The sequence below is a fragment of the Plectropomus leopardus genome, chromosome 3 (assembly GCF_008729295.1).
Source record: "Plectropomus leopardus isolate mb chromosome 3, YSFRI_Pleo_2.0, whole genome shotgun sequence".
Lineage (NCBI taxonomy): Eukaryota > Metazoa > Chordata > Actinopteri > Perciformes > Serranidae > Plectropomus > Plectropomus leopardus.
Genome location: NC_056465.1, coordinates 32047608 through 32335965, shown reverse-complemented (window position 1 = coordinate 32335965; position 288358 = coordinate 32047608). Strand labels below are relative to the sequence as shown.

The 288358-nt window shown below is 40.0% G+C and overlaps 6 protein-coding genes and 1 long non-coding RNA gene across 10 annotated transcripts in view; 3 read left to right on the top strand and 4 right to left on the bottom strand.

The window, feature by feature from the left end:
• Positions 1-7101, bottom strand: part of sgcb (sarcoglycan, beta (dystrophin-associated glycoprotein)) — a 7618-nt gene extending 517 nt beyond the window's left edge. The window contains exons 1-6 of the mRNA XM_042482743.1: positions 7060-7101; positions 5381-5590; positions 5057-5242; positions 3996-4187; positions 1786-1917; positions 1-759 (exon numbers count right to left, since the gene is read on the bottom strand). The exon at positions 1-759 is cut by the window's left edge and continues 517 nt beyond it. Of these exons, the coding sequence (XP_042338677.1) occupies positions 559-759; positions 1786-1917; positions 3996-4187; positions 5057-5242; positions 5381-5590; positions 7060-7074 (936 nt within the window). The 5' untranslated portion in view covers positions 7075-7101 and the 3' untranslated portion in view covers positions 1-558. The remainder of the gene's footprint in view (positions 760-1785; positions 1918-3995; positions 4188-5056; positions 5243-5380; positions 5591-7059) is intronic.
• Positions 7102-9131: 2030 nt separating this feature from the next.
• spata18 (spermatogenesis associated 18) lies at positions 9132-16339 on the top strand. The gene is given in 13 exon segments (XM_042512159.1): positions 9132-9218; positions 10815-10920; positions 11019-11134; positions 11989-12107; positions 12723-12818; positions 12908-13045; positions 13179-13404; positions 13510-13668; positions 13777-13952; positions 14914-15037; positions 15841-15858; positions 15861-15908; positions 16183-16339. Coding segments are annotated over 13 exon segments (1470 nt in total). The 3' UTR covers positions 16240-16339.
• A 19317-nt stretch (positions 16340-35656) lies between these two features.
• usp46 (ubiquitin specific peptidase 46) lies at positions 35657-49171 on the bottom strand. Its single transcript, XM_042483703.1, has 9 exons — positions 48916-49171; positions 44394-44474; positions 43615-43828; positions 41011-41249; positions 40456-40532; positions 40255-40338; positions 39981-40178; positions 38031-38109; positions 35657-37915 (listed from the first exon to the last, which is right to left on the bottom strand). The coding sequence occupies exons 1-9, from the start codon at positions 48949-48951 to the stop codon at positions 37814-37816; spliced, it is 1110 nt and encodes a 369-aa protein (XP_042339637.1). The 5' UTR covers positions 48952-49171; the 3' UTR covers positions 35657-37813.
• Positions 49172-72315: 23144 nt separating this feature from the next.
• Positions 72316-74650, top strand: rasl11b (RAS-like, family 11, member B). Its single transcript, XM_042482266.1, has 4 exons — positions 72316-72611; positions 72723-72779; positions 72894-72970; positions 73461-74650. The coding sequence occupies exons 1-4, from the start codon at positions 72497-72499 to the stop codon at positions 73959-73961; spliced, it is 750 nt and encodes a 249-aa protein (XP_042338200.1). The 5' UTR covers positions 72316-72496; the 3' UTR covers positions 73962-74650.
• Positions 74651-76338: 1688 nt separating this feature from the next.
• On the bottom strand, positions 76339-201316 carry scfd2 (sec1 family domain containing 2). Its single transcript, XM_042483276.1, has 9 exons — positions 200397-201316; positions 199500-199668; positions 185783-185910; positions 177505-177680; positions 143227-143521; positions 94789-94934; positions 86492-86626; positions 82339-82458; positions 76339-76752 (listed from the first exon to the last, which is right to left on the bottom strand). The coding sequence occupies exons 1-9, from the start codon at positions 201208-201210 to the stop codon at positions 76660-76662; spliced, it is 2076 nt and encodes a 691-aa protein (XP_042339210.1). The 5' UTR covers positions 201211-201316; the 3' UTR covers positions 76339-76659.
• An 8363-nt stretch (positions 201317-209679) lies between these two features.
• On the top strand, positions 209680-216945 carry LOC121940498. The gene is made up of 3 exons (XR_006105638.1): positions 209680-209724; positions 210678-210768; positions 216916-216945. It is a non-coding gene; the product is annotated as an uncharacterized LOC121940498 (long non-coding RNA).
• Positions 216946-236944: 19999 nt separating this feature from the next.
• lnx1 (ligand of numb-protein X 1) lies at positions 236945-286152 on the bottom strand. Of its 4 annotated transcripts, none has more exons than XM_042483235.1 (11): positions 285858-286152; positions 277862-278364; positions 254552-254805; positions 250359-250514; positions 247752-247960; positions 247028-247456; positions 244910-245044; positions 241496-241673; positions 239618-239864; positions 238799-238957; positions 236945-237983 (listed from the first exon to the last, which is right to left on the bottom strand). In XM_042483235.1, the coding sequence occupies exons 2-11, from the start codon at positions 278308-278310 to the stop codon at positions 237848-237850; spliced, it is 2352 nt and encodes a 783-aa protein (XP_042339169.1). In that variant the 5' UTR covers positions 278311-278364; positions 285858-286152; the 3' UTR covers positions 236945-237847. The 4 variants fall into 4 exon arrangements, with proteins under 4 accessions (XP_042339169.1, XP_042339174.1, XP_042339180.1 ...); XM_042483240.1 differs by having other exon boundaries at positions 254558-254805; XM_042483246.1 differs by lacking the exons at positions 277862-278364; positions 285858-286152 and adding an exon at positions 268443-268607.
• Between the last annotated feature and the right edge of the window lie 2206 nt (positions 286153-288358).

Sequence of the window (288358 nt, the reverse complement as noted above, 5' to 3'; positions counted from 1 at the left end):
GATTTTGTTTTGCAGTCTATTCCCAATTTAAAGTTACATAAATTACTATAATAATCATGTAGTGTCTCACGCTTGTCAATGAATATAATTAAGAAAATATCAAACAAAGCTGCCAGAAAAAATGAGCAAATAAACTCTTATACAACCCCTCTATAAGGTTTGTATATTAGTAATACTGGACGGTAAGGCAAAAAGTAAATACTGTAGTGTGTAGTTCTCAACGTAAAAGACAGCATTATGTTAAATCTAGGAGTGTTCTGCACTGATATGGCATTACAGATTTTAGATAAAGTTGGCACACCTGTAGAACAATAAAAATACTTCAGCACTTACAAGTATAATCCTATCTTTGGCCAAGTGGCAATGATCTGTAACACAATTCCTGTTTGGCAAATGAAATAAGAAATACAGAATTTGTCTGGTGGACTGCAGAGGTATTATCATGTGCAAGTCATGATGAATGTCCGATAGAATTTTCTATATATATGTAAATGTGTAATCTGACTTCAGTGGTGACAGACTGTAGGGAGATGTAAGAGCAGACTCCAGTCAAGTCTCCTAGTGAGCTTTCTTACACGGGTTATCTGAAGTCTGGCAGCCCATGTTGGGATATTTCACCTGCACGCGGAACAGAGTCCCATCTGCACACATGCAGAGCTTGTACCGCTCCATGCCCTCATCGAAATACACGTCTCCCGCCGAATTAGGGATGCGTGTGGCATTGAACATGACTGATCCGTTGAGGACGATGCTGTTCTCCTGCACAGAGAAAATAACCCGTTCATTCTCACAAGTCTAGATTCTTAAGCTTTAACCCTTTGAAACTCTGAGTGAAATAATTTTTTTAGTATTCACATGCCTCTCATAAGCATTATAACTTCTAAAATGTGAGCAAAGTGGTCCGATTATTTTCAAAAACATGGAGAAAAAGGTACCTAGAAATTTCTCAAGAGATATCTTACAAAATGCAAGAAATTTGTAAATGATGAAAAAATGATAATATGATGATTGATAAATGATAATTATGATAATTTTAGATTTAAAATGATTCTGTCCTCTCTGGTGAATGTGTTAACTACTTCTCATTGCTTTCACATAATTGTCTTTGAGTTTGAACACACTCTTCAGAATAGATAACACACACACACACACACTAAGACACAAAACCAAACTGAATAACCATGTCAACACATTGCAAAGTAGCAGCCTGCTGAAACTGCTCAGCACTTTTATGAATTCTCCGTGCACAATTTATCAGTTAGTTCTCAGCCTATAAAAGTGCTCAACAGATTAAAAATCCCCATACAGTGAACCCCGACTTTGATTTTGTATACTATAGAAATTATTTAAATCAGTGGTGTTCATGGATCATTGTTTATCCTTTATAGCTCTATTCAGACATACAAAAAGAGACCTTTTGCTGTATAGAAAATTGTGCATAGATTTCAAATACTTTTTGACAGTTTATTCCCTAAGTGAGAGTGCTCAGAATAAAACCCAAAGTGTAGTATGGTTGTCAGTGGTAAAACAGACTAAGTACTGAGTATGTGCATTTTCAGTTGAGCACAAATTATAGAATTTGACAGAAATGTTGTTTTTGATGATGGTGTGTAAGTTTTGATAAGGTGCCTCAATTTTGCAAACAGCGCTCTGTTTTTGACATTTTGTATTCCATTAAGGGCTGTGTGTGAAGTGTTTTGAAAAACTAAACTGTGAATTTAACAATGTGCCAAAGCAATAAAAAAAACACTAACAAGACAAGACAAGACATCCCTCCATACTTACAGCCCTGAGCTCGATGCCGCCACCCATTTTGAACTCTACAGTGCGGCCCATGATGTTAACGCCCTCATTTCCACGAATGATGGCCTTGCTGTCCCCTTTAATGTTCAGGTCAGATGCTGCACTACTGGTGATCTAAAATCAGAGACAAAAAATGAGATTTGAACCCTTATTCAACACAGCAAGCTTACAAATGTGAGAAATGATGGGAGAAAAGGCAGATTATGTGGTAACATTGAACACAAGTTCTGCACAGGTGAAAGCCAACACTGGGGACCTAATTAGCATAACCAGCAGTAGCCAACATAAAAAGGAACAATGATCATTTTTAAAAAGGATGAATATACATGAAACTGTAAATCTGTGACTGAAAGTACTAACAGTTCAATGGATGCACACAGCAGTCAAAAACAAAAGGTGGTTTTGGAACTTAATTGGCCTCACAAATGGAAAACTCTGCTGAACAGCCTCATGAGTTACACTGGGGAGATGGAGCCGCTGTTCTAACAGGGCGGATGGAAAAGTACAAACTGTGCTAACCTTTTAAAACTATAAACAGCATAATCAGAGGCTTCGGCTTTGCCATTACTCAGAAAAGCCCCAAATCACAATGAGAGTTTTTAAAATTATTTTTCCATGTTTACTAAAGATTCAAAACTTAAATATTTTCTTTATATTCATATTCAGGACTTAATTTTAGTTGTTAAAAGTACCACAATCCAGGCTTAAAACAAAAAGGGATCGTGCTTTTATCATTTTAACCCCAAAGCTGTGGAACTTCTGACTAAGACCAGAAGGAGAGCACACATTATGCCCGTTTTAAAAACTTCACACGGGATGCCTTTTAGTTTTTGGATTGATTTAAGAATTCTTATATTAGTTTATAAGGTACAGCTTGGCCTTGCACCAGACTACATCTTAGAGATGCTTTTAGTTTATGAACCAGGGAGGCCTCTCGGATCCTCCGACTCTTCCTTTTTAGCTGCTCCATAGAGAAGAACTGAAACATTTGGTGATTCTGCTTTTAGCCATTATGCTCCAAAACGCTGCAACAGCCTGCCGGTGAATCTGAGGAGCTGGAAATATTGATCCTTTAAACGTAAACTAAAAACCTTATCTTCTTCATCTGATTTTTATGTAGTGTCTTGCTTTCGAAATGTAATGTTTTTTACTTATTCTATTTTTTAAGATAGAGTTCGAGAAGAAATTTAACTAAGCATGTGAGTATGCGAGTAAATGTATGTAAGTATGTAGTTAGTATGTGAGTATATGTATGTGACTGCATGTGTGTAGGTGCATGTACCTATGTACGCATGTGTATATGTGTGTGTGCATGTATGTACACATGTATACATTTATGAACAGTATGTAGGTATAAATATGTACTGTATGTGTAAGCATATTCATATACGTATATGTTTGTATGTATGGGAATATATGTATATGTATGTATATATATATATATATAAGTATGTGAGTATGTAGTATGTCTACATGGACACATATGTGTATATATCTGTGTATGCATATGTATGTGTATATGTGTACATGTTTTTATGTATGTATAGGAATATATACATGTATACTGATGTGTATATTTTATTTTATGTTATATTTTAATTGCATTTTCTGTGTATAATGTTGTTTTACCTTGTTTTCTTATACTGTCTGGTATTATATTGTAAAAGCACTTTGTATCTCTGGTTTAGAAAAGCGCTATAAGAATTAAGTTTATCATAATATTAGAATTTTTGTACTGTTGTAAACACATCTCTGTTAGGGAAGAGAGCTTTGAGTCTTCTTATCAGCTTTGCACAGCTGTTTTTCTCTCAGATTCTCTCAGACTCTGCAAACTCCTCGTCTCTCTGGATTTTTACTTTTCCAGTCTGGGCTTTGGTTTGCCCACAGAGGGACATTCAGATACTTATTTTGTATATATTCAATAATTTCCTGGTCGGTTATGTTTAGTTGTAGCTATGTTTAAAACTAGATTTCTACGTGTAAACTCAATATTAATATCAATATTATAAGCACAGTATTGTTCTGAGGTTTTTCAGTTGGCAGAATTTCTAAAAATGACATTTCACATCACTGTTCTGGGTTATGGTGCACTGATTTTTTTTGTGCACAGGCTGTGAAACACTGACATAATAACTCATGTTACAGTTACTGATTTTATTACATCTATTAGACGTCATTAGCTTTATACCCACCCTTTCTGTGGAGGCCTTTTTGACACTGAGAACTTTGACTCCTTTGGGCAAATGAAACTCGTGGTTTTCAAAATCTGTGCTGAAAAATGTGGTCTGTGTGCGCGGGTCTGTGAAGGATATACCAACGTCACTGACAACAGAGGTCTTGTCCTTCTCTACGCTCAGCTTAGTGCTGCCTTGCTGGAACACAACCTGGAACAAGATACATAAAAGAGCAGAGTTTGAAAAGCGAGCACACAATGTGTTATTTTCTATGATTTAAAATGCTCTGTGTTCACTGGAAATGTAATCTGTTTACATGATGTTAGAAAAAGTTGAATTATTGTGTTAGTCTAACTAAAACTGGAATTTTAAAGTACATGTTAGTCCGACTGAAATTGGACTGAATTGAATTTCTCGAAACTGGACTAACACTCAGATAATTCGATTGGTAGTCCAGCTATTCTGTCATGTAAACACCTCAGTCAGACTGTAACCAGATTATGTGCTCTGCACGTGCTCCTCATTTGATTTGTTTGATTAATTTAGCACACGCTTTACCTTTCAAAACAGCTGATGGAGGCAGTAAACCAGCAACTCTGTCTTTCGGTAGAGTAAATTTTTCTCAATTGAGTGTGATGTTTTTGATATATTGGCTTTAAATCTCCATCAGCAGGGGCTGTTTTACAGGAAGGTAAAGCGGTGAAAATATTCTAAATATCGCGTAGGCTACACTTAGACTGAAACTATTTTTTCATTTTTTTAATGTGGCTTAAAACTAATCAGTGAAGGCAGAGTTTGCTCAGTGCTGTCTGATTATATGTACATGACACGGTGGTATTTTACACTTAAATTATTGTAAATTTACAGTTGTGATTGTGATTCGCTCTTATATCATAGACTATATAAATAATGTAGGTCTATAGCAACTAGCTGAAAGATGAGTCAGACACGCTTCTGTCAATAAATCAGTTCTCCCTCTGTGCTTGTATACCCGGACAGTAGTCCAATTAATAGCCTAAAATGAGCTATGACTGTAACTCGACTAAACTGTGCATGTAAAAAAACCGACTGACTCTCACCGGATTATTGTTGCCGACAAGGACAAGGTCCTGGTCTTTACGGCCTCCTACTGTGCTCTTGTGTAGAGGGTGAACGATGCCCATGTCCGCCTTCTGTTTGAAGCGCAGCAGGCCGGTTTCATGGAACTCCATACTGTCGCACCCATTGGGGCCGATTCGGATCACTGTCCATATAACCAGAGTGATCTGAGGGGCAGTGGAGTGGTTGCAGAGTTTAGAAAGACCATGATTCATACAACAGTACTTTATTTTAACTCTTTACCATCATTTTCAGGAAAAGTATAATTAAAAGGATCCATTAGTGAGTATATTTGTAGTACTCACAATGAGGTTGATTAAGGCGAGGAGGAAGAGGAGGACAACAATGCAAACAGCCATGTTTCCCTTGCGTCCTCTTAAGCCTGTCTTATGAAGACGCTCTTCTTCTATGGGCACATAACCCGCTTTAAAGTTACTGTTGTGCTCTTTGTTGATGCCGCGTCTTTCTATAGCTTTCTCGCGCATGGACTTCTTCACGGGCCCGTTGGAGCTCTCCTGTAAGGAAAAATAATCTCTGAGCCGTGACACTAAAATCTATAATTTAATCTATAAGAAGTACCATAAGGAATCAGTATTAATTCTAAGCCATGAAAATATACACAATAAATAACTATTCTCTAGCATATTCTTAATTTCCCACTAACACTGGCATTCAAATTAAATTTAGGTTAAAATACACCTTTCTTGATTCCTAGCAGGAAGAATATGTAACAGAAATAAATGCAGATAAGTATAGCTACTAACAGAAATACTCTATAATAATAGTTACATCCATAAACCAAAATAAGAACGGAATAAAAACAGACACTATACACGAGCATTTGGAGACAAATGGCACAGTAAATTGACAGTGGTGTCATTAATAATAGCACATGATAAAATAATAGCAGCAGAATTGACAAGTCTATTTAAATAGTGTACACCAAATTAATATATGATAAGATATGATTAAGTAATAGTGCTCATTTTTTGTCTGTTAATATAATACAATATAGTTCAGTAGTCAGTGCAACATATTAAGATAATATAGTATTATATAGTACATTCCGAAAAAGTAAGAGATTCGAGACATAGTGTAGTAATACAGTATTGTAAAACATATTATACAGTATATAGCACAACTATATAACACAGTAAATAGTAAAAATTAGTGTTATATATGACATAATGTCATATTGTCATACAGCAATATAACATTATAGAACAGAAAGTCAAATATGGTATGATCTATACTGAATTATAGATCAACCATACTGGTAACCTGTTTTTGGCATTGTGTATATTTTACTGTGCTTATCTTGTACTGTGCCAAATTTGCACCTTACTGTTATGCTATTTTAGTCCTTTTTTATATTGCAGTCTTCCAGCTTTGTGTTGCAACTGTTGCACTTATCTTATCTCTTATCTTATCTTATTTAATCTTATCTTACATGCCTCAAAGTCATAGTGTTACTATGCATTTGGACTGGCTCTGTGTATAAAATCCTACACAAATCTACATTTAATATTCATAGCCATATTAAACTTTCGGTTTTAGCTCCTGTTTATGTTCAGTGTCTCTGGTGCTCTGCACCGGAATGCATCTCTGTTAAATGCCCCACGACTGCCTGTCTGTGGCAGGACTAAAAATAAACTCAGCTCATTTTAGCAGCAAAACAGTATTAACATTACACTCGATTGTCTCAGTATAACTCAGCTTCTATTCTCTTTATATTAACCAAAAACACAACGCTCTTTGTCGCAGATCTGCTACAATAATAGCATTTTATTACCATATAACGCGAGCTATAATAACGAAGCGGAGGCCGGTATTTATTACACGTATGACCGACAACAAAGCGAATTGCTTTAATAATTATTATATCAGGTAAGTTGGGAACACATAGTATTGCGATCTTAGCAAACACGTGAGAGAAAAACAGATTAAAATGCAAGAAAAACAACAAATATTGAAGGTAACGGACCTGTTCAGACGCCATGTTGACCCTCCCTCTCCTGCTCGCAGAGTGACAGGGGCCGTACCACTTCTCTCAGTCCAAGGGGAGGAAAATGGTTATGTTGTTGGTGTTAATATCAATTTTAAGGCATTTTTTTATAAATAAAAACTTAACGGTAAAACGAACAAGAATTAATGTCGGACTTTTTTTTTTTTTGCATTGATTGCGCTAAAAACAAAAGACGTTTCCATGATAACATAAGATGGTGCATCCCAAGATCAACTAGCCAATGAGAGAAGTATCCCAAAATAGAAAAACATGTCCATTCATATTTTCCATAGGTAAAAACTGCCAAGCGGGCCATAATATATACTCAGTGCCTCATCCAAAATGTCCATAGTTATAATTAACAATAAAATATAAGCAGCAATAATAATAAAAAGTATAAAAATAGGAGCCGGTTTACTGTTAACTGAAAGTGTATGAGCACCTGTTTTTCACTTAATAATCGGTCCCAAATCATAAAAATCACAGCATTGTATAAAAATGAGAATAGAATAATATAAAAATCAAATTATTAGATAAAGTACTAAAAAAAATTGATTTCCCAAAATATCAAAAATGTATTATTTTATCTAAAGTTCTTACAATTTATTACATTTACAGAAACAATAAATTAATTCAAAATACACTAAAATAAACTGTACATGTTACAAAATTAAATAATAATGTCCTACAGGTTTTCTTTAATATTTATACACAATAGTTTCTCTAAATACAATATAACTGGGCTACTTTATGGTTGTAATTATTGGGAGTGTCTCTCTCCCACTGAAAGCAAAATACAATTGTTTCAATGTGAAAAATGACGTTTTCAATAACAAAGCAGATACAAATAGCAACATAGGTAATATGTGTAAAATATGTAAGTTTTTATGCCCCTTCCCTATGCTAAAACAAAAATAAAAAATCTAAACAAGCAAAAAACACACAAAGTCCCTCCCCGGTGCTTAAAAAATGATTTGACATGCTTCTCCCCTTTTTGCAACACCCTTTCCCTCCTCATAAAAAAACAAACAATTACTAATAATTTGTTATTTTTTAACTGAATAATAATAATAATAATAATAATAATAATAATAATAATTGTTATTATTATTATTATTATTCATGCTGTACACATTAGAAATGGTTTACGTTATTAGGCGATATTGTCATATTTAAGGCTCACTGCATTATTATAGACCATATGGAGTTATGATGGACACATAAATCTGCTCCTGTGGAGTTTGAACATGCATAGGTGCAAGTCACCCTGTATACAAATTAATATTATGTTTTTACACTTGCTGCTAAACAAATTAAACAAATTTCCCTCTGGGACAAATGACAAAACTGGACAGAATCAGACTGAATTATTATTATTATTATTATCATTATTATTATTATCATTATTATCATTATTATCATCATTACTTTTATTACCTTATGAACCGATATTAAAATCTGTATCAGCATGTCTTGCCTCTTGCTTGCAGTAGTCTGCTTTTTGTTAAAATTACTTATTGTGATCACATAATTTAGGCAACTTGTTATGTTTTTAAGTGTGCTAAGATTTGACAACACTCCCTGCACGTGTATTTCAGTTTAGTATGTCCTTCTGAATATTATAATCGGATTTAATCCCAGGCAGCCACTCGGGAGGAAACATCAGTACAGGTTATCTGTGTTACCGAGCCGCAGGGTTTCCTCTGCGGGCTTTTGGTGTCGTTTAACAGGATGACATTACAATCGTATTTCCATCCCGGGAGAGCAGACGCAGCGGAGCAGCGACAGAGCGAGCACAGCTCGTAGTTTATCTCTCACAACTTATTTATATTCAAAACGCTGCGCTTGTGCTTTATCGGCTCGTTTCGCTTGGTTGCCACAACTGAGGCGGTGCTTGGCATCTGTGTCGTAGGTGGAGAGAGCTGCCAGGACAGGAATTTTTACAACACTGCGCTCCCCACAGGAGATCACACCCCCGGCGGCTGCTGCTGTCCGCCTCCTGAGGCTTTTTTAACCCTCCGCGCATCGGTTAGGGCCTATTGTGGACAGACATGGCCGACACGCTGAGGAGACTGACCAATACATCCTCCTACAGCGTCTTACAGGACAAGCTGGAGAGCTGGCACAAAGACTACCATGTAAGTTCATCAATAAGTAATGACCGACCTAAATCTGACCAAAGCACTACAGCAGTGTCCCCGGTCAGCCTCCATATTTGTTTTTATGATGGCTAAAAATCATATTGCCTGCACCTGAAATTTAAGTTTTAATCAAAGCTTTGCACAGATACATCTAGAAATTATAAATTGCTTTGTTTACTACAGTCGACTGGTGATTTTTTTTCACTACTTACCGAAAAAAAAGTTTTCGCGCACTGTTATTTTAATTATGGATAACGCTATTTACGCACAGTGGATTAGATGATGTATGAAATTATTTAAGACACTACAGCAAAGGAATGCACTTATTTAGATGACATTGATTTCTCGGTAGAGTTTGGTTGCTATGGACGCCAGTCGCCATGGCTACGGTTGGACTTTTCCAAAGATCTTTTACTTCCAGATGGTTCACGTCCTGCTACTTCCTGCAGAAATCCGCTTGGTGGCGACGCACACCGGAACAACCCTTTGCAGAGGGACTTAAAATCTATGAGAGGGATGCAAGTCCTTTCTTACCCAGCTTCAGGGGGAAAAAAATCATAGTTTGGGATAAATGAAACAGCTTGAAGTAAACTTCGCCCATGTGTCAGAGGGAGTGGAACTGATTTGTCAAAACTTAAAATACTTAGAGCTTATTCCACAAATGCACTCAACAGTCACAGGGTTCACACAGCCTGAGACACATTCAGTTTAAGACCTTTTCTGACTTTTTAATGCCACTTGGTATTATATTTAAGACTAAAATTTAAGCAAAACAACAACAACAACAACAACAACAACCATGAACCCACATCAGTTACTGAGGATTAGGAGCAATTTTGTCCAAGTTTGGACATTTAATGTCCAGGAAAAAAAACAGTCATCAGTGGAATACATGGAAAACACTGTATTACCATAAAAGTATCCATATATATATGAAGATATAGTATTAAATTAGTGGTTAAAAAAAAGGTTTTGAAAACCAATAGAAATCCATAAATGTATTTTCTCAAATAATTTTGATTATTATAATGAACAATTCCACAATAACACCATTATATCTTTATCTATCACAGAAAATATATTAGGAAAAGGCAAGCCTATGAGATAAAGCCTTAACATTTTGATTTTAAATGCTACATGTTTTTTTTTTTATTCCACTTCATGATCAGAAGAGAAATCCAAAATTTGTATTATATCCCTATTTATTTCACATAAATATTTAACCAAACAACAAAACCATACTACAAACCCTACAAATCGCATCAGATATTATGAAAAGTGGACGCAGTGCAAGAAATCATTCCTATTACATTCAGTGCTCGACCCAGGTACACTGAGGCTACTTAAAAACAATACTCTGATTTAATAGGTTGACAAACTGGGAACAAAAGAGCTCCTCGGTCTGTTTGAGTCCGTGGGACTCGTCTGTGTGATGGCAAAAGCTGATTTGTTTCTGAATGTAAATATTGACCGACTGAGCGGTTACATTCATTCTCCGAAACCATAATGTCTGAAATTAACTTGTGTTTGTCTGCACAAAGCAAAGATTTGTCTTGTTTATTCACTTATTGTTTGTCATATTTACCCTTGCAGGTTATTTCCTGTGACCAGAATCTAAATAGATGCTGTGAGCTGATTGAACTAACCGCCAAGATCCAGGGCCAACTGTTCGCCATCCTCAACCTCACAGCTGCTGAAGGTAGGCTTTGCATTTGGATTGTTTTCATTAAAAAAATATTTATCAGCTTGGCTCATGAACTACTCAACACACACTGCAACATATACTGCATGAAACAGGCGGACACTACGCTGGCGTGGACACTCTGAAAACGCGGCTGCTGCCGTGGCTTGGGACCTGTTTCTCAATGGCGAGGCCCTCAGTCACTGATAACACCAGTCTACAGCTCATGCAGGTGAAATTCTTGTTACTCAGCTAAATAATAGTATTACATTAACAAATAATTTACTTTAATTAAGTATGAAATAGGAATAGGAAGAAAAAAATGTAAATTTACAATAAATTTTTTAAATGTAATTTTACAAAAAGAAAATCAGAATTTAATTAGAATAAAGTCATACTATTTCAAGAAAAAATGCTGTAATATTTCACAAATAAACTCAGAATTTTACAAGCAAAAAATATTTATGAGATTTAAGTCATAATTTAATGAGAAAAGTCAGTATTTTTTGTGAATTTTATGTGAATAAATTCCTAATTTTACAAGAAAAATCCAATTCGATGAGATTTGAGCCATGCAATTTCAAGAACAAAGTGGTAATAATAAGTGGTAATATTAGGTGAACAAACTTGAGATTTTATCCCTTCATTCTTATAATACTACAGATTTTTATCTAGCAGAATTAAGAATTTATACACATAATATTGGGATCTTTTAAATCGTATAATTTTATTCTCATTAAATTACAAGTTTATGCCTGTAATACTACAACAATGTTAAAATTGTAAAAATCCTAAATTTATTCACAGAATATTATTACTTTTTTTTCTTGAAAGAGAATGATATTATTCTCATTAAATTAAAATGTAATTCTCATAATCTCTCACATTTACAACTTTATTCTCGCAAAATTATGGCTTTATTCTCAGAATCTAACATTTCTTCCCCTCAGCGTGGCCCTGGTGCTCTTTCATAGAAAAAACAACAGAATATTTTTTACCAATTCAAGTCATTTTTCTCTATTATGGCCATCTGGTGTTGTGGTTACTGTATATGATTTGTAATGTATCATCATTTGTTGTCTTCAGGATTCAGTGGAGAAGGACATGAGGATCAGGGAGCTCTCTGCCTCCCATGAGAGTGACATGCTGCAGATGGACACTCAGCTGTGCTCCACTCGCCTGCAGTTGGACTCCGTCAGAGCGGAGTGAGTCCGAGAGATAAAAGACAGCAGACGTAGAGAAACGGACTACAGCCAACCAGATTTTCTATCTAAACTTGAAGGCTCATGTTTGAATGTAGTTTGGACATTGAAAGATAAATGAACGGGCACAGGCCCAAAGTGTCAGGGGCATCCCTCGACCTCAACTGCTTAACCTCGCACAAATCAAAATGTACCAACAAGGAAGAGATTCAAAACGACCACAAGAAGACACAAGAAGACCACAAATGGCATAACATTACCTCAAACACAAAATGACCCACGAAACACCTAAAAAATGACCTCAAATATACACAAAACCACAAAAAGAGACTACAAAGACATGCAAAACAATAACACAAAAGGAAGCAAAACCACAACAGAGTCTGCGTGTCTCCACTTTTGCATATTTGTGCCCGAGGGGGCCATTGTCTGAAAATTTGCAGATGACTTTGGATAATTGAAAAAAATAACATGGATACAAGTACATTCATACACAAGGGGATGTATGCGACTGTTTCTTGCACATATTTCTATTTAAACACCCTCCCCTTGCAAGTCTGAATTACACGTGCTGAAACACATGACACCTAGTGTAAAAAAATCTGATTTTGTTTTCAGATTGGTCAATGCTCAGAAGCAACTGGATGAGACAAAGAGCAAATCAGCGACCACTCTGCTGGCCACTGAGGATGAAATACTGCAGCTGAAAGCAGAGTGTGTGACACATTCAAATAATACATTCATTTTTCAATGCAGTTTACAGCCGAGCTCCTCTGTTGACGTGAAGCGTGTCTGTGTTTCAGTTTGCGGTCCGCACATGAGCAGGTGGAGATTTATAAGAGGAAGCTGGAGACTCTTGACTATGACTATGAGCGGCAGATTCGCTTGCTGAAAGACGAAGTATCTACTCTGAGCATGGAGAAGGCCATGCTGCAGGAGAGGTAAACCCGCACCCAACAAACACGCAGCTACTGCATATACACAAATACTGCATACTCAAATACTGCATATACGCACACAGAGGCTGCTGCACAGAACAATGTCTCAAATGATGTCTCTCTTTCTGTCTCTCAGGCTGGTGAGAAGTCGTTCTCCGAGCCCTTTGCCGAGGCCCGGTTCCAGCCCCTTGAGGAGCGAGTCGCCCACCAGAGCTCAGCTCACTAACTCCTCCCGCTACGCACGCCTCGTATCTCGCTTCAGTGACCTGTATGCTGTGGAGCGGCTGGAGGCCCAGACCATGCTCCGACGCCACATTGTGGATCTAGAGATGGTCCAGAAAATCATCTTCATTGCTGTCGTGGTATGACTCTAGTAATAGCCTAGTGGTTGTTTTGTTTTAATCACAGTTGTATATAAATGAGCAATTTACTTTAAAACTTCTTGTTCTGTTGTTTTCATGTCTCAGGAATCCTTTAAGACAGCAAAACTGGCTTATCGTCAGTTCAAGCTGCGTGTGAGAAAGACGCTGTCTACATCCCATTTTGGGCCAGAAACTCTGGAGGATGCAGCTGTGGATTACATGGTCAGAAACTTGGACCTCTATGACGTTCAGTCCAGCGTCAACGTAAGACTACATAACACTCTCATGTGTCCTCTGCAGCGTAAACAAACAAATGAATGTAGTTGGATGCAGAAAGGCTGGTGTATGAGTCTGCATGTTTCCTCTCTACAGGATGTGATCAACGCCATGAATGTGAACCCTCGGATCTCTTTCCCGCCAGAGGTGGACTTCGCTCTCATTACTTCCCTGATCAGGGAGACATGCAGGGTGGCCTTTGCCATGCAGACACTGGACCCTCAGCTTGACTTGGCCTTTGCCAGTGACGGAGAACTTTACAGCGACAGCAAGTCAGTCCTCTGCACAACACCGTGTCTAAACTCCGTATCAGGGCTGCTCCTGTTTGTTTACAGACAATTTGAGCATTCTAACTACAAAGACTTTAACTTAATGGCTCATGCGACATTTTCAAACAATTACTGTGAAACAGAAATACTGAACAGTACTGTGTCGTATGGCCCTCAAACCATTTTATATTTCACAATAAAAATAAAGTGATTCACACTGGGAATTGTTTTTATAGTTTAGTATATAAGGTGTCAGAGTGCATAAAACAGATTTAAAATAGAGCATGTTTATCCAAAAATGTGCCAGTGTAGAATTCCCCGCACCCCTTTACAGAGGCTCTCGCTAAGCCTCTTATGCCCTTGAATCCAAAAAGCGTCCTACAATCCTGGAAATCTACGGAAATCCTATGTGAGAGACACCTAAAAATCCGAGAAATGTCCTAAAACCGGCCGTCCCAAAGTCCTAAAAACCATCTCAAAATCCTTGAATTGTCCTAAAAGCCTATAAATGTCCCAAATTCCTGGAAATGTCTTAAAGTCCTGAAAAATCTTAAAATTTTATGTCCTAAAATTTTATGTCCCAAGAGCCGAGAAATGTCCTAAATTCCTAGAAACATCCTAAAATCCTGAAAACGTCCTAAAATCCTGGAAACTAAAGTATCCTCAAGTCTGAGAATTGTCCTACAATCCTAGAAACATCTTAAAATCCTAAAAACATCCTACAATCCAAGAAATGTCCTAAAAACCTACAAACATGTATGGAGCTGCTGCGACTGGCCCTTAGCTTTTGTCATTTTACAAAAGTGGCCCCCCAAGCAAAGCAAGACGAGTATCCCGGACGTAAAACATCAGCCGGTGAACCGCAGCCCGTCAACTTTGGTTATTTGCCGTCTCTACCAGTAGATGTCTCCCTCACACACATTCTCAGCTCTCCCTCGCTCTTTGCCTCCGTCTCTGTCTGCAGGTATCGTCGTAGCTATGACTCCGAGTTCACTGCTCCTCTGGTGATGTACCACGTGTGGCCGGCTCTGGTGGAAGGAGACGCTGTGGTGGTGAAGGGCGAGGCTGTGACCAGAAGGGGTGCTCTGGTACGGACTGTGTAATACTTCAAACATAGATTTAATTTAAGTAAACTCTGGAGCAATGGTTCCCAGCCTTTTTCCTTGTGGGACACCTTTTATATCAATGAGTAAACTGATGAATCTTGACTAATTGACATATTTTATGGATATTTAATAATGTATTCAATGCATTAAAAAACAGCACAGAGCAACAACAATTAATCCAAATTAATCCAAATAGTGAACTCAGTTTACTGCAAGAAGTTTTGCAGAAGTAGCATTTTGGATAACTTTTGAGCAGATTATTTCCATATATTGCACCAGAAATTAGTTTTCCTTTTAGTTTTAGGAACTTTAGTATTTTAAAAAGGTATTTTTAACAATCATACAAACTTGATGGGGTTCTTTTTTGGGGGGTAGGGGGTGGGGGTCACTGCTTTTTTTCTTCTGGTACTTGTCAGTTGTTCTACCAGCTCTTTTGTTTTTTAACTGTGTACTTTTCAAATGCAGGGCAAGCTCTTTAATGGGAAGTGAAGGCTCTATAAATATAGCCTGTTTTTAGGTCTGTTTTTGATATACATATATATATATCTTGACTAAACTTTGAAATAATGAATTTATTAGTTTCCTTCACAATTTAAAATGAATGATATCTTGAAACATAGCCTACTGTATATATCTAATATAAATTCTTATAAAAATAAATGAGCAATCTATGAAAATCAAAGAAAGCATGGCAACCCCCCATGAAGCTTCCCAGGTTGGGGACCGGCACTCTGGTGAATAATGCTAAAAATGAAGTCTCACGTTTTGATGTCTGTTTTTTGCAGTGGAGCAGAAGCCGCAGCAGAGTGTCAGCCCCGTGCGCTCTCGCTCTCTCAGCCCAACTCGCAGTCTTGTAAGTCTCTACAAATTTTAGCAGTGCAGCCAAACAAACATATAAAAGAGAGGCATTACATCCTTTTATTGAATTTCAACGTTGCCCGGCTACTTCCACAATTCAGATTTAAAAAAAAATTCAGATGTATTGCTCTTTCCACTTAACAACATGCACACGCATCTGTGGCTTTTAAGGGTATGTACCCCAGAATCAAAGCTTTATTTATTTATTTTTTTTTAATTTGACTGAATAGTTGTAAATATTGTCAACATTTCTCTCTCTTTTTTTTAAGGCATTTAACAGCAAAAGAAGCTTGTCTCCTGAACGTCTCACAGCCAGCCGCCTGTGACCTCTGGCCTTTCTGTCAACGCGACAAAAATTTATACCTGTTTTTGATGTCGGTGAAAATAACTTTAAAGTCTGATTTCACCTTCATGGTTACACTTATGCTTCCACCAAATAAAGCAAATAAATCCTTAGATACTGTACCACCCAAAGGCTGCTCAGAGTTTACACTGTTGGAGGGCAGTCTAATGGACAGTGAAGTAACTAGAGGTGAGTATATTACAGATAAAGCAGTCTGGCAGCTAACTTAGCGGTCAGCATAGTTTACTATATTAAGTGTGAGATAGATAATACTAACAGTGTTGTAGAGATAATCTGAAACTTAAAAGTGCATTTTTCAGGGGTACTCCTCCTCTTTACTTTTTTTTAACCAAAAATCTATGTAGCAGAAATCTTTAGGCATATTGCAGGACATACATACAATATGGTGCTACTGATCAGTGCTAACTTCAGCTCCTCCAGTACTTGAGTGACTGATATTGGTCGGTGTGATTTTTATTATCAGTGGGTTGCTGATTTTTTTGTGTTTTCTAATTTTTTTTTTATTTTCTGGTGCTGTTGTTTATGTTCTGGGGCATTTCTTTGAGATAAATAAAGGTTTAAGATAATTTATCTTAACAAAATACATTTATGACATGAATAACATTTTATAATTTTTTTGAATAGTGTAGTTATTGTGTACTAAAATAGGACTGGTAGCTTGTTTTTTTGTTTTTTTAGAAATGTCTTTATGCATTCACTATGACATCTCTATTTATTATATATTTTTTCAGTTACAACTTGTGTACTGTATATCACAACTTACATAATCATGGGCAGAACTGCTGTGTTTCATTTGCCCTATAATGGCTTGAATTTACAAATTACAGTCAATTTTGTAGGATAAATTTGTGTTGATTGATTTTCTGATCTATTATTTGTGTTGTGTGACAATATATATTTGTGGACTGTGCCTTTTATGATTGATTTTTTTTTTTTTAAGAATAAAAGAATAAAAGACGGGGCATATTTTAGTTTTCCCGCAGCACCAAGTTGTCTTAATTTCTATTTATTTATTTATTTATTTATTGCTAATTTTATCTTTTTTTGATGGCGCTATGGGTGAATTTTTCTAAATCTATTTTGTTTTCTTTAAAACACTGTTTAGAAGTGTGGCTTTACTTACCAAGCGCAATTATTTATGACTCAACATAATGTCAGCCAAATTTTAGTAAACTAGTTTTTTAACACATGCAGAGACACAGTTATAGTTTAACTATATTTAAAATGATTAAGGCTCTTCTCTCTTGCATTTTGGGCTCTTAAATTATTATAATAACTATTATTACATTATATTATAATAAATTACATTGCATTATATTATATATGTCATAATTATTATCATTGTAATTATTATTATCACTGTAGACATTTTTTCAATAATTTCCTCAACTTACATTTTCTGACATTACAGGATTAGTGCTACTGCCCTGTTTCAAAACACTAGATGGTGCTACTACTCCATCATCGAAGTCAGCCTGGGAATTAAAAACTGCAGTAGATGCACAAACAGTCTGCAACTTAAAATTCTTCAAGAATTAGTGAGCTTTTTTTAAACATTTGGCCAATCCCAACTGTTTTTATATATGAAACATTAAAAACTTCAACAAGCCATTTTCTGGCGTTACTAACACAAAACCAAAGGAAACATCTGTAAGAACATTTTAGATATTTCTGGACACTGTCAAATAAAATATTTAAGTGCAAAATGTCAAATAAATTAAACACGGAAAAGAAATGCTTCAAGCCTAAAGTTTACCCTGAGATGGGACTTTTTGAAATTTAAAAATAGCTTTTTTATTAGTAATTGTGCATCATCCATGTATGCAAGTGCACCAACATGTTTACAATTGAATGAGCTCCTTGAGGGAATCCCAGCAGCAGCATCCCAGTTTGTGATGCCTTCATAAATTGTTAGTTTTTGCAGCCATCTAATTAGGTCTCTAGGCCTTGCCCCATCCTGCACCCGCCTGCATCACCAGGCAAGTCAATTATATACTGCCAACTCCTCCAACCAAATCTAATATATTACAATCTCTAAATTGCTCTACAGAGCAGAAACTGAGCTCTAGGAGACCTCCATAACCTCTGAGTCTTTTGCTGCGTTCATGTTATGTCGAGGGTCGGAGTTTCCAATTGGGAAGCCATTTTTCCGACTTTGCTGTGTTCATGTGCTTTGAGGTTGTAAAGTAGGAACGATATGAAGGCTACAAAGAAGATGGGCTGAATATTAATGCTAAGAGCATTTAAACAAGAGTTGATAACCATTTTCCAGTTATTTATTTTTATATATTTTTATATATTATATTTTCATACATATTTGTATTTCATCTAGGTCAATCTACATGGACAGAACTTAACATTAATACCATATTACACTTAACATGTAATCTAAAAATTTATATTTAATACAGGAAATAATTTTTAAAAGTTTCTTACCATTGACAAAACATTGACTTTTGCCTGCCATGTTTATGCATTTAGAATTAAGAACAGCTTTAACGGGTTCATTCACTGACTCCCTTCTGTAATGTGTAATAGAGATACAGTGCTCTTGCTAATTTACTGCAGTCCAACATTACTGAGTAGAATGGAAGTTGAATTATTTAGTGGTTTAATGAAAATCATACTTATCTACTTGTGATGCTGCTCAGCTGAACAGTATCTGTCTGTGCTAATGCTGATGCATAGATTACATGGTGGGTCTGGCGCATTAGAAGATGCAGATTGGACTGCGATTCTGTGTCCAGAACAAAGTGTCCTAAATGCTAAAAGTTGCATTGCTTGTCTTGTTATACTTTCACTCACAGCATGCAAAAATATGTGCTGTGATTTCAGTGTCACTGCAGTGTAAACATAAACCCCAAACCAACTTTTGTGCCAGTTCTCCAGAGGCAGAGGCACATCCTCACAAAAATCCTTTGTTGAGCCTTGCATCAGCAATGCTCAGAGTCTTGGAGAATATATTTGGAAAAAAAAGAAAAAAGTGTAGAATATGCCGAAACCCATGTCATGGAAACTTCCGCCATGCCTCCTCATCACATTCCCACACAATGAGCTTAGTGTCTGATCTGCAGCGGTTCACAGAGGTCCTGGCTCCTGGGACACAGGCCAGGTCCTGCTGCTACCATGATACAACTGGGAGGGAGCCTGAAGACTGTGTCTCCGCTCAGTTGTCCTTCTGTGAGCCTGGCGGGGGGTTATTTACTCAGGTGTGTTGTGGTTGACTGCGGTCACGGACAGAGTGACCGCAGACTGTGGATGGATGGAGATGAGAGAGAAGACCGAACAGGGTTGTGATCTGTGTCTTCTGTGGGCAGTAATGCAATAAAACATCATCATGACACTCTAAGCCATTTTTACACAGAAACTGTGCTTTAGGACCGCTACCCTTTTTTATGCCTCCTTTGCATTTTCACACAGAGCCAAACAACAGCAGCATAGTCCTGCTCCTGTGTGTGATTTTAAATAGCATGCTGGCATCGCAGAAGTAAAATACGCAGACAGGTGCGACGTTTAACACAGCATCATCCTCATGTGACATAACACACATTAAGAGCACTTTGTAAAATAATAACAATGGCATCTATAATCCCTTCCCATCTCTGTTATTTGGCGTAGGGCTGGGGCGACTCACTGACATAATAAATGTCACTTATTATGGAAATACGTCGATTCGCAAAATGTGCATCTCACCGTTGCATTATAGCACACCACATCTGATCGGAGCACGGAGTCCGGAAAGCAAGCTCCACATCACAGGTGTACACCTTCACTGCTCGGACACTTGAAATGAAAGTATCACAGAGAGCTTCGTCAAGACGACAGTAGACGTCCTGTTCTGGATTGTCAACAGGCCGAATGTGTTTCTATTTGTTGTAGTCAAACTTTCTGCAAGGCGCTAACTTTACATCATGCACCAACTAATGATGTTATTCAGCCGTTTCATATTTTCCATTTACTTTAACGGAGGTGCACGAGCGAGAAAACTGCTTAAAGTAGCGTTACACAGAATTTAGACACAGTGTGCGACTGTTGTTTCAGTCCGTAAATCATTTGTCATTTGAGTCGTCTTTTGAGTTTGCGGTCAGTATTATTCTGATAAGTCATCTGAAAAATAGGGTCTATTATAATAAAAAAAATATTATCAATAATATCAAAACACAGCATTAATGTGGAAATTAGACTCATTTTAAAATATACCACTATTATCACTGTTTTTAAGAGATAATTAATTAATTAATAATAAAATTATTTAAATATTTTTATTATTTACTTTTTGATAAATTGTTATATTAATTGAGTGATAAAAATATTTAGAATAATCAACAAATTAGTCATTAGATTAGTTGACTAATAAAAACAAAACTGATAGGTGCAACATGGCTGCTGATCTCATCCTCTGTTCGGAGGGTAGTGAGCTCCCGCATCTCACTGTTTTTCCAATATGCGTCCATTTACGAGCGCTGTTTTTCTTTGAGTTAGCCACTAACGGCTATCAGCTGCTTTTTAAATCTCCCTCGGTGGGTCGCGCACACAACACGTCATCAAAACATGACACCCATCCTGCCCATGGTCCTGTCCTGTTTATACAGACACCGTTTCAGCACTGTTACTCCCTCCCGTACCTTACACAGACAAAGCAAGGCAGCAAAACAGCGCAATATTTGTGCCTTGAACAGGCAGTGTAAAAGTGGCGTCTCACTCTAAGTATTTTCCTTTAACAGAGAGAGACATCCAGATCAAGCTGTCTCCTGGTAGCTAAATGATGAAACCACCAACTTTCAGCAGGTGCTTGAAGGAAAATCTTAATCCATGAAGAGACAGTAGTAGCTGGAGCTCACCCTAAACAGACTCGAGAGCTTCAAATCCACCCAAAGTTTCCAGTTTTGGTGGCAGAAGCCTGACTCAACGCTGCTGGACCGTGTGATGTTTCCTCAGGACGTTGTTAATGTGCTCAAAGCTGGCGAGAGTTGAGTTTCTGCAGGTTGAGCGTGATGAGTACCCGCCCTGATCCCACAGCCAGACCAGAGGGGGAATATTAATGGGGCTGTATATCACCGCACATGATGACACGGTTACGGTTGACCAAGCTGCGGTGTGTAAATCAAAGGCAATATTAAAACAGTGAGTGGAGGGGATGCAGAAAATCAAAGCACATGGATGGGGCAGGTGAGGGCGCACTCAGTGATATTCCTCGCAAACAACCAACAAAAATGAATACTTGTTAGCAGTCACCCGCGGCTGTGATTGGAGTCACAATTCAACAGAGGAGTCAATGAGCCACTGCAAGTCGACGAGGCCTCAGTGTCTCCAAGAGAGGCAGTGCAGCCTTTGGCCCAGAGAGGCCGTTAAACACATCTGGAACAGAGCAGGATGCAGGTTTTGCACAGGAGAACCTCACGATTTATGACAGCAGGGACAAAACAGGGGTAGAGACAAAGACAGCACACTCATGACTGTGGCCTCATACATCAACACAATGTTTTTTGTGTGACTGATTGTAAGAGCACCACACGGACAACGTGACCCCACCCTCTCTATTCCCGTTCTCAGCCACGCTGGAACACCCAAGGGCGATTTCCTTGGCACCGACGAGCATGTGAGGTCATGTGGCTGCAGGCATCGGCCCAATGGGTGCCGAGGAGCAAGCAGGCGTGACCGCTGATCTTCTCAGCTCCAGTGAGATCAGACATCAAGTGACCAAATCCTCTGCCAGAGATACCACGGATAAATACTTCCTTCCCCTCTCTATGACGACTATCATATCAAATAAAGAAAAACGACTTCGATTTTGGACGCTCTTTTTCCCAGTGCACACATCTGTCCAGACAGTTTCCTTTCCTGCTCTGTCATCAGTTGCACATCTGGGCTATCACAAGCAACAGTCGATTAAGAATATTTGTAAGTCTAATAATTTAATGTGCTCTCTTCAGAATAGTTAGTTTCTTACAATGGTGGAAGCATAACTTAAAGGAGCAGTTCACCCCAAAATAAAAAATACATATTTTTTCCTCTTTCCTGAAGTACTAGTTGTTAGATTTAGATTGTTTTGATGTGAGCTGCTGAGTGTTGGAGATGCAGTATCAGCCATAGAGGTGTCTGTGTGTCCTCTCACCAATACAGAGGTGTGGACTTGAGTCAGACTTATAAATTTAAATCATAAATTTAAATTTAAAAAAGGTTTGCAACTAGGCCAATGACTCATAACTGAGTCACTGACTGGCAGGTTGACACTTAATTTCCCAGATCAACTTTGTTTGAACCAATCCGACAGCATCCAATCAAGTAAAATGAGAGAACAAAAGATAATTTTTTTTGTACACAAACTACATTTTGGGGGAAAAAAATGTGGTATGCAAAACGTAAAGGTCGAAAATTACATGAGGAGACTTTAAATAAAGTTGGGGTTTAATACAAATTTTTAAGAGGTAATTATGATATCTGTAAAGTTAATATATATTACTACTCTGTTGTTCAATGGCATACATTTATGAAAAGAGCATTATAAATTGTTTAGGATTTGGGACTTGTGTGTTCTGCCTTGGGGCACAAGTGCAAAGAGTAGGGACTCAAAATACTGACTCGGTTCCACGTGCCTCTACAGCCGATATCTCCAGTACTCGATAACTCACACCAAAACAATCCAGGTTCATAAAAAGCACAGGTAAGAGGAAAAATGTGTATTTTTTTATTTTGGGGTGAACTGTCCCTTTAATAAACGTGTTATTTCCTGACGTCTGCAGACATCAGCTGTAAATTAAATGTGCTGGTGGTCAGTTGGAGTGCAGAAAACATCCATCTCTGTTCACACAGTAATATTTCCCTCATTAAATCAGCAGAGGTGGTTTCTAACGAGCAGTCCAGACCTGGCCCGGTAATCATGTTTCTTTCATGATCTTAAAAGAGCAGCGACACCAAAGCAGATTTCAGAGTGAGGTGATATGGTTCATGATTTTCCACAGAGTTGTTTTCAACACGTCATTAAAGCCTCAGTGGCTTTCATGACCTTTTCTCTTTTTTGTCAAGGAGGACGGCGATCAGCGAGATGTCAATGGGATTTGAAGGCTTCGCTCTGCTCGGCGAAGAGAAATCTATTTACATTTCAGATGGAAACATCTCACAGCTGCTACGCAGAGATGTCAATCTGTGTTTTAATTACATGGTTTGCTTTGTCAGGAGGTGCACTGCGCTGAACTTAACCTGCTCCTTGTCCTCAAAAGGGAGCCCTGCGTAGATGCTGGAATGCTCCATGTAAAAACACATCTGGATGATGTGATTAATGTGAATAACAGCAATCCATTTACATTACAGAGTAGCACTGGCAGGGCAGAGTGCCGTGGATGCAGGTGTGAGTTTCGGAGGTTACTGCTCTGCTGGGGCTTGTTACACTTAGCTTAGATTTGATACTCTCACGGAAACAGGCGATCAAACCTGGCGCCAATCTCATGTGCGACTGGCCTCGGTACTGAGCACCCCCACCCTGAACAGGGAATGGTGGAAAGGAACATTAGAGGGAGTGGGAAAAAAAGAAAGATCTGGTTGATTTGAGAGCTGGAATAACAACTGCCACACAGAGAACATGTACAACTATTAAATATGTGGAAACTTTCTTGTGGTTGTGGTTTGACCTCCGGGGGCGCAGAGTCTGTACAGCCTCACTAGCACGGACTGAACACGCCACCATGTCTTTGGATGTGTCTGTCTCTGTGCGACTTTTTCTGTCTCTCATGAACACAGTGACGAGGTGAAAGGTGAAAGCGGAGAGAAATAAAATCTATGCACATTTTCAGAGAATTAAAAAAATTAATGAGGCTATTTCAAACCGGATATTACACCATTTTGATTCATAAACATAATTATTTATGTTTAATTATGGATGATTTTATGTCAGAGGGGTTTAGATCTGACTTTTCAGCCTCTCTGGACCTGCAGAAATTTTAATACATTTTTTATCAACTGTAATGTGATTTCACCACGAGATGGCAGTAAAACACTAATTTAGTTCAGTGTGTCACAGGTCCGTCCACTCTGAACTGCACAGTGGTCTACTTAAATAAAACTAGTTAAAAATAAACTCTAATACAAGTCAATTTAAGTAATGCATTAAAAGTTAAATCACATTTTAGTATTATCAGAAACATCTATTTATCTATTTATTTCTGCACTCGCAGAACGGCCACTTTCAGAGTTTCAGTATATAATACATGTCAGTGGATTAATCTTATGGATGCTTTAACATGTAACCAGTGGTTGAGGAAGTATTCAGTTACTTTACTTAAGTAAAAGTAGTAATATTACATAATATACATACTTGGTTACTAGTCCTGTCCTGCATTAACAAGGCAACTTGAGTATGTAAGTACCATCAGGGAAATGTATTCAAGTTTCAAAAGAAAAACTACTCAATTGAGAAATATCTAATTCATTTTTATAAATAAAAAAAATTAAAAGAAATGAAAAAGAAATACAGCATATCCTCGTATTTGCTGGAACCTTGAATTATTTTTTTTTTAATGAAAAATAGCTTAGATGATCATCAGAATATTTCTGTGAATCAATCAATCCTTTCATTGTTTTAGCTGCACTTGTATATTTATAAATAAAGCAGCAAATGGCAAGAGACGACTATACTGAGTAAAAGTACCTCAAATTTGTACAGTACTTTGTTCTGTAAAAGTAGGGTTGAAGAGATCATCAGTTTAAAAAATATTCAAATTGATTAAGGTTGCTTTACATTTTATTTAAGTACAGTACTTAGGTACTTTTCAACACATAGAAATCATTTGATTATATTTTATCTTCCTCATGGGAAACTAATTTTGCTCAGGTCAGCACAACACAAACGATACCACAATAAATATGTAAATAACAATATGTAAATGCAACGTTTAAAGTGAGCGCCACTCAGTTATTAAGCATGTCTTCACACTTTCAGTTCCTCTAAGTTAACATTAACGTTGTAGCTGTACTGGAGGGACAAACATTTTACAGCTGGTCCTCTATGATATATGCATGCCTGTGTGCCTGGGGCCCCTATGACGCATCTTTATTTCTTTACTTGTTCTTCTGAAAAAAGAAACCTTTACAGTCTAATAAATAACTTTCAAAGTTTGTCAGCTTGTCAGAATTTGCTCTCAGAGATGTAAAGCTCAGCTCATTCAATGGCTTCAATGTGGCTTCTACAGCTTATATGATATGAATACATCTGTAAATACTTGTACAATGAGGTTGTTTTTTTTTTTAAAGGCACAAGCTTTTGATGTTTTCTCTCTTTACAGCCGACTTTGCTGCCAGCTCTGAAGAAATATCACCAGTTTTTGTTAAAAAAGCACATTCTGAGAGGTTGCAAGCAGTAAATAACAGAGGTCGACTTAGTGACAATGTGCATGAGGAAAGTCTAGACCAGGCATGTCCAAAGTCCAAGCTTGGAGCCAATCGTGGCCCCCAGACTGACTTTAAATGGCCCTTGGCTTGGTGTTCAAAATATACTACATTTGGCCCTACACATTATTGGTTGAAGCTTATTTACGAAGCACTAAAGTCAAGATAAATAAAGTTATTAGTAAAAACAAAAGATGGCGGCATGATATGCAATAATTATGTGATAAAATGATCACTTATCATTCATGCAATAATCCCTTATTCGTTATTGAAACATAGTGGAATACTTATTGCTTTAAATAAATACTTTTGATTCTTAGGTAATGACTACATAAACAAATACATAACAATGTTTCCAAGCTGATAAATAATTCTCTTTCTTGCTAGTGTTTCTCAAAGTTACTGTAAACCCATAATTCCCAAAAGACCATGTCCCTTTTTTTGCCATCCAAAAGTGAAGAGCTATTTGTGCCAAAAAGTGTCCCCTTCTTGGTTTCTCCCACAGAGCAATCCATCCCATTCCCACAAGTCTGACTCATTGGCATATAAACTATAAAGCTAAAGAGAGAGGGGATTTCTAAGGAAGGCCTTGTGAGTTAATAGCATTACTTTGAAGTCTCAGATTGATGTAAGGGCATAGTTTACTGATGTTAGTGCAGATATTGACTCTGCAGATTCTTTTAGATGTAATCTCAGACTTCGCTGGTATTAGACTGTTATGCACTCCACACGGCTGTTTGAGGCTACACAAACAACATGAAAATGAGCCTAAATTATCTCACATCTTAAAGGGATATTTCATTGATTTTAACCAGCTTTGTATCAAAACATAGTGGGTAGTATGTGCAGATGAACTGTGGTAAACTTCCATCTCATCAATGCCGAGATATCCCCCTTTCTCCCCAAAACACACACAAAAAACATAATTCATGTAATTTGGGGGAGTTTCACCAGCTGTCAGACTGTTGCTGGAACTACAGGGTGTGTTTTGCCCGCCATGGCCCCATTTGTAAACAGGAAGTGGGAATCATCATCTTCCTGCAAATTGAAAATGGAGGCCGAAAAAACGGAGATCAGACAGTAAAACTAAACAGCGCTGATCAAATGTAAACCAAGATTCTGTTACTGAGCTGCATATTTCTCACCTCAGATGTTTACAGACACATGTTTTAGCTGTTATAACTGTAACAAAATGTGTCCGGCCGCCATTGTGTCGAACCAACGAGGTTGCATTATGTCACCCACAGCGGGAGCGTTTACTGGTCCGATGCAAAAGCTAATGCCACAGTTCTTTTTATCTTTTTTCTCTGGTTGTGTAGCACCAGTTTCAAAAGTATTTACGTCTGTCTACTGCATTGACGGCCTAATTTTATGTGAGGACTCATAAAGTCGATACTCCTTTGAATTCAAGCAATAACCCAAATGTCCCTTTACTATTGTACACATGATGACCAACAAGATCTGACTCTTCCTTTGCCATAACCAAACGTTATGCATGACATTAAGTGAGTTTATAGAGTGTGTTGAGGCATGTTGCTTGCATAAAAAGAGAAAGTTTGTCCCTGACACCTCGTCAATGACATCTTCTCCTTATCTAGTCATCACTCTGAGCATCACTGTCTCATTCTCAGGATCACAAAGAAAATGACACGGGTCAAATCTTAGTCTGCCGGTGACACACTTACATCAAGAAACTAACGGTCAGGTGTCGGTTATAAAACTTGATCAAGAATAACAGCGTTAAATGTGAGCAGGTAACAAGGGCATCTGGGAAATGGCCCAGTTAGAACTGCATGAATTCATATATCTGCAGTTCACAGTGAAAACTGTATTTAAGTCATTAGTTTAATATGAAATATTTGCTGCAGATCAAAGTTTTGTAGAAATTTTAGTGGAAAACTGCTCAGCATTGACATATTAGTGTGTTTAATGTCTGTGAATGCCATGAATGTCTGTTGGGAGGTTTCTGAGGGACTGTAGACAGAAAAAGGGTCATAGTGACATCAGCACAGGCTGGTTGTCTGCTTAAGGCCAAACAGACTAAGTGGACGTTAGTGAGCCCTCCTCCACTTTGCAAAGGAATTTCCATCAAAACTCTATTTAGAGCTGCTTCAATAATTAGTGAGAAACAGCTGGTTTATTTTGGTCTTTTTCCAATTCAGCTATCACCAAAATAGCTATGACTCAAGGACTCAATACCTTTGTACACATGCTTCATTTCTGTGATCTTTGACCACCAAATACTAATCAGTTAAATATTTAGTCCAAGTGGAAGTTTGTGCCAAATTTGAGTAAATTCCCTCACGTATTATTGAGATATAGCATTCATGAGAATGGGTAGTATGTACAGACGAATGGACAACCCGAAAACTTAATGCCTCTGGCCACGGCTAATGCAAGCGTGGAGGCATTAAAAACAATACAAACAACAAAAGACAACTGAAATTAAACAAGTCATAGAGACTGCACCGATAAATCAAAATAAAGCCATGATAAAACTGTAAATCTGTAAGAATGAGCCTATGAAAGTTCTCAAATTGGGATTAAAAAAAAGCAACATATTTAGCTGTTTTATTGCAAAGAAGAAAGCTGAACACATGTCCGCAGTAGTTAAAAGAAAAGAAAATAGAACAGAAACAAAAAAGAAATATAATTTTGAATTAAATAAAGCACCTAGTTCAAGAACAGTGAAATAAATGTATTTTACAAAACGGAACTACTGGAGTGATATTGTGTCTGAACATGTACTTGTTCTTCAGACAAGTCTATTTCCTCTGGGAAAGCATAATAACAAAGAGGTTGCATTGATCTCAAACTCTGCTGGTTACTTAGTTCTCCAAAATTGCCCTTGTGCAAAAATAGAACTGACAAAAAATAGACATTGTCTCACTGTTGTTCACAAAGTTTTCTGTTACATTACTCACATGCATCATATCTGTAGTTTCTGGGAAGAAGCTGAAGGTCTCCCAAAATGTCCTGATAACCAAGACACTGTCTTTATTTTGCTACAAATTATGAGTGTACCAGGGTGTGTTTAAGCGTGGGTGTGTGTTTATCCTTCTGAGCAGCTCTCAGTGGGAGATGAAGTGTTTCTGAGAAGCGCCTGGGATCTTTCCGTAGAAAAAGAATGAGAAGTCAGAATCATGTCCCTGACCACCTGTGGGTTTTCACTGGGACTTCATTTCTAAATCTTACAACTAATTACTAGGAAAGATAAACACCCTCAGTCACCTCTCGTCTTGTTGTGCCTCAGATCGCACTAAACATCAGTTTAATAGCCACACTGGGAAACCCTGTGATCAATACAGTCCTGTGAAACTCCTGTTTTTGTGGAAAACTATTAAGACTACAGTGAGAAACTCGTTGTCATTATTACTATCTAAATGTTTTATAATGAAATCATTACATGGGCTGCATGAGTCATATGTGGATAAACATGTGCACAACAATAGAACTACTGTAAATACGATGAAAAAAGCAACCAACCGGCCACATAAACTCCCAGTAAAGATCAGGTCAACATGATAGATCTTGATAATCCAGAAAAACAGTGTTTGGAGACATTTTAAAGTAAAAGTCACTGCTTTACGTATAAATTATCTCACTGCATTCACTTGAAGCATGACTTAATAAGCTCCTAACGAAAGAAAGCACCTAAGGTCACTTATAACATCCCCACATGCCATTTAAGTAGCCTAAGCAGTTAAAGTGCCTGCTGTGCGTAAAAATAAGCATAGAGCGACTGGACTCTTAACCCAAACAGCATTTTTGCTGCAAATGGCTACAGGTGTTTAAATATAATAAACTGAACAATTCTTTAGTGAATTCATGACATGGGTTGCATGCATGAGTCATATGAGGATATACATGTGCACAACAATAGCATTGCTGCAAAAATCAACCAGCAACCCACATAAACTGAGACCTCCCGGTAGAGATCAAGCTGAGGTGACACATATAATGTCACTGTATTCACCTGAAACATGAGTTAAACCGGTTCTTCAAGAGAGATAGTTTAAATTACGCCCAAAGCAACTGGACTCTGAACACAAACGGTACTCTTGCTGCAAATGGCGAACGGTGTTTACATATATACACGTGAACAGATGCATACATTCTTACAACAGGTGTGTGAGTGTCCTAATTACAGGCGTGTCAAAGTAATTGCGCAAAAAAAGTCTCTTTTTCGTATTTGGAGAGGTCTGTGCGTTTTAGCCAACAATGCGAGCAATCGGAAACACACACTCAAATTAACATAATCCACAGACAACAAGAGCCGCAGCAAAAACAACCACTTTCACAAAACAACCGTCACTATCAACGGGAGGCATCGCTAATACACACACTGGGCTGTACACAACTAAAACTGCACACATGAGCGAGCTTTGACACAATACAGAGGTTTTTTTTCCAAGCAATAACAGTTTAAAGAAATGTGTACTCACCGGTCACAGACGTTTTTGTGATTATTTGTAGTCAAATCCTCAATATCCAGATTGCCAACAGAGCCATGCTGTTGAATCTCAAATCACCACACCTTTTCCTCAGGTGTCTTTAGCCGAGCAAAACTTGCACGATGTGGCAGGTCACGTCAAATCCGTCACAACAGCTTGAATACGTCCATAAAAGCATCCTGATACGTCCTTGATAACTTAAATGCATCAGACACAGGAAACTAATCCCGTTAAATACAGCGCTTTGACGATGAAGGTTACTTATTTCTTAATTTTTTTCTGTATTACAGTCAACTTTCACCCTCGCTCGTTTAAAGCAAACAATTAATCGATCGATAACGCAACTATTAAGACACAGCAACAGCGCAAACACTTTGTTTTTACCTCCGGCTAACGCGGAATTAAGCTAACTCATCCACGCTTTGCTGGCACAGCCAAACTTCCGGTGTCCGCGCGCTGAACAACCAATAAACAGACGGGGTCACCTGGGGTCAACTTCGACCTACTACAATTATTTAAATTTAATTAAGAAAGAATAAACTTGTGATATTAATGGTCGTGCGATAATTTGATTCTGAAAATACTTTTATATAATTAAGGCTCGAGCGCACCTCCGCGGCCCTTTGCACTCTTGTATATTTTATATTTTATATTTTGTATATATTGATATTTTTATATATTTTTTTTCTGTACACACGGCTGCTGTGACAAGTTAATTTCCCACAAGTGGGATAAATAAATGTGTCTAAGTCTAAGTCTAAGTCTTTGCCGTCGGCCCATAGACTCTAGCCTATATAAAGATCTGTTTATTTTTATTGTTTTTTATTTTATTCTGAAGTCTCTCACATTATTTTACTTTATTTTTGATTATATTAGGTATGACTACTATATTAGGAATGTCAGCCTAAAGATATAGTCCTGTTACGTGAATTATTTAATTTAGATAGAATTATGTAATTTTTAGATATCTTTTCCAACTAAAATGAACATAAATACAGTTTTCTGGATATTTTTCAGTATTAATCATTTTATAAAAATAGTCACCCCTTTTAAAAACAAATGTCAAAAATGTCACCCCTTTATTAAAACTAACTTTATTTAAGAATTATTTCTTCTATTTTTTTATGTTGTTGCGTTTTCAAAGATAGTCGTGGTAATCCACTTAAAGGTGCTGCGTGTTCTCATGTCTACATGAATTTGTCAATAAAAACATGTTACTTTCAGTGCTGTTCCTGATACGAACCATCTTCAATTGAGAAACATGTTGAGAAATAAATTAAATTGCCTGCGACTGACCATTTCACTTTTTGAATAGTTAAATGTGTTGGTTATTAGACACAAATGATTAAAAAAAAATAAGTTTCAGCATGCAAATTGAACTGATTTGGCGGAATAGCCCATCTCACCCCATGACTCATGAGTGCTCAGTGTGCTTGCTCTGCTTAATCTCTTCATCACCGCTATGCTTCTTCAGTTTCTCATTGAAAACAGTGTTTTGACAGACAGTCAGGCTTATGCGAAGCGACCCTGGTAGAGCTGTCATAGTTACTTAGTGCTTTCATCTCCTTGTTTTTGTTATTCAGAGAATAAATGTTCGTATTATCTTGATGAAAACATGTCTCTACTTGGAGATCCAAAAGCATTAGGAACATTAGGTTCCACTTTCTGAAAAGGTGTGCTGTTTTTAAATTTGCCTTAAGTGTCATTACAACGTTGCAGCAAACAGGGACATAATAAAACAGTCCTGGATGGTTATCCAGGAATGTGACGTTTTAAAAAACCATCCTACATATGGGGCAAATATCCTCAGGTAGCACAGAATGTACTGTACAAAAAGGTCATACCAAATAGGCCAACCAATAACCTTAACTTCACACTAACAAAGCACACAGACTCATTCACTGAAGAATTAAAGACACACATTTTTGGGCCACATCTTTTTAAGTTGCTCATTACCCTCTCCCCTGTCTTTGATATTTGTCAGAAGGCAATGAGCTATGTAAAGAGAAATTAAACTAATAATAAATAAAAAGACCAGAAAATTAATGTTTAAAAAAGAAGGAAAAAGAAGGGGAAAAAATAAAGTTAAAAAGGAAATACCTTGGGAAAAGTGCTGAAAAAAAAAACAATTTTGTAAAAAATTTTGGAATTTGTGATCATGATAATTAAAAATACATTTTTGCCTAACTTGTTTGAAATCATCTCTAAATCTACTAATTTCTTGCAAATTGTGGAACATTTCTCACAAAGTTGTTCATTGCCTTTTTTTCGTCTTTTTGAAAGAAATTTACTCAAGGTTCAAAGGTTTGAATACTTGTTAAAGGAATCTGAAAGCAGCACAAGAACAGTGATGTTGCTCTGGATTTCAAAGGGTTAAGATGCAAATTGAGATAATATTATTTTGCTATGGACATATTTATTCAAATATTTTAGGTGCTTTACAGAAGTGAACTTCCATATATTCCACAAATACTCTGCAGCTTTTCTCCTCGCACTAAAAATTACATTTGCAAATATTTTAACTGCATGTGTGTGATGCGGGATACATGATGCTCATTCATTCTTTCATCAAAACACATAGAAATGCAAAATATTTGTCAGTTAATTGCAAAATTTCATCAGGTGCATGTGGTTTATAACTCCACACACGAGCTCTCTCTCTGTGTCCAGCGTTTCCTCGATGGCTGCAGCCTCAGTGAGAGCTGGCAGAGCTGCAGTAGAAAAACAAGGAGGAAAAGGAAGAGAAAGGTGGAGGTATCAACACACAGTAATGACTGTGCCAGACTGCTGGCAGCTGCTGTATTTTCTCCTGAGGGATTAGCTGAGGTTTCAGGGTGACTGAGAGGACACAAAGCTGATAGCTGTAAAGACAGACGTATTGTCTAATTTTAAGTGAAAACCAAAACAAACAGGAAGTTTCTTTTAGAGCCGGATATATTCTGGACAGACTCAGATGCTGTTGAGGTGACAGATAGTCGTGGTAATGTTTCTTTCTCTTCTTCCTGAGAAATATATGGTATTTTATTTATGTTCACCAGGGAACATTTTTTGTAACAATATTCACAGACAGGATGAACAGGTAATGACAAGACTAAAGAAATGTCCCAACTCCATACAGCAGGTTTTCAAACATAGTGTCTTCACACTGGTATAAATGACAGAACAAAACGTACTCAAAAAAGTCGATTGGCCTGCTCACAGATGCAAAAACAGTTTTCTTGCAACCAATAAAAAACCCCCAAACAAAACAAACTATTACACCTTTGAGAAAAATGGTTTAATTTCAGTTTGCGAGAGTTTTTTTGCCAATAATGGTTGATTAAGTATTACAATCTTGTGCTTAAAGGGTCAGTTCACCCCAAAATCAAACATTTTTCTTCTTACCTGCAGCTATATTTATTAGTATAAATTGTTTTGTTGTGAAATGCAGAGCATTGGAGATATCGGCTATAGAGATATCTGCTTTTTTTCTAATTTAATAAAACTCAACTCAAAGTGCCAAATAAGTACATTTGGAAAAACTCAACATTAACGTCTCTTTCCAGAAATGATGACTCTGTTACTCAAGATAATCCGCAGACCTTGTTATGGGCAGTTTCATGTAGGAACTATTTTCTTTCTACCAAACTACGCCTTCCAACTGTATGCCATTGTATGCTCAAAACAAACAGTCCTTTTCGACAGGGCATTGGACTGAATGTGAATCTTATCTTTCCTCTTTTTGAAGCCAGACTCCACTGACAAAAAACAGTAATTTTAGCAGATGTCACTGGATTGGAAAATTTAGCATAACAAATTTGCAAATTTTCATCACAATCTATTCAAAAGTTGTTGAAATATTTTCACTTGAATTAAAGTGTTGGACCGACCAGCTGACATTTCCATCTGTGCGTCAGTGCCGTGAGCATGGCTAAAAATGAATAGAGGGCGCCATTATGCTTAAAACATTTTTATTTTAAAGGCTCATCTTCCCACTCTCGTAAATAACAGGAAGAAGCTGTAAAATAAAAACAAACACTAGTCAGTTAGTTGAGTGTTATTTTATTGAACAGAGAAAACTCAAAATGAGTGTGTTAAAGTGTGGTTCTTCATGTTAAAGCATCAAAGCTCATCACTAATAAAGTGCACTTTCAGTTTACAGCCAAATGGAGACTCATTTTTAATCTTCTCTTTCCCTCCCACGAGCTCGATCAGATCACACCTGGCGCAGGACTCTCTGCGCCGGAGCTCTACCAGGTGGATCACTATCACAGTAAGATATATCAGACCAAGTGCAACGACTGAGCATTTCAGTGAGGGTGAGTGCATAAGTGTTAATGGAAGATCAGCGCGTTAAGAGTCTTTCACCCGGGTGTATAATGCGTCAGACTAATCCTGCTACCGTTTTATATCCTGGCTCAGTTCAACCCAGAAAAAAAAGGAATAAAATGACAGATGGTGACTTCTGCACGGATCTGATTGATTATGTCATCGAGTGATTGTAAAACAGCACAGTATTTCTCAGCTGGGTTTCATTAATGTTAAGCTAAAATCTTTGCCATGAGTGTCTTTACATTTTAAGATCTTCACTTTAAAAAAATATTTTCTCCTATTTCCAGAGGTGTTTTTCTACATAATATATATGTACAGTTGTATCTTTACAAAGAAAATAATGTTCTGTTAAAGACTGTTTGCAAGGTCGGCATCGACTCCAGTTTGGCACGTATTCCTCGTGACTCCACCCAGTAACAGATGAAATGGAAGAGACAGCAGAAACAAGTGCATTCAACACCCAGACTTTCATTATTTAAATGCCAAATGCTGCCTCTCCTCAAAACACACAGAGACTAAGCTAGCAAATTAATCCTATTTCTACCTCTTATTCATGATGAGATGCATTTGAAATGGTAATTCTGCTGATGTGCAGCAAACAGGAATGTCATTCACATAAAAAAACAAGTTGATGACGCACTTTTCTACAGGGCATGGCCACAAACGCTGGGGAATGGGCCCAAGAGGAAAAACATCTACAGTACAAGAGATATCATATGAATATTGAAGCTCGAATTTCACTTCTATGGGGAGTTAGGATTCGAATGCGCTACTCATGACACAAACTATTTACGTCGTCAAAGTCAGAGACAAACCAACAGAAACTACTAAGCTGTAGTTCAACATGGGAATGAAGAAAAAGCAAGAAAAGACATTGTAGAGTTAGAAATAAAAAGGATGAAGGAACACCGTAGCTAACATCCCAGAAGGTAGTGTGCACTGCACGTGGTGAAGGGGGGGTCACAAGCACACAAACACACGGCACTGGGGAAAAAAATCAGCCCCTAAGAAACACATCTAAAACAATCGTTTAAATGCTTTATATTACTGTCACTGGGAACTTCCACAGTGGATAACTTCATCTCTTATTGCACTATTTTCACTTTTTCATGCCAGTCAAAAAATTGGGCAGTTGTGGGTTGTTTCACTTACATCATGTTAATTAATCTGTATATATTTTATTAAAAGGAACAGTGTGTAAGATTGAGGGGGAGCCAAATTATCTCTTCTTTTCCAAAACAAATGCACGCAGTGGTTTAAACTGGTAAAAAGCAGTTTCACGTTACAAACTTCCTCCAATGCTGTTTGGAAGGTTTGAGACGGGTTGATAGCACTGCACCTGCTAAAGTGCGCTTGTCTTATTTCTCTGATAACTTAAGATCAAGACGTTCAGGAGGTTTTGACTGGGAGCTGAATTATCCACAGAGGTCTCTTCCTCTCCAAAGCAAACAGACCCAGTAATTTAAATCAGTTAAACACTGAGTAAGGCAGTTTCATGTTAAAAAAATCAGTGTTTTTCCAACAATCTCGTTGATGAGTGGCTGCTAACTACAATGGCTGACACAAAAGCACAAATGGGCCTATCTAAGGTCAGTGGTTGGTTTGTCCGGGCTCTGGATAACTGTAGAAACATGGTGTTGTAACATGGCAGCTTTAGCAGACCACAGACGTATAAAGAGAGCTGGATACAGCACTGGAGCCATTCATTCCTATGAACGTTGCTCCGAGGCACATGAAGGCAAAAAGCTATTTCTTATTTAAGTGTGAAATTACAGGGATGATCAGCGCTGCTTCTGCACTATTCAGCCTAAAGAGCAAGCTCAGCAGAGACTCTCACCAGCTGAGCCGGCTACATTGGGTTTAGCACTCTGCTAACTTGATTTTAATCTTGCAACTCTTCTAAGCTTTCCAAATGTCATCAGACTGCATGGATTAAATCTTGACAGTAAAATAAGTGATTTCACAGGGGTTGTGACGCTCCAAAAGAATTATCCACTGATTAACAGATGTCTCTTTCGCCATGTAAGTCAATAGAAAAAAGTATTTTTGGGCCAAACGGCATCACGTCACAGACTCAGGAGAATTAATTCCACTATGAAAATTGCCCTCAAAACCACACGCACTTTCTGAGGGCCTGCCATGGACAAGGACCCGCTCCCTTCCTTAAATATAAGCAGCTCGTTCTCAGGTAAAAAAAGAAATACAACAATTCTTATTTTCAGGTGATAATGCACTAGAGAAAACATACTTTTCATATTATTTTCCATTTCTGCCTATATATCCCCCTAAATCCTACACACTGGACCTTTAACATGCAAACTACAATATAAAAACCAAATTTCTTTTAGCTGTTGTGTATTACATACACTATGTCCTTCATACTGGGAGTTGAGACACATAAGTCTACACATACGAAGCTCTCAAAAGAGCCATATTACACACACACCTTCATTACCTACCAGTCTGCATTACAAATAACAGCAATAAATATGTTTAGTTCAATAAATATGGGTGTTTGATCAGAATAAAAAAATTATAAAGATTCTGCTGATTTGAATGGAGATCCAGAGGAAACAGGATTTCCTTTCATGTGTAGTGTTGGAGCGTTCGGCTCAGTTAGATTAAGTGTTGATCATATGCAGTTAGACTGACACTGAGCTGTCACAGCAGACGGACAGCAGCTCACAGACGGATTCTCTATGGGACAAAACAACCTCTACACTCTCAACAATTAAAGTTTAGGTAGTTTTCAGCTTGTAATTAATGCTCAGATATTGCTTCAAAACCACTGAAAATGCATGAAATCTCTCTATGCCTATTATACAGTATTTGTCTCCAACTTCATTCACTTCTTATGTATCCACCAGGGACATGAACATACCAAAGGACTGGACAGTGATGAGGAAAATAGCCCTAATGAAGGAGGTTAACAGGGGGCGACACATCATGAAAGAAGACCTTATATACAAATAATTGATATAGTACAATTTCTGACTGTATGTGCACCAGACTCTTCGCCCCAACACGTAGAGAATCACCTCTGCAGGCTTCTCCCAGCGGTCTACACACCAAACCTGGGGAGGGCGTGATGTAAACGTAGACCTCTTTTTTTTTTGTTTCCGTCATGCTATTGAGCATTTTTGCTTTTGTTTTAAAGTGCAGTCCAGATGCAGGTGAGTAAAAGGCAAGAAGCAAATGACACAAAGAGAGAAAGAGAGATGAAAAACAGGTAAACCCAGAGGTTGGCACATCAGAGAGGTCAGACTTGGAAAATGAGAGCAAGATGGGATGGAGACAGCTGGAGTCTGGGTCTGTTAGGCTGAAGGTAAAAAAAAAAAAAAAAGGTCTCATCCTTTTCAGTCTTTTCCTGTGTCACTGATGCAGCTCCAGTCACTCCCTGGACTGGTAGAAGAGGATGTATCCTGACTCAGAGTTCTTGGAGATGTCTGAGGTAAGCCCGTAAAACTCCTCAATGGCCTGGGCGTCAATTTTCTGCACAACACAAGTAAGATGTTGTTAACTGGTAATAAAAAACAACAGCAAGTGTACAAACAGATGAGTCAAGGACAGAGGAAGCTGTAACAGGCGGAGAGTGAGACTGACGCACCTCCACAATGTCATCGTCAAACAGCAGCCAGAAGCCGTGACTCTTCACTATGGTGATGTAATGACCTCTATTTGGGCCACTGAGGAAACAGAGACAAACAGTGACTCTACAACCGTTGCAATACATCTGTCTGAGCTTCCTATAGGAGCTGCTGAGGTCATCTGTAAATCACATACAGAACACAGTTTGCCACACAAATATTCATTGTCGTTATATTAGAATTTATTCAGGTTGGACATGTAAGATATGGCTTCCCCACACGTGTAAGCTTTAAAGGTTTCCCACAAAATTAACCTAAAATCTCCAGGGAGTTGCTTGTGCCAAAGAAAAATGAAACCTGCGCAGCCAGGAATTCCCTAAAGAAAGTTTGGGCTAATAATCATAATGATGAATGTGTTTAACCTCCACTGCATGGTGGGTCGGGTATGAAGGGAAGCTAATGTCAACTGAAGCGGGAGCGTGGTCTGAGATTACGATACTGGTATTCACAAGAGTTTACACGTGACAACAAATAATTATCTATAAGGCGAAAGAAAATGGGAATAGGAATGAAGGACATGTAAGAAAAAGAAAAAAGTTATGTAAGTGGAATTTAGGTTTCAGGGTTCAAACAGGCAGAAATCAGTCTTAAAAGAACTTTAGCTGCCTCAGAGAGGGTAGAATAATTAGATTAAGACCTGTCTAAAGCATATATATCTGTAATTTGAGCATCTAATCATCTTAATGTCACGTCTAAATTACCTTCAGGAAATTTACTTCACAATATGCTCTAAAACTGGGGTATATTTGTGTTACAGGTATTCAGGTCAATTTAAACATTAACACAGAAACTGTCTTTGAAGAAAAGAAGAGAACTATGTCTATAGCTCTACTGATGACAACAGAGTATTGGCCGAGGTTCTCAACACTTACGTTGCCGTTTTTAAACTTCAAGCTTTGAGACTAGTACAATACTGTTGCCTGACATTTAAGGAAACCTGCTTGTTCACGGTCTTGCCTTGACTCTTGTCCTCACACAGAGAATATTCAGAATTTACAAATATGCAAAAAAAATCATTTCAAAAGTTGAAATGCCAGATGCCTTAAGCCTCTTACTTTATAGAAAGATCCTCACACTTGCGTAAGCTGCATTTACTGAATGCTGACCGGCTTTCAAAGTACTCTCCTCATCTCCTACATGCACATCTTTGACTCATATTTATGATGAACACAGAAACGTTCCTCCTCCAGCATAAGAATGTGAAAACAGTCTTTTCGTGTCAAACTCCGCACAGTGAAGGTCAAACAATCAATGAAACACATTTTTTAGTGCAGAGTGGCAGACGTGAGAGTGGCATCGATTTTCTTATTCAGCTCTTGACAAAAAAGCCGTAGAACATATTGCCCAAAATGTCAAACTTTTCTTTCAATTTTATATAGCCGTGATACTCAACTTACGGCCTGCGGGCCAAATCTGGCCCCCGATTTGGAGTGTGGCCCTCCAATCATTTTCTAATTCACAATAAAAATAAAGCCATTCACACTGGGAATTGCTTTTTTACTTTTAGTATACATGAAATGAAATTTGAAATCTTAAAATCCTAGAAATGCCCGAAAATCCTTAAAATGTCCTAAAATCCCAATAATGTCTTAAAATCCTGGAAATGTCATGAAAACCTAGAAATGTCCTAAAATCTAAGAAATGTCCTGAAATCCTAGAAACATCCTAAAATCCAAGAAACATTTTAAAATTGGAAAAAAGTCTAAAAATCCTGGAAATGTCCTAAAATCTAAGAAAAGTCCTAAATCCTAGAAACATCCTAAAATCATGGAAATGTCCAAAAAAAATCCTGTTATATAGAATCAATTTATATGATACAGCTAGAATCAATGGACCACCATCTAAAATCAGTTTTTTTAAGAATCACAAAAAAAGTCTTTTATTTTGGGACAGTAATCAGCATTCAGTACCTGCCACAGTGAACCACCACGGCCACTAGATCGTACATGCGATCCAGGTTAACTGCGTCCCCGGATGTGTTGAACAGGCGGAGTTCGAGGGGGAAAACCACCCGATAGGACAGCTTGGTGTAGCGGTGCAGCTGCTCCATGTACTTAAACCTCTTCAGGTGTAGTGCCAGGATCATGGGAAGCTTCTTCACACGCATCCTGCACAGAATGACACATGCTCAGAGACGTGTACGATGACACAACACAGTGGTATCAAGGTTGGTGCTTTACTGACCGCTTCTGTGCCTCCTGCTTGCTGCAGCATGTCTCACAGTAGTATTTGTATTCACTGCACAAAGTCTCTGTGTTACTGAAGTCCCTGGAGGGGAGAGCATGCCACAGGAGGCTCGGTTATTCAGCATCGGTGAGGCCAGAGGAAATACGGTCTACTGTTAGCTTTTTGACTGTGACTGAATGTGTAATAAAGCAATTCTACCTGAGACAGTGTGTTATCGATGTGTTCTGCTCCACATCCACAGAAAGATCCAGAAAATCTTCATCTTTGCTGCTCACCTGTCATAAAAAGAGATGCAACTTAACTGTCATCTTCTTTGACTGAGTCAGAGAGGATAAGCCTGCTGTGCTGTGACATAATTCCCGCCCGCCCACACCTATACACACACAGACAGTCTTTGAAATGCTGATTATACTGAGTAGCTTTTGTCTCTGCGCACTGCAGCGCCTCCGTGTTTGCAGGGGTTATTCAGGGCAACCCGTCCCGCTCCGCGCCCTCAAAACTGTGAGGACAAAGCCTCCGCCAGCCTTGACGTAAACTGGGTGGCCAGAGCCCACCGGGTGTGTCTACTGCATCGTTTTCTTTTTTTGCATCTCTCAGCATCTCTGCAAAAGGCTAATCCCTTTTCCAGACTTATTCAGGACAGATCTCTTATTCAGGGTGACACAGGGACTGGCAGCGCCGGGGACAGATAACAACATTAAATATACGACTCTCTAGTAGAGCTCAATAGGCGAATAAATCAGAGCCACACACCGTTTCACAGTTGAGGCAGCGTGTCTCATTGGTCAGCGTGCCCTGGAAGATATCGTGAACCCATGTGGGCTCTGTCTTGTTCTCCGTCTCGGTCTCCGTGGTGACAGCGGTGCCGTTGTTCTTGAGGCGCCCGTTCTGTTTCTCCTGCTTCTTCTCCTCTTGCAGGATGTCGGCCACCGTGTTCAGCAGGTAGTTGAGGAATTCGTGGGCATCCTGTTGCATGTAGTTATCGAACAGATCTGGAGGGAGATGCAGAGATAAAGTACAGAGAGATAACTCAGTGGGGGGAAATGATGAGGAAGTGCCGGGCAAGTTTTTGGGCCCATCATCGTGATCCCAGCCATTTAACCCCTTGAAATCAGCTGCAGAAATAATCCACCAGTGCCTGCATTGGTGATTTTTGTTTACTGTGATGTCATTGCTTGGAGTATCTTCAAATGCTTCATATCCCTAAAATCTGTACAACTTCAGCAAAAAGATTATGGAAGTCAAAAAACTATAATTATTGATAAAAGTTTGAAATTGTGTGATTAACACATTTTTTCTATTCGATTGTGACTTCCTGAGGTCTCCACTCGTTGTCTGACAACTTCCCACAACTAAGAAACAGTCCGGCACTTAACCTGCGGTCAGACACTGAGGTGTCGCTGTGACTTTGTGTGTTATTTGTGGATCTTTAGAGGTGTGGGTAGGGAGATTTTATTACCTTCAGGCAGAGCTAGGCCAGCTTTTCCATCGCTTCCAGTCTTTGCTTTGCTGTGCAGTCTCTTATCTAAGCTAAGCTATGCTAAGCGGCTGCTGGCTATACAGTACATATGCCGCCTTCATGTGCTCCTTGACAATATTGTATTTACGAGTTATAAGCACATGGACGGCCCTCCAAAGTTGTAGTTACAAGTGGGCAATTGGGAAATTTTCCACTTATCAGGCTCCCTCCAACAATGCTTATCAAATATCTATAAAAAGAAAATCACGCAAGTAAAAACAAAGTGCGTGGATGTGATGAGCTACACCTGGCCTTTTTCCTGCCATGAACGTTCTGTCTTGAGAAATTTCTTGGCTCAAGTAAAATTAAATCAACAGGCTACACCGATAACAATTGCTAAAAATCTACACACACTTCTGTTTTGACAGATCTGTCTGTGAAAGTTGAAAACTGAGATGCGGGGGAGTTGTGGGGGGGTGGGGGGGCAGAAGGGGGGGGAAAAAGTTGAGAGGAGGCAGCTGACCAAAGCTGGGTCCCAACAGAGATTGCATTGTTCCTTCACATAAAGAGCTTCCTCAATATGGACAGCGGAGAACAGTCGGTCTACTCTCTGAATGACCTTACCTCCAACATGCACCTGCCCTTCACCTCAAATATTCAGACCACATTAAAGCCGAAACTGCTACCAACACACAACACAAAACCACAAACTTCCACTCGTCATTGTTTGTGAACATGTATGTGGGAAGATGGAGTCAATGGCTTTGACAAAAACAAGAACGCTAAACAGACAACAATAGAAAACATTTCCACTGAAGTGATTTAGTGTTTTATCAAGTGAGTATCCGCTATTAAATCCCTACTTTAAAACTTTTTATGTTCTTAAAGACATATTATGTAACCATCTTCACATCTAAAATAACTTCATTTTGTTATATATTTTATTAAGTTGTGTATTTATATCATTTATATTTCCAACGATGTTCATACCCAGCAAAAATCTGTAATTTCAATCAAGGGCACAGTCGTCTGGTTGCCTGTAAGTGGTGTCTTATCTCTTTTGTGCATGCATAAAGGTTGTGGTTGTCTGCCAGAAACTCTCATAAATAAGGTTTTCATCCAGTGTTAAGTAGGGGTCTACTGCTATTGGTTTTTTAGGGCCGATACTGATACCGATTATTAGTAGTTAATGAGAGTGATAACCAACATTTGGAGCCAAAATGCATTCACAATAAAGATGAAAATCTTTCTGTCAATATTTATAATTTGGAATATTAGAAACTCCAACACAAGACTCAGTTTAAATGTGTTTAGCAAATGTTTATTCAAAACTGAGACATTTAACATCATATACAGCAAGCTCCCACCAACTTTTTTTTTCATAATGTAAAGTGAAAATTTAAATTATAAAAATTATAAATAAAATAGCTACCTATAGTAAAGTAAAAAGTAAAAGTTTGCCCTGTGCTGACATTTTCTTTAACATTTTAATGAATTAATTTTATCAGCAATCATTAAAATAAAAACTCCAATACAGATAATGATTCATCGACCCCCGAATTCTAGCCAGCAGAAGCTGACTGCAATGACTGCATTGCTTTGTTTTTTTAATTGAGAGACGCCTTGCAGCATTTAATCTTGCACATTTTTTATTTTCTTTTTTTAATTTATCCATTATTTTTCTGTTAAGAACTTTTCCTTTTTTTTAAAGAGCTATATAAATAATAGTACCTAAGTACAGAAAGAGTAATTTCTTATTTAAGCTGTGACATCATAGTGTTCAACAGCCAATCACAGTGCTCGATGCACACAGAAGACAAAGACTTGATTGATTTTTTTTGGTTTTTTTTTAAAGAAAATATGTAAAAAAGAGTTGTTTTAAATCACCCAGCTCTCACCATTCTCTTTCCGTAAGCGGGAGATGAACTTCTTAGGCGGTATGACGCCAACTTTCTTCTTCTGTGTTGCAATGGAGTGGAAGAGGTCAGCCAGACATGTGAGCAGGTTCTCCTTCTTCTTCTGCTGCGCTTTGTAAGCCAGCACGTTCTCCCGGAAAGGCCGGCAGAAGTAGAGAGCCTGGAGCACTGAGTTACAGTAGCATGTGTTTCCAAACTGAGGAAGGAAAGGACAGAAACAAAAGGTGAGGACAAAAAGGGATAAGGGATTTCATGGAGCGCCCGGTAGCTCGGTTGGTGGAGCCGGCGTCCCATGTACAAAGGCTGCATCCTCATCGCAGCGGCTGTGGGTTTGATTCCGGTCTTGGCCCTTTGTTGCATGTCATCCCCTCTCTCTTTCCCACTTTTTACGATTAAGCCGTCCTATCCAAACAAAGGCCAAAAAAGCCCCCAAAATAATCATTAAAAAAAGGGGATATCACTCCATTTTAATGTTAAATCAGCCGGTGGAAAATACAGATGTGCTCAGTTGTTGCAATCCATTTGGCAGATGCTTCATCCAGGGTGTTGAGAAACATGGGAGTTTACGCGAATGCAGAAAAACAGAACATCCCTGTGTTGGCCAACAGACTCAAAAACAACACTCTCACCTTCAATACTAGCTGTCCAGAGGAGGACATGACTCACCACAGTCCCGTGGCTGTTTTGTTTTGAAAAATGACACCAGTGTTTTTTTTGCCAAAGCCATCTGTGAATGTATGAGAGGACTTAGTGATACTCACATTGACCAATCCGAAGTAGTGCTCATTGATTGGAAATTGCTCCGGGCCGATGTCTTTCTCCAGAGCAGAGGCATTGGTGCCCTGAAAGACCAGAGACAAAACATGAAAACATGAGACATGGAGATGTTTTTCTTCACTATTACCTCATATAGCACCGTTTGTTGTGTATTATATTACCGCGTGTGTGTACCTTTGCAGTGTTTGAGAGGCCAAAGACAAATTTCCACTGAGGTGGACAATAAAGTCTGTCTTACTCAGATATTGTGGAAAGACAAAAGGCTTAACTGGGAGCCTAATTTGTTTAGTCTAATCTCTGTATATCCAAATTAATATGGAAATTTGACAGGACAAAAGAATAGGTTTCATTTTCACATTGAGGTGGTCTGATAAAACATATGAAACACTGGCAGAATGCACATATTTTTATTTTATATTTTTACCAATGCACATTTTTATATTTATATCTATATTTAGTTTTTATTGGCCTTAAAGAGAGCGATGAAACGGCTCAATTTTCCTGTTAAAAATTATTCTCTGACATTAAGGTGGAGCAGTGGAAATACTTTTGGTATAGCCCAGAATCAATAAAGTATTTCTGATTGCCTTCAGAAAATTTTAAGCATCACATACTTTATTACCAGATTACAATGCAACAGATTGTGCCTTTAATGCATTAATTTATGGTGTAAAACTTTTATTTTGTCAAAAATAAAATACTGTCATTTTTTAATGAGGAAAATAAAGATGTTCTAAATATTGTTACTGTAAGTACCTACAGGCTGAGGGTTTGAAAGGGATTAGTTAGGATGTTTTTTAGTGTGGTTGCATTGGAGCACTTATCCATAGACAGTTTATTACATACAGTAGATGTCAGTCAGCACACCTCCAGTTTGAAGAAGCAGGCTGAAGACCGACACTGAAGCTACGTCATGTACTGTTGTTGATGTGGGCAGCAACAATATCTATTTTAGCCACCTAAAAAATCTATAATAGCTCAAGTGTGTGCTATATAAAGAGTATTTTCACCACTTTAACCTTTCCGTCAGACAGCCCTTTTTAACAATAATGCTCTTGTCAAAGACACCAGACTCCATTGAGAAAAACACTAAATTAAGTTCACTGAACATGGAAGCTGCTGCTCCACCGCTGCTCAGTGAGTTAGTTATTTTGTGTTAATGTGTGATTTTGGTGAATCCAAACTAACCCTTTTAAATGCTAAAGTCACACAATAACACAAACAAAGTAACTGACTCCTTTTCAAAGCTCCTGTGTTCAGCGATTAAATTACAGTTTTTCTAAATGGAATTTGGCCTTAAAGACAGCGATGAAACGGCTCAATTTTCCTGTTAAAAATTATTCTCTGACATTAAGGTGGAGCAGTGGAAATACTTTTGGTATAGCCCACATTTAAACTGATATTTTTTTTGTTGGCTGTTTTATCAATGACCGTCCAAAGCTGTACATTGCTTAACATCCATGTGGGACTCCGGCCTGCTTTTTCAAACTGGGGATGCACCAACCGACTTTTACTGTTTATAATAAACTCTCTATGGATAAATTTCCCATACAAACCCACTTCAAAAAATCTGAACTATCCCTTTAAAGCCAGAGTTATGAGATAAACCAAATTCAGAGGCTTCTCCTCCGTACAGCTTAATTGATAAAATTATCCTTTCTGCCAAATTTCAGTATCAGTTTCCAACAGACTGTTGCAGCTTGCCTCACTGCCTTTTCTTGCCAGTAAAAAAAAAATCTTCCTGTAGAAAAGTAGAAAAATGATATGGCATTAATAGGTTGACCCATGTCAAAAGTCAGGAGCGTTTTTTGGCCTGATTGCAGAGGCAGACCACTTATCTATTATCTTTTCACTTATCGGAGCTCAAAGCTTTTTCCAAATGAACCGCAGCTTTGTTGAGCGAAACACAGAAGACAGTTTAGTGGGGGAAGGCTTTGACTTTCAATGACTGTCATTTCTCTCTGTCAAAGCAGACAGTGAATACCTCTCTGTAGGATTTACCTCTTTCAGTTTGAGTCTGCGTACTGTACTCCTGCAAACTGACTGTATCTTGTGGGAAGTCTTATAATGCAAACTGTGAGCTTTAGTTTACATAATTAGAGAGAAAATATTAGATAAATTCAGTGAAAAGGTAGCACTGGTGGAGCTGAAAGTCCATTAAAATCCGCAGTTAACGATTTTTGTGAGAAAATAAGCAACTTCTACTGACACCTGATGCCACATTTTGACATTTGAGCTCCTCATTATAAAATATCAGGGGGACGCATCTTTTATTTTAAGGAAAAAAATATTCTACCCTTGACTGTATCAAAAAAAAAAAAACAATGTTAAGAGAGCACAAACTGTGTTGGGTACACTGACAGGAAAAAAACGAGAGAAAAATATCGACACCCACACACTGCCGTCACTTGTTTTGTGTTATTGACAATATCCTTTTCAGCCTCACCTGTTGTATAACGTTTATTAATTGTGCTTTGAAAAGTCTGAAAGTCCTTGACCGACATGATGTATAATAAATGTAATGGATGATATAAGAAGCACGCTGGCCCTAAATATGCAAAAAGAAAAGAAAAATCCTAAGATATGCAAAAAACCTTGAGCTTACGGTCTGAACTGTGACTACGAGCTTCAGCTGAAGTGCTTCCTGCATCTGTTTACTTTCCTCCTTTATCATTTCTCTCTTTTTTTGACAACATGCATGTATCAGTTAACGTACCTGCAGGAAAATGTCAACTGAAAAATAACTGAAAGTTTTGCTTTATACATAGGGACTCGTTAACTCGGATGCAATGCATGACGGTGGAACATCATTGCATTCAATATCAGTTTGATTATTTTTCTAGTGTTATTTTGCTACATTTGCCATATTGTGATTGTTGAAACAGAGCTATAGTTGCCATGATCAATTGATTAGTTGATCTAACTTGTGAATATTTGGTGTTTTTCCCATTTTCTCTGCTAGTAAAGTGAATATCTGTGGGTTTTGGACTGTCGATGGAGCAAAACAATTAAAACAGAGACACAATATCAAACACAGTTATGTGCATTTTTCATGCAAAATAAGATGAACATTTGCTGATTCTATCCTCTTAAATCTCAAGACTTTACACTTTTCTTTGTTATGTTTGACAGTAAATTGAATGTCTTGGACTGGAAAAAAACATCCACTACTTTTCTGTATTGATAAAAACAATAATCTATTTTTTTTCCACCCCAATTTCTTTTTACCCATGACAAAATAGCTAACAATTCTGAGATAATAATCTCATTACTGCAGGAAAATTTGGGGAAAAAATCCCAATGAAAACTTTTCTGAGGCGAATGCATTACACTTATTGAGTAAAAACCCTAACTAAGACAAGTACGAATATTGATGTTGTGATTTAATTTATCAGTCAGCCCTTCAGCAAACCAGAGGAGCATTTATTATTATACAACAAGACAGTTGCTGTCACAAGAGACAAAATCCTTTCAATAGAGGACCCCAGTAATGACTCCTAAATCCTGGGAATACGCTTCAGCATCTCCAGTTTCCTCGTCTCAAAATTTTTTTGAACAGGTTTTTGGTTAGCTGCCTGAAATAATGTCTGTGGTTAACACAAGCTGAAAAGACTTTCACGTTTTGTTGTACAACATAAAATACACCAGTAAATACTCTACCTGTGAACTTTTAAGCTTTTATGTATCTCAAAAAAGGCGTCTGCTAACAAGTGGCTCAATTAAACTACAGAAAGTGATCACACTGAGATGCAGCCAACACGGATTAACAGCTGTAAAGTGAACATTGTGTGTATCATGTCCATATTGACAAAAGTTCAAATATACATACATATTTGTATGGGTGATCTAAGCAGCTAACTAAAAGTTATCTCCAGCAGGTATCCAACAACCAGTTTTTTTATACATCCAAAGAAATTCTATAAAAATGATCTGCATGGCAATCAGACCGAGCCTCTATTTTGAGAGGGGCCTTTATTTATATAAATGGGTTATTAAAAGGGACTGGGCGTCTAAATGGGACTAGGCTTTTATTTGAAGTTTTACGGTAAACGCAGACCAGCAGCACTGCAGGCTCCTGACACTTGTATCCAGCCTCTCTGCTCCAGGATGTAACCAGCTCTCTGCAGCAGCATCACATTATGCAATCACAACAGGCTGTCAAAGGCAGCGCGCGCGGCTCCATTCACCTGTCAATCATCACTGACAGCTGAACAAACAGTCTATGTCGTCTCACCAGGTTGAGACGATGTCACGCGACAAAGAAGAAGCAGTGTGTAAACAACACATTAGCATGAAGGTTTGGGATGCAGCAGGCCTGTCTGAGCGCCGACACCTGATCAGCTGGATCTAAGTGACCATTGTTACAGTGCATCCTTCAGCTCTGCTCAGCCTGGCTGCAGGAGAGGACTTCACTACACACCAGGTTCAACACAGTGTCTGCAGGCAAATCGATAGCACGCACGCACGCACGCACGCAAACACACACACAAGCAGCGAGCTACTCACCATATTACAAATGGAGGCGATGTTTCTGACAGTCATTTAGTTCACAGTGTCCCCCTCACCGCCATCTTTATAAAATAAACATGATTTGAGAGCAAAAAAAAGGGCGACGCTGAGAAATATTTCGCAGCCGCGGCTGGAGGCCAGACTGCAAACCCCAGGCGTCAGAGAGCAGGCAGGGAGTCACGGAGCACCATGCAGCCAGCACGGAGCCGAGAGACACACCGCACTCACTGTCGACACGGCCTCATCCTCACACACATCCCGAAAAAACCACACAGCGGGGACGCGGCGATGCATGAGTGGACGGTGGACGGACGAAGTTGCAGGCAGCAGGTTGTTAGCAACGACCAGGAAACAAGCGTGATGCGGGAGGAAGCGCTGTAGTCCCGCCCACGTGCCGTGAGCTCCGCAGCTGATTGGTTCACACTCACCGTGTTTGATTGACAGGATTAGAGAGCCAAATAAAAACCTGCATGATGTAGTTTAGGTGAGCTGCAACTAATCAGCAGCAAGTGTTTGGCACAATAGTGTGAGGGAGTTGTAGTTCATACTCTGGATGCATTTGAAGAGATTTTGTAGGCGTCATAAATGACTGTTGTGATGAATGATTTCCTCAAGGTGCGCTGTAAAGCTATAAATGACATTTTTAAAATTAATTGGTTAATTTAGTCAACAGCAGAGTTATTATAGTTTTGTATTTTTCATTAGATTTTAAATTTATTCTTTCAGTGAAGTTGCAGTTAGTTTTCGGATTAGATTTGTTTCCTTTCAGTATTTTAATCGTGGTTATTGCAACAAAAAAAAAGTTTCAGTATTCATTTTTTTATGCTGATGATGATTATTATCATGAATATTATTAACAATAACAATAATAATAATAATAATAATAATAATAAAATGTTATTTATTATTAATCATTATTATTATTATTAATAATAATACTAATATTGTTGTTGATATTGTAATTATTATTATATGGGGGATATTTGTCAGGGGCAAGATTTAATAAGTTGAAAATTGGTATTGCAATACAAACACAATACTCTGTGAACCAACTGATTCACAGTCATGTAGACATTTCACTCTCTGTGAACAAATACACCAATTTTTCCACATGCTTGTATTGACAAACTGACAAAGAGTAAAACTTAAAAGTCTAAACATTTTTTGTATGTTTTTTAGTTAGTTTTGTTTTTCTTGTCTAGTTTTTAGAGAAAAGTCTCTTTCTATTTCAGCTAACTGATTTTTTTACACCTTGTTTTAGTTTTAAGTTTTAGTCAACAATAATAGCCTTAATCTCAAATCTACAAATAAACTGATTGTCTATATTTATTCTATAAAACATAACGAAATATAAAAAAGTCACTTACCAGCGGTTAGAGCCCAATGTGTTTTTTGCCTGTTTCATTCAAGCAAATGTCCTAAATCCAAATATAGCCCCCTCCATTCACGAGAGCACAAAACAGAAAAACAGTAAATATTTCAATTTGAGAAGTTGGAACCAGCAGAGTTTTGCTTGATCAGCAGCTCACATGATTTTTCATCTGAGTTATCCACAATTATTTTTCAGTTGTCAACTGAATGCACTGCTAAAACAACTAATAGTCAATAAACTGATTTGGAAATGTATTATTTTGGTGCTTTGAGCCACAAGAGTGACATATAATTCTATTATATTGTAGAGAAGGCAGATGTCTCTACAGCCAATATCTCCAATCTCCATCTAGAATGATTAATGGCACTACAGAAGAAAAAATAAAAAAATATTTTTGATTTTCAGGTGAACTGTCCCTTTAACACTCAACAGGGATGTGTCATAATTCTTGACATTTTCTAGACTAAAGAACAAATTATTTAATTTGCAGGTATTCTGCACAGAAACCACCAATTAGCCGACCATAACGGAAAGGTAAGTGTCCTCTCTGCAGAGCTCTGCAGGGGTCCCGGGGCCCTCAGGACACTTTCATTCACTAGCGGCTTTGTTTGTGCTTTCACAAAAATCTCCCGGCAATTATCTCCTTAGCATTTACATGTGAACAAAAAGAAAGGCAAATAACAAATAATTATGATTAACACACTTCAAAGGGAAAGGAGGAGAGAAAAAACAAGGAACAGGAAAACAAGGATGCCAGTTGAAGGATGGGGGAGATTCACAGCGGATCAGGCGTTTGATATGCATCACGGGTTTTTAGAGGAATTTGTAGATTGACATGCTCCCACAGGTTTATTTATGAATAGTTTTGATAGGCAAGGAGACAAGAGGCGGGTTTCCACTAACCCTCAAACTGTGCAAATTGAAATTGTGAATATAAAATATACCTAGAAACAGGTCAATTTATTGCAAAAAAGTTTTTACGTTTGCAGTAGGTGGTATTTCAGTTAAGTCAAAAAAGCCACATTTTACAAAACCGCAATGCCAACAGTTTTTTGGCTTTTACAGGACACATGATGCTATGGCTATGCACCTGCCGGTAGGAACTGGCTCCCTGACTTCCATAACTCTTTAGCAGATCATCCAGAAATTTTGAAACCACAATTCCTCTGAAATCGACTCCCTGAAATCCCTCATACATGGTCGCTCCCATGTATAAGGGACTTGCCTTTCCATTATTGCTCGCATAACATGCCTACGTCGCCTTCGACTGGAAATAATAACCGAGAAGAGACGTCGCATAAGATCATTCACAGGGAATGTAGTCATCTTGCAATTGTGTTTTATCAACATTTCGAAAATAATGCTTAATTTTTGCGCAAATCTGTAAAGGAAACCCACATAAGAACATTTGACGGTGGCTTGAGGGACTTGCTCTCTATTTTATACACATTCATTCTCATCTGAGAACCAAAACAGGATTAAATACAGCTCCAGTTTAGTATGTCTGATGATCTATCCCCGGTCTTATCGATGAGATAAAATCTGTTTTATCTTTCTTTTCAGGGTGTGCAGGTCAGCTTGTGTGCTGACACGAGGCTTCAGATGAAGCTGGTAAATTTGCAGTTTTAATCTTTCTCATCCTGGTTTCTCCTGGTGTTTGGATGGAGCTGACAGGACTTTTGTATCCACAACATGGCTTTTCATCAGCCAGCAGGTGAACCTCAGAGGACCGTCTCTGCTCGCTGGTTGAGATCAGAAGTGAGGCAGAATGTGTGGATTTTTCATGAGGGTGCACGTGCACTACACACAGAAAGGAAAACACTCACAACAGACAAAGCAAAAATAAACCTCCTGAGTTCTGAAAATGTTTCCATTAAATGAGGCTGACTGCACTAATGAAACTCAACAAAGAGAGGCAGATGAATTATGCATCATTTCCGTAACGCTGAAAAACAACCTTCAAGTTTAGAATCTGACTCACTCCAAACTGATGACATTTTGCGCAGACTTGTGAAACATCAAGTTTAGGAACAGTCTATTAAGAATGTTTTATCAGTCAGAGAAGCTTTTTTTCACTGTGTTAGAGCAGGTATTTGATTCCAGGAACAGGATGTGTTGTGAAAGCTGAAAATACAAAATGAGTCACATTTTAAACACATGCTTCACATTTCTAATGATGAAAACATTTAATTGATTGTTCAACATGACAATTCTTTAACAATTTACATTATTTAAAGTAAATTATGCAACCCACTTCCCAGAATAAAATGTTTCTGCAAACAACAAATACATTACATTTGCAGGTAATGTGGAGGATGCATTGAAGCTTTACTCTTTAACAATGCTACGTTAATATATGGTTAGGTATAGGTACAAAACCCACTTGGTCATGGTTAGGAAAAGATTATGTTTTGGTTTAAAATACCAGGTTTCTGGGGCAGTGACAGGTCGCTGCAAAACACCCATGTTTGGTGTCTAATTTGCCGCAGGAAAAACAGGGGGAGGTGGTCTGGTGCCTTAAAAAAACCATAGGAAAAACTATGACAGGTTGCTTCACAACAGCCATTTTTAAAAAAAAGTTGCGGGGAAAAACAGCAGTTAGCCACAAAACACACACTTGTGGTGCCTCACATATGAAATGTGCCTGTAAAACGTATGCATAGTTTGCAGAACTGTACAATACCAAATCTGGAAAACGAATGCACCAACTGAACTTCTTTTGCACTTTTAAATTCACTTCTGTTTTGTTAAAAAAAAATGTTCATTTACAATGTAATAAAATACTAAAGTAGTATTAATTGCACTTCTGCAGGGCTTTTCAAGGGGAGAAGCAGGTTTTTGTGTGTTTTTGCCAGATTTTGAATAATGTGTCTTGTATCAACAGCCGGAAGAAGCCTTTGTGTAGCTTATTACCTGGTGAGGTCTCTGAGCACAAAAGCATCATAGCTTAGCAAACAGGAAGAAGATGTACTGCATGAGCAGAAATGTTGGCGAAGTCTCGTGGCAGAAATATTTGAACAGTGAGGGGAAAATTCTCTTGTATTGAAAAAACTTACATGTGGTTAATAGATTTACTGAAAGTAGAACACTTTGTCTTTCAAGACTCTTTCAAGACTTATGTCAGCGGTATTGACACATTTCTGCAGCACATAGATTTGCTGCATAATTAAACTTTATTGATAACTTACTCTTCAATCATGATTACCTTGTCCAATCAGACAAGGCCTCGTCTTACTATCCCAATCAAGTTACATTCCTCACACTGCACTCCCGAGGCTGCCTGAACACTAAAACCTGATGAAACAAACATTGCCTGTGTTTTATCAAGTGAGAACAGAAAGAACAGGAAGGGGAACAGGGGGGTGAATTATTACATTCACACACAAGCTTTGGCACGCTTAGTGGCTTTCAGTACACTCTGTTCCAAACAGACTGGTTTATGTACAATACCCCTGCTCCTATAAACAGAGGAGCAGGGCATGTTGGGTACTGGCACTCGGTGCTCTGTGGATGCACAACAGGCTCACAGCTGCACTGACATACTGTCCTGATGGGCATCTGTTTTATATATTCTAAATAGCTGCAGAGAACACAGAGAATGAATACCATGAAATGCACATTTTGGATGCATCTAATGTTCTAAATGATAAGTAAACAGACAAACTAGTACATATGTTCATTACTGATTAGTGTATTATTTTTCAGATTAGTATTTTAATTGTTTGGCTTGAATGGTCAGATAATACGGAGATTATAGTCTTAAAGCCTAGTCTTACAAAGATTTAGACAACATAGATTTAATGTGGCTTTTCAACATGTTTTCATTCTAACTCATGAAATACAGCCATTTTGTCAGTGGACCTACAAATCAAAAATATGACATGCTCGGTACCCTCCATTTTGGGCATTCAGGGGACAGTGTGTCAATTTACTGTCATTCAGTGCATTGTGATATTTCAAAATACACTTCCATTTTCACAGTAAATGCACAGTTTCTGTTTGTTAAATGCATGCAGTTGTTTTCAAAATAGACTTAGGACATAGATAAAACACTTCATTTTGGGGTTTACTTCCTTAAGTTTAGGCAAAAATAGCACGGGGTAAGATTTAGGGGGAAAAAAGCAACATGGATTGGCTAAAAATAAGTATTACTGTTAATGATGAAACATAACGTCACATGACATATATCACATACGACTTCCTCAATAGTGTTGGATGCTACACGTACTCGTACACTACATTGTTATTAAAATAACTTTTACATGGGTTGTAACAGTAACAATGTAGTGTGCTAAATAACAGACCCCTAAATGTGGTATGAATGGAAAGATGTCAAACTGGTACCAGTCCATATGTGTCTGTGGAAAAGTCTGTATTTTGTAGACTTGCAATCTTTATACATTATTTTCTGTAAAAGTGCTCAAGCTACACAGGAAATGTGCAACCTGACAAAGTCTTTTAATGTCCTCGTATTCAGTGTTGTAAAACAGTACAACATGGAAACTTCCTAAATTAATAATTTAAGAGGCACTGTAGTAAAAAATGCAATTTCCCAGAGCGATGTGTTTAACCCTGTATTACCTGAGCACTTTGGCTTAATTTCTTTCAAAAACACAGGAAAATGGTGCTGAGCAACTAAACAAGACCCAAAAATATCAAGAAGTTTGTAAAAAGCTACAAGAACATCACCTGAAATAAGAAAAAACAAACAAAAACAAAGGAAACATAATGTAACATAATTTTAAATATATAATTAAGAGAATAATAAACTCATACTCATTCCAGCCCACCCCCCCATTTGTTTTGCTAATATATAAAAAAACAATAAAATATATAATTTTCAGATAATCTCCTTGTCCCCCTTTACTATTTTTTTGTAATTTGAAGGATATTTCTTGACAAGTTGCTCATTATGTTTATATTTGTATTTTTGATAGAAACCAATCCAATTTTCTTAGGTTTCAGAGATTTAAATGCTAGAGAGAGGCATCTGAATGCAGCACAAAAAACTGATGCTGGTCCAGGTGTTAAAGGGTTTAAATGCCTGTTTGACCAACCAAAAGTCAAAAGTCAAAAGTTTTTTAGTTAACAACAACGTAAAGTAGAGAAAGACTTACATATGCATGTGTAAGAACTGAAATCAGTCCAATTCCTTGTTTCGAAATGGACTTGGCAAATAAAGCTGATTATGATTCTGACGAGTTCAAGTTCATGTCAGAACAGAAACTTAACCCACTTCACAGTAACAAAATCCTAAAAATGCACACATACAAAAGCGTTCACTCAGGTGACAACCCTGTTCACAGCCTCCTCCGTGGTCGGCCTCAATTTTCCCAAAATGCACCTGTTCTGCTCCACAGCCGCTTTCAGTCAGTGAGACAGCAACGACGGCACAATAGCTGCATTGTTCTCATGACACAAAGCGCGGAGCAGAGGAGTTCTCATACAGGCGGCCCTCGTATCTGTAAGTGTGCTTGTATAAATGTGTGTAATTGAGTGAGTTTATCATATATATATATATTACTGATAATGCAGTCTAACTGATGCACAGCGCCAAATGTAATGGGGTCACAAATGTTTTTTATGTAACGTGACCTGAACAGATTATTTAAACACTCTGGTTTTACAGCAGGGGGTCAGCGTGTCAGTAAATAATAGTGTCAGTCAGTCATCTATATAAAGCTCTGGCCTAGTTTTTAACATCAATTCACATAATTCAGTCAAGGAGAGTTTACATTTCTGTTTTTCCACACTGTAAAATCTGAAAAGTTGATCTTATTTAAAATAATCTTGGAAACTGATTGACTTGAAAAAGGAAGGTTAATACAATATGACTATAAATCTTAATTTATGTTTACTTTTTATGTAAGTGTTAAGTTCACTTGAAATTTAGCTGTATTTGCCTAATTTTGCAAGTTGTTGCAACTTAAAAATGGCCAGCCCGTTCCCACTCCAAACTTGTAAAATAGCGCCGCTCGGTCAGTGCTTTTGGCATACGAGCCTGATGCCAAGAGCCACCTTCCACGTCCAACCGGAACATGGCTGGACGGCGTCAGATAAGAACGTGCTCGGACAGAACTGGTGGTTTTGTTGTTGTACACTGGCGGACAGCCGGAGAGCACCGGGCATGTCCACATGCAACAGGCGGCGTCACTTGAGAACGCGGCTGGATGGAACTGGTCGTGTGCGTATGAAACGCTGAAGGACACTATCAGGTAACAACGCTGCTGGTGGCGAGGAGGTGGATGGGTCCCACAAACAGTTTGCCTCCCGTGTGGATGTGTTTTGTTTCCTAAACGTTACCATATGCCTATTTTGCCTAAACCTAACCATCTGTGACTTTGTAGCCTAATCCCAACTATTGTGACAGTCTGCGCTGTTGTGAAAGCATAAAGATCACGCTGCCTCATCGCACCATGACGTCATCCCACCATGTGCATTTGTTGACATCATCATAACAGCATCCTGGAGCGTAAACAGCTGATGCAGAAGGATCCCTAAAACATCATAAGCAGATGCAGAAGGTCACTGACAGAGCGGCAGCATGTGATGAGAACTTGTTGCAATGACAAGTGGAATTAATCTGTTCTTTCTCAGTGTTAATAACTTCAGTAAACCAAGTTATTCTGACTTAACTTAATCACGGCAAAGAGGATTTTCCCAATAATGAAGTTAGGAGATCTTTGAGTTCGGTTTAGTTCACGTTTAAAAAATACAAATATGACTGACTAGTATGCAAACGGCAGAATATAGATTTATAGCACAGTAAACTTGCTTTAACAAAGCTAATAACACTCAGAAAGATTGATTTAAATAAACTTGTCATTTTTAAGTTGCAGCAACTTCACAATATTGATAGTAACTTAAATAACTTTATTTATATAGCACCTTTAAAAACAAGAGTTTACAAAGTGCTTTGACAAACAAAGCAAAGCAGAAATGGGTTACACAGACAGTGATACAACAAAGGAAAGCCAAATGGTCCTATTGAACACAAGCGAGAAGAAACTAGCGTAAATTTAATATAAAATTAAAACCAGAGGACAAATAATGCAAGATCCAAGATGTAAAATGTCAGTAAAAAATAATACAAAGAAATAGACTAAAAACAACAACAACCGAAGCAAAAAAATCCACAAATAAAAGGAGATAAAAAGAAATACAACATAAATTAAAAAGGTAAAATAAATAAAAATAAATAAAAGTAAATGTAACTGCAATTTAATTAGATATAACTTAAACATAAATTAAGATTAATAATGATATTTACTTACAATTGGTTTCCCAGATTTTTTAAAAGTAAAATTGACCTGTCGTATTTTACAGTGCATCAGGCCATGGGTTATGTGGGGTGACCATGAGTACCTGAACAGTTTTTTATTTGGTTAATAAAAAGCTAATGAACAGCGGCCCTTAATTTAGAGAGAATCTAATGGAACATGAGAGAACAAGATGTTGTACTATTAGTACAGGCCTTAAACGGGTATCAGAAATCTGAATGTCATTTTGGAACCAGCTGTCTACCCCACACACCCACACCCACACACACACACACACACACACACACACACACACACACACACACACACACACACACACACACGTTCATATACCATGTCCGCTGCATATTTTCTCCAGATTCTTCTCCCCTGGAGGCTCACCATCACCTTGTCCTTATCATTGTCAAAAACAATAGATCTGTTTGTATAACTGGATGTCTCCAGTAAACTGGGATGACTGCGAGAAAGCACTGGAGCTTGACCCACTTTCCAGTCATGCGAACCGCACTAATTCACCCTGCCAGGTGCTTGGCAGGCTGGAGGTCTGCTCAGTGAACATATAGAAGCTCTTATCTGCTTTTACACAACAGCACAGGCTAAAGCTTCAGATTTTTACTGTATCAGGTTAAAAGACTACAAACGGTTCTGTTGCAAAGCTACGTCTCAGCAGAAAAATACAAAGAGATAATATGGATAAAGAAATGCAGTTACTTCCTGATTTTGTTACACCACCAACAACAGTGTTTGCCATGTTACTTATATATAAGTTCAAGACAAATTACTTATTTAAACTCAGCAGCAAATGGCATCAGTTACTTACTTGATTTGAATTACTAAGTCCAACTCCATGAAATGTCTCCACACTCTGGCGTCATATTATGCGTTTAAAAGGCTACATGTAGAATTATATAATGAGACATTTTCATCCACCTTTTGCATGCACATAAAAAAAACCTTGGTGGGAACACCAAAGAAGAAATATCACGATAAAGTGTTATGTTTGACTGAAGTGGAAAAGTCAGTGAATCATTAGGCCAGTTACCATTACAGATTTGTGCAAAACTTAAGCGGCATTTTCGAAATTTTGATATCACACACAATTGTGAGAAGTCACATAACTTTGCGATTTCTCTTGCAATAATATTCCAGGAGAAACTTTTGAAGAGTTATGCGATGCAGTTCGACCTATAAAAGCCAAAAAAGTGTTTCCATTGCAGTTTTGCAAAATTTGTCATTTTCAAATCACCTGAAATACCACCTCAAACTTTTTGTGATAAATGTGAGTTTTTTCGAAATTGATGTGTTTCTACTCTGCATATTTTATATTCTCAATTTCAATTTGGGCAATTTGGGGGTTAAAATAAACCTGCCTAGTAAGATTAAAATGTGAAAAAAGTGCAATGAAAATCAACTTAATAAATTACCCATGATGTACATGAAGGAAAGCAATGTTCGAATTACAATGGAAAAGTATGTAAATCAACACCGAGCACAACGTTACCTTTGAGCTAGCTGCTGATAGTCAATATTTTGGGTAGCAGGTAGCTTAAGGAGGGAATTTGAATGAAGTCTCACCAGTCGAATAAAATCAGCGAGCCAGCTAAGAACACATCACAAAACAAATCCGACAACTCTGGAGTCCCTGCAGGGTGCACACAGACCAAACTAATATCAACCCTTCCAGTACGACAGCACACAACCTGACTCCCTAATTGTCAATGTCAGTGAGTGCATACAAAGTGTTACAAAGACAGACGCTGCATTGAGAGGCGACCTTGAGAATCTGTGAAGAGATTTCATCTCAGTCTGCCTGTGAATCTATTTTAAATGCTGAATTTCATGGTATTATCTTTTGCAGCAGCCTGTTACTAAAAATTGTAATCACATCATGTAAGGCATTGCTTAGTCAAGTATTACTGCCTAACAGTGGCTACAAATCCCAAAATTTCCTCCTAGCCTCATTGCTAATGCTTTGAAACTCATCTTTGAACTGTTGGATTTAAACCCATTGAGTCAGGAGGAAATTTGGGGATTTCAGGGCGCCGTAACAAAATCTGGGAGAGCATCTTTAAAAACAAACATACTCTGCAGTGAACACATTCCTTCTCTGCAGGGAGCAAAACATTTTAAATGTACTTATTGAATTTTCTTAATGCAATATTAGTGCACAGATATTTTCTTTTCTGCAAGATAATGAGTCCCTCTCTGACGCAGCTGCATGAAGCAAAAACATTCCTCCGGAAATCATCACCGCCCTCACCTTGAATTTTTTTTTCAAACTAGTGCAATATGCCATAGAGGAGGAAAAAAGCTGCTCTGAAACTGTTCATGCAGTCACTACCTTATGAATATGAATGAATTCTTGAGTTTTTATCAGTGATATTACTTAAATACCATAGCAATCACTCAAAGTGTCATTTTCAGTCACATGTCAGTGATGAGTGAAGCATTAGGAAGAGACAGCACTCTCCATATTCATTTGGTGGTCTAATGAATGAGGGTCGAGTGGCACTCCCTCCTTCAGGATGTCTGACGCACATCTTCTATCTTTTTTTCATTGTACTTGGTGCCAATTCTCAGGTACAGTACAGTGCGTACCATTCAAGGACACTGACGTGAATCCTCCATTATTGCCCTGGGCAGTTCTTCTCACTTTGTGGCAACCTAATGGCCCCCGCTACACCACAGCTCCTCCCTGCAGCAGACATAATGTGTTTCTGAAAGCCGGACTGAGACGAGAGAGTGTGTACTTAAAAAGCATCCAAGTATCGCCTGTAGTGGGGCTGCAGAGCAGCAGAGGCATGAGCCCTCATAGTCACCTGTAGTCAGCACAGCAAATAAGAAATGGGATGATCACATCAAGGAAAACTACATCGAATACACTTGATGCTTAAACGCACCACTAAAATGTGAAAGATTTTACTTCAAATATGAACAATGTCTTCATAAAACGTCTTCATTTATGTCTTTCAGCTTTGCAGTTTACTGAGTACAAATGAGCTGAAACATGGTGAGATCTTCTGCCTCCAGCTACCATCTCACTTCCGCTAGCGCACAAACAGATTGAAAAACCCAGCATCTGTGTTCTCACATGCTGCCTTCCTTTTAAGCGCCTAACAAAGGACGGACGCAGAAGAGAGAGAAGTAACCTTGAGAATCTAGGAGATTCATCTTAGTCTGCCTCTGAATCCTGCGCACGCATATTCATGAGGAGAGGTTTTGATTCTTTGTGAAATGTGAGGGTGCTGCCTAATTTGCCAAATCTTGGGTGTCTGTGTGGGTGTGCGTGTGCTTAATAAATGAATGTGGGGCACTCAGTCATGTGCGTATATTCATATGACGAACGTGTCAGAGTGTCTCTTTACTGAGTCTGTTTTTATGTGCACGGCTGTGGCGTCCCAAGAAATTTTTCATCAGGGAAACCAACGCATTCTCATCCTATGCTGTCACATATTGTAACTTTATCAGTGGACTTCCGCATCAACATATTACGCTCTAGGTTTCCTCCTGCATCTGCTGGTGACGTGTCAAGATGCTGCAACCAACCGAGGTGTCAACAAAAGCACAGTTGGTTGGGTTTGAGCCTCCTGCAGACTGTGAAATTTTTGCAGTCTTATAAGTTTAGTGCAGCTACGCTCTGCAACATGGATCTTAATAAACCTGGTTACAATATCAAGTTTGATGTATGCAGAATGTACGATTACATCACCTACTGAATCGCAGGCTACAACGCATATCCATCGACATTTGTATGCAAGAACAAAACGTCATCGGCGTGCGTCATCCATCTTGTTGTAGTGGTGCTGGTAGTCATGCTGCATTTCTATTGGTTGGTCAGTAGACGTAGGTCATAACAGCAGTCACACAGTGAGATGGTCATCCCATCTGAGTTCCCATCAGAATTTTGTCCTATGCTGTCTTTGATTGAAAGACCGTGACAATGGCCGTCTTTGAACCTCTCTTTTTGTGCAACGTAGGGTCACCATTTTAGAGCGTGTGTCTCGGCTAAAAAGTTTCACTGAATCACATTATAAAGACAGCCAATGGCCAACTAGCATGTATGTCATGCACCTGTGTGAGAGGATGTAATGCTATAGCAGCAGGCCAAGGTAGTCTGTATTCATCATTCCAAAAGGGAAACCAGAAGACCAATAGGACAGATTCAAGATGATAGTAGACCAGTTACCACAATACAACCTGATGCTAAAAGAACAAGTGAAAAATACCATGCACTAGCAAACGTCAACACAAACAAATTCTAACTGTTTCTGCTAAAGAAAACAGCTAAAAATAATAATCTTACCTTTTATAACAAGACTGTTTTGATTTCATGCCCTCACGACTTTAGCTGTTGGTTTGCTTTCGTCACTTCTGTTTGTCTTCTCTTTCATTCACAGATGGACTCCGCCGTCTCCATGCTGTATCTGCCAAAAATAAATAAATAAATTAATTAATAAATTAAACAAGGGCCAACTAGTATTAAAAGTGTGGGACAATTCGTAAAAAACTAGGGTGAAAGCCTTTCACCGAAAGCCCAACATTAACCAATTGCCGACCATTGGTTTGGTGTGTCAGGGCCCTTAGGCTGTCTAATTCCACAAGATACCACCACCTTCAAGCTAGCTCTATAAAATGAGCAGGTAAAAGCCTCTTAAAGACAGTAAAGTCGGCATCCAATAATTTTCACCAGGGGTTAGGGTGCTAGCTATTGTATCAAGGTGGCCACAACCCCCCTTAGACCCACCTTGGGGGCACTACTTGTGCAGGGTCTTCAGGATTTCTAGGAAACCTCTGGCAATTCAATGGGAAGGACAAAAGAATACCTCATAATGAACTATCCAAGAAACTTCCCTGTGAACAAACACAATGGCAACCACAGATGTCGGGCCAAAAATAGAACAATAAACATACCTCGCCATGAAAAAGTGCAGGTCAATTATGGGTCAGCGAGCAGCAGACTCGGCAGAATAGCATCAGTGATTGAGTGTGAATTTCAGGGACAAGGTGAAGACACTCACTCTCATCAGGGAGCGCATATGTGCAGTTCCCTCCCTGCCTTCAAAATGACTGCTCCACCGAGTCAGAGCCTTCACCCGAGGAAAGGTGACGAGAAGTATTTCAACTCGGGATTAATGCGCTCTAAGCTGTCTGAAGGAGCTGCTCTCATAAAAACACTTTCTAACCATAAAAAAGCCTGAAAGAGCAAGCAGATAAACACTTCACAACGGGAATGGTGAATGGGTTCTTGGCCATTTTTCACCCGATCTGACCTAACGTACCATCAAATCTTGGGACCTAAAACCACCTCTGTGTTGTCGTATTTAAATTCGCTTCTGTCATCTGTCTGTCTACAGCAGGGATACTCAGCCTGCTTTGCTTGGGGACCACTTATGTGTTATGACAGGGGGCCAGGGCCAGTCTCAGCAGCCTCATACATGTTTCTAGGATTTTAAGAGATTTCTCAGATTTAGGAGATATCTACGATTTTAGGACGTTACTACTATTATAGGACCTTTCTAGGATTAAAGGATGTTTCCAGGATTTTAGCACATTGCTAAGATTTTGGGACATTTTTCGGACTTTAGAACGTTTTGAGGATTTTGGGACATTAGGGGCTTAGCTAGGGCCTCTGTCTGGGGCTGCGGGTATCCTCCATAGGCATTTATTTTTTTTTTATAAACAAGCTCTATTTTAATGCTGTTTGCTGATGCTATTTCCATTATGAAAACATTATTTTTATTGTGATTTAGAAAAAGGTTGGGGGGCCACCCAACATCCTATCAGGGGCCAGGTTTGGCATGCGAGCTTTAAGTTAAATATCACTGGTCTACAGCATGTTAAGGGAAAGCCCTTTGGGTCACAGACAAAAAACATTAACATTCTAGTGTTTTCTGTTGGTTTAGAGGTGCGTGTTTATGCCATAAAATCTGTGTTCACAGGTGCCTAATCCACCAGTGTTCAGGTTCATTCTCCCTGTGAGAGGTAGTGACAGGACTGAGCCCGTCTGTCAGTTTGCACACAAAACTTTATTTAGTCCTGAAGACACTGAACTGACAGGAAAGCTGCCTCTGGATGACAAAGGATGACAGATACATGAGTAAACTGTGAAAAAAAACAAGGTAATTAACCTTATCAATAAAACATGATGATCATGATGGAAGGATAATGATGCTGAAAGATTTCTGACTGAAAGACGATCAGATTAAATATTAACAAGCTTATTTCCCATGTGCACAAGCTGTTCCTGTGTTTACTTTCATACCTGACTCTGGCTGCACGTGCACTGCTGCATCTTTATCCCTATTCATCACTGTGCTCTTGTTACTTGTGAGCCCATGAGCTGAACGGGTCACCGCGTCCCGCTGAGGACCGTGAAGAGGCCAGAGCTGGCACAATTAGAGCCAGAATCAAATCTGAATCACACGTTACATTTCCCCTTTCTGTTGCACACAAAGACTGAAAATCTCACTCTATACCTGACGCTTTATTACACAGTACACACAGTAGTACTATGCACAAATGTTGCAACCCGGTCTCATTTCAAAGTCATCAAATACTGCAGTGCTTTTCGACATAAGATCCGAACGGCAGAAGCCACCTTTGGCGTCCACGTGGATGTCGTCAGCTGAGAACGCAACCAGACAGAAATGTTTGTAATGTTATTATACGCTGGCGGATGGCTGGATGGCATCTGTCGCAGATGCATGATACACAGACGGATGGCGTCAGTTTAGAACGCAGCCGGATAAACCTGTCAGGTTAGGGTCTACATGATGTGTTAGTGTGTGTTTCTGTCCATTTTGAAATGGGCCTAAGAGTCTTGTATGAAAGTGTTTTGTCTTTGTGGTGGATCATCCAGCCTGTTCTTCTTCCAAAGTTGTCAAATACTGCCACTTTGACAGTCCTTTCAGGGTATTATCCCAGCGGCAAAAGCCATCTTTTACATCTGGCTGGACAGCACCTGCCATTGTCGCCCGATAAAAGGAAGGGCAGCGTCATTTGAGAACGCAGGCGGACGAAACCTGTTACGTCTGCATGATTCGCTGCTGGTAACGACGTCATATAAGCAGCACAAAGATCCCTTTAGTGTGGGCAGGAGGGGTGTTAGATGGATCCAGCAAACCACGACTTACATGTGGGAGTTTGGTTTCCACTTCCCCCCTGAATGTGATGTTTTTTTTCTACACTTTACGTGCCTATTTTGCCTAATCCCAACTGTGCCAGCATGTGTTTTTGTTGACATCCCTGCATTGGTTGCCAAGTGCTTTTGTTGCAGCATAATCCCACCATGTGCTTGTGTTGACATCATGGTAGCGGTGTCAGTAGCAGATGCAGCAGGATACCTAGAGTGTAATTGTATTTGTAGATGCGAAGGTCAAAATAAAGAGGAAATATGTGACGACTTGGGATGAGAACATGTTGCGTTTTCGTACTGTTTGTAGAATTAAAAGTATGTGAAGCAGGGCTTGGCAGTGGCTGCAGTTTGGCCACTCAGTTACCACAGATGAGAGCTCCAGCCCAGAATCAGCCCCAAAGGAAGCTGTCTGTCTATATTAAACCACCACAGAGGCTTTGCTATGAATCTGCATCCAGCATGAGCTCCAGCTACGTTCAGTCTGGGCAGTAAAACAGGCTAGACAGACAAACAAGACCCAGGGGGGCGAGTCTGAATTGAAGCCCAAAACCATAAATCTCCACTGAACTCCGTGTCCCAACATGATCTGTCCAGAGTGTCTCTTTCCGTCTGTGTGCGTCTGTCACTACATGATTTCATCTCACTACACCCGGCTCCCACGTTTTGATTTTTTACATAGAAATTTCATTAGAAATAAATGTGTGTGTTTGTTGCCATGGTTGCCTGAACAATAATGAATCATGAATGATGAGGCTGAAGCTGAAATGTTTATTCTCAAGCATATTTAAAGATTCACCCATCCATATCTCCTTTAAAGACTGAAAATATTTCAACTTGATGTTTAAATACAAATTGATAGCCTTCTATTCTATAAAGAAAGTGCAGGCAGAGCGGTTACACTGGGGCCCGTGGAGTGAAGGGGCCCATAGAGAGAGTGGGATCTCCAACAACACATAAAACAGGCCTTTGTGAATAATTCAGATTGCTACCTCAGAAATATGCCTGTGTCAAGAAGAACTCACAAAACTAAAAAATGTGCCATTCGCGATAGTCAATGTCAATCTATGACAATATGTGTAATAAAATATAATCTACATAAACTTTAAAAAAATATTCAATTAAATGAATTATTCTGTTTTTTCTTTGGATGACTTTGTCATATACATTTAAGCAATGATGATGATGTCTAGGTAATATGTATGTTAGTATCATTCAATGCCAATTTTTCATCGTGTGATGAGACAATAAGATTAGTTTATGCAAATAACTAGAAGCTAGCACTCACTATGGTTGATCAAAATAGCATGCACCGGGCCCATTGTAACTACTTTACTCCACTGTCTCTGGCTCAACACTGTGTTCCTGCACCCCTTGTTTTGGGTGTACCACAGGGCTCAATGGCAGGCTCATTACTGTTTTGCCTACACGTGTTCTGAGGACACCATTATTTACTGTGCACACATGGAGGAGGTGTAGAGGATGTAAAAAAAAATAGAATAACTGTCACAGAGGTGGCAGCTGTCTTGGTTAATTACTTCTGCCTTTCTTACACAGTTGTTTTTACTAGAAATTAAAAGAACTAAAAAAGTCTATTTTTTAATTAAGCGACAATGAACACGATTAAAATACCAAAATGATCATTGATCATTCAGTTACAAACTATCACACAAAATATTAGGTTTTCTCCATCAAAACAATAAAAATGACCTCTTTTCACAACGAACTTCCTCTTAATCTTCCACTTGACATGGCTAAATACAAACTGTGCAAAGTGCAAAATTACCACTTTTCCCTCACAGGTTTATCACGTGGGGAGGAAAAAAAACAACTTCTCCATCAGCGTAAACAGGATAATCCCTGAGTTTAAAGTCTTACCTTAAATACATATCTATGGTCACATGCACGCCAGACGAAAACACCCCTATCTTCTGTTATTACTGCAGCACCCAGAGCTGTTTGTCTGCTCGTCTCTTCTGCATGAACACAGCCATACCTGTTGGCACACAAACACTTTGGGGAGTGACACGTGCAGGTCAACCCTCAGAAATGAGAGTGGAAACCAATTATCCGATGTTACGCCAGAGATCAGCTGTGGAATGTAAACAGGAGCAGGGGAGCATGAATGAGAGATGGAGAATCAAGATTTGAATATTTTCCGTCGTTAAGAAGCTGGCTATGACTTCAATGTAAAAAGCTGGCATTCCTTGAGTGGGAGGAGGAGGTGTGTGTGTGGAGGGGGACTATTGTCATTCAGAGCCACTGCCATAGTACACACAACCCCCTAAATCTGCCATTGCCATCCCCCTACTACTGTGGACATTCAGAGGTATGCAAATGGGAGAACATGTTAGGAGGTTTACATTTCAATAAGAAAAAAACAACCTCTTTTCCTTTGAGTGGCTAAAGAGCTGCTTGTGCCAACATGCCAATGCAATTTCCATTGGTCACTGGAAATGCAAATGCACTTGTAGATATAAGCAAATAAGTTAAGAGATATACGACAAGATGTGTGAATGGCTGTGACTTACCCCTGTTTTCGTGCATCTGCAGTAAAGTCCTGCAAGTAAATAGAAAAAGTGAACAACAGCTGGCATTTGCATGCATTTATTTCTTAATGTGTGAATAACAATTGACTTTTTGGATCATTTTAGTGATCCAAATAGGATGCAGATTCAGACAGTTGTATTAACTCTTTGAAACCTGAGAAAATTAGCTTGATGTCTTTCAAAAACACGGGAAGAAGTTTTGAGGTATGAGTTACAAGAAATTTACCCCCAAAAAGGGATAAGATAAAAAATTTAAAAAATAAACTAAAATATTTTTTTTTTAACACAGCACAAGAAAACCGATGCTGTTTCCTGTTTCAAAGGGTTAGGGTTAGGGTTATTGCCCCACCAGGGGCAATTTGCATTAACAGCTTACTTTGCACACATACTAAAAAATACAATAATGGACAAAAAATAGACAATAAAAATAAAAACTATGCCAAGGAGTTCAGTGGAATAAAGGAATCTATAAAAAAGAAAATAGTTTGACCATTATTCAAAGAATTAAAAACAATATAATCAATTAAAAAAAAACATTTAAAGGGAAATTAAAAGACGAATAACAAAGGAATAAAGTGGAGAATTAAGCAAGGCTTTTGTAATATTCACACAGCCTTAAAGTCACAACAAGATCATAAAATCTAAAACCCAGACCTTGTCTAAAATAACTTCTAAAAATCACGTTTGCTGACAATGATTAAAGACAATCAGAATGATAAGTATCTATCATGATGATAAGCATTTGACCGTGGCTCGTGAGGTTTGCCCCCAGGTCCGCTCTAAACTGCCTCAGTTTCTCTGATATCCCAAATGACCTTCCTTTGAGGGATCAGGCCCCAGGGGCAAGTAACGGTCGTATGCAGCTCCACTGTGAAAGGTGAGGCCAATCGGGAAATCAGTCCTCACTTCTGTGTCAATAAGGACATCCTTTCGAGAACACCTCCTCCTCCTGATTTCACCTGCCCCTCGTCCCCTCCGCCAACCCCCAATTAACTCCACATTCCTCTGTTTGCAGCAAATACCCTGAATTCTCTCTGATAATTACCCACACCCGTGGCCAAAGGATTACCCCCGTTTCATCCTCTCCAACCATCTATTGTCACCTCTGTGTGAATGACACTCTGATCTGAAAGTCAGGCCTTGTTGTGCTGTATAAATATAAACATAACACAAATATAAATAGTGCTGTATATATAATCATGCGCCTTAACTCAGAGGTATTTTAATTTACCTCCAGCCCTCCCTCAGGGAAAGTGAAGGCACACATACGCAGACAGTGGAGTTTAGTGGAGCTGCTGCACTGCAGTGTGAAACGAATCATCACCACTTAAACATTGTTTTCCAGATATTAAAAAAGTGATGCCGCTCTCCATCATGATCAGTTTTAAGTTGCCACTCTTTTGCTTTGACTTCTGTTGTCACTCAGCATTTCTGAGCTGATCCTGGCCCGTCATGAGGATAACAGAAACACTGCCTCTCAGCCCTCTCATTATTATCTGTCATCATTAGCCTTGTCCTCTGGTCGCTAGAGGAGGGAGCAACAATGATGCCTTTTATCTCTCCCTGTAACAAATACGCTGCAGCGTGGGCTTTAAAAAAGTGACACCTCACACCATTCATTTAAAAAGGCAAGAGCTTGAGCTAAATCTGCACCCGAAAACTGCAGTAAAGCTACTCAGCTTGCTTTTCTTGGAGGCCACTTTTGCAAAACGACAGAAGGCCAGGGGCCAGCTGCAGCAGCCCCATACATGTTTCTATGATTTGAGGACATTTCTAGGACTTTAGAATATTTCTGGAATTTTATAATATATAAGTACATTTCTAGAACTTTAGGATGTTTAGGACATTTCTAGGATTTAAGCACATTTCAAGGATTTTAGGACATCTCCAGAATTTAAGCTTAGCTTGGACCTCTGTTGTGGGTGCGGGGGATCCTGCATGGGCACTTTTTTGTTGAACAAGCTCTATTTTGGTGCTGTTTCATGCACTTTGGCAGCTTAATGTATACTAGAAGTACAAAAACAATTTCCAGTGTGAATTACTTTATTGTTAATGTTAGTAATAAAATGGTTTGGGATGGGGGGCAGATTTGGCCCACGGGCCATAAGTTGAGTATCACTGCTCTAAAAGAATCAAGTTTGCATGTCATCAAATGCAAGTATGTACAGTATTTAGTTAGTATTAGCAAGAGAACAGACTTGGCCTCCCCACAATGCTGCCGGGGTGGAGTTTGCTGTGATGTGGTTACAGGAATAGCTGTGTGTGTGCATGAGTACACACCTAGCAACCACGTCTGCTCACGAAACCTGGGCACTAATTTCATATTTCAGCACAGTCGCCTGTCATCAGCACTCTTATCAAAAATACATACCAGACCATAATCACAGGAGCACTGGATGCCAAAATACCTCAGAGCACATGAGCACGAATGAAAGACGGGTGGAGGGAGGGAGGCCTGCAGGAGATGAGACAAAGACGACAGAAAAAAGTGGGACAAAGAGATGGTACAGGTTAAATCAGAGCGGAGAGCAGCTGCTGAACTGAGTTGTCATGTGAAATATATCAACAATGTTTTATTATGTTGCAATGCTCTCCCAAAATAGATACCTATTTTATTTCCTTGTAGCTGTTCTGGGATTGCTGGCTGAAATATTGGGTCAATCCTGGAAGTGGAGGGCAGGTCGCTCTCACATGTGCAGCATAAATGCTTGCATGAGTTCTTGTAAGGTATGTGTGTGTGTGTGTGTGTGGGGGGGGGTGTGTGTGGGGGTGGGGGGGGGGGGGGCAACATCAGCAGCCATTAACCCCCTGTGTGGAAGATTCACAAGTGTAGGCATGTCTGAACAGGTTACCAGCTGCAACACAACACTGGGTGGTTGAACAGGATTCATCAACATCCTCTATGCCTCACATTAAGTTCTGTTTCACCATCAACAATTTTAAATATTATTCCAAAAAAACACCTTCTTTTGCTTTTAATTCAGCTGTTTGAGGCTGTTTAATGTTCAGCTTTTATTGTCCTAACATTGCCTTGCTGCTTTTTAGTCTGTTGGTTCCCAGCTGGCAACCAGTGTTACTACATTTGATATTTTGTTGAATGACCAAAATTCAATCTCAGGACAATGTCGAATAATTTCTAACATCAATTTGACATAAAATACTGCCGGTGACATTGATATTTTGTTGGTTTTAACTTGTGTTATTAAGTAACAACAATCCAACGTCTTCCAAACATTTCATGCTCTCTTGACATAGAATAATAACATTTAGTCTTGATGTATGAAGACCAAAACCCAACTTGATGAATAATAATATAAAAATATCATGTGTCACCTAAACTTTGGTTGAATTTAGGTTGTGACGACAGATGACCAAAATTCAGTCTCCGGATGGTTTCTACCGTCAAGTTACCATGGAATGCTTTTTATACAAAACTGTGAGGCGGTATAACATCTTTTTTCTATTATTGCTTTATTGCATAACATTATGCATTATTGCCTTTTATGAAACTTTATTAATTTAAACGTGTTTTGTGTATTGAAGCAGGTAATCTATCTGCCTCCACTGGAAAGCACTTTGGGTCAACATCTGTTGTTTTTACACGGGCTACATAAACTGATGACAACATGCATTAAAAAAGCAGCTGATTGTATTTTGAGGCTAATTCTTCTTCATTTATCACTTTGTATATGTGCATTTGGCAGCTGGAACATGTGTATAGGCAGACAGTGCATCTCAAAACTGTCACTGTTTGAGCCTATGTGATGACCTTGGGTTCACAACAATGATAATCATCACTGCTGATGTAAAGGGGGGTACTCACACAGAAAAAATTAAAAAATACTTTTATAACAACACTAATGAATAGCGTTTAAGATAAGAGAAGCATAACTGTATAGACACTTCTCAGGTCTGCAGCTAAAATCCTGCTGCAGTCTGTGACACCAAAAACTCAATTTGACAAAAAAAGCTGTTAAAATAGCCTGGACAGACAGCACGTTGGTTAAAACCTGTTGCTTACATAATAGTGACTTGATTATATACTGTAAAAATACTGCAAAATTCTTACAGTAATGTCCAGTTTTGGGAAAAATACATTAAAACACTGGATGCCTTTTGGAGCAAATATTACATTGTAAACCTCACATTCTACTGAAGAATACTGTAATATTTTAACTGTAATATGCGGTTGATGTTATTTTTGATAGTGACACTGTAAAATAATGGCAGCATGTTAGCAACTACAGCTGCCAGTATAGTTTATGTGAGAGTGCCACTTATGAGGGATTTCTGGGAGGAGATAGTCCACGATTTCTCAGAGGAATTGTTGACTCAAAACTTCCAGATGATCCCTCAACTTTTGAAGAGTGATGCAATAACACCTCCTGTAGCTGCTGCATCATGCCTGAGGGAGCCAGTTCCTACCAACACTCTTTGTTGTGAATCATGTGTCCTACAAAAGCAAAAAAAAGTGTTTTGATTGCAGTTTTGAGAAATATGCCTTTTTCAAATTGCATGCGATACCACTTCATGTGATAATGAGAGTTTTCTCAAAACTGAAATGTTTCCATTAGGCAATTCGCAATGTCAATTTGTGTTATTTTAGGGGTTAATGGAAACCTGCCTAGTGACAAAACTGTTGTTATGGTTGAGACTCAAAAAGCATGTCTAAGAAAGGAGCTGATTGTATTTTGAGAATGTGACTAATGCTGAAATAATGCAGGCAACCTATTTTTTAGCAGACTAATTGGGGGAACTGTTTCACAACAAAATTAGCTGAATTTTTGTTTTCAATTACAATATGACAACAGCTTTAAAGCAAAAAAAACCCCCAAAAAACTATTTTTGCCTTCCCTCTTCTATAAGAAAGGCTGTTTTGTCAGGAAACCCAGCCAGCGGTCCCACCTGTTGCAGGAGCATTTCTCGCTTGTGTGTAGCTCGCACATCCACGTGTAGGCGGAGGCGCACGAGGGAGGGGGAAACCAGCGGCCAATCAGATGTGAGTGCCGCTGGAGCGTTATAAAAGCCGCGAGCGCTTCTCTCGCAGCAGCATTCACTCTCTCAGTGCACTGCTTCCTGCATCTGCACCGCACCACTGCTGAGTTATTTCACCTTTACAGCACCACACCAAGAGCGAAACAGGACTAACTCCATCCGTTTTATCTCAAGGCTTTGTCCGTAGCGTCGAAACAGTTTGGGCAAGTTTCTATTTTGCTTATTTAGACGGAACTGACAAACGAAAAAAATGCGTCTCATCCAGAACATGACGACCATTGCGGAATATTCAGCGCCTGAATGCTCGGTCCCAAACCGAGTTATTAAAATATCTGTGATAGGAGGCAGCGGAGTTGGAAAAACAGGTAAGAAAAAATATCAAATTTTTGCCTTGTAACTCGCAGCGTCTTGTATTGATGTATTGCCTTCAATTTAGTGACATAATTGTCTAATAGTGCGCTTCTTATTCCTTTCAGCGCTCGTGGTCAGGTTCCTAACGAGGCGCTTCATCGGAGATTACGAGAGAAATGCTGGTGAGTAACTGAGCAGCGCACTTTCTGAGGATGAAAATGGCCAAAATATTATTATTATTGTTTGTTTTTTTTTTTTAAATGTGTGGTGCTAAATTCTTTCCTCTGTGCGCGCAGGTAATCTGTACTCCAGAGAGGTCCAAGTGGATGGAGAGCAAGTGACCATCCAGGTTCAAGACACTCCTGGTGTGGAGGTAAGATTTTTTCCCCTCTTCTAGAACAGAAAACAGACAGATTATTTATTTTCCTTAAAGGAAACTGAGCCCTCAGTGTTCAACATATGAAAATCCATTGAGAATAATCCAATACAGAGATAATATTATCTAATTCACTGTCTGGCTGTTAAAATTATACAAGCCTCTTTTGACTGGGCACAAATCCAAAACCAAAGCGTGTGTGTATGTATATATTCTCCTGAAGCAGAGCCCCTCAGTCTGGCTGTCTAATCTCCTATTTAGGCTAATGGATGTCTGAGGCCAGGGTAAATGATACCCTGATCCCAGTCCAGACTCCTCAATCACCCACACCTCACTGTTCTGTAAAGCAGAAACCTTATAGCTCCTGTCTGCCTCCGTCAGCATTCCAGTCATTACAAAAGATCAGTTGCATAAAGTCAGGGAAACAGAAAATGATTAAAATGTTTCTGAGTGGGTGTTTTAATCAGTGTTCCTTTTCCTTTTGCAGTTGACTGATAATGGCATCAATCTACCAGATCATGTGACCTGCTCCATCCAGTGGGCGGACGCAGTGGTGCTGGTGTACAGCGTGACAGACCGCCGCAGCTTCGATTTGATCGATCAGCTGCACCAGCTGGTTGTTCGAACCGGAGGTGCCAATATGCCTCCGGTGATCCTGCTGGCCAATAAGGCGGACCTGCTGCACCTGAGGCAGGTCGACTCCCAGCAGGGCCCTTCGCTGACAGGAACGCTGGGCTGCTCTTTCTACGAAGTGTCGGCCAGTGAGGACTACAGCCAGGTGCATAAAGCTTTCCACCGGCTGTGCTGCCAGCTCGCCAAGCAGCCGCCTCCCGCTGCCCCCAACTCCTCTCACAACTCTGCCAGCGCCGTCACGGAGAAGAGGCGCTCACCTCTTATCCCGAGGCCAAAGTCGCCCAACATGCAAGACCTGAAGAGGCGCTTCAAGCAGGCGCTGTCGGCCAAAGTGAGGACTGTCACCTCGGTGTGAGGATGAAAAGCTGAAAGTGGTCCAGAGTGGCTACAGAAAGAAAGAAAGCATTGAGGGTGGAAGAGGAAAAAGAGGACAGAGAAGATTAATGCTTCTCCAATGATGTCCTGTGTCAGTCTGGCTGAAGATGTGAAATAAACATCTAGAGGCTGATGAATCTTGACAGAGGTAATGGCCTCGTAAGTGGCAGGTGTCTGTCCTGTCAGATGCAAGTGTGAGGAGGAGCAGCGAGGAGGTTCAGGAGGAGAAACGACACCTGAGGACACAGACGCAGCTGTGTGACTGAACCCAAAACTGCATATAAAATCAAAAACTGTAAATCAAGCTCTCCTGGCAACAGCGGTGCTGAAGGACGCGTATTTTTAGCTGTGCTGCCTATTGTGTCGTTTCTGTATTCAGACTGCCACTACATGGCACCGCTAAACACTGGTATTATTATACCAGATACTTGAGCCAAGGCTCTGTGCAGCTGTGTGTGTCGGTCTCTTGTGTGTCAATGCCTGCAGTATATTTTTGCAGCATTCAGAATCATCCTTGTGCATGACAGAATGATGAGGATAACTGGGGTGGGGGGGTTGTAGCAGGGGGACAGACACAGTATGTAGCGTGTGGTGGTTATTATCACTGATGCACTTTATACAAAAAATGATCCAAAGGGCCTATTGTTATTTATTTGGTACAAATTCACTTTTTTTGCTCACAATAAAAATGATGATGAATTTGAATATGTCTCTGGTTTTTCATTCAGCAGTTTGATTACGTCCATTTGACAGCAGGAACAAGCACATGTGCATTTATGAAGAGTGTTTTCTGAGCTTATGTGATGACCTTGGCTCAACAAAACAATGAGAAACATCACTGCTGCTGTGAGAGGGATGACTCACACAGAAGAAGTTACAAAATGCTTTGGTAACAGCAGAAATGAATAGCATTGAAGACAAAAGCATGACTGTGCAGCAGCTTCTCAGGTCTGAAGGACTATTTGCAGCTAAAATTCTGGTGAAGTGTGTGACTAGGGCTGCACAACGAATCCAAATATCAAAATCGGAACATGGCCAAGTGCAATGTCAATTTTTGATAAGTAAAATGTGTTGAGAGAGAATAATTATACACGCATCACATAGGTGCAAGACTATAAAAAACAGCATACTCTGAGGAAAAAAAGTAACACCTTGCGTAGCATGTAATAAGGTGTTGAAGGTGTTACTTTTTGTCCTCAAAATACAGTTAAAATGTTTCACAACATAAAATTAAAAATAAAGCATGCAGGTACCACAGAGATACCACATCTTATAATTCATAATCAGACGTGAAGGAACATGCTCGTTTGGTTGTCATAAAAACTTGGGGTTTTTTTCAGTGTAACTAAAAAGCGAAAATGATTAAACTTCCCCTAAAAAATACAATTTATATAGAAATCACAGTATCTGTTAAAATAATCAAAATTTTCAAAATTGTATTTGTCATAGGTGTAGATTTGGGGTGGGGGTGGGGGGCTGGGGGGGACATGTGCATTTGCCCCCCCCCCCCCAAATAAAAACATGACACTAGCAGAGAGCTTTTATTGATAAAATCTCACCAGAATGAAGGAAATTAAATGCTCGACACTCAAAATTTCCTGGGGGTGAATCCCAAACCCCAACTTTCACGTGTCCCTCCCACATGTCGAAATTAAGTCTCCGCCCTTTTCTTGCGGCTCTATCCGCGACCCCAGAGGATGAAATTGATTTTAAAAAAAAAGCTGTTGAAATAGCCTGAGCCAACAACACTTGAAGCGTTCGTGTTAGTTTTTCTTGGGGACTCTTCTGAGAATTGCAGAACTCCCTGAAGACGAGGAGAAAATGATGAACACTTTTCCAATAAAACAGAATGTGTGTTATTATTATGTTAAGAGATCTGCTTATTTACAATCCAGAAACCTAATTAGTGATTAAGCCTGAATATCCCGTTCCAACCTGTCAGAAGGATTTTTTGCTCTCTCTGTTTTACAAAATGTGGGAGACTCTTGTCGACTATCGATTCAGGTGTGTAGGTGGGTGAAATTGCTGAGCTCTAGCTGAGGTGATTCACGTAGGAGAGAATAGAGAAAAAATGGGAGAGGTGTGTGCGTGTGTGTGAGGTGTGCGTGGGGGGGCAGGAGGGTGTAGGTGAGCTTAATGTGTGAGCAAATTAGCAGCCATAGCAGACAGTGTGAAACGACTTGTTAATTATTCCGCTCTTCTTTGTCACCATATGATGTGGCGAGGTGTGAATGGGCACCAACAGAGAGTGTGTATTCTCGCCATCACAACACAAAGCCTCTGTGAAGAGTTCGCACGGTCAGCCTGCGTTTAACTGAGCATTGTGTATGCAAATGAAAGGCAGCATCACAAGAATGTGCTTGAAAAGTCAATTTTATTGTTTCTTTTTTACATTTGATGTTATTTTACACCTCTTGATCGGAAGTTTTTAACTCCGTCTCCAAGAAAAATAAACCCAACAGCTCCTTTGTTATAATTACATTTCACCTTAGAATTAAATCTGACAAAACACACTGACATGAACGGGAGAGGAATGTTGCTTAATTTGTGAATCTCTTCCTTTTCATTTTGCAGCTTTGACAGTGACTCTCATTACTCGACTCACACCTGACGACGTGTCGAGGCGTTCGCGGCGCGTGTATCCTTCCACGTGTGCATGCGTTTCCACGTGCTCCCTGTTAGACACCGATATCAGGCGCCAGTCTTTGGGTGGTGAAGAGCAGCTCGGGCATATCCGTCGGCCTCAGTAATCTGGTGGACAAAACCAGCACCTGGAGCAGAGCAACAACACACTCACTGAGGTTACGATGTGTCACTGCGTGTAAATCGACACTTATAAATGAAGCAGACATGAATGTCAGAATGAATAATGTGCAAATTGGCAGCAGCAAGGGAGCATGAAGCGGGTGCCTTGGCAACTGGTTTATTTTCTTAATTTGATTTAATTATGTCCACCAAGGATGTTTTGCACTGGGCCCAGTTTGTTTACACTGTTTGATGTTTTTTTTAGGTGGTGTTATTGTGTCAGAAAATATTTTTCGGTAGGCAATACTCCAATGAGAATCAGTCTCTTTGAGGATGTGGTCAACTTTACTTTATTTCACCGGGATAATCCAGTCAGCTTTCAGACACGAGACCAAAATGGAAGATTGTCATTATGTTTATGTAAAAAGACACATCGGGATAACATGCAGCGAAGGGTTGTGAGTCAGAATCGAACCAAGGATGCTGCCAAGGACGAACACTTTTTATAATCAGCTGTCCAGTCTACATAGAGTGCGGTTTGACACCAAAAAGCTCAGTTTTAAGTTTAGTTTATTTTGAATTAAAATAGGTAAAAGTTTGTGTTGGTATGAGAAATGAGTAACTGAATAATCTATTCCTTTAAGAAGCCTGCGAGACACGCCTGACCATCTATGCTGATGCAGGCAGTGTGGCTGCTCCAATCTGATAACGCAGACGCTGAAAAAAACCCTGTAACAGGTTAAGTACGCTCACGCATGCAGTGTGACCCGGGCATTAGACAACAAAACTATTTGGTTAGGGTTTGAAAACGATCACAGTTGACGTTTGTCACGTGAATTGACTCTAAACTAATGACTCATGTGACTAACGACTAATGATTCATGTGACTAATGAGGGATTAATGACTTGTGACTAACAACTGATGGGACAAAATAACTCAATGTTGACTTTTGGTTTCACACAGGACACAAACACCGGTGCCCTGGGTCAAAGGTCCTGTGCTTGTTGGACCCATTCAACACAACTCCTACCCATCCCAAAATGACTTTCACTCTCACTATACGACGTCTGTTGCTTTAAACGTCTAATAATGACGCTTTATGCTGGAGTTGATTGAAAGCTTGGTACGTGTCATACAGATGACACAGGAGGCTCCTGGCGTCATTATAGTGACATAAGCGACGCTACTCACGTGTGTATTTTGACGCCCTGGGAGTTTGACCAAGCTGCAGCTTGTGGTTATCAAAGGGCTAGCCGCATTTACACAGCCTGTTCAAGGCGGGAATATAATGCCGTTATGTTGCCTCACCGTATATAACGGCTGACTGCAGAAATCGGGGAAGGAGTGATGGCGCCTCTGAGCCGCAAACGGAGGTCGTGACAGAGCCATAACGAGGTCTGTGTAAAACATAAAGCCATGAAGACATGACCATGGGCGGCACAGTCGTAATGTTGTAGAGACGTGCTCATGTGTGCGACCCTCCGTGGGGGATTTTAAAAGCAGCTGTAACAGCGGCTGTAAATTTCCGCAAACTGGCAAAACGAAGAGATTTGGGAGCTCCTTACCTTCCGAGCAGAGGACGAGATCAGCTGTCATATAACAGACACAGTACATGATTGTGATTGAGATGTTACGCCTTTGTTACTGTTTAGAAAGCTTTGCTGATGCATATATTATTTGATATGCTAGAGGCGGACGCTCGCTTGTCAAATGTAACGCACGTCACATCTCTTTTAATTGCAGGATGCAGCAGTGCAGTGTACAATCACGCACTGGAGCAGAATGATGCTGCCGTCTGTTGGTTCTGCGTAAAAATGCAGGGGCGGTATAAAAGAGGGACTTGTTGCGACCCTATAGTGCGATCTCTGTGTAAAAGTGGCTACTATCATGAGCGTGAGTATGGACGCTTCTTTTGTGCAGTTGATTGGTGTAGTTCAGTAGAAATAAAATAGTTCCTATATGAATCTGTACACAAAAAGGTCTGTGGACTGAGTGTCTGAGTCTGTGCCATTTAGTTCCATTATATTCGAAAGAATGCAGACATCTCTACGGCCGATATCTCCAACACTCACACACAACTCACATCAAAACAATCTACGTTGATAAAAAGCGCTACGATAAGATAATAAATATGCATTTTTGATTTTGGGTTGAACCTCTTCTTTAAGCTACTTTAGCTGGAGTTTGCCTTCTCTGAGTGCTTTCTAGATGGAATAAGAACCCCATTCCTCTACTGTTGTATAACAGAGACGCTGTTTCTCTGCAGCAGTGTTGCTTTAACTCTGGGTCAGCATCTAAAATTGGCAGCGGGCCTGTTTGTAGTGGCAGCGTTAGTGTGTTTCGGAGGAATTTAGTCCAAGTGCAAGACCAAAACTTTGCAGTTTGTTTTCAGTGTTCATCAGCGTCTGGTCCGCAGAAATCTGTCATCATGCATACACATGCTTGCTTGCATTCAGTGTGTTATACATGTACGTGCTCAGGTTTGACAGCGTGTGCTGAGATCAGTGTGTGTGGGCCGGGCAGCCAATTATTGTATAAGCTCGTCTTTATTCGTTTTTCCTGATTACAGATGGGAGGCTTTGATCCTCGCAAAGCCTTTCATTGCCTCTGGCCTCATTCTCAAAGCCTTTTATTAAGACAAACCCACATTACCGAGCCTGATCTCGCTCCTCTCCTTCCTCGCAGTCCTCTGCCACAGAGGGAACGCATCCATCTGCATGTTTAACATGTCACCGGGGATCGCACATGTAATCAGCACTTTAACCACCCAAACACACAGGCAGACCGACACAAAATGTCATGGATGCAATTAACGCGTACACTCAGACGACACTTTCACCTCTACACCTGATCTGAGCGGCATCTGTATGTAGGTCAGAGTTTATGTTGGTTCACTAAATCTTAAACCGTTCCTCTAAGGGTCACCTAAGTGTGCCGACAGTCTCTCCAAATCTTTACCTTTTAGTTTGCCTTTTCTTAATTAACTTAAACTATTTATTTATTATTATTTTAGTCTGTTTTATTGTTTTACTAGATGTTGTTTTTTTCATTTTTTTATTAAACTTTTTTAAAAATCTATTAGTATTTGCACTGTTATCCTTTCATTTACCTTTTATCTACTATTTAGAGTATTTTTAGAGTATTTTATTTTTTGATTTATTTATTGATTTACTTACTTATCATTACTATTACATTTATTTTTATCTTTTTATCTATAGGTCTTATCCTGCCTCTGGTGTGTCCTTACTTACAGTAGTATTTTAATGAGTACTCTTATTTTAGTTCTTTAATTAATTACAAAGTGTGTGTGTGTGTGTGGGGGGGGGGGTTGTTACAGTTTTTCTTGTATAAGAAAAGTGCTACACAAATGAAGTCTGATTGACTGATAGATATAGTGAGTATTTTGTGTATTTCATGTCAGTTCAGTAGACTCCATCTTATTTTTTCTCGCAGAATTTCTTTTTGACTTTTGACATTTGTATTTCTGCATGCCTTTGGGCGAGGGACAGTCTCCAACCCTCCCTCTGAGCGTCACCAGAATGTCTTGTCTTTATCTCTGATTATTTGATATATTATGATGAGGGATGACTCAATTCAGTTTGATGCCACTTCAGTTCAGTGGACTCTATTCTAATCTTTCAAACAGAATTTGTATTTCACAGTTTTGGATTTCTAAGGGAACATGTGTGCTTTTGGAAAAAAAAGTATTAATGAATCATCAGTAGCAACATGCACCCGCCTACAGACTGCTTGTTATTGAGAAAATGGCCTTTTTGGTTGCACCTCCATTGGTTACCTTTCCATAATCTGAATTTCATTTCCTTGAAAACAATAGCTAAAGCACATTTTCAAAACTCTACAATGACAGTTTCTAACAAATAGCAAACCTTGCATATACAATTCTACAAAAACTCTTATTGATCCATTGTTTCAGTTACCTGTTGCCTGTGGTAGAAGAAATATTCAGATTTTTTTTAAGCAATAACGTAATCTTACAGTACTATATTGCAAATAAAAGTACTTAAAAGGTATTTAGGAATGCAAGCATAGAAGTATGAGTGAATTATGAATTTACTGATGCTTTTCAGAGCAAAATGACTAATAATGCAGCCACAATGGCCCCGCTCAGTGTTATACAATACTGGATTATTATTACTGTTGCATTTACACGTAAGCTACATTTCATTGTTGTAGCTGGTGAAAGTGGTGCTTATACTAACCATTTGCACACCCTTTGACACGTGTATTTATACATAAGTAATGCATCATATTCTATACTTTGATTCAAAAACTGAAGTTGCACTTACAGTTTACATCCATGTCTGTCAAAACATGGAGGCTTCACAAACATCTTCGCTCCAGCAGCACGAAATATCCACACAATCACCACAGTTTCAATGTGGACACTCAAGATTAGTGTCACCAATTCAGTATCTGACCAAACGTCTCCCCTTCTGTTCCTGAGATGTGACGTTGAAAAATGATATTGCATTCACGAGACTTAGACGTACAGGGTCAGAGTGACCTTGACCTTTGATCACCAAATTCTCATCAGTTCATTAAAGTAGATGTTTGAGCCATATTTGAGGAAATTCCCTCAAGGTGCTCCTGAAATCTCGTGTTCACGAGAATGAGACTGATGCAAGGTCACAGTGACCTTGACTTTTGACCATCACATTTTTATTAGTTCATCACTGATTCCAAGCGAACATTTGTGTCAAAGTTGAAGAAAAGTCCCTTAATGTGTTCTTGAGATATCAGGTTCATTAGAATGAGATGGTCACGGCTACCTTGACCTTGACCTTGACCTTTTACTACCAAAATGTAATCACTTCATCTTTAATTATAAGATTATAAGATAAGATTAAGATTCACACATTTAAAACATTTTTATTTTACTATAATATGAATCTGTTGACCCTTTAAAACCTTAGTTTCTTTCAAACACATGGGAAGAAGGTATTGTGTTACTTAAGATGAAATGACTCAAAATTTAGCAAAAAATTAGTAAAAGGAACAAAAAAAAACAAATAAAAAGGAAAGTACAAGACAAAAACAAACATGGAAATCACTTAGAAAAATATGCTTAAAAATAACAAAACTTCTGTAACATAATTTTAAATATAGAATTATGATAATTTTTGGGAATTTTTTGCCTATGTTTTTTGTTGTTTTTTTTAAATACAAGAAAATACTTACTTATTTACTAATTTCTGACAATTTATTGGACATTTCCTGCCAAGTTGGCCATTGCGCTTTTCACCATGTTTTCAAAAGGCTTCTGAATGCAGCACAAGAAAAGTTATGTCGATGTTTCTAAGGATTAAAAAGACACTTTCGATGCTAGTCTCAGAGCTGAGGACACCCTGAAGTCTTGTTTATGTGGAGTTTAGCTTCTTTGAGAGGGACATCAAACATGAAAATACAATTAAGTCTTAGACAGCAGAGTAAAAGTGTTGTTTTTGTCTTTCTCTTGAAGCGATTGGAAAGACTTCACCAGCCCTGCTTCAGTCACAGTTTGACAGATGACCCTTGTGCAAAGATTTCAAGGTTTTTTGTTTGAGCCAAATGCGAGATGCACGTGTTAGTTACCTGGTGGTTGCCTACTCACCTGGGTCCCTGGTTTGTGTGTGGTAACGACCTCTTTGATGAGACGAAGCTCCGAGGGCGTGACTCCACCGACCAAGAAGAGGAAGAGCAGAGGGTTGTCGCTGGGATGTGGACGACTCACCTGGATTTAAGACGGGACATTGTGATTGGTCAGTGTACTCTGAAGCTGTCGGAGGAGTTTTTTCTGTTTCTTACTGTCTTTTACTGTGATAAACAACCCGCTTTCTGCAGGGAACATTTAATCATTCGCTCTGTCTGTGTGTGTCTCGACACTGAGTCACTGCTCAGCTGGACACCTGAGATATTGTGATGATGAAAGTGGACTCTGTCAAGGCGCAGGGCGCTACGGCTCAAAACAAAGCTCAGTGGATGAATGCTTCTCACCCTGGTGCTACCATGACAGCTGACACGTGGACATGTAAGCAGGTGAACACACACACACACACACACACACACACACACACACACACTCTCTCTCATACAACACATGCAGACAAACAAATGTCCCACACAAACATGAATTTTAACAGCAGGGTAAAGTCTGGTGTTTTTGCAGAGCGCGATTGGCTGTCAGGGGAATAATGGCTTTGTGCTATTGGTTGCCGAGCGCCAGTCAGGACACATCTGCAGCCTGTGAATGCTAACTGAGCAATCAGAGCTGCAGGGGGTGGACCCGAGGAGAGAGTGGCTGTACACGTGAAGAGCCGGCAGCCTGGGAGTGAAGCATGTTGAGGATGATTCAACATGTGTTTAGCCCAAAAAAATGTGAGAGCAAATGATTCTCTGTGCATTCTGCTCGTGTAACATTTTGGTACTTCGACATGGATTCGGTGGCACTGCTGGTGGACAACAGACACAACAACTCCATGTGCGAGTACATCACCAGCTGCATGTCTGCTGGACACGCACACACATACACACACACAAACATACACGCTGCAGCCAGGAGTGTTTTGACCATGTGTACTGCCATGGGACAGACAGGGAGGGAGGGGCTTATGAGAGTGTCTAGAAACGAGATGAGAAATGTGCTACTACGTGTAAGTGAGGAGAATAAAACATGATGATGAACGTGTGTTCTTAAAGACGCCGCTCACTAAATGTTCTTGATGTTAAAGCTTGAAATTAGATTCATGCTGGCAATCAGTTGCTTTTTGTCCAAGGCAGGAAATCCAGTGTACCTGGGTTTAGATTTTCTCTCAGGTAATGCTCCATCAATCAGGGGCAGATTATGAGATAATGGACCCCTGTGCACACATGCAGAGGCACACAGACTTTGTGGTGGTTTTGCCACTTTTTTGTTTTGTTTTGACTCTCTTTGTAGTTAGTTGTGTCTCTTTCAAGCAATGTGGTGTTTTTGTGGTTGTTTTGTGTGTTTTTGAGGTAATTTTGAGGCTATTTTCACCTGTGTGTCTTCTTCTGGTTGTTTTGTGTCTCGTTGTGGTAATTTTGTGTCTTTTTTAGTTGTTTTAATTTTTTTTTGGCTTTTATTTTACCAACTTTCTTCCATTGAGATAGCCAAGATTACAAAAAAAGGTGTGGTCATTTTGTGGCTTTTTTTAAACGTGTCTTATTGTGGTTGTTTCGTGTCTCTTTCTAGTTCTGTGTCTCTTTGAGGGCACTTTGTGTCCTTTTTGGTCATTTTGTATCTTTATTACTGAGGCTCTTTCCTTTGCGTCTCTTCGTGGTCTTTTTGTGTCTCTCTTTTTTTTCTTTTAAGTCCTTCCGGTCGATACATTGTAGTTTGATTGACATTTTGCAGGTAGAGGCCAGGGGGCCCCCTGACACTTTGGGGCCCCGAGCCTGTGCTCTGTACTTGTTCAGAAATCAATCTTAATCCTTTCAGAATAGCTATTTTCTTACATTAGCAACTTTAAGTAAATAGCAAATTGTTCTTTTTAATGTGAGATATTTGGTGACTTACAGGCTAAAAACTCATATTTGGTTTCTGGTGTTCATCAGATTGAAGAACTGCAGCTAAATTACTAATCTTGTTACTTATGAGGAATCAGGAGCCAGATCTCCTGTAAAACTTGGACCGTCTTAACAAAGACTAAAAACGAGACTCCAGACACAAAGTCACACATTCACAGTTTTGTTCCAGATAGTTTAAGCAACGGTGCACAAGCTCTCACTGGTCATAAACCAGTCTGCAGGGTTCGAAGTGTTTAATGATAGAAACTAACGGTGCAGTACACAGGAGGCTCTGTGGTTAAAAATAGAAGTTTCATTGGCTTGTTTTATAGCATAAAGGGTGTGCTCCTATAGAGCGCTCCAAAGTTCATGTTTATAGATTCAATCCGTCTGAGTTGGTGCTTCGTGGGCCAAGTTTCTTAATTTGTGTAAAACCAGGCCACGGTTACACAACCAGCGTAATTCTTCCCTCCGGGTAATCATCAGTTTAAGCAGGCCCAGATGTGGAATAATAAGACCGTCGAGCGGATAGCGATCTGCTCTGCGGTGGATATACATTAACCACAACCCAAAAACTGTATGTCTGCTGGAGAAAAACATTTGGCCACAATATTAATGTAACCCAGAAATTCTGGTCTTTCAAAAGAATGATTGAAAGTGTATAACTCCCGCCAACTATTTCACATTCTCTGCTAACCCAAATTCTTTTTTCTCTGAAAAGGTGAAATTTGGGTGAAAATGGATTAATAAGGAATTAAGGCTTTCCTGTCCATGATACACTTGTGCAGACTACTGTCTGGCTGCTGGCGGGATTTGTTCCTTTTCGTGCGAAGCTTTTGCTCCTTGAGTACCTGAGCCCCGCTGTGCTGGTGTCATCTGAGGATTACACTGTGCCTTAAAAATAAATGTGACTCTCTGTAGCACTGACCTGGTGTGATGTTTCAACATAATTAATTACTGTTAAGCAAAACAGTCTGATTACAATTTACATGTGTATAGCGGTTACTATTTTGAAAGTATCTAAATTAATGATTAAAAAAATAAATAAACAAAATTGATTAATCCAAAAACGAACCTAAATTGACTAATGGGTGAAATGTGAAACCATATTATAAATGAGATCTTTGCTAAAGGAGTCTAAATGGAACCGCTGTTGGGATGAAATGTTACGCCTGTTATATCATTTACATTATCAGCGCTACTTATTGCTTTTCACTGAAAAAAGCACATCTATCGTCCTCTGAGTAATGCCGCACTTTCAGCACGTAATACCTGATTTTTGTTTGATGCATCTTTAAAGGTTGCTAGTACAGCCAAAGTGATGTTACGCTATCAGACTCAGCCCATTGCGAGGGTCTCCTGGAGTAGGTTTTTGCCTGTCTGTACCATGGATGTATAAAGAGACCTGGATACAGTATTGGAGGAAGGCCACCATTCATTCCTATGAAAGTTGCTGAGTGGCGCACAAAGACAAAAAAGTCTATGAGGAAAGAGATTTTTTACAGCGACAACGCCACCGTAAGGCCATTTATAAAGCACTTTAAATTTCCGCTGGTACTTGTGAACCACTCGGCACAACAGGAAATAATTTTTTTCTCTTGCTCAAGACAAGACTCTTCAAACAAATTTCGGACAACGGCTTCACTTGGTCGATACAGTTGTGGCGGCGGTGTGAAGCCCTTGTAGAGAAGCAAGCTGTGCTTTGTAGATGAAATAAAATGAAAAGAGGCAGCTGGTGACTCCATGTGGAGACACGTGGCTGTTTGTCCTATAAAGTGTGACCCTTTTGTGACCAAATTGTCCCTTAAATGTGTTTTTTTCTTTCAGCTTCAAACTGCAAAATTAGTTACTGTATATCTTGACTAGTTTTTCAATATGTGTGCAGTGATGATTAAAAAGCAGACTGAAATGTGAAGGCTTTACCAGACGTTGAGCTGTACATCGTGCGTCTGAGGGCAGAATTGTGGCTCAGGAAAATTAAAATTGGAGGGTAAACACAGGTTACATACTGCTGCTTTTGATGGTTTAATTGGACCTCAGTGGTAAACACTGTGCAGACATGAGAGGCTTACTCAGCAAATTGTCAATTCAGGTCAGGTACATGCGATGAAAGAAGGCACTTTATTGTCTACAGTGGGTAGTTGGAAAAAGAAAGATTAAGAGGATGGATGCTGACCCCATTACATACAAACGTGTGTGTGTGTGTGTGTGTGTGTGTGTGTGTGTGTGTGAGCAATTACCTTCATGAACATGCTGAAGCCGGTCTTAAGCAGGTCAGTGAGGCCTCCAGACATGTGCTCGATGTCGGGGCATTCAAGTCTGTCAGGGTGGAAGACTTCCTCGAGGATCTGCCGCAGGAAAGGACGATAGGTTGCCTACGAAAAACAAAAAAAAACCCCACTTGAATCCCTCACCATTGGAAGAAGTGAGATATACATTAAGTGGCTCTTCTGATAAACTTGTGAGAATCTGGACTCCTTTTATGAAATGCATTTTAGCTAAAATCAACCCTCCCACCCTACTGAATGTAACAGATAAACCAAGTCACATTTTTCGACCTTCTTGCATCTTTTTGTTGCCAATCACAATGAGATAAGCCTCGATCTTCCCACGTAGGTTGACAGAGAGACAACTGTAGGACTGGTAGTTTATCCTTTTTGAGAAATTGCTGCTGCATAGCAGTTAGTTTCCATATTGTGTTAATATGTTGTTCTGTGTAATTTTATTAACTCTTCTAGGCTTCTTGATGTTTTTGATTGTTATGTTGTAAATATTGTTCAACTGATTATAAATCATGAAATCCTTGCTGTTTTTTTTTTAAATGTTTCATATATATTGTCATGTTATTTGTATTTGCTGACTTTATAAATTGTTATAGATACACTCACGGCAACAGCAGGCGAAATGTGTCGCTCGCTCTGAGGGAAGTCACAGTGAAGTTCTTGTGTGTGCAGTGCTCGACTTTGTTTTTCAGCGTGTATGTGTTGATTTTATTTTACTGTTTTCCTTTTGCTATGTGGCTGCTTGTATGTTTTCAAAAAGACAATGAAAACATGTTTAAAGAAACCCCATTTGGGGGCCCCCGGTGGACCAGTGGATGGAGCAGGTGCCCCATGCATGGAGGCTGTGTCCTCGCCACAGCAGCCGCAGGTTTGATTCTGGCCTTGGCCCTTTGCTGCATGTCATCCCCTCTCTCTCTCTCTCCCCCTTTCACGCATAAGCTGTCCTATAGAATAAAGGCATAAAAAGCCCCCCAAAAACAAAATAACCTCAATTGAACATGGCAGTTAGTTAACACTAAAAAAAACCCCACCGACAACCGTTTTATTTTTAAACACAGACGTGTTAAGTGTGGTGTTCTACAGAAACAATGTGTGTATAAATACCTGTGTATAAATGTGATGGAGGAGCCGCTGGCCCTTTATTACCCTTTGCAGGTTTGTGTGAGTGGCCGTGGGTGTGAGAGACAGTGGAGTTATAAACAGCTCCAAACAGGTCTCTAACTTATGAGTCACCTCAGGAAGAGAAGCTCAAGCATCGCTGCAATCAGGACTGAAAAAATCCTGCCCTGTTGGATGTGGCTAAAAACAGCACTTTGGTCTATTGTGAGTGAGTAAATTAAGCCAAGAATCGACACCTACGAGTCTTAAGAAGTCCTGTTGGAAATTCTGAAAACAACCTTCTCTCAATGTTTCTCGCTCTGTTAAATTTCCCTGTTTTTGCACTTCTTTTTTTTTCAAGTTACATTTATTGGCTTTTTGTTCATTTGAAATAAACATAACAATAATTCACAAACCCTATCCCTCACATTCATCATAACAATCTTGGTAAAGTGGAAAACTTAGACAAACATGTATCAATTATAGATAAAAAAAACAACAAAAACATAATAAGAACTGTTTTTGCACTTCTCAAAGTTATTTGTGTAGCTCAATATTTAAGTTATACTATTCTGAGACTCATGACTCAACTAGGACTCACATTATTAGGAGCTGCCGAGCTTTCACAAGCAAGATATTTAGTTGCTTTCCCCAGTCGTTCTGATAGCAAAAACATTCAATAAAATATTAATGTCCTTGAAGGAGCTGAACCGCACGACCTTCACTAAAACCTCAGAAAGGTGAGCCGTGAAAAAAAACTGCAACAAGGACTCGGCTTTTCTTGCTCAGCTACCCAGGACAGAGTGCACCATTTATAGGCCTCAAAGCTAGCGGATCAAGAATTCAAGACATTTTTTTTTTCCATGGGAGTGAGGTTTGCTGTCTCAGAGAACAATAAAGACCCAGATAAGACTTGGCAGAGCTCGATTTGACAACGAATAACAGAAGTCTTAAAATAGACAGGCTGAATATCTTCCAGCTCTGGAGCTCTGGATAACTTTCTCCATGTTACGTGAGGCTAGTGACACATTAAGGCTATATGCCAAAATGCAAGCAAGGTATGATTTTTCCACGGATGCTGTTAACCCTTTAACGCCTAGATCTACATCTGTTTTCTTGTGCTGTGTTCAGACACTTTTCACAAGCATGTAGACCTCTGAAACTGATTTCTTTTGAGAATATAGGAAAGAACATAATGAAAAACTGGGCAAAATGTCCAAACATTAATTTTTTTTTGATAGCGCCTAAAAAAAACATTTTTTTTTAGATACTATCACAAAATTAGGGAAAAATGCCCAGAAAATGATATTTATAATTCTTAAATTAAAATCTTAAAATCTCAAAAAATTATGTTATGTCTTATGTATGTTTAAAAAAAACATTTTTTTTAGGTAATTTTCTTGCAACTTTTTAGTAATTTTTTTTTTTTGTTCATCACTTTCTTCCCATGTTTTTAAAAGAAATTAAGCCAGTTTACTCATGTGACAAAGGGATAAAGGAACATCTGGACATTTTGAGAGTCCATCTACTGAACTGTTGATTCGAGCATTAAACACACACACCGACGCACACGCCGTCCGAATGCTAATGCGTCCAGATGTTCCTGCCTACAGGCATCCTCTCACCTAAATATGTAGTATCAGTGTGTATCATCCTTAACTCACAGCCTCCCACTCCAGTCCTGCAGGAGCAGCCAAATGAGGCCTGGGGAAATCCTGCTCTCCATGTTATATAAATCATGAATTATATAAACGTTTACCTCTGGCAGAATGTTTTTAATGCACAGGTCAGCCTGCACAAACTAATCCAGGAGTAAACACATTAATGATTCACCTCCGGTTAAATAATACATGCTCACGCACGCACATACACAACCAGGCAGCAGCGCCGGCATAAACAACGAACCCAGCCCACAGTCACGCACGCTCCATTCTCATCCACGGTCCAAAAAGCTAAAAGCAATCCCTTTTAATCACCGCCTCAGACACCCACATGATGAAAACAATATTAGAATTAGTCATATGATAATGTCAGTGCTGAAATATTCGCCTGTGCACACAACCATGTGTGTGCGCACACACAACTTCTCACATGTGAGTATCAGTTTCACCACGGGTTTTCTTGGCGCAGAGGTGGATGACCAAATTAATGATCCAAAACATCACAGTGACAACCTCAAAAACACACAGAAAGCAAAGAACAGAATGTCTTTGGAAATGATGTGGTCAAAATTATAATGATTTCGTAAAATGAATCTCATCTGAATTCTTTTTTGCAGTCCACGTGCTGTGTGCTTTTTAAAGAAAAGTTAAAGTATGTACTGTTCTTAGGATCACATATTAACATGTTAGAAGTCATTCGATTATTTCTTTTTCAGACCGAAGTGTCAAAATAGCAATTTGTGGTTACAAAGGAGGTTAGAGGCTGGACTGTTTTTTGGCAGGACACAGTGTCTTTCTGAAGTCTCTACGGTTGTCTGGCGACCTCATAATGCCAACACGGCTTCAGGGAAGTCACTGGCCCGGGTAAAAATGTTACATTATTCTTTTAAAGGACTGAAAACAGCTGCACTGTAGATCTTTATTATAACATACATACTGTATGATTTATCTTAATTTAATGATTTGGGTGACTTGACCCTTGAAGTATCCCTTCCACAAAATCGAAGCAGATCATTTTCCTCTTACGTGTAGTGCCACTTATGTATCTGGACTGTTTTGGTGTGAGTAGCAGTGTGTTCAAGTATCGGCTGTAGAAATTTCAACCTTCTCTCCAATATAATGAAGGTAGATGGTACTCAGCTTGTGGTGGTCGAAGCAGAAAAAAAACTAAAAACTAAACTAAAAAAAATCTATCTATCTATCTATCTATTTTTACATTTTTGGAATGCCTGGATTTCCTTCCTGTTTACAAGTAAATGCTATCAATACAAAAGCAAATAATTAGTTTATTTCTTTGTAAAATACACAATATTAAAAATAGAGCCTACATTACACTTTTTTAAAACTAAAAGGATTAAAAGAACAAATTTCAGTTTTCCTTCCCCATCATTCCTTCATTTGTCTGTCCGTCCCTTCCTCCCTTCCCTCCCTAGATTGATAAATAGCGATAACAGATAATAGAAGCCATGTTGATGTACTAAAGTTATAGAATCCTTTTCTATTAAAAGGATACTTAGCATAGATCATATAGACAATTAAACAGTCAATACCTCACAGTTTCCGTTCACATGCTGATGCATGTTTTCTCTGAGTGGAAGAAAATGTGTTCAGTCATAGGTGGTATGCTCGCCCATGTACCACAATCTGTCAGTTTTGACATGGATGAATCACTTTCGTGGAACCACGGCTTGTGATTGGTTACAAAACTCTCCCTTAATCTTCTTCCTGATGTTGCAGCTTATTAGATCTGTACAAATGCTTACTGTAATAAAACTCCATCAAGTGTCTCTTAAACAAGGAAGCAATCAAGGCCCTTTTCTTCCGCTGAGGTCAAAAGATAGTGTTAGACTCCAGCTGCTTCAGGCTCCATCACTTACACTTCATTGGTGTATTTCTTCCAGGAAATTCTACAGAGCTCAGCTACTCACAGCATGACATGTGCTCAGGAAATGTACAATTTCATTGATCTTCTACAACGTGTTCACATGTGACAGTGAAGGCATACGAGTGCCGCTGTCAGCTGGTCTGATGAATCATGACCGGAATAAATGAAACGTGATTGGAGCTACTGGAGAAACTGATGTACTCTTCTTTATTACTTAATCAATTTGCTGCATTTAAATGAACAGTGGAAGCCTAATTACATAATCTAATAGCCCACAGCGCTCAGTGGTATTTATACAATCACGCTGGGATGTAAAATATTTCTATTCAGCCACCGCAGTGTTGATAGCCCTATATTGAGCTTCATGAGAAATAAAATCAACAACTTATGTAACATACAATAAAAGAAAAAGAAAAGGGTAAGAGGTCCTGACCCGTGTGGAAACTCTTTAGTCTGAACTCAGGGGAGGGGAGCTTTTGATTCGAGGAAATCTGAACTGAGAGGAAGGCATCTTGACCGACAGGTATTGGTGTTTACTGATGGAGGGAAAACATGCTGAGAGCGGCTGATGGATTTCTGATGTTCTCAAGAACAACCGGCAGCTGGAAGATATCACGCTGTTCCCCCTCCTTTTTTTTTTTTTTTAATCAAATCATTTTTGTAACGCAGCAGGAACAGGGACAGACAGTTCTGTCCCAACAGAGACACAATGCTGCTCATATTTTGACATATTTTGTGTCAATGACAAATGACATCATTTATACTCTTTCATTCAGCTGCAGTGAAATGGAGTAATGAAATTTAGCATTATTACTTTTTGCAGACGATAGAGAAAATAGCTTTAATGCACTCTGACTGCATTTATGATCCCATAGGTGCACTAAATTAGCCAAGTTGTTAAAGGAAAAGTGTGATATTTTTGAGAAAGGCACTTATTCTCATTACTACAGTTAAGGCAAGTGGAAGTTAAGACTTTTTAAAGTCATTTGGACTGACATTTAAGACCAGTTTTACAGAAGCCAATACTAGCATCAATTACTCAAGGTTAGGGGGGGAATTAATATAATTTTTCAAATATTTATTGTAACATAAAACATAACTCTTTGGTGATGCAAGAGGCATTTGGTAAATTATTAATTATTTCTATTATTGTTAATTTACCTATTATTCTGAGCTTTTGCAAGCAATACCAGAAAAAAAAAAGATTCAGAAAAATCACATATCCAATTCCAGCAGAGACTTTTCTGAGCTAAGCTAAGATAGCCAGCTAGTGTACAGACAGAATAGCATCTAGATCTTCTCATGTAACTCTCTGCAAACTAGAATTACTGCCTGGCAGTTGTATGCTCCCTCCCATAAAGCTGCAGCTACAGTTTATATTCATGTCTGAGAAAACATTGATGCTTTACACACATCTTCCTACAGAAGAGATCCCACAGAAGATCTCTACAATTAGAAGAGTTTCAATGATAAGTGTCATCAATTCAGTATCTGACCAAATGCCTCCCCTTCTGTTCCTGAGATATGGTACAATGGCCTGACAAGTTTTTTTGTGTGACATTATGTGAAAGTGAAGTTGGCCTCCGACCTTTTGTCATCACTTCATTTTATCCTATCAGACATGTGCCTATGCCCACCAAAATCTAATCAGTTTATTGGATGTTTTTGCCAAATTTGAAGAAATTCTCTTGAGGCCTTCTTGAGATATCATGTTAATAAGTATGGGATGTACGGATGGACAGACAACCTGGAAACATCATGTCTCAGGTATCACTAGCGGAGGCATAAAAGCGAATTAACATATTTCCAAAAATGTTTATACTTTTCCTTTAAGGATTACTGTATATTTATGAATAGGAAATGTAAGATGACTAAAACATAACAAATACTATCAAAACCGATTAAATATTCTAACAATTTAATACATTTCAAACATTTATCTCACTGTCCTGCTAAACACTAGAGAACAAACTCCTCCAATGAGAACAAGTCTTTGGTCTTCAAGGCTTTGTGATTGGATAAATAGCTTACGTAAGAATTAGAAAACTAAAAGCCTCAATCAATGTAATTTAAAGATATTCAAGAGACAATAAAAGACAAAAGAAAAGAACATAGAAAACCCTACTGCTGTAAAGCTTTTGTCAAGCTCAAACTCAAGTTTGTTGATGTTTACGTGTTTGGTTAATAAAATAATTATGACTTCCTAAGACAAAAAAACAGCGACTTGAACTTTCGTTGACTAACCTCAATGCTGCTGACCTGTAATTCTCTGTAGAAGCTATCCAATCAGACTGAAGGACAGCAGCAGTGAATCTGCACTGTTGACTGTTCTTAAGAAAAGGTAAGAGCCTTGGGTGCGGACAAAGATTCAGAGGTCACCCTGAGTTACATAAGCTCCAAGAACCAGACAATTCATAAAGAGGCTCTCACTCTGAATTCCCTCTCTGTTGCTGAATGCCTCTGTGACGCAAGCGGGAGATGCACAAAAGCAGCAAAGGTCAGAGGTGCTCAGCTGAATTTTTGCCCGTGTTACTGCCCTAGCAAGTGGACAAAAAAATAGGTGACTATAACCAGAGTGAAACCAGCTGTGTGTATGAGTCACTGATAACTACACACTGCCTGAGGACTGCCAAATATGTTGTTAGAGCTGCAATGGCTGATTGAATCCGACATTTGAGTGACTTTCTTGACTGAAAAGATCACAGAATAGATGTGTTGGATTTGTCCACTGAAAAGGAGCCACCCTGCAACCCAAATTGTGTGTTTTCACCATAGACTGTATAATAAAGATGGACGACATGACAGGTCCCCAGAAGTGAAGCCAAAACATTTTCCCCTGGTGGCTGCAATAAAGACTTACATTCTGGCCCCACATGTTAGCGAACGGTACCTGAGCCAAACTAATACACCTTTTCCACTGAAATTAATTTTTTTTTTTTAAACACGAGTAAACCTGCTCAAAATAGGCTATAGACTCCTTTCCAATTGCCAGTAGACCAGAGCTGTGTACATGGCTCTGCAGCAGACAAGTATGCCGCTCCATTTCTTTTTTGTTTTCTGGTGTCACACATTTAATGTTACATACAGGCCGGAGAACAGGGTAGTAAAAAGATGAAAGCAGCATGGAGGCCAGTGAAAATGTTGCACTGGTTACTTTTTTCAATTTCTTTTTCTTATTCCGTCTCTCCTTCTCCAAACTAATTTGGAATTATGTTTGAGCGTTGCTTGGGCGGAGACAGACAGTATTTTGTAGTGGAGCATCATTGCTTCAACCAGGTGACTACAGCGGATTAATTTGATGTGGGTGTAAATGCTGATATTAACCTTTCACATTACATACAAACAGCAGATTTTCGTGGGTGTTTTTTGTGCAGTGGGAAAATGGTTTAAAAGATCAAAGTAAACGTCAAATTAAATTTTTCCCAAAGATAGTTTCTGTCAATTACTGTAGTTCTTATTATGCTGATTTATGTTCAAGTCTTTATTTTTATTATAAGTTTGGATTTCAGTTAGTTATGTTATATAACTGTGATCTCATTATTGACCCAAATAATCGTGATTATGATTACTGCCATAATTGAGGAGCGCTTGTCTGTGTTTGTTTGACAAACCTGGTGAACGCCATCGCTGGCGGTGTAGACGGAGCGCAGCTGCTTCAGGTGGTCTCTGGTGTGGCTCAAACCTCGGAGGGTCTCGAACATCTCCTCCACAGCAGAATGGGCTCGCTCTGTGGTCAGCTCCTTGGGATTTGTGCAATCTGACAAGACACATGTACACACACATACTTGCTTAATGATAAGAAATCGTATAATACCGAGAGTGTGACATAACAGTGAAATACCTATAAGCGACTGTTCACTGTAGTGTGACAGGTTGTTTGCTAGATTTACGGAAAACCAGAAACACCAACGCTCCTTTAAAACTGACCTGAGAAATAAGCTAAACTTGCAAGAAAACATCTGCGAAAAATGGCCTGTAAGATGCAACTTCTTGCTTTGTTCCCAGCTGGGTGTGCACTGAAACCAATTATCAAAGTAAACGCATGGCAGCGAGAGGACAAGAGCTCTTTTATTCACACAGAAAACACTGCTGTCTAATCAAAAGCTAATGTTCCCTCCCTTCTAAAGAAGTGCGTAGGGAAGCAAAAAAAAAAAAAAAACCTGCTGTGAAATAAACCCAAAACGACAGACCATAAGATAAAAGGAGAGAAACAGAAGGGCTGTTACGAAAGACAGCGGAGGGAGAAAGAGCAAGAATGTGAGAGTGAAGTAAACAGAGAGAAAGTCAGAGGACAGAGAGACTGTAGAAGAAGACAGAGGACAGAAGCCAAGCAGTTTACAGTGCTGCTGGCAAAGTAGGTCGACTGGCACCTGCGCTTCCCCCGGCGCTGCTCAGGAATGTCACTGCCTTCTGTTAGGAAGACGGTCAGCTTTGTTATAGAAAATATAAAAGCAAACCTGAAAACTTACAGCGAGGCTACCTCTGAAAGACTCATAACGAACAACAAGAACACTGATGACTCAACCATCAGTGCAGCGCTTTTTTTTTATGAAGCAATGTAGCATATACCGTATGTATTTTTTTTAACCCTTTATTTTAGGATTTCAATATAGGACAAATGCTCATTATGTCACTTAAACATCACAGCCACAAAATTCCTTACACATTGAAAAAACAAAACAAAACAAAAAGCATTAACGGTTAAATAACATATACTGTATGTCGTCATGGGAACATAGGTCTTCAAAATTAGGCACATTTTTCCTGGTGACATCACAGATTTGCAAGAACCTAAAAAAATTGGAGGCTGGGATGTTATAAGCTCTCTGCAGCTGCTCAAATGACATTAAATGCTCATAAAGGTATAGAGCAATTATGTTTTGGATACTCTTCGGAGTCCAGTCTGTGAAAACAGAATCATTTTAAGCCAGGGCAAACGGATGATTTTCACATGATGGACTATCAGTGTAAACATCTGGGGCTTTTATGTGTAATTCAATTTGCGTCCAAATTTTAAGACTATTCTCAATTTAAAAAAAGAGTAATACAAACTATTATTACAGTATGTATTTTTAAATGAATAATCCCATATTCTCAGCCTATGACAGACTTTCACTGACTGGAACTTTAAGCTCCCACTTCCTCCCAGTCAGACGCTTTGAACTGCATGCTGGGATAAGAAGATTAAACTATAGGAGCCACATCATGTCTTCATCCTCTCAGGGCTCTGTTGGTCTGGACTCTGTGATACAGTAAGTATATAATACCTCTATAGAGACAGCTTAGCTCCTACAATAAGTCTAAAATACACTGTGGAAACAAAATTGTTACATTTAGACTGTTAAGTGCAAAAAATGTGCCACTGAAACCAATTCAAACTGCAATTTTTGATCCCACAGCCATCAAAGCATAAAACGTGCATTGTATTATTTCTGGGTATTATTCTGGGCTTTTGACTTGAAATTTTTATTTTTTACAATTTTCTATCTGATGACATAATTTTTTACCATATTTGGCAAATGGAGAATATACATGCTATTTCCACTACGTGCACTGTCACAATCGATGTTGCAGCAAATCACTGACATTTCCCAGGCTGGGATAATCAACAAAAAAAAATCTACTTTGCATGTAGTATATTGAAAACAATTCATTTTGTGGTTTTTTTTTTTAACAGGGTTTAAAAATCTGAAAATTAATGACTATTTGACATTTGTGATGATGACTGATGTTGGTTAAAAAAATAATCAATGGAAAAAGAAAACAATGTTAATGTATGGTATTTTTTTAAAAGTTGATTTTGAAAAGCACACTCTGTACACAGAGTGGTGTAAAATAAAACGGGCCCCAAGGGTTAAAGCACAATTAGAAAAAAAAACAAAATGCAGTGATATATTGAAATATATTGTATAAAATAGAACACACTAACAAACAGGGACATCTCCATCGCTCAGCAACACAGCATACAGCCTCAGTCGCTCTCAGTAAAAGGCAGCCAGAATTGCCAAGCACTAATTAGATTGAAAAGGTCTTGTATGACTTCTGCCGACATGGGGTTACCATCGAAAACCTAATTTAGAGCACTTACCTCAAGATTATATAACAAGGTATGAGCTCACATATGACACTGCCCTACTTTGGATTGAAAGCACATACAGACACATATTTGAGTGTTGCAGATAAGATCTAGCATTCACAAAACATATGGTAAAAATTTCTCTTAATGAACACACTGACTGTTCCTGCCTTTAACATGCTATAAATTGATAGGATAAAAAGAACACTATGTCATTTCTAACTCTCCCCCCTCATTGTACAAACAAGTTCTGACTTTCACAAGGCTGATATCTGACCTGTGTGAATATGTTCACTTTATATGGCAGATTATATATGTTGAGGAATACATCAGTGTCAGCACAGTTAGATAACGTACGCTGAACAGCTTGACTTTGTCAGGCTTTAATCTCTATTATTTGTTCTCTGTTGGTTCCTTGTACTTTCCATATAGGATATATCAAATTTAGCACGGCGAATCTTTGTTTTGAGTCGCTGTCCTTGGGAATGTAAAGTGTCTGGCTCGGCGGTTCGCTCTCCTGTGTTGTTCTGGCTATGAGGTAAACTCTTAGGAAAAACAGCAGGGCTATTTGACGGAGCTTAGCGTGAAGACGCAGTCAGATGTGGGTCTTATCTTTCCAGACACCCACAGAGGAGAAAGGCATCCTGCAAAACAAACTATGACTGATGTTTGTCTCGGAGGGTTTATACTGCTTAAGGACACTATGATACAAGAAAATGGTCAAATAAAACATGCAAATATGCTGTAAAGTTTGTTACATAATCAGGTAATAAACACGTGAAACCCCCTGCTTAGATTGTCTGCATATACGATGTATTTATGGTAGGAGTTCACTGAAATGAGAGCAGGCTCGACACACTCTAAGAAATAAAGGTACTAACAAGAACCATATGAGGTTCTTTAGCTTGCTGCCATAGTGGAACCCCTTTTTGGTTCCTGATACACTGTACAAGTTGATTTTTACTTAAGAAAATCTAGGAAACCCATTGCCTTGAAAAAAGCTTGGGATAACCCACAATCTATTGAAAGTATAAGCACAAAAAATGAAGAATGCAAAGTGCCTAAAATGCACCAAACACCTATGATTTCAACAATCCTTGAAGGACTATTTCTTATGAAAAAGGTTCTTTGGATGAAAAGAAATCTCAATGTAACTCTCACTGAACGTTTTTGCCAGCGCCAGCACATCCATCGTGTGGCGTTCATTATGTCACATCTATCATGTCGCACGTATTTTGCATCTTTGTAAAAGTTGGAAATTTTCAACTTGAGGATTGAGAGCGTGTAATGTGCTACAGCAAAAGTCGTATAAATCATAGTCTTGGTTCACTCTGCTTCAGGGTGCGGAGACTTACATCCAGCTTTCTGTTGTATTTCACTGCAAACTACATTAGCTGTTTGCTGCTCCAGGCTAATGCAAGTGAATTTTCACAAGTTGCAAAATGCTCCAAAAATACTCCAGTGACTGTTTTGGGTAGTCAACCCCTCAGGAGGAACCCTTATTTCTAAGAGTGTAGGCAAGACGGAGGTGTGTAAATCTGTTCAAGTGCTTGCGTGTCTGCTGCGAGGGAGCTGGTTGACTTGTTGCCAAAGCATACAGTGCAGGCCCAGGGTGAGGTCTGGGGCTGCAGCAGCCTGTAGGATGTAGCCCCCCCCCATCCCCCAATTGATAGGCAATCTGTGGTTTAGATGCTGATCGTGGCAGATCCTGAGCAGGAGCAGGACCAGGTGCAGATCCGGGAACATCCAGCTTGGCTGCGAAGCTGAACACCTGCATCTTAATTCATCTCACGCCACGCCACCCACCATAACGGCATCACACCATATTTATACCACCACGCACTGTCTGATGTCTCTCACGCAGATACGTGAGCTCAATTCCGGTTTGTACAAATCAAGCACAATTATTAGCCACCTCTCTGTCTTCTAGCGTACTGTCTTGCCTCTATATAATTACACCTTTTGTGAAACCGATGGGAAATGATCAGTAATTACATGTCATTTGAACAGCTTAAATGCCATTTACGTCCATACACATCGACTTCCCAAAGCAACTCAATTCAACAGTCAACAACCTGATTGCAAAATGACAAACTAATACCCAAGACTGACTCAGCACTGTGAGTCTAAGAGAAAGACTAGGATTAGAGAGAAAGTGGAGAGAGGATGTCGTTTGGTCTTAATTCGGAGACCAATGAGAGTTCAGGCAGGAAGTGGCTGATTGAGGGTTTTCCTAATTAGATCTAACAGAGCCGGAGGTGAGCAATAGCTACTAAGAGGGCTGTGAGTCTAACCTGTGACGCTCAAAAGGTGGAAGCTACCAACCAGAGAGGCACAGAGGAATGTCTCACTAATGACTGGAGGGGATTAATCAAAATCAACAAAAAATAAAGTACTGCAGAGAGAGAAGTGATGCAATCACAGATGACAGGGACTTATTATTACGCAGGTTTCCATTCAGCGTTAAAATTGTGCAAATTGACTTTAAAAAAAACTTAATGCATACACATCAATTAAAAAAAACTCACATTTATCACAAAAAGGGTTTTACACTGATGACAAGAAAAAAAGTCATATTTCGCAAAACTGCAATGGAAACACTTCATTATTGGCTTTTATAGGTCACATGATGCTATGGTTATGCACTTGTCGGAAAAACTGGTTCCCTCAGGCATGATGCAGCAGGCGCTACTACAGGTGTTATTTTATCGCAGAACTTTTCAAAAGTTAAGCGGATCATCCATAAAATTTTTAATCCACGATTCCTCTGTGAAATTGTGGACTATCACCTCCTAGAAAACCCTCATACTGTATGTGGCCACTCCCTAAGGGGCTTTCATCACCATTATCACTCATGTAACACGCCTACGTCGCCTTTGATTAGAAATATTATGGCTAGTGCGGTGGCTACTATAGAAATAAACCTGCAAATATTTTGAACATTCATCGGCGTGCTTCTTGAAATTTTGTCACGAGAGGAGAAGTCGCATTACTTCACTCAGTGGAAATGCAGTCATTTCGCAAATGTGTTTTATTGACTTTTTTCAAAATATTCGGCAAATGTGACAATAACAAACATTTTTAGCCTTAAAGTAATGCTACAGTCTGATTAACATAACTGCTCAGTGGGTACATTTAGGTGCAAACTAATATTACATTATTTTGAATTTGATACAGATCATGTAAAAAGCATATTACGTTTTTGGATATCCTGTCAATGTCATTGGAGTGAAATTACTTGTATGCCCCAAACTATGAATTTTTGGTATTTTTCCTGTAAATTGTAAACTAAGCAAGGCAGATAAGAAAATGACTGTCTACTGCTTGTTACAAGCAAAAGTCACTATAGCCATATACTTGAATTTTGAAAGCTTGACTTGCAGGTCTGTCAGACTCTATTGCTCTTGAAAAATACTCACCTTACTTATTTTCTGTTTTTGTTTTTGCTGTAATACATATAGCACACTGATAAACACACTTGTTTAAAAAAAGGGATATGATATTTTTTAGGGGGGTTGGGAGCATTATTTGAACATGAACAGAGCAATTGGGGTCTAAATTGGGAGTTTCACCGCAGTTTGCTTGTTTAGGACCAGCTCTCCGCTTTGTCATGGATATGATGGTGATGGTGGTACAAAAACCAAGTTTCCAAGGCTGCGGGGTAGAGATGCAAAAGAAAAGCCCACAGTTCTGGTCGGAGGGAGACACTACTTTTAAACATTATGAAAGACTTGGATATCAACAGGTTTTTGTTTTTTTTTGCTATGTGTAAATATCGAATCTCCGACATTTTCAAGGAGGTTGAAGGAATGAAAGAGGGCGGGCTGTGGTCCCAAGGTCAAACAAGTCTGCCACCAGTGGAAAACTTTGAAAAGAAAGAATTCCAGCACAAATGACAGCCGATCCACTTTTCCATATTTTGCCATGAAAAAATGACATGCCATTACTGTTTTAAAAAAACTGGGCAAAGCGTAACTGACTTGTTTTTGTGTTTACTGTGATGTTCTTGTCGTTGTACATCCTGTCTGTTAACTGCTCTGTTTATTTGTACAGATGGAGAAAAAAATTTAAAAAAAGGATGAATCTGAATGTTAGGGCATGTTAATTTGAGTATGCACGGCTGGATGTAAATAAAAATATTCATTTTCATAAGCCATGTAAACAGTCCAGAAGGAATATAGTCTTCTTTGAAATAAGGGCAAAAAACATAATATTTTGTGCATGTAAACTTAGTCAGTTATTTTCCATCAAAGGTCCAGCTTGATTCTGCTGTCACTTTTGAGAATGCATAATGTGCAGATTATGATCCAAAGTACAGCAAAGTGTGAGGATGAACCTGAATTGCACTACACTGCTCATAATGCTGCACAAGTTATGCTGGTTGCTCTATTTGCTTTTGTGCTAATGTTTTTTTTTTTTTAAATATACTTTTATGTTGGTTGTTTTTACCTCTTTACTTATGTTAATGCTTTTACATTGGAGCACTTTGAGATGTGTTTCAAATGTCAAGTGCATTACAAATAAAATCTACTATTATTATTATTTATTACTTAATATAAAAATATAAAAAGCTTGCCTGACCTGCTAAAATTCAAACTTTAAGAGCTGAACAAATTAAAACTCTTAAGATAACTGACAAGTGCAAAAAAAAAAGTTCATTTGTAGCAATGTGCAGTGTAGACGAGGTAGATATAAAGAGAGAAAAAAGAAAAAGGAAAAAGAATAACTTGTAATCATTGTTTTTGCCTGTAAGGCTGGTGACATTCTATATTTTTGTTATTGTTAACAAACTCCACAAAAAGATCAAAACCAACAAGACGCACTCCCTCTCTCAATACTTTCCATCTGTGGCTCTCAATGGCAAACCCTTTTAACATTTTATCAGTAGGACTTGTCGTGATTTAGATTTCACTGGTGGAAGTTACATTTTAACGTGTTGAAATCTTAATTCAAAATATCTGTAAAACACTTGAGATGTGTTAGAAATATACTGAATTTTCACATGCAGATATTACATATGAGTGTATTTTGTTTAATGATATATATCCCTAGTTCCTTTTTCACTAGTGCCAATGGCAATTATAAGATATGTGTGATTGATGTTAAAAAAGGATTGCAACTGGTAGAAATGTAATTTACCATTTTTGATTTCAACAATTGTATTTCTGATATGTCCTACATATCAGAAAAACCATTTTGGATATGTGGGTGTGATTAAATGTTAAAAGGGCTTGCCATAGGCCCTCAGCCTCAAGCTCACTGGCTCCTACTAAAGATATCAGTCATTACTGTGAATCACAAATATGTACTTTCATTTTCAAAAAATGCCAAATAATTTCCTCAAACATCTGTGCAGTGTTGCATTTGGTGGAAACTATTTTTTTTTTTTACCTCGTATTAATACATATTTGGTGCGTAATGCCTATTTACGTCAGCAGGATGGTGTACGTGGGAATAAATAAAAATACATTACAGTGCAGTTGCTCATGGTAATAAAGTAACATGTCAACCAGTGCAATACTGTGGCTCATTTAAGTATTTTTTTAAATATTTTGAAGCACTACATGATAAATGCATATCCTTTGTAGCTCACGGGAAATATTTGTTAGTATCTTCAATTCAGTCAATTTTTGTGAGATTAATTACCACTCTTATCTTTTAATGCTAAAACTCAAACTGAGGATATAGTATTACGCAACAATTGAGGAAACGGAAGCTGGGCACATGGTGTGTTTAAATAATCAAATTTAAACAAAAAAAGAAGAAAGAAATGAGGAAGTAAGAAGGGACTGAATCCATTACCTCCACAACACTGTTCTGCTTACAGGAAACATGGCCTCTGCTGGGAGGGAACATTAAATTAGAAAAACACAGTCTGTTTCCTCAACAACCCTCCAAACACTGCAACAACTCACCATGAAGGCCTGATACCACAATCAAAAGTAATCGCTCTCTACTTATCGGTGGAATGTAGACAATGAGGCTGCTTATAAATATCTCGGCTTATTTTGAAACCTGATCAAAAATTCTATTCTTGTCCGAGAGAAAAATTAGAGATTTTTAGAGAGAGAGAGAGAGAAAGAGGTCTGTGTTTTACAAAGAGTTTAATCAGAGGGTGGAATGTGTGGAGGAAAAAATCTTTTTGCTACTGTATCTCAGGATGAAAGACCAGAGACAGAGGAGGTGGATTTTTTTTATGTGTTACATGCTTTTCATGCCCCTGTCTCTCTTTCTCTCATGATGCTGGCCGTCACCATGGCAACCCCGTCACCTCTAGGCCAGAGGAAGTAACTTCCGTGTGGTGCTATCATCAGACTGACATAATGCACAGCTGCACTGAGGACATACACACACATATGGTTACAAGACCCTACAATTCATTTACCTTTACGTCTGATTTTAACTCCAAGAGGATGATATAAGCCTTGTATTCGTGGCTATTTGAATACTTCCCTAAGAAGCATCTTTAAATCAGCCTAATAGTTTAAAACTAAAATTATCGCCTTGCAGTTCTTTTGCTCTGCCAACTAGTCAAGTTTTAGTTTATATCTGTGTCTGTCCGGACTCATACATCACTCAAATATAGATGTTGCTGCAAAGACGAAACAAATTCTAAGCTGTGCATGCTTGACAAACATCTTCACCTCGGCAGCACAGAAGATCAAACAATCACCACAGTTTCAAGGTCGGCACCCAAGATTAGTGTCACCAACGCAGTATCTGACCAAATGTCTCCCATTCTGTTCCTGATTTGAGCTTAATAATGTCCAGAAAAGCTTCACGGAGAACATTGCGGTGTCACAGTGAGGTTGACCTTTGTCTTCGTGTAAATAAAATGTCATCACTTCACTCCTATTAGACATTTGTATGAAATTTTGTCATAATTAGCATATGAATTATTGAGTTATGGTCAAAAACACGATTTTTGAGATCATAGTGACTTTGACTTTTGACATCCAAATTCTGATGAGTTCATCCTTGATTAACAGTGGATGTTTGTACTAAATTCAATTAAATGCCCTCAAGGCGAAGATATTGTGTTCCCAAGAATGAGACGGATGTAAAGTCATGGTGACCTTTGAACTTTGACCACCAAAATCTAATCAGTTCATGTTTAAGCAAAATTTGAAGAAATTCCCTCAAGGCGTTCTTGAGATATCACGTTAATGAAAATGAGACAGACAAGCTAACAATGACCTTAACTTTTGACCTATAACCACCGAAATACATTCAGTTCATCTTTAAGTCCAAGTGGACATTTGTGCCATATTTGAAGAAAACCCGTCTAGGCATTCTTGAGATATTCAATTCACCAGAATGGCACAGATAAACAACCTTAAAAAACATTATTCTTATTCCTCAAGTCCAAGTGAACGTTTGTGCCCATGTGAGAAAATTCTCTCAAGGCGTTCTTGACATATTGTGTTCACAAGAATGGGACATATGTATGTTATCCCAAAAACATAAAGCCTCTGGCCACAGCTGTCATCTGCCCGAAGACATAATACTAATGTATCTACACACTGCATACAGTACATACTAAACATAGCATATTTGCCTGCACTTTTTATCGCTGATATGTGATGAGTTGGAATGAAGAATTATCCCATTAGATCGTTTTTTAAAGAACTTAATGACTTCCACGAGGGACCTGGAACCACAACAACCTCATACTGTACAACCAGCAACAAAGTCTGACTAATCAAGTCGGGTACACAGTCGACTGAATTCCGGTGTTAAGCCTAATCCTTTCCAGAGTGGCCTGCCTGAGAGAAAACACAAGACCTGTTAATCTGGGCTGCTTTCTAGACTCCTTAGGAAGTGCAGAACAATGCTTCTCATGCAGACACACACACACACACACACACACACACATGCACACACACACACACCCATACACACCCAAGGCCCTCACTTTAAACTCAAACCTCCTTCACTGATGCGAGACTTTGCCGATCCCTGCAATGAACACAACGTGGGGCCCAAGTGAAGATGTGTGTTTCATCAGAAAACGAAGACAATGTAACGTGAGAAGGACACACACATACCAGCATCCCGAAGATGTTCCCTGCTGCAGGAGCCTGCATGTTAACAGTGAATGCAATTAATCACACGCAGAGGAGGGTGTGGTCTCCACCGTGCCACTTGAGATGAAAACGTTCACGGTCAGAGCCGACCACAGGCTGCATAACTGTGGAGAACACGGGGGTCTACATGCAAAACACTGTCTCTTTCATGTCAGCTGGGTGGTTGTGTCAGTGGACGGTCGTGTGGGCTGCGCAGTGGCTTGGCAACGAGGCCCTCAGATGTTGGGCTGTCTGCTAGCAGGCGTGAGGAGATCAAACAGTCGGCATGTAGGACTCACCCACTGAGGGGGGAAACACCTTGTTGACGCCAAAGGGAGTCTCTGCCTGGGTGTGCGTGGGTATAATAAATGACTAAGAAGAATGAGAGTGCACGTGCGGATTGCTATGCATGGATCAGAGAGCACTACGTCTGTGTGTGTGTGTGTAAAAAGAGATGTGGCTTAAATCACAGGGTAATGATCTGCTCAATTAGAGAGTGGCAGTCACTAATTTCCCCATCTGGCTTAAGGTCTTTAAAGGCAGGTGGTTAGCTCTCCCTCTCGCGCTCACACACACATACACACTCAACTATACACACTCTGCCATGTGAACACAGCTACACACTCACCAAAGTGAGCAAATCTTGAAACTTCTGCAGATTCCAGACATTTCAAAGAATTACTGATCATCAAAAGAGACAAACGCAACTTAATTTACTTAATCCTGGCGACAATACTTTCACAGACTTCCTAAAAGGCATCATATAGCTTTTAATATTTAAGTTATGACTCACTTAAGTGTCACATTCTTCTTTTCATTTCAAATAAAATCCCAATTCCAAAAAAGTCACGACATTGTGTAAAACCTAAAAAACAGAATGCCTCGATTTGTATGTCCATTCTGACCTTAATTCAATTAAAATAAGTACAAAGACAAGATATTTTATGTTCAAACTAATAACTTTTTGTAAATATACACTCATTTTAAATTTGTTGCCTGCAACATGTTCCAAAAAAGTTGGCAAAGGCGCAACAAACGACTAGGAAGTAGTGCAAGGATTAAATAACAACTGTTTGGAACATCTGGCGGCATGGTGGTGTGGTGGTTAAGACTGTCGCCTCACAGCAAGAGGCTCCCACGTTGACTGTGAGTGTGAATGGTTGTCTGTCTCTATGTGTCAGCCCTGCATTAGTCTGGCAACCTGTCCAGCCTCTCCACCACAGAAAGTTTCACTTGAGTATTTCCTGGATTTATACAGAGCTGTTCCAAAAGTCACTGGAGCTGCAGCTTGAGCAGCTGTGTTGACATGAGATACATTTTAATTTTTGAAATTGTCACTCCCTATTGTTGGGCCACCATGCTTTATACAGAGAATCAGTCGCTTGCAATGCAAAATAATTGGGAGTGGATTTCTGATTCATTGTCCGTAACTACTTGTCCTCGTAAGAGTCGCGAGGCACCGGAGCCCATCCCAGCTGGCATTGGGCGCAAGGCAATTTAGAGTCACCAGTTAACCTGACATGCATGTCTTTGGACTGTGGGAGGAAGCCGGAGACCCTGGAGAGAACCCATGCAGACATGGGGAGAACATGCAAACTCCGCTCAGAGGGCCCCCCCAACCAAGGTCCAAACTTTGCCCCAACCTGGATTTGAATCAGGGACCCTCTTGCAGTGAGGCGTCAGTGCAAACCACCACACCACTGAGCCGCCCTCTTGTCTTGGTTGTACTTAGATTCTGTCCTGATCCTAACCCAGGCAACACTCTTTGATTTTGTTCCTCATGATTTGTGTTTCACCTCACTGTCGTGTACTATTAGCTGGACTATCAGACTCTCTGAATTTCACTTTGATCCTCTGTAATTACAGTGCTGCCTGTTTGTGAGTGTGTATTAGTGTGTGTGTGTGTGAAAGCTTGTGTGTATCATAATTCCAGTGGTTACAGTGTTTCAAGCGTGCTTTCAAGGTAAATCAGTGAAATCTGGCAAGGCGCAGAGAATGCCACCGACTCCAGACAAAGACAAAATTACAACTCTGCACGCAATGCAACATGAGTCCCCTCCTTCCCGCCCGTCATCCCCTGGGAAGGAGGGGACTGTTAGGACGGGAGTGTGTGTGTGTGTGTGTGTGTGTGTGTGTGTGTGTGTGTGTGTGTGTGTGTGTGTGTGTGTGTGTGTGTGTAACAGTGTGTTATAGTGGGATGTTAAACAAACCCCTTTCCACATCAGTTCTGTCGTGGCTGTCTGGCTGAGTGGATTGTGTGTTAGCGCTCCTGTCTCATGAATTTCCTAGTAGTTACATAACTCCATCCCAGTGGATCACCAGGTGCTTATCCACAAGTCTGCTGCAAAATGTTCTACAGCAGATTGATTGGATACACAAACACAAGTCATGCATACAAATGTTGCACTCACACGACGTGTGTGTGTGTGTGTGTGTGTGTGTGTGTGTGTGTGTGTGTGCGTGCATATTAAAAATGTCTGTATGTTATCACTTTGGAGATGCCTGGGTGAGATATGTGAGTAAAAACACGACTCTTTACAGAGTGCCTCTGCGTGACGGTGCTATCAATGGAAAAATAAGGCTAAATGTCTACGGCAGGGCTGTTAAACTCATTTAAGGTCATAGGTCACATACAGCCCAATTTGATCTCAAATGGGCCGGACCAGTAAAACCATTACATAATAACGTAAAAATAACAAAATCTCCACGTTTCTTTCTGTGTAAAGAAGTACATTCAGAGCTGTTGAGAAACAGCTGGAGATGTCTTAAAAAAACATTTTTTCCATACATGTCCACTCCTGTGTAGAAGGGCTGCAACAATATACAATTTTTTTAAAGATAATTTTTTAATTACATACTTTTAATTCCATAATTTTGCATTTTAAAACAGTTTAGAGTTTTGAAGTCTATATTGACAGTAAAACAATTCCTAACAGATTGTTTTGATTAGGAATCAAATGACTGCAAAAACGAAACGAAACAAACATAGAGTGGGTGTTTTTAATGGGAAGACTCACAGGTACCCACAGAACCCATTTTCATTCAGAGGTCAGAGGTCAAGGGATCCCTGTGAAATGGCAATGTTGTTTTTCCATCACCAAAATTTACATTACATTACATTAGACAACATTGTAATTTGATCTGATGACAGCACAAAATGAAAACTGATAAGATCACCAAAGTTACCAGAAATTCAAGCTGAGGGGGTACAATGAATGGCTTTTCCGAATTTCATGGCAACCATTTAAAAGTCAGGACAATTTAAAAGCCAGACTTATCAACCTGCTGGTTAAAGCAAAAGTGGGGACCATGACTATTTGTACAAAATATCACAGCCAAGTTAGATTTTTCAGTCTGAACCAAAGTTGTGGCCACACTGCTAATATGGCTAAAAGGTTTACCAGCAGCATATTTAGCATTTTATGATGAACACACTTGATATGTCACTTTATAAAGTAAAATGGAAAATGTTTATGTGTTCATGTGCATATTTATACGTCTAGGAGATCTGGAGCAACATTAGCATTCTTCTGGAGTCATGTTTCCTGCAACCTGGCATATGTAAGTCCAGAAATCAATGTAGTTTTAGCTCTTCAGAAAAGTATCCGTCTCTTTAGCTGAAAACAGCCGCCTGCTGAGGCCAAAAACAATGCAATCAAACAGAACAAAACAGTTAGGCTGGAGGGTTGCAGTAATTTTGGTAGTAATTTTTTGAGAGTTTGTCACTACAAGCAACAATTCTTGTCTTAAACATAGACGGTTTAGCAGCAGATTATACAAAAAATATTGATGAGAGCAGCTAGAAAGGACCATATGTTGGTTTTCAGGGTTCCCACACATTTTCATGGACAAAATTTCAAAACTTTTGAAGGACTCATAATACTTTTTTTTTTTTTTTTTAAACATTCAACATTCAATCTCTATTCAAACAAAATTTTAGGTAACAGTCATGCATGAAGGGAGAAATGGAACGGGAGAAGAAAATAAAGAAATGCATATGACAGCAAACAAAACATTACTCATCAACACATAATAGAGCTATGTTATTTCGACTGCTACCAAAATTAAATTTGCAAGCTGGAAGATTATCGACGCAAAAATACTGTAACGATTTCATCACAAACAGCATAATTCCATGACTTTTCCAAAACTGTCAATGATTTTTACTAATTCCATGACTTTTCCATGCCTGGAAAATGTGATTGTGAAAATCCATGACCTTTTCAGGAAACCCTGGGTTTTAGCCCATTCATACAGATTGCATACACTTAACATCAGATAACGTGATCTGTGCTATTCGGCGCATCTGCTGGCTTTTGATTAATTTCTGCACAGTGTAAAACTCTAACAGCAGACTCCTGAAACCTTGAGTTGTGTAATGATCACAGCTTGAACTCATTCATTTTGGCCCTTTTTTTTTTTATAAGAGCTACATTATAATCAAGATGTAATACAGTACTGTGTACAATGCTGTTATAATATAGTATAAGTAATCTATCAGTTGGAAATATTGAGCCAAAAACCTGAAACTCTGTAGGCTTAACACATGTTTTGCAGTTAAGGAGCTAAAACACTCTGACAAAGTCCTTAAAGCAAAGCTCTGAAAAGTATATGTGCTCCTGTGTACTTAGGGTGTCTGGGTTCATATAGCGTGTCACGAGGCCAGTCTGCAGGATTTATGATTCTGTGGGGTAAAATGTAGTTGACATGGCAACCTGATACTTTCACATAGACTCAAAAGGCTGCTTGCACAGAAAAAACACAGCATGAAGAATCTTTCTTCATGTCTGTGTGCATTAAAATGTGTCTGTATTTGGGGTACCTGTGCATGCATGTGTGTGTGAGCATCTTGCATTACCAGCAGTGGCGTTCCCTGCAAATTGAAATAAGAGTGCTTTAATTAAAAGTGAACATTCAGGGAGATCCGATGACATTTCAGGAGCCAAAGGTATTTTATCGCGCTATTGGCTGGCCATGAATATGTTATGTAATGAAAAAGGAAATAAAAAAAGTAACACCTCTTTATACAGCAACTCTTACATAAGTATTACAAAAATTAAGTTACTGACTGGCCACTGAATGCAACCTTGTCTGCAAAAAGTGAAAATTCAGATTCAAGAGATTTTTATGAATAGGTTAGACCTCCATGTCCTTTTTATACTCTTTCAAGGGCTTTATTGTATAAGTTTAAAGCATCAGCACCTTGACCTTAAGCATTGCAGCCAGTGTTCAGAGCATACCAGAGGAACATGCTGAAACCCCCAAAACTTATTTTTTTAGAATAGCAATTTCATCTACTGATAATACTAAAACTGTTTTATTTAACCCTTGAAAGCTGGAGCGACATCACTATTCTTGTGCTGCTTTCAGATGCCTTTCACAAGTATTAAAACTTTTGAATCTTGAGCAAATTGGTGGAATTTATTTTAAATATATGGGTAAAACACCATTAAGCAACTTGGCGAGAAAGTGCAACAAATTATTTTTAAAAAGCTAGGGTTATAATTTCTAGGGAAAAAATAAAAAAGCTGAGGAAAAATAATTTTGAGAAAATTTTTTTAATTATCATAATTACGTATTTTAAATTATGTCACAGAATTATTATAATTTTTTCGTTTACATTGTCTTCTTTTTTTTTTTTTTAAAAAGTAAATATTTTATTTATTTATGTATTTATTTAATTATTCATTTATTTATATTTATTTTTCTTGTAATTTTACTAACTTCTTGCTAATTTTTCTGTCATTTTTTCTTTTGTTGCTCATTGCCCTCTTCCCAGGTTTCAGGGGCTTAAACATCCAAAAACTGCAAATAACTTTGCATTTAGGAGAAACACCTCTCTCTTTAGTGGGTCAGACACTGAACTCAGCCGAGCCTGCACAGTTTTGTTTTTTACCCAACTGTATCAGCATGTGTGTGAAAGAATGTCATTAGCACTGTGATGACTGAGTGTGTGCATGTGCCAAGCCAGGAGTTATTTTTAATTTGGTAAAATATGCAGTGGTTGTGTGTGCACACATGAATACGCTGGGTGCACACTCCAGCACAAAGTGTGAATGTGTCCATCCTGTGTGTGTGTGTATCCTAACCGGTAAGGGACAGTTTTCATCACTCCTCAATTGGAGATCATTCCTGAGGCGGAGCGTCAGCGGCTGCAGACATCAGGCCATACCACAGAGACAGTGCTCACAGAGAGACAATCACGCTGAGTTAAGCACCTCCCTCTGGGACTCAAAGAGGTGGAGGTGCCATTCAGAGCTTTTGGCAGTAGGGACAGACTATGAGCCAAAATGAGGTTATCCTGCCCTCTACAGGACAATTGTGACAGTGCAGACAGTGAACTATCTGCAGCAGATTTATTAAGACGTAATAAATGTCAGCTTGTTTTGCAGAATACAGCTGAATGACTAGGTTATAGTATAGCTGTAGGACTGAATTTCAGCAGTCTAAACAGTATAAAATTTTACACAGTCTCTTATAGGCAAACCATTATTAGGGTAGAGTATATTCCTATGAGACTTGTAAATGCTTTTCCACTGACAGAGAGCCCTCTGTTGGTCAAATGCAGACCAGCAAAAAGGCTCTGTCTCATCTGCCACTGTGTTATGTTCGCCTAAACTTGCTGGACAATTTAATGTGTGTGTTGAGCAACTGCGGCTTAGCTTGTAGAGCCATTAATCCTGAGGTTAGCGGTTAGATTCACAGCTCTTTCTGCTCACTTGTCCGTCTTCGTCTTGAGCAAGTCCACCAAATTGCAGCCAATAGAGTAAGTTGCTTTAGACAAAAGACACACACACACACAACCTAAGAAACTCCCTTTTTGTTGCGTTTGTATTACAAGAACTAGGAATGATGGTATTTCTTGCTGTTTTTGAGGAACTTTTAAGCTCCTATTTAGCTCCTTTAGTAAGTACTTTCACAATACAAGAGGAAACCTGAGGGACGTACACTGATGGTCAAACACACGAGCCAAAGCAGCACAACACCTCTTAAACAAAATCTCGTAATGAGGAAAGGGAAGAAAACATGGACAAATGGACCCAAAGTGAAGTTCAGGCTTTACCGAGCGTATATGTGATCAGGGACAAAACAATGCGATTTTGACTTGTCAAACTGAAGGTGATGGTGCTATACTAACCGCCAGCCAGCCTACAGTACATAACTTTGGCGTTAAAATAATAGCGTATTGGTGTAGCAAATGCAAACAGAAAAACAGCCCCTGAGGGTTTCGCTCTTGGGGAGCTCCCCTCACTGTTTGTTCTGAAAACACCTTTAAGCATGAGCCAAATTACTGCAGTGTGGTGTCGATGTCATGATGACCTTTAAAATTTGTTCTTCATAAGTTGGTGAAGAGTTTAACCCTTTAGAACCTGGACTGACATCAGTTTTGTTGACGCCTAAATCTCTGGGACTTGAGAAAATTGGTTTAATTTCTTTTGAAAAATGGGAAGAGGGAAACTTGTCCTGCAAATTGAAAAAAAAAGTAAAAGTTGACAAGAAATTGACTTTTTTATCAAACAATAGGGAAAAATGTCCAGAACACTTACTGATAATTATCATAATTACATGTTTAAAATTATGCTACAGAAAAAAATATTTATTTGATTTAATTTTTTTGCACTTTATTAAGGTAATTTTCTCTTTTTTTTTTGCTTCTTCTTAGATAATTTTATCAATTTCTTGCTGATTTTTGGACAATTTCTTGTTGCTCATTGCCTTCTCCCTGTATTTTTGGAAAATATAAAGCCAATGTGCTCAGGCTTCAGAGGGTTAAAACCCGGGTACAAATACAAACGTCACTGGAAACGGACACCTGGGTGCTGACAGCATCTGCCATTATTTTACTACACATTTTTGAAAATAGGAGGAAAATTCAGTGTCTAATGACTCCAAATGAATAATTGTTACTAAATATCTGAAGTTCTTGATGATTTTTTATGTGAATATACATATTTTCTTCTATAATAGGCAGCCCATATTATGTAATCATTAATAAAGAAAAGCTGCTGAGGCACCTGTGTTTCTGTGAAAAAAATGAAATTGGGATTACTCCTCCAGACGTCACCTTGAGATCTGAACATGTCGTCATTTATTACAAACAAGCCAGTAACAATCTGTATTCCCGGTATATAATTTCCAGATCAACACGCTGGTAACCGGTTGAATGTCTCAACAGTTTCTGAACTAATGTGCCTTTCAATGGCACAATATCTAAAAGGGTCAAAGAGCCTAAAGAAAAGCGAGGTCAGAAACAAGGTTAAATATGAGTAAACAAGGATTTCCTCCCTGAGGGTAAAATCTGCACCTGGACTTCTCATTACTGCTGCGCTCTGAGCCGGCTCAGCACCAAAGAGCACATGTGGCCCAGAGGAAACAAGCTCATAGCACTGCTAGTCTCCAACATTGCATCAAACACACACACACACACACACAGAGAGAGAGAGAGAGTTCTGGGAAAATGTACCGACCAATAGGGGTTCAATGGACCACCTCCCTAGTTTTCATGAGTAACTGTTTGGGCATTGCCTTCTGGTAAAGTATCGACAGTGTTAAAAATTCCATACACAGCTGCACACACAGAGCTGTATGGTGTTTTGCTGATGCTCACAGTGCTGTAAGAATCAATGCAATACAACGTCCGCTCCATGCATCCACAGGGAGGGAGCAGGATTTATTTACGACTCACTGACACTTTGATCCTCTTCAATTTCACAGCTCAAACAGCTTGTTTGCTTCCCCTCTGCTCCCACTCTGTCACATTCATCTCCCACTTTCAGCACCACTGCAAATTACTTGCTTTTTCCTGTAGTATTCACTTTCTTTTCATGTCTTACATTGCTATTTTATGTGCAAAGCTCAGGGCCCACACACATTTTTACGAAGAAATTTCCATGACTTTGAGGCACATTTTAAAGACCATACATTCTCTGAAATGGCCAGCAATACTTCTTATAGGTTCTTTATCATTACTATATAATAGCTTTTTAAAATAAATATTAAATTCAGGTAAGGATTAGAACTGATTATTTAAATATAACTTAAGAACTGTTTGTTATTAATGAGAGGGGACTGGGTGGTGCACAAAGGGGGCAGCATGTCAAATCATTTTTAGGTACGAGGGAGAGACCTTTGTTTTTTATTTTGGCTTTAGAGGAGGGCCGTACAACTTCAAATGGCTGTATTTTGTTTCAATTTTACTGCCGATATAAAGAAGCCATGCTTGCATGAAATTATTTTGCAATTTTTTAAGATTATTTTTTTTTGCAGTTTTTAAAGAAAACTTTAAAAAAGCTTTAAAAAAGCGGTTTATTTTATGGTGACTTTATGGTGTTTTTTTAAAGAGAGGATTTTGGTGATTTTTTTTTGAAAGTCTGCTCTCTTTAAATTTTTTTGGGGGGTGATATAAAAAATTGCAATTGCAATTGCATTTCTTTCATTAAATTTTGTGGATGATTTTTTAAAGAAGAGGTTTTATTTAAAAAATCCACAAAAATTACACTATTTATCAAAGCTGAAATCTGTAAAAACAGAAAAAGTCCTTGGATTTTCAAATTTCTGACGTTGAACATCATGTTATTACACCGGTTTGCGAAACAAAATTTCAGGACTCAAAAAGTTCCAGGGTATATATTTAGTTTTTCTAAAATATGCCAAACCTACAAATTGCTATTTGCAAATTCTATGGGTTTTCACAACTGTACAAACCCTGTAGTCTGATGCACGTCTCAAGTTTACAGAACCCATGTTATCATCATTATAATGCCCAGAAATGTTTGGCCTATAACATGAGAAAACACAAACGGGCTTGCACTTTTTCTTCATATGTTTTTCTTCTGTTCATCCATTACTGTGGCCCTAAGGTCTTCCTTCACCTGGGGCCCTTCAAGACTCTGCCATACACCGTTGGGAGCAAGACATTAATCAAAAGGTGAAGCAGGAGGAGGAGAGGGTGGCAGGGGTGTCCTGCTCTCCCACCGTGTTTGCTCCGATCCCTCCCTCCCCTTTTCAGCATTTTTAAATCTCTCACAGTCTGAGGAATCATCACCCTCAAAGCCCCTCCCTTTAGCTCCACAGGAGTAATGGATGGCCCAGACGCGTGTACAAACATACAGAAAAACAGACTGCGGAAGAAACTTAATATATCCAAATGCAGGTACAAAAAAAGATCCGCGAAATATTTTTAAGAGAGTGAAAGTAGTGATCTTTGTATGAATAAAGAGAGTCAGTGTTCCAGGAGAGGTCCGGGGGGGGGGGGGGCAGCTCTTATTTTGACAGTCCCTCTGTCCCGGAGAGAAAATGGCCTCTGCTCTGTTTGTTTTCCGAGGAGAAACATCTGAACATCTGTGGTGTTCCTCGGAGCAACATGCTGGGCTAGAGTTACAAGCTTCACCGGTGCACAAGAGCGCATAAACACATGTGCACAGTCGGACACATAAACATGCACACAAGCTTGTCTCAGGTCTACAGCAAGAGCTGGACGGACAACCTCATTGTTTTCTGGTTGTGGCAAGAGTTTGTGCTGTATTACAACGTACTGAAGCAAGAAATCCAAGGCTCAAAAACAACTCTTAAGCAAATATTGTGTAAGCGCTAACATATTTCACTTGGCAAGAACATCTGGTCTTTGTCACAGGCCTCCTTTTTCAAAAACATGTAGGCTTCAAGCCACTTTTTGCCATGGAAAGTGATAAGACCTCAGTGGGGAGGATGATGATGATGCTCTGAGAGCTTCACAACAGCCATGGAGGTAAATGTTCTCAGAAAGAGACTTTAACCATTAAGAGGAGATGTGAGCTCATCTGTGGTCCATTCAGTTTCACACAATCTCCACTGATGCAGTTCTCCACATGGTCACTAGGGAGCACTGTTACACCGCTCACTGAACCCCAACACACACATTCATCAGCCCCCACTCCGAAACACAATGCTGCCACGACTAAGCTGTTTTCTCTCCATCTCTTGAGATCAGCCTTTTCTTTCTTTTTTTTTTAAAAAAACTGTGTTCAACCTCTCCATCTCAGATAATACAGCGAGGTTGTGGCCCAGATGTGAGGCACCAACTCCAAACCTGCTAAAAAAACAGTCACTTTCCCTTCTCCTCTGATCTGCATGTGTTTCGTGTCCATTTTTAGCTTCTACTGCTTCTCCTTTATTGTCTTTTAAACCCAATTACAAATTGAAAGAACCACAAAAACAGAAGTTAACCATTGTGTGGCGCTAAGTGTGGATACATTTCAAGTTTTGAATTAAAAAAACAGCACACACACAAAAGCATGTAAGTATAAATGTAAGATGACAGAGAAAATGGACAACAGATGAGTTGAGGTAACATATCAACAAAAATCATATCATTTCTGCGTGTCACTTTGTTGGCCAGAAAACATTTAAGTTTAAAGCTACACTAGGTAACTTTTATGAAAACAAACAAACTGTTATTACTCTGAAAGCACTAAATGAGACAGATAACTGTGAAAAAAATAATACTCCTCTGCCTGCTTGGTTGGCTTGTACACTTCTAATGGCCTTACTGCATATGAACAAAAACAACCAATCAGAACCGAGGAGCTGTCAATCATATCAATCTCTGCTCACTTACTTCGGTTAAACTGACAATTTCTGCTATGCAGATCAAACAAAAATCAAGATTCTGTTACTGCATTACCTGTTTCTTGCATTCAGTGTTTTCAGAAACATATTTTTGTGTACTGCTTAGCTGTGAAAAGAGATAGTTTGTGAGAATGTTGGATACAAATACACAGGAAGAAAGACACAAGCATCGCCCACCTGCCAGACCAACCTTCCCATTTTACAGCTAAAAACTTCACTCAAATATGTTTATGAAAACATCAGGAGAACGTTGCTGTCACGACACACAAGCGATCCAGGCACGCAGCAACAGGCACCCCATGAACCAACCAATCAAAGGTGATTGATATCTTCTATTTCTTCTGCAACTACTAGTCAATGATAATAATGGAGAAGAAGTTGATTATATTAGTGAAGGCCTACCCAGAGCTTTAAATCGGCCCATAGGCAACATTTAAGGCAGAACACACAATTAACATACAGCAGCTGGAAGAGGATCAAGTCCAAAATCAGGGTTTCTGGTAAGTAGGCTGTTGTACGGTGATGGTTTTGGTCACTAAACAACGTCAAGCACAACCTGCCTCCGCACCCTTCAAAGTAGGCAGAGTAGACACAAAAGTAGCACCCCATGCCCAACCTAGTGTTTTCCAGGCTGTGACACTGCCCCAAAATGTGAACAACGATGGCTTTACTCTCTTGTTTGTCCTCTTTTATTATACCAGACTTTTGCATGTTCTCGTCTAAAACAACTACTTGAGGTACAATTTACAACCGTCCAATACTCGGGTGTGCAGACATGTAGGAGAGTCAAAATATAGCATTTTTCAAACCACATCTGGGAGGAACTGTGCCTTACACAGAAATTGAGACCTGTAAACTGGCATTGAGGGTTGAAAATAGAGGCCTGACCTGCTTTGCAATAACATACAGAGCACTAATAGGCTGTCATACTGGACACAGGTTGACATTTGAGAGAGACACTGAGGAAAAACAGCTGGACCCAACCCTGGGAAATAACGACAAGATGAAGGATTTTGTAGACAACGTAATGTGTAGGATCAAAGCCAAATGACAAACTGTTACACTGACTCAAATTGTGAATCTAAATGTTTTAACTTAACTGCCTGATGTCTCTATGTGACAGAAATCTGCAGAGGTATTCAGGTGAAAATAGCTTTCGAAATATAGCTTACATCAGACCGTCTTAGTAAGGAAACTCAGCTCTGCAGTGGATCACTGAAAGGATGGTGACCATGAAGAGATAAATAGTTTCTAGCGCAGCATCAGTGTGAGAGTGATGCAGAGTGATGCTGCTGATGTTAAAACGAGTCAGATGCAGATGTTATTTTGTTTCTTTTGGGTTATAATTATTGATTTTATATTAATTTTTGTCTGTGTAATAGTTTTGGATAATGAATGGATGTTTTAAGATGAATTACTTCAAATTCACAATCGTATACTCTATTTCAATGTCTAAATCAAAACTGAGGTGGACCCATGAAAAGCATTTTAGGCTTTTTTTAGGCCTCTCTTGCATATTCTGTTATTATTTATACTGAATGGTTAGTGTTCTTTCTATATGTCATTACATAAATCAATTCAAACAAATGTGAATCAGGGTGAAAGAAAGTGGCATTTCACACTGACATGTACCCTGTGGACCACTAGGTGTGCTATGGATCTATGTTTTTACGATTAAGTCGCTGTATAGTTCGTGTTGTGTGCCACTGAAGAAAAATGCAGTCTTGCAACCTACTCTACGCTATTTTACTGTTTAGCATTTGCAAAGAAACAAAGATTGTAAAAGAGAAAGACTACAAGTTAAAGACACAGCATTTATGAAAAAGTCAAAACATTTATGAGGCCTTGAGGTTACACACAATGTGTTTTGGTGAGAGACGCTGAATATTGCTGAATCTTTGTTCACAAAAACACTCTGCAACACATCTTTAACATTTGAGGAAATATGCTTGTTTGTTAGCTAAAATCAGCAGCCAGTTAGCATGAAGACTAAAAACACGGGGACTGGCTGCTCTGACGGCCAGTCTGCAGACAACCAGACAAAAGTTATTGGTCCAAGCAAAGAAATAGACTCATAAAAATTCTAATTTTTAAACTTTTTTTGTACAGATTAAACAAACAAGATATAATGTGCTAAATATTGATCTTAGATGTGGCAGGGAGTCTACAGATATAAACAAATTAAATTTAAGACTTTTCAAAAGCCTTTTTATACCACTTAAATGCAGCTGTTGGAATCCAGGGGTTACTTTAACTACACAGACTCATTGTGTGATTAAAATGCATAAAGAGGGCAAAAATAGGGGTATTGCGCACATACAGGTGTTAAAGTCTGTCTAACTTTTGATTAATGTTTCCCTCCTGTTAAAATTAATAGCGCCTCAACTCTGTGGTAAACAGTCCTCAACACAACATCAAAAAAATCTCATGGTGACATAACTAGAAAACATTAAAGACACTTCTGTTCTGAATATAAGACATTTAAGACTTTTTAAGGACCTGTGGCCACCCTGTGTGCTGACAGAGGCTGCTGTTGTTACATTTGGACAGAGCCACTTTAGCTTCAATAACTCACTGTTTGGTGTAGATTCATGTTTACCATATATACATGAAAGCCGTATTAATCATGTCCTTTCATTTCTTTTCAAGAAAGTAAATATGCATATTTCCAAAAATGTTGAACTACTCCTTTAAGTGCATCATGTTTTGAAATGGCAAAAATAAACTCCAAAAGTCTAGGTAAGTGTCCTCTATTTAATAACACCTGCTCTATCAAGAGACACAATTAAAGCATTGCTGCAGAATCCAGTAATCCAACATATGGTTGAGCCGGAGGAGCTGTTGTTATGTTACAGAAAGTACACATAATTTTTAATAGAGAGCACGAGCAGCCGTCCACAGGAGAGCAGCATGTGTAGCATCCTCCAGGAGAGGAAAGTGGGCGGAAAACAGAATTATTAGCTTCTAAATATAGGCTCAGTCTGACTTGTTTGTCAAAATTGAGTTAGTTACGTAAATACACTCTGAAGGGCTTATTAAAGTCTTCTTGGTGTCATTTTTTTAAAGAGATATTTCTGTCACAGTTTTTAAATGAAACAAGCATTCCACATTTAATCCACTACGAACAACTTCAAGATACATGAAATAAAAGTTGCTGCAATTGTCCCACTGTGGCCAACTGACAGTGTATGACTGATTATATTTTATTTGACAACATAGTGTTTGCTTCTTTGCTGCACAATAAATCTGCCATTTTAAACACTGCAACTATTCCCAACTAGGCTCCAAAGTTGTCAGAGGCATTGCAAGTGTGTCGGATCAGAGGGTGAAAGTGCTCAGAAGCCTGATGGCAAATGTTCAATCCCACACACAAGGAAGCATGATAATGTGATAATGTGCATGGCAGCCCTGACCGCCCTGAGTGCAGCCCGGCTGCTCCGAGCCCTCACCGCCATGCTAACAAAGAGCTGGAGGAGAGGCGTGGCTCCGGGCCAACCTCTCTGCTGGGGTTATCGTTAATGAACTATGGAGCAAGGGTGCCATAATTCATGGCAGAATATCATCTTCTCTGCCAAGGCTGCTTGATTACCCGCTGAAAAATCAGCCAGACGCACTGAGAAGCCTCCATACAACAAACAGTCATGGATGTAACTCCTTGTGGTTTGTGTGTATAAGATGTGGACCAGACAATCAGTCAAATTTAAGATGCCTAAAATAACAAAAATAAGACAGACTGCAACAAATCAGGGATAAAATGCAGCAAATCATCAAATTATATGTTTACAATGAAATCTTGATAACTGTTAAACACTCTTCATAAATTAATACACCACTGACTTGGCGGCATATTCCCAACTCCTTCCCAAATGATGCATCATTTATTTCCTATTTGTTTTACAAGCACACGGCCTCAAGTGCTGATCTGGAAACTCACTCACAGAGGAACATTTCTAAAAATCAGCTCATGAATTGAGGTAATTATGATGTTTTAGAATTATTGCTATGAGAGAAGTGCAGAAAGACAATGCATAAGGAGAAAATGAGATGGCCAGACTGACTCACATACACATTAATATTTAAGAACAGGACTTTTCAAGGGTCACAGGTCAGGCTGCAGGATCACGTCATTTTCAAGAAAACCATGTGTTTTACTATTATATACTTAAAGGGACAGTTCACACTACAATGACAAATCCAAATTTTTCCTTAATCAATCTAGTTTTGGTGTGAGCTGCAGGGTGTTGGACATATCAGCTGTAGAGATGTCTGCTTTATCTCCAATTTAGTGGAACTAAAAATAGATAAATAAATATAAATAAATAAATTCTAATACCTCAAAAGCAATGTCTTTTTTCAGAAATCATAACCTGGTTTCTCAAGATAATGCACAGACCTTGATGAGAGCAGTTTCATCTAGGGCTGTACTGAATAGTTCAAAGCTTCAAAAGCTTCATTCATAATGTGACATTCAAATTCAAAATCAACATTTGAATGAAGCACAGATGTTTTTCTTTCTTTCTCGCCAATTCACTCTATTTAAACCACATCTTTCAGCACGACTGCAGAGAAAGATTAGACTAGAATTATATTATTTGTATTTAACTATTTGTAAAATTGGATCAGTGGTGGCTGCACAGGATTGTTTTCGACTTGTGCGATCCAAACATTTTCAAGGACTACAGAGCATGTTTAGTGGGAACTATTTCTTACTACCAAACTACACCACCAACTGTATCACTGCGCAGACGGAAGAGCGCATCCACTCCTAGCTCACCTAAGACTACTGAGTTGGCTATCGTTAAGGCTCAGCCGAGGAGGACGCCATTAATGTTTTCATCTCGTGAGCCTCTTGTCACTTCTTTCTGCACAGTGATTCGGTTGGTGGGTGAACTATTCAGCACAACCCCAGCTGCTAAACTGCTCACAAAAAGGTCTGTGGATTATCTTGAGAAACTGGGTCATGATTTCGGGAAAGAGACATTACTTTTGATTTTTTCAAAGGTATTTTGCAGAGCGCCATCTAGTTCTATTATATTAAAGAGGAGGCAGACATCTCTACGGCTGATTAACAAGCATTGAACAACAATCTTGCTTGAGAAAAATCACTGCAGGTAAGAGGAAAAATATGTGTTTTTCATTTTGGGGTGAACTGTCCCTTTAAAGCAGATAGGCCTAGTAGGTCATACATTTGTTTTTAACGCTGCAGTTCTTCACAGCCATTTTGTGCCTCTGCCCTATGTCAAAAATCTCGTTTCGAGGGTGCAGAAGAGGGTTTTCTGTAAATGTACACCTCCTGAATGAATAAGCACTTCCTGATTCAGTCAGTCAGGGCTGGGGTTCACACAGGGGGGGTTCGACTCTGAATGTCCCTTTCTCTCCCTCGCTCTCTTTCTTTCTCAACTCCCAAGAAAAACTACTCAAACAGTCAAGAGCAGGATTTTCAGTTCACTTGCAGACTCTTAAACATGCAGCTAAAATCTCACATACTTATCAAATTATAGAAAGGCTCTGTTGCAAAGACTTTATTGGAGCGTACATCAAATTAATAGCTAGTTCAACAACTACAAAAGAAACACTTGGTTCCCATTAAATCACCTAATGTAAACAGAAATTTAGTTTCATAGCATTAAAAAAAAGAAGATGGAGAGAGATAGAAAAAAAACAATGGTAGAGGAGGACAGGGCTGTGTATTTACTGAGTTCAAGCAAAAAAGAAAAAAAAACTTCCACGAGTGAGGAAAGAAATGCTCCCACAACCGCAGACAAACGTCTGCTCGTACACATGTACGCACAACCCCACACACACACGTATAAACACAGCCATTAGACAGGAGGAGGACAGATAGAGGAGAGGGTGGTGCAACTGATGAAAAGACATGATTAACCTTTGATCTTCACTCTGTGTCGTGTGTGCATGTGTGTGTGCGTGCACGTCTTGGAGAGGATGAGCGAGGGTGTGTGAAGAGAGAGAGTGTGTGTGTACGCTGAGTGATAACTGTGCTATGTGCTCCAATGGGAGACAGAGACAGATAACGTTGACGCTGTTCAGATCCTTTGATAGTGGCTGCAGGGATGAAGGAGGAGGAGGAGGACGGTGGTTATGGCTGTTTGCGTAAGAGTGTGTGTGTGTGTGTGTGTGTGTGTGTGTGTGTGTGTGTGTGTGTGTTTGATGGGCGAGTGACATGTTGGTTGGGCGGTTGTGTAGCCTCTAGCCTCTGGTGGTCCCTGGATGCTGCTGGTCTGAATTACACGCTGAGGGGACAGAGGGCTGGACAGGAGAATTTGTGTGTGACCTCTGAAACTGAACTGACCTGGGCAAAGCATGGGAACGCAGTAACCCAGGTACAGGGTTCAAACACATTTTTACCAATACATTGCCATGAATTTTCCATGAATTTGAGGCAAATTTCCAAGACCATACATTTTACTGAAATAACCATCATTACTCCTTATCAGCTCTTTTTCATTACTTTATAAAAGCTTTTTAAAATTTATATGATTTAAAAACTAATGAATTCAGAACAGATGTCAAGTATTTTTTAGGCACCGGGGAAGGGCTTGTGTTTGTTATTTTGGCTTTAGGGGAGTGGTACATAACTTAAAATGACTGTATTTTTTGTTTATTCTACAGACAATTTTTAAAGAAGACATGCCCTAAAAGGCTGTTTGGAGGGCTTTTTTTCTTTAAAATAAATTACTTTTTTTTTCTTTTTAATTTTTTTTTTAAAGAGAACATTTTGGCAATGTTTTCCTTAAAAACTTTTGGTACATATTTTTTTATTTTATGGGCAATTTTAAAGATGCAAATTTTGTTTTGACAATGTTAAAGGAAAACATTTGGGTGATTATTTCCTTTTAAAAAAATGGGTTATTTTTGAAGAAAACAATTTAACTTTTTTGTCTTTAAAACATGCCTGGGAGTTCTGAAGGCAAGTTTTTTTTTTAATACACCATTTATTACAGCAAGAAACTGTAAAAAATAGAAAGTATCATTGGGTTTGTCAAATGTCTGATGGCCATGTGTCATTTTACTGGTTTTTGAAACAGATTACCATTTTTTTCAAAAATTTCAGGTAACATTTATTTTTCCAAGACTTTTCCAGGCTTGGAAATTGATATTTGCAAAATCAATGACTTTTACAGGTTTTTCAAGACTGTATGAACCCCATATATAGTGTATACCAAAGTGAAAATGAGTGAGCAATAATGGGCACAAAAAAGAGAGAAAATGTGAGTGTGTTTCTGTGGGAAAGCAGAAAAGAGAGATTAGTGTCTATACGCCCCGGACAATAAGTTGTGTATTTGTGCGAACAAGTTCATGCATGACTGTTTATTGACTCTACGAAGCCATTACTGCACGGTCAGAGCAGGGAAATACACATGTGATTGAGAGAGAGAGAGTTGCGGGTTTCATTTGATACCTGAAAGCCAAATAAACAACTCAGGGGCTGCCAGATCTGAACCCAGAGCAATAAACTCCACTGATATCTGAGCCGCTGGGTCTGTTTACTGGCTCATCAGTCAACACACCACAAGGGCATACACACAGACACATCTTAACCTGGATGCTCTCACAATAATCTTTCCTGTAAAACGCTTCTGCATTAGATCTGAATCTTTTGCTATAACGATATTTAGAGGCGCTGTGGCGTGAAAGAGGAGAGGACAAATAATTCGATGTGAAATCGTGTCTGCAATGACTTGTTTTCAACCACAAAGTCGTCTTCGATGGTCACAAGTCTGTGAAGGGTAAAAGAGGGGTGGGACGCAACAGAAAACAGAGATTGAAGCCACATGTTGAGGCGCAGCACGCGCACACACACACACACACACACACACACACACACACACACACACACACACACGCGCGAGCACACACACACACACACACACACACACACACACACACACACACACACACACACACACACACACACACACACACACACACAGAGATTGATTGATTAATCTGGAATGTTTCTTCTCTTCTCTCGAAAAGTTCCACACTGTCAGAAATAAAGGGGCTAACTACAAACGTACAGGGTTCTGCAGCTTGTCGCCAAAAGAGAAGCCTCCTTGGTTCCTGGTAGAACCTTTTATAAAGTATCCACCTTAAGCACTTTCAGGGGGTTCTACTTCAAACCAAACATAAACGGTTATAGCTTAAATCATCTGTGAAAGGTTTCACCCCTTCTAACCCCTCTTCTACCAAATAAGCTCTAGTTCTTGAACCGGTTTCTGTTTAGGAACTTTTTTAGTTTGGCTTTTAATTAAACTTTACCTATTTATTTATTGACTATTTATTTATAAATTTTAGTCTGTTTTATTGTTTTACTAGATGGTATATTATTTTATCATTTATCTATTATTATTTGTTTTGTTATGCTTTTATTTACCTTTTATCTACTATTTAGATTACTTTATTTATTTATGGTTTATTTATCTATTTTACTTATTATTAATATTATATTTATTTTTTTTAAATCTTTAATCTAAAGGTTTTTATCCTGCCTCTGCTGTTTCATTATTTATGGTAGCGTTTTTTTGGTTCCTGATTTTAATTATGACTCTTATTTTAGTGCTTTAATTAATTATGAAGTCTTGCTTTTTTAGGCATGTGCCTGTGTACTTGAAGTACCTGTGTACTATGAAGTTCTTTGTGTTACAGTGCTAAACACGAGCAAACCAGCGGGGGGTTCCAGCAGTTTTGGACAGAACTGTTAGAATCAAGGAGTCATCCATGGAGGGTGCTGCACTAAATAAAGCAGTAGTAAACAGCAGCAGCAAAAATTTATGGATTGCATTAATAACCTGCAAAGTTTTCTTCTTTTACTACAGATTTGTTTGATCATGAAATCACTACTACTACAGCCTTTACTATTTCAATGGTGCAGTCGGATTGGGAATTGAAACTCAACCGAACCAAATATAAAATGCAAAATGCAAAGTACTGGGTACTCCTACATGCACAAAAGAGATTTTGGCAGACAATGTGTTTTTTTGGCATTAAATGATGGTAAAGAAATCAACTATGAGGAAAAACCTTTTGACCTGACGAGGATCCATGTGGGATCGAAACGCTGTCTGAAATAAACTTGTGTGGCATGGAGTAAGTGTGCGGGCGTTTTTTTTCCTCATATCCACTGTTTTTTGATAGCCTTGCACCTACGCGATGTGTGTATAACTACTCTTTGTCAAAGATATCAACTATGGCAAAAAACAAATATAACGAAATGGTGACACAAACATGCAATGGGAATTTCAAAATAAAGGTGTATCTTAAAGATGGCGATGTATCAATGTTTAGGATGAGAAGAGTTCTTAATGAAACCCTTATGCTACGTTCAGATGGGGTCGTATCTTCTGTGTTCACGTGAACAGTCTGTATAAACGTCCTCTATTGTGGTATTCAAGGCCTCTTGAGTGGACTTTTTTTCTGCCCTTCAAGAAAAAACGTATTTGAAACCCTTATTTCTAAGGGTGCACAGCAAAGCAGGAGCATATGATAATGTACTGCTCATATACTGTAGCATATTCAAGGGATTCATTTTTTCCTCCCTTTTGTTCTCCTTTTCTTTCTTGAACACTCACACACTTTTACCGTGACTCATTCTGACACACTATTGTGCTGCGGGGGTGACTCACATCTTCTCCACGCAGGAGACTGATGAGCTGCTGCTCACAAACAAAAGCCTCCATCTCTCAAAATCGCACTTCTACAAGAGCACAGAAAATCCTGTGATCTCAGACTTACAGCTGCTTTTGAGAGTGGAGCAACTTTCTGATGCTGCTTTAAAGGCACAGTAGCACATATCAGGAGGGACGGGTTGCAGGAGTGTTTAATCCCATTGTGAGGAGGAGGACGAGGCTGCAGAGGGATGAGAGTTTAACTGAGAAGGGGAAGAGAAAAAGATCTTACAGGTGTTGAGGTGGCATCTAGGGAACTGAAAACACAGTGGCATAACAAGTCACGCTTACATAAAACATGAATAAGGCCACAGCAGCCACAGAGCACTTTTAATAGCTTCTATGTCTTTCTTCGAGAGTTTCAATTAAACTGGTTAACAGTATGGCACTTATTCTGAGAGGGATTTCAATTCCCATTTTATTTCACCTTTTTAAAGGTATCACAGGTTATATAGGGCATCATAGGAACTGAAAACAGGGAAGCGAAGATGTGAAAATGTAAAAACCACTAAAGAACACAATGAACTGATTTCCTAAACATTACAGACACTAAAAGCCATTTTCGGAGGAATCTGACAGACACGTTAAGATTTATCCTGGAAAAAGTTGGTGTCTTGGCCATGCAGACTTTTCTTATGTATTAATACATGTGACAAAGACTTTAAATGAAAAAAGTTTGGCTGTAGAAGCAGAGCAGCAGGATTAAATTAGCACCGATCTCCTCTGCTCTATCTTAAGAGTGGGGCGGAGAAACACCATGCGTTAAAGCTGAATGCAAAATATGAGACATTCACACTGAGCTGAAATTAAACAAATGCTTATAACTTCGGTAAATAACATAAATAGACAGTCTTACTCTGCCCTTTCATTTATGGTATGTGGCGTCTCGCAGCAGGTGGAGATCAGCCACTGCCCTCAAGTTCAGGAGAAAGGAGAGAAAGAAGGCTGGGCTCCGTGTCGCTCTGCATTCAGGTCAAAACATCTGTATAACAGCTGACATAAAGCAAAGAATCGGATGCTCTATAAGTTAAATGTTCAAAAAGTCAAAAAATGCCTTTATTGGGCCCCGATCCAATATTTGAGATCAAATCAGGACATCCCTTGTCTTGACTACAACACCTTCACAGTGTGTCAGTGTTCAATATTGTGGCACAACAAATTAAATTCACCTCCATTGCACTAGGGTGGAGGTGTATGCTTTAATTTGGAGTTAATGCATGTGTGTCATAAACATCTGGTCCGGGCAGCTGTGACTGAGAGAGGAGTGGACTGTAAGACAAGGTGGTCATTGCCAGATAGAGAGAGGGGTGAGATAAGGTGGTGAGTCCCAGAGACACAGAGGAAGCCTCCTATCACAGGAAGCTCCTCTTGCAAATGTCAGATTCTTCTAATCGCAGCTCTACTTCCTGTTTCAGTCCCACGAGCTTCACAACATCACATGAGCACTCACAGAGATACCCGCAACAAAACGGGATCATACATATACTTACCCATCCGGGCAAGCATCCTACACAAACATCACATCGTGGCGGGGCTGAGGTCCACTTCAAAGTGGATTACAGGGTGGATGAAACCAGCGCTACAGTGACCGCCAACAGACGTACCACTTATTATTTCTGACCTTGATATTTTGACGCCACCCATGAGGCTCGAGAAACGGTCCGCTTCTCTTTTTTTGTTCATAACAACACACAGTGCACCATAATACCCTCTGCAGAGAAGATGCACTGCTTACACAAAAGGGGTTAGCATAACACAAATATCACACTGCACTCCTAATAAAACACACTTTTCATACACAACAGCCCTATAGAAACACACAAACTTCATAATCCTGTCATTCAAAATACACAACGGGCTAATCCGCTCCCACACAACGCAACAGAGGGCTGTCACGGACGGGCAGGGACCGCAGCGCCGTGGTATCACAACATTTGGACTGAAAAGCTTGCTGCTTTTCATATTATTTAGATCAAGTGAAAGTGCGAGGCAGCTGCTCATGTGTGTGTGTGTGTGTGTGTTTGTGTGTATGTGTGTGTGTGCTCAGCCTCTTGCCTGGTGCAGTGATGCAAGGAGGCCTACCAGAGGGCGGCTGCTCCCACCTGAGAGACAGATGTTAGTGTTATGAGTGCGAGTCCATAAGTCTTCGTAGGCGGACAGCAGAGGGCTAAACCTGCCACAGTACTGCTGTAAAATGCACATTAGAGTGTCTGATAGCACTTTTGAAAGAAATAACACTCCACAAGCACTTTGAAATTCTGATTATATGATTATTTAAACTCCATTCATAATTCAACAGGTTCAATCTTAATTCAGAGTATGTTTAACACGCTGTATGATCCATTTCCAACATCGGTCACTTTGTCAACACTGGGTGATAAATAAGTGAGTGTTTCATTAAAGGAGAGAGGTTGTGTATGACTGGAGCGATGTTACTAAGGCACTGTGAATGCTTCCAGCATCAATATGTGAGAAAGGGAGGGGTGAAGGACCGAACGGGAAAAGGAGAAAATTAAAACCATACATCCCATCCTGGAAATAACACATTCCCTACAGTGGATTTTCTTAGGATTTGCTATCTGAAGAGGGAAATTAAAGCCAAAAATAGTGTTTTCAGTGTGAGTTTGTGTGTTTTGAGAAGAAGCTGGTACACTGTGGGAGTATACAATAAGGCCTCAGGGTGAGGGGCGACAGTCATAAGGGAGGTGTGTGTGTTCTAATGTGTTTATTTTCAGGGGGGGCTGAGTTTACACTGGCCTCACTACAGCAATCCTCACTGCAGACACTCATTATCACCGCGTATACGCCCACGCCATGTGGATGGCGGCGATAACGGCCCTCTCCGCCAAAATGTTTCTCACCATCTGCGGAAATGTTACTACAGCCAGTTCATTCATCCCTCCGTCTCTGCCCATCAGAGAGTGACGTTTACCTGGACCGAGAGTGGGCTGAGTCGGATGTGATAGCGCTGAGCTCACAGACACAGTGCAGACGGCAAGCAGCTGTCAGCATCAAAGAGCAGCCGAGTGTGTGTGTTTGAATGAGAGGGAGTGTGTGAGAGGCAGCCCGAGAGGACCAAGACGCAGACGGAGCTAAGAGAAGATAAGATGAAATGATGGAGGGGCCGACAGAAACTGGGATGGAGAAACAGGGTCTATTGATAGCAGGATTTAAATGATAGTGACCATCTCCTGCAACAGTCTGGGTTTTATCAGACTGACTCAACTCAGCACAGACTAACAGGAACACCTTGCATTGAGGGCTGGATGCTGACACTCAAAACCCACTGATATACACCCGTGGCAAGGAGTATTAAAAAGTGTCAAGTGTTGAAAGTGGGCACTAAATGCCTGATAATATTCTCAGCCATGTATATTTATTCTTTGATAAACTATTTTCAGACATAAATAACTATTTTACAAATTTCAGAGCTGCATCCTCTTTAGGAAACGTTTTTGCACAGCTGCTTAGTATTAAGAGAAAATTAAACACTGGCTTATTTGTAAAATATCAGAAAACATTTTGTTGAGAAGCAGGTTTATGGACCAAATTACTGTGATGTCACACTAACAACAGCAATCACTTCCTGGTAGACAACTGGCAATTAATTTCAATCATGGAGATATGGAAAATAGGCAAATGTGTTAATTTCTGTTGTTATTGTAAGATTTGAAGATATATAGGTAAAAAATGATGGTCCAACCTATCTGACGTTTCTGCTGTGCTTAGTTTATGTACTGTGTTGCTTTGCTGGCATCTTTACTAAACTAAATATACCATCACAGAAGCTTAGCAATGTACAGGGCAGCAGCAAAAAGTAATTTAGATACCAAAAAAAGAAAAAAATCCATACCAGTTTAAGTGTACACTAAATTATATTTTCTCTGCTTCACACACTAACCAGCTGAGGCAGCAGTAGACCAGCAACTCCCGTGTTCAGTGAAGTAAAATTACTGTTTTAGTGGCTATGAGGTAATGGCTTTAGTTTGCCGTCAAAAATTGCTGTCTGATGGCAAAGTAAAGTGGTGAAAATATTCTCAATATAGTGTATACTTAAACTGATATTGTTTTTTTAGGTGGGTCATTTTAGGTTGCTAAAAAACAACCAATTGAGGCAGTGTTTGCTCAGCCCCAATTCATTTTATAAACGTGATGCAGGGGTTTTCTAACTGTAAGTTACAAACAAAACTTGTGATTCGGTCAAAGTAAGTCAGAGAAAAGTAATTTCATATGGCATGCTCTAAATACAGCAAAAACAAAGATTTTAATCAAGAATGAACTTGTACATGTTCATTATTCCCACGGTCAGTTCAAAACCAGTATGTCTCATCACATGTTCCTAAACTGTGGCGATTATTAGATGTGGCAAAGTGAAGTGCCAGAGAAAGCACAGAGAATCTTTTGAGCAAACATACCTACTTAATTTTGAACTGTGAGTACAGAAAATAAAATATTTTAAATGGAACCAAATCACTGAATCATACACAAGTTAGAAATTAGACGGGACTGGGAGGTCCTTCGCCTTGTTAAAAATTAACAAATCCCACATTGCACATCAGGCTGGTACAAGGGTGTTAAAAAGCAGCATCAATGAAAAAAGTAACAGCTGCACACTGAGTCTAAGCCACAAAATGTGTTAAAAAAAGATGTTTTAATTCATCTGTTCCACGTCATAAATCTCACAACAATATTTAAATGTACAATGCCACAATAGTCAGATTTTCATCTTTTTGAATACTTTTGTGGCTTGGAGTTAGTTTGGATTACTTTTTAGATGGTTTACAGGAACATTTTCAACACTGATTGCCTTGAATTGAGAGATTACAGACTTGAAAGTCCTTCTATTTAAAGAATAACAATGTTTGTCAATTGCAGATGATAAGAAATACAAAAACTTGGATGCTTGCATGCTCTCAACCAGCTCTGTGGAAGGACTCTAGTGTTCCTCATCTCTATAAACCGATATTTGCGTATGTACGCAGAATCTGTGGGCGATGGGACAAAATTTTGGTATTGTAAGTTTTATGGTTTCCATTTGTGGTCTATTTGTAGTCTGAGTAGTTCATCTGAACAGCAGAAAAAACAGTGTGGAGAAGTGGAACGCATTGGCCAATATGCAATCTCATCCAATAGGCTCTAGTCTGACAATGATATACTTTTGCATTATTTATTTATTTATTCATTTGCATTTATATGCATATATCTGTTCATAGAGATTAGCCAAAATGGCTCGCTTGCTACACCAGATCAGCCTGCATGGACCCAAAATCGTGGAAGCAAGGGGGAGTCTGCAAAGGCTTTTTTTTGGCAAACAAAAGAACAGTCTTGGAATGCAGCAGTCATAGATGACCTATGAGATCAATTTTGGCATCGAACAGTCTCCAGAGCATTGACACCTGAGACCTGATATCATGGGTGCTAAGAAGATGCTAAGAATCACTTGTTTGCTGAGCTGCTTGCTTAGTCATTGCTTAACTGAGATCGGTGTTTCTGTTTTTTCACTAATGGAAACATGCACTTACTGATTTATTCGACTTTAAGGTTTATTTGACGAATATACCGTTAGGTTCTGATAGAAGCAAATTTTTCTTAGGCAGTGAAGAAGAAAGAAAAGGAGAAGGAACAACAGCTAAAGTTTGAACTACTTGCCATCATCAAAATTAAATTCCAAATCTAATAAAACAGCAACAGCATAAACCAAAAACTGCTAGAATATTATGTTTTCATGCCAAAGTATTCCCAGTCTAATACTTGCAGTGTTTTTCATTCTCAGCTTAACTGAATTTTCTCTAACTTAATCACGTTTTTATGCTACAACCCAAAACTAGGACACATAAGCTACATATGCATGAGTCCAGAACCTCCCAGCATGTAAATGACCCAACAGAGAAACCGCAACGTTTCACCACTGAACACCAGAGATGAGTCACGTAAGTTAAGTGATTAAGAAAGACATAGCAGGAGAGCATTCCCTCTGACTGCCCCCCTCAGCCTGTAGGCCTGCATCTGGTCAGACTGGAGGTCAGCTGAGGAGGAGGAGCGAGGAGATAAGTCTATCTCCTGCTGTGTCCATCACACTACAGTAGAACAGACACAACAGAAAGTGACCAGACACCAAACCGCAAGCAAAGAGAGACTCCTTTCTCCTCATTCCTTCATATCTCCTTCTATCTACTGGCTGGACCTACAGTCCTCCATAGGGACACTTCGATAACACAGACCATTACCTCCTCATGATTTACGAGCACGTAAAGACACTCAGAGAGGAGTATGACTTGTACTAAACAAAGCAGGGGTATGGCATGGAAGACAAAAGAACAGAAAGTAAAGGGGGAAAATGGGGGAGGAGAGAAAAATGTGTATTTCTTCGCCTCGCTGCTATATGAGGGGGTGTAAGGGGAGAGGGGTTGTAAAAAAAAAACGATGGAGGAGGGGGTAGGGGAGTAAGGGGGGGCGTTCCCGTTGGCTCAGGCCTTGATTAACACCAGGCCTCCTGACAGGAAATGACCCGGCCAGCTCATAGCGCCAGGAGAGCTTCCATCTGGTGTCGAGGCCGTGGAGGAATTCTCCACCCAGGAGAACCGAGCAGAAGAACCTCCAAATGAATGAACACGTTTCATTTCCAGGAGATTCCTCACAATAGTTGGACACAGAAAGCATCATTCTGTTTCCTGTTGTTGTGTGAGGGTGTAGTCGCCAAAAGCAGCACTGAGCCTTTTAGGCCCTTAAAAAAAAATCATGAAGACATCACAAGATTTTATTGACAGTTGATTCTGCCAAGTTTACGCTGGACGTTCATCCAGAATTGTGAGGTGGAGGAGTGTTAGGGGGGTTCCTCCGATTCCAAAAAAAGTGGAGGATGTTGCACTGTTAGGAGGGAGGAGTGAGGAGGGAGGGGGGGGGAGAGTGAGCGAGGGGACACTTTGGGGAGGAAAGCGGGTACATTAGGACAGGTCATCTTTCACTGTGGACTGGAATCCTAAACGTAAACAAGTTCTTCCGCACCAAGAGATAAAACACAGATATACTGTAAAAACCAAGTGGCTCTGGTAAAAAACAGACTTAGACTCACTCACTCACACACATACACACACACACACACACATATACACACACACACACACACACACACACACACACACACACACACACCCACACACACACACACACACACACCCATACTCAACAAAACTCTTACACTTATTTATGAGGGTTTTTTTTTGAGTCAAGACAGATGTTTCTATGGCCATCTGACTATAGAACAAGAATAGGTCAAAACCTAGTATATCACGGGAGTGTTTAAGGGCAATCCCTGAATATTAAATGTTCATCTGCAATTTCCTGAAGTGGCACCATTAATATTTGTTCTTGCTACTGAAGTAGCATATTATATGACAAGGTTACACTTTATTTGAGTCAAAGGATAAGTATTGATTTAATTTAATAAATACAACAATATAATCATGCTTTTTTCATGTCATTTTTTATGCAAATTGTTGTTCTGGATTACTTTTCTAAAGTGTTATTGTCCTATTTCAGTCACTTTGATTAATTATTTTGGTAATATGTGTAATCATTCGACAGCATGATAATGCATGTTTCAACAAGCAGAAATGGCATTATTAATTAGTTATGCCAAAACACACCAAGCAGCAGCAAAGTGCAGTGAGCCTGCCTTACAAAGTCTCTGGAGAACTGCGGCAGCTGCCCCTTTGTGCAGTTGTTTGATTCTGCAGTGAAGTGCAGCCAAACTCAAAGTTGGAGATAACTTTTAGTGGCAAACTGAGGCCAGAAAATAACTTCAGCCAAACAGTAAACAGAGTCATGTGACTCCTGTGACATGTGATGACCTATGTTACAAAGAATTTCTACTTGCCTGAAACCCATAAACATGCCTCCCGGCCGCAGAAAAATGTAATTACTTCGGCTGGTTACGCTCTTTACAGACAGATGAAGGCAACAGGCATCTGTTCCATCTGTAGTCTCTGACAGGAGTGATGTTGGGCACTGCCAAACCACAACCAGAATTATAGTACAGGTAGATGTGTGACTGTGATGAACAACATGATGTGACAGAGGTTGTTTAGATTTAAAACTTAACTAAAAAAGCAATTAAATAAATAATTTCCATCCCAAGCCACACGCAACAAGTTTCTGCTGAGAAAAACTCCTCAGGATTACCAGACTGTCAGTGCGTGGAGAGAGCTAAGTGAATAAAGGGGACTTCATTGTCTATTGTTTAGTTGAATTCCAATCAGTTGTTACCACGGCAACAGCTACTTTTCCTGGAGTGAAAGTAGTGAATGTGATTGGCCATGATTGTCACAGCTTTTAGCGCATCCACCTCTGATAATGGGTTCTTCCTGATCCAACCTCGTGCTCAACTACTCCACAAGTGCTCCAAGGGTGCCTGGCCATGAAATGACCAAAAGTGCGTTTGGCACGCTCCTGACGCACTCAGCAGGAGACACCTAACTGCAATCAGCCCTCAACACTGGATTCAGGAATCCAGTGTCCTCTTGTGCACACTGAGCAGCAACTAACTTTTCAATTATGGATATAAAGAGATAAAAACCAATGCTCTGTTCAGAAACTGCACTGACAGCTGCTTATTATTGGACAGACACGATGGACATCTCAAGCATTGAATACACATTAAATAAAACACCATACAGTAAGTGGTAAGCTAATCACTGTGGGATTTGTCAGCCGTTTATTCTAAAAGGTGAACTGCACATGAGATGTGTCGGGCACGTACGTATCCAGCGTGAAAAGTTTAAACAGTAAAAATAATAGACAGTGTCATGGTCAGTGCATGAGAGTTGGCAGCCCTGATAACAAAGACGATGCACAGAAACAACAACTGTAGGCTACTGAGGAAGTGGATCAGATGATGTGAAGGCAAACACACTGCCAGCAAAACCAACGGCCTACTCATTGTGAGGGTGCAACGGCCATTGGGAACCTCCAAAACCTGACCGGCCAATGGTGTAACTTCATCACTCCACAACTTCATCAGTCACTCACTCAGTCAATAGGCAGGTTTCCAGTAACCCTAAAGTTGCGCAAATTGAAATTGTGAATATAAAATATGCCTAATGGAAACACATCAATTTAAAAAAACAAACTCCCATTTATCACAAAAAAATGTATTACACTCGCATGAGGTAGTATTTCAGGCGAAGGTGTTATTGCATCACATTACTCTTCAAAAGTTGAGCGGATCATCTGAAGTTTTGAATCAACAATTCCTCTGAGAAATTGTGGACTATCACCTCCCAGAAATCCCTTGTACGTGGCCACTCCCATGCATAAGAGGCTTGCCTTTCCATTATTGTCTGATTGGAAATAATGACGGCTAGTGGGGTGGCTGCAATAGAAATAAACCTGCTAATGTTTTAAACATCCATCGCAATGATTTGCCAGAGGAGACGTCTCATAACATTGCGAGAAAAGTTGCATAATATCACTTGATTGACTATATTGAAATACAGTCATCTTGCGATTGTGTTTTAGCGACATATTGAAAATGTTGCTTAATTTTTGTGCAAATCTGTGGTGGAAGCCCATCTAAGGACAGATTTTCACGTTATACAGTAGGCTTGATCCCACCCTGCTGCAGTCTGGCCAAAATGCACACAGAGAGACTCATATACATTCATAAACACACTTTTTAAAATTCTTTATCTGTTGGTCTGAGTGCTGCACACACTGTAAAGCGAAACTTATGGATAAAGATCAAAAGGGACGCCTTCCAAGAGGAGCCAAGAGGAGTCCCTGCAGAAGACGGGAAGGCGAGCGGGTAGAGCGTGTTGGCTGGACTCCATTGCTGACCCTCTGTCAAAGGGTCACAGGCTGACCTCCGCCTGCACTGACGCGTGTGCAGGGGCCAGGGGCCGCTGACTCAGTTAGAGTCCCTCTGGAGCCGGCCTGTATGTGTCTGCTGTGTATTTCTGCCTTTGCTTTGTTGAGTGAGTGCGTGTCTATTTGCAAGTGTGTGTGGGATCGCGATAGTGTCCTTTTTCATTCTACAAGCCTGATTCCCAGCGGAGATATAAGTGCTTACGAGCCTTTTATGATGTGCATTTCCTGTCATAAATAAGAAGCAGAGGAATTCTCCGCTGAGCGCTAACACACTCCATAAACCAAACAGAGGTGTAAACTACACTCTGGGCCAGCTCTGTGAAATCTACCCGACAAAACATGGCTACTACTGACTTCAATTGTTAGCTCCTGCATGATAATACTGCACACTCAATTGTTTGTGACTACAAACAAAGTAGTACTTGCAGTTCAGCATCTGACAATGATCAATTTTGAAAAGAAAAGGAAAGAAAAATCAATTCCAAATGAAAAATTCAAATACATTGCTTCCAAAGATGAGAAGTCTCTTTTCCTTTCAGGTTGTGTCACACTATTATTGATTACACTATTCACTACAGGTCAAAACAAATCGGCATGAAAGTGAAAGTAGAGTTTCATTTTGACTTGACATTTTACTCTGGATGATTGCACGTTAAAAAAAATAAAATAAAGTAAGGTGCTTACTGAGCATCGAGCCTTATGCCATAGCATATGATTGCTTTTTTGTGCAACTATCCATCCATGCATCCATCTATCCTCACAGATCAAAACCTTCCTGGTCAGTATTCTTGTTGCCGGGGGCGAGTGGAGCAACAAATACATCTTTTGCTGTATGTGTTTTGTACTAATATATAATAAAAAAAGCTCACTGACTGCTGAAAGAGAAGACTTGTTTGCACAATTCAAATGTAAAAAGCCTGTCTGTCATATTGACACTCTTCCGCTGTCGGAAAACAGTTCTCCACATGTTTATTTATATCGCCATGATGCTATAGTGCCTCAGAGGTGTAACCATTTGTTACTTTGACTGCCTGCTACCGTCTGTCACATTGTCCTTTGGGTCCATTGCTGCAAACCTCAGAGGAGAGAAACAAAGGTACAGTATGGAGACCTAACCGCCGTGTGTGCTGACTTGGTGGGATGTGAGTCTGGGGGTCTGCTCGCGACTCTGTGTGTGGCCCCGCCTGTTAACCAGGCCTGTCTGGCCCGGCAGTGAGGAGCTGATGAGCCTCTGTTAATTAAAGCCTGAGCTCCATGTCATCAGCTTATCTGATGGAGTGAACGAGAGAGAAAAACGCCACTGGCTGCTTGGTTCACCCCAGGGCCCACGCTTTTCACTTCATACATGTATGTGTGCACATGTGTGTGTTTGTGGAAAAGAGGAGGAAGTAAAGAAAGACCACCAATTAAAAATAATTGAGACTAATTTCATAAACACAGTGCAACAGGGGAAACATATTTAATCAGGCGCGATCATTAGACAAACTTATGCTCCACTTCCCCCCTGCAACCAGGCTGGCGCTTTAGGGCCTCAAAGAGAACGAAGTAGGAAGAAATGCAGGGTGGCAGAAAGAGAGAAAGAAGGAGAAATGGAAAAGGATATTTTAAAAAAAACAAAGAAAAGAAAAGTTTGAGAAGTAGGCAGACGGAGGGTTGGTGGCCAGAGTTATGTGTGATCCCTTTCATGTCCCTTGCCTGGCCCGTGTTGCCGTGCCAACCCAAACAGCGGCTTTGGGGAGGTCCGACTCTCCCTCCACTCCCCTCTCCCTTGCCCCGTGCACACCCCACTGACAGGATGAATAACAAACCCGATGTGTGTCTGAAGCAGAGAGAGAGAGAAGACATGAAACCACCAGTTCAAATCCGAGTCTCGCTCTAAAAAATGTTGGTTTGTGACCTTCTTCCCTTATACTGTCACTGCTGCCGGTAAATCACTATCATCACCATCTGGGGACCGGGATTTCATATTCTCACTACTAGAGCTGCACACCCACACACTGACATAAGTACAGACAAACGATGATCCATCGTTCCGAGCTTGCTGGATGTCCTAGGGTGAGGAGCATTTGGGTTGGCTTCTCGGCCAACTGTAACCCCAAAGCTGAGAGAAGAAGAATCGAAAAGGGGAGGAAGGGGATTTAACTCCTTAACCAAAGGCTGACGGAAGGGTTCCTACACATTTTCACATTTTTTCTTGCCCCGCTTGCCTGACGTTTAACAAACATGTCAAATTCAAACTGTACTCAAAAACAGAATTATTTAGCGGACAAATATGACGGGAGAAATGGCACGCAGGGAGAAAGTGTAGAGATGTATGTGATGATAACTACAACAATGTCACGTGTCAACATATATTAGAGCTACATGATGTCAACAGCTACAGAAAATAATTTCTAAGTTATCCATGGAAGATTACTGTAACAATGTCATTACACACGACAAATTCTATGACTTTTCCAAAACTTTCCGTGATTTTTAACTCTTTGAAACCTGTATCGACATTGGTATTCTTGTGCTGCGTTAAGACGCCTTCTACAAGTATTTTGATTGCTTAGTATATTGGCTTGATTACTTTCGAAAATATTCAAGAAATGTCGCACAAATTGAAAGTGTTAAGTACATTTAGAAAATCATTTTAAAACATCTAGGGAAACATGTCCAGAAAACTGTGTTTAGAATTATAATAATTATTGAAAATGATGTTACAGAATCATTATTATAATTATTCTCATTGTTTTTATTATTATTAAGATTTCTTTTGAACTGTCATTGTTTTTCGTTGTACTTTTTTAAAACATTTTTTGTGCTAATTTTTAGGTAATTTTCTTGTACTTTTTATTTATTTCTTGCTAATTTGGGGATAATTGTTGCTCATAGCCTTCAAAAATAAATCAAGCCAGTTTGGTCTGGCTTCAAAGGGTTCATAATTCAGTGACTTTTCCAAACATGATTGTGAAATTCCATGACTTTTCCAAGTTTTCCATGACTGTGAGAGCCCTGTTACAAGAAACAAATCCATAAAGGAGTCAGAGGAAGACTCATTATCACTCTCTTAGCAGCATCAGTGTCGTTTTTGCCACAACTGAACAAGAGATTAACAGTAACTGCTCCGAGCTGTTTACAACCTGCACACATCACACACGCCGCCTGTACACACCACAGACTGTCTGGCAGTGCCCAATCAGACTCCCAGTTTTAGGAGAGCAGTGGTTTCCTTATCCAATCACACTCTTTGTGCACCATCCGCAGCACTGCACATGACCAATCCGGCTCCTTCCACATGTGGTGTCAGCTGTGGAGCGTTTGGTTTAAGAGCTCATTTCCCAGGCTGCAATAAGCAGAACCATTTTCTTGGATAAATACTGTTCAACCCTTTAATCAAAGCCATGCCCTAAGACAACAATGCAGACTTACTGTGCTGTATAATGAATGCACAGATATACAGAATGATGAGAAAGTTTTAGGCAGACAGATGAGAAACATTTAGGCAGAAAAACTGCAAGAAAGCCCAAAATTCTGGTTCAAACAGCTGTAGGAGTCTGATTAGGCTGCTCTACTGTGGGATACAGTATTTCAAAGGGCCAAGTGCTTATTTTTCATCCAAATTTGGTACATGTTTAAAATTATGAACTACTGTGTCAATCAAGCTTCAGAGAGATCATAGTGAATAATAATGTGCCATATGATTCTGTTCAGGAGAGTGGCATTTTTTTTTTTTTTTTTTTAAAAAAACCCCTAGGAAAAAAAGCCCCTAGGAGAGGTGCACATTGTTTCCAGGACACCTGTCAGTAAAATGGCCTTTTAGTCTAATGGAAGAGGGTAGTGAGGCAATCGAAAAACATTGTACATGAGAAAAAAAGGTAACTCCTTCATACTTACCTCAAGTTTATTCAAGACATTTTGATCCTACTTGGACCTTCATCAGGTCAAAAATTTTAAAACGTTGCCTTGAACAAACGTGTGGCATGGAGTACATGTGCAGGCGTTACCTTTTCTCCTTTCAGTCTTATGGGACATTTTTGTGAGAACTGGGGCATCGGAATTATGAGCTGTCCGAACAATGGCATGGCACCCTGCTGGTTGGAGAGCTGTAGCTGGAATGAAGTGATTTTGCCATGAAATTTAGCCATCTTGAATGCCGGTTTGTTTGGAGGAGGACTGTAACCTTTATCCTTAAAAATATCCCTCTAAATAAAGGTACATATTACCTCATGGATTATGTAAGAAACCGTTGCTTGCTGCTCATAATTGCAAGTTACTGGGAAAGCAACTTTAACCCTCTCACTCCAGCCTTACTGTAAAAAAAAAGCTGTGTTCATGGAGGTTTGCTGCTGCGCCACAAAAGAATCGAGTCCAACAAGGCTGAGAGGAAACATGGAAAAAAAAATCTACAGTATAAAGAAGCCTGAGGGACATCATTTCCTGAAGATGCTCTTTAATTAAGTTCCCAGAAGGAGGTGGTTAGTGGGGTCGGGGTGTGTTGCATTAGCCTGTCCTGCGTACTGTCCTAAACTTGCTTGTCCTTATATCCTCTCTTCATTCCTGTCTTGTGTTTCTGCATGTGCTGTAGCCAAGGGGAGCTAAATAGAAGAATTTGTAAAAACAGTGCTCTCATGGTGACCAGGTTTCATTCAACGTCTGGTTTCCATTTGAGTCTTTTAATTGGGCAGAATGTCACAATCAGTGTTTTGCTCTGGATGCAGAGAGAGACGACCTCCCGCCTCATGTTACCCCAGCCAAGCAATTCATCGTCTGCCATAAAAACTCTCACACAGACGCTCGTGCGCGCAAATACACACTCTTACGTTTAAAAGCTGGGTGCACACAGACACTGCTGAATTCATCTGAATTGGCAAGACGTGCGCGCGCACACACACACACACACATACACACAGCTTTTTTTGTCTAAAACACACCTGGCACACTATGACAGGGTAATTTCCAATGAAGTGTTTATAACAGAGAGTCAGGTTTTTAACATGAGCCACATCTTGGCTTGTGTCTGCCAAGAGGCCCCTCAACTCCAGGCAGCACTTAGCCAAGTAGAACAGGAAGAGGGAGAGGTGGAGTACGAGGAGGAAAGGAGTGAAAAAGAGCGAGAGGGATCAACAATCTTTATTAGTGCTTTACATAGATTCACCAACCCTATACATACTATATGAGCCGATGTGCGATATGAGATGAAAACCCCAACAGCAGTGTAATATTTCAGGGTGTGTGCTAAGGTAAGGAGCGGGCCAGAACTAAAAGTAGCTCTAATTATGAACTATGTGGCAGGGGAGGAAACCGTGTGTGTACAGGCTCAAGGTTAAAGACGCTATTACTCAGGGAGGTACAGCTGGCTGTGGTGTGGAGGTACACGGTTAATTCATCTTAAGGCCTTGATCTGCTCTACCACACAGTTACCAGCTCAGCTAAACCAGCAATGACTGGTGCTACATAGAAGAGCCAAAGAAACCAGTCCACACACACAAACACACACACACACACTGGTGCCCATTACAAGGTTCCCACACGTTTTCATGGAGAAAATTATAAAATCAGGACCCAAAATATTCTTTTTCTTCGCCCCACTCAACCAGTGTTTTTCACACGTACAAGATTCAGACATAATCTCTGTTTACCCAATGATGTGTTCATAGACTGACCAGAATTTGAAAATCCAACAATAATTACTGTTTTTTTTAGTTTCTGGCTATGATAAGCAGTGTAATTTTGGTGATTTTTAAAGAAAATATGCACTCCAAATTTGTTTTATCAAAAATGTATAAATAAATAAAATTAAATCAATCAATCAATAAATAATTAAAAAATCAAATTTTTCCATTTTCTATGAAAATGACCAAAAAAAGAAAACTGCCAATTTTTTTGTTGCCAAAGGAAAAAAGTGCCAAAAGGGATTTTTATAAAAAAATGCCAAAAACTTCTTTAAAAAATCTCAAAAAAAGGTAAATATAAAAAAGTATAAAATAGCCAATTTCCATTTAAAAGAACACATGCCTAATGCCTGACAAACACAAAATACAGCCATTTGAAGTTGTGTGCCCCCCAAGCAAATAAAGAACTCTTGATGAACAAATTAACAAAAATGTAACCAAAACGTTGCCACATGTCAACCCATCTTAAAGGTATGTTACGTCGTCAGCTACGAGAAAAAAATTCACAGTTCTGTTACATTATTAATTGATCGCATCCAACAAATTTCCATGATTTTTTCAAAACTTTCAGTGATTTTTACTAGTTCCATTACTTTTTCAGGCCTGGAAAATGTGATTGTGAAATTCCATAACTTTTTCAGGTTTTCCATGACTGTGAAAACCCTGATATTAGTGAATTGAAACCACAAACACAACGTTTTCCTACTGTATCTCATGCTTTGCAGGGCGACCTCACTGTTTTGGGAGAGGGGCTGTAGATGTTGAAGCGAAGGGTAATTTCTCTCTCACACTTATCCACATGCACAAAGTTCAGATATTCCCACACTCCATTATATGTGTAACTGCTTGCCAGACTGACCAGAGAGTGTGTGTGTGTAGGTGTGTGAGTGTGCTGCAGGGATAGAAGGAGAGGGATGGGGTGTGAAGACTTTGATAAAAACGCGCCCATTAACAGCACTGGAGGCAGACAGAGGAAATAAACAATCAGCTGTTCCCACTCTCCTACTCCGATTTCTCTCCTCTCCAACCATCAGCAAATTTGGCATACTGAGCACGCCCCTGGAAGCAATCATGAAAACTGGGATCAACTCACCGGTGAGTTTCTGCAGCAGGGGGCTGAGCTCGGTCTCTCGGGTGATGACCAGGGTGAGCGCTCCTATCAGCTCCCTCTCCAGCTTCTCCAGCTCCTCCTCCTCAGTGTCCTGGTCTGTGGTCTGCGCCTCGTCAGCCAGGGAGTACAGGTAGACCAGCAGGAGGATCAGCTCATCGGGCCCACATTCGTCCTCTCTGGACCTCGACCCCGAGGTCGTGCTGTCGTCGTCTCCGCGGGGCTTCATCAGAGGCAGCAGCTGCCGCAGTACAGCAGAGAAATCAGAGTCTCCGAGAGCCTGTGACAACAACACACAGACATACAAAGAGAACAGGTGGTTAGTCAGAATACAGAAACTTTTCTAGAGAAGTAAGTTGACATGAGTTAGATTTTTACTGTCCACAGCACAAAAAGACCAACAGTTGGATATGGATGTTGATTAAAATAAAACTTCGATGATTTTACACAGTCATGTAATGCCATCTGATTCAGCGTCAATTGGTGCTAAAGACTACAAGTTTGAAAATGAAAAAAATCTGGAGGTGTGGAGTATTTATGTAAAGATGTGTCTAAAGCTCAATATTGATTGTTTAAGGGATCTTTTGTTATGGTTGTGTGATTCCATGTTTCACACTTAATACTGACTTCAGTCTGAAGATTTTTTAATCTTTTGTATCCTCTGTATTCTTAATAATAAAAAACAGTATCTTTAAAAAAAAAAACTTTAAGAAATGTTCATCATGAGTCTGACAACATTCATTCTTGTCTGTATATGATCTTACCACAGGCAGCCTGTTATGGTAGAATAAAATTAAGACTAGAAACTGTAAGTAAGCACATTCAATCTTGGCTGTTTTACCCCAAACAAAAACCAAAGTGTAAAAACTACGTGTTGATTACCTGATCAACGACTGAGTCTCCCTGTTGAGTGTATTGCGCTATGATGCACAGAGTATTTACATCATGTGATATTACCCTCATTTGCCTGCATTCTTATTAGTTGGCGTCCTTGTGTGTGCTGTAAGCGTTCAAATTAAGAGCACAGTGTGAGTGAGCTCATCGTTCCATTTGCTAATTTTATTACAGCTCTGTGAGTGGTTGAGGTAACGCTCAATTTTGTTTCATTCTTTTGTTGGATTTGCACGGCCACTGAACTGCTCTTTCTCTCTGTATTACACACACACACACACACACACACACACACACACACACACACACACACACACACACACACACACACACACACACACACACACACACACACACACACACACACACACGTCCAACATTTGGACCAATGTTTAGGTGCAGTGACCTGTTTTTGTGAGCCTGTCTGAGCGGGTCTGAATAGTCCCTCACGATGTTTGTGCTCCGGTCCAACATGCTGTAGATCAGCGGACCGTTTTCAGAACACTGGCCAGTCTCACAACAAGAGTGAGCTCATAGAGCTATAAAACAAGGGCGTGGAGCTAATCTGTCCGAAAAAATTGCATGAAAAATAGGACCAAAAGCGGGGAAACGGAGGCAACGGGTTCGCAGAGTAGAGAGAGTGAAAAACAAAGCAGGGGAAGGAAAGAAAGATACTGAGATATTACAAGATGAGGAGTTAAGTTTCAGATGATGGTATAAAGGGAAGGATTGTTGACAGAGGACAGAATGTTTGTGTCGGATAGAGCTACAAATGCCCCTGTGGATATATTTCATTTTAACGAGGGATTCCTCTGTGAGGAGCTTTGTGTTCCTCTCACCAAGACAAACAGGCTCTGAGAACGAGGGGCTTTGGACCTTGTGGTGGGCCCACTGGGGGGATCCTGTGTCTGACCCAAAAGAACTCTTCACCGCGCCAAAGATGCAGTACAATAAGACCCAGAGATGGTGAGCCAAAGCCACAGAACTGACTGACTGTCCCTCAAGAAGTCGTGACTGAGGAGAAGACTTTTTGAAAATGAGCATATTCGTAGTTTTAACACCATCTCCTGATTGGGGAACCTCTCAGTAAGACACAGGAACAAGCTGACCCTGGTAGTTAATAAGGCCAGTGAGATAACTGTGAATAAACAATTACCACTCCAGAGCCTTTACAACCGGCACAACCACGACCAACAAGACAACCCAGGTCTATAATGACCCTACTCACCCTCTTCATTCATCATTTCAGCTGATGCCATCTGGCAAGAGACTCAAGGTCCCGCTAGCCAGAAAAAAATGGGTTCAAGAGGTCATTTGTGCCCTCTGCTCTGACCATCAGAGACAGAGACATAATAAAAGAACCTCTGCCCACCACCCCACATCCATGAGCACTGCTGCTGTTAAAACCATGGATTTCATGTATTCAAATATTCAAACTGTCTCTTACTGTCCATTTCTACTCAAGGCGGCCTTTCATTCACCCTCAAATTGCATAAATTGAAATTGCAAATATAAAATACACCAACAACAATTTCTGTTTTTGATGTTTCTGACTATGATAAGCACTGTAATTTATATTTATATATTTAAACATGACCTCACAACCAGTTTTCTTCAAAGAAACAAAAAAGTTGCTAATTTAAAAAAAACCCTTCCATTTATTGCAATTAAGTTTTTAAGCTTGAATGAGGTGGTATTTCAGGTCACATGATGCTATGGATACGCGCTTATCAGTAGGCATGATGCAGCAGGTGCTGCAAGAGCTGTTATTGCATCACATAACTCTTCAAAAGTTGAGCAGATCATCTGCAAGTTTTGAATCCACTATTTGTGAAATGTGAAATTGTGGATTATCACCTCCCAGAAATCCCTCATAAGTAACCGCTCCCACATACAAGGGGCTTGCCTTTCCATTATCACGAGCATAACACGCCTATGTCACCTTTGATTGGAATTAATGACGGCTAGTCCGGAAGCTGCAACAGAAATAAACCTGCTAATGTTTCGAACATCCATCGCCATGCTTCTTGGAATGTTATCGTGAGAGGAGAAGTTGCATAACATCACTCAACTGAAACGCAGTCATCTCGCAATTGTGTTTTATCGACATTCCAAAAATATCGCTTAAGTTTGGCGCAAATCTGCAATGGAAACCTGCCTCCTGTACTGCCAGAGTTTCAAGGGAAATTGTAATGCACAATTAAGTTTTCTTTTCTTTTCTTATCTTTTGTCCCTTGTTGTGGGGAGTGCTCACAATACAAGGTCTATATCAGTGACGCCTTTGATTTTAGTAATTTCTTTGATCATAAATATAAAGTCAAACTAAATATCACAGTAACAGTTACTGCTTCATGAACAGTTAGTCCTCACGGTGACATCTGCATCAGTCAAATCATCCCAGCATCCAAGGTATCAGGAGAATACACTCCAACAACTCCACCTCCTCCCTCCCTGCCTCACACGCCAGCCAACCACTCGTCCTTGGGGACCGTTCGAACACAATCTCACCACACATTTTTCTTCTTCAACATTGTGAAATCAAATACCTCTCCAAGTCGCCCTCATTGGAACTGCCAAACAATGTTTGGGAACTTTCCCCCTCTGGTTTTGCTGATGCACAGCAGCGAGGCGAGAAAGACATTAAGGGGTTTCTTGTTGAAATGCAAACGGTGAAGCACTTTCTCTTTCATCTCTCACTTTAGAACTATTAATCGCCTACACTTCTGTCTGGACACGTCCAGGAGGACATTCATATGATCCTCAGCGCTCTCAAAGAAGCATGCCAGCTGTCAGCAAATTACATTTTCATTTTGACCAAAGCTGGCTGCAGAAGTACCTGCTTCCAACTAACTCTGGCATCAGAGGCTCTCAGTATGGGTCATTAGAGAGAGGAGGAGCTGAAAAAGGAGCTCTGGAGGGACTCGGCCCCCACATCATTTGTCAAGAAGTACCTCCATCATAACTGGACGAGTGTTACCTCCTGGGCCTCTGAGAACACCAACAGCATATGTTCTCAATATAAGCATCCTGTTTTTTATTTGTATTGTTCTTCAACATTTGCTCTTAACTACTGTTCAACAGGTTGCAGGTTGGTCGTTTGCCAGATTGTTAAACTGTTGTTGGTTGAATCAAAATGACCAAAAAGCAGTTTTATCTTGCTGCTATATTGCGTGAAACAAGTACTAATTAAAAGAGGCTCAAAGAGGATTAGGAAAAAATATAAACCACCATGCTTTAACACTACGATGAGAAATAAAGATTTTAATCAGGTCTTTTATTCATACTTTTCTTTTTTCTATTTTATTTGACTAGAGCAGTGGTTTCCGATCTTTTTGGCTTGTAAATTCTAATCAGTTCATTAATGGATCCAAGAAAATGTTTGTGCACAACTTGAAGAAATTCCCCCAAGGCGTCCTTGAGATTATGTGTTCACAAGAATGAGATGGGCAGATGGATGGACGGACAACCTGAAAATATAATGCCTCCAGTTACACATGCAGCTGGACACATGACGCCTTCGGCCGCAGTTGTCGCCAGCGTGAGGGCCTAAAAACAAGCAGCGATGTATCCATACATCATAAAATCCAGAAAAGCAGTAATATACAATAATAAGTTAATGAAATATCTAGATAGAGAATAATAATCATTAAGTCATTATCAGTTTGTGTCACCTATTTTTGATGGATGAAGAAGTATGAATCAAAGATTTCACAAGAAAAAAAGCAAAAGGTTAAGAAAAGACAAAAAAGAATGTGCCAAATTGTGTGTTGCAGCGATATTATCAGTCCTTTCCTTTTTCTCATCTCATGACTTTGGGGGTCCCAAATGTTGGGAAGCACCAGCCTGAAAGCCAGTTATCTATCGGTCACTCTGCTATATGCTACAAGGGTTTTTTGCCAGTAGAACAATTTTATTTTTTGGCTTTACTTATTAAGTTTTGGTCGTTTTAATGCTTGCAAGAGTGTCTCCTGACAAGCACATAAATTAGGAAAACTGAATTTGAAGCATTTAATTTGAAATTGTAGCCAAAAGTAAATACTGAAATGTATTCCACTGAGTAAATGTATTTTTTGAATGAATTTGCAACTCAAGTACAATTCCTGCCAACACTAATGTCTTTTCATATCTTAACAGCATGGTTTACTTTCCTTAACCATGTGTGCAAACTGTGTACCGTGCAGTATATGTGTGTATGTTTTTACGTGTGAAAGGAAGCGTGCACTGTAACTGGGTCCCTTCAGGAGATCTATAAAAGCTGCTGTCAGCTGCACGCCACGGCGCCAGAGCAGGAAATGGAGGTCTTTGGTACAAAACTGAGACTGAGCTGAGTGAAGCTGAGTGGGAAGACTGACTTAAGCTCTTTCCAGCGCTGAAACTCAACAATGCCCGAGTCACAGCGCTGGCACATGGGCTCGCTGGAAAGGTAGCGCAGTGTACACCTCTGGGAACATTATGGAGCAGAATACAGCATGCTTTCCATGGCACTGAGCAGAGCACAATCAGAGCTTTAGATTCAGGTTATATGTGCTTTATTACCTTAAATTTACTTGACCATTGAAGTGGAAAGCACTTTGAAGAATACGCATTTCTAAAACTTAGAGCCAAAAACAGTGGTTGGACGTTGCACCATCTGGACCTCCTACAACATTTAAAATGAATCAATAATGAAACACTTTAAAAAAAAGAGCCCATTCAAAGAAATGTTTCCACTTATAACAGTTTTATCTTAATAATCTTTTGAAGGATATCTACAGCAATAAACTTTCATCTGACGCTTTCCCCAGGACACCCAATAAAAACATTCTCAATGACAGACTTTAAAGAATGCTGCAAAATTCATGTAGAGTTTAACCCTTTAACACCTGGATCAACATCAGTTTTCCTGTGCTCAGACGCCTTTGGCAGGCATTTAAACTTCGAAAACCTGAAAAGGAAAAGATTTGATTTCTTTTGAACACATGCAAAAAAGACAACCTTGGAAAGAAATGTCCAGCCAGTTACAAAAAAAAATAGTAAAAGGTGACAAGGAAATGACCTGAAAACTACACTGTGAAATCTGACAAGTTAATGTTACTTCAAATAATAATAACAACAGATTGCCTTCAAAAAGCAAAGTAAGTTTAACTATTAATCTTCATTTAAGTTTATTTTGTGTTCAATTATGAAGTTTACTTTAAATATAGCTATATTTACTTTATATAGTGAAGTTGTTGCAAATTAAAAATGACAATTGAAATTAGTGTTAACAATTCTTTCTAAGAGTCAGCAACTTCAGTAAACAAAGTTAGTCTGACTAAATTTGATCATCGTGCCAATGATGAAGTTAGGAGGTTGGATGTTTGTTTTCTTAACATGTCTGAGAATATACAAATATGATAGACTAGTTTGCAACCAGCAGAATACAGACATCTAATTAGAAATTGAAAATTTGAAATTGCTCTCTGCCTTCTTCCCTTGTTTTTGAAAAAAATCAAACCAATACGTTCAGGTTTCAAAGGGTTAAGGCCCAGCCTGCAGATTTCGGGGCAGTGCTCATGGCCTCAGCTACAGAATTACTGCAGTAATAACAGGAAGCTAACGTTATTATTACACACCATTACTGAATGCGCTGGTCCTGCTGCCATACTCTAATACCACTATTACATACAATTATAGAATAACAATGGCATCGCTCTGTCAAAACAATGCCAATTTTAGGGCTCGCAATTAGTCAAATAAAGTCATTACTTTAAATTACTTGAGAGTTTTGTATAATGACAAAATCTTTCCCAAAGAAAAACTGACTTTGGATAAAAACACATAGCACCTCTTTGTTCTCAGATGCTGAATTTGCAGCTGGATTATTGGTACGTGACTGAAGCATCACCGGCTTCTTGCTCGCGCCTTTGCACCAATCATAAGCTTTCACTCGCATAAAGCTCTGGTTTGAATCGCTATGCCAGTGATTGACAGATTACTGTTTGGCAATCCCAGCCATCCTGGGGTCCATAAAGGCTCAATCTCGCCCAATCACAGAGCGGGGCCAAACTCCGCCCCTGCTCGGCGCAGCCTGAACAGGAAACCAGCTCCAGATGCAACCCCTGGAGGAAGGTGAGTGTTTCAGATGCAGCTCAACGCGCTAACCAGAACCAGGCCTCACTTGCCTCGCTCGCTGCCTGCACAATGAAGCTTTTTTTGGGCCTGAGGGCAGAGGGGGATTGGGGGTGGGGTGTATTGGAGGTGGGGGTCCTTGTGGGAGTATGAACAAAGTTTGCTATAGGTCAGTTGTTGTAGTCAAACCAAAGACTCCCTGGACCAGGAGTCACCTTACATGGATGTCAGACAGTTCATCATTACCATAGCAACTAAGAAAAAAAAATCATTTGCATTCTTTTGGAAATGCACACATGTGCTTCGTTTGCGAATATGTAATCACATCCAATTTGCATTCACGAATAACAACACGCAGAGCTGGAAGGGATACAAGCAAACATCTAAAAACAAAACACATAAATCTTCAAGTTTGAAGACAGCGACTAAACTTTGACTCTGAATTATGTACAGCAAGCTTACTATTGATCTGTATCAGCTGGAAAACAAACAAGTATGTCTTCACCCTTAGAGAGGCTGGCAGGATTTCGAACATGTAAACAACACCGAAACTCACAGCGAGGCTTCGCAAACGCTTTGACAGACATTTTGGAGATGAGTGTGCCTTATCTGCCTGCGCACACATACAGCATCTCAGCAGGGACATGTGCTCATTGTAACCTGTGGTGATGACAGTGATGAATCCGAGAACGGGTTCACCGGAAAATTTCTGTTTATTAAAAGACGGAAATTTGCCTTAAGTTGAGCGGGACTGGAAAAATAAAGTTTATCTCTGGATGTCTTTTTACAGTCATTATTCTTATTCTTATTCTTATTATTATACTTGTGTGAAAGGTGCGGACAACGGATCAGGTGTTTAACAAGGAGAGCGGAAATGTGACTCTAAACACAAAGAGGAGCGAGTCAGCGCGCAGGATCATTCCTACACTGAACAGTGGAGGTTACAATTATTCATTTCTCTCTCATTTTTCCAGCTCGAACAGCGTAATCATATTCTGATTTGTTATTATTGTCACATAGTTTTTACTGTGATTATGACAGTTGTGACTTTTTTGAGGCTAAAATATGATATGATATGTTAGTGGTCCAAAACTGCAAATGATGTCCCCAAAGGAAAACTTTGTATTATCTAATAAGATAAAGTTTTTTAGTCTGTTCAACTCACTTTGGTCATTTTATTGTGCGGACCTAAAAAACAATATTTTTTTTTCTAGCAGGCTACCAAAAGTTTAATTTGTATTCATGGGATTAATAATTTTATAATAAAAAAATTATTTGACATCCCTGTGGTGTGTTCTCAGCTTTAAAGTCATTTTACATGAAATCTGACCCTGTTATTTATACTACTCATGGTCAGCATTTTTCTGAATGTCTTTCAGTGTATTCACATTCTGTAATTACCTTATTAAATATCATTTTCTTTAGTTAGTGGTGGAGCCTTTCATTCCTGTGCCACATTAAAACTGCCTACACTGCCTATAAGACAGGCACAAGGGATTCACAGGAAACAATGCATGCATGTAATTGCTTGCAGGGTTACTATTTTTAAATATATTACTATCATGATCAGCCTTACTGTTGCTGCAAAGCCAAACAATTCCTTCTGTCGCTGCTTCACATTAAAAGCTTTAACTGTAGAAACACAAGATGTTTTTTATTGTGAAGCATTCACAGAAAACATAATATATTTATCACTGTAGTTTGCACTGATTGAAGATGTTCATAAAAAATGTAGCTCTAAAACAAGACAAGAGCTAATTTTTACATTTTTCGACAGGGAATCAGTTTTAAATGTTGCATGAGGTAATAGAATAAGAAGCAGCAGCCACAGTGAGCTGTTAAATGAAGAGCTGCAGGCGACAGGCTGCACATCTTCTGCTCTTATGCAAGGTAACTAACCTCACTGTGCCCTGCTGTACCTGCATCGTGTGCAGCATGAAAATCAGATTATGTTTGCAATTATTTTTGACTGAAAGTGCTGCACCAGGAATATTTGTATATTATTAAACTGCTCTTGCTATTACCACCACCACAACAAGTGTATTATTGAGTAACATGAAATAAACCATGGCTGAAATCTTCAGGATTAAATCTTCAACATGTGACACTGTTAGTGTTGCAAGAATACTGAAATTTCAAACTTCGATACAGAATTATTTGATAATTATTGATAATTGATACTATTTTTGATATGATGGGGATAAATGGACATTAAGGGACTGTAGAAAACGTTAACAATGAGAGAGACGAGAAAGCACAGATGATACCAGTTTATCAATACTGTGGAAAATGAGCACCGTCTATGTACATGGGGCGCCTGGTAGCTCACCAAGGCGCCCCATGTACATAGACGGTGTCCTTGCTGCAAGTTTGACTCCAATCTGCGGCCCTTTGCTGCATGACATGCCCTCTTTCTTCCCCTTTAACTCTTTAAAGCCAAAAAATAATTCATAACAACAAAATGAGCACTTAAACTGTTTCAAATATCCAGAATTGATATGTATTGATAAATCTGTCAACACTAGACACTACTCTTTTCTCCATAACGATGATCGTCCAGATGGTCTGATGACCAAGCAAAACACTGCTTGGATGCAAAAGGGAAAACAGACGAAGATTTTCTTTACAACAAATCTATTAATACTCAGTAAATGATGGGATGTACTGAATGTACTTTGTGGCTTGTCTGTCAGTCGGTTAAGTCTTGCATATCTTTGCTCAGAGAGACACACATAAATATAGCTGAGGAGGCAAGTTAGAAGAAAAAAAAAGAAACTGTGAAAGATAGGACCCTTTGATTGATTGATGGATTGTAAAGTGAGAGACGGGATGATAGACAGCGCAGTGGATGGAAAAGCTCTTAAAGGTAAGGTGACCCTTGGTCTGAGTCCATCAGCCTGATGCCTGTTATGTTTGTGAGAACACTGAGACATAAATCTTTCCTTTTAAATGAGGCCTGAATTACCACACAGAGTGCGAGGTGGGTCTGTTTTGTTTCTGCCCGGCCGAGCGGCCTGGCTGTGGACCTGCATGCCGGACTGTTTGGGAGGGAAATCAATGCAGTCGTGCACACAGCTGAAGGTCAGCTCGCTGGAGGAGGGATGGACGGGCAGCTGTCTCTCTGTCAATACAGGCAACAGCCCTCAATAGCTCTTCTACCAGTCCTTCTCCCTTTCACCTTTTATCCTCTTTAAGCCACAGTCTCCACATGCATCTGTCTTTTATCTGCACTTTTTCTCTCCTGCTCTGTGTGTCAAAGGTTGGCTTGGCTTGGAGCTTCAGGGCTATAATTTAGAAGAGACGTGGGACCCAATCACAGACACAAACACACGGTCCCCGCATGCCGCCCTGTCACCGCCAGTCAGCCACATGCTGGTCACTGCGGCTGGACTCTGTCTGCCCGGCACACGACACCCTGCCTTCTTATCACACTCAGACCTGCGCCTCCTTTGGTACTCAGATGGTAAGAAAAGTGGGCAAAAAAGAAACAGGGCTATTATGTAAAAAAAGTGTATTAAGGCAGTGCACTTCGAGTGTTTAGAAACATAAGGGAATTAATGAGGCTTTATTTTTTGCCACATAGGCTGCAACAGATTATGGCGCAATTTACCAGATGAGAGTTGCTCTGCAGCCACAAACCCTCAGGGCCATGTTAAACCTCCCGCACTTTTCTCACACTGCGAGAAACTGAATCATGCGCATCCATGAGTAGACACACGCACATGCAAATACACACACACACACACACACACACACACACACACACACACACACACACACACACACACACACACACACAAACACCCCCCCTAGTATTGTCAAGGACAGTACATTACATCCACTACTAATTGATGCAGGAAGCTCCAGCAGGGAGAAAACATCCTGAGGTAAACAGACGGTTTCTAGACGAAGCAGAATGGAATGACTGCAATCTATCCGATGGGATTCGAAGCAAAACAACTGGCTTTTGCAGTTTTATTTTTTAGCACTGCAGCCAATCAGAAACGTGACATGATACACTTTTCTTCTCATATTTCTATATATTTATAAGGAAACATGTAGTGTGAAAGCTTAAAGCAGCCCATCTGATTCCAGTTTCAGTCTCACACATGGAGAGGAGGGCGCAGAGGTGGGGGGGGGGGGGGTGAATAAGTTTAACCAGCCCAAAGAGGGCTTTTTCAAAATAAAAGTTTGACTTGATTGGATGGGAAATAGGTTGACTGCAAATTTGTAAATGTTTTGTGGCAACTTGTGTGATCCTTTTCTGTTTTTGTTTCTTGATTTATATGAAAGAAAACACATTTTTATATGTGCGCATTAGAGGGAGATAAAGTTTCTCATATAAATGATGCTGCGCTTGTGGGGAGTTTAAAACATTAGGGGGCACTGTTGCACCACATCGAGCCCTGAGACGCTTGATCTCAGCCTGCATGGATGGACTGAACCGCGTCTGCTTGTTTCTTTCCCTCCAAAACTCCATCCCTCCATCTTGGACAAGTCTTCAATAGACAGGAAATGGACTACAGTCAAAGTGTTGGATATTTTTAAACTATTAGCTGTATGTTAGGTGGACCACAGCTGTGTGATTTCTGAATTCTGCATTGTTGACCTCAGCTCTACCCATGCCGTCACTTCTAACCTGGCAGGGTGTCATCACAGGCTGCTGTAGATGCAGAGCTGCGTCATAGGTTTGTTTCTGTAGTGAAGTTTGAATAAAACATGGAATTCATCATGAAGAGCTGTGTCACTGACTGTGATGTGAGTCATTCCTCTGAGGTACAGCTGGGACGCTAAAGGAGGAGGGTCACGTATGTGTGCCACATCTGGGGAGAGGCTGGGCTTCTTTTCTAAACCCCACATTAACACAGAGGTCACAGAGGTAACTGCATTTATGGGTAAACAAAAAAGAGGCAGTCTTCACATCTGTTTCAAAGAGAAGGGGCGATGAGGCTTAGCAAAGGAGGACTGCGCACTTAGATGTGTATATGTGATGCGTTCGTGTGTGTTTTTTTGGTGTAAATATGGTCTTCATCATAATCTGGACTGTCCCACCAACCTGCGCGTATCTCTGTCGTAGACACAGACAAACACGCCTCCACATGGCTGCTCTTCCCCAAACATTTAAAGAACACTCACTACAGACACTGCAAACGGAAAACAACTAATCTCCCTCCATTTCCCTGCAAGCGCACATTTGTACACACACCTGGGCGGATGTAGAGATGAATTATGGTCAAAATAAGACTGGAGCATTGTAACTAGCATTTCATAAACAAACGGAAAGAAAAAAAGAGGGAAGATGAGGAAAAAGTTGGGGATGATAGGAAGTAAATGTAGCAAGACCTTGGCAGAGAGATGTTATCGGAGCAGTGATGGTGGAGTGAGTGGGCTACTTAAGGTCACATGACGCTCCCCGATGACCACACTTATGATATGACTCAGACCACTTCTCTATTTACAGTCAATTATGATCAAGACGATTGTTTACTGTCTGAGTCGGTTGACATCAGAGGTCTCAGTGTCAACAGACATACAAAAATAATTAAATGTGGACCTGCAGTGCGTGCACAGACACACACACACACACACACGTAATAAATAAAATAAAGGCATTATTGGGAAAGACCACGTAATAAACAGTCACAGGCAATTCTTTTTTTCTTTTTTTTTAACTGGAAACCCTTTTTCACACAATAAAGAGACAGAAAATAGAGTTAGGAAATAGAAGCCACAGTGAGGGGCAGCTGTGGCAGAGGGGTGGAGACTTTCAAAATAAAACTTTAGAGGAGTTGAAAATGTTTTGTCTTCAACAATTTTGACAAAAAAACAACTCAGAGTAAAAAAACCTGCACACTGTCTATCTTGCAAGAATTAGAATTTTAGTGCTTGTTTGCCTGACGGAGGTCTGGTGCCGAAACGTCGCATTAAAATAGTGATTCTTGCAAGTTAGACAGTGTGCGGGAGTTTTTCTCTAATTTGTGTTCTGTTGCCCCTCTCCTACGCACTTGTTTGAAAATAAATGTACGAGCTTTTCTTTTGTCTTTTATAATTTTGAAAGTGTTATTTATAACCGATGAATCCTGGATCTTTTCAAAAGCTTTACTCACAAATGCTCACAGATAAAGATGTATATTTCTGTTTTTTAAAGGATGAATGCAATGAATGCACCCAGAAGAACATTAAAAGGTCCAAAAGGTTCAGGTTTCTTCTGCCATCTTAAATGATATTAAAACAGTGTCACTCAGTATTGTGTATAGCTGAAAATCTTTGGGTATACAGCGCTGGTGAGCAAAAAAGACATGCTGATAATTTAAGTTATTCTATATTTAAGATGACTTTTCAAGGACCAATAATACATTTTTTGTCCCACTTGCCTGGTGTTTATTTTTTTAAATCAGATTCAAACCCTATTCAAACATAATTTCAGGTAGCTGACATACAAGAAGGGACAAGAGGGAGAGAGAGAGAGAGTGAGAGAGAGAGAGAGAGAGAGAGAGATTGAATGTGGGAGGAAAATAAGGAAACGTACGTGATGGTAAACAAAACATCACACATCGATGCATCTTAGAGCTTCAATAAGAGAAAATAAATTGGTCATTATGTTACATAAACTGAAAGGTTTTTCATAGAAGTTTGTTGTCACAATTGCATTACAAAAATTCCATGACTTTTCCAAAAAGTTCAATGATTTTAACTAATTTAATGACTTTTCCAGGCCCAGAAAACCTAGTTTTACAGTTTTACATGACCCTGGGAACACTGGCCAATAATTTTTACATCTCGCGCCATCACATGCAAGAGCTTCTCATTCATGAGTAGACGCACGCTTCCTTCTGCGTAATGATGCGGTTGGCAGGTGTAGTTCGGTAGAGACAAAACAGTTCCTATTGCTCACAACAAGGTCTGTTGATAACCCTGAGTAACTAGGTCATGAATTCTTGAAAGCCACATCGCTGTTAAAATTTTCTAATTAATTTTCGGCGCTTTGAGCACCACAAGCTGAGTGCCACCTAGTTCCATTATATTGGAGAGAAAGCAGAAATCTCTTTGGCCGATATCTCTAACACTCTGCAATTTACACCTAAACAATCTAGATTGATAGATGATACTACAGGTGAGCGGAAAAATGTTCATTTTTGATTTTGAGGTGAACTGTCCCTTTAACGAAGTGATACTTCCCTCAGTGTATAAGAGCGGCGAGCCGTGAAGAGAACGCTCTCTCTGTGAGTAATCTAAGACCTGAGACAGGGTGGCGTTCTGCACACACAGCAGTCCTCTGTCACATATGCATACATGCTAACGTGACAACGCTAACAACACAGGCTGTATGGAAGCACGCTGTTCCCTACCCTCACACTGAGAAGCCAGTCGGACTGGAGCACAAACACACACAAAAACACACACACACACACACACACACACACACGCGCGCGCAGACATACAGGCAACAGAAGGTATATGTGTTATGCTTGTGTTTACTGAAGTGTCATTGGGAGGGCTGGACACAACACACAGGCAGAAATGAAAGAGAGCACAGACATGCAGTGATCCTTCTGCAGACTACATGTCTGCACACTAACACCCATCGCCCTGCACCAATTCCATCTGTTATAACACTTTCAATATCAGCAGGGTTAACCAGGATCTCTTTATGGCAATTCATTTGAGCATTGACCCACATTTCATGAAAGGGGCAAAGACCAGGAGATACAAACAAGGACGGGGTAGGAGGAGAGTTAGGGAGTCGGGGTCAGGATGGAGACAAAGTGACGAGTGGAGGGCTGATTTCTCTTTATATGTGTGTGTGTGTGTGTGTGTGTGTGTGTGTGTGTGGGTGCGAAAACAAAACACAGTGCTGGTCTGCTGACACTGGTTCGACACACAGGCTGAAATAGAACAATACAAACAACATCGCAGCGGGTTCCTACTGCACAAACTTTCCCAGAGCGTTAAGCCCACAGCTCAGCTAAAAACACGACCACGGGGGGAAACAAGACAAGCTCAAAACATTAATACAGCCTCCTTTTCTCTTACTCTCTCCCATTATTGTCACCATTTTTTTCCCACATTTCTTTACTCATTCCCCAGTGCATCCTTATCTCTTCTTCTCATACCCCTTTTCCACCAACATGGAATAGTTTCTGTTCCAGTTGCCATAGCACCTAATTTTGATCCATTTGGAGAATTTTGACCAAAAATAATTTGGTTAGTAACAAAAAAAATCCTGGACAACGCCATTCAACCAGGTGACTCTTTCTATCTGCTGATCTGACAGAGCAAAGGACTCTAGTGAGAGAAGGAGACCGTATGTCATCCAAGAGAGACAATAAAAACAGAAGTAATGGTCATAGTTCTCATGTTGAAATTTAAGTTGTATTGATGAATTCACTCATGCATTTAGTAACAGTACGAGTACACTTTCCACCTTAAAGGTTGCTGGCAGTTGGTCCAGTGTATGAAATTATTTTTTTTCTCAGTCTACAGCTGCTGCCAGAGGCTGCAAAACATTCTTTCATTTTAGTTATAGTTTACTACTGTATGAAAAAGAGTGGTTAAACCAGCCACAGCTCAGCCCTGAGCACAGAGTGTTGATTTTCTACTGATCGATTAATGGACTGCAGGGTTTTAGCTTCACCTTTTAGTGCCTTATCTGTGTGCTAGGTACCCCAAGCAGAGGGGTGACAAAAAAGGGGATGGTTCCAAAGTTACTTAAGGTACCACCTACAACTTTTCACAATGAAAATGCAAGAAAAATGTGTACTAAACTGAACTGAACCGCCCTGCTGCTGGAAACGCACCACAAGGTTTCAAAAATGTAACCGGTTCGAGAACCAGAGCTAAATTTGTGGAAAAGGGATATCTTTGCTTTGCTGCCTGTGAAAGCATAACTGCTCTGGTCCAATCACACGGACTCTTAAACTCTTCCGAGGTGATAAAAAAATACCCCCGAGACTATCATAACTTTGACAAGTCATAACTTATATCTTGATCAAAATGGCTGGAACTCACAGGTGCGATAACACGAATCAAATCAAACATAACGGCTCCGCTGAGGTTTTGCAGGACAGTCTTGTATGACTGGGGGGCTGAGATAGAGTTGGAGAAGGAGCAGGGGGGACACGGATGGATTGCTACGCCAAAGTCAGGCTAGAGTAAACTCCATTTCTCATTGCATCCTGCTTGAATCCTCACCTTATCTCCCCTGGGTTCAATAGACCCCCTTCACTTCCAAAAATTCTTGGGTCACAAACTGTGTTCTGCTCACACATTAAGCATCCTCCTCGACAACTGAAGGCAGCGGCTTGAGGATGTTTCTCGCACTTTCAGACTGTTTGCATGGATCATTTCTTTTGCCTAATGAGAGGTTAAACTCTCTCCAGTTATTTCTGGGTGTTATATTTTCTGTCTAAATGTTGGCAGCTGTTTCCAATGTGATTATCACCTTTGTGGTCCATATCCTAGGTGGGTCTTGTATAATAAAGAAGACAGCATCACTGACAAACCCGTCTTCTAAGTTAAGGATGACAGTTTGCCACAGAGGGTACACACCAATGTTTGACTGGCCTCTTTGATAAGTAATAGTTGACGTCTGGTAGTAAATCCTTAGACGCCCCCCACCTTTGCCTTTGTGCACCGTGAAAATGTCTCTCTTCCTCATCCTCTCCCATCATGACTGTCCTTCCTGAACAGATGGTAAACACATCACTAATGTCTCGTCTGTCTGTTTGTCCATGCTGTGATGCAGCGCAGAGCCGAGCTGCGAAACAAGGACTAAACACATCACACTGGCAAAGAGGCACCGCTTCTCCAAACACCAAGAGCGTGAGAATAACAATGTACCTGTGCTTAAGTATTCAAAGTACACTACTTAGCTGATTTTAACTGTTTGTTCTTTAGCTTCACCTCTACCACTGTCACTTAATGATGCAGTTTTCACAAACTACTGTATACACAAGTCTGCAGAAGCCTCATGTTGATTCAAGCACTGTATTTAAATACAATTTTGGCATACTTGTACTTTAATTAAGTATTCCACTTTACAACATTTATCTGAAAGCCAGAGTTAATTTACAAATTAAAGAGTTTGCACAAAAAACATAAAGAACTTTTCAAATATGATGATATCATTTGAGCTTAAATGATCAGTTGTTTATTTAATTTTCAGAAAGTTATTTGGATAACTTCTTAAGATTTTTTCTTGCAAAAGTGCCAAACATTTAATGGTTTCAGTGATGATTTGCTGCTTTTCCTTATCTTTAATTACAACAAACAATATTTTTGAGGTTTGGACTATCTGTTGGACAAAATGAGACATTGGGAGATGAGCTCTGAGCATTTCTCACTATTTTCCTTTACAAAAGAAAACAATTAATAATTAAAAAAAAAAAAACAGTTAGGGATGTCGTTTGGTCGATCCACCACTTTTATCTTGACTCAAATATATCAAAAACTATTTATACGGCATGCCACAAAATCTGATACACCCATAAACACATGGGTTCCCAACCTTTCAAAGACTTTTCAAGGACCCATAATGAAATTTAATAACCGTTCACAACAAATACCATGGACAGAACTGTAAATTATTGTATGAAAACTAAACAGCAACCTAATCCATTCATTAATAGTTGGTTACGTTTGTTACATTATGTGGATGGTTATCCATGGAAGAATACTCCCAGAACTCATTTCATTGAACACAAAGAAATTCCATGACCTTTCCAAAACTTTCACTATTTTTTTTACAAGTTCCTTGATTTTTTTTCAGGCATGGAAAATCAAATTGTGAAATTTTCTAGGTTTTCTATGAGCGTGGAAACCCTGTAAACACAAGCTTAGCTTAGCTTGTTAGCATGGTGATGATAACATTTAGCTAATTTAAGCATTATCCGTCAACAAAAATGTCTGTGAGATAAATACACAAGTTTTCTTGTGATTCACATTTTCTAACCCGCAAAGTACTCCTGCAGATGTGAAGAAAAACTGAAAACTTAAGAGATTTGTCATCCTTGCTGATGCTGGTAGAGCGGATGATGACACAAGGTGGTCGTCCTCGACTGACAAGGGGGCTCTTTGGAAGTGACGAGGTAATTAAAACTCAGGTCATCGGAAAAGATACACAGGGCATTACAGTTTATGTACACAAAAGCACGCTGAACAATAGTACACGTATTGGGCATGTAGTGCATGCCATTTTTTAGTGCAGCGAATAAAAAAACAAGGCAACATATGTTAATTTGAAAGATTGAATCACAGAAGTTTAATGATTTTTCAATGTCAGCTTAATGACATGTTAATGGATTTTAATGTCAAATTACTGAAACATATGGGGAATTATTGACTGTTATAAATGCATAATGAGCAAAAATTCTATTCTTAAGTAGATATTTCTCATAGTCTGGCCACCTCCACTGTCGTTAATGTCGGTGGACAAAATATTGCAACCAACTTTCTCTATAATTTAGTGCAGTGCAACATCACCACGCACTACAGCCTCCAAAATGGCCACAGAGCTGTGTCAGCACCTCTAGACACAAACAGAATATACTTCATAAATGTGAGATTTACTGCAGGGCTTCTGTGCTGAATAAAGTCTGATTTAGTTAGGTGTAGTGTGGCTTAAGGAATTTGTGTTCATTATAGTAATTCATGTAAAAAATTGTTTTATTTTGTAATATATTATGACATATTTGACCAAATGCTTGCAGCAGAAGTTTTGTCCGTTCAAAGATATAAAAAAAATAAAGTATGAGCAGAGTCAGCTGACTGCAGGCTGCAGTAACGCAAACTTGCAAAAAAAAAATAAAAGTGTGATTCTGCAGTTTAACCTCTGTATTGTTATGTTTTAGACAGGATGTGGAGTAGCGGTTGGTGCAGTGTGAACGAGGACATCTGAACTTGTGATCCTCGCAGCCAGATGTGCAGTATGTGAGTCAATGCTTAATTCTCTATTTTACTCCTAATAACCACATTAAGCAACTGAATATTAGTTGAAAACGTATGAAAATCTCAACACAAACATGACCACCCAAAGTGAACACGCAATCATCAAATCATAATTCATGATGCCTCTCAAACACACAATAGACAGCGTGTAAAAAGGCCGTAAACACTGTCACGGTCATGTCTGGAGTTGTGACAGCAGAGGAGCAGATATCTCCCTCACAACACAGAGACATCACAACTGCAAACATGAAAGAGAGAGCACAAAGCGTCTTAAATAACTCAGAACAGAAGAAAAAAAACAGTGGGGTGGAGAAGATGGAGAGTATCGGTGCAGGAGAAAAGGAGGAGGGGGTTTGAGGGGGCACATGGCAGGCGTATGAGAAAGCAGCCCCCTCCTCTAGCTCCTCCATCCCGCCTCCCGCTCATAATTAGCGGTTCGGCATTGGTGCTCGTTTTGGGTTACTTTCATTCCTTTTCGCATTTCCATGAAAACAGCAGTGGGGACAAACAGGCCCACATGTGTCTCCAAATGCACCAGAACAATAGAAGAAGAAAAGTGGGCCATATGAGTTCACTGCAGATAAAAGCTAGAGCGGGAAAAACACAGGAATTAGTGAGGTTTTTTCCCTCGCATGTTTTCAAATCAAGTTTTCCTATTGGATACAATGCAGCATGGAAGGCTGGAACAGCTTATTTTTGGCTTCTACTGGCATACACCGTGACAGGCAGTGGAAATTTTTCCAAAAAAGTATCGAAATGCAATAGCCCACATGTTCAAGTTACTTCAACACATTCTGTGTATTTATGTCATGTGTAGCTCATTGAAAATACATCTTTCTGTGCGCTGTATCTAGCAAACATGTGGCCAATCAGTCTCTATTTGTCCTAATTGCCCTAAACATATCCAGTATTTTGGCAACTGTTCTGAAGCACTTCTGACAAATCCATTCACAAATATTTTTTCGATGCGTACATGCTCAAATCGGCCGCTCTGGTTTCAGTCTCTTACAGGATGTTTGAGCATGTGGTCTTTGGCACTGCTGTCCCAGATACACCCTCCTGCCCCAAATCTGCACAGAAATAACGAGACGCATTTCTACAAATCAACACATACCCAGTTGTATTAATAATGAAAGATAAAAGGGTTAGGGGAGGAGACAGACACAAGCTTGGAGGAGGAAAAAGACATTCAAAACCAAGAAAGAAAATACAAATAAAATGGAGTGAGAGGATGACAGAAGGACTTTTAACTACCTCCAGACCCCAGCAGAGAGCCCTGAGGGCATCTTTCTATTCTCTGCACCCAGACGTCAATCACGCTACGAGGGGAGTGGGGGGGTCTATAAATCCCTCCACAGATGAGTTTAATCTCTACATGATTCCAAGCACAACAAAAGGCAACCCTGCCAAATGAAAAAAAAAACAAAAACGGGAAGCTGTATGCATTCGTTTCATCTGCGTAGCTCCTAACAAATGCAAATACCAGCTCAAGATGAAAGCTGAAAACCAGATACAGCTAATGTTGTCACAACCTATAAACACAGAAACATTTAAAGGTCCAGTGTGTAAGATTTAGGGGGATATATTGGCAGAAAGTGAATACAATTGTTTTCTTTGGTGTGTAATCAGCTGGAAATAAGAATCTTGAGGTTTTTGTTACCTTAGAATGAGCCATTTTATAACTAAACAGGGAGCGAGTCCTCGTTTATGGAGATAACCATGTTACACCTGCATGTTTCTACAGTAGCCCAGAACGGACAAAACTAACACTGGCTCAAGGTAAGACCATTTGTGTTTTTTTGTAAGCCAATGTAGTTAGCAGCTCCTCCATGGTTAGAGTCAGAAAAACACTGTTTTTTTTTTAAACAAGAAACTGCTTTATTCAGTGTTGTTACTGAATGAAACCACCAGGTCTTAAACTTTTTACAGGTTTTTTTTTTCTTTTTTAATGACTCATGTCATGGGGTGGGAGTTGGTTGTGGCAAGCAGGGCCTGGATGGGCAAAAAAAAGTGGGTACATTTGTATAATGACCTTTCATCTGCCTGTCTTTGTGAAACTAAATAGAACATCCACAAATAAATATATTAAAAATAAAAAAAAATAAATAAATGAATGAAATAAAATAAATCGCCTGGTCTGTTTTTTTTTGTTTGTTTGTTTTTTTCAGAGAGAGGAAGAACTCATATCTGCAGGTGCTGCGGCATGCTCAACAGGGTAGGAGAGACACTTTATTCAGTCTTTTTAACCTGTCATTTGTCTTGGAGAGAAAGCAACTTCTGAAGATATTTCGGCTCCCAATGAACACTGAAGGAAATCTGATTAGGAGAAGTTTCAGCTGGTTGGGGTCTGCAATCCTCACCTCGAGCTGCGACTAAATACCCCTAAATCTCACACACTGCACCTTGAAAGTTAGAGCGGACTGGGGTCTGTACGCTCTGGTTGCTCAAATCAAATGCAGAGATGCTGCAGGACGTGTCTCAGATTGCTCCGCCATGAAACCTTCAAACATTTAATCAAAGAAAACCTTTAGAGTCAAAGGTCTCTGCAGGTCACAGGATAGACTGGAGTTATTATTGCCAACATGACATTTCCATTTGACACACCACTTTACAAACACTGTCAGAAGTGGTGCACTCACTTAGCCGGTAATAAAGACAAAACTGACCCTGTCACAGATACATATGAAACAAACGTGGCTCCACCTGATCATACACTCCGACTGCTTGGATCCAGCCTCTTGAGCTATGTGGTTACACGTGGGGCACTGCCCCAGGGAACTATGGGTAATTAATGACAGAGTGAGGGTGGCAGGAGTCTGTCTCTGATTGACCCGCTTTGACCCTCACTGCTCAGTTGCCATAGCGATCGGTCAGCCTCGTTCCCTTTGGGTGACTGGGTGAATCCCTTGGGCGACAAGGTGGTCTGCAGGGTGGGCATGAGTGAACAGAGGGGTGGGGGTGGAGGAGACTGGGGTTGCAGATCGGTACAATTACACGCTACAGCAAAGAGGAGTCCTTGTCCCACCTTTTGCTCCACGACCTGAGGGGGGTCACTCCTACTCCCCCCCTACCTTACCCCATTCATCTCTGAGAACAGGATGCTAATCTGTGCTCATCCTCAGCAGTAGCGGGCAGTACTGAGCTGCTTTGTCCCAAAATGTGTGGGGTCAGCAGGAAACTGGACAAGCAAGTTCTGAGAGATTACTGTCCACTAGCTCATCAGGCTGAACAATCAACATCAGTCAACCAAGCTCAGCGAAAATGGACTGTCATGTGTCTATCTGCAGCACTAAAAATATGCTAATTCTGAGAGGATTACGCCTGGAACACACTGCGTACGTGAGCAGCACGTGATGGCAACCTTGCCGAACTGCAGCATGTTGCACGCTCACAGTGTCGACGCTGGTAGCGTTGTTGCTGCGATGCTTCTGTAAGGCTGCCTGCTGCTATGAGAACTGTATTTCTGCATTTATAAGCACAAATTCCGCTAATTTATGCATATAATCGTGCAAGCTTCTTCAAATGTTTTCCAATAAAATGCCTTTTGTCAATAACTGATGGGATTCTGTCAACAGAGATGTTGGTGGAGGACTTTAATTTTGAAGTTTGAGTGAAACAGATGTAATTTTATTTCCTCATCTCTGTGACAAATAAAGACATTGAAACTGTAATAAAAGGCTGTTTCTGCTTCACATGGTGCACTGCTGCATATAAGTAATAGTGGTTGCACTGATGCTGTGGTCCTACCCGATGCCAACTACTACTGCCATTTTTATTATTAGTCATACCTCCACTATTATTATACACATATGACTGTTATTGACACATACATAAATTACAATATTTGCATGTAATAAATATGCTATCATAAATTGCACTTATTAATTTTTATGCCTATTGTTTACCATTGTTATATGTTATGATATTGTTACTATTATTATTGTTGTGCAATATCTATTGCAGGTCTGTTCGTCCTGGAAGAGGGATCCCTCCTCAGTCGCTTTTCTGGAGGTTTCTACCATTTTTTCCCCTGTTAAAGTCTTTTTTTGGGAGGTTTTTCCTGAGTCGTGGGAGGGTCCAAGGACGGAGGGAAGTCAGATGCTGTAAAGCCCTCTGAGACAAATTGTGGTTTGTGATGAGATTTATTAATGAAACTGAATTGAACTGAATTGGGGATGGATATTTGGCATTAAAAGAGAATTCTTTTGGTCTGGCAAAGGACTGCGTTGCTTTGTCAGCCGGGCCTGTATGACTATAGGTGTAACTCTGCTAATATACTCTTCACCCTTTACTGATCAATCACAATGAAGTCCTCAACCTGGCTAAAGGTCTGTAATCTCGCTCTGAGGGGTCATCCAGTATCTGAAGAAGACACTCAAAGGTCCTGGAATGTTTCTCTGTCTCCATTTCAGATCAGACATACAGACACAAAGACACATGTCCTGTGGGCCGTGACCTTCGCTGGCCTGTGCTCAGCAGGTAGTGACAAATGACCTGTTAGTTAATCTGTCCTGAGGTGGAGCTTTTCTACAAGGAACACAGAGCCTGTTTGTGACAACAGGAAGTTGAGACACTGTTACCAGGATAAGCACATTAAAGGATGCACATGCATGAATGCATGCATGCACACATGGCCGCACACACACTTACTTACACACACATCTGGGTATAGTTTCAATTGCAGAGCAGCATGGAAAAAATGAATATAAACAGCGAGCGATGACATGTTAAAATGAAGGATGAGGCTGTGTGCCAGTTAGAGGAATATAAAGGTATGAAGTGGTTCGTTGGCCAGTTTCATCTGAGACACTGGGTCATTGTTGGGTCTCTTGCAACCCCCGCCATCTTCCCTAATGGTCAGCTTTTTCTACGGCCCTCCTTGTTAACAATCCAAGGGTGAATGCTGGGCATTGTGGGATTTTCCCCAGTCTGTGGTGTCTTGCTGGAGCGTGCTCAAGTGAAGTCTGACGCCAGGAGGCCAAGTCAGCAGACCACACTGACCTGATTCACAGAGGATGGAGAGTGTTAGTTGGAGCTCTAAGAGCCCCCCTCTGATCACGTTCCCTAGACCACCTCACCCAAACACTGTGAGATGACAATGCAGCACAACAGAGTTCTGAAACGGCTAAAGTGTGAGAGAGGAGTGTGGACGATCTCCAGGAAAGATCAACCATTTCATTCGCCAAGTTCGGTTTGAGCAAGTGTGAGAAAAAACTTTGGCTGAGGCTGTGAGAAACATTCAGTTTAAATTCTGTAGAACCCTCAAAAACACAGATTCGTGAGAGGAAAAAAAACTCCAGGCCACATGAAAAATCCTCCTGACGAGATGGGTTTTGACTCCACAGTTAAACACCCGCAGGAAAAAATAGAGCCCAGCCCCAAAAAAAAAAAAAAAAACATCCGCAGATGTATGGAGCCAGGTCAAGGACGAAACTCTATAACTGAAAAAAATCTGATCTGAGAATGTATAGAAGAACCTAAGTGGGGGAAAAAAAAAATCTTTGAGCTTTGAATGCCAAAAAATATAAATCTATGAATCTAAATCTGAATCTGAACATAAAATCTGCAACTGAAAAAAAAGACCTCAAATCTAAAAATAAATAATTTATTCAAAATAATATCAGAATTAAATCAAAATTATGTCTAAATTGAAAGTAACCTTTTCCTACACTTATTTTTTTTATTTTGAAAATGTTTTGGCTATTTTTATAATTCAAGATGAAAACTTGAACTTGGTTTCAAATTGATTTTTTTCAATCTTTCTTTTTTAAAAATGAGCCTTGATCTGGCTCCATACAGATGCACATGTGAAGCGAACTCTGAGAACAGAGAGAAAAAGACTGCTTTAAGTAGAAGAGAAAATGTTTAGTGCCTTAAACCCTTAGGAGCCAATCTAACTCCCTCAGCTTTAACATTCAGAGTGCTGTAGCTCTATAATTCTACAGCTATTAACACCAAAGCAATTCCTATAAAGTTTCAGTTCACTGGGCTGAGATATAGATTTAGTAGAAAGATGCTTAGTAGAACATTTAAAATGCAGCACATGCAAATTACTATTGAGCTGAGAAAGTGGAGCCACCGAGGTTTAATATGAGGCAACTTGATTGAGCCTTCTTGTGTTCCTCCATTTTCCACGGCAGACGGATTGAGCACAATCATAGCCGGCAGGATGGCGAGGCGATTAGGGATAAGTAATGCAGAAAGCAGAGCGAGCCAAGCACCTATCTGTCTGAGAGGAGCGAGGTAATGATAACAGGAAGTGAGATGAGTTGGTCTTGCCCTCTGGCCTACCAGCCCATCACCTCTGTTAAAAAGGTCCCTCTCTATAAACAGGCCTCTCCCTGCCTATTAAACAGATAGTACATTAGGGCCTGAGCTGTGCAGAACAATGTAAACACAGCCGTCTCAGGGTACCGGCGCTGAGAGGAGCCGGGGGGAGGACGAGGACTACAGCTTGAGATGGGGGCTATTCCTGGGTCTTCCTGGGAGTGAACTCCATCACAGCTCCTCTCTCCCGCTGTAATCCTCTCCAACTAAACACAGGAAGGAAGAGATAGGTAAATAACTCACTCTTCTGATAAACCCAACTTTCCTCTAGTTTTAGAAGGCTTGTTATGCTACAAAACACAGTGGCGCGGACTTGAGCGGAACATGGGAGTTCATGTGTATGTTTGCAGAAACATCACAGAGATACAACAACATATTTAAAGGAGTAGTGTGCAAAGGCCCTGACACATCAAGCCAACATCCAAGAACTAGCAGCGATGACAACCCCCTACTGTGTCACCCCTCACATTGCCATGTCTCGGTCAAAATGTTGCACAGGAACACACCATACGCTACACACTGGACCGTTAAAGGGAGTTAAGGATAAAGTGTGGTTTGGAGAAAAGGGACTAACAGACGACGATAGCAGAAAGCCAGAGAGGCCACTTTGTCAAGCGGCAGACAGGAGTTGATCCTGAACCTCCTGTGGCTCGTTCTGTTAGAGGATCTGTGTAGCTCCAGGGGTTGAGGGGGCTTCAGAGAGGGCGCACTGGGGCTGTACGAGGGGAGAATGTGGTACTGAAAGCGGATGGATGGGGAGACGGTCAGTCCGGGTCAGTCCAGATGTGAGGCTGTTAAACAGTGGGGAAGTATAGAAGGTCAGTGCTGGACATCTTAGGGCCGTGCCCCGGAGTCATTCACACCCCTTTGTTACAATCTTCAGCAAAACACAGTACCCCCCCTCCTGTGTGGGGGCAGCGGGGACACAGCAGAGATGGAGAATAAGGGGAATGTCTGGGATGTGGGGACAGGCTCCATACCCTGGGGAAAGGCCAATTACAGGCTTAAAGCCCCCTGTCTGTCTGTGGCATGCAGCTCAGATAAGATGAAAGTTACTCAGGACCAATATCAACATTTTTCCTTCTGTTGCCGTAAGAAATGATACAATCCAGATGTTAGATATATAACTGTGTGTTAAGTATTCTGCCTTCTAACGGTTTTACATAACAGGAAAATGACAGGTTTTATTGTCAGGCTACTGGCGTACTACAGACCTGCGGGTTTGGGCATCTACAGGTCAGTGTACGTCCAGGAGGGGGCAAAGGATTAAGGTGAAAGGTCACGAGTCTTTAGGTCAGCACACCCTCAGTACGTTTACATGCACAGTTTTGTCATTTTAGCTGTAATGTTTAAATGTACCACACTGAAGCTAAGCAATGCACTGCTGTGGATGGGAGCTGTAGCAAAACGTACTGTAACAACCTAAAAAGACCCACTTTAAAAAAATCAATCAGTTTAAGCAAATACTAGTATGTTTGGAATATTTTTTTTTGACTTTATCTTAAACACTAACTGATGGAAGCGGTGGTAGACAAGCATCTCCCCTGATGTGCTAAGTGAAAGTGCTGTTTTTGTCAATGGAGTCTGGTGGCTTTGAGATAACGGCTTTAGCTCCCCGTTGGAAAACATTTTCTGACAGCAAGATTAAGCAGTGAAAATAATTAAAATATTTAGTACAATTACACTGATAAAGTTTTTTTACAAAAACTTATCAACTGAGGTAGCGTTTGCTCAGCAATTCATTTCATGTATGTGACACTCGAGTTTTCTACTTGGAGGCCACTCGATGCCTAAAAAATGCAAAACAAATCAGCCTGACAGGTAATTTGGATACGAGCCGTCTCAGTCTTGGTTACAAGAAGGGATGGGAATTTTATTGATATTGATACCATTATCAAGACTCCTTAATGATCTGAGTCCTTATCACTACCACCATCGATACATTTCTATTATTTGGTGGAAAGACGAGGCAACATTTTAAAAATTTTTAATACGTTGAATTAAATATTTACTTTCTTATCTTGGCATCAGTTGTTTTAATTATGTATTTTAAGATGATTAGAAGAAAAAACTAAATATTCTTTTTCTTTATGATACATTTGATTACATTATTTTACAGAGCCAACCTTAAACACAACACAGTGAAACCTTGTGCAACCTCTAAAGCTAACTGACTTTTATCCTGCTGATTTCAACTCAGATTTCAACATTGGATTATTATTTTTAATTGACGGGTCTTGCTACAAAGTTGCTACAGAGGATTTGCTTACCACTGCTGTTTTGAGTAGATAATGATGAAGACGGCACCGTCATTCAAACATTTTATCAGATAATCGATTTATGCGGATTGGTGATTGGATTTAAAGGATGTGACTCAACTCAAGATGTAATGTTATGTTATAGGACTCAGGGGACTAGATAGAAGTATCAATAAACTCAAACATTATCGACTTTTGGGTTAAACTTTTTTTATGTCCTGGTAGATGCTGACATTTCCAGAACAACTCATTTGGATTTTTATCTTGTGTCAAGTGCAATAATGAGGGCAAATGAACAATTTTCATTGTTTATACAGAGAATTTTTCCACTTCTGTAAATGAATGTCAAGGGGATTGGCTTTGGGTTCATAGCTTGTTTTCAACTTATATACACAGTTTTTCAGACTAAAACACAAACACTCAGCAGAGACAGAGATAAGCAGCAGGCCGGCAGTTTGAGTGACTCATGGGAGACTGGGGGACATACGGCCGTGCTGTGACCAGTAATAACTCGGAGCTTGAATGTTTGCAGAGGCCTGCCCCAGTAATCCCAGCAGAGTAAAGCAACAGGCCGGGGTGAGAGAGGTTAGCTCCTCTCTACTGCACCGCTGTCATCACTGCCATGTTCAGTGATGTGACAGCCAAATGAACAGTCGACTAACACAGCACACTCAGAGAGAATACGAGCCTTAAAACGTCTGTTGTTACATGAAAAAAAATAGAATTACTGCTTCGTGCATGCATGCCCCTGCGAAACAGTCAATCTGCACTTACAGTTCACATCCATGGCTGTTAAAAACATGGATGCCTCACACACGTCTGTCCCCCGACAGCACAGAAGCTAATCGACTGCTAATTAGGAGTGGTGTCGGAATATATAGTATATATCCTTTGGTTATTTAAAGCACATTTGGGGCAGAGACAGCGCAGGAGCACATCAGTCAAATTAAACGTGCACCCTAACTTTGCAAACGAGTCTAAAATGATGTTTTGACTTACAAACATCTTTTAATCGCTCCTCTCACCCACTGATGTGATCTCATCAGCTGTGAGGGGATCCACAGATCAATTATCCACCCCCCGAGTGACAAACTGCTGCAGAGTAAAACAAAGAAGTCATGGAAACTCCACACTGCATTCATGCACTCGCAAAAACATTGGATTTTAGAGTAAAGACACAGAATAATATTTGATAATGACTTAAAAAAAACAAAAACATCGTCAGCTACCCCCACACATACACTGTTATTCTGAAGTCCACCAAATTCTAATCTGTTCATCTTTGAGTCCAAGTGAACATTTGTGCCAAACTTGTAGAAATTCCCTCAAGGTTTTCTTGAGGTAAGATACTAACAAGAATGAGACCTTTGACCACCAAAATCTAGTCAGCTTATCATTGAGTTTGTTACAAATCTGAAAAAAGATTTTCCTTGAGCTGTTTTTGAGATATTCTGTCCACAAGAATTAGACAGAAAAGGTCACAGTGACTTTGACATCTGATCACCCAAAGCTAGTTTATTCTTGACTCCAAGTGGATGTTTGTGCCAAATTTTAAAAATAAAATCCCTCAAGCTATATTGTGTTCACAAAGATGAGACAGAAGAAGTCACAGTGACCTTAACCTTGGACCTATGACCAACAAAGTCTAATCAGGTAATTTTTGAGTCCAAGTGGATGTTTGTGCCAAATTTGAAGAAATTCCCTCAAGGTGTTCTTGAGATAACATGTTGACAAAAATGAGGCAAATGCACGATCACAGTGAACTTTGACCATTAAAATCAAATCAGTTGGTACTTGGGTCCAAGTGAAAGTTTGTGCCAAAATTGAAGAAATTAATTTAAGGCATTTTTGAGATACCCCGTTCAAGAGAATGGGACGGACGGGCAACCTGAAAATATAATGCCTCTGGCCTCAGCTATAGCTGGCATGCAGGTTTACAAAAATTGCAGCTGCGACTTGTCAGCTCTCTGTGGGAGGGACGTACAGTAGTAGTGTACATGTTTAGTTTGGTGAGGCAGAGGCTCTGGCTGGGCCGTTGATGGGAAGGTAGCGTGCATGTGATGTTCTGGGAAGTGGTGAAAGAGTGAGTCTGTTGAGCTTTGCCTTGGCTGCACCACCTGGGTCAAGCACTGAACACGTCTAGCACACATTCTGTGACTGCGGGCTGGAGCTGGACCAAACCCGCTCAATCTGACCCATTCAGACCCACCGAAAACCGGTTACATGCCAGACAGCCAGGGCCTGGGGCAGCAGGGGGGTTGTAGGTGCAAGCAGGGTGGCAGTGCCAACCAAGAAGATATCTGGCCATCTTACGCAAATATAAGTGCGCGATTTATTACCTCCTCGATAGAGCAGTCTCCATAAAAACAGTGTAACACAAAGTGTCTCACTAACCACATTTAAATTACAGTCCGACTAACAGGCCAACAGTCATAACCACATCTGCACTCCTATCTTATTAACCTCACAGCTGCAAGACCCTCACAGGTATATTTCCTTTTAAGTAGAGGCTGAAATTAATCCTTTGAAACCTGAGCATTGCGGCTCGATATCTGTCAAAAACATGGGAAGAAGGCAATGAGCAACGAAGAAAGAAATGACCTAAAATATAGCAAGGAACTGGTAAAAAGTAGAATAAATTTACCTGAAAATTATATTGGAAAAAAAACAAACAATTAAATGATCTGGAAAAAAAGTGTTTATAATTTATAATTTTTTTGTAAAATTATTTGGAATATTTAATTCTGATAATTAGAAATAATTTTACCCTAGCTGTTTTCTTTTTCCGTAGTTTTTCCCTTGCTTTTTAAAAATAATTTTCTAAATCCAATAGCTTTTTGCAATTTGTGGAACATTTCTTACCAAGTTGCTCATTGCTGTTTTTCCAATGTTTTTGAAAGAAAGCGCACCAATTTTGGTCAGACTTCAAACGTTTAATTACTTATGAAAGGTGACTGAAAGCAGCACAAGAAAAGTGATGTCACTCCAGGTTTCAGAAGGTTAAAAAACCTGCAGAAGCACAGTTCATGTCTGTGGAGCTTTTTATGTGTTACAGCACATTTAAGCATTACCTCATGACCAAAAAAGTTTTAGTCCGGGTCACAAAGTAGCTATTACACAGTATTTTATACCGAGAAAATGTGTGCGTAACTGTTTGGAAAGGCATAAACTACACCAGGCCATGAACTCAATGGCCCCTCGCCTCAGTATGTCCACTACCCACTCCAGTGCACCACAGAGGCCTGAATGACCTCCCACTGTCCACCAGCGACGGGGCGTCCAGCTCTGCCCAGTCGTGTCCACAGCAGCCCTCACACACTCAGGCAGAGCAAACACAGCCCAACCGCCAGGCCAGGGCCGAGCTGAAAGGCATTTCATCCCCGCCATTTTGTAATGTAATTAACTTCTCTCTGTCCAAGTCGAGCCAAAGCAGAAAAAAAAACATGGAAATTAAATAAACAGACGGGGCACAGAGGACACACAACTCATTTCCCTTAATACCTCAATAAAACTCAAACCCGTTTTGATTGCAAACACCAACTCTCGCATCGCGCTCAAGGCTCGATTATGAGATTTGATTCGTGAAGAATGTCATTTTGAGCCCACGCCAAAAGCTATATATACTGTCCTGATGCTAAATACAACAACAGTCTGTTATTAACATCAGTTTAACGAGACTCAAATCCACCTGGAGACACAGTCACCTAAAAGTCCGGCTGGTTAGGAGACTGAAACTACAAAAGAGTGGTGAGAAAGTTGTACTTTAAATTATCCAGGTACGGCAGACAACCAAGGGGGATCAAAGCAGAGTCATGAAGTAAATGGATACTGGAAGTATAAGCCCTAAAGTCTTCTTCCTTTATTTAATAAACCAACGATGGCCCCAGCTGAGGACCAAGGTTTATGAGGTTGTTTTCAAATTCCAATTTGGCATGGGGCACTGCTGCGAGCTTGTTTTATTTTTCCGTGATTTAGTTTAATAAGATCCTAAATACTCTGCTGTCCTACTGCTCGCTTTACAGCTCTAAGAACATAAAGTCACTCAATGAAAATAGTAAGGTAAGAGAAGGAGGACACAGCTTTCGTTAGCTCACAGTGCAAAGTTCAGCCCGGTGCTGGTGCTATGTGTGTAAGACAGTTCCTAAAATTTTTACTGAAGATCTTTATGTCAAATATGCCAACATCAGAAAGCCCATCAGACATATTCAGTAAACAACGGAAGTATTTCATATCCAAAAAGCAGTATGAGGAAGTGAATAGTTATCAAATTCTAACCCCTTCTTTCAGTTTTATAAAAACAAACACCCTGAATTAAAACATGAATATTTCCAGTTTCTGCCACAATATTCACCATGCGCACCACAATCAAATCAAACTAGAGTTAAGATAAAACAACAGCAGATCAATCGGACTAAACACACGCGCACACACACACACACGCACACACACATTACAAAACAAAGAAAACACATCATTACAGAAAACAAAGTCACACATTTTCAATGCCATACTACAGCTGTTCCATAAATTAACCGCTTTGACTGTAATACAATGATATTTTGGGTTAGCCCTCAATGTTTCTTGAACGTACAAAACTTTTGGATACAATTAGAAGCTGATTCATACTAATAGAAGTTGATTATTAGAAGTTGATTTTTGGTCTTGCACAAGATTTGAACCATTTTGAAATCAACCAGATTTTTTGAATTTAAGCATTTCTAGCTTTTTACTGTATACTGTTTTACTTATGTCCTGATATTCTGCTGTTTTATTATTGTTGTTGAAAAGTGCCCATAAATAAAATGTATTATTATTAATTTGAGTGCTTTGAATTTGATAAAGAGAGGATTTGTTGGTTGTCTGTATGTGGTTTTTTCTGTTATGGCTCTTTTAAAGGATGAAGATTGGATTTGTGTTTGATTGTATGTATTTCTTCACATGACCGATAATAAGTTGTATATGAGAGCACAAAGGAAAAGTACAGGGTGTATAAAGAAGCCTGATTCAGAAGTTCTTGTAATATATTTTTATTGTAACAATCTCTCATATTTTTTTATCCATGATATAATTTATATGTGGTTTCCAGCATCAGTTGATCACCACTGAAAAAACTGATGTGATGACTGTCTGGTCTTGCATTTTGATTTATTCTAACACTCTTCCCTCTGTCTCTCCATCAGACTTGCCCTCTGACCTCTCCTCAGTCAAACACACGTGCACATCCGCCCCCGTAAACTAGACCTCTTCCTCCTCTAAACTAAAAAGCCTCTAAACAACATGATGGAAAATCTGGCTTTTTCGCAGTGTTTACTGGATCCGAATGTTTTCCCTACAAACACAACTGACCTTGTTTATGAAGGAGAGGAATCTGCGTTTTTTCCCCTCTCTGTCAGTTTAACACAACATTCTGGCCGCCGTCTAGCGAACCGCAAGCACCCACTTACCTGCTGAGCATCGGTAATAAAATATTTACCCGAAGGGAAAGATGTGAAAGAATAATTACCAAGTTAATTACAAATTGCAAGTGAATGTGCTGTTTTTTTCTCGTCACATTGGGCCTCATGCAGCTAAGATTCTAATAAATGTCTCTGACATTTTCTCTTGATGGAGAAAATTATAAAAAGTCAACTCCAGATGCACCAAATGTTCTTTACCATCTAAATCTGCTCTGACACAGGTGTGCTGAATGATGAATCCCACTTGATCATAAGTAACCCATTAGCATGGTAATGCCTCCTTAGCACTTTATAAGGGCAGGTGTTGCACCATGTGCAAATACTCTGCAGAGATGCCACCACAAAAAGCTGTCAGAAGAACTTCTGCAGTCAGATATATGTACTGTTAAATACATGCAGACAAAGAAAACAAGACATTACAGGATCATCAAGAAACCCAGTAACATGTAAATGTAGTGCCAGCAGCTGTGGTGGAGGAAGTATTCAGATTCTTTACTAAAGTAAAAATACTTATGCCAAACTATAAAAACACTACGTTACTAGTAAAAATTCAGTATATAAAATGTAAGGGGGTATATTGGCCGTATTAAAATAAAACATAATACTTAAATTTTCTGAAAATCATCTGAGAATAAGAATCGGTGTGTTTACATCCCCTAACAGGATTACAGCAGCTTAAATCAAGTTAGATTTTAGACTTTTTAAGGCTTTTTAATTCCACTCTGAATTAAGTTTGAAACACATTCTCTAATAAGCAAAACTGAAGAGGGACAATTTCATTGCCCAAATGTTTATTTTATAAAAGTTAGATTATCTTTGCCATTTATTCCAGGAAAGCAGCAAGTGCTCATATTTGAGAAGCTGTTACCAAGAAATCTGAACCTATTTTTTTATGTTTTTTAAATTGAAGAGTTGTGTTTCCTCACAGTGGAGAATCAACTTCTGGACTGTGAAAACTAGATGTTTTTTTTTTTATTTTGGTAAAAGTGACACAAGAGTAAAAGTAAGTCAATATTGGTAATTCCCAGAAACCAATGGAAACTAATGAAACATGAACAAATGGAGGATACGAACAAAGAAAAAGAGAAAATTTGTTCGTATATCGCTTTCTGCATGAGGCCGACTGCTTGGGACAGAATTTTAAAAAACATGTGCGAGTTCTTTACGTTATTTGATCCACATCCTTAATATAAAAAAAAAATTGCTGGCATCTGAGTTGGATATTCTATTTTGAAAAGAGCTTTCATCGCCCGTAACACATATGGATAATAGGTTTGTGAAAGATGAGTACGAACCTGCAGCAGCAGCCTCTCGAAGGCCAGGCAGGCGTCCCAGCGGGGCAGGCCCGGGTGGCGGAGAGTCTGGGCCGTGGCCAGGCCCAGCTGGAGCACCCCGCAGTGACTCTCTAGCGCCTCCCAACTGTTCTTGAACAGCTGCGTGTAGGAGCACAGCTGCTCGGGGGTCACACGGCCTGAGAGGGAGAAGAAGATACTGTTATTATCCGAGGAGCCATCTGAAAATTCATTGATTAAAATTATACATCTAGTGGTTGATGAAGTACCTGAAAGCCATACTTGAGTGAAGTTACAGATATCTTACTAGAAAATTACTTTGGTAGATGTTGAAGTCACTTAGTAGAATCTTACTTCAGTAAATCCCTTTGAAACCTGAGCGACTTGAGCGTATTTCAAATACAAGGAAACAAGGCAATAAGCAACTAGACAAGAAATGACCTAAAAAATATTTTTAAAAAAAGTAAAAAGTTATAAGAAAATGACCTTTATTGACCAAAAAAAAGTCGTAAAAAAGAACAAAGAACAAGAAATGACTTGAAAAAGTGCTAAAATATAATAAAAAAAAATCTGTAACCTTATTTTAAATATCTAATTATAAATGTAGTTTTCTTAATATTTTTCCATAGTTATTTGATAATTTTCTAATGACTGTCTTTCTCTCCCTCTTTTTTTATTTAATTTTTTAAATGTAATCTTAAGGTCACTTTTCTGCAAATTATCATTTATTTATTTTTTCATCCATCTGTCCGTCAAACCATATCTACCTACGGTTACAAATAAAGTAACTCCGACTGGTGGTCTGATGGTCTTTTGTGTGCCATCTGTTATGATGAAGTGTACAAGGTTGCAAAGGACACACACGCACGCACACACGCACGCACGCACGCACGCACGCACGCACGCACATACACACGCACAGAGTTGTTCCCCCTGATGGGAAGAGCAAAACAGAATAAATAGACAACCTTTTCCCAAGCATAACAGCCTTTTTAATAACTATCATACACTCAGCTGAGGGCAGAGGGGAATGACCGATACCAAGACAGACCATAATATTATCTTAATGAGCAAAAACTCCACAGGCTGCCAGAGAGCGAGAGCCGTGAAAAAAGCGTGCGTCTTGCAGTGCCAGACAGGAAGCAATATTCTCTATATGTGCGCGATTCCGCTGGTGAGCGGCCTTCGGTGAGATGTTTGTATGAGTCACAGTCTGTGACTAAACCTCACTGAGTTTGTCCTCATGTCCACTTATAGCAGAGGTGCAGGAACGCCGATAAGAGCCCCCAAGAGCTCGTCTAGTGTGTGACTAATGAGTGTAAACCAGGTTTTCTCTGAACATTTATAGAGGCGGCAGAGAGAGGGACTGGACTCCTCACACCGTTAAGGACCCTCTGCCACCCGTCCCGCGAAGAGACACAGGAAGAGCGAAGTAAAGGGTGCTAGAAGGAGGAGGGGTGCGCAGGGTGGCCTGGAGGTACGAGGGGCTGTGTCAGGGGTCTGGGATAGAGAGGGGGCACACATTAACTCCCCATAAAGCCTACTTCTTCATGTTGATGTTCTGAACCAGCACCAGATGTGGGAGTATTTCCTGTTGGACTACATGGCCAATGTTTTCTTTAACAGGGCCAAACACATGACTCGAAGAGAAACAGACAGGCAGGATGAAAAATGAAGCAGAAATATCCAGAATACTGCATACAATACGGAGTCATGTCAAGTAATAAATGTAAAGACAACACTTTTTAAAAAAAAAACTTTGTTTAACTGAATGACAAAGTCTATGGATGTGAAATATGTTCAGAAAGAAATTCGGAGAGAATCATCCAGGGAAGCTCGGAACAAAAACTAATTTTCAGGGCAGCTGATAAGTAAACCTGACAGCGGAGAGATTTCTGCCAGTCTGTCTGTTGGGAAATGTGTTTTTCAAGCTGAAGTGAAAGAGTCAGTGTGTTGCACGGCACTTTACAAAAGAGAATTAATTTTCTTGCTGAAATTATGGTAGTTTTTGAAGAATGAGCTCAGTCCAGACATATTCAAAATCCTGAAAAGCTCTATTGTGAACATATCCAGCCATAAAATCCTGGCAGTTTTACCGAGGTTCGCTAAGCTTGATGTGCCAACCATAATTCAGCGTAGAACCAGGAAACACGTCCAAAGCGAGCGCCAAGCATAATTTTGCCCGAGAATAGGCGACCAAAGAATGGCACACTGTAGGCCAAATATAATCAGACTTTACAGCTCGGGTAGATCATGTGAGGGCTAAGTGAGAAAATGTACGACATTGGAGAAAAAAAAGGAACTTAAGAGGAGAAAGCCACACAAAAGCCTGTTCTCCATTACACAATCAAACAGCCCTGGCTGAGCCTCCTCAGCTCTTATCTATGTCACTAAACTTCCCTCAAAATGGCTCTGCGATTCCTCAGGCATCTTGTTGCCAGATGCAAAGTGAATCTCAGGGTGATGATCTGTCAGCTGAGCTATGGTTTCCAACTCGGGTGTTTCTGCAGGAATAGCAGAACTAGAGAAACTCTCATTTTCAGCCTCTAATAAATAAGACTGTACATGTAAGAAGACGCTGCAGTTGTGCCTTGAATTGATTTTTCCATGTTGATTTTAAAATTTGTTTCACAGTTTTAATTGGGCAAATATACACTGTATGCCTTTTGGTGTTTTTTTCAGCTGATTTCAATGTAAAATTAGATACACCTTTAATTTCTAGTGTCTGAAAACAGCAGCAAGCTTTCATGTGAGTGAAAATATAAAGGGGAATGAAAATTACATTTTTTTCTCTTACCTGTAGTGATATTTATCAGTCTAGATTGTTTTGATGTGAGCCGCTGAATGTTGGAGATATCAGCTATAGAGAAGTTTGCCTTTTCTTGAATTTAATGCAGCTAGATGGCTCTTGGCTTGTGTTGCTCAAAGGACCAAAAATGTATAAATTTGAAAACTCAAAATCAATGTCTTTTTCCAGAAATCATAACCTGGTTACTCTAACCACAGACCTTGTTGTGAGCAGTTTCATGTAGTGACTATTTACCGAACAACACTTAAAATATTTGATAGACTTCTTTCCCATTGCCAGGAAAGCACAGCTGTGTACACGGCTCTACAGTAGATGAGTATGCCTTTCTTTTTTTTCCTTTTTTTTGAGCTTGTCACATACAACGTCATGGGCAGGCTGGAGAACACGTAAGTCATGGAGAGCAGCATACATGGTGGATACTTCTTTCTCTATATCTCTTAATTATTTAGTCTCTCTTTCAAACTCGGCGCAAACTACATTTGAATCTATGTTAGTGGGGGGTTTTGCAGTGGAAAGCAGCTGCAGTCGTGATTTCTGAAAAGAGACATTGCTGTTGAGTTTTTCAAAGGTATTTTTTTGCTGCTATGAGCACCAGAAGCTGAGTGCCATCCAGTTCAATTGTATTTGAGAGAAGGCAGACATCTCTACAGCCGATATCTCCAACACTCAGCAACTCACACCAAAACAATCTAGAGTGATAAATAGCACTACAGGTAAGAGGAAACATGTATTCTGATTTTGTAAACTGCCCCTTTAAAATGATATTTCACGTCACGTATATTATGTTCTTAATGTTGCATTCAATTGATTAGACAATGGAGTAATTTCAGTTATAAGCATGTCTGTTTTGTTCTCCAGTGCTGTGTGCCAAAAGGTTTTCAACAATATACAACACTGTACTGCTCTTTAAATATCACTTCAGGATGGCAGAAGAAACCTGAACCTTTGGGCTGTTTTAATGTTCTACTGAGTGCATTCATTGCTGAACCCGCCATAAAACAAATCACATTTTCAGCCCAATGCTATAAACAGTTTGAGCTGCTGCCCATTTTAGCCCGATGTGCAGAAGTGGCAAGTGAGGCTCATACATGATCAAAGTGCCGAACAATGCAAAAAGGGGCAGGGGCCAGCAGTGATTTAGTCCGCTTACTGGAAGATGACTTGCATTCTAGGTGCACAGGGTTACTCAAGGGCTAAGTCTGATGTCAGCTTGGAGCTGAGTGGTGGCTTGCCTCAGCAGCTGGACAGCCTCATAAGTAATTCTACATGGATGGGGGACACAGGAAGGCCGAGAGACTTTTATTTATGCACTTTAAGATGAGAAAAGCCCTGGTGCTTTTATTTGTAAATGCATGTCGGGGCCCCTTTTAAAACTCTACAGTACAGGAGTGGAGAACACGGGCTGCACCTACACATTACTCAGACCTTTTTTTAGTGTCTGTGTTGTATAATAGTTTTTATATATGGTTCCTCTTCAGTTAAAAATGCATGCAAGTGATCTGGGGATTGAAATATCTTCTGAAAAAAAAAACATCACTGCAGTATGTATGAGTTACACTTCAAAATAGTGCTTTGTCTCCAGTCAATGGACTAACTTCTGATTTTCACAAGCAAAATCTGAACTTATTAGGGTGAGATGCTGCCATCCAAGCTGCAGACGTCTGTTCAAGACCAACAAAACCGCTTGTGATTTAGCAAGTCATGGTTACATATCTAGCAGCTTTTAACACCAAACATGGGTGTTTTGTAGCAGCCAGTCACTGTGTTTTCAGCTGATATATTGCCATGAAAAGTGTTATTTTTTTAATGAAAGAGTTGTTTTTTTAGACAAATCCCTACATATAGAATAGTCACATGAAGAGTGGCTGTCATTACAGACATTGCTGTATTTCTTGCTGGTATAGTGCCCCGAAAAGTATTTGTTTCTTATTGAGATATCGCTGCTTTCCTATCAGGAATGTGCTCCCCAAACCACCGGGTATTTTAAGCCAATAATGTTCTTTTTCTAACCATAACGAGGTAGCTTTTGTGACTGAACCAAACCACACATTAACCACAGTGTTGTTGAAACAAAAAGTTTCGACATTAATGTTGAACTTATCTGCTTCATAATAATGTGCAAATGTAGCAAGTCTGTGGTTTGCAGAAACATACAATGGCAACATTTTTGTCTGTTTGAATATTGGTTAAAAATCGTTGTTTTTTCACTGAAGTTGATATCTATACATTGTGATCTATGATGATATTTTCTTTCATTACCCTGTGCAAGATTAAGATTAAACTTTTTACACCCCAAAGGATTGTCTTTTTGTCCTAAAAACTTACAGAATTATGTTCATAACCAAAATGAAACTAGATGAAGTGCAAAGCCTTTTTGCTATTCAACAAAACGCATTGTGATCGTCACTTAAATTATGATTAAAAAAGGAGTGATGACACTGTAAAATATGAATACTTATTCAAAACGATTGTGATATTACTCTCTCCAAAACCTCCCTGCTTGAAATGATGAATGCAATCAATTGTCTGCTCGAGCCTCACTCATCTCTGCTGCAAAAAGAGCAGTCTGCACCGCAGGAAGAGAGGCCCTGTCAACACATCTCATTTACACTGCAGTATCAGCGCACGCAATATATACACAAACCGTATAACCTTGTGACGCACATGTGCATGCATACATACATACACACACAGATGAACAGATAAACGCACTTCTACGGACGATGAAACCAAAGCTGTCTAACTAATTCCCCGCTAAGAGCAAAAACACCCAAGATAAACACTGGACTCGCTGGACGCAACCACATACATAACCACACACACACACATGCGCGCGCGCGCACACACACACACACACACAGAGAGAGAGCGAGGGAATTTCATCATCCTATTGTGCTATGAGAAACCTGACGGGTCATACTTCGGCTCTGAGAAATGGATTATTTTCTCTGTCTCTCTCTGGATGATCTTATCCTGTTGAGATGAAAAGAAGCCAAGTGGAGTCAGTGTGTATGTGAGAATGCGGGGCCTGTAGTATCCCGATACAATATTTTCTCCACTGATCTGCATAAACCTGCCTGAGTGAGAATGCAGTGGAAAAATTCTCATCTCCTAGAGAGTGAGTGGGCACTGAGAGAGCAGATAGGTATTAAGGCTAAGCGTTTTGTGTTACTGGCTTTAGCCCGGTCTCATATGAGCGGAGCATGATGGATTGAGAACTCTGCCGGTGGTGCTGGTGGGCAGGATGGGAACCGTGGTGGGGGGTGCGCTGGGAGTTTAAGGAGGCTTCATGGAGTCTGGTCCTGTGCCAGTGGGGTATAAAGGTTTAGTGTGTGAGGACTCTGACGGTGCCCCATTCTCTCCTCGCTTGTCTCTTTCTCTTATCAGGGTTCATACACATTTTTATCAATAAATTTATGGCTTTTTCATGACTTTGAGGCAAATTTCAAGGCCATACACTCTCTGAAACAACCATCAATACTACTTGTTTATTCTTGTTCATTTCAGATTTTGAAAGAAGTTTTTTTTGGTCATTTTGAAAGAAAACATTTTGGTGATTTATTTACTTTTTTAAATTTTTGGTGATTTTTGAAGAAAAAAATCTTCAAGAAATTTGGCAATTTTCTTTGTTCTATGAAATGTTTTGGCATTGTTTTTCTTTTGAAATATTTGGGCTATTATTAAAGAGATTATTCTTGGAAATTATGGGGATTTCTTTTCTTCATTTTTTTTTGCTGATTTTCAAAGACAATATTTCATTTTTTGTTTAAAAAAAATATACATTTTGTTTACTCTGAAAAAAAAATTCCTTTAAAATAACTGGGCAATTATTGGGCAAAAGTGAAAATGTAGGTGATTTCTTTTCTTCAATGCATTTTTGGTGATTTTTTGAAGACAAAATGTGGCAATTTTTCTTTTCATTAAAAACTTTTTCATAAAAAAAATTGGCAGATTTTAAAGAAAGAATTTTAAAAGAATTGTAATTTTTTTTTTTTTTACATTTTTAAAGAAAAAATATGGTTTTCTTTTTTTTTAATTTTTGGGAATTGATGATAAAAATCACCAAAAATCACACCATTTATTACGGTCAGAAACTCTAAAACTTTTTGAAAATATTTAGTTTTTTAAAACTTTTCCAGGCCTGGAAAATACTACTTGCACATTCCATGACTTTTACAGGCTTTTCATAACTGTACGGACCCTGTCTTGTTTTCTCTCTCAGGAAAGACATTAAGTCAACAGACTGTCAGTCTGCAGGCGGGAGCAGCTTTACTGCTCCACCTTCTCCATCCTTTCTTGCTTTCACTGTCACTCCTGATCTCTTTGATCTTTCTATTTCTGCACCTCTGTCCTCTGTTGTTGTGCATTTGTCTAAATACATCCACAGCGTAGCAGATTTATAGAGGGAGTGCTGTTTAGCACAAATGTGTGAAGGGAAACCACCCTGTGTACGCAGATGCTTGGCAGAGTGTGTGTGTGGATGTGTGTGTGACCTCCAACATATTACAACCTGCTTGTTACGAGAGACGAGACCTTCTTTACCTCACAGATTATAGGCGCTTTGGGACCACAATGCCCCTCCCTTTTAACCCCCTCCCGCTCTGCCAGATGCTAACCTGCATATTAGTCCTGTGTGTGTTTGTGCGAGCGTAGTACAGCCATTACCAATGTGAGTCAGGGGGCAGTGGAAAGGTGAACGTGCACGAGGGCACTGTACGCTTGCGCGTGTAATGACTTTATTTTTGCGTGCCTACACATATTTTTACCCCTCACTTCAGCCCCCTTTGCTTCATTAACAAACAACAAAAGTTTTCGAAAGTAGCGCGTGTGTGCGTCTGTGTGTTTGAGTGTGTGTGTGTGTTTGTGTGTGTCATGCAGCCAACATGTGGTTCAGATTTCCTCTGGGGCCACATGGGCAAATACACAGCAAAGGCAGAGAAGTTGGGGCTCATTAGGGGGCGCTATGGTCCTGCTCCAAACACTAAACACACACTTCTCCCTAAAAATATATATAAATACCCACTCATGATGCTTTTATTTGATGTGGCCATGTTTATTTATATTTTTATGTGTACTTTGTTTGAACTGTAGCATTCTTATTCTTATGTGTATATACAGTACACTGATTTCTTTCATTTATTTATAAAGATGTGGCTTGAATTTGTGTATATGCTTAAATCTGAAATGCATTTTTTTCAGCTGTTTTTAAGATTACTTTTTGGGGCTTTTTGCTTTTATTTGAGAAAGCAGTTTACACATGAAAGGGGGAAAGAGAAGGGATGACATGCAGCAAAGGGCCAAAGATGGAATCGAACCACTGCTGCAAGGACATAGCCTTTGTATATATGGGTACCCGCTCTATCAAGTGAGCTACATGGTGCCCTGCTGTGTTTTTACCAATAATTTGCATTTTTTTTGGCATATTAGGTGCATCTCTGTCTTTTTAAATGTTATTTAAATTCTGTTTCTTACCCATGCTCATCTTGATTGGCAGCTTCTCCTTGCTGGCTGCTTCCACTATGTGCCGCCGGACCTCCATCACCCCCTCTTTATGTTTATTGGTCAGCATGGCCTCCCATAGTGCCTGTGCTGCAGGTGACCTGGCAGAAAAAACAATCAAAGAGTTCATTTAGTCATCAGGGAGAAAAACAAAACTCTGTCAAAAGGCAGAGGTTTCCATTAACCCTCAAACTGAGCTAACTGAAATTGCAAATATAAAACGCACCAAATGGAAACGTACATTTTATTTAAAAAACTCCCATTTATCACAAAGAAAGTTTTTACACATGCTTGAGTTGAGTTTTCAGGTGATTCAAAAAAGTCATGTTTTGGAAAACTGCAAAGGAAACACTTTTTTTGCTTTTATGGGTCACATGATGTTATGACTATATGCATGATGCAGCAGGTGCTACAAGAGGTGTTATTGCATTGCATAACTCTTCAAAAGTTGAGAGGATCATCTGGAAGTTTTAAAACCACAATTCCTCTGTGAAATCTTGGACTCTCCCAGAAATCCCTCATACGTGGCTGCTCCCACACATAAGGGGTTTGCCTTTACCTTATCACTCACATAACACACCTTCATCGCCTTTAATTGGAAATAATGACGGCTAGTGTAGTGGCTGCAATAGAAATACACCTGCTAATGTTTTGAACATCCATCGCCATGCTTCTTGGAAAGTTACCGCCAGAGGATAACGCAGTCATCTCGAAATTGTGTTGCATTGACATTTCGAAAATATCGCATAAGTTCTGCGTAAATCTATAATGGAAACCCCACTTAAAGAAATGTACAGTGATTTTCAGCAAAAACAAGCACGTAGGACTCCGACTATAAACACAAAAGAGACAACACGGACGTGAGTGAGTGCTCGTCTCGGTGATGGAGAGCCTGGCAGGCGGGGACCAGTGACTCCCCAGTGGGACCCCTCACAGGAAAAAGCTGAAATTAGCGAAGGGAGCATCAGGAATGTTCTCAATCCACCTCAAAATGTGCTGTGCCATCCTCACATCAGTGACAAAGCAGCAGAGCCTGGAGACCGGGCCTCCTCTTGATACCATCTCAGTCCCCCGTCTCATTATCCGCTAGGTTATGAAACACAGTGATCCACGTCTCTAATGGGAGGCTGAGGACGAGGCATGTGTGTAAGACTACAACCATCTGCCACGAGAAGTGGAAACAGCTTCGAGTCTTGCCATGAAAGAAACAAAGAGTGTCGCTGAGCAGCTTCATCATCATGAGCTTCAGAGAGTGACACTCTTTCTAATAAAATAATAATCTGATTTAGCTACAAACATGTTTCATATCTTTGTCGCCTTTGAAATTTCTTGCCCTGTTAAAAGACACTTTGTTGGCTCGATGAAAGGGCATCAAACGCTTACATCTCTGTCTGTGCCTTTGACAGCAAGACTGACAAGCGGACATGATCGCCTCCGTACTCTCAGGAGTGACCAGAAACTGAAGGGAGAACAAGACAAAGACAGAAAAAAGGGTCTGAGGACAGAGAGAGAGAGAGGGAAGGTAGGAGGGAGCTCTAAACAAATCCACTCTGTTTTTCTTTTTCTTTCCTTTTTTTCTCTACTTTTTTCTTCTCTCGCCTTTTCTCCTTTCTAACTGCCATGTGTTTAATATCAGATGTAATCTGTTCCAGACCTTGGGCTGGGGCTTGATGGGGAGGAGAGGGGCTCACACTGGGACGCCCGCCATCTTCACACTAGAACCAGACACAAAGACTGGCGAACACGACTCAGCCCCGGACAAGAGCCGAGAGTATAAACTCATACAGTTAAAAAAAAAAGAAAAAAGACAAAGAGACTGAAAATAAATGAGGTATTTAATAAAAATCTCTTTGTTTGCTTAAGTGTGATTAAGACATGGATATAAAGTATTGAAGCTTTTGGTCAACAGCTCTGACATGGTGTCATCTCTGGAAACACTCTTAATCTTTTAGAAAAACACCTCCTACGCACTTGATTATAACTGCTATGATTACGCAAAACATTAAGTCTCACATACTTGTCATGGTTGAAATACCAATAGTGTGACCAGACCATATGTGAGCAGGCATGTGTGTGAGTGCACATGCATCTGTTTATGTTTGCACACAACTCGTGCATCCTTGTGTGTGTTCTTGGACAACGCAGCGCCTCAGTAAAAAGTAGATAAAATATGGTTTTAATTTGGCTTTTTGCCCCCCCAACCCCCTCCCCCCCCCCCCCCCCTGAGGGCCCTCTCCCCTGATGCTATCCCTGGGCCATTTGGTCAGACGAAGGCAGGGGTTTGAGCTGGGCCAAGGGGTGAGGGGTGAGGTTTATACTGGCAGGGTGCGAGACAGGCTCCATAACCAGCCAGGAGCCTTGTTGAGTAACTCTACTATGGAAGAGAGGAGGGTGGGAGGGGGGCTGGGAATGTGGAGCGCGTGTCGTTGGCCATCTGCGAGCGTTAAGTGCAGTGTGGCTGTGTGTGTTAAAAAAGCAGCTCAGATTAGACTGAAGGGGGCAGTCTTGTTCTTGACTTGCGTACACCACAGTGGATGTCCTCTCTGGTTTGCTTGGACTCACTGAGTGGGTGTGTTTGGTGAGTTTGGGGGCTTTTGTGCCCAAAATTCCACTACATGTGTAATGAGCGCTGTACCATTAAAACGCACTAAAGTCCTGTAACCTGAAGAAAGATGTGCGTACCACGAGAAAAAATGAACACGTACCCTCATTAAAGTGATGAAATACCTCTGACCAGGTCCAAGTCATTAATGAGTGTGGGGGTGAGGAGGGGGATAGTGTTCCTGGAAGCGCATGATGCAGCAGAAAAGAATGGCTCTGACCATTCTGACTCAGGATTTCTTAAATTTACTCCCCATCCTGTGGCCCCTTCAGAATTTGGAAGAACATACGTGTGTATGTGTACACACTCATTTCAGTGTTTATTTCTTTACTCTGGCTTTCACTCACACACATGAGGAAACGTGTACCGCAAAACAGTATTCATAACATGATTCAGAGTGAGTCATACTACATACATACTGTATGATTGATGAGGCCTCCTGGAGGAGTGGCAAAAATGTCTTTAATCCCCTGAAACCTGAGCAAATTGGCTTAATTTCTTTCAAATACATGTGGAGACAGCAATGAGTAACTGGACAATACAAATACACAAAATTAGCAAGAAATGTGTAAAGAGTTACAAGAAAATTACCTGAAAAATTTGAAAAAAAAGAAAAATAGCTTGAGAAAAATTAGGAAATCACTTGGAAAACACGCTATAGATATAAAAATGTAATTAACTTTAAGCTTTTCCTAATTTCTTGCAACCTGCAGGAAATTTCTATGCACGTTGCATTTTTAGCCATGTTTTCAAAAGATATCAAACCACTTTGCTCAGGTTTCAAAGGTTTAAATGCCTGTAAAAAAGTGTCTGAATGTCGCACAATAAACTGATGTCAATCCCTGTCTTAAAGGATTAAGGGTCAGTTCACACAAAAATCACCCACATTTTCTAACTTGTCTTTAGTAGTATTTAGCTTGATGACTTTATTTGACCACTTGCAGATATGTCTTTGACACTCCATAAAGAATAATTCTAGTGTAGAAAGAAATTTAGATGAAAATTGTAAAGTACATTTTATGGAAGTAAGGAGACTTACTTTATTGTTTATTTATTAAGGTATTTTTAAACATTTTTTCTTCATGCAGGATTTGCCAAAAAACTATGTATAGACTCATAAAGTAATCTCTCTCAATCATAACTTATGAATGGTAAATGGACTGCATTTATATAGTGCTTTTCTAGTCTTAGCAACCACTCAAAGTGTTTTACAACACAAGCACCATTCACACACACACATACACACACACACACACACACACACACACACACACACACACACACACACACACAGGTGGCCGAGGCACACTACAAGTGTGTGGCAGTGTATTTATCTGCAGAGACTCTGCCCTCTGACTGCATTTTGTTATTTTCATCTTATTTTGCTTGTTCTTGACATTTCTGGGCACAGCATGCAGGTAAGGTTAGGACTAGTAGCAACCATTCCTTAAAAATAAATGGGAAACAGACTGGAATGAACCAATTTAAGGAGGAAACTTGGCAGAGAATAACACAGGTAATCTCCTCTGCTGCAATATGTCTTTGGCATGCACTTATACAATTCAGAACTGTGCAGCGTCTGCACTGGACTACAGTCAAACTTTCTAAGATTAAAGCCAACATTGATCCCACATGTGATGGTTGCTCCAGCCGCTCTATTGCACACATTTTGGACATGTCCAAGGCTTTAGACATTTTGGAAAACCACCTTTCCTAAAATATTTGGAAAACAGTTGAGCCATCTCCATTCATTGCACTGTTTGGTGTCGCCCTGGTAGACGCCACTCTCGATAGTTGGGAAATCAGCCTGTTGAGGCCTTTTGTTGTGTTCTGGCCAGGAGATTGATATTGTTTAAATGGAAAAACCCTGTTCTACAAACATTTAGTCACTGGATCAGTGAAGTCATATACCATCTTAAACTGGAGAAGATTGGATATACTGTCAGTGGGTATACTTTGAAATTTTCATACTATTTTGCAGCCTCTTTACCTTTTGCTGTGAATATGGAAGCTAATGGCATGACACTGTAACCCTTCCAGCTATGCATAATGGGTATATGTGTATGTCTGGTATGAGATGGGGGATGAGTCATTTTTTAATTTATTTTTTCTTTAGTTGTACCTGTTTGGACCTCAGATATGATGTGAAAAAAAAACAATAAAAAGACCTATCATGACCATTAGCAGCACGCATCCAAGAGGAAGCTAAAAAAATCACAGACACAGCACCAAAAAACGCAAATATAATGTTAGCGAGGCGAAATACCAAGTGGACACAGCTCATTCCAAAACAAGAGTAAATCTAAGGAAGGGAGCTCTAACTCTCTAACTTTCTGGCGATGCTGTTTAAAATTTCTGCATGGCATATTTTTAATGTTCTAAGCACGACAAGTGAAAGCAAAGTGATGTAAATTGTATTGCAGTAGTGGCAGAAATGTTTAAATTTTGTTTAAGATTTCTGCAAATAAAATCAAACCATTTGCATGGCGAGATAATACTATAGTGGAGGTAAATGTGAAAAAGCTATTCTGGTTGCTTTTGACTTTGTAGTTCTACATGGCTTATCACTTGGACAGCTGAGAAACTTCATACTGCTAAACAAAACTCATAAATATTGGACACCACTTTGTATATGGACAACAAGTCACATCCAGAAAACTACAGCAATGCTATCAAAAGTATCAGAAACAAGGTGCAGATGAATCAGGTGATGTGTGCCTGGACTTTCCAACAAGTCAACACGTAACAGATTCAGCCTAATAGGTTTGTGCAAGGTCAGCCTGATCCCTGAGTAAGTTAAATTATGAAGTGTGTTTAATGGGGCAAAACACTGTCGGTTTCCTGTAAACATCCTCATGTACATGAGAGGGAGAGAGAGGTGGACTAAAACCAGACCTGGCCTTGAGTGTCTGTGTGTCCTGGCAAGAGGGACAAATGACCCAGCGGAGTTTTCATATGGAAAGAAAAAGAGGGAAGAGGAGTTCTGCAGGAAGTGAGGAGAGGAAGGGAGATACAAACTCAAAATTAAACGCGACCAATGCAGATGTATCAAGAGCTCATTGACCATTCTTATTCAGTAACAACTCATATCTACTATACTTAAAAAAACAAAAGAAAACAGTTAAGTGTCTTTGTTAACACCCATTTATATATTTGAATAAAGAAATCTGTTACGACACTAATTGCAACTGTAAGAAATGTTCTTAAATTAACACTAGAGGTGTTTTACAGGGATAGTTCAACCCAAAATTAAAATTCATTTATTTTCTTCTCACCCTTATGCCAATGGAAAGTCGGGCAGGTTGTTTGAAAAACTTAGCTGGTGCCATGTTTTTAGCCTTGTTGTAACCTGTAGCTCCTAGTACGGGAGCTGCGTTTAAGTTTATTCATGCTAACTCTGGCAGTTTTGTGGACTAAAAAACTGATCACTGAATTTCCATTTTTGGATGAACTGCCCTTTTAAGTACAAGTATATGTTTATATGTAACATTTATAGGGTAAGATTATGTACATCTACAGAGAAAAAGCAAGGGCAAAAAAAAATTATAAAATCTGGTGCTGTCTGCTTTTATAAAATGTTCATGTGAGATAATGTCAAATTATTCATAAACAAATGTTAGAAGCTTTCTTCCCTCAGTGTAGACAGAATGGTAAAATATGGGAGAAGGTGAGAAATGAAAGGCTGTATGGGGGGTGATGCGGGAGTCTCTTCCTCTCCTCATGCATCTTTGCTAGTTTACCATTTCAAATGAAAGCCAACAGTGGGGGCTCTTTGAAGGAGTGGGACTGGAGGATGTAAAGTGCCATCTTTGGGGGGTGTTTTATCATCTTACTGAATAAATGCATGCACACTTTCCCAAACAGAAAGCGCCTTCTGCAGAGAATATCAAATGACAGAGAAGAAGACGGCATACAAGACAGAATAGGTTATGTTATCTTGGTCTTGATGGGAACACGGAGTACAAGTTGTTCAGGTGAAAGTAATCTACTTGATTGATGTACTGTGGGGTTTGAGGATGAGATACCTTCTACACTGGGGGGAGAAAACAGAGTTAGGCAGCGGAAGAAACAGAGACACAACATCTGAAAACGGGCCAGGGGATATGTCAGCTCACTGAATCCAGAGATATGGCTAAATCCCTGCATCTCCTATAAATAACTACCAAAATCGACAGATATGAACTCCGCTTATCTCTGTGTGAGTTATCATTGACCTTTGGGGTAGTCTTGATAAAATCAGTGTGATAAATTATTAGATGAAAGCGACCAAACTCTGTTGCTCTCGCACAGATGCACTACGCTCAAAGAATAGCTCTTTGAAACTGTGATTATTTTAGTCACAAATTGATTCTTACTTTAAGCTGTCTTTTCTAACTTTCAGAAACTGGAACTTTTTGAGACAGATGATGTGTGAAAAAAATCATAATCCTTTGCCTCCTTGAATGTCTTGTAGAGCTTCTGAGGGCACGGTCACACATGAATGAATGCAGACTGACTACTGCCTGTTAAGGTGATAGCTTAGCTGGCTTGCAAATAAAAATGCTGTTGTTGTACGTGAATCCTACTCTATCCAATAAATACAACAAAATATGATGGTACTGGTACATTTTCACATTTCCTTTCATTACATTTCTGTCTCCTGACTCACTGCCAGCCACGTGGAATCGATCATGTGGGGTAGTTTGTATTTTTCATTGTCTTTATCATACAATATCAGCCGGTTAAACATGGTAACAATCAATGTCTCATCCACACATGCTTCTTTGGTGTTGGTGAGGCTGCACTGATCAAAGTTCATCACAGCTGACATGATGTGACGATGCAAATTTGCTTTCCACCTGAAGCAAATGTTTTAATCCCCTCTCTTCTCGCACTGAATAGAAGTGAACTGAATGGGTATGGATACTCGCCAGTGTGACCGTGCCCTGATGAAACTTAGTGCAACGAACACAACCAATCTCAGGAGTCTCTGATGCAGACGTCAATCACTGCTTCTAAACTGAGGTCAGACTGTCAAACCTGGCAGCACTGATCAAATATGAATCAAGATTCTGGTTAGTGTATTGCTTATTACCCACAAACGTTTTCAGAAGTATATTTTAATGCACTGTAACTGTAAAATGAGAAAGTTTGTATGACCAGACCACCATGTTGAAAACAGCTGAGCTGAAACAAAACATCCCCCGTCGGAATAACACTTATTTCATAATGTGAAACGGCTTTATTTAGTGTTTTAGCGGTTTAAATCCATAGAAGAGCCATTTATGGCTAGTTAAGCTCCAGGTAAAAACCTCAAACACTGAAGGAAGTTTCAGCTGGTTGCAATCTGCAGTCCTTACCAATAAATGCCTCAACATCTCCTTAAATCTTACGTACTGTTCCTTTAAGTGTGGCATAGCTGCAATAACCATCAAGAGCAAAGTTTTCTTATGGAGAAGAAAAAGCACTTTTCTGAGGGCATGACTACCTGCACTTCCTGTGTGGTGTAAAACACACACACACACACACACACACACACACACACACACACACATACACACACACACACACACACTCTCTATAACAGGGGTTCTCAAACTTAATATTCAAAGGTCAGAATTTGATCTCTTTTCAAGGCTAAAAGTTCAGAACGACTGGTCATAAGCCAGAGACTTTTATAAAACGTGTGTTTTATTAAAATCAAACACACAGGCTTCATGCTAAATTGGGGCAAAATGAACGCATATTTCTCTCGGTTTTCTTGGTCAACTTTTCTTTTCTTTGCAAATTTGGATAGTGACATCCGAACCGCATTAGCGACATAATGTAAACTGACAGAAGACGTAGAAGTCTTGCTTTCACGTGTCTGCAGGACAGAACACAAATTCCCATTAGCCATTGACTAACTTGCTAATTCTGAATGGAGGCTAGTTAACCGACCCTTGAACATGATGATGACTTAAACGTCATAAGCTTGCTGGCTGTCAATGTTGCCATGACAACAAATGTCAAACAGGGAAATGATTATGTTTAAGGCTTAATCTCAGGCCAGGGTCGCTGTAATGATCTTCAAATAGACTTTATTCTACAAAACTGACAATTTATTGATAAGAATAAAGCATTTTTCAATATAGGAAACATACACTTTTATTGCATTGTATTGCATCCCTTGGAGGTGTGGGCTGGGTTCATATTGACACGTCGTCTGGTCTGGACTTTGAGAACGTCTGCTCTATAACCACTGCGATTAGTTTCCCACAGACTAACATTTATCATCAGCTGCAGCTTCATTTATGGTGAGAGTGGAACATGGAAAGCAGTTACTGTGAGAATGAAGTTTTCAACAAGATACAGAATCAATATCCTGTGTGCCACTGTTTATAAGAGCTTGTGTTCCTGTTCAAACAAACCTTGTAATCCTCAAAACATACTCAATAAGCAGGCCTGTACTGAGCCAATTCTATACTGTGCTGTAAGTAATAATGGAGTAGAGTTGTTGTTAACCTATAAATCACTTGAAAGACACCAAATATAAGTAAGTTCAATATAGCAAAACAATCTCTACCCAATAAGGAGCCACCATAGGATGAATACAGCCAGTTATTTATTCGTGGTGGAGTAAAAACAGGGCTAGCTGTCCTCAGCTGTCTGTCATTTGCTCTTTCCTCTCCACACTCCGATATCTCTGCTGTTTTTGTTACTTTTCCCATACAGCCTGCACTCAAAGAAGCATGCATGGCTTTTTATTCATGCTCCTATTTCCCAGCTAGGACAGAAATAGGTGTTTTCCCTCCTTCCTGGTGGTACACATGGAATAGAGCTGGGCAGATTTGAGGAGATGGCAGCCTGGTGGTGTTTTCTTATGGCAGGGTGCGGTCGATTGCTCTGCCTGGCTCGAGCTCAGCAGCTCCTGAGGCAGACCCAGAGCACCTTGGCCACCCGTACTCGGTGCCGCCCGCAGGCACACACACTCCCACCACAGGATCAAGGTCGAAGGCGGCCAGATGACGGGGGTGCAGGGTTCAGTGTGAGACTGAGGGAAACTTGGTGCCCTCTGCCAATGGGGTTCATATGTGCTCCTCAGGATCACAGGAGCCGTGCAGCCAAGCACAGCAAATTATACTGACTGGGGCTGGAAGGTACCTGACCACAAACACAGCCCTTCCACTGGCACTTTCACTCCTCCTATGCATAAATCTGTACATCCTGGCATTATTTAATGGCTTTAAAAAAAATGCCTTGGTGCAGGAGTGGAGAACAAAAAAACAGCCCTGGCAAAATGTCTGCCAAAATGTGTGCCTACACACCCACACAAAGTATACTTTCTCTCCCCAACCACAGAGTGAAAGTCAGGTTGTCGGATAAGGAAAATTCACACCAGGTTATGAAATACAATACGACGGTAATTGCAAAGTAAGTGTGGGGTCTTGACGGGAGAGCTAGAATCAACAACCACCCACAGAATGTTTAAGACACAGTAATCTATAAAAATATCCTGGAATTACTGAGGGAAATATCACACAAAAGGTCCAAATCAGGTCTGCACCTAATATTTAAAGGCTTGAGCTGGTCTACACAACAAAACCAATCAAAACACACTGTGGGCTGAGCTAAAAATAGCTCAACAAAACATACGTGTATAAACATTCAGTAGGAGGGAACTTATTATACAGACAATGAAACCACACAGAGCCAGTAGGGTCTGGTGCTTTGCACAGTTCACATGATGCAAAGAAAACAATCGGTTTTAGAAATGTGTGCTTTTGTATCTTTTGTAGAATTAGGGGAGATTAATGCTAAAGAGCAGCACACCTCTAAAACCTTAAATATATTAGAGTGATTGACATAGAAAGCTGTGTGTGGTGGGCTGCACACTTAAAGGCAGTAAAATAAAGTGGGAACTTAAGGAGTCTTTTTTCTTGCAGTGTCTCAGCAGCTCTTCAATCTCCTAAACATCTGCGATAAGGTTCAACTGGGCCATCTGCTCAGAGATAGCACAGGCAATAAGACTCCTGCTGATCCGGCTGGCCCCTGATCGGACACGTACTCCACACAAACAAAGCCCCCGCCGCATTACTTATTACTTCCAGCTACACTTCTTCGTCTTGTCTGTTTGCGTCCGAGCACCTGCTAGAACGTGTATCGGTCATGGAGATGCTGTGAGATAAGCTGTTTGGCTGAGACTTGTATTTGGGGGGAAAGATCTGGAACACTGATTGCAAACATTGCTGCAGGGACCTCGACCTCTGCACAGTCACCAATCCCAATCTCTCATCCATGATCCTATACTTAACTCTTTAGACAAGGGAGTAAGCTTGTTGCTGCAGCATCAACATTAGTGGAAGAAGCATTCAGAGCCTTTACTTAAGTATAAGTACTAATACAACACTGTAAAAATATTCTGTTACTGGCAAAAGCCCTGCAAACATTGCTGGTTGACTGAAGTTATCAGTGACCATATTTAACAAAAATACATCAAAATACATTAAAACATCTCTTTACAAACTCAAACATAACTCTTGCACTACAATCCCAGTCAAATCCTTCAGCCTTTTTATTTATCAATTTTTCACTTTCACTAAGCATACGACTGGATAAATCAAACTAGGATTATACTGCACGAGTTGTGTGAAAGTTTGTTTCTCTTTAGTTTTGCTGTTGTTAAACATGACAAACATTTACTTCTACTAATCAACAGTATTTGACATTTTTGGATTCTTTGTTCATCGGAGGCTGGCAAAAAAAAGTTTTTTTCACAAGTCAAAAGCACCACGGTATGAGTATTAGATATATAATTGTTCATTTTGTGAATGAAGTATTCCTTTGAGTACAGTATTTGAGTAAATGTTTTATCCTTCTACAGAGAGTACTTAGCTGTGTTCGTGCAGCTGAAACATTCAGAGCAGCTAAAAACTCGAGCAATGCATTTGTGGGTATATAGGTATCTGGCTGACCCGCCCCAGACTTCAGCTCTGCATACGCGGGTCGGTGCAACCTGCCCCTGCTGTGCTCACATTATCTGCTACAATACACACTGACTAAACAGCACCGAAAACAAAGATCTTAGACTGCTTCCATTACAACAGAACCTCCCACACAGCTGCAAACAGTCCCTGCTAGAACCCATGTAAGCCTCTTCATGAACTCCACGTGGCCAGACACACTGCATGACAGCTCCGGCCACTAAACTCTTCTTCTAAGTCAAAGTCTTTTCCTCCTGCAACCACATGAAGGGGCAAAGCGGGAGTGGAACACATGATGTAGGACTAATCCCTGCCATGTACAACAGCCCCACCGCAGGCGCCGAACACGTGCATCTGCACAGCCAAGACAAGGCAAGCTTCACTGAACCACTGGCACATAATGCTGGTCATGTGCCACTCAACTCACTCAGCGGGGGACGGCTCTGTCTGGTGAGTTTGTCTTTGTGCATATGTGTGTTTAGCCAGGTGGGAAAAGTATGTAAAATGTATATTGTGGTTGTGTCAGCAGTAGGGAGAAGTTCCAATGGCCACCACATCCAATGTGGATCCTGTTCAAAGTTGGCAAAACACTCACATTCATCTTCATTCTCCACCACAAAACCACCTAAAAAGATCTGATGATGAGATGCTTCCAAACCCCTAAAGAATAAGAATTATTTCCATTTTTATAGGATAAATATTTTATATATCTCAGTATAGGTACAACATGCATTTGCCAAGCTCCTCAGTATTTCTGGATGACATCTTAACTATATTTCATATATACTGACAATCATTCACAATCACATTCACACCTAGAGACTCAAATTAACCTAACCTGCATGTTTTGGGATTTCGGGAGAAAACTGGAGCACTCAGACAGAACAGACAGCAGTGTGGTCCCTCTAAATGACACACAAAAGAAAGAATGTGCAAACCTCACAAAGAAAAGCCAAGTCAGGCCGGCAGGTTTGAGCCCTGGAACTACTTGTTTTGTGTGTTGTTTTTTAGTTTTTTTAAACTTAATTCATTTAATATCGAATTATTCTAATTCCTAATTATTTGAATGCTTTCTTGTAGCTGACACTACAAAAACACATTTTATGAGCCTGCTGGGTCTTTTGTGCTCTTCTAATGGGAAACATTGTTCTATATATGCGAACCTTAGAATGAAATGTGCAATTTTAAAACACAAGCTATAGCTGGAGGGGAGGAAACTGTGCATGGAATAATGGATCTGTTGGAAAACAGTACATAATTGCAGATTATTATTTTCTTGAAAAAATTAATAGTTCAAAATAACATCAGAACTGAAAAATGCCAGTTTTCATCACAGTCTCCAAGGTGATGTTTCAACTGTCTGGTTTATGTGTGACCAACAATCCAAAACACAAAGGTATTCAACTGATAATGTTATGCAGGAAATTCTCACATATTAGAAGATAAAACCATAAAATATTTGGGGTGTCTGTTAAAAAATGGACTAAAGCCACTAATAATTATTAATGGACTAATTGTCGCAGCTTTAGTAGAGTGATAAAGATCACACCTTCCATGTGCCCCAGATGGAAACAAAATCACTGATTAGTGCATTAAATATTAAAATCATAAACCCCACCCTTGAAAAACAAATATAAAAATGGGGCTTAAACACAAAATAACAAGACTGCAGAGGAGATAAACTTCAATTTTCCCTTTTTAACTTCTCATACTGGGTGTTGGATATTACAGTTAGGTGAACAACCAAAACTCTGGATATGAAAAATGACATACATGCATAGTCAACTCGACTGAAATGTAGGTGCAACATGTACAGGTGTAAAGCAAACTGCAAAATTCTCTTTCCACAAAAAAATTTGAAAATTTGTTGTCAAGTTGCTAGTACTGTCTGATTACTTACTAAACTGTGATGTTTTTATTTACTTTTTTCCCGACCTGTATGTCCCTCATCTCATTGTGTTATCTTCCTCTTCACGGATGATGTACATTCATCATTTTTTGATAGTCACCACATTTTTTCTTTAATGGGTCGTGTTGAAATCTTAAAACTTAAAACAGCTGTGTGTATATTTAATACAAATTCACTTAAAAATTGCTATTGCTATAAACAAAACATGGTCAAATCTTTTAGAAAAAATGCACTCACTGGGTCTGTGCGAGGCAGCCGGGGGCCAGGGTGGTCTCGGAGTGAGGTGTTCGCTGCAGACTCGTGAGCTCCAGCATGTCAACCTGTACGTCTGTCACATGACCAGGCAACGGTTTGAGCATAGTGAGGATCTTCTCCACCAGGTTGTCACCATGGTGACCAACAGCTCCTGAAAACCAAAAATGACCAAACAGGAACAGCTGTCAGTGACATATCAACAATATATCAATATTTTTATACTAAATACTGCTCACACACATTCGTCATGCAGTCTGGAGGTAGACTCACACTACCAAAAGTGAAACACCAGTACAGTGAAGAACACAACAATGTACAGAGTCATGGTTACATGAAAATCTCTGTCTGCGCTCATCTTTCAGGAAAACATTTAAGATTTCTTACTGAACAGCTCTCCTCATCTAATGACATATGGCATGACTCTAAATAATTTCATATAGTATGCAACCTGGAGGATCATATAGAGTGTACACTTCAGTGGGTATTGTTGATTTGTTGTTGGTTTGTTGATTATCATTTGTGTGGGTTACTATAATGATGGTAATGTTGTAGAACAATGGAAGTACCATGACACTATTTAGAAATATCATGGTAGTTGAGCATGATTTTTGTCAAATTAAATTTAAAAAAACTTAATTGATCCCACTATGGGAGTTTGTAATATTCACAACCCTAACCCCAGAAAAAAATACATAGTTTTATTAAAAATGCATATTGGTTTCAAAGATCAGTTGCCAGTCTCATTAAGTAATAATAATCTGTGTTGTATCTTTCCTGAAAAACCAACACTGGTCAGCCCCTACTTTTTAAGGATGCATGGGAACCCTGTATGCAGAATGATCTGATGCAATATGGTCCAAAAAGGAGGGGAGTTTTCACCTGTAAGATCCATTGTTCGGTCCACAAAAATGATGGATGCTTTATTAGGGGCTGTCTTCCTCCTGTTTTTGGCTTGAGGGTGATTGGCAAGTTCTCCTGCGATGATGCGGCTCATGGGACCTACAGCAAAACTCTCCTCCCTGGTGCCTGTAGCTTCAAACACTGAATTCAAAACTGAAGCCAAAGATTTGATCTCAAACTGCAGTTCAGTGGGGAGAGAGTGCATATCTATGTCAACCAGGCTCCCAAATCTCTTCTTCTCTGGTCGTTTTGCGTTTATTGCCTCGAGATCAGGTGAGAGGAGGGGGAACAGGTGTGCAAACATGGGAGTGAGGAGTAGCTGCTGGGACACAGGGGCGAAGACAACTGGGACGTGCATGACTTCAGCCGTGTAGTTCATGTTTCCCATCCACTCGCACAGTTTTTCCTCAAACTGCTCAAACACAGGATTACCCTCCATGTCTGTGGTGACATTGTTGGCGAGCAGGTGCACGGAGTGAGACACTGCGGTGACGACCACGCAGTACTGGAAGTGGCTGAGAGATATGATGTCTTTAATGATGTCGACTGTTCTGCCCTTCAACAACGTGCTCACCACAAACACGGCTTTCGGTTCATTCACTCCGCAGGCTTCAAAGCTCGAAAACTCCTTTAAATTTCGGGCTCCAGCCTCCAACAACACGACGGCTCCTCCGCACCAGTGGAGACTCTCAGCACACTTGTCATCCATAAAAACAACAGCTTTCTTCACCTTCGACAGCACTTTCTGCCACATTTGGACCGGGAAGTGCGTAAAATCCTCTGTTGTCGGCATTTTGGCGATTATAAATGTTAGCTAAATGCAATAAATCAACAAAGGCATCAGGAATATCAGCTAAAGTGGCTCCAGCAAAACAAACACACGAGTCTCTTGCAGGTGACGTGGCGATCGCGCGTCGCAGTTTAAAGACGTCACCGAAGCCTTGACTTGTTGCTATGGCAATAAGCAGCATCCTCACTCGCTTACATGAAATAATGAAGAGTTAACAATCAATTTAATGTTTTCAACGTCTAGTAACGACATACTTTCAGCACCCTTTTACCTAAGATTAAGAACAAAAAGGCTAATAAGACATTTAAGTTATTTAATTACTATAATATGGCGAAATGCGAATATAATTATTTTCTGGGTTTTCTTCTTCTTTTTTGTCCTATAATTTTATGTTTTATTTATTTATTTATGTTTATTTATTTATTTATGTCTGAATGCATTTTGAAAGGATTTTGTATTCAAATGAAAAAATTTTTAAAAAATGACAAAAGATAAATAATGTCTGAATGATAACAAAAGAATACAAAAGGTCCACTTTGTTCCTAAAAATACGCGACATAAATAAAAACAAATTAGCCGAAAGACAAAAAAAAAAAAAAAAAAAAGAAACAAAAGGGGTAGGCTATTCTTAAAAATGTTAAATAAATAAATTACTATTGTTATCATTATTATGCTTATTATTATTCTTATTAGTAGTAGTAGTAGTAGCAGCAGCAGTAGTAGTCAATAAATTGAAATCCGCTCCACCTACAAAATTTAAAGGATGACCAAATTCATGCATTAATAATTATAATTAAATAATAATATAATATATTCTGAAAGTTGCCAACTACTTATTTTCTATTTGTTTGTTTGTTTATTAGTTATTCTTTAATTCAATATTCTCAATGATATCAGCGGTAAAGCTCAGAGGCCCAGAGCAGCGCGAGACGGCTTCTGACCAATGAGTTCAGGTCGCACGTGCTGTCACTTCTCTAAACTGTCTCCATAGCGACGCATTGTCAATTTCACTTACGAGTCCGTTTTTCCACGATGTTACTTCATAACTAACAATTGTTATAATTTTTTTTAAATTTTGGTTTACATTTGTTTAAAACTACCTTTTCAATATTAAAATGTCTTTATCGGAGTCGGACTCCATGGCTGTCTCCGAGGACGAGGATGACGAAGAAGGAAAAATATATCAGTGTAAGTTTAAACAGGCCAACCGTTAATGCACGTTAATGTAGCCTATAGTAGCTAACAAAGTAGATTTAGTCAAGTACTGTACATTTTTTAACTTGTTGCCTCTATTAGCCTACCTGAATATTTCTTTTTTTCACGTTTAATTGCTATTTTATTGCTTCGGCATCAACTTTAGCCCTTATGTAGGCTATTTCTGTAATATTTTATAGGCTAGTTTCCTTGTCATCCCAATTTTATGAGTTCCTTGTTCATTTGACGCCATACTTATAGGCAAATATTTTGCTTGTATCTCTACTGCATTTATTTGACAACATCAGTTAGGCTTACTAATTAATTATAAGATTCAGATTACTGATAAAAAAATATATATACAGTATATATCAAGTAATGATCTATTATTATGGATTAAGCTACCTTGTATGTAAAGAAGTTGAAATCAATTCCACTGTTACCACCTGCAAGATTTCAGTGATGAACATGTTAATGGATTAATAATTATAATTGAATAATATAATACATATTCTGAAATAAGCCATTTTTGCAAAATTAGTACTTTTTTTGTACTTAAATTATGTTTTGATGCTCACAGCGTTTGTACTTTTATTTACACTAGGACTTAGTTTTACACACTGCAGAATCAAAGTAAAAGATCTGACCACTTAATTATGCCACCACTGTTATTAATAGAATAGAACAGAATAGAATATCATAAAAATACTTTTGTAATCCTGTGAGGGAAATTGTTTTGCTAACTAAGTGAATCATAGCTATTGGCCATCACAACTGTCACAGGTTGCTCAGTGAACGTAGATATGATACTAAAGTGTCAAATCAGGCCGTTAAGGTGGACTTAAGTTTTTCATGTGTGTTTCAGGGATTTTTGAAATGATCATCAAAGATAACAAGGAGGAGGAAAAAGAGGAGGTTCAAATCCCATCCAGGTGTGTATACTCTGTGTAGCCATATGGTCCCATTGTATTAGTTACCATGCTAGTAACCCATTCAATTTGAACACCTTGTTATGGACGTAAGGCTGCATTTTATTGCTTCCTATAACATGAGAAAAATATGATTATATATAATAAGCTATATGAGACTCCTATTACAGTATTTCACCATGCTCACTCAATTTTCCAATACTTCTCTGAACCTGAATGGTGAATGGTGCTGCCACGCTCATTTCAAATTAGAAGTGACTGCATTACAGTAATGAAGCACTCAGATATAATTCACTTTTCACAGTACAATAATAGCAGTGATCATTATAGTGGCACAATACGTGTGTGACGGCACCGTGTGTGCTGCCTGAAATGTGCAGCCAGTCATGTGCAACATTAAGAAGTACTCTGATGCTCATTAAATCTGCTGTCAGGCCGGCAGTGTTTATTTGTGAGCTAGGGAAATGTGGATGTAAGAAATTACACAGCTGGAGTAATGATGATATCTGTGGTCTACATTCTCCAGCCTCTTTGCCTTGGAGTAAATGTAGCATAACCTGGCAATTACAGTAAGTTACTGTGATGTACAAAGCTTCAACAATAGTCTTGTTTTTCTGTCTTTTTTGCATTTGTCACTTAGATTGACTATGTAAGCTACTGAGAGGACAGTCAGGTGCCTTTGTCTTTGACTTCTTTAAAGACCTGATGCCCAATGATGTGCATTAAGAATCCCTAAAAAACTGTTGTTGATAATTGTATTTAAAAAGCTAATACTAAATTTAGTCATGATTGGCATTTTCCAACAGATAATGAACCAGTGATTCTCATTCTGGCCCCAGATAGGGTGCTGGGTGCCCCCCAAACGATTTTCTAATTCACAATAAAAAATACAGTGATTCACACTGGGAATTGTTTTCTTTTTTTACTTTAAGTATAGTGCGAGTGCATTAAAAAATATAAAAACAGAGCTTGTTTATCAAAAGAGTGCCAGTGGAGGATCCCTAACAGAGGTCCTAGCTAAGCCCCTAATGACCAAAAATTTTAAAATGTTCTAAAATTCATTAAATGTTCTAAAATTCATGAAATGTCCTAAAATCCGAGAAACATCCTAAAACCCTATATGTCCTAAAATCCAAAAAATGTACTAAAATCTGAGAAACGTCCTGAAATCCTAACGTCCTAAAATCCCAGAAATTTCCTAAGATCGCAGAAAAATGATTAAATCCTAGAGACATCCTAAAATCCAAGAAATGTCCTAAAATCTGAAAAACTTCCTAAAATCTGAAAAACTTCCTAAAATCTGAGAAATGTCCTTAAATCCTAGAAATGTCCTAAAATCTTAGAAACATGCAAGGGGCCACTGTGACTGTCTCCTGGCTTGCTGCAGTTTTGCAAAAGTGGCCCCCAAACAAAGCAAGTTGAGTATCCTACTCGTAAGCCATCTCTCGTGCACCTCTTTTCAGCTGTGGAACTAATGGTTTTCTTTTTTTTATAATAGCATAATATCATTCTCTGAAGAATCTGTGAAAGTGGGCACTTAGCCTGTAACTGGTCTTGACAAGTGCAGTCTGAGTGAAGCACTCAGCTAAAAAAAGCTGCACTCACTGAATTTTTATCTCCAGCTCTCATTATTATCCACAGTGCACATTATTTCGCATTTTTGTCACAGCACCTGTCAAATAAAGTGTGTTATGATATGCAAGTGGATATTATTATTATTATTTTCATGTTTCTTTTGTTCTTTGGGGTAATTTGAAAGCTGTCCAAGATGATGAAGAAAGTGACAATGACAGCGATGATGAATGCAGTGGTTTTTGTGTAGCCATGCAGCCGTGCATATGAGAGTGTAACTGTTTACTTTCCATCTTCTGACAAAATAATGCTGAAATTTTCAGCTTTTTATTGTGTTTGTTTGCCTGTTGGGCATAATATGAATGTGCGTCATTTGTCAGGAACCCACTTCTGTCAAAATGTAGCTTTGAGATATTTTCATTGTTATATTTTCTCTTTTTTTTGTGATGTATTATGCTTCTATTCAGAGGTGCCATTTGAAATTAGGTTATCAGCACTACACTCACACAATAGTTTTTCTTTGTGTTCAAGTTAATGTCATGATGATGGAGATAACCGTGTAGATAATATGTGTGCCTCTTGCTGTATTGCAGCTCTGAAAACTCACCTGTACATCACGAAAATGATGCTGAAAGGACAGATGTTGTTGGTAAGAAGGAGCTCTGGCACACCTTTAAGAAACGGCTCAGATGACAAGATGGCCTAAAACAACATAGGCACAAAGACAGAAAGACCAGGAAGGTGTACATTTAATTTAATTTATGGAAAACTCATCAGAATTCAGCCTCCAAAGATGCACAGTTCATGCTTTTTCCTTTGTTAAAAAGAAACATAGATAATCCAGCAATATTTCATGAAATAAAAAGTCTGTCAAAACCTTCATCAATACTTGACCTCTTCACTATTGGAAACACAGAAAACACACTTTTGCACAATTACTCACTACTACATTACATTTCACCTTTTTGCTGCAGTCAACTGCAACCCTCTAGCTCAATACTGGACCAGTTTCAAAAATTATTGTTCCCATTAAACACATAGACACAAAACATGAAAAACAGGATCCTGGTCAAAAATACTTAAGTTACCCTTTAAAGACCTTGGTAATTACACCTGTCATGGTTGCGATTTGCCTGTTTCAGACAGTTCTATTCCTATCAAATGTTTCACAGTTGCTGATGCAAAGGGGCGAAACATGGATGCACTGAAAAATATCCAAGAAATCCCTGTAGGTTACATGAGGGTGGATAATTTGGACTATATCCAAGAAATCCCAGCACTGACGCCTATAGAGGAAAAGCCATGGAGGAAAGCTGGTGAGTAGTGTTCTTTCAGCCACAGATGTTTGTAAACTCATTTCATTTTGCTCAATTCGAGTAAACTCTCTCACTGTGCATTCAGTGTATGCAGACTTGTTTGTGACTATATTGTGCTTTGCTCTCAGGTGCTGACATCTCAGATTACTTTAACTATGGTTTTGATGAAAAAAGCTGGAACTCCTACTGCAAGAAACAGGCCAAAGTCCGTGCAGCTAATAGAAAACTGTACACTCAAATCAAGGTAAGGCAAGATGTTGCTGATGGTATTTAAGCTTGGCATAAACTGTAAGATTTTAGAAATGCTGTTAATTCCAACTCATACTGTACGATTAAGTTGTCTGCAATGCAAAGCCAAAGTTTATGATTAATGTGCTAACACTGCACAGTCCGATTGTTAAGCCATGACCTAAGAGCTCACACTGTATGTGTAAAAATGGCCTCTCTGTACCGTCTTGGCAATTGACGATTGTCAATTAAGATTAGTTTGAAAGCTCAGAGGCAGTTGTTAGCAACAATACCAACAAGGCAGAAGTGTGATAAACTGTGCAATTCTGTGTGCTGAAACATCCAAGAAAAAGAGACGCTGATGCATATGGACTCGCAGATGGCTTGGAAGACAGTAGTTGGACAGTAGGGCTTGTCCATTATGCAGAGAGAAGTAGAGGTGAACTAGCTACTTTTACTGTTGTTAACATGACAGCTTACACTAGCTGTGCTAATGTTCCTTGTTGTGCAGTTGCTACCATAGCTACCACTATACAATGACTTGGTGCTAACATTAGTTTAAGTCAGGGGACATCAACAGTTGTGATGCCATGGTGTTTTCAAATGCTCTGTTTGCCACTTCATGCATGCACAGTGAGAATAAAAAAAGGGCACTGACGTTGGGGAATCGACTCATGGCTCTGCTTCAACTATGTGAGAGCCTGTGTCGGCTGACTGAAATTTCGGACATGTTAGAAATTAATTCGACTGTCGAAAAGCTGTTCAGGGGCAGATGATTGGTCCTCCTGTACACTGCGCGGCAAACTACGCCATAAAAAGCTGGAATTCAGCCTGAGTCCAAATTAAATTGTGTTACTCAAAAATTGGGTCAAAAATGGGCTAAAATCATACAGTGTATGCTTGGCTTAAGTCAACAGTCTTCTTTATTAAAGCAGCCATAAACTCAAGAGGGAGAACATAATCTGAAAACATGAATCACAACAGAGTTAGTATTGCTCTTGATTGAATTTGAACTAGAAATTAGATAAGAGTGAATAAGAGAGCAGCAGTGTAAAATTGTTGTTATTCCACTTAGATCCAGAGGGGGAACACTAGTCGCGAAGAGGACAAGTTTTGTTATTCTTATCCCTCCTTAGACAGCCCATCTCTGCAAGATTCCAGGTTGGTAACATTTCTTCAATCTCCTGTCAATGTCTGTGTCCTCAGTGCTTCACCACATAACCAATTCACTGCTATAACTCCGAGCTCAGAGCCCGCAGAAGCTGGCAGCTGGTTGTTTCTGTTTGTTTGTGACACAACAACTATCAGCCTGCTGCCATCTGTTTCCTCTGATCCTAAGTTGGGCTCAGCATATTAGGGTTGTATTGGCAAGGGATCCCAAAGTGTTGAGGTAAACAGAGATTTATGGTCATCTGTTAAAGCCTGAAGTGAAATTTCATAGAAGGTATATAGACACACATGGTACTATACAGGAATTTGTCCAAAAAAATGTATTCATGCATCTATATTTTCATTATGAACAATATTTGACAGGTTTTACAGTCTTTAAAGTCAGTTTAGCCACAGGGCTGCTGCGACTAGCCTGTGGCCTCCTGTCATTTTGCAGAAGTGGCCACTGGGCAAAGCAAGTTGAGTACTGCTGCACTAGAAATTTACATTAAAAATATATAGCAGATACTTAATTAGACAGATAATTGTTGAATTTCTGCTTTTACTTACATAATAGAACTTTATTTTGCCAGTACAACTAGTGTATAGAACTCATTTGCATGCACTGGAATAATCACATGCATTTTATGTAAGAAAAAATAGCAGTAATATAGTAATGATCCAAACTATTTACATAAAATGGGTCATCTTGTGTAATTGCCTTGTTCCCTCTGTGCTGTGCGTTTTGTCCTCCTCACGTTAATGTGAAGCTTTTAAGGGGGAGTTTAGAGCACCGGTGCTGGCTGAAGCCTGTGGGAGACACGCCTGTTAGACTGGGCCCATGGTGCTTTACAGCCCAGTTACAGCCTCCCATCTTTTATGTGAACACTCATGAGCAACAGATGCTTGTCATGTTAGTAAATAGCATCCAGTCCCAGCACGCATTTTGAGTTTATTTATGGTCCAGGTGCTGTGCGCTTTTTGCTCGTACACAATGTCCCTCCAATTTAGTTGAATGGTTGTCGAGGATGCTTTACTGGCAGGACTGGCCACTTAATTAAAGATTTGTTCCTGCCTTGATGATGTTCTCCTCCGTTGGCAAGGTTGCTCCTCAGGGGAGGTCATGAGGATCTAAGCGCAATGCGGCGTCATGTCATCTTCGTGTTTCTGAGTGACAGAGCTGGACTGCAGGGGGAACCAGGAAGTCATGCTGTAGCATGCCAAAGACAAATACACACACTCTATTATGTAGTGGGTGGTGTGTTCAATGAGGCTCTGATACAGCAGCCGTCTCATTCTCTCAGAGTCTGAAAATGTGATGCTTGCTTTAGGAAGCTGTCTGTATTTGTTGATCTGTGTGTGATGTCCTCCACTGATCCTGCCTACTACGCAATATAGTGGTCCTCTGGGATGTGAGTAGGATTCTGTCACAATCTTTCCTCCTTTTTAAATTCATGTTGTATCAGACTGTAAAAGGAAAGTGTGTGTTCTCTTTTCCTACAAAAGCTGTTATGTTGAAATTTTTATTTGGTGCATATTTCAAAGCTGAAGCGAGCAGAAGAGACATCAAGGAGCTCCAAGCACTTCCCCATTGAGCTGCCATTAGATGTAGTTGTTATTCCTTCTTTCTGTATGTTTTTTTTTTCTGCTCTTGATTAAGTCCTAGTGACAGAAAGGGGTTAGTGTCCCATCTGTGTGTGTGTGTGTGTGTGTGTGTGTGTGTGTGTGCTTGTTGGGGATTGGGGATGGGGGTTTAGGAGTGAAAAGGTCTGTTTTGTGAAGAAGGCGAGATGACCCAGATAAGGAGGTTTAATGCGTTAATGGACCTGCAGTGGGTTGTGGCAGGGACATGGGGAGTGAGATTACAACAATGTGCTGTTTTTAAAAAATGTTATATAAGTGTACATCAGAAGGTGAATATGAAAGAGGACTTATCTTAAAGAAAGGCTCACCATCTATTTTTAGCACTGCATCACAATTTTGCATGATGTGAGGATGTAGACTGTTTATCATGTGACCTCATCAACAGACAGTCAAGTGCTACCCTTGATGTGATTGGAGGACGACCTGGAGTCGGCTGCAGAGTGGAAGGGTGTCGATGTCTTGGTGATGAAGAATACAATAATCAGGTAGAGTACGTGTGTGAACACACACAGCCAATGAAGCTATTAAAGGAATTACTTAACATCGCAAATTACCATTTATATATCAATGGTTGGATTTATGTCGAATTTGTGAAGAAAACTTTGTTTTTCTCACATTCCTCCACAGTGAACAAAGAATACGAAAACTGAGTAAACTCTGGATTAAATTAAGTCATCGGGTCCATCTTTAACAACAGAAAATCTGTATCAAAACAGCTGTTTACAAACTCTCACACAACTCGTGCAGTATAATCCAAGTCTCACTTATCCAGTCATATGCTCAGTACTTCCCAAACACACAGCCTTTTCTGACGGGAAGTGAGTGTAAAGAGACGCTTAATCTATGCTCTCTTCAAAGCCAGACTCCATTGAAAAGACAGTAATTTTACCTCTCTGAACATGGGAGTTACTGGTCTACCACTGCCTTGATTAGTAAATCTGTTTGTGTTATTGGGTGATTTTGGTGTTTTAAATAGTTAGTTTGGATTCACTCAAGTCACAAAACAACACAAATTACCAATTTGAAGCAGTGGTAGACCAGCAGCCTCTGTGATCAGTGAGGTAAAAATGACTATTTTTGCAAATGGAGTCCAGCTTTGAAGAGAGCATAGGTTAAGTTTCACTTTCCAGCCAGTTTCCAATTGGAAAAGGCTGTCTGTTTACAAAATACTGAGCATCTGACTTGATAAATGAGACTTGTTTGTACTGCATGTGTTGTGTGACAGTTTGTAAACAGATGTTTTGATATTGTTTTCTGTTATACCCCATATACTTAAGTTCATCAAGAATTTTCTTGATTTTTTTAAGTCTGAAAAAAAAAGGTTTCTTTAAGTATTCAACGTAACACGGGCTGAGTAAGTAATATACAAATTGTCATTTAGGGGGTGAAGTAAAAGTAGTGTAGTAAAGTATTTCTTTAATCTATGTTTACGTTGCAGGTTACTGAGGTGTCATCCAAGGCTGATATTTGTGCTTCGTATCTTCATCCATCTAACTTCAGTTCTCTCTTTGAATATGTCCCCCCACCACGTAAGTCACAAAGAAACACAGTTACCTACATAGATTTAATAGGCATACATCCTTGCATGCTGCCTTTTTCAAATCTAACACTATGATAATTAACAGATGAGTTGTCTTTTGAGAAGATGGAGGAGCAGATTTAAGTGAAACACAGAGATTTCAGGTGGAAAGGGCCCCATTAAAACCCCCTGTGGGCCACATCACGCATCATGCAGCTGCACAAATGACTAATGGCGATCTGACCATGTGTGTATGTGAAGCTGCAACATGTGTCATAATAAATAATCCTGTGGAGTTGAAGGACAGAGGTGAACAGTGTGTGCATGTGTGTGTGTGCGCGCACATTTGAAGACATCGTATGGATATATGCCTTCCTGCAGGCAGGTGTCCATAGTGCCATCCAGGTGCTGTCAGTCTTTAGACTTCCTCTTTGTCTTTGTAGTGAATCAGACAGAAATCCAGGAAGGCTCCCTGGCCTAAGCTCACAGCAGAGCACATGCCATATCTCCATCTTCAAAGGTTCAAAAATAGATGCGCCGGTTTAGACCCCCTTCTTACCCCTCAAACACCCCCTGTGAGCCCCATACTGCCGGGTGAGCCCGTGCCAGAGCTGCTAATACAACCAAAATATCAAACATCCTGCCGACTGCAGCTTTGAACAGTCAACCCCAGCTTTGAAGTGCATTTGCGTAGCTTTTATCTAGGCCACTCCCCTTTCTTTAAGTTATAGGCCCGGCCTGCTTTTGTGATGCAAATGTGTAACATGATAAAAATAGCCTCCAGTAAAAAAAAATTGCTGGGCCAGCATATTGTGACACGAGAAATGTGCTGAACAGACCAGCCATGGGGAATAGGGCAGATGGAAAGATGGGGTTGGTTTTTCCTTTCTTTAATTTTTTGTTTGTTTTGTCATTCAGGTCACATTAGATGCCAAGTGTGTTTGATAGGTGCAGATTTGGGAGTGGAACTGTGTCATTGCAGGGTTGTTCTCATGTCATCCATCAGCGCAGCACAGCGCACAGTCAAGGTGAGGCTGACTGCTGCTCTGCGCTGCAGCTAATGCTTTCTACAGCTGGTTAGTGGGTCACTACAGTCAGTGCAGCAGCACAGCTTGTATGTAAGGGTCCTTCCATTCGGCAGTGACACTTTGACTGAAGATTATAGCAGAGCAGATGTGTGCTTCTTTCTGAATTGACCATGCCTTTACCAGATGCCCTTAGATCATGATTATTGATGAGAGGTGCTGACCTCTACAGCTGTCATCATTTGAATCCAAATGGGGATAATCAGTACTCACATGATATGTTATAATATGCTTTGCCATCACTTCCAAGTAACAACTTCAATTACATCAAAAGTCAGCACCCAGCACTGATTTAGTGGTTTGTAGTTGATAAAGCCAGCACTTTTTTTCAGGAAGCTTTTAAGCAGCAGCTAATGCTCACTGTCACTGCAAGAGGAATCGTGCACATCTGTCCATGCAGATTGCCGAGTTATCAGAGTGCCTCAGACAGTAGCCTTTACCTAAGCAAAGAAAACTTAGACCTTTGCTGTACTGCAGAATGGCGGCATGTGGTTCAACGTGAAATATCAACTCCATCTAAAACCCTCCAGCCTGTGGCTCTGTGAAACATTAGCATGAGAGAAAAAGCCACGCAAGCACAATCGGGCGGCAATTAGCCCTCAGCCATTAGCTCTCTCATATGCTGCCAAGCGTGGAACTCCAGCCCTCATCAAACACTCACTTGCGATCACCACAGGTAGAAACAATTACTCACTCACGCTAACATTAATGGCATGTGTGTGGACGAGCCAGTGTTTACTGTAAGTGCATGTGTGTGTGCAGTGCACACCACACAGCACAGTTACTGTGGGAAGATGTATCAGTTTAAACACTCTTTAATGCATTTATCTAGTATTTTCTACATAGTTATGGATTTGATAAACTCTGGGTGTTGTCTCATGAAATTACTTAATCTATTCGTTGTCAGGAGTCTCAGGTGTTTGCACGAAGCATACAATTCCTTTTCAATCATACATTATCTTTTGGTTTTTTCTTAAATGTACAGTGTGTAATTTTTTAGAAAATTCTTACTAATGACACTTGTGACCATTAAGTGAACTACGGTCAACAGCCTGTGCACATGCTTGCACTCAATAAGCAAGCATCCTGGGCAGCGGCCAAAATAGTGGTGTGACATACGATACTGAATATGACTGACTGTCATTATGTTGATGCTCGGGCTTGGTTTCGATCCCTAAGACCAAATGAAGGTCCTTCTGTTAATTGAATGTCCCGACTATGGTGACCCTAGTTTTCCCCCAGCATTGGTTACATTCCTGTTTTGCTAGATGGGCAGTGTGTGTGTGCTCATGTGGAGTTTGTGTCACACCTTGTCTTGGTAGATGCTGATGTAGGTACCAGATATGCTCTGACTGGCAGATCTACTTGGGTGCACGTTGGAAAGTTTAAGGATGCCGTGTGTTCGCGTCGCAGTTTACCAAATCAAAAATCATATATCCATACCGATCAAAATGTGTTGCATCATCTAAAAATTCAGCAAGTATGGCAAATCTGCTAAGTCAAGCCTCTGATGGATTACTGATCAGCATCACAGAACCAGGGGCTGAAAGTGTCCTTGCCCCCCCTGGCCATCACCAGCAAAATGTCACTCAAACTCACAGGTACCAACCTCGGACGTGACTCAAAAAGACCACAAAGAGATGCAAAACAATCACAAAGAGACACAAACTGCTTACAAAGAGACAGAAATCCCCAAAGATGCATAATGACCAAAAGACAAAAACAATAACAACAAAAAATGAGGCAAAACCATCACAAAGCCTCTGTGTGTTGTGCTCCAAGATGGTGGGGCTTTTTGCATATCTTTGCCCAGGGGCCCATAATCTCATAATAGCTAATGTTAGCTAGTGTTGCATAATGTTCAATGCACACAGGAGTGTGTATTAACATCACATTATTTGGATTTTCTTAAAAAATAAAAACAAAACAAAACTCGAGACGTTTACATATGAATAATATGGCAGGCAACCAGGAAAGTCCAACATGCTCTAATCCCAACTCATCACATTGTGCTGCTCTGACAGTTACCTTCTGCATCTACATATGAGGTTTTAGGAATCCTTCTGTGTCAGCTGTTTACGCTCCGGGATGCTATTACCATGATGTCAGGAAATGCACATGGTGTTATGAAGCAGCATGGTCCTTATGTTTACACAACAATGCGGATCGTCATGATGGTTAGGATTAGGCAACAAAATCACAGATGGTTAGGTTTAAGTAAAAGAGGCACATGGCGAGGTATAGCAAAACAACACGCACACCAACACGAGAAGCAAACTGCGGACAACTGCACTTAAGTCAGTTCTTTGTCTGGCCACATTCTTAAGTGACGCCACCTGTGCGTGTTGCATGTGGACGTGTATGGTGCCATCCGGCCAACCGTCAGCATATTACAGTCTGTATTCCCGATTCTGTCAGACCATGGTTGACACCGGCACCCTCGTATGGAGAAAGCACTGACAGGGCAGCGCCATTTGACGAGTTTGTAGTGAGAACGAGTTGGAAAGTCAGTACATGTCTCAGTTTTCAAGTTACGTTACAATCCATCCACCTGTTGGCAAAAGAAGTGATTGAAATTGTTACATGTAGTTCTTACAAAAGGAACAACCATCAGCACTACACCTCAGGCCTTTCTCCCTCAGACTGATGGAAGTTCATGTGAGTGTATGTGTGTGTGTGTATGTGAGTGTGTGTCTTCCCCTGGGTGTCAAGTTGTCTGAAGTATCAAAGGCCTTGCTGGGTCAGTCTTCCATAGTGGGCAGTTCAGGCCCTCTCAACTCTGTGGGACTTGTGTTTGAAAGGGAAGGAAGATGTTCTACATTTCACTTACAAAGCAGGGGAGCTCTGCGCTCCTTTTTCATATTCAGGCTTGAACTTCCAGCGGCTCTTATTATTGTTCCTCCTGTTTCAACCCTTTTTTTGTGCTCTGTATGTTGTTGAAAACTGCTCTGAGCCACTCTCACGTTAGGGGTCTTTATGGAAAAAAAAAGAAGAGGATGGTATCCAGATGTTAATGTGTGTTTTTTGCCTTGGCTCTTCAAAGGAATCTCTGTATGTGTGTGTACGCATTGTGAAAGTGTACTCAGCCCAAGTGTGTGATTTAGATCTACTTGTGTTGCTCGGTCACGTAAAATTTGAGCATTATTACAAGTGGGACCATTAACTGTGCACCCAAGCGTTTGACTCGCTCTGTTTTATTGATGGGGGAAAGGAAAGTAGGACTTGCCACATTTTGTTGCTCTGACATTTTGAGGCTGATCCAATAGCTCTACCTTAAAAGGAATAGCGCCATAAATTATTAGGTGATGTTGTTGGTAATGGGGGATGTTTTTGAATTTGTATCTTGTGTTCCTGTTATTTGTTCCACTTATTAATGCTGACACATTGATCTTCCCACACTTAATGTGTCTTCCTTATATTTCCGTAGACATCCAACTTGTATATTTGCTTTAATATCTCAAAATGTTGCATTTAAAGGAACATATGTTCTAAATTTGCAACTAGGCTGGGTTGCCGCAGCAATTTTGCATGGATCCTCAGAGTGCAGAGTGAAAATAGTTGTGTTATACTCAAAGTAATTCATGTACACAGTATTAAGTAACATCAGCAATATGTAGGTAATGCATAATCTCCTATTAAACCCTGTCTCTGTATTACTTTTTGCTTAAACTGTCTGCTGAATCCTTTCCTTTGGATGTGAAGCAAACTCCTCTTATGCAAAAACAGAAATCCAGTTAGGGAGCTTGAAAAAAGTAGTAATGCAAAAAAAAAAAAAAAAAAAAAAAAATGATGTTGTGTGTTGTTAATGTCTGCTCTCTCCCCAGGCTAACAGAAGAATTGGCAGTGGAAATTACTGCATTGCATGGGGAATAGGATATTTTCAAATTTGGGAGAAAACCAGGGCAGAAAGGATTCTTTTGCAATGGAAAAAAACATTGCGATGAGGCAAACACTGCTTTATTGATTTTCAATTATAGTAGGAGCACACTTAGAGGCACAATGAGTAGGATTTTTCATTTAAAAAAGTATAGACTCAAACAAAAAAAACACAACCCTCTCAATCATCACTTATGATAAGTATGTGGTGGCATCTGCAGAGACCGTGCCCTCTACCAGTATTTACTTATTTTGCAGTATTCAGGACATTTCTGGGCATCTATGTTTGGGCTGTGGTGTGAAGCCCCCTGCCGATAAGAGCATGCAGGGTGTCAGAATGAAAACAGAGTGACCAGATGCCCGATTATAAACACGCATCCAGGATGAGCTGTTGAGCCAAGGAGAAGAGAAGAACTTTGACTATTGTGTTTACGAACCACAGCCAACAAATCCTATTCATTCTGCCTTTAAAAAAGGTGTTTACTCTGCCTACTGTTCTCAGACCACGCCCACTACAGCTGAGGTGAATGGTAAATAGATTGCACTTATATAGTGCTTTTCTAGTCTTCTGACCACTCAAAGCGCCTCCATGTTAGTAGGCCAAACTAAAAACTCAAAATACACACGAAAAAATACTTCCCAAAGACAGTTTCTGTCACTGAAGGTAGTCCTCATCACTCTGATGCTTGTTCAAAGTATTTGTTTAAGTAAATAAGTACGGTTTTAATGAGTTATTAAATGGTACTGCTTTGTTTTGTCCGTATGCTTCAGCCTTTTAAAAATAGCGGACAAGATGAAATGAATGCAGAGTATGAACAGAAGGCTCCATCTGTCTCCATATATGTATATAATGTTGAAAATAATGAGCCTGAAGGCAAAGCAGAGCATCTAACCATGTCTGCCACAACTGTTTGTCCATCTAATAACACTCCCAACATGATGATGGTGGTTACAGAGTCACTGTTTGCCAATTCTACATAAAAAAAGAGAAAACAAAATATCTGAAAAGCCTAAATTCAAGGCACAAATTAATCTGGATTAATAGTTTCTTTTTGAAGAGCCTAAAGTGGTTATCTCAGTGCTTATATCAAGTTTACGTTTTTTAAGCTGGCTGACAAGACAAGATATTTGAATTAATAGACCTGCTGTCTGGAACCCGACTCAACAGTCATGCCCTTATCTTCTTCTCCATGCAGCTTTCCTGTACCAACCAGCAACCCCTGCTTCCTCCTCTTTCCCTACTTTGGACAGGTGAGTACATGAATTTGTCCTCATGTGTGCGTGGTACTACAGAGTTCTGTGTGTAGTGGCTGCAGTATACAGGAGAGAGTGCAGGTGGCATGGAGATACTGTCAGGGAAACAGCACACTGAACTCTATTCAGGGAGGTTTGACTCAGGTGCAGGCACGGCTAAGAAACACATTCAGCAAAAAATGTGGGAAGAAAAAAAAAACATTAGTCAGAGACTGGACTGGAGATCATTAATAAAAGGTGCATTAGTGCTGAAAATTTAAAACAGAATAATTGCTGTTGGAAGCAGTTTCCTAATTTAGGAGGTAGACCTAGTGGCTCTAATTTGACACCAAAGGACAACCTGTTTTTGGGTTTTCTGACAGTACTGGTTTTCATTCAGAGCTGGATTGGTTTTATTGGTGTTGTGTTGCTGATCTTGCAGCCAGACCGATGGCCAAATAAGGTAGAAAGCAAGACAGCAACTTTGTTTGTGCCTGTTTATCAGTATCCAAGGCATCTACTACTCCCCTCTTCCGATCCATGTCACAACCTGTCTGCAAACTCCCACAATTCGGCTATAAATCACACAACTAAGATCACAAGTGGGCCACGCTGTACCCCAGGCTCTCCTTCGTTTTCTGAAAAGGCCCTAAATGCGACGCTTCTCCGGTCTTGTTTGTGGATGAGCTTGTTTCTCTTGGATGTTGTCTAAATGGAGCCTCGTCTCATTCCTTCTCTCATTTGTCTGTCTCTCTAGCTTCCTGTCCCTTCATCTTTTTTTTCTCTCTTTTCTCAATCCTACTCTTTCCCTTTCTCCTAATTTGCTGCCCAAATTCACTCTGTGCTCTGTCCTAAAGGATGGTTTTTCTCACATCTCAGTCCATCTGCCAAATCCTCACATCCTTCAGGGACTTACTGTTCCTATGATCTCTGCCAGCCAGCTCCCTTACGCTTTATGAATCATTTCCTTTTTAACTTTCTCTAACACACACATGTGTAGTGTACACAGATAGTCCCTGCCTCACTTTTGCTGCTCAGCTTTCTCCCTGTGGGATATTAGGAACAGCAGGTATTCCTGGCACGATAGGGGCCCTGGCTCCCTATGCTGTGTGCAGGGCCAAGGGCCCACAGGGCTCCCAACATCCATATTTAGTATTTGAAAAGGCGCTGTGCTAATTTCCCAATGATATGCCTTTATAGGGAGATTAGTGGAATCATGCTGCTGCTGAGCAGTCATAATTTTCAGTCTTTCACATTCTCACATTCAGTCTAAAAGTAATGTGCTCAGTGAATGAAACAAAGATTGAGTGCAATCATTGTTGGGAAAAGCACTGCTGAACGAGTCAAACCAGAGGAAAAACTAGATCAGGGTTCAATGTTTCGCTTGTCTGGTCGGGCAAGTGGGTCAGAAATCTATTCGCCCAAAGTCAATTTTTAGGTGCCCTTATTCAAATTGTTTTATTTCTTAGAGGTTATCAAAAAACAACAAAGAGTTGATCTGACTGCCATGTTTTATCATTAAGTAAATAGAAAACAACAGTTTTTTTAACCTGCCTTGCGGTCAAACTTGCGGAGAACTGCCCAATACATAATTGGAGTTTCTAAACTTCTAATGCCACCCCATTAAGGTCTTGTTTCCAGGTTAAATAAAATGCCTTCAGCTCATAAACTTTATCTTTACCTGCTACCGTTTTTACTTAAGCATCCTATTACTACTGTCGTGTGCAGTCTTTAACAAAGATGAGTAGAAGCAAGATGGCTTAACTCCTTAAAGGGACAGCTTGTAATTTTTGAAGTGGGGCTGTATGAGATACTTATGTATAGTCAGTGTATTACATACAGTAGTTGTCGGTCAGCATTCTCTGTTTTCAGAAACAGACAGCGCGCACCCCACAGCTCAGCATTACCCTGCAGTATAGAGGGGCTGATATTAAAGCATATTTCAGCCACTTTAAAAAACACCTACTTAAAAAATACATTATCAGTCATAGGATGCTTTTCGCAACATGAAGTTTTGTTTTAGTCATATCGTGGATGACACATATGGTGCCAAAGAAAGAGGCTGTATGACGGCGAGGTGGTAAAAATACTTAAAATACAGCATCCACTGAGTGATATAGATTTTTTAGGACGTGTTAATCCTTTTTTTAGCACTTGTACAATTGGCCAATTCAGTTCTAGGGCTATACCTGACTCATAATTATGTCAGTAGAATAAGGTTCAGCAGTTGAATACCAATATTCAACAATTTGGTGTTGTTTATTTTCATATGAAAACAGAGGCTCAGCAGGACAATCAGTGTGACAGAGGTATTCATGTGATGTAGTAAACAACCTCACAGCGCTAATGGCAAATCACAAATGCGCAACATTTTTTGACAATACTAGATATCAAACAGCAGCCAGAGACTGTATCGTATTAACTTACTGTGAACTGTAAATTCACCACTTCTTCACCTTAGGGACTTGTAGATGTTATCATTCTGTTTAAGCAAATCCAACTATATTGCACCTGATTTTCATAGAAAATGCTTTCCAGTGAAATTAACTGCATTTTATTTTGGTGGATTAGTTTTAAAAAATTTGACTGGTTTGGTGAAGAGCTGCAGACATAATAGGGAATGGATTTGTTATGACACAACTGTTAAAAGTGGCTTAATCTGGGTGAGAACAACACACAAGCTAACAGGAGGCCTCTCGTATTCTCAAAGTCAAACATTTCTTTGCAGAAAAAAATATCAGAATAACTTAAATAATGCCAGAAGCAGATATTCGCTTGCAGTCCAATATGCCAGCACAATATTGGAAACGACAAACCAGAAACATATTGAAATTCAGCTGATTTTAATAACTCTCTCTCTCTGCAGGGTTTTATTTGCTTGAAACCTGAGTGCTGTATAAATGTCAGTTTGAATCTATTTTTCAGTGAAATAGCCAAGATAATATTGAGAATGCCTGAAAGAAGTGGCTCTTGTTTACCACATCTCAAACTAATAATTTAACATCTCATATCTATTCTTTTATGGAACAATGGGGCCAGACTCCCCTCTCTAACAGATACAATGCATATACGGTATCACTGACCATAAAATGAAGTTGTTTTGCAAATTAGAATAATCACTGTTTATGTTGATGAAACATGGAGGCCACAAAGTGAGAGGTGTGAGCACTGAGTGAGTGCAGAGTGCTTTGATGAACCGTTACGCATACTGTTATTACCCTCCTGTTTGGGTCCTGCCAGCAGCCACATGCTCACTCACCCGGACTCACTCTTCCATTCACTCACCCCATCTCCATTCACAAACAAGCCTCCCTCTTCATCTCTACGTCTCCGTAAGAGCAACATAAAAATTATAGTGAGAAAACTGGCCGGGTCAGTGCTGATGTAGCACAGGGAATGATGGACCTGCTTACTACGGGATTTATGGCGCAGCGTGTTTGGACTCACACCTGCTGGGAAGCTGTCCCATTGGACGAGCTTCATACACACCTCTAGCGCACTCGGAAGTTTTCAATTGGAAGCGGGTGTGGGTCCAGGCCACGTGGACGGTCGAAAGATCCAGAAAGTATCAGTAATATGCCCTCCATCCGTTCCTTATGGGTTGGCAAGCCCTCACTGCATCTTGACAATGAGCCAGTCACTTCAAACACAGGGAAAACACAGCTGTGCATTTGGGAAAGTGCTTTGATCTGCTCATTTTTGGGTTTTTTTTTTCATTCATTGATTCATCTGTAAATTTGTTTGCTCGCTCTGTTTCTTCTCCCAATTTCAGATGAATCAAGTTGAATGATAACTGGCGATATATGACTGCCAAGAATAGATATTTAACAAGGAGATTGTCAAATACCATAAAATATTGACTTCAGATGTCAACACAAATAGAACAAACAGCATTTTACATAAACTGTAAAATATGTTGCAAACTAGGTTCTGGAGTTGTGTAGAGATTTTATATGTGGCCTATGACTGTTCACTTTTTGTTTTCACTAGACAATCTAAAGGCTTTGATGACCACACAGCTACACTGCAACCACGCTTATCAGGTAAGGGTCTAGTTCTGTAAAAGTCTAGAATTCATATTTCTTAATAATGATTTCAGTCTACATTCTGCACACACTATGTCATGATGACTTTATATACAACTTTCCAGGAAAAAAATGTAGGCATTACACATTTATGCAAACTATATATAAATACAATACATTTGCACGTTATTGATTAGCAGATATACAGTACATTGTGGTTATGTGGTTAGGTTTAAGCACAAAAATCACTTGGTTATGGTGTGAAAAAGGCCATGTTTTGGCTTAAAATACTCTGTTTTGGGGGCACAACCCTGCAGGAAACTCAGCAACATCTCCATGTAAACCAGTAGCTTTTTGTGTGACTATCTCTGCCAAATGGTCACTGCAAAACAGACGTTTTGAGCTCAAAGAGCTGATGGAAACACTGTGATGGATGCTGCAACACCCACACTGGAGCCCGCAAACTTGCTGGAAAAACACAAGACTACAGAACACCCATGTTTGGAGCCTAAAAAGCTGATGGAAACGGATTGTTTGGTTGATACAAAACACCCATGTTTGGAGCCGCAAATCGGATTGAAACACACTAATGGTTCCCTCAAAAATACACAGGATTAAAGCCTAAAAAACCAGTGGAAACACAGCAATGACTTGCTAAAACACAACTGGGTTTTGTTGTTTGTTGGTCTCAAATAGTGGTCTGCAGCTTGGCAGGCGTCACGCCATCCACCATCCTCTCCAACTTCTGATGACAAAGTCAGCTTATATACGATGTCACTTCAGAAATGTTGACATAGCATGAATGAAACATGCAAATGTAACAAATTCGTGGCTTGTAGAGATGTACAATGCCAACATTTTCTCCTGGCAACCGGGCTGCTACGTACAGCCTATCAATCATGATCGAAGATGATGTTGTTTCTGGGTATCCAGGCTGTAGTGTGTTAATTGATTCCAGAAGTCAGTCGCTCTGGGAATTTTCTCACGTCATGCTCTGAACTGTTTTTGAATACTGATGCTTTTTCAACAGGACAATGAAAATACATGATTTGGTCCTGGAAACCTACAAGCCTTTTAGACTTATCAATATACACTTAGAGCCTTTTGAAGGTTTGCTTTGATTTTTTCTTCGGACAGTTTTTATACATTTTCTCTCAGTACCTGCCCTTTATATTCTGTTTGAACTTCCAGCGAGTTGATGTCCTAAATATGCTCTTTGAAAGAATGGTACTGTTGGAGTGTTGCCATTAGAGGTTACATTAATCATACATTAGTAATGTATTTGAAGAACTTCAACAAAAAATGACATTAAAGATGTGGCAGATGCTGTTCTGAATACAGTAACTCGGTGAATGTTTAGTTTATACATTGAGAGAATGGAAACTGGTGCAGATGCCGGCTGCTGCTGTTTATCTTCCTCTCTAGTCTGCTTTCTAATGTGGCTCTGTTCTTCCTCTTAGGTGTACCATCCTTAATCCCAAGGGGTATGGTCTCCAACGCTGGAGTAATCAACACCGCCAAGGCCTGGGAATGCTACATATGGCAGGAAAAGTGTGAAAGAGACAGATCCAGAGTGCGTGGCCATGATAGAGAGGGTCGCAGAGGCAGAGATAGACACAGGCAAAGGTGGTCATCTACACACAGGTGGGTCTCAGTGATTTAACCACTAGAAAGCTGGATCAGCATCAGTTTTCTTGTGCTCTGCTGAGATGTTTTTCACAAGCAATTATTTAACCCTTGAAACCTTAGCAAAAATGGGTTGATTTCTATCAAAAACGTGAGGAAAAGGGCAATCAGCAACTTGACAAAAAATGTCTTGCAAATTGCAAGAAATTAGAAAAAAATGCAAATCAGTTTAAACAAAGAGTAAAATTTGAAAATTCCAGGGAAAATGTTCAGAAAACTTTATGGAATTGGAGCAGAAAAAATGTTAACATTTTTTAAGATTTTTTGGGGAGGTCATCTTTTTTTTTTTGTGGTATGTTTTGTTTTGTTTCAAGTGTTGTTTTTCTGTGCTTATTTTCTTGTTCCTCTTTAAAAAATGCGGCAAATTTTTGGGGCATGTCTTGTTAACATGCTCATTGGTCTCTACCCATGTTTTTGAAAGAAGTCAAACCTGAGGAAATCCTCAGGTTTTAAGGGGTAAAATTATAAATATCCACGATCAAATTTGGTCAGTTTATTTAATGAATGTAATTCTAATGTCTGTTTCACTTTCGAATATCATGTTGATCAAACACAAGACACACTGCGTCCTCTTCAATCACATGTCCCTCTGTCTGCTTTTGGGTGCCTCTGTGGTGGATAAATGCAAATGTCTGCTGAGCAGCTGTGGCCTTCTGGATTGGGCAACATATAGCGCATTGGTTCTTATCCAGTAATTCAGTCTGTTTGGGCTCATTCAATATGTGCAGCCTGCCTCTCTCTTTCTCTCATATACACACACACACAGTTACATGTGTGTACAGCTTGCAAGATTTGCTGCAGAGTGATTGAAAACTTCAAAGGAAAGACAAAAACAGAACAAAGAAAGAGGAGGAGGAGGAAACGGTCTGTTTGCCAGGTGAGACAGGAGATGAGAGCAGAGGATGGTGCTGGCATCAGTGCTGGGTGATATTTCTGTAGTGTTAAAAGAAGAAGTTGGACCCATATGCAAGAGACGGCAATCATAATCAAAAGGTCTTAAACTTGGAAAAGTTTGGAGGCAGTCATGCAAATTAAGTAAACTTCTCTGCAGCAAAATAAGCAGAGGCAAGCCTCCAAAAAAGTCAAAAGGCGAGAGAGTACTTGAGAAACAGAGTGACGCAGTGTCACCAAGCAAAGCCAAAAACAAGAAGTAAGCAACAAAAACGAGGGCTTTAAATACAAGGCTTAACAAGATTGGATTCAGGTGTTGGAGCGACTTCCTCTGCGTCCTCTGTGCTGCTGATTAGCTCCACTTCTTGCTGCCTGTTCTGGCTGACCCATTCAGCAGCATGTAATTTCTTCTTTTTAAAACCAATCATGCTTTTTATTCTTTCCTTATAAAAAGAATGTTTACAGCAACCTAAACCATGACAAACAGAGTTACATGTACATATGATAACCAATTACAATTTAGTTAAAGTATATTGAAGAACAGATTACTCATAACAAGAAAGAAAATAAAAGTAAAAAATTAACTTGTTTTTCATATAAAGTCTGAAGGTTTAAATGGGGCTCAGCAGGAAGCTCAGAGGGACGTTCAATGTGACAGCAGCTTTTATGTCATATAATAAACAAGCTAACCGCGCTAATGATGGACTGCAAATGTGCAACAAAATTTTTTGCTGACACTAGATATTAAAAAAAAAAGTTGGAGACTGTTGCCTGTCGTCTCACCACTTCTAAGCAGAGGAGCAGTCGCTCTCTCCCTCTGTGCAGTTTCCTCCGTGCTGCTACTGTGGACGTATTAAGAAACACAGGCGCTTACAGGTGCAGCTGCTTGAACCAAAGAGCAGTGTGACAGTCATGAGTGCTCACTCCGCAGCAAAATCTGGAGACCAAAATGTCCCCAGAAGTACACAGCACAGCACACTAACGAGCATAAAAAAAGACTGCTCGACTTGAAGCAATCTCAGTAGATTTGGGGGTCTCCAACTGATGATCTGAATCTCCAACTTTAAAGGGGCAGCCCCACAAGATACATTTACACAACAGGTTCCCAGTTCCCACAGGATAGATACAACTTACATGATATGTGTAAAAGGCTACTTCAAGGCACATTTATAAGTGTGACTAAAAATAAATCAATAAAAAACAAGATTATTTTTTTCTCAATTAATTAATTTAGTTTTAATTTTCTTAGTATTATTATTTGTAGTAGTAGTCTTAGCAGTAGTCTACATGATAGATACAATTCACATAATATGTGTATAAGGCCACCTTAAGGCACATTTATCAGTGTGGCTCACACTCAGTGTGAATAAAAATGAATAAATAAAACAGATCAATAAAAAATATGTTTTTTCCTCAATTAATTAATTAAATTCTATTTGTTTAATTTAATTTTATTATTATTATTATTATTATTATTATTAGTAGTAGTAGTAGTAGTAGCAGTAGTGGTAATAGTAGCAGTCTTAGTCTGTATCTTAATATATTTGTGGAACTGTAAAGTCACAGTGTGTCTACAGTGTCCATTGTTGCAGAGCAGAAGAAGCTGAAGTTGGGACTGTGCTCTGAGTCTTGGAGTGGTTCCTCTGTCATATCTCTAGCTCATAGCTGTAATATAAACAGCAGTGACTGTTGTGAGAAAATGCACAGCCATTGTGAAGAAATGCGCACGACTGCAAAAGGGCCTAAGACTATTGTGACAGAAATCAAGACTATTGCAAGGCTAGGAGAAATTACTGCCAGCATATGCAGAAATATACATTTATTCTATTTTTGTTGTAGTAAGACGAGCCAGGATGCAGTCTAAACGAGGGAATAAATCGCTGTATTTGCCAACTTCTGCCAGGAAATCGTTTAGTGAATGCTCGAGTCCTTCCTCCCTGTGGCTCATGGATGATAAGAGCCAATCTTATATCCACTCCAAATTTCACATAGTGCCCTACTACCCTGCAGTCTGACAGCCAGAGTGCCGCCGTATGTGTACACAAACACTCGTGCTCACATGTGTGCACCAGCCAAATCCTGCCCTACATTTTCTCTGCACACTCAGTGTTGACCGTTTGCCAAATGTCTATTTAATTATTATCAACTCAGGCAGCTGCCAACTATAATACACACAGACACATCTTTCCTCCTCCTCACATACTCCTCAGCTGTCCGAAGGCTCACACTGTACGAGAGGATGAGAGTGACATTTCGCTGTGACAGGGCATTCCTCACTGAAACATGGAGGTAGCAGGGATACTCCTGACATTGCCCTTGACCGAGGCGCTGGCTTCAGAGCTGGAGTTGGGACTGAAGCATTTGACTGTCTATTTGACTGTCTATTGACCATAAATAGTTAAAGGGATTTTTCGCCAATTTTTAACCAGCTTTGCATCAAAACAATGTGAGTAGTATGTGTACATGAACTAGGGTTGGGCGATGTGACCTTGAAATAATATCTTGATATTTAAGGGTATTTTTGCATTATTTCAACACTTGAAGCAAAATTTGTGTTTTAGTTTTATATGCCTACAAATATAAACGACAGCAGAAACTCAGATTCTGTATGAAATATAAATAGAAAAAAATCATGTCAAAAATCAAATCAAAAGAATAAAAATCAACCAGTGCCAAGACAGTGGCTTTTCTCTGGTCATGTAGCACAAGTTTCAGAAGTACTTGCGTCTTGCTGCTGCAGAGACGGCCCAGTTTTATGCAAGAATCCTGCTGTTATCAGTGACATACTTCTTTAAAACTACAATTACATGCAGTAAAGCTGAAATTAGGACTCATTTCTCAGCCTGTGTGTGTGGTTGCAAAAGCTGTAATGCTGTTGATAACATTGAATTCCTGTGTCAGCTAATATTGAAGCTTCACTGTTAATGAACTTGCACGAAAATAAATGCAAACTAACAAAAATGACAAACTGAAGTATCTCTGTGCTCAGTTGAAATATCGTCAAAGCCGTTCTGCTTTTCAGCACTTTGTGTACTTAAAGTGTTGAGCTTTTCTACTGGAGCGTTTGTGTGCGTCAGATGACTGGATCCAGGTTTGTATATAAAGTCTTATGGGTCAAATGAGGGAAGTGGGACATGGGGGACAGCTGGGAAGCTGCAGGCTAACTGCAGAACATAGGAAGTACGAGACTCAAATGTGCGTGACAGACACACAGTGAATGCACAGGACATTTGGGTATTCACGCCAATAGATTTGTTCTAAGTCACAGCCACAAAGGACTGTTCCTGTGGCCCACAGACCAATGTGTGCCGCTCACACCTTCTGGGCTCTGCTGATGTGTGTTGCCCTACATTCTGGTCACATGATCAAGCTTTACACTGTGCGTGCCACGCACACACACTCATGTGTACAGGTTATGTGCTTTCTGTTACATTGATTTATGACTCTGCTCGGAGCTATTTTTAGCCTGGAAGCAGAGGGATTCATTGTTAGTGTGTGTGTGGGTTGTGTGTGTGAAGGAGAAACAGATGGAGCCTTCCATAGCTTTGTTGCTAGCCAGCCTTATTGTTGGTTGGTGAGGTCAGTGTAAGTGTTGGATTGTACATTTGGGCTGCTGATGCAGAAGCAGTGCTTGGTAGCCCACATGTCCTATGCTGAGTCACACACGCAGGCAGGCAGAGAGTGGCAGGGCGGCCCTCCAGGCATCAGCTACTGGTTATCAGCTGTGGTTGTGACCGCACGTGTCGGATTTACCACTGCCACTAATAGATTCCATGAGCTTGACACTCACATTTTCACCCATGCATTCATACAGTGGGTGATATACTGTCTCTTCCCCTGCATCCCACCCCTTCTACCTTTCCCAGCGGGTGCAAGCTGAGGAGCTGATTGGCCATTTGGTCAACACTGACTGCAAATCACATCTCTGGATGATAAATGCTGTTCTCATCTGTCCAGCTGGCACAGCCTCACACTCCCTTTCATGTGCACATGTGTACACAAGACAATGGCAACACGCAACATCCACTTTTTGTCTTTTTTTATTTTTCACTTAGCTCAAGACCATATCACATGGTATGGAGCACAAATACCTGCAATATAGCTCCTTGTCCTTTAATCCAGTCATCCATGATACATGCAACTGAAACATGTTGAATTTTGCACCTTGCACATTGATAAGGCACTTTGCACCATGTACTTTATGCCATACAGTTTGCATTACTACTGTTCGTGCACTTTTGTCCTTTGTATGATTTTTTCCCTTTTTCTATCTTTCTTATTTTCTATTGTTTGTTACCTGCCAAGGGACTATGGATGTAAATTTGCAGTCCTGCTTATTCTCATATTTACATTTGTATTTTATACCGATGTTCATTAATATGCTGTGTTCTTTTTAAATGTATTAAATATTACATACAGTAATAACAGAACATATGGCACATGGCATGTGGCTAAGGTATATCTAATGTTACTTAAACAAAGGAAGGTCATTCATCAAAAAAGCACCTAGTTTACAGATAACTTTTGGCTTATCTGATTGCAGTGACAAAATAAACTTAAACATAGATGGGCAGTTTAAATACTACTTTGGTAAATATCTTTCTCTGTAGTTCATTAAGCTTACTTTCTGAGATTCAAACAAAATGAAATACTCATCTCCCACACTATTGTCATCAATAGGCGGGTTTCCATTAACCCTCAAATTGCGCAAATTGAAATTGCAAATCATCTTGCAATTTTGATTTATTGACAGTCTGAAAATACCGGTTAATTTTGTAATAAAATCTGTAATGGAAACCTGCCTACAGAGGTTGCAGTTCTTCATTTCTTCCAAAGATTTTAGGAATTCTGCTGTTGTTTTCCCTAAACTTACAAATAGCCTGCCTGTAATTTTGGCTTTCATGTAATGTATACTCTTTCAGTTTAAATTGTTGAGAGAGAGAGATAGACAGTTAACCAATCAGAGCAGACTGGGATTCCAGGAGGCGGGACATAAGCTCAGACATACTGTTTCAGAGATGTTGGAACAAAGGGTTTTTTGAACATTAAAGCATGTAAAGCTATTCTAGAAGCCCCCCAAAATACAAATATGTTGCCAAAATATTATAGGGCCTCTTTAAATTCTACATATCACATGATGGCATACTTCTGAGCTCACTTTGCCACTTTTGTATGAACTGGTCTTTCAACCTCTTGTTCAACTTTTGTGTGGGACAAACCAAAGTCATCCAGTATTTGTTTGTCCAGTATTGCAAAACCCATGGTGAAGCATAAACACCCATATTATGCAGGCTGTGCAAATACTTGCACATTATTTGACTGACTCTAGTTTCTTTGCCTTCTTTCAGCTTCCCCCAATAACCAATAATTCTATTTTTAACTGCAACATAGAGTGGGTATCTTTCTAATTCACCATAGACCATATTACTGCAGGTTGCCATTTTAACTTTTAGAGTGTGTTTGATTATTTATATGAGAAGTATTTTTTCCAATATATCTATTCTTTTGAACCACCACACTTCACATGCATAAAACTTAAATGGTGTAACCAACTTCACTCACGACATCACACACACGTTCAAAGAGCCGTTAATCTAATTTAAATATCCCTCGGCTAGTTTGATCATTGGTCGATAGTAAAAGCTTGCACACATTAGCCGGTGAGTTCATTGGACAATAATTGAGCACAGGAGTCCCAGTGAGATGAGGAAATTAAAATGATAATTGTCTCCCTGCTTAAACTTGCACTAAAAGCTTCATTAGAAAATGCTGTAAGGCTAGTTCCAGTGTTAACAAAGGGTTTAGCTGACTCCGAATATGGAACAGGAACTGATAATTGAAAAAAGTCTGCTGCAATACAATGCAATGAAATCAAATTAGAGCATTGCTAATTTGCAACAGCAAAAGCATGGCAGTAACGTTTTACAGCCTCAAAGTAATTTTCACCAGTCAACAATAACAGTCTCTAACGATTTGCATTAATGCACAATAGAGTCATCGCTTTCTTTAGATGGAAACATTTGGGTTGTTACATTTTCATAAGTTTCATAAGTCTTGCCTGTAGTTCCAAAAAAAGAATCCTCAACTTTGAAGGCAGCCTTGAGGAACAGTCCCATCTCCATTCCAGCTTTTTGTTTTAGATTTAGGCATAGCAAGATCCAAATTGCCTCCTTCTTTCTACCACAGGCAGAGTCGGGTACAGTAAAAACCTGTCTTTTCCTTGATTTTCTTCAGCTGCTTTTGTGCCTGGTGCCACTTTCATCCTGGCTTCAGGGTCTGACTCGGGGCCTGTATATTCTTCCACTGACATCTGTTTCTGTTTCCCCCCCTACCAAACTTACTTAGCCCTTAATATGACATACTTTTTGTCTTTCTGACTCAACTTCATGCATGAAACTTATTTCTTTCCAGAGCCGATCTCAGGGTCTGTGCCTAATCAATTTTAATGTTTCTTCTGCAGTGCTTGTCCTTGCATTCAACGCTGCTCTCTGTCTTTATTTATTAAACATACAGCTTCACTTCTTGTCCTTAGCTTTACATACACAGCACACTGCTGCACATTCCTTTCCATTTGCGTCTTTGTCTTGCCAAAAACACTTGTTTGTTGTATATAGGTTAAAGCTCTCCTCCCAAGGGCACTGCGCACTGGTAATCCTTAACAAAACATGTTTGTTTCTCACACACTACAGCTGCACTTTCTTTTCTTTTTGTAGCCTTTAAATTGACCTGAGCCCCCAATTTTGTTTCGATTTTACACTGATCCTCCTACGGAAATATTGGCTTCTTACTGGTATCTTTGCTCTGTCTGGAGCAAACTGATTGGCATTGGTGTCTTTACACAACCACGCTTCCATCAATAACCTGATAAAAAAGTCCCTCTGCACAAATTCAGGTGGCAGGGTGGCTTCAGATGCACTTTTAGAGAAAAACAAACAAGACGAGTGCATGAAAAATTACTAAGTGGGATTGACTGCAGCTGCTTTTAGGCACGTAGCACCATGGGATGTGGCAGAGTTACTAAGTAAGGTCACATTAGTAGAATCTGCATATTAATTTGCTCTAATATGTAAATATCAAGCATGATTATCACAGATTAGAGGAGTATGTGTGAACAGGAGAAAACAGGCAGAGACAGTAAAGCCAGATAAGGCTGTATTAAGTTATGTTACGTTTTTGCCCTAGAAAAAGTAACTATATAATATTTTAGAGCACTGGCGGTTAATGAGACAGTGGGCACCTGGGCACAGATATGCAAAGGGCCCCACCACCTCTTTAACACAGAAGCACACAGATGTTTTTGGTGGTATGTGTTTGTGATTTTTTAATTTGTTTTGTGTCTCTTTGTGGTTGTTTTGTCCATTTTTGTATTTTTTTGTGTCTTTTTGCAGGTTCTTTTCATCTCTTTGCCATCTTTTTAAGTCTCTTCCTGGTCTGTACATCTTAAGTGACATTTTGCGAGTGAAGGTCAGAGGGCCCCCTGACACTTTGGGCCCCTGGGCCTGTGCCCTGTAAGCACATTCAGTAAACACTTGCCTTTACATAAAAGATGGCTTATTGCTGACCCTGAAGTACTGTCGCATGCTGGCACAGTCGCGTTTCTTTTGGTGACTTCCCCATAACTCTCCACTATAATGTAGCTGAAATAACAACACCTCCTGATTTGTGAGTCATTAGACGTTTCATTCCATCCCTGCACTCACAGCTGCTATTTATTCTTGTGGATATTACTTTCATGTTAATTGTGCCAATCATAAATTGCGTTTCATATCCGCAGTGTGGCTCACTGAATCATCTGGGTTTCTCAGTTTAATGACTGCGGGGATGGAGCGGACAAAATTATGCCGCGACAGGCTTAGGCATCTTATTATGAAATCTGTGATACTGCCCGCCCTGACAGGCCTGGGCACCACTGATTAATAAAATCATAAAATGTGAAAACAAATCCCAAGGCTTCCACGCTGTAATTTACTCTTTCTAACACTGTCTCCTTGGGAACTGTTTGACTGTGTTCTTGGTGTTGTGCGAGGTGGTTGTTTCAGTGTTAAAGCTAATGGCTTTGAGCAAGAACAAATGTGGGCCTTGGGTCTTAATCCCCGCTGCTAACACAAGAGCTGTCTCCAAATATTGAATATATTTAGCTTTGTACTTCCAACAACACTGCCCCTTAAGGCTCTCTCTCTCTGTCTCTCTTTTCTATGTTGTGGTAATAATTACTCCAGCCATGTGTGAGCTGTTTGCCTTAGCGGCACAGTATCTGTATTTTTCCTATAGACTTTTTGGAGCAAGATGATACTTTTATAGTGGTGGAGAGAAATGCCTTCAGCATGATGATTCTTAAAGGTCAGGGTGATTATTTTAAATCTGCAAACTGCAAGCTTTGCCAAGGTGTCTTGTGTTGAGGTGAGGGGGTGTGAGAAAGAACTGTTGTTAAAGTACACACACATTGCAGTTTCCCCTTCAGCAGATTGCAAAGTTTTCCATTTAAACTAACAAACAATCTGCAATATCATCTGTACTCAGTCTATTCTGTATGGGCCTTAAAGGGACAATTCAACCCAAAATTTAAAATACATTTTTTTTCTCTTACCTTTAGCGTACTGCTCTCCTTGTGTGTGTGTGCATAACTACACAATTCAGCAGTGAGCCGAACTCCATTCAAATGAAGTCAGGATATGGCGTCCATGCTCCTGGTGTTTTATTGGGCTGCACCCTCATATACAGTATGAACAGGAGTGAAACTGAAGAACACCAACAAAGGAATACAATAAGTAAGATGCATTATCAGATTATTATAAATCCAACATAGCTACTATGTATCTTAAGTATAATACCTCAAGTGTAGAGTATAGCAGCTACTGGATACACTAATCGAGGTTCCCATGGTCATGGAAAATCTGGAGTAGTCATGGAACTAGTAAAATGTATTGAAAGCTTTGTAAAAAAAAATCAGAGAAATGTGGTGTGTGTAGTAAATTAAATTTATGTAACACAACATTGAATTTTTCTGTAGCTGACAATGTAAAATTGCTCTAATATGAGTCAGCGTGTGTTAACAAAAATCCCTTTTTTGAAAATAGGTTTCGTAGGCATGTTTCCTTTCTTTTTCTTTAATTTTTTTTGAAAACTTAAAAATTTGGGGCAATGTTTTCTTTTCTTAAATTTTGCAATACCAACTCATCTTTAAAAATCTCTAATACACCATTTATCATGGCCAGAAACTGTAAAAACAGAAATTATTTTTGGATATTCATATTTCCAACAATCCTTGAGCAAAGGATTGTGTTTGAGAAACTTTTATGTGTGAAAAACGCTGGACAAAAACGCTGGACAAAACGCTGCTAAGAAAAAAAACCTCCTTGCAAAGTCCTAAAAAGTTTTGAAATTTTATCCATGACAATGTGTGGACACCTTGACTAATGTTAGAGCAAAGAAATACAGAACTTATTTGCAAACTTTAAAGCCAATCCAACACTATGGTATACAATGATTGTAGTCAAAAAGAACAGTATTCATATTAACATATAGTGGACACCTTTTACATGTTATCAGATGGCTCAGGTGCAGTATTCATATGCAGTACTCATAGGATGTGTTTGAATTAACTGGCTTATGTACAGAAATGAGGGTTTATTTATGTACTCCATAAAAATACTACTCAGATATTGAACTAGGGACTTTGCTAAACTGATACTTACAGGCATTGCTTTTGAAGGCACAAACAAAAGAAGGATTGCAGCAGATGGTTTTTGAGAACATTCAGCAAAAATGTGGCTTAATACTGGAAAAAAATGGCTAACTTCCTGTTCTGGGTCAAAGTGCATGACAAACTAAAGGTAAAATATAAGGCCCAGCAGGGGGCACTTATTGAGGAAATGTGGAGGCAGAACATGTAGTGCTGTTTGGAGTGTAAAGTGTTGGAAATAATGGCTGTAGAGATGTAAGCCTTTTCTTGAATATAATGGAACTTGACATTTAGTTTGTGGTGCTAAAAATGCAAAAAAAAACCCAAAAAACTTTACAGAAATGTCTCTCTTCAGAAATAGTGACCCAGTGACTGAAGATAATCCTCAAACCTTATGAGCAGTCGATGCACGCTGCCTTCTGCACGGTGATATGGCTGTCAGGTTTAATTCTTATTATGACGGGGGGGGAGGTTTCCAAAGTCGATGTGAGGGTCAAAGGACAGAGGGACGTCGTATGCTGTAAACACCTCTGAGGCAAATTGTAATTTGTGATAATGGGCTTTGTAAATAAAATTGAATTAAATCTTCTTCAAAAATGTGTGCACTGTGTAATACTGAAGACCAAACTTCTTTAGATCTTAAATCACAACAAACAAGGCTGAGAACAAGGACGAACTCTTGAAAATGGAGGAAAATGATCTCCTTGAAAAATAAGCACAAAAAAATTGAACACTTGCTCACTTTGTATGATGGTTAAAGTTCTTGTCCCAAGGGCACTGCACTCTGGTAATCTTTTACAAAATATGTTTCTTTCTCACACAGCTGCTGTTTCTTTTCTTCTGTAGCTTTAAATTGACCTCGGGCCCCCAATTTTGTTCGATTTTACACTCACTCCTTCGCAGAAATAATATATCTTTGTTCCGTCTGGAGCAAACTGATTGGCATTGGTGTCTTTACACAATCATGGTTCCCTCAATAACCTGATTAAATGGTGGTCCATTTGGCCAAATCAAACAATCAGTGTTCCTCCTCGGGAACACAGATGGCTCAGTAGTCTCTGTCCAAAGAACTGAAACTAATGGAGGGCAGATAGAAAGCTAAAACTTCTGTCGCTGCCTGTCCTCTGTCCCTGCTGAGACCAGAGGCAGGTGTGGGAAGCTGTTCGTGGCCCTAAAATAAAGATTTAGCTCAATTCAAATCTTCCATGTTTGCATTTTGTCTCCTCATTAAACAAAACAGCTGGCTGAGTAGAGATGACACCATCTTCACTTGAGTATTTTTTTTTTGTCTTATAGACACTGTAGAAACGTTTACAGACCTGATTAACTGAAGCATAATGAGCGAGGATGTCGTGGCAGTAACGTGCAATTACATTGTGGTGCATCTCATTTTAGGAGGACACAGTGTTGCAGACAACCAGCCACTGATTACCAGAGACGCCCTCTGAAGGTTACACTGTAATAGACTGCATCCTTCAAAGCAGGCAGCTACTGTAATGGGACGCTACAGTGCCCCAGCGGTGATTCTTTTTCATGGCGCTCCCCCGCACTCAATATAAATAAAGATTTAGAATGCTTAGAGGTAGAAATGGTTTTCTTTTGCCCTGTTCAAAAGTAAAATTAGCTTATATTTTAGAGTTTTCAAGATGTATTACCCAATACTGTTGCTGCATTTGACTGTTGTTCTCTGCAAATGAGGCATTCTGGTATACAACATCTACATTTCCCCCTTTGTCAAAATCAGGAAGCCACATAACTTCCACTGTCCACCCAGACTTTAGTTCTTTTTGTCTTCTCAGATTGTGAGATGTGTCAGTGTTTGAACTTTATTTACACTGAGAAACATTTGCAATGCTTGCTCTGAAAGCTGTTTGAATGCTGTGCTCCTGAAAACACATTGCCCAAAAGTGCGTGTTGCTGGTTACTATGACAGCCAGCTGTTGTCTTACGGCATGAGTGCAAATTTAACAGGGTGATTTCAATGTTTGTTGCTTACGTTTTCTCTTTTTGTTATGTGTATGTAAATCTTGCCCCGCTCTATAATTTGGTGAATCTTGGACTGTCCTTAAAGGAATACATCAATCACAAAATGATCAGTAATTACTCAGCCCGATAAATTGAATTTCATCGGTGTGCAACATGTAGGCAGAAGCGTTTTAAATAGTAAGAATTTAGTATAAATATGTGGAAAGTAATGAGCATACAACTGAATAAATGAATATTGGATTATACTTACAAGTTGTGTGAGATGATATTTTGATGTAGTTGTTAAATGTGGCCTCCATTTACTCCAATTAATCGACAATTTTCTCAGATTTTGGATTCTCCATTCATATCTGTAGTTTTTAGTTAGAGCAGGTTTGCAGATGTTCACTACAACCAACATCTGATATTAGTGATCTGTCTCTCCTCCTTCGCATGAATATATTTTTGCATGCCGTTTCAGAGGTCATATGAGGGGAGGAAAGGTGTAACCCATTAGTCCTGTGGTCTCACAGGATTGCAGGCCCTACAGTGAATAATAGATTTTTTTTTCATCTTAGAGGATACTGCAGCATGCCTGCTTGGCTTTAATGTATAGTAAAGGGGTGTTGTGGTCTTTGTGAGGAGACGACAAACGCTCAGCAGCAGGCACTGCGGTTAAGGTTTTGGTCCCTTGAGTTCTGACTTATCTCCCTCCCAGTGAAGACGGAGGAAAAAAGGCCAGCAGTCATTCTTGTGGCCTCTTTTCCGGTTGTATTATTTCCCAATGAAAAAGCTCCAGCTTCATCAGTCGCAAATGTTAGAAATACACTGCATGTGTGTATGATGTTTTTCAGAAGGGAGGAGCGAATGAGGCGCAGGGACACTACGGCGCGAGGGCACAAACGTCACCGTTTGGCCAGATCCTGTGAAAAGAAACATGAAGAACAGCACAGGGAGAAAAGGCACAAAGACGACAATGCAGGAGGGTAAAAAAAAATCATCGGGTCCAACGGAGATACACACACATAATGAAAAACACGATGAAAGACAACAAAATTATTGTGTTATTGTCATAACTGTGTGTTCTCAGAAGCGGCAGCAGAAGTAAGAAGGATGGTGGTGAGGACAGAGAGACTCAGAGTAGACAGAAAAAAGCCAAAAGAAAAAGGAAGGACAAGGAGACCAGCGAGATGTTCTCTGCTGACCCGGAGAGGAAATTAAAAACTGACTGACTCTCAGTCTCTCAGTCTGTGTAATGAGAGGAGCTGCCCTGTGGCTTCTTCCTCTGTTTTTATCAGAAAATGTGATTTTTATTAGAGCTTTTTCAGAGGAGGGAAAGATACTGTTATGTATATATATTATATAGAGAGTGTGTATGTTTGGCAGGGTTCCTACAGATTAAAGCAAGTGGGATTTAAGACTTTTAAGACTTTTTAAGCCCAATATCATTATTATTATTAACTATTATTATTATTATTATTATTGTTATTATTTTGAAGTGACCATTATTTGGAGTTTTTGCAATGCAATGTAAGAAAAAGAATGTTTTTCATAAAAATCTCTTATGTCTTAGCATTTTTAGGACTTTTGACAGATTGATTTAAGACATTTTAAGGCCAATCAAGGCCTTATTTTATTTATTTTTTTTTTTTTTAGAATTAATGGATTCAATGCCTTTTAAGACTTTTTAAGGATCTGTGACCTGGTTTAAAGCTTTTAAGTAAGGCGTTTATGACACAACTCTGTTTTTCAATTGACTTTATTGATCATTTAACCAAATGTACCATCAGATATACTACACAGGCCGAAGCGTGACAGACAGAACCACAGTAGAATGTCCTCAGACCACCCACTGATGCACAAAAACCAAGTCAGTTTTTTTTCTTAAAAGTAAGAAAATTAGTAAGGCCTCCACAATGTCACCTAATTGAATATTATCTTGTAACATGTTATGAACACATTGATCTATTACTTTTTCAATATATTTTTTTATTGCCAGTGGTTGGATAATTTCGTCATAGCCTCTGAAACAAAAGAAAAAAAAACTCAACACAGACTACTACTTGGCAACGTGTCCTCAGGTCAACGGATGAAGATGACAACCACTGTCAGTACAAACAGAATGGAGCCTATATTTAGAGGCCATACCACAAACGAACAAAAGAAACGTATTACAAGTGCTTGGATCAGTACTTTTTTTTTTTAGACACCCAACATTTACAGTAAAGAAATGTGAGTCCAACTTAACGCATACCCTAATATATAACTACTGGAATTGGCAACGTGTTGTGTCTCCTCTCGATCCGCCCACCCCACTCACTGGATGCTGTGCCGGAGAATGAGCATGTCCTCCAAACAGACAACAACAACATCCTGGTCAGAAGTGGTTCAGGCCTGGATCCTCTGAAGCGTTCTTGGAGGGGGCAAGTTAACCTCTGGTAACAATCCAGTCTCATGTTTGTCCCTCTCTCCGAACTCCTGGCAAAGTCTCAGCTGTCCGTCAGAAGTGAGATATCCACACAGCTATAGCACTATTCTAAGCTTCTCCCACACAGCAAGCTTAGGGTGGTCAGCCAGTCTAAAGCTCTGCCTTCCACATTCCTCGGTCAGTGCCGCTGAAGCAGCGCCGGGTGACTCTGAGCACCGCTACAGCAGGCTGCCCGGCCAGGAGACGATGGTCAGGGTGATCCTGCCCCGAAGCTCCTTTAGAAGGCGCACCAACGCAGTGTGAGTCATCCCCCATGTGCTCTTCCCGTTCACCTCGAGCAAGATGTCCCCACACCTACACAGAGCGAGACGACCATTGGAAAAACACGGTTAACCTAGGATTATATGAATTAACTTTTAAAAATTAATTAATTAAAATTTACTTGACAAGTATACATTTTTTTGAAAAACGAGGGGTTGACTCAACATCTGGTCCTGAGGGGAGCGTAATGACATCGTGTCCCAACAGCAAACAGATGTTAGACTATTGCATTGCATAACCCTGGAGCTCTCTGTCCACACTGAGTCCATTAAATATGCACTTCTGTTACATCATGTAAACAAACCATGTACCTATCAGCTGTGCTCTCAAGATCAGACTGGAAACTTCACCACTTAAAAGGTGAATAAGTACTTACTAGGTTTGTACCAGAAAACACTTGTTTTATATTGTGATACTGACTGATGTTTTTGCTGTGGACTTAAAGCTTCCGGTCAACAGTTGGATGTTAAGTTGAACTGCAAGCGCGGTATTACAATTCATCCACTGTGAGCTGGAAACAAACTAACAGCTCTCCAGGTCATAGACTGCAAAGATTTCAAAGTCGCGCTGGTGCTCCGTGGTCACAAAATGTGACTTAATAGTCACGATGTGGAGCTCTGCAAAAGCCCTGCTTTTTGTATGTGTGTCTGTGAGAGGCAGAGAGTCGTAGTCGTCGAGAGGAAGCGAAAAGCGTAATGCTGAAGGGAGTTTCATGCCGGTGGCTAAAAAATACAAGACAATTTGTACTCAATATTTGCTATAAAGTAATTTTATACAACGCTGTTCAAACAAGCCGTGATACATTGAGTATAAGCATTTCTCATAAGCAATCACAGTGCTATATATACCTTATCCTGCCATCATTATAGGCTGGCGTCCCCTCCACGATGGAGCGGATAAAAAAGGATTGATTGCAGTTGACCTCCTCCTGACCTCCCACGATACTGAAGCCCAGGCTGCCCGAAGTGCTCCGCCGCAGAACAATGTCTTTGCAACAGTAGAGATGCCTGCATGAGCCAAGAGAGAGAGAGAGAGAGATTAAAAACACTAATCTCTCAACTGCATCTTTGAATTATACATACAACTGTATACCCATACTGACTGTGTGCCACGCTCAGCAGACAAAGGCTGCTCTTTGAATAAGGTGTGACTTTTCTTCCCAAGAGATGAGAAACAACAAGAATAGCTGGACTTCAGTATCAGTCTTATAAAGATAGCCAGAGTGAAAATTACACTCAGATCCTTTTCAGCTGCACCACTGGTTGAGACTACATTCCCGCAGTTCATGGTTTTGACTCCTAATCAATTCACCGTTTGAGGAGAAACACATTTTTATTTCACTTAAAGCGGGAGCAGCAGTTGTTTATTGCTGTCAGAGCGCCGCTGTATTTTTTCTGACAACACATTCAATTAAGATAAATTCATGGTACAATCTGAGGGAAAGTTTTTCATTCTCAGAAGTTCCACTGATATCAGAGCGGTGAATATTTAAGCTGAAAAGTTAGTTTGAAAGTATAATGAGTATTCTCTCCCCAGCTGGCTCTGTCAACATTTCAGTTAGCACCAGCTGGCAGAGGTCAAAAGGACCTGTGCTGGGAGTGGAAATTATACCATGTTCTGAAAAAGTAGTGGAGAAAGTAAAAAGATATACACAAAGCAATGCTCACCTGGGTAGCTGCAGCCATGACACCCAGAGCGGCGAGTAATCGTCGTTGGGGAGTGGGCTTTTGGTGCTGTCTGTGGGTGAGGGTGCGAGACAGGGCGGCAACGGGCACTCTTGCAGGCTGTCTTCTGGAGGACGCATCTCCAAGACCTTGAGCACCACGGGAGAGGAGGTGTTCTTCAAGTTGGCCACGGCCTCGCCTCGCGTCACCCCCGTCAAGTCCACACCGTTCACGTTTAACAAGATGTCACCTGAGGGGGGAGGAAGTGGACAGCGCAGCTCATCCTCTGCCCCCGATAAATGCTTTTCAAAAGACCTCATGGGCCAGGGACTCATCATCTGCCTATTTAATATTCAACAACCTTCCTGCTTACAACACAAAGGCGATGGAAACAGAGCGCCACCTGTGCTCTAAAAAGCCTCCTAGCGATGAAAGTGGTTGTAAAGAAAAACAGACAGCACGGTCCAGCTTGGTAGCGAGCAACTCAAAGGACACGCTTGCCTTAGGCGGATATGCAAATGCAAATGAATAGTCTATTACAATACACAAACATGTTTTATAACCACACAAACAGAGACAGCTGCTGCTGCAGTGTCCCATATGAATACTATGTGCACCTTGAACCATGCACAGGACAAACACACTCAATTTATATCTGTTTTTATAACGTCTTTATGCTATTGTGATGCTCTGTCACAGCCTCTCTCTCATTCCTCTCATTTACATTTTGAAACCTGAGCCGATTGGCTTGATTTCTTTCAAAAACATTCGAAGAAGGCACTAAGCAATGACAAAAAGAAAAAAGTAAAAAGTACAAGAAATGTACCTGAAAATTAGTTAACATCAGTTTTCTTGTACTGCGTTCAGACACCTTTCACAAGCTATTTAACCCTTTGAAACCAAGCAAATTGGTTCGATTTCGGGGGAAAGGCAATGATGAACTTGGCCAAAAAAAGCCCCACAAATTGCAAGAAATTAGTAAAAGGGATCTGAAAAATGTTTTGAAAAAGTTAAAATTTTTTTAAACTTTTTTTTACTCTTTACTTTTTTACTTTTAGCTTTTTTTATTTGCTCACTGTCAAGTAAGTTTATTCTAACCTTTTACGTATTTCTTGCTATGCTATTTTTGGCAATGCGTTGTTAAGTTGTTTGTTTCTTTCTCCCCTTGTTTTATAAAAAAATCAAACCAATTTTCTTTGGCTCCAAAAGGTTAAAGGGTTAACAGAGCCTCAGACTGGAGTGTAATGATGATGTTTTGAGATGGATATGCTGGAATCAGCAGTTGTGGCTGAAACCTCTCACTCCCCTGCCTTTAGCGGCATTATGGGATATTAACGCTGCTTTGATTACATGCAGTTATTTGCATCCCATTCTATGTTTTGTTCTATTTCAGAGCTGACTGATTTCATATAATGAAATAATTAAGCACTCCCTACAAATTCTCCTCTGCAACACAATATGTCCCGAGCACTGCTACTCTACTGTTTGTTTGTGTTTTTGTTTAAGAGCATTCGAGCCAATTTGCGGAGCACTGATCCACAGCAGCATCACTGAGTTGTTTTTTTATTCGCTAGATGAATACACTTCATAATGAAACATGAATCTTAAGTGTTCATCAATCTCTCCGTCTGTTGTATACAAAGTATTCATCACCAAAGCTGAATCCATGACAGTGTGCCTGCCACAATGTGAGCTCCAGTCGACGACAACCTCACAAAACAAATACTCCATCCAATAAATGAGTCATTATTTGCACAAAAGAGCTGAACATGACATTTCTTGTAATAAAGACTATGAGTAATATTCTGTTAATTATAAGACTGAGGGTGCAGGTAAGTGATGGAAAGAGACATAAATGTCTTCATTAGTGGTTCATTTTACCTTTGCGGATGGAGCCCTCCTGTCCCACCACTCCATCAGAGTCCACGTTTGTGACGTAAATGGGGAGGTCCCACCCTCGGCTGGACATGCCGCCCGCCACCGTCATACCCAGGGAGTCGTATGGCTCCTTCGTCAGTGTAACAGTCTTCTCGTAGCATGCAGGCTTCTGACAAGAATCCTTCACAGAGGATAGAGGACACAGAGAAAGAGACGTTGCAATAATGGAGGGTAAGTTGATAATGGAGATTGAAGAGTGCTGCACTGGCATTGCACTGGTTCCATCATCAAAAAGCAAATGGGATTCTCTCTCTGTTTTTAAGTTAATTGCAGAAAATAAGCTCCTCTCTGGCAAATAAAAGTTTATGATACTTAGAATTTATGTTCAGGAAAGTCTTCACAAATTAATGCCGCTTTTATATTTTTTTGGAATTTAAATGCAATTGCAAGAAGTAAATAGCTAAGCTATGGTCATGACCCACCTGATACAATTGCTGGCCCCATGTGGCGAAAATAATTTGTAGGCCAATTTCACTATCCAAATAGAGCTGCCGGACACTCCTTTTTTTCACGCTAGCGCAAAGGTTTTGTTCCTTGCCATCGATGTACTCCTTAAAGCTGTATATTTGTCTTTTTATGAAAAAGGACAACCAGTCTTTTTGACGAATAATGAATCACCTAACACATGTACATACCGATACAAAATAAATTGAAATTGGATTATTATGGAGCCCAAAATTGTACTGATAACTAACTAAATAACTAACTGTACCAGTATTAGTCTATGCACATCAGATAATTAGTAATATTAATTATGAAATAAGACACCAAGGTATATTAGTATTGGTTTCCTTAACCCTCCCACATTGACATACAGTAGTTTTCAATTAGCCTTTATAATACAACAGCAAAAGCGAATTCCTGAAATTCAGTTATTTTTTTGTTTTTTTGTGTACCAACACAAAATTTTGAGTGGCCCCCTCTGGCCTCACCAATGAAAAATGTCTGAGAGCACCACTGAATACTCGCTGTGCTTTTTTATGTCCCACTGATATGATAGTAGATCTAAAAACATGCACAAATTTAGGATAAAGAACAACAAAACAATTGATGTTGTCACTGTGGCATCTTTCTTCGTGTATCCACATTCTTATAAACACAATAAATCAAGACCAAACATGATATGAACTTAATTGTTACACCAAGGGCACCTTGTTTAGACCTCATCATCTAATTAGATTGTGGAGCCGCACATTTGCATTTTAATAAAGTGTGTTTTCTCTGGGACTTTGCGATAGCTCCTTAATGGTTGGAGAATTGATATGAACACCGCCCATGCTATGCACTGGGAACAAGAGTCCAGTGACAGAGATATAGTTGTTAATTAATGAATGACCTCATTAGCATAACTGGTATAATGTATAATATATGGTGGTTATATAGGGCACGAGGCAGCTCAAGTGCTTCTTCATTTAGCGCTCTTGTTCGATGTAGCTGATTTATTCATTGACATCATGATGAGCGTTTTGGTTTGGTGAATGAGGCTGTGTGCGGGATAAAGAGGGTGAGGTTTTATTTATGACGAGTGTGTTCGAGCGTCAGACGGGGGAGAACTGAGTAGTAATGAATAACACATGGACACATTGAGGTTGATGGGATGCAGCTCGTGCCGCTTCGCTAATGTGCTGCATTCACACATTTCTGCTGCGCTCACAGCGGGAGGTCACTTGTTGTCACGTGATTGACCCCGGGGCACGGCACTGACTGTGGATGTGTGAACAATTACTGCCAAGCTATACAGTCCACTGTCAGTCGTGTACTGTACACTGCTGGATGGTTTACTATGTGGTTAAATATGCATGTGATCATAAAGAGCAAAGGGTACACAGAAAGGACTTTGTGGGGGACAATCCAGGGATGTCCAATAAAAGTAAAGAGTCCTTTTCTGACATAGCACCATTTCCACAAAAGCCGTACTACTCAAGACACATCTGCATAAACAGCCTCACGCACCAACAAGACAATTAGAATCTCACTAAATGCATGTTTTTGGGAAGTATTGAGCAAACGACTGGATATATAGAACTGGATTATACTGCATAAGTTGTGCAAAAGTTTAGAAATAGATGTTTGGATTTAGTTTTGTTGTGGTACATAGCCAACCACCATAGCGCCTTTTTGGGATTCTTTGTTCATTGTGAAGGCACGTGAGAATAAAGTTTTCTTCACGAATTCAGTGCTTCATGGGGTGAGTTATCAACATACAACTGATCATTTGGGGACTGAAGTAAGCTTTTAAATCTGGCTATTTTTAAGGGATCAGTTTAACATTTTGACAAATACATATGCCTCCTGGGCGACTCCTGTTAGAGGTGTCTCAGGCACGTCCAACTGGTGGGAGGCACTGGGGCAGACCCAGAACAAGATGGAGGAATTATTTATCTTATCTAGCGTCAGAACACCTTGCGAGGAGCAGAAAAGTGTTGCTGTGAAGAGGATGTCTGGAGTACTTTGCTCAGCCTGCTGCTCCAGATAAGTGGATGAAAATGGATGGAAAAATGGCAAGTAGTGCTTTTTTGGGGAGTTGTGCGCCAGAATATTTCTCATCCAGGCACATTTACTTTTGATGAACTTGTTGTTAGTGAGCTTTAGAAGCGCTGTCTGATAGGATTTGGTTACTTTTGGACAGAGCCAAGATAGCTTTTCACACTATCTTGAGTTAAGGAGCTAAGCTCAGTGACTGCTGGCTGTAGCACAATATTCACTGTACACCAATTTTCCAAGAAGGGCAAAGGCATAACCCGCCTTCCTCTCCCTCTGACTGATGAGTACTTGTTACCTTCGTTGTTTGGGTTAGTTAGGTTTTGGCAAGAGGAGTGGAATTGGATGGGTTAGGGTATGTCAGGGTAATCCAATCAGAGTGCGGGTAGAGCGATTAAGCAGCAGTCTTTCAGATGTGACAAGACATCAAAATTTGAAATGGTATTTAGCCCAAAATGTTTGCAGCTTGAAAGGATTTACAGTGCATTTTTAATAACAGGGATCTATAGAGGCCTAGTTTTCAGCATGCTTCTAAAACCTAATTTTAGATTATACATTTTCAGCTTGAAAGTGATATATCACCAGGTTTAGTACAAAACTGGGAAAGGTCTTTCAGGAAAAGACAGTGAAGATACCGTGGGGTGTTTACTGTGTAGTGAAAATAAAGATGGCTGATATGGATGCAACAATTCTCTGGGAGGAAGACTGCCCGCGGTACTGCTTGAATGACACGCTCAGCTTTGATGGGAGAATAATACCTCCATGGATCATTTGCACCTGAAAGGGAGTATTTATCATGGGGAGCGGAGACAGAGGAACAAAGCTCGTCTCTGTGGATTGGTACTGTTGTTGTCTCATGTGTACGTGTCTGCTCACCAGTAGTGTTTGCTCTATATCCACAGGGGAATATGGTGGGGGACCGTCCATGCCCCACGGAGCTTCTTGTAAGATGTCCGGGGTGGGCAGGCAGATCTGACGGGACACGATGAAGTGGACGCCCTCCTCGCTTGCCTGGAAAACATAAAGAGACATCAACGTTTAGACGTGAGTTGCACACGATATTAAGGCAATAGGCATTTTTTAAAGCAACAATGAGATGATTGACACAACTATCATGTCTGTTTGTCAAATTTAAGGCTACAGCCAACAGCTGGTTAGCTCAGCACTTGAAACTAGTCTCTGCTCGACATAATTATGTCTCGTTTACCTGCAAACACCTAAGTGTAAAAACGACGACAAGGAAGCTGTTACATCACTAGACTCCAAAGGCTTGTTGAGGCTAAGAGAAGCTCGGCTGTCGCCTCTAAACATCACCAAAACATCCTCAAAATGTTGCAGTTAAAACGTTACACCATCGTCAGTATTTTTAACCTAACAGGGACATTATTTGAAAGGATAAACATCCTTAAAGTGTTACACATTAGATTAAAATGTTTCCTTTAAACATTATTGCAACTTGTAGGTACTGTTAGCCAATGTTGTGGGAACGCTCCCTGCTAACGGAGTTGAAATATTAAAATATGTTTGGATAAAATTGCAGAACAAACAGAAACTCACAGGAAAACCATGACCATTCAGTGTTTAAATTCACTGCCATCCTGTAGTCACCTACTTCGTAAGTCTCCGCTCTGCGTGACTCAAACTTTACTACTGAACTGCCAGCTGCACTCATTCACACATTCTCATGCAAGATGTCCAACAGACACACAGACAGGCTGGCTACTTCCCTCTCCTGCTGTCATTCCTCTGAGACTTTCCCCTGGTCTCTGTAGCACAGAGCTGACTCCTGAATTAGCCAGTCCAACCCATTATTGCCCTAACTGGACTAATTTAATTTCTTCCCTGCCAGTTGTTAATCTCTGACAGAAAGTGCCTGCTCCGAGAGGCCATGCTGGCTCCACAGAGACCCAGAAGAGGCCAGTCAGACTGCTCAGACAGGAACTCGGGGCCCAGAGACCCTGCACAGTCAGCCGCAAACACACAGCAATTAACCACGATTAACCACAAACACACCGCCATTGACTGGCATCAACCAGGAACCAGAGGCAGCAGCATGGCCCGGTCCATTAGGGAATCACCACAATTAAATACTATTAACTGCAGTGAGTGCAGACACAACAGCACAGCACAACACAATTAGCCTGAATCACCACAATTATCTTTAATACCTCGGGGACCCGGGGTAAGAGCAGAACATAGTTGTTTACGGTCTAGAACAACATGTTGACTAATTTGACTGTCACAACTATAACCTTTCAATAACATGCTAAAAACCTGCTATAATCGACTCTGGAGCGGAATAACTTTAAACTTGTGCTGCTTTCAGACACCTTTTACAAATGTTTAAACGTGAACCCTGAGCAAACTGGTGCAATTTCTTTTTTTTTTTTAAGATTATTTTTTATGGGGATTGTTCCCTTTATTGATAGGACAGCTGTAGAATGACAGGAAATGTGGCAGAGAGAGGGGGAAGGACACGCAGCAAAGGGCCACAGGCTGGAATCGAACCCGGGCTGCTGCTAAGGCCTCGGCATATGGGGTGCACACTCTAGTAGGTGAGCTAGAGGCTGCCCTGACTGGTGCGATTTCTTTCACAAACACGGGAACAAAGCTGGAACAAAAGCAATGAGCAACTTGGTAAGACATGTTTCAAAAAATGCAAGAAACTAGTGGATTTATGATATTATTTTTTTTTAGAAAGATAGGGGAAAATACCTGGGGAAAAATATACTTCTAATTAACAGAATTATATTTTTTAAAAACTCATGTTACACCTATTATACATTTTTTTGTCATTATATAATTGATATTTTTAAAAAAATGTTGCTTTTTTGTTGTTTTAATTTTCAGGTAATTTTCTTACTAATTTCTTATTATTTTTTGTGGGTAATTTCTTCTTTCGTTGCTCATTGTCCTCTTCCCATGTTGTTTTTGGCAGAAATCAGGTAAAAGTGCTCGGGTTTCAGAGGGTTAAAGGAGGAGCTGCCGACTGACCTGGATAAGCAGAGCAGCATGTTCTGGTGCCCCGTAACGTAGATCGTGCCCGTTGATGGCCAGCACGCGGTCGCCAACACACAACTGTCCGTCACGTGCTGCCAGGCCGCCCTCAAGCAGATGAAATATGTAGACGCCGTGCTCGTCTGGCCGCCTCACCAGCTTAATGCCCAGCTGCTCCTCTGGAGTGGATTTATTCAGGACCACATGGATGCTATCATCCCTCAGGGGATGGTGGGGTAGGCCGTGAGACGGGTGGCCCGCGGCGACATCATGGCCGTGCCCGTGGCCATGTGGGTGGCTGTGTGAGTGTGAGCGGTAGCGATGGCGCTGTTCTCTCAGCACGGTTAGCCGGAGGAGCTGGCAGGGCTGTTTGAGGGTCGCCATGGCGTAGCAGTGGGGTACGTTACTGATGTCAATGCCGTTTACCTGAGAGGACGACAGAGATGCAGTTTAAATTTCAGGATTCCCAAACATTTTCATGGACAATATTTCAAAACTCGGTTGGGCTCTTTTACATGGAAGGTTATCCACAGACGTTTTCTGTAATAACTTCATTACATTCAACAGAATTTCATCCCTTTCCCAAAACTTTCAATGATTTTAATGATTCCATGACTTTTCCAGGAACGGAATATGTGATTCTTGAAATGTAATGACTTTTCCAGGTTTTTCATGACCATAGGAACCCTATAATTTACGATACAAATTTTTCCGGTGATACCTTCAGGATCATGTCCCCAGGCAGCAAGCGTCCATCCCGAGCAATCACACCTTCTCTGTAGATGTCCTGGATGAGGATGCGGACCAAAGGGGTCTCGTTGCCGCCGACGATGCTGATGGCCAGCGGCTCTGAGGGATCCACCCGCGTTATCTTAATACTGGTTAGTTCACCATCAGGGATCAGGTGATGCAGCTGAGGAAGAGCCAAAACTGAAGGGAGAAAGCGCAGAGAAGAGAGAGGCTGATTTTTACTGTACAACAACAAGAAAAACCAAGTTTGACAAAGAGCCAAATATAACAGGAGAGGAAGTGGGAGACAGAGAGGGAAAGAGAGACACATTGAGGGAGAAAGAGTGGTAGACAGCGCTGGAGAGGTTCTGCAGTGGAGCCAGCTGTCTCTACTCCCTCAGGTTACTAAAACAAACTTGTACAAGCCGAGAGGGGAAATTTACTTGGCTGATTATCCTGCTCAATGTTTGTATCATTAGTCACATACATCTGTAGCAAGAATGCTTGGGAAAACCCACAATTTCAAATTTCCACAAGGTTATTACATGGGCGGCAGTGCAAGGAAAGTTATAATACAAACAGACTTTGCATATTCAAACCGTTGCATGGTGAAAAGAAAATCGAAAAAGACGTTTATTTTCTAGATTTTCTTGAAATCTGCACAAAGCAGCCACAAAAGTATGACTCCAAGAAATTTATATTTGCAATTGCAGAAGTTTTTTTTTAACCCTTTAACACCTGGTTGACATCAGTTTTCTTGTGGTGCTGTTTTCAGACATCTTTCATATCTATTTACACCTCTGAGACCTGAGAAAATTGGTTTGATTTCTTTTGAAAACATGGAGAAAACATCTTGGCAAATTGAAAAAAGGAAAAGAAAGCCAAAAGTGATGTGAAAATCACATCAAAATAAGATGTGGGGGAAAAAAATTTTCTTCACATCACTTTCTTGTTTATTTTTTAAAAACTTTTTTGTTGCTTTTTTCAGGTAATTCTCTTGTAACTTTTTACTAATTTCTTGCTATTTTTTGGGCCATTTCCTTTAAAGTTAATTTAATCATTGCCTCCCTCCCATGCTTATGAAATAAATTCAGACAATTTTCTCAGGTTTCAAGGGGTTAACCTCAAGACTCCATCAAATCAACCAAAATACAGGATTTTGTCATGAAAGTAAATTGAAGTTACTTAATAAGACTTCTATGAAATGTCATTGTAAACCTTCAAATTTCTGAGAAAAATGTAATTTTTTTTAAAATTTTCGCTCATTTGTGCAAGCTGCCTTCGTGCCCATCGGTGAGTTCCGCTTAGCAGCAGAATGACACATCCTAAACTGGACCATGTGGAGGTGGGTGGGGATTTTTTTATGACTATTTTGGCCAACAGCCTTGGCCAAAAAAATGACAAAGACGATGTATTCCTCATCTTATTTCTTTTGCTGTGGTCCTGAAGAATGTCTCTCTCTCCTTATTCCTCAGTGGGCTGTCTCCCTCTGTGTCTCAGGCTCCGTAGCCTCAGTCGCTTCATTCTACTCACGCTGCACTTTCTCCATTCCAAAGTCAATATTTTGTCTTTATCGCAGCAGATTGCTTCTGGGGTGGAGACCACTTGAACACAGAAACCTGCAGCTATTATATAACCCTTCCTCTTCTCCATCACACACCCTCTCAGCCTCTCTCATAGTCTTTCTTCATCCCTTCTGTTTTTCCATCCATGGGGACATTGCCATGCCTTTATTTGTTTCCTTATCTCCATTGTCTTTTTCTGTATCTGCTCCTCTCTCCATTTGTTCTGTATGGATCTATCTCTACTTCCATCCTCTCCGTCTATCTTTGTCTCTCCAGCGGCAGGCAATGAATATTTAATCTATTCTCTCAGCCTCCTCAGTGATGGCCTCAGAGAATAATCTAGTCCCTGATCGTTCGTCATCCTTCATTCTTACGCAATACCGCATTCCTTCTCCGCTTCCCGTCACGCTGCAGCTCTACTTCAAAATTCTCTTATGGGCGACTATATGTCCTCCACTTTATTGTCAAGAGGGTCTGGCTGTGGATATTACATTAAAAATGTCTGAAGCAAGTTCTTCTCCGAAATACCATCTTATGGATGCAGCATGTCAGGAACACTGAGTTCCCCGGGGAGTGCTCCATCAAGTTGGTGCAAACCCGTCGACCCTGGTTGTGCTGAAGGTCGAAGGAGAGGATGAGGATGAGTGAAGGAGATAAAGACAAAGAAGAATGCGATAGAGGACGAGAAGAAGTAGAGATGGAGAGGAGAAGGTCATCATCTTCAGTGACCTCCTATATCCCATCCCGGTCTAAAGTGCCTCAGGCTACCACTCTCCCTCCTGATCCGTCTCCAGTGATGCACCGGTGGACTTATGCAATCTGCAGCTGAATTATTAAAGAAACATATGCTACTGTTACACTGCGGGCTCCCAGCCCTGTCACCGTCCTCCAACAGCTGAGGGAACATCGCAAATACACACATTTGGAAACACGCACACACGTTGGAACTCTCTTTGGGGAATCATGAAAGTGCAAATGCAGCAGTGACACCAAGAAACAAAGAGATGAGCGGAGATGCAGGCCTTGATCCCTACCTTCCTGTGGCACACTGGAATTCCTGGCATTGTCTCTCTCTTCGGATGTCTCATTGCTCACTGCGGTGCCACTCTTTGTCCTCCGCAGGACGCTGAATGCCCGGTTTAACCTCCTGAAGGAGCGGCTCCTCACTGAAGAGCGGTCAAAATTTCTGACTGTAGAGAACACAGGGGAGAAAACAGAGGCACTTTATAGATTAGCTCACTCTCAACATGCCCGGACATGTCTGAATCTGCCTCCTCACAGCCAATCAAATTCCTCCTCAGTGACTGAGATTCGGGCTGGTGTGTTGCTATGAGTACTAGTTAGGAGGAGGAAATACCTGTATCATCCAGGAGTGGGCTACCAGTTTGAATAAAACAATCTTGAGTTTTTAGGCTTAACAGATGCCAAAACACTGCACAGTAGTTGGTTATAGTAAGAAACAAGACTGTAAAACTGTGGTAAGTTTTCAGGAATCATTTTCCCTTCGTCTTGATGACACTGAGATAAACTGTCTGATTGTGTGCTGCTGCTGCATTATTTGGTCAATGCTGTGTATTGCAGGGAGGGATGTACGATGATATAAGCGTGTCATCAGTTTTGGCGTATGTCAGAATCGGCCAACATGCTGATTTCGGCTGATATTTCAAACTGATTTATATATTTTTTTATTGATAAAGTGAACACGTACAAAACATCAACTCTAAGATGAAGTAATTTTCTTATTTTGCACAATGAATGAATATTACATAAACTGAAAAGCATTGTTTTCCATCTTCTGGTGGACAATCACGATAAGAATATGCATAATGTGATGCTAATTTCATACCTAAGAGACTTGATGATCACTAAAATTAGGCGGGGACTGATATTGGCATCAGCCAAATGAGTTATTACATGTCGGCATATCTGACATTGGCAACAAAAATCCAATAGCGTGCATCCTTAAATGGAGTATACATTTGCACTGTATTTAAAGGAGTTTTTGACCTCTGGTAGTGTGTTTGGACAATATTTATATTAATGTGTCCTTGTTGTGTTTGTATCCTGCACATGTACTAAGATGCACAAAGATGCAAATTTACACACATGACACATTCTTGCCGCCTGTATGCAGCTATTCTGTTAATTGACAGGTAGGGGCCAAAACACAGAAGTGTGTAGATTGTTTTCAAGTTCAGCAGTTATGGAGCAACGTTATCATCCTTTTGAAGTTTTGTTTCTTGTCACATGAATATGCATTTAAGCCCAATATTCTTTCTCTTTTAGCTCGGTTTTGGTCTCTGCCAACTCCTAAGGCAAATATCTGGCTGCTTGTTGCAAACTGTGTCTATCATTTGGTACTAAGCCAATCTCTGAATCCAACAGCTATTGTCTGGCGACAATAAAGCCTCTGAGGGCGATGGCCAATATATCAGGGGTTCCAGTTTATCCAATAGATAGCTGGGCCAAAACTTCCTCCTCCATGCACCACTCATTTTTTTTTACAGTTCAATTAGCAACTTGATGCAGGTCCAAACAACATTTTGGCTAATTTGTATAAATATAGATGCAAATCTGCATATGAATGCAGATAAATTAGAAAAAAAATGAATAAAAAGCTGTTGTAGTCAGATGATTGCCAGTGGTTTTGAGATTGTTATTGGCCACTATGCTTTGCCTCCTCAGCTCTCCACAGACTGTTTACCTGCAGGCAACTAAAGTCCACTTAAATGTGATTGGTCAGTACTAGAGTACTACAGTACAAGGGCTAAAAACAGAGACTGTAACGCTCTTGTACCGTTGCTTACAGATTCTGCATACATATTTGTTTATAGAGATTAATTCTGATTAGGTAGTGCACAGTGGGTTTGTAGTGTCCTTTTTCTGAAAGCAGAGAGTGAACCAGAACAGTTCTTAGTGCAACATCAGAGGCAACTGGACTTGCTTGAGTTCCCTGAGGACAGTTTACCTCTTGGATTAGCAGTAAAATGTCCTCAAGAACCTCAAGCAAGTCCAGTTGCGCCTACAATATTGCACCTTAGCCTGGATGACTGAGAATCTTTACAAACTTATAACCAAAATAGTTCAACAACTAAACAATGAGCTTAAAGTCACAAGCCAACTATTTCTCTCCTGATTGATACCTGATAACCAAATTCTGGGTATCTTCTCGTACCGAGCACCAATCTGACACCAGTACTCTCTTTTTCCAAGACTTTGTGAGGTAACATGAGTCAGCAGCCTGTCATGGCGTAATTTATTTAACTGATTAACGCTGAAAAAGAAACATTTGTTGTGGATTGGTTATGTCATCGCTGATACACTATCTGCTTCAAATGTCAGTATACGACTGCCCGAGAACATAAGGCTGGCAGAAACAGCGACCTCTTTTAAATCACTTTTTTAAACCCATTTTTTATAGATTTGCTTTTATGTGATGTCATCTATTTTAATTTATCTATTTTTGTTTATTCTTATTCTTTTCTATTGTCTTGATTGTGTGTAATTCTATTATTAGTACTATCATTTCTGTGTTTACCGCTTTTATTCTTTGAATTGTATTTACTCTTCTTAGTATGGGTTGTTATTGTTATTTTGTTTTGTAATTGTTTCTCTTCAAATTCCACTTGTCTGGCCTTAGTTTGACATTATTTTTTGGCTTGTATTGTTATGTTTCCTCTGTAAGAAAACCTAGTTGCTTCTGCTTTGCCCTGTTTTTCAAAGCACTTTGAAAAAAAAACTCTGTTTTTAAAGGTGCTTTATAAATGAATAAAATAAAGTTATAATGTCCATTCAGTGGACTGGACAGGTGCATCTCTCTAGTACACATGAATGTAAACAATCCAGGGTATTAAAAGATCAGCCATGCAAATATTTTATGAGGAAGGAAATGCACTTGTTAGACCTTAAGGATACACACAGTGTGTTTTGGTGAGAAACACAGGATGCAAATATAACTTTGTTTACAAGAATGCATAAGTGCGCCTTTAAGCAAAAATTGAGACACGGTTAGTTTTTTCAGCCAGAGTGAGTTTTTGATTTTGTTTTTTATCCCACATACTGTGATGGTCTCATTGAAAGGCATGAGGACACTGTGTTTTTCTGCCTTCAGTCCATCCTCTTCGATCAAAGTTTATTTGTTGTGCAACTTTAACAAGCTGCAATAAAGCATCTTTTTTTGTGGACGGAGGAGCTGCTTTCAACTGGTGGCTCTTTAATTAATAAAGCCAATCCGTGCTGAGTATATTTACACGGTTGCATAACATCAGCAGTGATGTAATACACCACGGACTCTAGTGACCACATCCAAAAGAGACCTTCCCAGAGAGACTGGTGTCTGGTACTTTGCTTTTCTGAAAAGAAGACAGACAGGCTACAGGAGGCTGCAGTGGAGTAGCAGCAGCCCAAGCCTGGCTGCACTGAGCACGGGGCAGCAGCGTGCCTCTGCAGCACCCCTCCCTCCCTCTGCGGGCTCTGGGAGATGCAAGAGCTCCTGACAGCCACATTATTCTTTAAAAGCGCCAGCCGCTTCTGGAGCTGTCAGCTTGTTCAGCAGTAGTGGCGCTTATGGTGGTTGTGGGCGCTCAGCCGGCCGGGTCTAAAGTGCTGGTGCAGCGTCATTTGGTGTCCCCACTGCATGTACACTCACAATAGTGGGGGGTGGGGACGGAGGGGCAGAGAGGAACACTCGTGATTGCTTCCTGGTTTCACAGGTGGGAGAAATGGAGGGAGAGGAGTGATCACGTCATTGGGCATTAACACACACTTGCATCAGGCTATATTTAACCTACCTCTCCTTCCATTTCTCCTTGACTGCATTATGTTCCTGCCCTCTCAGTGACTTTCCCTCTCACTGTGTTTCTCTACTGTTTTCCACAAAGAGAGATTTTATGGATTGGTGGAAAAAAAAACAAGGCAGTGGAGCTAATTGGATAATAGGATTTCTATCAGAGAACATTAGAAAGAACAAAGACTGTATTTTGAGGTTGAGCGAGCGCCTGGTTGCAGGTGTAAATGTATGTTTGAACATAGATCACTGGCATGTGGTTTTGACCGGGAGACTATGTAACTGTGACCAGAAAGCGCTCTACTCTCTATCGATTTTCAATCTGTCACTCTGGCAAACACACACTCCCTGTAGCTCTCTCTCTCTCCCGTCAGATAACTACAGGGTAACGTCACGCAGGACCAAACACCACCACGGACAAACATTCGTTCGCCCACTCACACTCACTCTTCTTGCTGCTGCTGCGGGCAGCCAGGCTGGTCGTGCTGCCTGACTGGCTGTTGTCCTCCATGCTGGGGTCGAAGGCGGGGTTGACCAGACCGGGCTCGTCTGACAGGAGGGCCACGGCAGCGGAGGTGGGGCCGTCATTGGGCAGCGTGGCGATGGTGAGTTCGGACGTGCTGTCTGTGCATTCGCCCTCCTGCGAGCGACGCTTTCTGTCTGCTGAGAGGCCATAGTGAGAGGCGCCTTTACACCTGCAGACAAAAGGTCAAAGAGTCAGTCTCAAACTCAGATTACGCAGTCAGCCTGGTGCAGGTAAGGCTGGAGATGGTGATGAAATTATGACATTGATGATCTGACACAAAGTGGCATAAAAATGAAGGTAACAGTGAGATGCCAAAAACTGCAGTTCCTTTAATGGCCACTTGGCTCCAAGAGTGAGTCAATTCCCATAGACCACCACATTAAAATGCCCAAATTAACACCAGAAATAAACATGTTTATAGCTTGGTACAAAAAATGGTTTTGCTTCGAGTGACAGGTGGGTGCTATCCAACTATCATGGTGACAGCGTTGGTTGGGTAACATAATGATGAGTATAGGTCCAGCTTTCAGTTCACAAAATTTAATAGTATCATTTCGGTTAATGTCCAAATTAACACCAGAAATAAACATGTTTATAGCTTGGTACAAAAAGTAGTTTTAGTTGCTTTGAATGACAGGTGGGTGCTGCCCATGACAAGCAGAACAAACAAACAAACAAAACATGGTAATCAAGCTGGCAGCTAGCTTTAGAAAAAGCTCCACCTTAATACTCAGATATGGTCACCTTAAACTCCGAAAATCGACGTTCAAAGTGCCAAACTCGACTTCAAACAACGGGTGACGCCCTTTATTTATAGTTTGTGTCTGACACAGGATGCCAGTGTGAAACATGCAGCAACAAACAGCATCAGTTATAACAGTGGAGTGAAAGTCAACAAATTCATGTTAACATCTAATGAAAAGGTCACATTCTCAAGACTAATGTGAATAGATTTCAGCATCTTCTCAGCCTGAGGCTTTCTGCACACTGACCTCTATCTCCTGCTTTGGGATCGCTTATCTGACCTAAACTAAGATACCACACACCCCGTTCAATAACAACAAACATGGCTGAATACATTTCCCTGTGCTCTCACTTTCAATTTATGCAGCACCTTTCAGAGAATGTACCAGAAATGTCATATTTATTTTCATAAAAGAAAAAGTAAATACTTATTTCTGTTGCTTTCACTTTCTTTTGTGACAGTATCTGTAATCACATGTAGGAAGAATTTTCTCCGTGGCTGTGAGTGTGAGCTTCCCTGACAGATGATTGAATACGAATGTAAGAAAACACCCGTTAGACAGGAGGGAGGGCGGGTAACTGACACAACATTTGAATATAAAACAGCGATCGTCTGAATGTTGTTTTTCTCTAAAACAAATCTAATTCCTAAGTTCCAGATGTCTTCCCCCTGTCAGCAAAACCACAACACATTTACTGCCTCTCTCTCTCTCTCTCTCTCTCATACACACAAACACAGACTCACAGCCGAGCACACACTCGTGCACATATTATGCTTCACGCCATAAAAGGCTTTTCACACTGACAATATTAAATTGGGAATGTTTGTGTGTGAATTAAAGATATCCCTACAGAGCAGGGTATTGTATTGTTGGAGAATTTTCCTCCATCTGTAAGCCATAAAGGCTTTGAGCTGACGCTTCATCAGAGGCAGGAATAACACTGGCTTGTCTCTCTGGCTGTCTCTGCGGAGCCATCAGCACAAACATTAACTGGGTTTTAATGAGCTGGATCAAACCCAGGCTCTGCTTCAACAGTAGCTCAGAAAAACAAGAGGAGCGGCGTCCATTCCTCCTGTTCTGCGAGATAGGCTGGGTACCACCGGACCTCACATCGAGCCAAAAAAGGAGGTTCAGTAAGAGCGAGGTAAAATGGTGGCCATCATTGCAGATTCAGTAAAGAAACATGATTACATGCTGGTAAGCTATTTCAGCCCAGGGAGGCCACTGGACCCCCTCGGGGCACCACATCACCTCAAGCAGCATTTTGTCTCAATAATAGCTGTCACGGAGGGCAGTGCACTCTGTCCATATCTCACAGTGAAAATCATTTTATCCTCAAGTAGGTTCTATATCTCACTTGTAGCCACAGGTCAGTTTCACAGTTACAGCATTACACAAAGCTGAAGCACCTATATTGATCTCACTCTGAACTCCCGGACGTAACACCTGTGTGTGGGCAGAGCCACTGTGAGTTATTCTTCTTCATTCAGTTAGTAAATTGATTGGTATCAAGCATGTCCGTGCAGCAACATACCACTTAACTGAGTGAAGTGGTTGAATGGAGCAATATTTCAATCAGCGGCAGAGGAGAGGGCAGCGCTGCAGGCTTCAGGGCGCAGAAGCTTTTCTTGTGTCACTCACTCTCAATTAGAAGAATTAAAGCTGCATGGAGCTTAAAAAAAACACTGCTACTCACATAGCTATGGTCAAGTGGCACAGTCGACACAGACAAATGTGTAAATGTATGCAGGCTGATGTACTCTTTTAACACACAGTGTCACATTTTGTGTCCCCTCTCTGAATTCTGAGGTTGGGGGGTCAGTCAGTCTGGTAAGAGGTGATCATATATATATATGACACACCATAGAGGAACACCATGCACATGTGCAAAATGCGGGTGTAGAGTCACTCCTCTCAAAAGATTTGCACATTGCCAGTTTACATAGCAACAGAAGGGGTTGAGCTTTCAAAAGATTGCACAAAGTTTGTTTTCAGGCCCCCAAAACACTGTTGTCATGTGAATGAAAGGCCAAAACGCAACAAAAGTTTAACATGTCATGCGAGAACTGTTGCCGTGTAAATGGCCCCTACGTTTCACTTTCACCTGCTCTGTTTGTGCCCAAAGTATGCTTTGTACTCCAAGAGTTAGTGCAATGAACATCTGAATAATATAAATATTCCAACTGCACTGCTAATGGATGGTCCAGCTCCGAAAATAGACTATAGAAAATGTGGCGGCAAATGTTGTTCTCACAGTGGGCTGCCACAAATAATTGAATGCGTTAGAAACCCAGCCAATCCAACACTTTGCTCCTGACTTATTCCCTTATCTTAGGAAAACTGTGTGCCTCTGCCAACCAGTCAAGCTGCAGTTTACATCCATGTCTGTCTGGACTCATATGCAGCCCTGACAGTGAACAATGATTTAAAATACAGATGTTGCTGTAAAGAAGTATCATGGCAGAGACAAGCAACTAGATGTCCGCAGCTACCAATGCCATTTGCACTTGGGGTGCACCCAGGTGTATTCCTGGGCCTCCTGGCAATGTTGAAATATGACTATAAACGAACAGGTCTATTCAGCTTTTCTGCTAAAGTTTATGGAAATAATGAGCATTCAGCAGTTTTATACATCCTACAAACTGAATATAATAAGTCAACTAAGTCTAAAAATAACAAGCCCCCAGTTTCCAGTGTGAAAGTCTTCAGCTTGAGCCTTTTATCCACGTCTGGCTTCCTCCATGGGCTGTTTATACTACGTCACCTTTCTTGCAAATTAACCTCTTTAATCTCAGAGAATATCAATTGGCAAGAAAAATCCCTTGCCACAACCTCTTTGCCCTAACAACCTATGACCTTGACGTGTAGTAGCCAATCACAGCACGCAGTGGGATCGATAATAATGTGTCTTAGGGATGGGTGTACAGCTGCAGTGTGACTATTCTCAACTGGGTAAAAAAAGACACTCCAAAAACACAATGCCTCGAGCCACAGCTGTCGCCAGCACAGAGGCATTTTGACAAAAAAAAAAAAGGCAAGAAAGGCTTCTCTGGATTGAAAAAGAGATATGCTAAAGGGGACAAAATGTGACATTTCAATCATAGGATCATTGTCAGCCCAACTTACAGATCATGCAGTTCTAAAAAACTTAAAATAGGATTTTAGACAAGCAGCAGTGGTCGGTCTGGACTGACACTGTATAGGACTTCTGGTTCAAGCTGACTATATGGAATTAAAGACATTCCTCTGCTTCAGCACGGTTAGTGGAAAGTGGAAAACCACAGTCAGTCAGTGGAGATGGGCAAATACCTTCGAATACAGGTTCATTCAGTTACATAAAACTTACAGACCACCCAAAACTCAGCCAAAAAGTCTGTCCAAGTATTAATGAATGCACACTGAATTTGAGGAAGGAACATCTTAACGGGTTCATTTCTAAAACATGTGCTGTGATCGCAGAGCTCGGATACAAAGGAATAAAAAAAACAAAGAAAAATATATTTAGAGCTGTCACAGAGAACAACAGATACAAGCCGACGTTTTGTTGAAGCCCCAGAAACACAGAGGCCATCACAACACAGTGTCTGAGACAGCAGCGGCGCACATTGCCACTGGTTTATTAAAGGCTTTGTCTCCCGTTAATTAAAAACTCCTTCCTCCAGGGGACAAGAGTTGCCTTAAAAGCGGAGCCATATCTCAGCTGCTTAGTGTTTTAATGTCTTGAGTTTTAATGTTAAGGCCACAGTCTGTGCTGTCTGAGGTTAAAGGCAGGGAAGCATGACAGAAACCCCTTGTCTCCTTCGCCAGGGTGGTCCTGGAGTTTCAGAGCCAAGGTAAGCGAGCCAATTAAGTCTGAACGCTGGAGACGTGCAGTGCATCGAGGGAGGTATGCTTGCAAAGACATCCTCACATATACACTCCTTATTTTCTGTCTTCTCTCATAAACAAACATCCTTTTTCTGTACAATCATGGAGCTTTGACTGCCTGTTCGAAGTTCTCTCGTACAGCATCATTTTTCGGGGGATGATCACTGGGCTTAGAGGATGCTCATTAGCACCGCAGTATCCGTGTCTCGGCCAGCGCAGCTTCAGTTATCACATCATCTCTCTAAAACCCCGGGATCTGCGGCGAGATAAGGAGCGAGGACGCCAAAACATCCTCAGTGCTCATCCTCACCTCCTCCCTCATCCTCCTCTACTCTTTATCCTCTGCTCTCGCCAGCGCAATAACAATTACCCATGATGCTTTCGGTGACACGGTGGTCGTGCCGAAGCTCCCTGGCTGTGACACAAACAGCCCTGTTCTTGTGATGTGAAATAAACACCAGCTCACAACTCATCAAAGCCTGTGAGATTCTCCAATCCTCTTTAGGGGTGAGTGGATTATCCTTCCTAACCCAAATACTCTCTCCGCTCCCTGACTGCCACGGACAATCGTGTTGGGCCACACTACACACACAGCGCAAATTACCTCAGCTGAGGTGACAATTCCAGGTCAGGCAGTCAGACACAGAAATTGGGGCTGTGTCTTAGTGCATTTTCACACGCTGCGGGCGTGTAATCATGTAAACGGTTTGGAATCCAAAGCATTGTTTTTTCACAAACTCGTCCAACAGCACAGTGTGACTGTGGAGGTACAGCCGGCTGACCTGCGCACGACCCGCAGCTTGACGAACTTTGCTTATTTGCGCTCTTTTTTCTCTTCTTCCAACATCCTTATTAATCTGAGCCCAGCAGCTTGTTACTGATGAGTACTGACACCAACTTTCTAATGCTTTTGAAAATACACCAGCGACACCTGACATGCCAGAAACCGTGAGAAAAGAATCCCCGGTTGCATTGTGAGCCCAGAGTTAGCCTGCAGGTCTGTGTGTGTGTGTGTGATATATGTGCGAGGATTCCTTGTGAGACAGAAAATGTGAGAGAAGCTGAAAACAGGCAGCATGTGATGTGTGTGTTGAGTTTATTTTTGGAGCGCTAATGATTACAGACATTGTTGGTGCAATATTCAATGACTGTCATGTTTTGAGCTAAAAAAGAAGATTTTAATTTTTTTTACTTATCTTTAAAAGGTCTTGTGTGATGAGCCAGTGAATGAGTCATTAATATGAGTCCTTGTTTATGGAGTCAGCATGTTGCAACGTCATGTTTCTACAGTAGCTCAGATAGAATCAAACTGGCATTTTTGAGTGGGCCACTGTAGTTTGTGCCCCCTCCAGAACGGACTAAACGAGTCTAAAAAACACTGATGTTTAATGTTTGTACTACTTCTTAGTCTTGAAATTGGATCAATTATGTGATCTTTGTTTTAATCTTGAAGTTATTTAATAGGGGGGAGTATCTCAATGAGCCATTTTTTTGCATCTAACCTCTCCTGCAAAATGTTTAAACTTAAATTTTCTTTATTTTCTTTTGTCTTTCTATACACATTTGTGCAAATAAATGACACTAAATTGAACTAAACTGCTTTATTCAGTGTTTTTACCAGTTTAAATCACAGGGTAAGTTTGTGCTGGAGAGGAGGAGACCTCTGCCAATAATTTAGCTCCCAGTAAAAATTTGAACATCTGCATCTTGAGTTATGTGAGAAAACACTTAAATACACATTAGCGGGCGCTGGGCTAGCAGCCTGTCTCCTGCATGCTGAACAGTGTTGGAGAACACAGATTTGTAACATGGAACTGCTTTATTTAGTGTTTTTTTTTACTGGTTTTAATTAGTTTGTTTTGGATTGAAGACCTTTAAGGATCTTTTAGATCTCAGCAAAAAAAAACAACTCCTAAACAATGAACACTGAAGGAAAAGTTTCAGCTGGTTGCAATCTACAACCCTCACTGCTAGTTGCCACTAATTCATACAAACTGCTCCTCTAACTGAGTGCCCACCGACAAAGGACAGCACAAAGACATGATTCACATCTTGACAAAAACCGGGATCTCCCTCCACCTCCTTCTCTACCAAATTTTCCATCATGCTCATAATAAAAATAAACAGAAAACAGTTGTTTCAATGCAGAAATGTTTTATGGACCCTGGCTTTACTCAACACCTAATCCAGTTGATTCAGGGTTGAAATCCTGCGAGTCTGTCCGTAACAGCTTCTGGCAAAGACACATCAAGCAGACAGAGCAGGGTAAAAAAAAAAAAAAAAAAAAGAAAACAGAGCTCAGGGGGAAGCACCTGTGGCCATAACACACGCGCACGCACGCACACGCGCGCACACACACACACACACACACACACACACACACACACACACACACACAATAGCCAAACAAGAATATGCTGGTCATTAATTGCATTTATGGAAATAAAGCTTTGAATTAAACATTTTTTTCCTTGATTAGATTAGTATATCAATTACTTCTTTATCACACACTTGGGCCACGAGCCAAACACATAAAGTAAAGTTTGATCGGGAGGGAACAGACAGAATGATAGATAAATAGAGAGAGAGAGAGAACGAGAGAGGGAGGAGAGAGCGACATAAAGACAGACAGAGTAATCCAGTTAATGATGAACTAGAGGAGTGTTAATCAGAGGATGCGCTGGTGTGTTGATTGGATCCGCCTGCTGTGAGGGGTAATCCCATCTGCTGCACGAGGAGGGGGTGAGGCCGCAGCTAGAGGGGACAGTCTCTGCTGTGGGAGGAACATTTTTTTGGCCGAGCTCATTTTTAAAGACGGATGTGCTAAATTGAAGTGGGCGGCGAGGTTTAGTTGGGTGTGACTTCTTACGGCGTTTGAAGATGAATGCATACAGAAACTAAAAGTGAATATGTACAACAGCCCACTCGGTGCATAAATCCCGTCGCAGTGTTTTCCATTGCTGCGCCTGTGCAGTGGCTCGGCAGGTTCAGCATTCTCAACGCATCTGTGTGTTTACGAGCGCAGAGCTCCAGTCCAGTCAGCCTGTTAGTAACAGCCCAAACTCTGAGTCATGACTTTTCAGCCAATCGATGGCTACAATCATCAGTTGAGCCCTGACCTCATGATCAGGCTGGAAGGACGTTTATGCAGCATTTATTGTGTCAGTATCTGGTTTCAGCCATGGGAGCAATCTCACTTGTTTTGTCAATGGAGAAGAAGAGCACAGCTGATTTATTCTCTGCACTCTGGCTTAGCTGGATCTCAGCCTATTAGTACACCTACATATGTTCACCTCAACAGCCCTGCAGTGAAATACTATGTATACATTCAGGGGTGTATTGTGTAACTATGGGCCACTGGGCACTGGGTATGCATGTTTTTGTTGTTGCTGTTTTGTGTCTTTTTGTAGTTGTTAGTATCTTTTTGTGGTTTTGTGTCTCTTTGTTGTATCATTGTGTCTCTATGTGGCTGTTTTGTCTTTCTTTGCAATGGTTTTGTGTCTCTTTGAGGTCATTTTGTGTCTCTTAGATGTATATTTATGTATCTTTTGGTCTTTTTGTTTTACTTTGCTGTCATTACATGTACCTTTATAGTTTCCTTTGTCTTTCTAGCCATTTTGTCTCTTTAAGGTATATTTGTGTCTTATTTTTGTCATTCTGTGTCTCTCTGTAATGCCCTTCCATCTCTTTGTGGTCAATTTGTGTCTCTTTGAGGTGTATATGTGTCTTATTTTGTGTTTCTTTGTGCTATTATGGGTCTTTTTAATTTCTTTGCATCAATTTGGTGTCACTTTATGACTCTCTTTAGTCATTTTATGTTTCTCTGTAGTTCCTTTGCATGTCTTTGTCGTTGTTTTGTTTCTTTGTATATCTTTACGGTCATTTTTGTTTCTCTTTGTAATCTTTTTGCGTCTCTTTGAATTTCCTTTTCATGTGTTTGTTGTTTTATATCTATTTAAAGTTCAATGTTTGTCTCTTTAACGCATATTTGTGTCTTTGTGGTTGTTTTTGTTTCTTTTTGTAGTCATTTTGTGTCTTTTGTTGTTGTTTTGTGTCTGTAATGGTGAATTTATGTCTCTTTTAGGTAAATTTGTTTCTTTTTTGGTTGTTTTGTATCTCTTGTTGTTATCTGTATGTCTCTTTGCAGTTCCCTCACATCTCTTCATGTTCATTTTGAGTCTTTTTCAGGTCTGTACATGTTGTCTGTGACATTTTGCCTGTGAAGGCCAGGGCGGCCTCTGGGCCTTTGCCTCAAATGCCCCTTAAGCAATCCATCCATGTGTACATTTCTGTCACTGACTTGTGGACAACCGTAACTGTAATCCCCTCCACACTACAGTATATGATCATAGAGAATCCCCACCAGGCTGCTGTCCCACATTGCTCTTGGCACCTTTTAGACTATATTTCTCACTCTAGCCTTTGGCAGTGTCCTGGTTTCCCTACCTCCACGTGCCATGGTACAACTGCCTGAAACACAGCCAGCACTGGTCAGCCGAACCCAAAGCCCTGGCAGTCAGCAGGGCACTGTCCACGTGACAGATTAACTCTACGCTGCTCTTCTTTCTGCTGTCAGTTACACTCTGCCGGCTCCCCACTCTCCAGGCCGCAGCCCATATGGATGCCCTCCTACAGATTAACCTGCTGCAGACAGCAGACTGTCGAAAACAGTCCATGTTAAACACGTCACGCCTCAAAGACCTCAAACAGCCGCCAGACTTTGAGCCAGAGCCAGAGGCAAAGGTTAACAGACACCTATTTTCACAATGCGCTCGACTTCAGTGATACAGCTGTGGAACTAGGCCACTTGATGTGAATGATTCAGCACAGATATGAAAGTGTGCTGCATTGCGGAAACAAATATATTTAAGTTTAGTTAAAACACCAATCCCATCTTTAAACCCTCTCTGCACGCTGACACTAATACCTGTCCGCTGCGTTGCTGTGCCGTATTTCTGCCTTTATAGAGACACATCTGAGACGAAGCCTCCGCAAAAGTAAACACTTTGACCTGCTACTCACTTCTGTTCATGAATAAATGAATACATACATAATGCATCCCGTCTTTTGTGACTGTGTATTTACACATGCACCGGGCGCTCTTCAATTATACATGGTCAAATGTGTGTTTTGGCATGTGGATTTTCATGTATTTGTTTCCATCTATGTAATGTGGGATTTATGCATTCGCTTGTTTGTTTGTGAACAACTCCAGTGTGTCCTCTACATGTGTCCTTGCCCTCATGTTTCCTTTCCTGCTTGACTGTGTAGTTTGTAGACTTCCCATGCATATAAATGCTCCCATGACGGATTCACTGAGTGTTGTAAATCCCACGCTGAAAAATAATTAAGCTGATTTAACGTTATCTCCTTTTAGAGATATGTGAAAGTTGTCCGGGAGGAAGTAGGCTGTTAGCCTGATTTTTATCTCTCAGCCACTCTCCCTGCGGCCTCCCCTGTATTTCTAACAAGCCAGATACAACGAGACAGTAAGAGCTGCCTCACTACAGAACAGGGATTAATATTTAATCCAAACAAAATACTAATTAGCGAAGCCTGCCCCAAACTTAAAACTACCACGAGGCTGAAGAGGGCACGGTGTGGTGCGCTGCCTTTCACCCTTTGATATTTGACCAAACTGGCCTGATTTCTTACACAGGAAGAGGGCGACGAGCAACTCAGAAAAAAATGGCCAGTGAGACATGAATTATGTTTTGGACTAATATAGTTCGAGAGGGGCATTGGTGAGGAGTTGGCTTCAATTTTAATTTTAGTTTTTATTAGGACAGTGGTTAAAAAAAATCAGGGCTCAGATTGCTAGAGTTGTGTGTGTATTTTGTTTTTCTGTGTTTCTATTTTTTTTTGTCTCTCTGTTTGTGAGTCAATACAATGAAGGAAGAAACAAAGCAAAACAACAAAAACAAAAAAGCAAGAAATGGCCCAAAAAGCCAAGAAATTTGAAAAATAAAAATTCTTAAAAATAAGAAAAAAAAGTAAAATAACAACACACACTCAAAAAACAAGAAAATAACTTCAAGAAAGGGTAAACAATTATTATTATTATTATTTATTTATTTATTTATTTTTAACCTTTTTTATGTGATAGAATTTTAAATACTTAATTTAGACAATTATATTTAGAGTTTTCTGGAAACCCGACCCCTTATTTTTTGATAAAATCTTATAATAGCCCCCAGCTAATTTCAGATCATTTGCTTATCACCTTTAACTAATTTTTTGCAGTTTGCAGGTCATTTCTTGCCAAGTGGTTCATTTTGTTTTTCCTGTTTTTTTGAAAGAAATTAAACCAATTGTCTCAGATTTGAGAGGTTTAAATGCCTATGAAATGTGTCTGAATGCAGCACATAAAACCTGACTTTGATCCAGCTGTTAAGGTGTTTTAGTCAAGATGAACCCGACATAAACAAACGACTGGTATTGTTTGGAGCCAGCGAGTGCGTGGAGGCCGGGTGGCTAATCCTGTTAGAAAGCGTCCATGCTGAAGATGTCCGGAGTGCGCTCAGCTCTGGGTGATCAAACACCTCCCAGATGAGGGCTGAAAGGACGGAAGCTAAGCTAATCACAGTGTTTAAGACATCTCAGCGCAGGCCCTGAAATGAACATAGATAAATCATTAATGCTCTACAGCACTGCACTGTGAGCATCAGGAGAGGCCATGTGGGCTGGGGGAGGGAATAAGCAAAGTGTGTGTTTGTTAGGAGTGGAAAAAAAGGCGCTCTCCTGCCGCGTGCCAGTGCTGCTTTTTTATTGGCCAGTGCTGACAGAGTAAAACGGCAGTAACCACATTAAGCATTTCATCACAGAGAAACATTTACTCTCCTGCTGCATTGTTATCTACACCTTGCGTATAGCCAATATAGTACACAAGCCTACGCTCATTCATGTGTGAGCAAGACAGATTGCAGCCACTCTCATTTTTTCCCACGCAGTGTAAACCCACTGTAGTAATCACATAAAGTGAAAGATATCATACAAGAAAGGCGGGGAGGGAGCAAGCAGGAAAAATAGACGGTGGTAACACGGGGGAGAGCTGGAGGCTGCTCCTGTCAACTGTATGGATAAAGACAAATGGTGTGCCACTGCTCTCTAGCCAGGCAGAAAAACACCACGTCCGCGTTTGTCTGCTCCTGGTTTCTCTCGCTGTCATGTCATAATCAGCAGAAAGCCTCACTGTCACAAGCACAGAAACGCCGACACTCTCTCCGTCTGACTGCCAGTGCTCCTCGCTCTGTGGGCAAAATCTCATCATTTTATTTACAAACAACCACCTCACTTAAGTGACCCACATACTGGGCGTGCTGGTGCCGTCACCATGGCAGCCGTACGTATAGCCAGATGGGAGGCAAGGCGCAGGAAGTGACCTTACACCCTCGTGTCTTCTCTCATCTCCCCTCTCCTCTCTGAAACCGCTCACTTCCATCCTCATCACATCCCATTCTTCCCCATGTAAATGCAAACGTGAGGATTTCATCTCTGCTTCCAGCCCATTCACTCCATTTTCCTACAATGCCCCTTCTTTCACTTTCTCCTCTCCTCTTTGGCATCCGGCGCTGTCCAACACGGGCTCTTGGTGTCTGCAGCAGCTAAAGCCCCACTCAGTGGAGAGAGCATACAATGAAATGAGGGGATTTGCAAGGCACTCCATTGTTCCATGTATTCATGCAGCATAATAGGACATTTCCGTCAGACTGGAGAGACGAGCGGTAGCCCAGCTTGGGGATCAGAGAGCCCCGGCTTCACACGGAGCGGCTGAATATAGGCAACATTAGCTCCCACACAAAGAGACTCTGAGGGCCAATACAGAGCAAGAAACACAGCTCAGGAGAAGAGGAGCCAAGGATAGTGGACAGCATGTGTAGTGTAGAAAAGAGGATATTTTTCTATTAATTTATACTTAAATGAGCAGTAAATCATTTGATAAAGTTTGATACACTCGAAAATGTGAGGATTTTCCACTTTTTTGATTTTTATGTGATGTAAACGTTTTGGTCAGGCAAAACTAACAATATAAAGCTGTTGCTTTGAGCTCTGGAAAATTGTGATGGCCATTTCTCATTCCTTTTCAAAAGTTTTTTTAAATAATGGTCAAGGGTATAGGTCTCATTTCAACATTGGGGGCACTTATAAAATGGGGACTCTGGGGTTCCTTTGTCAGAGAATTTGGAGCATGCTGGTAAATTTCCATGCACCAATTTGTGCTTTTCTGCATCAAATTGGGGTTAAAAAGGCCTGCAATTCTGTCAGAATAAAAGTTCTCTGCCATTTTCACGTTTATATAAGCTGAAAAAAATGCACATTATAAATATTAAGGGCGACGTGTCCCCTGCATCCTCTCTGAAATCTACACCTGTGGTTCATGTAAGTTGCAAAAAGAGTTGACAGATCAGTAGATGTTGAAAACAATCAACCTTAATGTCAACACAGCACATGAGAGGTTTGTTTTCATGGTGTCAGATTCAACAATACCCAACACACTGTGCATCTGCGTGTTAATCGTGATGTAACCAATAAAATGAATTCAATATTATTTCCAAGGAAGCTCTGTACAAATATGCACCAACAGGTGTGTCTTTATGTTTTGTTGTTTTGACGTGGATTTTAGATGCAACAAAGATTATGTGTATATAAAAGCTCGAACAGATGCAGTAGTAGAGTAGCCGGCTATGAATCTTTAATGCTGAGGTGAAAGTCTATCCCACAAACAAACACAACCTGTGATCACAACCGTCCGTATGCTTAACGGGACTGGTGCACGTATAAAGCCTACAACTGTGAGCAAAAGTGCGCTGACATTTTGCTCAAATCAATACAGCAGATAGAGACACACATGCCGCTGAAGAGCGAGAGAGAGAGAGAGCGAGATGCCATGCTGCAGTGCTGTAGCATCCAAACTGTCCTGGACAGCACAAAGCACTACCTGCTGGCTCTACTGCATCCCAGTGCCACAACAACCCATCATCAGAGTATAAGGAAGCAACTTTATGATCATTTTCACACCGCAGATGCACTCTGTAACTCTGAAAGTGATGATAAAGATGTAAACATCAGACACATGGATGCACACACAAACAAATAGCTGATAAAAGAAGTGCACATGACATATTAATGGCTGCATGGACTGTTGATGGATGGGAGAGATGGGGTGATGCCGGAGGAGGAGTGTTGTACTCACAGCTCAGAATAGAGGATGTGCAGGTTGCCCAAATTGTCTGTGTAGTTGGCTGGGCTGAGCCAGGGCAGGACCAGCAGCAACAGAGCCTTCATGGTCAACGCTCAGCTCTGTTTCCTCTCTTTTCCCCCTTCTTTCTCTCCTCTCTCTGCGCTGAAGCTCTTCTATTCCCCCCTCCTCCCCCTCCTCCTCCTCCTCCACCTCCAATTCTCCGAACCTGGCCGTGCTGACCCTCCCCTCTCCTCCTCCTCCTCGCCTGCCTTCCCTCTCCAGAGGCGCCTCTCAGATCAGAATTAATCCTTCACTTCCTACCTTTTGAGCCTCTTTCTTCCCCTCTCTTTCCCCACTCTCTCTCTTTCTACCTCTGTGTCTCTGCTTTCTTCTCTTGCCTCAGGCTGGCTGCCTGGTCATCTCAGCTGCAGAGGCAAACGGGCCAGTTGCCAGAGGTTGAAGACGGAGCGGAGGAGGAAAAAGAAGCAGCGGCAGCAGGAGCAGGTGCAGAGCAGAAGTCCCGTTGTGGCACAGGAGGAAGAAGAAAAAGTGTAGGAAGAAGAGGAAGGAGACCCATGCAAAGGTGGCACATTTGGAATACAATTTGAGATGTGCAGCCCCTTAATCTGCTCTGGGCACTGGCGAGTAGTAAGAGGATTTGCGCTCGTATGCGTGCATGTCTGTCTCGTTCGGTGTGTGTGTGCGCGCGCGTGTGTATGTCAGAGAGAACGGCGCAGGCTGTGACTTATACTGCAGCAGAAACCACTGAGGGGGGAGATGGAGCAGACCAAACAAAGCCAGGAGCTGAGGGGGGGGAAAGGTACCTGGTGCTGCTCTGATTGGCTCTGCCCTCTTCACACACACACACACAGATGTACACACAGATGTACACACACACACACACACACACACACACACACACACACACACAACCTCTGCATTCACCTCCCCCTGCCTGCACATATGTTGGTCCATGAAGGAGGGGGAGGATAAAGAGGAGGGGAGGGGAGTATGTTGCCTCCGAACCATCACCCCTCCTCTGTAACGATGGACTGCTCCCTGCGCAGCAGATTGGTCTGATCGCTAAAAAGAATCTGCCTACATGTGTGGAGAGAAAAAAAAAGAGCATGACCAAAACACACCGGCAAATCAATATTCTCTGCAGAGACGGAGGATTGTTATTCTGAGTGATATGAAAGAGAAAGACAGGCAAGAAATAAGATTTGGAATACATCTTAAAGGGAACGCTGTTCAAGTGCAGATTTCATTCATCCAGTCAGACAGTCATTCATGCAGTCAATCAATTTTTGAATATATACAAAGAGAGAGAGAGGGAGAGAAAGGGGGGTAGGTGATGCACAATAATAAAGGTTAACTCTGTCTGTCATCGCCATCTGATTCAGCAGGGATGTTTGGAGGCACTTACAGCTGAGAGGTGACTGTGGGAGAGGTGTGTGTTGACGGACTGTGTTACATGTTGGTGGCAGCAACCAGCGTTAACTTGGAGGAATGTATTTATTTTCCATTTATTTATTTTATCTAAAATGGACTACGTACAGTTTAGAACATAAATGTTGCCATTTGATGCAAAAGCAGGATTCATTTAAAGGCTGTTTTTGTTCCCTCTCTACGGCTGCACAATTAATTTAAATATTACTGAAATCACAGTATGGCCAAGTGCAATATACAAATCACAAATGGTAAAATGTGTCATAATTTAACATAATAAATAAAGACTTGCTGCAGTGAGGCTCCAGGCTACACAGTCCCTCCAGGATGTTGCAGCCGCGACAATCAACGCATATTCATCCAACCTCAGTGAATTCTGCGTGGCTTTACAGTTGTGTCCAGTGACCACAAAAGTGCAATTTATTGCAAAATTTACTATTCAAAACAGGAAAATCTCATTTCACTGCAGAGCTGCATGCAGCATAGTGATTCGTCAGCCTATTGTCATTCCGAAGTTGTCAAATACCCTGACTGTAGCGTAGCATCCCAATGCCAAAAGCCAATTTTCGCGTCGTATGATACGCCTCTGGGGAGTGTTGTGGTGTTATGATATGTCGCCGGATAGCACCTGCTGTGGCACCATTATACCGAGTGGGATCAGCATCGGCTGAGAACACGGCTAGACGGGATTGTTGCGTCCATATGGTATGCGGCTAGTTGGCAATCAACTGCAAAGCGGCAATATGTGACGACTTTGGATGAGAACGCGTTGGTTGTGCTGTGCTAGCTCATGCTTACTGGACAGAGAAAGCAGGAGGAGAGCTGCTCACGGTGATGGTCTCTCAGCAACACTTTGACGGACAGCTATTTTTTTTAGAAAACGACAATCTCAAAAACAGCCCACAAAATCCTACAGGGACTGCCTACAAATTATATGGTATGTTATGGTATTGAATAAGGAAACATGCTTGTTTGGTACTGCCCCCAGCATAATCACATTATCATCTTTTTTATGTATTTGTTTGCAAAAATGAAATGCAAAACATACCATTTCTACTATGATTGCAATTCATAACCTTGTGGCAAAATCTGTCAAAATATTTGCAGAATATTTTTGAAGTTTTTCTTTTTTTGCATATCATGCAGCACTACCGCTATCATTCCTTCTTGTTTTTTTTATCCTTGTCACTCCTATCTTTTTGTCTTTTCTGTATTAAACACAAAGCAGGAGGGAGAGATGGTGGCGTGAGAACTTTGAAATAGTGCAGCTAATCTATTTTCATCCCCTCCCGTCAAATCTTAGCCTCAATCCCTTTCTAATTATGTTTATTTAGCTCTTTTATTCCAAGTAGAGTCATGTCAATTTTATTTAGAAGTTCAAATTTTACCCAGCATCACTACTTTTTCTTACTTTATCATCTTTTCCTTCCCCTTCTCTCTCCTTCGTGCCTTGTTTTCCCTCTTACCTTTTTTTTCCCACTGTTATCCGATTTTTCATAGCGCTCAGCCGTCTGCTACCCTCGAGAAAGACATTTAACTGGTGTAAATACCCTGTCTGAATGAATATTTCATGGATGGAGGTAGTGTGGTTACAGGCTGAATCTCTTTGTGTGTGTGTGTGTGCGTCTGTTTGTGTGTGTGTGTGTTAATGCATGCATGCGTGCATACTGAGGCATAAGTTATCCTGTGGTATTTGAACAGTGCGCACAGCAACAAGACCACAGGGCACGCAGGAAATGGAAATGTAATTGGATTGTGACAGGATGCAGTTTGAGAACAGAAACCAGTCTGCCCCCACAGGAGTCGTTTCATACACTCGCACATTGACTCGCAGTCACAAAAACACTATCGTAACGTATACTTATACTCTCCCCCACATTACTCCTTCTGATTTCTCACTAACAGCAGCCGATTTCTCGTTCTGACGTGGAGTTAAAGTGGGTATTTTCAAAGATACAATATGTTTGGGAGTTGGAATTGTGCATTACAAAGACATCCAAGCAAGGCAGGTGTTATAAGTACAAACAAAGGGACATTCATGTAATATAAAGAGGCGGAGGTTGCAGGATGTATTTTATGTGGATGTATTTTTCACATAACACTGTTTGTCGAAGGCGCATTGTATTGTATTGTATCATCTTTTTGATGACTGCTGAAGGGCTGGAGGATGTTTTTTTTTTAATGTATTTCATTTATTTTTATATCATTCTTCTGATTGTTTAGAGTGTGAGGATGCAAGACAAATTTCTATGCAAGTAGATCTCTTCTCTTCTCTTCTTACTGATGCTGCTGACCAAATGACCAAATTATATACCTAGTACCATTACACCACGCATGAATTATTGACACAGCTTTCTGTTATTCCTTTGCCTGAACCAGCGTCTTCGAGAGTTAGCTGTGTGCTACAGGTGTCTACTCTCTTTCCCTAGAGCTTTTTGTGGAAATTAATGATGTGGGAACACCAACTGTCACATCTCAGGCTGCAATCACACCAATTCAGGCCTTGAGGCGATTAGCCGCAAGGTTGTGCAGCAGTGGAAGTGTCACTTAAATGGCCCATTTGCGGGGACATAGAGGGTAGAAACCAACTTAAGAAAGCCAATCTCTACAAAAAGGTCTGCACAATTTCTTCTGATTATATTTATCGTAGTATCTTTAGTGCCACAAAAGTCACACATGCACGCCCACACAAACAAAACGAGTGCTCTCCTTTGTAGAACACAACACATGAGCTGTTATATTCTAATATTTGCTTTACTAACTATAATATTTCACACTAAGACCCACTAAAAAGCCATTGTTCCTCTTTAGGTGATATTTAGGGGGAGATAGCAGGTCTACAGTAGATGCCACGAAGAAGTGGTATACATCATATGAAAGCTGGAAACCTGGAGCAGCTCAGCACTGTCTGCCAAGTGTTTCTGGTCAAATATCTGTAATGAAAATTGTGTTTTGGTCAGGTGCCTATTCAAACTTTGAAAGTTTAGAGTGTGTAGGTGCTTCAAACATTATGATGGAAGTATATGATAGCCCCTCCAATGCTCTTTTATGGCCTGAAACTTGTTGCAGCAATTTTGGTTTGATACCATTTGATGCTCAAATTTGGTGCTGAATTTAAGCATTTCTTTCCATGCAAGAATTTATAAAAATGGTCAAAAATCCTTCCAAAATATCAAATTAACAATAGAAAGAGACTGTATTACTTGACTGTGGGCTTCTTCTGGTCTGTTCTCCAGTAACATGATTTGCCATTGCTGCTTGACAACAGGTTGTGTTTCTCCAAAGGCTGATTCTGTTTTTGTCACAGTCTTCTGTTTTTTTTTTGTTTTTTTTTTAACCCAACTTCCCCTGTGGCCCCTGGTGCTGCAGCAAAGATGCACTATCCACATTCAAATAAGCTCAAAGAGAGGACTGGCATTTTTGCCACAATGCTGGATTTCATGTGAATGTAGCCTTAAATGAATAAACCGATTCATTTTATTGTTTTTTTTTCTGCAGGGACAGGGCACAGTAAAAAGTAATTGCACTAGAGTTTGCCAACAGCTTATTTATATCTGATGTCTCTGGGCAATTAGAAATAAAACCAACAAAGCAGCAAATGCAACACATAAGACAGCACAACACATAAAAGTCCATATGTGTAAAATAATAAATATATAAATAAAAAGGATGCAGTTATCCATGCCCTCTACAACCCGGAGATGTATGACCTAAAGAAGCGGCTTTGAAAAAAGCAACAAACTCTGTTGGCTTAAATAAAACGTTGAGGGAAAACTTGTGTTGTCGGCCCAGCTGACAATCTGTCGACCCCTATTCCACACAATCGCTCTTAAAGTGTGACAGGTTGTGTTTCCACATCATTTAGTTCCCAATACGCTCTAAAAAGAGGTAAAACACCTGTAGATTACTGCAAACTCTTACTGGTTCAGACACAGAATTTCCCAGGAGTTGCACCCATACTTTCATGAAGGTAGCATAGGGGTAGGAATCATGCTGATAGCAAAACAGGTTAGTTTACCCACCTGCCGCCATAGTTGGCTTTGGCTAGATGGTGTTATCTTTCTTTCTTTTTCTTTCTTTCTTTCTTTCTTTCTTTCTCTCTCTGTTTCTCTCTGTGTGTCTGACTCTCATACAAACATACACAACAGCAAGGTCACAAAGAAAGTACCTACCACATTAAACGTACGAGAAAAAATCATAGTAACTGGCAGGAATTCTAATTTCTTTTTCAAATGTTCACACAAGCTTTGATGAATTCCTCTGTGGACTTTGAAAGTGTACTTGAAAACAGGCACGTTTTCACACAAAAAAGAGGAGGAAGAAAAATAAACAAAAAATCCATCATGCTCAAGGCAGAACATCAGTAAAACACACACATGGAGCTCTGGGTAAATTAATTTGACTAATACAAAAAAATATGAGAGTGAGAGCCACTCAGAGCAGAGAAAACCAGTTTGAAGCAGCACATGCACATGTAGCTACACGTAACTGGCTAAAAAGCAGAGAATATCTGAGCGGGCGGGGAGGCCGTTTCTGCTGTAGTCTGTGCAAGCCCTCACAGGACAAAGTTACAAAGCTGTTAAGAAATACTGCTGATAAAATGGGTGAGATTTTGCTCCTGATTGTGCAGGATGTGTCCAGAATGACAATTTCTTCAAGCAAAGGCCAATAAAGGTCATGAATGATTACATGGGTATGAAATCAGCTCTGACCAGATGGCGTGGCTGTCTCAGTCATTACAACTCCTGATGCTCTGCCAGATTCTGAGGTACGGCCAGAGACAGTGAGCACTGGCATTATGGGCACCAGTATACCAGCAGAATGATATGATCAAGGAAGAATGGTGTCATTTACACAAATCACCAGGTGGGGTTTCCATTACAGATTTGTGCAAAACTAAAGCGATATTTCTGAAATGTTGATAAAACACAATGGCAAGATGACTGCAATTCTATTGAGTGATGATATGCAACTCCTCTCATGATAACATTCGAAGAAGCATGGCGATGGATGTTCAAAACATTAGCAGGTTTTTTTGTATTGCAGCCACCGCACTAGCCATCATTATTTCCAATTGAAGGCGACGTAGGCGCGTTATGAGAGCAATTATGGAAAGGCAAGCCCCTTATACATGGGAATGGCCACATATAAGGGATTTCTGGGAGGTGATAGTCCACGATTTCACAGAGGAATTGTGGATTCAAAACTTCTGGATGATCCACTCAACTTTTAAAGAATTATGTGATGCAATAACACCTCTTGTAGCGCCTGCTGCATCATGCCTGAGGGAGCAAGCAGTGGTTTGGACTAGAGTGTTGGGCAAGAATTGGGAGCAGCGCAGTAGACACGTTTGCTTTGCCTGCAGTCTGCACGGTCACAAAAAATGGGCTGCACGCGAACATTCGCACAGGGGTCCGTGCAGAAACCTAGACATGGATATTGTGAGTTCACCTTTACTGTTGATGACAAAGTTGTTGCGTTTCTGTCTGTCTTTTTTTAAAATATGTAGTTGTATAATTTTTTTTCAACCGGTACTTAGTTACATGACGTTAATTTTTAATTGTTCTCTATGTTAAGTTGATTAGATGCTTCCAGATTGGTTCAAACAAAGTGGATTTGGACAATTAAGTGTCGACTTGTTGCTGGTAACGTGAATGCTATAAATGTATTTGTGAAGCTTTTTTTTAATTTACATAATTTTAAACCTTTGGTCTTGGGGGAAGGTATCAAGTAATTTCAAATCAAATGTTGATTGATTTTGCAATGTTGAGTCTAAAGTCATCAAATTTGTGACTCCAAATCATGTGACCCAAGTCCACACGTCAGGAAATATCTCTCTCAACCAGCAAGCACAACCCAGCTATGTCTTACTGTTGTGTATTGAGAGGCATAACTTACACACTCTGACAATCAGACAGAATATCATGTCACAGATTTTGCAGTAAACAACATTTTAGAATGACATGCTCTTAAAAATGTGGGTATGATTATGGTGTGTTTAGGTTTAGGCATAAAATGACTTGGTGGCTTAGACAAAGATGAATTAAAATGAATAATCTGTTTTGGTTACAATACCAGCAGGGTCATGGCTGAAATAATGACTACTTGGTTCCTTGAAACCACGGCCACAAACTTCCACTAAAAATAATCAGTGTTAACTTTTGGTGGGAAATTGGAAGCGATTACTAGTCACCCGTGTCAAAGCTTGATGTTTAGTTGCGTCATCCAACCACCCAAATCCATCTGTACATGTTAAAACTCAACAAACACGAAGCCAACATTACAGTGAGGAACAGCACTGCACAGCAGCCACAATCACTGGACCACAGCAAAAGAAGCAGACAGAACAGAAAGGCTGAGATCAATCTTTCAATAACTTTTTCTCATCCTTGCGCACAATGTGTGGAGTCGTCCCTCTGGACGCGGCCTCTCACCTCCACAGATAACACCTCCTAACTACGGGAGAGCAGCCGAATTGTTCTGGGAGTTGGCCTCAGAGCTCCACACCTCATTACGACACTCACACCACATGAAGGAGAAGACTGGGAAAAACAATGGAGCAATGTAGAGAAAGAGACATAGGAAGGGACGGAGTCAAAAATAAGGGAAGAGGAAACAGAGTGCATGTGTAGGCGGTGGGTGGCAGGAAATACAGGAGTGCAGAAAAAAGGGCACAACTTCTTTAGAGTTATAGAGTTTTATAAAGTGCAAATGAATAGCCAACACTCGGCTGAGTGTGTGATGTGTGGCGGGATGCACTAATTATCCCAGAGGCCTCTAGGCTAGGGGAGTGTTAATGAGCATTAATGAAAACAGATCCAAACTGAGAGAAACCAAAGTACTGTCTTTTAATGATATAAACAGAAGAGCTGGGCCTAGTTTAGATGAAAGCCTGGTCGGAGGAAGAACTCTCCCCTTTGGGACCGGAGCCGTGGGTTAATGACGATGAGCAGAGGAGGGTGGGAAACCTAGAGTGTGTGTTTACTGCAGGTCATTGTAGTTTTTACCAGATAGCAAGGGTAAATAGGAGAGAAATAGAAAATAAAAAAAGAAACTCAAGTACTTGCTTAATAAGAGCACTGATTATTTCTGCCTTACTTTAATGGAAAATTCAGTTAACGCTTTTAAACCTGAAGCAATATCACTATTCTGGTGCTGCTTTCAGACACCGCTCACAAGAATTTAAACCTGTAAGCACTGAAAAAGTGGTTGCGATTTTTGTCACAAACATAGGAAAAAAAAAGGCAACAAGCAACTTGGTAAGAAATGTTTCACAAATGAGTAGAATTAGAAAATTATCTTTAAAAAGCTAGGAAAAAATGTGAAGGGGAAAACTATGTTTACAATTATCATAATAATCCAAACTATTTCAATTTTTAAGCACTTTTTTTCCCGGTAATGGTCCAATTTTTTACAATTTTGTTTTTTTTTTTACTAATTTAGGATAATTTTTTGTACTTTTAGTACCTTTACTGGAAAATTCAGCCGACCCTTGGAAATCTGGGGCAATATCTATATTCTTGTGCTGCTTTAAGATGCCTCTCTTAAGTATTCAAACCCCTGAACCAAACAAATTGGTGCGATTTCTATCAAAAAAATTGTGAACAAAGGCAATAAGCAACTTGGTAATACATGTTTTACAGATAAGTCAATTTAAAATTTTGTTTTTTTAAAAGCTAGGGAAAAAAAGCTACATTCATAACAGTCATAATAACATATTTAAAATTATTTTGCAATTTTTTTTTTTAATAATTTTATTTTTTTTTCCCCCACTAATTTTCACATGATTTTGTTGTACTTCTATCTCATTTCTTGCCAGATTTTGGGTATTTTTTTTCTTTTGTTGCTTATTGCCTTTTTCCATGTTTTTGAAAGAAGCCTCTTTGCTCAGGTTTCAAAGGGTTAGAGGCCTGCAACTGCTGTGAGATACAACCTGCTTTTACGATATGCGTGTTGGGATAAAGTGTGCGTCTTTGTTTTACCTGCTTTTGATGTGGTCTTCCAGGTCACCTCGTGCCAGTGTTTCAGTGCAATGGTCAGTGAAGGGGCAAGCCACAGTCAGCTTGTCCAGCAGCTTGTGCACCAGCAGGCTGGGCTTCCTGCAGCTCTGCAGCATGAGCGGCGCCCGGCACACGGGACAGAAGTCGCTCTCCAGCAAGAAGCTGGTGAGACACTCTTGGCAGTAGGTGTGTCCACAGGGCGTGTCCAGCGGCCTGATGAGCGCCTGCAGACAGATGTGACAGATGAGGTCGTTGTCCACCTCGTCTTTGTAAATGTACTCGTGGTTCTCCTCCAGCTGGTGGCTGTGTCCACACGAGGCACACAGGTTGGGATATAACAGTCCATAGTCTGAGGGGGAGAGGGGTGGGGCGGATGCTTCGGCCATCGCCGTGGCACCTTCGGGCTGTATACTCTCCTCCGGGATACTCATTTGGACGCAGGAGGTCTTCTTATATCAGGTGAATAGGCCATTAGCAGCAGAGATCTGTGAGGAACAGTGTGGAAAAAAAGTTATAGTGTAAAAGTGGAGAAAGTACTTGCATCTTATTTAAGAAAAAGTATCCATACAACATTGTAAAAATACTGCAATACTTTCAGTCAAAATGTGATTTAAAGCAACATTCAGAGCATTAATATAGCAGCAAACCACTATTTGTGTGTTGTAGTGTTGTAATGGTGTCTTGAGCAAAAATGAAATTATGCTCCCTGTGTGTGTGTGTGTGTGTGTGTGTGTGTGTGTGTGTGTTGTAATTCTCTGTGGTTCGTTGTGGTAAGGTGGTCCAGACAGGCGTGTATGTTAGTGCTTGTGTGTATCCCACTGGCTAGCTCATGACTGCTGCTCTGCACTGGGACATACTGGGATTACCATTGATATTGGGAGAGAATCATCATGGAAATCATGGAAGTGTTGCCCCTACACTTTGGTTTACCCCTTGTCAGCTACTCATATACCCTTAATTTAACACACAGTTCCTTTAAGTACAAGTACTACAAAGAATTACCAGCAAAATGAACTCAACGTATCAAAAGTTGAAGTTCTGGTTTTGCAGGAAAAGGTGACTGATATAGGATTATGTTACACTGGATTGTTGATTCTGATGTATTGATGTCACAGTTTATTGTTGCAGCTGCTTGAGGTGGAGCTCGTTTAAAAGTATGCTGTGCAGGATTTAGGGGCATCAACTGGCACAAATGGTATACAATATTCATAACTATATTTTATTAGTTTCTAATCACCTGAAACAAAGATTTTTTGTGTTTTGTTTACCCTAGAATGAGCCATTTATAACTACATATGGAGCAGGTCCTTATCCATGGAGGCTGCCGTGTTATTTATATTGGCACAGAACAAACAAATCAAACACTGGAATTTTTAAATTTTAGCATTTTTCCATTTTTTGTGTCAGCCGCGGTAGTTTTCAATCATGCTTGGCACACAGGAGAAGTTTCAGTTCTGCAACCTCACTGCAAGATCCTACAGACCTTTAACTTCTTTATATACAGTTTGTAGAATCAGAGGGGTCTTGAGATGATTAATGGAGTAGGAAAAAAGAATAACTAAGTTCTTTTATATGCATTTGTGCTCTGTTTTTTTTTTTTTTTTTTTAAATGTTTGCCTTTTTTAAAACATTATGAGGAGTGTAGCTTTACTTAGAAGTGCAGTTTCTTGTATATGTAAATGTACTTGGCGATAGAACCAGATTCTGAATCTGATTCTGAACCGTTAAAAACTCATGGACATCGGTAACAGGGCAAGGGACCCCAAATACCACACAGGTTGTGAATATAATTGCATGTTTTGTATGTCAAATCTGAACCTAAAACAAAAGCAGTAACTACACAGATAAATCTTGTGAAGTAAAATCTATAATATAGCCTCCAAAATGAAGTAGAGTAGATGTATCAGGCACCATCAAATTGAGGTACAAACACCTCAAAATTGCACTTAAGTAGAATACTGGAGTAAATGTAGGCTACTCTCCTCTGCAGAAGAAAGGGAGACAGCAGCCGCAGTTATCATGTCAGGTAAACAGGGTGTGAAAATATTCATTAGCTGTGTCGCTGTAGCAGAGCCTCTCTTTCACAAACACACGTGAACAGCGGGGGCACATGATGTGTGCAGCAGTCCTGCAAACTTTTTTTCCCCTCTCAGTTTGATTTCCTCTGCTGGCACAGAGAGGTGATATCGAACTACTGAGATTTTTTCCCTGGATGCAGGGACGTCAATACTGCGCATCTCAGCAGCAAGTGTAGAGACAGATAAGACGCAGATAAGTCTGCAGCACTCGCTCGCTGTGTTGCATGACAAACACATCACTGCTGTGGGATGTGACATGATTTCAAACTGTTTCCTTTTAAGCCACACAAGTTTACATTGACACTGCGAGCGTGCCAGCGCACACGTCATATCCAAAACAGGCAGGGCTCCTCGAGCACATGGACACGAACAGATGGGCTCAGTCAGACACACGTCACCTTGGCAACAGCCATCTTGTTGGCACTCCACAAGCTTTGTTTCTGGACCCACTATTGGGTCTTGGCTGCTTAATGAGACACTCGATCTTGTTAAAAAAAACCCACCAACAACAAACGGGAACAAAACTTGTGTTAATCCGGCTCTATTTTAATTGCACACATTCCCATGCTCTCAATAAAATCATGGCAAACAATACACTTTGATGTGCATCCCAATATGCTAATGCTGACAAATATGCATGTACAAGCACAAACAAATCTACCGAGTAACCGCCGAGTTGTCAAAACAAACAGGCCGTCTGCATCTCGTTTTTACATAAGCAGTGTGAGGATGGCGCGCGGCGAGTTGTGACAGCCGTGTAAGCTCGGTGTCTTTGGTGTGTCTGGGAGGGGACGGCTAATCAGAAGAAGCTGAGCAGTCTTAACAAAGATGAACTTTCCCACTGAGAGCTTGCGGTAACATGGCTGATTCATCACAGACTGTGGCACCTGCTGCGTCTGAGGTCGGGCCTGATCTATGGAGCAGAGCACTTTCATCATTACACAAGAAAAGCTGGAGATAGAAAGGAAGAGGGAGAGAGAGGGAGGGAGGGAGGGAGCAAATATCTGCCAGCAGGAGCAGAACATTTTCAAAAAGTGATTCAAAGTTAAAGAAAATGAAAAATGAAGGTGGTTTGATATTCTCTCCAAATCCTGATCAGAGCAGGATAAAACATAATCTCATTTAAGTTTGTTCTCTTTTCTCTCCTGGGGAACTTTTGTGGTTCAAAGAGAAAAGATAACTAACAAAAAATATAAAGTAAAGGGACCTGAATGTACGCCTCTTTACTCTAAAACAAAAATGGATGACACATTACTACTCACAGGAACCCATTAGCCGTAGTAATTTGTGTTGGGAATGAAGATCACTCAATACTTTTCCCGCACACAAATACATGCAGAGACATGCACACATGCATGCCTCTAACACACCCACTCAGACAGGCGGGTGCATTCACACAGCGGACACGCCTGCGCCTGAGGAGCATCAGCTCTCTCCGGCTCACTCTTAATCCCTAAAGTAACAAGACGACACCACCACAACAGTCCTACTGGAACGCAGCTCTTTGCTCTGGAGAGAAAATAACTGAACATCACATTACTGATTTTATTCTCTGCTTGTATGATGTGAGACACATTTATGTTTTATGACCTTTATGTCTGTTTACCGCCTGTGCTTTTCACCTTCCTTAATGCTACTTCATTTTTCACATTTATGTTTGTACATATTGCAAACAGTATTATGTGTTTGCTGTTTTTTTTTGTATAATTTTTCACAGCAGCCTGTTCTCATTCCCAACTTGTCAAATATGTCCGCTTTGTCAGTGTTTTTGGTGTCTGACGGCGATGCAAAAAGTCCCCTTTTGCAGCAATATGATACGCTGCCATTAACAATGTTATATAAGGAACTGGAAAGGCTATGAGGCAGGCAGACAAGAGGGGTGATGGATGGGTCCAACAAACTCTGGACTTCCACCTGGGAGCCTGCTGTTCGCTTCCTGTATGAATGTTAAGCCAAATCATGATGTATTTTTTCTAAACCTAACCAGGTGCTTCTGTTACACAAGGTAATAGAACATAGGTAAAACACCTCAAAAAAACACGCCCAGACTTTAGGGGCACTCAGGGGAACTTTGTGCAGGAATTTTTGCTTTTTAAGCATTCTGGCACCTTATTTACTATTATAAATATATATAATGTTAGTAATTGTTACTGAGTGCAGAACACTTTACAAATGCTATATTAAAAATGTATTGAAAAAAGCTGAAGAAATAGTTAAATATATGTATTAATGTTTTCAGTGGTGGAAAGTAACCAAGTACATTTATTTAAGTACAGGTATGAATGACAGTATTAGATCCAGGGTTCAGGGTTTATAGCCTATATAATTTGACCTATTCTTATTTTCTAAAAATACAAATAGCCTTTATGTTAAGATCCAGACCTATTTATTAAACATTTGAGGATGAACAGACATAAAGTTCGTAACACGTCACACTTCATTGTGCAAGTAGAGAATCAATAGCTTCACCTGCAATCCAATATAACAAGCGTGAGATATGTGAGGTTCTGGCTGCATTCTGTCCACGTTTCTATTTCACTTTAGATCACAAAGTGAAAGAAGAAGCAGTGTTTGGATTGTAAATACAGCTCAGATGAAAAACGGTTTCCCTTGTCTTTGAACCAAAGTCACGTCAAGTTTTGGCTCAATAGCTTGTCCTTTCTCAACTATTGAGAGCAGGGAGAGTTGTTTGTCTAAGATGGGCTGCGCCTTCTTTCTCACACATCACACACTTTATGTAAATAAAGCTGTTGATTCACTCTCAGGTCACTCTGCTGTGATCTGGCATGACTTGAAGAGTTAATAATGATACAAGGCTGTGCTGAGTCAGCTCCTTTTTCCTAACGATTGAGTGAGAAAAACAACCCGACGATGAGGTAAAATGTGTCTGCGTCGGCACTCTCGCTGTCAACGCTGAACTAGCATGTTGCTATGTACATATCCACTCCTCATATTCAACAAAATCATAACTGTATCAATCAAACAAACACTCCCTCTGAGAAAAAGCCACAGTCAGCCAAGTGCATGTGAGCAGAGCACGCAGGATAAAATGTAACACAGACGTCTTTTGCATAACTAGTTTGTTAATCATTATTTTATGTACTGACATTCATAGGCGTAGATTTTAGGGGCGGGTGTGATGCTGGGGACACAACCCAATGAATATTTAGAACATGCATTTGTAATACAAACACGAAAGTTGCATTTGCATTTTGACAAAATTAAAGACATTTCCACCATAAATTCATGCAGAAAAATCCACCAAATGGCAGGAAATTAAAGTTCAGGTAGCTATAGCAAAAGGAAATATGTGTAATGAATTTTTCGATCCCACCTCCCTTGCAAGGACAAGCTATATGGACAATGAATGAATGAATGAATGAATGAATTTTTCCGATCTTAGAAAAAATGAGTTATTAACCACATAGCCACACTCAAAAAATTAAAGAAATCACTATGTTTTCAAAATTGTGTGTTAAAATTGTGGAAAAAAGGAGTATTCTCTGCAGTGGGCCTGACATCATATGCTTATTTGCATCTTGGTGATGTTATCACACATCAATAGATCATTAAGATTCAACACAAAAAAAACCCACAACAAAACATTTTAATGGCATTTGAGCTATGACGCTATAGAAACCATAGCAAGTCACTACAACTTAACTCACACTGCGAGTGCCGTCTCCGCTCAGTGCTCATGGTCAAACAGCCGTGGACATGAGCAACATGCACAGGAATGAATTACTTTCTATTTCTCTTTTTTTCCCCTGATGATCCAACATGTTCTCATCCCAACTTGTCACATGGCACTGGTCTCTAAGTGGCCTTCTGCGCCTATTTATGACATTTTAGGAATCCTTCTGTATCAGCTGTTTACGTTCCAATGCCATGACCGTGATGTCAACAAATGCACGTGATGGGATGACATCATGGTGGGAAGATGTTGCACACAATAGCACATACCAACCGAGGCGGACTTTCATGATGGTTAGGATTAGGCAACAAAGTCACGGTTGGATAGGTTTAGGCAAAAGATGCACAGGTGTAGAAATAAAAACAAACAAAAAAAAAAACGAACTCCAGACTCCTGCAGGATCCATCCATTGCGGGATCCATCCACCCTATAAGCGCATGCCTCTTATATTAAGTCCTTACTGGTAACGTTAATACCTGACGCCGTCGTTCAGCATTTCATGCAGACATGACCAGTTACATCCGGCCATGTTTTAAAGTAATGCCGCCCGTGTGTGTTGCATGTGGATGTCCCTGTTGCTGTTTGGCTGCCAGCTGGTATATAAGAAAAACGGTAACGGTTACGTACGGTTGCGTCCTCATCAGACACCATCCAGCCATGTTGCGGCTGGATGCATTAAGTGGCTTTTGGCGTCATGCTCGTACGCCTAAGCACTGACAGAGGGGTGCCGTTAGATGAGATGATGATCTGGATGATCTGAATAAGTTGCTAAATTTGTCACTACATGCTCTTTTGAAATTAAGTCGTCAAGAGGGTCTGAACAGTTGTTAAACAAAGTGAAAAAGTTGGCAAGTTGGCAACACTGATCTTGAGCACAGAAATAACGAAAAACAGTTTTCTGGTCAACGCCACACAGTTCTCAGTCTTTTAACAAGCATATTTATGATGTGTTCAGAAAGAAATTTACCCAAACTTCTACTTCTACAACTACTTGACCCTCAAAATGTCTTAGGGGGAGGACCTCCAAACTGCTGATTTCATTTGTGTCCCCCACAATCTTGTAACAAACTTGCGCCCTGCTGACATTGATGCCATAGTGTATTTTATTTGACACTTGGTCATTGTGGTTGTGGCAGGTGTGGTCTCAATGTTGTCAAGGCTACAAACTGTTCCATGATTCATGAAAAAATAACAAACTCATTCAAACTCTGAGACAAACACACTCACAGAGCCCACGCTCACCAGCATGATTACAGCACAGAGTGGGAGTGCTTAAGGAGAAGTTGCTCATGAGCCTTATCAATTCACCATCACGTCATAAAAAGTCAGAATGGCATGCTGACACTAGATCAGCGCCGCTGTTCCGAGCAGCTCAATAAAACTATGAACCCTGAGCACAAATAAACATGAGGCAGCTTGGAGTTACAGGCACACACACACACACGCAAAACACAAACACCAGCATACTATGTTGTGTTCAGACATGTCGCTGAAATACTGAAAATTCCAGTAAGCCTTTTTTTCTGCAGAAATCTCTTAACAACAAACACAAACAGTATCTCCACAGAATACAACAGGACAAATTCATAACTTTAAATTCTCCCTACTGATAACTAGGAGGTAAATTATATTAGTAAACAAAATATATTCCTCATCAAGAATTTCATCATTTAGTCTGCATGTATTACATAACGTAATATTTTCAGCATTTTTCAAATCTTGAGCATATGGGACGCGGAGCAGCACATTAATGTAATTCCTGCCCTTTCCATAACCTCTCCATAAGGCTCTCGGTGTGTGTATGTTTGTGTATGCCGGCCCCTCTCTCAGTTCATAGCATATCTCCACGGTGAGTCTGAGCCAGAGCTGACACCTCAGTCTGGGAACAGCTGCAGGCAGATGCGAAGTTCTGTCAAGTGTCTCTAATATCAGGATAGCTGAGTGGACCAGCACAGACTGTACTGAGCGCTAACTGAGATTAGCCATCACACACACAGGTAGCAGGAAATCTACACGGACAACATTGTTGCATGTCTATTTCATGCAGTGAAAGAACACACAGAAAGTGTATGCAAATGAGTTCAATGCAAATAACTGACCAGCAACAGGTACTGGAACAATGTTTACTACAAAAGTTTCACAATAAGAGCATTTAAGACACACATCTAATAAAAAAGTCAACTTACAGTGAGGAAAGTCTACTTACATGGCTTCATAAGCGTCGTTCACTTTCAGTTAAGTAGTTCACCTGCACAGGTAGAGCCTCACAGAGGGTGTAACATTAGACAGTGCAGAGGGGAGGTGTATAGGGGGGAGTTAAATGACTCAGTAAAGAGGACTTTGTCCCAGTCATGGAGTCTGCCGATTGGCTGTCGCTCTTCAAGTGGAGAAATTTTATCCGACTGCTGGTCTTGGTGGGGGATTCTAAAACCCAAAAGAGGGAGAGACGGCTCCTATGTGAGCTCAAAACCTGCTCACCTTTAACAGTCCAAGGTGATCAGGAAGTAGCAGAGGGGCGGATCCAGAGAAAAGGTAAACATGAGAACGGCCCAAACCTGCTCTGGGAGAAGCTAGAATTTGCTTTGAGGTGGAGTGTTTTTGTTTTTTTTTCAGAAGAGCAGTATTATTACAATATTGTAATGTCTTGCAAAAGGGCACCAGCAGCTTGAGCTACAAGTTCTGACAGGACGTCCTCCATAACACAATAAAAATTTAATAACATCTTAAGTACCTATGTGATTGATTTCCTGCAGACCATTTACGTAAACAGACGGACTGCGCTCTGATCTTTAAACAGGAAGCCCATAATCTGAATAATGACAGCATGTCTCCAGCTCACATAATGCACCCCATACACTGCAGGTATTTTAAACCTGTGTACAATACACACACCATAATACTTGTTGCTTGTATGAGGCTTTCTTTTCTTGCTGTGGTTTTGCGTCTCTATGACCATAGCTGCTTTTGTAAAGCTGTGCGTGAGTCCGGCTTTGTACAAAAACAGTTGTTATCCTGTTTTTTTTTCAGATGTGGTTTCGCTCTTGGCTTTTCTTACCTCACGCTGCTCTTTAAACCCCAGGACTGTGAGCCACAGGTGCTCCAGACACAAAATGACGTTTCTGCATGACTCACCCCCGAGACGCAAGCAGAGCTGAATCACTGGAGTGTCTGAGCAGAATATATACAGGCTATCAGTTACTAAAACCCCTGACCGGGACAGGTAGAACAGGACCTTTTTGTTAAAATGACAAACTTTGGGATGATCAAAGTGAACGGGAGTTTTTAAAAAGGTGAAGAAGCACAAAAAATTCAAAGGAAATTTGTTTGACTGCATGATTAGAAATTTAGTCACATTAGTCATGACTCATGCATCATTAGGTGGTGTTTTGTTTAGTGCATCCTCATTTTAAAATAAATCCTATTTTAGTTTCAGTTCACATATGACTCACACAACCCTCATGCAACAGATGTGTTGTTTACAGGAACGCTTGATTGTGCTTGTGATATTAAAGAGTTTGAGAATTTATGGTATTTTTCCGTTTGAGGTATCATTTATCATTACGACAGGTCTCGTCAGCTGATGAGTGTTATTTCTAGCGCTGAAATGTTAAGGATTTTAGAATACCTTCAACTTTGCGTCATTCAGATCAGATGTTGTTTATCCCACTGTGCTATTGTACATGTTATTCTTTTGGCCTAATATTCAATTCAGAGCAGAGATCATCATTTTGCAAGTCACAGGTAAGTGTCAAGTCTTTGTCAGGACTGACGAGCACTACGGTCTCAATTTTGAGTCTTGATACACCTAAACAAGTCATACATCCTTATTCACCAAATGTGGTGATGGTGATGGTGGTCATGTTTAATTTGTAAAAAACATAAACCCTTTAAAAATTGCTTTTATTTGTTAAAAGTAGAGCTGTCAAATGATTTTTTAAACATAAATGGCTAATTGCAATTAACTGCATCTTTTAATCACGTTTTCAATTCTATATTTTGCATTTCAAATATAGAGGTGAGGTGAGGTGAGGTGTTCAGGGCACGTCCCACCCACCCGTCCCAATTACATATTATGTTTGTATCAGACAACTGCTATTACATTTGAGAAATGTATTACCTTCATTGATTACTCTAAAGCTGCAGATTTGTACATTTGTGGGCTGTTATTATGTTGGTGGGTGTTACATGGCTCTACAGGATTAGTTCTTTATTTGGCGAGTATTCATTTTTTCTCACAAACAATATATTCTATTACATCATATTATGTCTACAGTGCATCTAGCTGCTGTTAATCAGAGAAAAGGGGCGTGACCGCATGAATGTTTACAGTCTGGCTCTTCCATTATTCCATTTCACACGTCCACTCAACCATCTCCTTTTCTTCTCTTCTTGACTCTGATGAACACAAAAATATGGCAGGATTTGATCAAATGCCCACGAGATGCTTCTAAATTCTACGGTGTGAATCGCTACAGCCGTACAAATATTGTGAGTTTCCTCAACTCTTAAGTTCTCTTTGAAGTGCTGAGTTGAACCTGCATCCTGTTTCATTTCTGCTGAGTCTTCAGCTCCCCGCCGCTGGAGTTTATCTAAACACTGTGGTGCAGGTGAAACCAATCTCCCCCTGTCTCTTTAGGACACCTTCCCTCCTTTCTCTTATTCCTCTCTCTCACACACACACATCCAGCGAATCTCTCCCCAGCTTAG

What these genes read in the sequence shown, in the direction of transcription:
- lnx1 (XM_042483235.1), bottom strand. Translation starts at nt 278,310, where the DNA reads ATGAGTATCCCGGAGGAGAGTATACAGCCCGAAGGTGCCACGGCGATG. An exon ending in CAGCAGCAAGAAGAGTGAGT is followed by an intron (nt 250,515 to 254,551) that starts GTGAGTGGGCGA and finishes TGTTCTCTACAG; the next exon opens with TCAGAAATTTTGACCGCTCT. An exon ending in CTGGGGACATGATCCTGAAG is followed by an intron (nt 247,457 to 247,751) that starts GTATCACCGGAA and finishes TCGTCCTCTCAG; the next exon opens with GTAAACGGCATTGACATCAG.
- rasl11b (XM_042482266.1), top strand. Translation starts at nt 72,497, where the DNA reads ATGCGTCTCATCCAGAACATGACGACCATTGCGGAATATTCAGCGCCT. An exon ending in CAGCGGAGTTGGAAAAACAG is followed by an intron (nt 72,612 to 72,722) that starts GTAAGAAAAAAT and finishes TATTCCTTTCAG; the next exon opens with CGCTCGTGGTCAGGTTCCTA. An exon ending in AAGACACTCCTGGTGTGGAG is followed by an intron (nt 72,971 to 73,460) that starts GTAAGATTTTTT and finishes TTCCTTTTGCAG; the next exon opens with TTGACTGATAATGGCATCAA.
- scfd2 (XM_042483276.1), bottom strand. Translation starts at nt 201,210, where the DNA reads ATGCCGACAACAGAGGATTTTACGCACTTCCCGGTCCAAATGTGGCAG. An exon ending in GGCTGCCTCGCACAGACCCA is followed by an intron (nt 185,911 to 199,499) that starts GTGAGTGCATTT and finishes TTTTTCTGCCAG; the next exon opens with GTCACCTGCAGCACAGGCAC. An exon ending in GCTTCAGCATGTTCATGAAG is followed by an intron (nt 82,459 to 86,491) that starts GTAATTGCTCAC and finishes TCTTAAATCCAG; the next exon opens with GTGAGTCGTCCACATCCCAG.
- usp46 (XM_042483703.1), bottom strand. Translation starts at nt 48,951, where the DNA reads ATGACTGTCAGAAACATCGCCTCCATTTGTAATATG. An exon ending in AAGCAGGAGGCACAGAAGCG is followed by an intron (nt 40,179 to 40,254) that starts GTCAGTAAAGCA and finishes CATTCTGTGCAG; the next exon opens with GATGCGTGTGAAGAAGCTTC. An exon ending in GTGGTGGTTCACTGTGGCAG is followed by an intron (nt 38,110 to 39,980) that starts GTACTGAATGCT and finishes CTGTTTCCTCAG; the next exon opens with TGGCCCAAATAGAGGTCATT.